This window comes from Hippopotamus amphibius, chromosome 12, assembly GCF_030028045.1.
Source record: "Hippopotamus amphibius kiboko isolate mHipAmp2 chromosome 12, mHipAmp2.hap2, whole genome shotgun sequence".
NCBI classification, from domain to species: Eukaryota; Metazoa; Chordata; class Mammalia; order Artiodactyla; family Hippopotamidae; genus Hippopotamus; species Hippopotamus amphibius.
In genome coordinates, this window is record NC_080197.1 from 64132640 (window position 1) to 64383501 (window position 250862).

A 250862-nucleotide genomic window follows, 5' to 3' on the forward strand; every position below is an offset into this window, starting at 1 on the left:
GCCTATATTGTACCATAAGCCCCCACCACCCATCCCCAAACTACATTCTGTACTGCTTCCCTCCACCACAGGCATCTGAAGATGCTGTCTGCCACCATGAGGACTCTTGCCAAGAGTCTTTACCTAGTTAACCCTATCCATCCTTTAGTCTTGGCTTTAATTCCACTTCCACAGAAGGCTTCCATCAATGCCCAGGGTGTCATCCCAGCATCTTGTGCCTTTCTTGCAGAGCACTTACCGAAGTTGTAATTTCACATGTCCACGTGCTCTGTTGTTTTAATGCCTGTCTCTCCTACCAGACACAATGCTTCATGAGTTCAGAAAACAATGTTTCTTTTTGTTTTCTCAATACCTAGCATCATGCCTGGCACATAGTAGGCATTCAATCTGTTTGACTGGCTTTGGTGATGTGAATTTTGATACAATATTTTCACTCCTAGAAAATATGCCTATATGAATTATTTACTAAGATTTTACTTTCAATTTGAAATAAATTAATATGGTCTAAACAGACAAGAAAATATGTGGCAAATACTATGACGTATATTTCATCAGCCATTTTAATTCCATCAGAATGATTCCATCATTTCCCAGGAAATTTGCAAAGTATTACTGAATAGTCACATCACTTCCTAAAATCACATGCAGCTGGAAATCCTGCTAGCTCCAAAAACAGGAAAATAAGAAATTTCTTCTCTCCTTTTATTGGATTTACACACTGCTTTTCAAAAACATTACAATCCTTATTGTCTTCAGCATTGTCTCAAGAATCATTAAAGAATCACATTCTCATTTAGTTTAGCTAGCTGTGGAACACCTCTTACTTCCTGCCTCTAAGTATCCCTTCTCTATAAGAGGTTATAAATTAAGACCACAAAGCTACTCTGGCAGCTTATCTATAGCGGTAACATCCATAAAACGCCATCTGTGCCGTTTCTTCCCTTAATTCTTCCTTAAGTGAAAGATGAGCACTATGGAGTAGAAGCTACTGTCATGGTAATACATGATTGGGAGCATCCTCTTAGATGGTGAATAATACACAGCACTGGACTTCTAATGCATTGCTGACCCAACTTAACCTAAGAACTATAATGGGGTCCCATTAATGAAAGCACTACATAAATCATACAGTCTTTCAGCAGCGAAATCCAAAGAGAAATACAAGTTTCATTTTGGGTGCTGTTGTCTTAGTAGTTACAAATGACAACTCCTGGATATGAATTGTGCTTTAGGCAAAGCTGTGACACACACACACACACGCTACACATATATCCCCCAAAGCTCCTTAGCACTTGTTCTATACTTTAATATCCTTCTTCATCTTCACTGCCCCAGGCCTTGTGATTCACCCTAGTTACTTAGATCATACCCAGCTTCCCTTGAATAAAAACAAACAAACAAAAGCCTCAGTCAAAACAACCTACCTGCTATGTATAAAATAGATAACTAATGAGAACCTACCGTATAGCACAGCGAACTCTACTCAATGCTCTTGTGGTGACCTAAGTGGGAAGGAAATCTTAAAAAGAGGGGATATATATACACATATAACTGAATCACTTAGCTGTACAGCAGAAACTAATACAAATTGTAAAGCAACTATACTCCAATAAAAATTAATAATAAAAAAAAAACCTACCTGGACTTCTACATTTTTGGCATATGCTTCAGACCTGGGACCCTCTAGCTACGACAGGCTGTTTACCTAATAAATTTGCACTAAGATATTAATAAGTTACTAGATTATGTGTTTCCCATACCATACATATTTGAAACTTATTAGGGGAAGCCAAAAATGATAGTGCCTTCAGTTAAGTGACCACTGGTGGGAATTTGGAATTTTCAAAATGAAAGTCACTGAAGGATATTAGCTTGGGAGTTAGCTATCCTTTTTTTTAATTAATTAATTTATTTATTTATTTTATTGGCTGTGTTGGGTCTTTTTTGCTGTGCACGGGCTTTCTTTTCAGTTGCTGTAAGTGGGGGCTACTCTTCGTTGTGGTGCACAGGCTCATCATTGCCGTGGCTTCTCTTGTTGCGGAACGTGGGCTCTAGGCTCCTGGGCTTCAGTAGTTGCAGCACATGGGCTCAATAGTTGTGGCTCACAGGTTCCAAAGCACAGGCTCAATAGTTGTGGCGCACGGGCTTAGTTGTTCTGCAGCATGTGGGATCTTCCTGGAGCAGGGATCGAACCCGGGTCCCCTGCATTGGCAGGCAGATTCTCAACCACTGCACCACCTAGGAAGCCCCAGGAGTTAGCTATCCACTTATTCTACCCACACATATGTATTCGCCTTGTCAAAATAAGGAGAAAACAAGTGATGGCAGATAAAAATAAATCCAAGTTGCCAGAATTCCATTCAGTTAAGTAACTGAATTGATATAGTCCCTGGATATGGTCCCTGTTTTCAAGAATTTTACAGTCTGGGGTGCTCGGCTATAACTCTTGAAGTCAAAGGCTCTATAACTTACATTCACTAAAATATATGCTCCATGAGGACAAAGATCTCTTTTTGGCAACTATCAACTCAGTCTTGCACTGAGTTCATTAAATATTTGCTGAATGTTTCTTAGCCCATTTTACCTTCTACAAAATAGGAAGGACAATATTCACTTCACAAGACTTTTTATGTAGATTAGGTGACACAGAGATGGGTTCCTTTGGCACAGAGAGCTTGCAAAGTACAGATAAGCCAGACCTTTACACAAGGCCATAGATTAGATTAGGAAAACTGATACTAGAATAGAAGATTTGCAACAATCCACATTGACAGAGCTACAGGTTAATTATACTCTCACTATATAGCTAACTAGAGAGGGGGTAAGAAAGTAAAGGACTGGGACTTCCCTGGTGGCTCAGTGGTTAAGAATCTGCCTGCCGGTGGGGAACGAATTGGGAGACTGGGATAGCAAATTGTGCACTTTAAATATATGCAGTTTATTGTATGTTAAAAAATAAATACATAAAAGCCAAATAAAGACAAAAAAAAAAGTTAAAAAAAAAAAAGAATCCGCCTGCCAATGCAGGGGACACAGGTTCGATCCCTGGGCAGGGAAGATCCCACGTGCTGCGGAGCAACTAAACCCATGTGCCACAACTATTGAGCCTGTGGTTTAGAGACCATGAGGCACAACTATTGAGCCCATCTGCTACAACTACTGAAGCCCAGGTGCCTAGAGCCCATGCTACGCAACAAGAGAAGCCATGGCAATAAGGAGCTGTACACCACAGTAAAGAGTAGCCACCACTTGCTGCAACAAGGGAAAGCCCATGTGCAGCAATGAAGACCCAACACAGCCAATCAATTAATTAAAAAAAGATATTACAAAAAAAAAGACTAGTAAGTGTGAAACATGGGAGACGGAAATAAAAAATTTTCCCCAGGGCTTTAACTTTGAAATATGTCTCCATTTTTACCATATACCGTAACTATCCCTCTCCAATAAAGATCCAAACAAGAATTAATTTTCAAGGCAATTTAATAGTTATTGAATATATTTGTAGTAGGTACTGTGTCAGACACTAAATCATGCTGTTTTGTTTGAGTTGCTATCTTATATAATCTAGTCCATTACACAAAGTCCTACCATCCAACATACAAATACTTTACATTGTTCCTCCAGTAGGAATAAAAAAAAAATTGTACTAAGCCATTACTTTCTTTCAACTGGTCCACTTTGGGAATGTATGAAATACTGAGCCAGAGCTTGGTGGCGCAGTTAGTACCCTCCAAAGAGTTTTCTCCCAAATGACAAAGGCTCATGAGAAAAACAAACCTCATTAGCACCAGAGATTACACTTGTGATAGTGGCTGAGCCCTTAAGATTTGTGACCGTGAAACATGTTGCTAGTTGTCATCCTGGAACCTGAGAACAGAAGGAATATTTAAGCACAGTACCTACTGTTTGACCCGTCTGTCTTCCATTCCAGTTCCTTAATTATAGCTCATGGAGAGAACATAGTACACAAATCATTAAGCTACATGGTTCATCATAAAATCCATCCATTTGATCATTCAACACACATTAATTAAGCACCTATTACTCCCAGGAACTTGACTAGTACAAAGATGACGATAAGATCTTGTGAGGGATAGAGACATGGAAACAATTGCTCTACAGCACTCTAAGTGTGACCATTGCAGAACAAAGTTGAATGGAAGCATAGAAACCGTGAGGGTCAAGGGAGTCATCAAAAAAGTGGTAACAAATGAGCTAAATATTAAAGAATTGATAGAATGTTTTCAGACACACAGATGATACAGGAGATCATTCCAGTCAGCAAGAGAAGTACTTCAAAGGCATGAACTGAAATAAACAGACTAATCTGGGCAACACTGAGTCACCTGTCCCCAATAGGTGGAGCAAGAGTAGACATGAGAGGTAGCTTAAAAGGTGGACTAAAGCCAAATCATGAATATTCTTTATTAATCCATAGACAAATATTGGTTGGGCACTTAACTATGTGCTGAAATTATCCTAGATCATGTAAGCACACAGAAAACAAAATCCCTGCCCTAGATTCTAGCACATGCTACACTAAAGAACGTAGACCTTAGTCTGAAAGCAACAGAGTTAAGCAGGCAAAGTAGCACAAGCCGATTTAGAGAGCGAACTCTTTCGACAATGTGAAGAATGAACTGGAACAGAGGAAACTAGACAGCAAGATGAGTCAGAAGTTTACCTCAGTAGAGCAGATGAGTCCTGCTTCTGCTATGTCTTCCATGAAACACCGTGGTCTTCTCACACACGTATCTTCATCAGGAATTTGTAGAGAATATTCATTCCAAAATCTCATTATTGCTTGACTGAGTTCTCACAAGAGATGTGAGTTTTTTCTCAAACCTTAAATTTCTACACAAAGAATATATTTTTGTTGGAGCCACATCATCTTACACCATTAGCTACTCTCAGTCATTCTGACTCATTTCCTGAACTTTTAGTTGCTCCAAGAGAGCTTCATTTTGTCCAAGAGAGTTGAGATAAGGCCAAACAGACTAAAGCCACCTCTAAGAGCCCAGTGGATTCTCAGTTTTCAGAGAACCTCCAAAAGAACAGATGAGTCAAGACTCCTGGAAGCTAGAGAAAAGGAACTAGAAACCAGTTTCCTTCCTCTAAACCATGCTTCCTGAGATAATTAGGACCTCCCAGATCTATGATCTTCCAAACTCTATCCATTTCATATCTATCCCAGAGGCTCAAGAATTGCCTAAACCCTTAAGATTCATGTGCGAGAGCCCTAGAAATGTATTCTTTTGTCTACGGAACTTCACATATTTATAGCTATTATTTCATTTGCTCCTTGTAGCAAGCAAAGGAATAAGGCAAATCATATATAATCGAACCTATTTTAAAGATGGAGAAATCTAACACCAAAACAGAGCAATACTTTGACCCCAAGGTATGTGCTTTTAAGTAGCAGAGTCAGAACTAGCATCCAGAAGCTGTGCCTCCTGGACCATGCTCTTTGCTCCACCTCGATGGTGTCCCCTAAGCCATCAATCACTGCCTCTCTCCTATGGTGCCTACATGTCTGCAAAACAATTCCTTGCTCTCCTAACATTGAGAAATAATCTCCTTTTTGTTAACCTAGGCTTCATGAAGCAATCACTCATATTTTCTAAAGCTCAGACAAAGCCATCTATATTAACCACTAAATAAAATGTCTTTCCTTTAATAATCCCCTTTATCTTCTTCTCCAAACTCCTCAGAGTTACTGAGAAGTTGAGTCCTAGTCATCCCACATCAACCCCCGTAGGCTGCAGGCTATTTTCAGATCAAGACCGACATATTCAGGCAGCAAAAAGAGCCAGTGAGATGCCAAACTCCATATCCACCTTGGAAATGAACACAAATGGGAAACAAGCTGGCTGGTTCAATGTCCTTTCAGATTTATTATAAATTGTCTGAGAGAACTTGGTGAATTCGCAGTGAGTCCACGCCAGGAATGCTTTGCCTCGGCCAATCCTGGAGCTGACTCTGCTAAACCTCGGCCACCTGAGGTCTTTCAAAATATTACTTTCCCATGAAGTCCATACAGCTTAACCACTGTTGCCAGGAACAAGGCCCAGAGCACGCTGTTGGCCAGTGTGGTGCTCATCCCACTCTGCAGTTACAGGAGGTGAGAGGCAGCATCTGAAAGATGGACAATCTCCTACGCAGAAGTCAGAAAATCCAGATTTCTGACCACTTATGAGCCACGTGACATTGAGAAAGTCACTAGGAAGTTCTCAGGGCCCCAGCTATGGCATGTGTGGCCCTGCCTGGAAGCCCCTTCAGGACTGCCTCTGCCTCAGCCTCGCGGAGCCCCTTTACCCAAAATCATACCCTTCCAGGGGCAGCCTGCATACAGTGATTGAAGGACTGGAAATTCTTGCCCAATGTGAGGCATCTGTGACAGGCCTTTTGAGCTCCAGAGTTCCCCCTGGGGTCAGCAGAGGTTGCCAGGCAGGGCCTATATCCCAGCTGGGCTCCTCCCCTGCCCAATCCTGCTTCTTCCATTCAATAGGGAAAGATAAGTCTCTTCAATAAAGGATGTTGGGACAACTGAGTGTCCACATGAATAAAGTTGAACCTCTAACTCAAAATACACAAAAATTAACACAAAGTGGATCAAACACTTAAATTTAAGAACTGGAACTATAAATAAGTTCATTTGTATCATTTTTAAGATTCCACAAATAAGCGATATTGTATGATATTTGTATTTTTCTGCCTTAAATGCTTACTTTACTTAGTATGATAATCTCCAGGTCCAACCATGTTGCTATAAATGACATTATTTCATTCCTTCTTATGGTTGAGTAATAATTCAGCCATAGAAAAGAAACTTATGGTTACCAAAGGGGAAGGGGTAAATTAGGAGTCTGGGATCAACATATACACACTACTATTATATAAAAAATAGGTAACCAATAAGGACCTACAGTATAGCATAGAGAACTATACTCAATATCTTGTAATAATCTATAAAGAAATGAATCTGAAAAAGAATAGATAATTGTATGTATAACAACCATTTTGCTGTACAACTGAAACAAAACATTGTACATCAACTCTACTTCAATAAATAAAGAACTAAAACTATAAAGCTCTTAGAAGAAATTATAGAGGCAAACCCTCACAACCTTAGATTTGGCAATGGTTTCTTAAACATGAAACCAAAAGCACAGGCAACAAAAGAAAAATAAGTTGCACTTCATTAAAGACTTTTCTGTATCAAAAGTACACCATCAAGAGAGAAAAGAGACAAATCATGGAATGGGGGAAAGTATTTCCAAATCATATATCTGATAAGGGTTTAATATCCAAAGAACCTCAGTGACAAAAAGACAATCCAAGTAAAAAATGAGCAAAGGACTTGGACATTTTTCCAAAGAAGATATACAAATGGACAATAAGCATATGCTCACTATCTTGAGTCATTAAGGAAATGCAACTCAAAACCCAATGAGATACCACTTTACACTCACTAGATGACTACTCAAAGATATAAACAATACCAAGCGTCGACCATGATACAGAAAAATTGAAACCCCCCTACACTGCTGATGGGAACGTAAAATCATTCAACTGCTTTGAACAACAGTCTGACAGTTCCTCAAAAAGTTAAACACAGAGTTACCATATGATCCAGCAGTTCCACTCCTATGTGTATACTCGAGAGAATTTAAAAATATATGTCACAGAAACTTGTACATGAATGTTCACAGCAGCATTATTTATAACATCCAAAAGGTGGAAGCAACCCAAATGTCCATCAACTGATGAGTGAATAAACAAAATATGGTATATCCAAACAGTGGAATATTATTTAATCGTAAAAAGGAATTGAAGTACGGATACATGCTATAACATGGATGAACCTTGAAAACATCTTGAGTAAAAGAAACCAGAAACAAAAATCACATATTTTATTTAAAATTATATGAAAAGTGCAGAATAGACAAATCCATAGAAACAAATTGGATTAGTGCTTTCCAGAAGCTAGCAGAAGGGAATGAAGACTCCTATGGGCTCAGGGTTTCTTTCTGGGGTAATGGAAATGTTTTGAAATTAGAAGTGGTTGTACAACTTTATGAACAGACTAAAATCACAGAATTTTACACTTTAAAAGGGTGAATTTTATGATATGTGAATTATATCTCAATTTTTTAAAATTTAAAGTTTGGGAAAAAAATAAACAGCTAAGTGTGAAAGTCAGGAGGTCTCTTTGGCAGCACATAAAAATAATCTTATCTCCTACAGCTGGCGGACAGAGAAAGCTGAGGAATAGGCCCAGTACTTAGCAGTGTTCCAAAGAAAATTAATTTCTCCATCCACTATGCCAAGGTCAAGGCTGTTGCTGGCAAAGAGTGGGACTCTGAGATATGGGATAGGAGTCATCTAGGTTGATGCATTATAAATCCATAATCCACAGATTCCTCTAACTCCTCCATGGCCCCTTCCTCTCTGCTAAGGACAAATGCTTCCTCCTTGCTAAAACTAAATCTCAAGGCTTCCCTCTGACTCCCAAAGGAGACTCAGCAATTTTTAATCTATCGTTGCTACGCAAGCACTTTGGCATCCTTTTGCCAAAGAAGCAGTATGCACCCCACCATTCTGTCAAGAATAATTGACCGTGATCATCATGAGGAGATAAGGCAGGGTGGAATATATCTGGCACCCAGGTGATCCACTTGGGCATCTCTGGGTATTCTTTTGCCCAAATTTGAAGGTAAATTGATGAGTGCAACAGCTGTAGTCTAAAAAGGGCATGGTGAACAGGGACTCAACTAGCTCAGAAGATAAGCCACCTAGACCAGAAAAGATGCAAGCCGAGAATGAGGGCAACATATAACAGATAAAGAGGAGGGAGTTGATGACTGTCAATTGCCACTCAAGCCCAGCTCAGTTGTATAAACCTTGGTTTATCCCACTAATTATCCTCTTACAAGCTTCCCCCATAGAAACGGGTCCAACAGGACCTCCTCCCAGAAGTGATACTTAAAAAGTAGGTTTAAGTAGCATAAGGGGTAGACTGAAGTGGATGCTATAATGTAAAGCCCAGTCCCTTCAGGACTACAGACTTAACTTCTGCTATGGAAGTGTTGTCAGCTAACAGCCCTTCGCCAACAGGCCTTTCTAGAAACGTCCTCAGTTAAAGATAGGCTTCTTGCCCAAGGTCACATCCTCTTATCAGCAGTTGCCTGCATTAATGACAGATCAACATGGGGCTATAGCAGCCTGGCCCCCTCACCTTAATGCAGCACAGCTCTGCAGGGCACCCATCCTCTGGGGTTAGTAGTAGCTTTTGTGGAGACTGCATCACAGCTCTCTCTGCCCAATCCTGCTTCCTTCTCTTCTACCAACAGGCATTGACCTCAAGAGCGTTCACTCAATAAATATCCTGTTTGCAAATTTCTGTCTCAGAGTTTGCTCCCTGGGCAACCTGGCTCACAACATTTATAATTACACCATAAAGGAAAACACTACATTTTAAGCTTCTTATCTATAATGTTATTTCTTAATTCTGCTAATTTATCTTTTAATCATCTTTGATTAACTTATGAAACACCGCCAATTGAGAACTTTTCCTACATTTTCCAAGTCTCCAAAAGCCTACTCATACTATCTTTAGTCTCAATAAATGACCTCACTTCACAGAAATCAAGGCTAAATATTAATTCTCTTAATCTCATTCCTCCCTCTCCTAAATTTCTTTGTGTGCTCAACACATATTTTTATCCTTTCTTTCTTTCTCAGATAATAAAGTGTCTCTTTCTATACCAAGGTTAATTCTTACTGCTTAGTTCTTTACCCTATGGTTTCCTGATGTCTCCAAAACAATATTTCATCAGTCTTTAATCTCTCCATCTGAAAGTTTACTTCCTTTGACTGTATTAATATCCAAAACATATTTCATCAAAGTCTTTAACTAATAAAGACTCTCATACAAGTTTCTTTCCTTTTAGTCTATAAATACCACTGCTTATTTAAAAAAAAAAAAAAATCTTGAGGCCTATCTTGTTTCTCTCTTATTCTTTACCAACAAACAAGGTAGAGAAATGTATAAACAAAATGTATCTACTCCGTTTTGAGTCCACAGTTCAAAAAACTACAATCTGTATTCTATTCACAACTCTCTACTGAAATATCACTCTGAAAAGTAACCATGACTTCCTAATAGTCAAATCCAATGATTTTTCCATTAGTCCTTTTTTTTTTTCTCAATCATTCTATGGTATTTTACACCATTTGGTCTTATTCTTAAAATTCTTTCCTTAGTACATTTTCCAAGAAGTTGTACTGCCCAGGTTCTCAAACCCTTTAACCACATTTTTTTTTTCCAGTTTCTACCCACCCATTATGGGCACTTTCAAAGTTCTAGTCTAGTTCTTTTCTCCTTCAATTCTAACCTTTCTCTCTTTTACTGATTCCTTTTCTCCCCAACTCGAACTATAAAAAATATGATTCTCAAAATAAAACCACCTCTTTTACACTTTTCTTTGGGCTCTAAATTCAAGTTTTTACCATGAAACAATATATTAATTATTGAATTAAAATAACTATACTTCAACACATGTTGTGAAGGTTTCTATTCCAAGTTTACTAACCACTTATGTTAAATGTATGCTGAATATAATCTGTGTCTTTTCAGGATTTACTGAGATGATAATATGTATTTTATCCTTTGACATATTATACTATAATATTAAATTCCCTCCCTGATAGTCAACTATCTTTGTGTTCCTGAAATAAATCCTGATTTAAAATGTTGTGTTTTTGTTTCAGATTCCTAAATTGATATGCACAAATGAGACTGACCCACAAACTTTACTGAAACTATCTTCATTAGGTTTTGTACTAAGGCTAGTTTTTCCTATGATCTAAAAATTTTTATGGAATATGAGAAGTGTCAGTATCATAACAGTTCCAAGTACTCACCCATAACATCTTTTGAGTCTAGAAAACTCATTTTTAGGGTAGTTCTTAAAACATCACAGTTCTTCCACCGTTTCTCATTTACTCAGGTTTTTTATTTCTTACATGTCAATTTAGCTAGATAAAATGCAAAACCATTTTTAAAATACATGACTGAGCTAGCAGGACCCAAAAAAAGAAATCCCAAGAGGCCTAAAATTACATAAAAGTTGGAATCCAGCTGGTTAGTTCTCTGGTGATTGGGTTTTCATGGGACTCACACATAAGGGAAAGAACACAAAGTCTGGATTCTTTACAAAGTAGATAAGCAAATCAAATAATCCTGCATAAAAGCATAAGTTAGTGAAGTAGAGGGAAAGCATTATAGAAAGATACCATATGTATACTGCTATAGCCTTGGCTCTGGGAGAAAGGGGATAGAAATTCTCCATAGAGAACACATAATCATAGGCTGTCCCCTGGTGGAATCTGAAGTGAAATTTATATTACCTCTGTTATCGGAAAAATTCCAACCTGAAATGAAGTTTAAAGTAGACCTAGGGCAGCAGCGCCCCCTGACAACAACAAACATTATTTCTGGAGAAACACATTCCAACCCTCTTCTCAAATAATTTCCAAATCTTAATTCCCAAGGTCAGGACCTCAACAACAAAAACGAAAGAAGAAACATGCAACTATGAGTAAAAACTAGCAGAATCAAGAAAACAAAAAAATCACACATGCAACAATTACATATGTTAGAATGACCAGATACTGAATAAAAGATAATTATATAATAAGAATATAATTAATAAAAATAAATATATTTATGTAGTAATATCAATAAGAAATAAGATAGTGTACTAAAAGTATAAATGAAGGAACAAAACTGACCATGCAGATTTGAAGATATACATAAAACTTCTAAAAATGAAAATATAATTTAAATTAGAAACAATGTTGGTTTAAATATATGAATAAACAAAGTAGAAGAGAGAAATAGAGAATTAGAAATACTTTTGAAGAAATTATTCAGAATAATTTATCAGATGGAAAATTAGGGGGAAAAAGAGAATTAAGAAACCAAGAAAACAGTGAGAGAAAATACACAGAATGTATCACAGAGAAACCATTAGATGGAAAATAGAGTTTAAGAGCTAGGGTGTATAAGATGAAACAGAGTTTCAAGAAAGACTAAAGAGAATGGGAAGAAATTTTTAAATAGGAGTTGATAATTTTCCAGAATTATATATTATATATATATATATAATTTATATATATATAAATCCTCACAATCATGAGACAACAAACCCCAGGAGGGTAAACTCAAAAAAAATCCACACTCAGACATATTGCTGTGAAATTATAGAAGACTAAAAACAAAAAGGAAATCTTACAAGCCACAAGAGAGAGAAAATAGATTCCCTACAACAGAATGACAGATTTATGACTAAGGTCTCAAAAGTAGCAATGGAAGCTAAAAAGAATTGTGGAATATCTTCACTACACTGAGAGAACAATTTTCAGATAGAACTGTATTCTCATCAACACTATCTTTCAAGAATAAAGTTAAAATAAGGGAATCTACAAACAAATAAAACCTCAAAGAGTTTATTAACAACAGCCATCACTAGAGGAATGTGTAAATTAAGTACTTCATGAAGAAGGAAAATAGCTTATTAGGGAAGGGCTAAGATGCAAGATATGCCAGCAATCAATGAAAATGGCAAACATAAGGTGAATCTGAAAAAGCACTGTATAGATCAATAGCAATAGCATCTAGTGTGGCAGTTAAAATATTAAGATAGAATTAAAATACTGATCAAAATTTGAGCATTCTAAGTCTAGGAGGAGGGTAACTACAAAAAGATTAGAATAAAGTGTATATATCTTTATTAGCAGAAGAGGAAAATAAGAAAAACAACTCAATCTAAAAGTAGACAATAACAGAAAAGAAAAAAAGAAAGCAGGTTGAACAAAAGGCCCAAAATAAGATGGTGGCAATGAATTCAAGTATATTACCTACAATAAATGTAAATGGAATAAACTATTCTGTTAAAAGATAAAATAGTTTTAATATAAGCTGTAAATGGTTGATTTTAACAACATAAAATGCAAATAATATCTATAGTGACTAGCTTATGGGACTAAAAATTAGTAGAAAAAAATAAAATTCAGAGCAAATTAGAATATAACTTGGAAGAGGACTGATAGAAAATATGAATGATCCTATAAGCGTTGAAGGCATTCAATCAAAAGTTAAGTCTTTTCATAAAAAGCACTTATGTCTCCTTTGTTATATGATTATACCTCAGAATAACCAAATAATTGATAAAGGATCATTTCTTTTTATAAAAGTATTCCAGCCAATAAACAAAGAAGAATTTATAGAATTAAACATCACCATTTGAAATCATTAATGAAGTAACAAATCTAGGCAATAATGATCACTGGCTATAAAGTTGCAAAGTATAGTCAGCATGGGCTTCATTTAGAAAATGGAATTAAGACTTAGAAAAGGTGAGGGAGTTCACTATGCCAATTGCTGGGGGAAGAATATTACAGGCAGAGGGAACAATCACCGCCAAGGCCCTTGACTCAATGGGAGTCTGCCACTTTGTTAAGAAGCACAAAAAGGAGTCCCAAGAGGCTAGGAATGACAGGAGATGGAACCAGATTGTACCAGGAGCCAAACAATGAGCAATTGGTAGGATGGAACTGATATGAGCTGAATGGTGGAAGGCTGGGTAGAGGAGGTTTGGTAGATGAAATCAGGAGTTTAGTTTTGAATATGTTAAGTTTAAGATGTTTACAGGCCATCCAAGTGAAGTTGTCATGTAGGCAATTGAATATACAAACCTGGAATTCGGGGCCAAAAATTAAAATGTGGGAACCATCAGCATATAGGTGGTACTTACAGCCATGGAACTGCATTAAGATCACTAAGGGAAAGAGACTGACAGAAAAACAGAACTAGTTTTGGAGAATGATTCAGGAGAAAATAGCAATTTCCACCTTCTTATACAATGCATACAGTTGTCCCTCATGGATATAGATTAGTTTCTGGATGCCATGGATACCAACACCTGTGGATGCTTAAGTCCCTTATATAAAATGACATACTATGTACAGCTGGCCCTCCATATATGTGGATCCCATGGAAAGCAAGAGCTGACTGTAATTGATTACACTTTGTATTTATTTTTTATAAACTATAGGAATGTAAAATTCCATAACAAAAGGGATTTCTGTCTTTTCTGTTCTGACCACTGATACATCACAAGGACACAGAGCAGTGTCTGGCTCAGTAGGTATTCAATAACCATTTGTTGACAAAAATCTGTGGATTTTGCTTTTTATGTTTGCTTTAGAAATTCTTCCATATGTTGCGGTCATAAAGATAGTCTTCTTTCTTTTTTTTTCTAAGTGTATTATATATTTGCCTTTCTTATCTACTCAATCCATGTGGAACTGAATGATGCGAAATAAGGATCTAATTTCATTTTTCACACATTTCTTGTCTATAGGATAAAGTTCAAAATTGTTCGCATAATATTCAAGGGCACTTCATGATTTAAATCTACTTTCTCTCTCCTATGTCATCTCTCACTGCCATCCTGTGGCATCTTAGTTCAAATATATTAAACTACAAGCAATTCTTGAGCTCTAGACAATGCAATACGCAATATGCAACAGGAAAATATGAAATTATTAAAAGATGTAATCATTATTTGTGGATCATATAACTGTACACCTAGGAAAAAATTATTTTTTTTTAAAGTTTGCTGATAAGAACAAGAGTTAAAATATTTGCATCCATTAAAATGATGTTTCTAGGGAATTCCCTGGAGGTTGGAACTTCACTCTTTCACTGCTGAAGGCCCAGGTTCAATCCCTGGTTGGGGAACTAGTATCCCACAAGCCATGCAGTAAGGTCAAAAACTAAATGGTGGCAATAAATAGAAGTGATGGCAAGCAGGCAACTAGCAACCACATAAAAATTATTTTTAAAAAATGATGTTTGTGAACCTGGTGTACTCCCCAAAAAATAAAAATAAAAATTAAAAAAAAAAAAAAATGATGTTTGTAAAGATACCAAATTACATGAGACATACTTATCATATAATATTAAATGATAAAAACAGACTTCCAAATTCTACCTACCTACCATATTGTTTAAATTTTTAAAAATTAAATATGGAATAAATGATTTAAGAGGCACACAACAATGATAATGGTCAATGTGTTTTGAGGGTTGGATTTTCCCCATATGTTAAGTTTTGTAAGTTGGTTTTATAATAAAAAAATTTTAATAAAAATTTTATATTTGTACATAAATGCTAATACATCTTATCCCTCATCAGAGAACTCTTACCAAATTTCAAATAAGGGTTTGAAAATGGGGACATTAGGTATAATTTTTCATCAGTCATAACTACCCAAAAAATTGAAACATCCATTTAGAAATCTTAATTAATCCCTAGAAAACAAATAGGCTCATTGTCTCTAAGATGAACAAGTCTACGTAATAAAGATATTTTGGGGAGGGGGGAATTTCTTAAGGTAGTATGATCTGTAAGAATTAAAAATAGCATTTATTGTATGTTTACTGTGCTATAGCTAGGTGCTATACTCATTACTTTAAATATATTATCTCATTTTAATCCTCAGAGTAACTCTACAACACAAACATCATTATCCACGGTAGTGGTTAAGATCACAGATCCACAGCTTTTCATCTTTATGTAGAAGAACCAAAAAAATAGGTTTACCTATAGGTCCTAAACTAAATACTCAGATAATATGAGCTTCTATTTTACAACAGAAAGTGTCCCTGAAGATCACCTACCCAACATTTTGGAGATGAGGAAATTCTAGTATTCAGGGAGAAAAGAGATTTGTTGATGATCACACATCTAGATAATGGGAATGACATAAATACCAGAATTATTGTTTCATCATTCTTTCCATTTATACCACACTTCAATTTAATCTCTGAACTCAAAACTCAAATCAAAATGATGCCTTCAAAAATTACCCTAACAAATGGTACAAATCAACCAATTTGCAAGGCAGAAATAGAGACACAGATGTAGAGAACAAACACATGGACACCAAGTGGGGAAAGCGGGGAGGTTTGGGGGGGAATGAATTGGGAGATTGGGATTGCCATATATATACATTACTAACAAGAAAAAAATACCAAATTGTACACTTTAAACATGTGCAGTTTATTGTCTGTTAACTGTATCTCAATAAAAGTTTTTTTACTTTTTTTAAAAAAAAGTAATCAATAAAACTTCTCAAATAACAAAAAAAAAATTTTTTAAATTACCCTAACAATACAGTCCTCCCCAAATGGTTTTTCTTAAGAGATTACACATTATATATATTATATATATTGATATATATACACACACGCGTACATATATATATACATATTTATAGTTTTTTTTCCTGGAAAGATTAGGTATATGTGTGTATATGTGTGTGTGTGTGTGTGTATATGTATATACAGAGAGAGAGAGAGATTGATTCACGTGTTCGTTCACATAATTCTGAATATTGGAGCTCTTAAAGACAATACCTGAGGCCACACACTGATAGCCCACCTGCAGCTTGGGAGCGTCTACATAACAATCACTTGAATAGGCAGCACAGTTTTCAATATATAAATTCTCTATTAAAATGTTCATGAAGCAATTCTCCCTTTTGCTGCTAGTAAATGAAAACACTCTATCTTCTACAAAAAATTTCATTAAGGAATGCCATTCATAAAAAGATTCAATTAACTATATGAAACTTATGCCACTGTTAACTATAGTGACTTGCTCTCTAAGGCAAGATAATCTTTTTGTTATTCTGAGCTCATCTCTGGAGCAAAAAGATCGAATTTCATTAAGAAAAATAGCTCTGCTCTCCCAATTAGAGTCCCAGAGGAATCTGTGTGAACTTTCCAGGGCATGTGATGGGAGAAAAACCACTCAAGCTGTGTGTGTGTGTGTGTGTGTGTGTGTGTGTCTCTCTCTCTCTCTCTCTCTCACACACACACAAACACAAAGTATTGTTTCCATTTGAGACTGATCAGAGTTAACTTTTCTTTAATAGAAAGGAAAATATCAGAGCATTCATTCATTTTTGACGAAAGATCCAGAAAAGGTCATGCCTTAATCCAGAGCTGATCCACTGAAAATCACAACTAAATGCTCTCAGGGCTGACTTACACTATCCCACCAAAACTGCCCTTTCTCTGGAGACAAACATTCCTCATCTGCCTCTTGCATCACAGACTCTTCCAGACTATCTGGCTAAAGTCACATTTCTGTGCAGAAATCCCCACTTAAGGAGCAAAAGGCCATACCCTGCTTGAACAGCCTCAAATGATGTCAAACTCACTAGTACTTCGTGCAGCAATCTGTGTTATATGGGGTCACTCTAGTAGGAATTTTCCCGTGTTAGTCAGAGAGTCTGGTAATGTTTGCTTAAACATCCCATGGGTTATGAGACATGTCCACCTCCACTGAATAGTCATCATTAACTCCTATGTAAATGGCAGGTTTATTTTCTCATTCATTCCACTTATTCAGCACCTTCTACACACCTTCATATCTGTAGAACCTCCATCTTCAGCCATTACAAATACATACAACAGGAGGAATTCCCTGGCGGTCCAGTGGTTAAGACACCGCACTTTCACTGCTGAGGGCCCAGGTTCAATCCCTGGTCAGGGAACTAAGATTCCACAAGCCACACAGTGCAGCCAAAAAAAGAAAGAAAGAAAGAAAAAGAAAAAAAAAATACATACAACAAAAATTAGGGCATAGGCATTTGAGATTATAATCTTTTGTAATCTATGAATAAATAAAGTACTTTTTCTTTGTCAGTCATAGGCTGGTTTCATCAGAATTACTAGGGAATTATTTTGGTTAGTTCTGGAACCCACCTCTAAAGATTATGATTCTGAAAATCAAGAACATCAAATAAAAAAAAAAAAAACTTCAAGAGATTCTGAAATACATCTCAATTTTAGGAACCACTGGTCTAAATAACTTCTGAAGTCGCTAAGAGTCTCTTTAGTAGTCTATAATTTAGATTTACATTACACTTATTAGCATTTACACGTACCATGAACATTAATTGTACCAACCTACAACTGTGAGAATAAGCCTTCTCAGTCCCCCACTGTTGCACGCTGGGTTCCACGGGAAACAGGTTTTAAATTGGAGATTAGGATGCAGGAAGTTTACGGCGGGATGTGAGCTGTCGGGTAAGGAAATGAAGCAGGATTGAGCAGAGGGAGAAACTGGGCTGAGATACCATCTCGAGAAAGACTGCAGCTGACTCACAGGGAGCTCTGCAGAGACTGGAACAGCTCTTCGGAGATGTTTTGAGCTGGGACAAGGGGGCTGGGCCTTTATACCTGGTGCTAACCTGTCACTGAATGTTTCCCTGCCCTCTGCAAGGGGTCATGAGCTTGGCGAAGTGGCTTTCTTCAGCCTAGGGCTTCCGATGGAAGAGTAGGTTCCTCAGTTGTGAAGGGGGACCTGGGCACACATCACAGCATCCAGTTCACCTATCTTCACAAGAAACAAGATGGGAAGAGCTAAGCCAGAGCATTTCTCAGCAGAGAACCAGCAGCTTGTGGGTTTTTTGTTTTGTTTTGTTTTTTGGTTGTTATTTTTTCTTTTAATTTTTTTTCATTGACGTATAGCTGATTTACAATCCTGTGTTAGTTTCTGCTATGCAGCAAACTGATTCTGTTATACATATATATACATTCTTTTTTCATATTCTTTTCCATTATGGTTTATCACAGGATACTGAATATCGTTCTCTGTGCTATACAGTAGGACCTTGTTGTTTATCCATCCTGTATGTAATAGTTTGCATCTGCTAGCCCCAAACTCCCAAACCATCCTTCCCACACCCTCCTGGGCAACCACAAGTCTGTTCTCTAGGAGAACCAGCAGTTTTTAAGTTGCCAAAAAGAGCACAACATTACTATCTTCACTTCCTCCCATTTCAAGCACTGGATATTTATGGAATGACTCACCACTAAAATGAAGCAGGAATGTCTATGTGAAATTATTTCTAATCCCTCGAATGGCACTTCTTAAGACTTCCTCACATTTATAGTTTGATCAGAATAAACCGCTTTCAAACTGGCCATTTCGTTTGTTTAAAAGATTTTTAATTAATACATGTAATGTTTCTTCGGAAAGAGAATTTCTGATTCTTTAGACAGTCACATACTATAGCCCTTTCACAAAGGGTTGCGATGAGCAATCATTACAATTTTGGGGGAGCCAAGAAAGGACCCTTTTCCGTAACTTGCCTGAGTCAATAGATAATTAGACAAATAGAACAGATGAGATATCTTGGCACCTCCAAATCAGTCGGGGCCCTTCAGACATCCGAGGAGATCACAACCAGCTATGAGAAGTGGATGAGGCTGTAGATAGGATGCTCAGTACTACACTTAAGAGTCAAATATGCTTGGTCTGAGTTCTGCCTCTGCTGCTTTTAGCTTCTGATACTGAATATTTCACTAAGTCTCTGAGTGGAAGTTTCCTTGACTAGTAAAACAGGGGTGACACCACATTCATCAAAGGTGTTGTAATGATGACACAGGAAGAGGCAACAAAGGACTTTGTACACATATGAAGGCATCAGCCCTGTCCTGGAGTCTTCCATCGTTGTATTTCTCTGCACTATCTTCATAACCAGTATACAGGCAACTTGAGACAGGCATTTTCTTAAATCTCTGATACACACACATCACAAATCTTGCATATGATAATAAAAACTACTCCTTACTATGTGCCATATACAATGGCAAGTGCTTTACATGCATTTATCTAATTTAATTCTTCCAGAAAATCTATAAAGTGGATTCTTGTATCACACATTCCCATTTTACAACAAGGAAAGTGAAGCTCAGAGGGCTCTGAGACATTACAAGCATCATACAATGAGTAAAAGCAAAGCCTTTACAGTCTCTCACTCTGCTTCCTTTCCTCTTCTTGAAGTGGTCCAAAGAGTAGAGACAAGAGAGAATATTTCTGAAATTCTCTGACATCATTTGATCTTGAAAGCCATTAATAAAAATATAATTTTTTATTAGATGCCAAGTGTTACTTTTAATACTTTTTAGTTTAGTCTATAAATATTTTGTTTTGTTCTGGGTTTTTTGTGTCAGTTTTTGTTTTTGGTGCAAATAACATGGAGATTTTTTTCACCAAGAGTAGGGCAAGAAAGAAATTGCTGCTCCACTGTCAAGAGACTAAGCACCCAAAGTTAGGATGAAGGACACAAAAGGGACCGGAGCCAGTACCACCTATTCCCATCCTCAGCCAAACAAAAGGGACACATCCTACTAATAAGAGGTTAAAAACATCACATTCACAGATGAAAAATAAACCATTATAACCTCCTCCGGGCTGGACTTTCAACTAAGCTACATTTTCTGGAACACTTCATTATCTCTCTCAAAAAAGTTACATTTTGAAATTCAAGTTAGAAAAATATATAACACATTTGGAATACACTAGAAGCTTACACAAGCGGCAATGTTAAAATTTAGTGTGCACATGAATTAAGTGGCATGATGTTTCTAAAACACAATCCCTGAACCCCATCTCCAAAATTGCTGACGCACAGATCCAAGAGCAAAGCTATGAAATCTGCATTTTTAACAAGTATCATGACTGGTTCTGATGCAGGTAGTTAGCAACCATATTTTGAGAAAAAAATGGATTAAAAAAAAATCTTAAACTATCCAGTGGTTTATATTCATATATACTAAAGTGAAATAAATATTGTATATACAAGTTTGCACTTCCAAGACAGACCTCAGTAAGGAAGAAAGAGGACGTGAGTAGGAAAGAAATCTCCTAATTAGAACAAAAGAGGGTCATGGATATGGAAAGGGAGCTCCTAAATCCTTCCCAGTGAGGGACAAAACTGTAGACTTTGTAGTACAGAAAAATAATTTCAGCCTCAGGCAAAAAAGAAAAAGATACAAAATGGGTCTAATTAGTTACCAGGAGCTGGTCACTGGTCATCAGTGTGTCACCAAAAGTCCGTCAATATGTAACAAGTTATAGCAATTTTGAAGAAATCTGGGAAACGTGCACAGGCCTAGGACTCTTCCACAGTTAAAGGCCTTTCAAAAGACGAACTGTTTACTTGTTCCTGCTCAAAGCAGAATAAGAACTAACGATCTATAAGGGAAAAGAATGTGTATATATGTACACATATATATACATATCTGAATCGCTGTGCTGTATGCCTGAAACTAACACAATGTTGTAAATCAACTATACTTCAATTAAAAAATAATAATAAATGAAAAAAATTTTTAAGCAGAATAAGAACCATAATCAGACTAGGCAAAGGCTGGAAACCGCTTAAGACTTTAGGGGTTGCTCTAATTGTTACTTTTTAAAAATTTATGTCATTAATAATTAGTCAATATTGATGTTACACACAAATAACTAATGTTTGGTCTTTATTAAAGTTCTATCATTCTAGAAATTGCATGACTGGATATTATCTCCCTTCTTTCTCAAACATTCACATTAGTATAAAAGCCTAGTCGAATGATATAGCCAGGTACCACCTTTAACATGATGGCAGCTTCCAAAATTTCAGACTTCAGGAAGAATATAAACAGCTCTGAAGACAACTTTGCACATATTGTCTGGGATCTTAGAAACAATCTTTTTTCTTTATGTGGGGAAAGAAATGGCAAATGCTCCCTGGTTACCAAAGAGACAATATAAAAATTTCAGATCACTTAAAAATAAAAAACTTACATAATAAACTTAACATGTTTATATAAAACCTTTCTAGACTTACAGAAAACATACTTAAAATAAAATACTGAAAGTTTTCTCCATAAGACAGAGGAGATGAGAGACCTGTTGTCACCACTTCTCATCAACGTGGTACTGGGGGTCTTGGACTTGGTCAGTGTGGGGGGGGAACAAACAAACAAAACAGTAACAGGTATAAAATAGAAGATCTGAGTATTTACAAGGAAGAAATAAAACTGTAAATCTTTCATTATTGGCAGATAACATGATTCTGTATATTAAAAATCCAAAAGATTACAGACAATCTACTGGAATTCAACAATTTCTAGACACAAAGCCAACATACAAAAATCAGTTGAAATTGTACATACTGGCATCAAACAAGATGAGATTTTTTAAATAGCGGTTAAAAAAACATCAATGACTTAGGAATAAATTCACTGAGTGATATGTAACACAATGCACTCAAAAAATTAAAAAATATTGGGAGAGATGTATCATATTCATAGATTTGAAGATTCAGCGTGTAAAAATATCAAATCCTCCAAAACTGATCTGTAGATTCTATGAATCCCAATCAAAATCCCAGCTGGATATTTTTAAGGGACTTGAAAGGCTGGTTCAAACATTCAAAGAAACCACTTGATTTATGAGAAAGGTAATACACAATTAATTAGGAAGAGGATGGTTTTTAGTCAATGTTGCTGGTTCAATTTGTATATTCATATATATAAAATTTAAAAAATTTCAATCTTGAACCTCTACCTTATATCATATGCAAACATCAGCTCTAGGGGTAATGTAGATCTAAATGTGAAAACCAAACAGTTTCTGGAATATATCATAAGAAAATATTTTTATGATCTTTGGATAGAAAAAGAATTCTTAAACAGAATACAAAAAGCACTAATCATAAGTGTAACAAAACTGATAGATTTTACTATATGAAAACTAAGAATGTCTCTTTGTCAAAGGCATCATTAAGAAAAATAATGCAATGAATTGGGAGACTGGGATACCAAATTGTACACTCTAAATATATGCAGTTTATTGTAAAAAATTAAAAAATAAAAGTTAAAACAAAACAAAAACAAAGAACAAACAAAAAAATAATGGCCCACAGTGGAAGACAACGTTTGCAATACACCTTATTGACAAGAGGCTCATACCCAGAACCAAGAGAACTTCCAGAATCAATAAGAAAAAAACAGACAATTCAACAGAAAAACTGGTCAAGAAACCTGAACAGGCACTGTGCAAAAGGATATCTGAGGAGTCAACCAATACATCGAAAGATGCTCAACTTCTTTAGTTGAAACACAAATTAAAACCACTATGAGATACCACTACCATCTGCCATTATGGCCAAAAATAAAAATGGTAACACCAAGAGTTGGCAAGGGCAAGAAACAAGTTGAACAGAACTCTCATAAAACCACTTTGGAAAAACTACTCAGCATCTCCACTAAAGATGATTACCATATGCCCCAGCAGTTCCACTCCTAGGTGTGTGCAAAAAGAAATGTGCACCTCTGTTCCCTACGAGAAAGACACTTTGAAGAATATTCACAGCAGCATTGTTAGTATTAGCTAAAAAATGTGGACTTCTCATACAACAGAAAACTATAGAGCACTCAGAATTAACATTGTTACAAGCAACAACAGGAATAAATTTCACAAACATAATACTCACTAACAAAGACAGAGAAAGCACATCCTCTATGATTAAATTAATATAAAATTCAGAAGCAGGCAAAACTACTCGAGGGCTTAGAAGTCAGGGTGGTAGTTACATGTGGGACTATAGTGACTGGAGGTTATATCAGTAGGGAAGGAGGTAGCTACAGTTTCTGGTAACAGCCTGTTTCTTGTTCTCAGTATAGTTGCCTTCACTTTGTGGAAATTGATTGAGCTACGCCTTATGGTCTGTGCCCTTTCCAGTATATATGTTATACTTCAAAAAAACATTTAAATCCCCAAAGCATTCACAAAATAGAAACATTCATTTTTCTTTGCCCACAACAAATGAGGGATCTCAAGAACTCCTGGCTCAGGTATGAAGCCAAATAAAAGCCTTGCCAATTTACAAATGATACATAGCTCAGAATGCAATTTTCCTAAGGCTGATTTATTCACAAGATTCAGCTGTGCCACTTGAGTATTTTTCCCATTCAGGTTCATCTTTCTTTTTTGCCATTTTCTTAAATCTGTGTTTTGCTTTTGCTTTCCTTACATGGTTCTGATACTGATGAGAACAGACTTTGTTGGATCTCAGAAATTCATTTTCCATTTCTTAATTGCAATGGTAGCCATAACACAATTGCAGAAAGGCAATTTGCCATCCAAACCTACCAAGAAAACACAAAAACTAATTATTTAGATTTTAACCCATCCCTGTATTCTTCTAAAAATTTGGCATGGTATTACTTTAATTCCTACATTCTCATTTTAAATTCTCATTGATTTTCACTGTGTAATTTTAGCATTTTGCAAAAAAAAAAGAAATTTTTATGAATTCCAACTGCAGACTGGAATAATTGTTAGATGTTTATCCCTTTATTCTTCACATTCCATTTTCAAGGTCAAAAGCAGCATTAATTCAACTTCACATCTTGTTAAATGTCATGTTGATGCGCCAAACCTCCTGTGGCCCCAATTCTAATTCTTGTCCTACTTTTGATCAGTCTATTCCATCAGAACCATAGCAACTAAAATTGCTTCAGAAAAAAGAATAAGAATTTAGTTATTGACTTTTCCAAAGGTCATGGTAATGAATATATAAAACAATCAGGTGATAAATAATCACTGGTACAAAATGAGCAATGCAAATGACTATCTATTGGGGTTTAACTTTCTCCATGATTAAACTATAGTAACGAGCAGTGCCTAACGATTATAATTTCTAATAAACAATCTGGCCTAAGCAATTTTATCACTTTTATTGAGCTACCCAGACTTAAGTCTCTATTTTTGACAGTTAATACATTTAACCCATAAATGTACATTTAACTTTTCTTTTAAAGACAATGTAATTTTGAGACTAAATTTTCTGTTTTACCAAGATGAAAAGTTGCTTACAGATAACAAAAACTAATAAGTAACAACTTAAAAATCTCATCAGAAAAAAATGGAAAATAATTTAAAATATTTGGGGTTTCCCTGGTGATCCAGTGGTTAAGAATCTACCTTCCAATGCAGGGGATGTGGGTTCAATCCCTGGTTGGGGAACCAAGATCCCATATATCACGGGGCATCTAAGCCCGCGCGCGGCAACTACTGAACCCATGTGCTCTGGAGCCCTCATGCCACAATGAAAAAGATCCCACATGCCATAGCGACGGTCCCATATGCCACAACTAAGACACAGTGCAGCCAAAGAAAATTTTTTTTTAAATAAGTAAATAAAAAATACTGGTGAATAATTGGTCTAATTCTCTCTCACTACCAAAAATAGCTCTACCAACGAAAATACACATACCTATAATGTATTGAGTACAACAGAAGCGTTACAAAATCATAGGTAAACAAAAAAGTATGACATGCAAACAACAGTTTTTATGACTGACAACTGGGTGGGAAAAACCCTTCAAGTCTCATCATTCCTTTAGACATGACTATGACCCTAAAGTAATATTTTTCTTCTATGTGTTAGTGACTTCCATGGGAACTCTCCATCTGCTTCCTCCTATTTGTATAGGCTTTTTAAGTTAAACTTACATATGTCAATGTTCCAAGATTATCTTTGTGTTTGCATAAACCATATGGCTCTTTGACAAAGCCAGTTATGCCAATAACATTAGAGAAATATTTAAATGTCACATCAGTTTTGTAAAGGGAAAAAAGGGGGTAAAATGGGAATGAAATTGGGGTGGGAAGCACTACATCTACAAATTTATTTGTAATCAGTCTTTAAGCCAGTGACTACAGGCTTCTCTTTAGTTTCTGAGTGAGAAAGTGATTTAAACTCTAAGAAAATAGTAGTCTATGCAGGATACACTTGAGTTTATCCCAGTACTTTATTTTTTTAAACTTTTGTACTGGAGTACAGTTGATTAACAATGTTGTGTTAGTTTCAGGTATACAGCAAAGTGATTCAGTTATACATATACATGTATCTATTCTTTTTCAAATTCTTTTCCCAATTAGGTTGTTACAGAATACTGAGCAGAGTTGTGTGTTAAACCCTAGGTCCTTGTTCGTTATCCTTTTAAAATATAGCAGTATGTACATGTAAATCCCAAACTCCCTAAATATCCCTCTCCCAACCCCATTCCAATACTTCAAATCTACAGGAAACACACAAGCTTTCCAGTGTAACTTAGTCTTTGTTACATGAATTATACAAATTTTACTAAAGACCACACAAAAGGTTAAGGTATCCCTTAAAATAAGAAAACTTATTAAAAGGTAGGTGGGAGCTATAAGTAAAAAAATGTGGAACTTCTTTCACTTTCAAATCCTTATGTTACTAGGAAACTGCTTTGGAAAAAATTAAGTCCATTAGAAGTGTCCTGAGCATTAAAAAACAAAAAAGTTAAACTTTCACCTGAGATTTATTCTTCAGTCCTATGTGAAAGAAACCTCCCACCACAAGCTCTTACACAGAAGAAAAACTAACAGAACCCTTAACCCCTGAAACTGTGAACCTAAGACAGGCAACTATAATAATGGATACGTTTCCTACAAAGAAAAATTCTTTTTTTTTTTTTTTTAACTTATTTTTTTGGCTGCTGCATGGCTTGCAGGATCTTAGGTCCTCAACCAGGATCAGACCTGTGCCTCCTACAGTGGAAGTACAGAGTCCTAACCACTGGACCACCAGGGAATTCCCCAAAGTCACATTCATTTTTAAGGAGAACTTCTTGAAAATCCAGAAATTAATTTTAGATGGCATTGTTAAAAAAAAAAAAAAAAAAAAAACACACAGATCTATTTAAGTAGGCTGATCTGTCTTGCACATGGAGAATGTGTATGGCTGTGACCTGAAAAAGCTCACGTAATCTCTTCTGCCATTCTAATTTGCCCTTGTGCCCCAAATCTACTATTTGCTTTCTTCAGCTTTGGTCCTTGGAATTCCATAGAAATACTCACATTTGAGAAAGGCAAGTCACTACATCTGGGCTCCATACATTTTCATTTCCCTGGCAAAGAGTAGTGCTGGGATGAGGATGCTTTTAAAGGATAGGATGGTAGTGTCCCTACTGGGGCTCCCTCCAGAAAGTACAGACTGAAGTAAGCAACTGCAGAGGAGGGCTCTTTCAAAGCTGGGGCAGGGAGAGGGGTGTTGTGAGTACATCATTACTTGGAACAGGCCCAAACACGGAAGGACAAGGGCAGCTTTAACATATCCCAAGCTTATTCAACGTTAGGCCTGCCCTGATGCAGTGATACTTAACTTTGTTTGGATCCAGATACTTTTGAAAATATGACAGGAAGCTACAAATTTCTCCCCCCAGATTTTCCCTTGTAACATAGCTGTAATCCATGTTGTAGCATCCACTCATCCCTGGACAGACATTTAGGTTGTTTCCACCCTTGGTTACTATAAATAATGCTGAAATGAACATAGGAGGGCACATATCTCTCTGAGATCCTGATTTCAATTCTTTTGGATAAATACTCAGAGGGATGGCTAGATCATATGGTAGTTCTATTTTTAATTTTTCAAGGAACCTCTATACTGTTTTCCATAGCAGCAGACATTAACGCCAAGTGAAATAAGTCAATCACAGAGGGATAAATACTGAAGGATAAATACTGCACGATTCCATTTACACAAGGTATCGAAAGCAATCAAACTCATAGAAACAATGTAGAATGGTGGCTGCCAAGGGCAGGGGTTAGGGGTAGAATAGGGAGTTGCTGTTTAAGGGGTACAGAATTTCAATCATGCAAAATGAAAAAGTTCTAGAGATTTTCTTTGTAAGCACTGCTTATAGGTGACAATACTGTACTGTACACTTAAAATTTTAAGTAGATCTAATGTTATTTGATATTTACAATACAAAATATTTTAAAAAAACACATAGTTGTAAGTACATGGATATCAAGTCCCTTCTGATGCACACCAGGTTGTGTCTCTGATCTAGCAGATCCTCAGAAGCCAAGGAAGTCCTCTGTCCTGCGGTGATTCAGGAAGACAGCACTTGCCCAGTAAGATACAGCCTACCTGGTAAGACGGGACCTCTCCAGAAGTCAGGACAGTGGCACCAACCCTCCAATGTAACCAAATTCAGAATAGCTACTGTTATTGCATGTTTTAATAAGGAAAAAAAATGAGTGTATTTGTAGTATTGTCAGTTATCAATTCCCTTCCATGTCCTACATATGGGTGAGAAGGTATCTGTAATCAGCTCTTTAAAGTTACCTAAAACAACGGAACTCCAGAAATAACACGCCTTTATTACTTTTTTTTCCAGATCTTTATTGGAGTATAATTGCTTTACACTGTTTTGCCTGTTTCCACTGTATAACAAAGTGAATCAGCTGTATGTATACACATATCCCCATATGCCCTCCCTCTTGAGCCTCTCTTCCCTATCTCACCCCTTTAGGTCATCACCAATCATCGAGTTGACAATCATCAAGTTGATCTCCCTGTGTTATGCAGTTGTTTCCCACTAGCTATTTTACATTTGGTAGTGTGTATATGTAAATGCTACTCTCTCACTTTGTCCCAGCTTCTCCTTTCCCCTCTCCCCGTGTCCTCAAGTCTGTTCTCTACATCCGTGTCTTTATTCTTCCCCTGCCACTGAGTTCATCAGTACCATTTTTTTTTTTAACTGATATGAAAGAGAAAACAAAGCAGGAGAGAGTGGAAAAAGGAAAAGAGAGTTAACATCTTAGTAGTGAAGCTGTTCTATCTGTGATTGATAGATGGGTACATATATAGAATTTATATACATACTATGTATAATACATGTATAATATAATAGTAGGGCTATTATATTGAATTGACTTATAACCATAAGTCAGTACTCTGAGTATTTTACACACTATTTCACTTTAATCTCACAATACTAGGGGTTAAATATAATTATTCTGATTTTACAAATAAAACAACTGAAGCTCAAAGACATTAAGTAGTCAGTTACCCTTATCTCAAAGCAATCTGAAATCCTGTATCTAAATTCACATTGCACTTTCAGCCTGCATCATCCAAAGTTTGACATTTATTTATTGCTCTTATCACCTTGTCTCTGATTTGGACAAATTTGGTTTTTTTTGTTTGTTTGTTTGTACAGCATCTTGCATAGAGCTGGGAAAAGCATAATTTTTTTTATTTTAAAAAACTTATTTTAAAAAAAAGAAAGCTTTAGGGAAGAGAAAATACACTTCCAGTACTGTACTGTATTTACTGATACCATAAGTTTACATCATATGTTTACAAGATGGATCATCTGTCAATACCCACATTGATATTAGTCTTATATGATACAAAATACTATAGATGCTATACATACAACTAACATTAGACATCAAACATGAATAGATAATGTGAAAAAGAAATACATACTTATATAAAGGTACCATATTTATTGAGAAAAATCTGAGTATACGTGGACCCTTGAAATTTAAACCTGTATTGTTCAAGGGTCAGCTGTACCAGTAGTAGAGTGTGTAAGAGGCTGTGTTTGGACGGATGAAAAAGCATAAATGTTTTAAAATTCTAGCTTAAAGTCAGTTAAAGTAATTCATAAAAGGCCCTTTTAAAAATGATTATAGCTTTGCACTGAAATACATGTCAGGATTATTATTTTTATAGTGGTTCTCATAACCTAAAACCTAATAGGTTTTTGTCCACCATGGTCTGGCTGATGGTGGACAACTGAGGTCAATCAAAGCCTACAAAGTAGGACCAGCTGCAGCCTCACCTCAATATATAGGGATGGACTGAGTACACTGCCGGGACCCAAAACATGTCAAACACCACCTTTAGAGCAGCATTATTATATCTCTCTTGAAGCTCTTCATTCGGTTAAGTGGGAGCACAGTAATTACTCTGGAAAGTGTTTTAATCCATCTTTCCTATTTTATAATTGTCTAGAATCCATTAGTATCAACTATGATGACTTCAGAAGGTCCTAGATCAAAATATTACAGAGGAATCCTTGCTCCATTATTTACTAGTTGTGTGACTGTATTAACTATATTTTCTCATTTCCTGTATTCTTGATGCTCCAGCATGTAGGGCCTTCCTGATGGGGAAAGACTGCCCCTCCCAAGGCTAGTCAACTCAAATGCACCCTTCATATGCAAACCAACTAACCCAGAGCCCATACTCAGAACCAACCCCTGTATCCGGTTCTTACCCACCAGCGAGCAACATTCTTCTGCCCTAATCATCCCAGGGTCAGGTACCAGAAAACTAGGGGAGTCCCCAGGCCCCAGAGCCCACTGAAATGATTCAAACTATCCAGTCCTCTGCTTCTTTACCCTGCCTCTCCCATTCTTTTCTTCCCTTGGACACCACAATGAAGACTCTTGCCCATGTTTTCCTCCTGCTCCACCCTGGTGCTTCCCCATGTGGCCCTGTATGATGGACTGTGCCTTCTATTTCCAGAGAACTGTGAGTAAAAACCTCTTCCTTCATGACTGTCATTTCTATATGTTCACATCTTGCTACATCTGATTAAGACAAATCCCAGGTACACTTTAAAACTGTGACCTTGGGGTAGCTCCTAAATTCCCTATGACTCAAGCTCCTGTGCTTACAATGAAAGTAATAATATTACCTGCTTCAAAATATTGTTATAAAATTAAGGTAATTAATACACAGAAAATGCTAAGACCAGTACTCAATACACAGGGCACACTCAGTAGCTGTTAGCTAGTATTACTATGCTTAATGCCAAGTCATAAAAATAATTGATTTTAAAATTAGCATTCTTCACCAGCATAGTTTGTAAACTCTGGATTACTTTTAGTTTTGACATTCAAGGATTTAGCAGCCATGGGTTTACCTAAATGTGAAAAACACTGAAGCTTCATGACATCTTGATAATGTCTAACTTTGCAAAGAAAGGAATTAAATTGAGTGTAAAGTGTGTATGATTTTAGTGACTGGCCCTGAACAATGGCCCAAAATCTACAGTTCAACACAGCTCCATATAGTCTGATCTCCAGAGTAATTTCTGTTAAGTAATAAAACTTTCTTTGATTCTGTGAAAATACCCTCCCATATGCTTCTCCTCACAAAATTAAAAAAAAAAAAAAAACTGGCTGATGATGTAAGAGAAGATAAAGTAAATAAATCTAAGAAAGAGAAAAAATGGTTAGAAGCCAAAAAAATTTAAGTTTTGGATAAATTAAAGCATGATATGTTGAATTCAGGAAAAGGCAAGATATATGATATAAATTTCATCACATGCTCTACACAAAAATGAGAACAAGCAACGCTTCACACTGTCTCAAGGAGCTTTCTAGCCAAACACAAAAATAGCTTACACATGAGAAATCAAACCATAGTAAAAATATTAAAAGGGTCAATTTATAAAATGAAGAGATGCATAAAAAACAGATGACATTTGGGATAAATGTGTTTAGAGGAAAAATAGAGATCAGTATTAAAAAAAAGAAATAAAGAAAAAGGAAAAAAAAACAGCTTCGGTGAAGCAGCAGAGAGCAAAGGAACGAGACTGACCTTTGCTGTAAATAAAGGTAGATTCAAAGTGTTAACAAAGCAATTTCATTCCAGAATAGGAAGTGAACATGAGATACAGCATTAACTGAACACGTTACAATTTTTGAAGCATTTTCTCCAGTGCCAAAGAACACATTGGGTTATACACTGCAACAAGTAAAGCCAACAACAACAACAAAAAATAACCATCATGAAAAGAAGATGATAGTAGGTGTCCAGTTCCACACGTAAGGAGCTTGGAATTCGTCCCTAACTATTCTAATGAGTATAAAGCTGAACAGACTGAAAAATCAACAACTCTTCTTGGACACATAAGAGAGGGGAGACACAGGGCAAACCTGTGTCACAAGATTGGAGAGACAGGCAAATACAAGGGAGTCACAGCTTACTGTTAAAGACTTACTAGCAGAAACCACTGTGAGAACCAATGTAAGGGCAGGAACACCTAAACTGTAATTGATGAATTGCTGGAAGTTCAGCGTGAACAACTCTGAGAATTAAAAGCTTCAGGGGGACTGAGTCATGGGGGACTTTCACATACACAATATTGTGAGACTTGCCTTCAGGAGCTCAACCAGATCCCCACAATAAATAAATTCCAGCTAAGGTAGGAAAGGAAACATTTTTAAATACATGAGAGCACTCTGTTCTTAACAAGGTCTGACCTCAGGGGAAACTAGCTAACCAGAGCCTAAGCTGCTGTGGTATGATCAGAACCTGATTGACCTAGGGAATGGAAATACCCACCTCCGGCTGGGTCTTTCATGTGGTAGAAGAAAAATACCCAACTCTAGCCCATTCTAGCCATCCTGTAGCACATACAGGGAAGGAAAAAACTGATAAACATCTAAGTTCACAGTTTGGAGTCACAGGCTCACTAAAAGTCTAAGACCTCCTTCACCACCACATCACTAGAGGCTTATTTACACTAGTTACTTTTACCCAGGACATTGTGTCTGGCTATCAAGAAAAAAATTACAAGATATACCAAGAGACAAAAAACACAATTTGAAGAGACAGAGCAAGCATTAGAACCAGGCACGGCAGGGATTTTAGATTTATCAAGCTGGGAATTTAAAACAACTATGATCTAAATGCTAAGGGCTCTAGTGGAGAGAGTAGGCATGAAAGAACAGGTGGGTAGGGCTTCCTAGGTGGCGCAGTGGTTAAGACTCCGCCTGCCAATGCAGGGGACATGAGTTCGATCCCTGCTCCAGGAAGATCCCACATGCCCCGGAGCAACTAAGCCTGTGTGCCACAACTACTGAGCCTGTGCTTTAGAGCCCGTGAGCCACAACTATTGAGCCCATGTGCTGCAACTACTGAAGCCCAAGCACCTAGAGCCCATGCTCTGCAACAAGAGAAGCCACGGCAATGAGTAGCCTGTGCACCACAACAAAGAGCAGTCCCCGCTCTCTGCAACTAGAGAAGGCCTACTCACAGCAAAAAAGACCCAACACAGCCAATAAAATAAATAAATTTATTTTTAAAAAAAAGTGAAGGAGGAAAAAGACTTTCTCAAACAAACCAAAATTGAGGGAATTTTTTGCCAATAAACATGCTTTGCAACAAATATTACAAGGGGTTCTTCAGAGAGAAGGAAAATAATATAGGTCAGATTTACATAAAGGAAGTGCATTGAAGAAGAAATAAATGAAAGTAAAATTAAAACTTTTATATTTGTTATTCTTAACTGATCTAACAGATAACAGTTCATTCAAAATAACAGCAATGATGTATTCAATTGTATATGCTTATGTATATATCTTAAATATGCTTATATATAAATGAAATGAATGACAGCAATGATACAAAGGATGAGACAGAAGAATTAGAATTCTTTTGCTATCATAAGGTACTCATGATTACATGTGAAATGTTATAGTGTTCTTTGAAAGTGGACTTTGATTTGTCGTAAATGTATACTGCAAACTCTAGGGAAACCATTTTAAAAAGTAAAAGAAGTAAAACTAATATGCCAAGAAAAGAGAGAATGGACTTCCCTGGTGGTACAGTGGTTAAGAATCTGCATGCCAATTCAGGGGACAAGGGTTCAATCCCAGGTCTGGGAAGATCCCATATGCCACGGTGCAATGAAGCCCGTGTGCCACAACTACTGAGCCTGCACTCTAGAGCCCATTAGCCACAACTACTGAAGTCTAAGTGCTCTAACGCCTGCATGCTACAACTACTGAACCTGCATGTTGCAACTACTGAGGCCCACACACCTAGAGCCCATGCTCTGCAACAAGAGAAGCCACCACAGTGAGAAAGCCTGTGCACTGCAACAAAGAGTAGCCCCTGCTCACTGCAATCAGAGAAAGCCTGTGTACAGCAGAGAAAGACCAGTGCAGACAAAAAAAAAAAAAAAAAGATGAAAAAAAAAAAAGAAAGGAGAGAAAATGAAATCATATAAAATGCTCAAAATCACAAAAGGCAGTAACAGAGTGGAAGACAAAAAGGACAGCAAGTAGAAAGCAATAATAAATATGGTAGATATTAATCCAACTATATTAATAATCATGTTGAATGACAATGGCTTAAATACACCAATTAAAATACAGAGATTATCAGGGTGCATCAAAAACCACAACCCACAACTACATGTTGTCCACAGAAACCCACTTTAAATATAAGGACACAGGGACTTCCTAGGTGGTGCAGTGGTTAAGAATCTACCTGACAACGCAGGGGACACGGGTTCAATCTTTGCTTCAGCAAGATCCCACATGCCGCAGAGCAACTAAGCTCGTGTGCCACAACTATTGAGCCTGCACTCTAGAGCCCATGAGCCACAACTATTGAGCCCATGTGCCCCAACTACTGAAACCTGCACACCTAGAGCCCATGCTCCACAATAAGAGAAGCCACCACAATGAGAAGCTCGCGCAGCAAAACGAACAGTAGCCCCTGTTCGCCACAACTAGAGAAAGCCCATGTGCAGCAATAAAGACCCAATGTAGCCAATGAATTAATTAATTATAAATAAATAAATACAGCTTGGTTTTAGAAACTGGGAATAACAGTTTCTGAGACCACATTAGGTTTAAAAAAATAATAAATAAATAAATAAATAAATAAATAGACACAAGTAAGTAGATGGAGAAAAATATACCATGCTAACGCTAATCAAAAGAAAGCAGAAGCAGCTATATTTATTTCAAACAAAGCAGGCTTCAAAGTAAGGAAGTTACCAGAGATAAATAAGGCCATTACCTAATGACACAGGGGTCAATTCTCCAAAAAGACACAATTCTTAAAGTGTATGTGCCGAACAACAGAGCATCAAACTATGTAAGGCAAAAAGTGATAGAACTGCAAGGAGAAATAGATGAATCCACTATTATAGTTGGAGACTTCAACATCCCTCTCTCAGAAATGGATAGAACAAGCAGACAGAAAATCAGTGGACATAGTTGAACTCAACCACACAATCAATCAAATGGATACAACAACAGCAGAACAGACATTTTTCTTAAGCTCACTTGGAACACTCACCAAGACAGACCACATTCTGGGCCATAAAACACACCTTAACAAATTTAAAAGAGTAGAAATCATCCAATGTTTGTTCTGAGACCACAGTGCCTTAGAGGACTGGGACAGGGAGGGTGGGGGGGAGTCGAGGGAGGGAATACAAGGATATGTGTATAAATACAGATGATTGAACTTGGTGTACCTCAAAAAAAATAATAAATGAATAAAATGGAAAAAAAAATCAGTAATAGATACAGCTGTAAAATCCCAAGATATGTGGAGATGATACAACACACTTCTTAATAACACATTCATTAAAGAAAAAAATCTCAAGAGAAACTTTAAAATGTGGGCTTTGGGGTGACTGTGATATGCCAATGTACATTCGTCCTTGGCAAAAAACGCACCACTCTCGTGAGTGATGCTAAGAGTGGGGGAGGCTATGCGTGTGTGGGGGAGGGCGGGGATAAATGGGAAACCTCTGTATCTTACTCTGTTTTGTTGTAAACCTAAAAAAATGCTTTTTTCTTTTTTTTTTTAAAGTATTATTTTTTGATATAAACCCAATATATTTTTCACATCAACAACACGGTATTAATTTTAAAGTAACCTGAAGTATAATTAATAATTAAGTAATTTTAAGTAAAAATCAATGGTACTTTGACATATACACACTACTATATATAAAACAGATAACTAATAAGAACCTACTGTATAGGGAACTCTACTCAATACTCTGTAATGACCTATATGAGAAGACAATCTAAAAAAGAGTGGATATATGTACGTGTATAACTAATTCACTTTACTGTACAGCAGAAACTAACATAACATTGTAAATCAACTATATGTCAATAAAAATTAACAAAAAAATAAAAGTTAAATCAGTAAAATCAATGATACTAATTACTTATAAGAGTCAACTTTAAGTTTCATATTATATTTGAATACAACTAAGAAAATTGGCTTGACTTTCAGGGAAACAAATTTTTTTAATCCTAAAATCTTTCTTTTTCCTATTAACACAGAGCTTGAAGTTCTGAGTATAGAATTTCACTATAACACATAAAGTAGAGAGGATGCAGGTTATGACAAAGCACCTTTCCTGTGCACAGAAAAGGAAGTAAAAGTTCAAGTAGCCAGCAAAAGATAGAAAAAATTGGAAGGTTAAAGATTAGGACAACATGTTGTCTGGGACCCCAAGAAATAAATCAGGATCCACATACCATCTTCCTGAACCACAACTTCCCAAACAGTGGAAGAGAATCCAAGAACATCCAGACCATAGCTCTCTTGCCCCTCATGCCTGGCTAGTTAAATGAGCCAAAGACAGCACTTCCAGTTGCTCACGATTAGTTGTGCACAGCATGTGTTGCAGAAATCAGTCCATCGAGAAATCAAGCACCACACTCGGAGGGTTGGAGAACTCAGGTTTATTAAGCAGGCGGCACCAGATGAGCTAACGCTCCAAAGTTCTGGGCCCCGAACTCAGGGTGAGCTTTACTTTTATAGTGCACGTTTACAGAGCATGGAAGTTTCCAAACAGAAACTTACAAGAGCAGATGCAGAACACTCCATTTTTAGCAAAATATCTTAAAGTTTCATTGGATTGTTAGGTCATCCTGTTTTACTGTTTTTCTCGGTGCAGCAAGCATATTTCACAATAGCAAAACAAGCATGGAGTTGTTTTCAGCTGAGTGTAAGTTCCTTACTTTCCTTTTCACGTGCAGGGTGTCCTAAAACTTGTATATGCCCCATGAGAAGCATGGAAATTCTGAGAACATGGAGTTATTAGAGGATAATTTTATTCTTTAAAAACGGATATTTTTATAATATTGACTCTGACACAAATACAAAGTGAACACTCAAAGATTATATTTAAACCATGAATTAAGGAGGGAACCAGTAAAGGACTTCCCTGGTGGCGCAGTAGTTAAGAATCTGCCTGCCAATGCAGGGGACACAGATTTGAGCCCTGGTCCAGGAAGATCCCACATGCTGAGGAGCAACTAATCCCATGTTGCCACAACTACTGAGCCTGTGTTCTAGAGCCCGCGAGCCACAGCTACTGAGCCCATGTGCCACAACTACTGAAGCCCACGTGCCTAGAGCCCATGCTCTGCAACGAGAGAAGCCACCATACTGAGAAGCCCACACACCCCAATGAAGAGTAGCCCCAGCTCGTCACAACTAGAGAAACCCCGCACGCAACAATGAAGACCCAAAGCAGCCAATAAATAAATAAATAATTTTTTAAAAAAAGAGGGAACCAGTAAGATGATACCACTGGTTCAAAGTAGAATTCAAAGAGTGTGTGTGTGTGTATAAAACAACTATTATTGCTACAAGGAAGAGATAAATCGGACTCCATGTTAGATCTGTTTGTTTTACATTAACCTTTGTATTCTATTGCTTTTGCTACAAGTTTAGAATGTTGCTTTATAGCCTGAAATATACAGGATAGCCCATTCTGGAACCTCTGACCTTTAAAGGTATAACACTTTTCCATTCATTAGAGTTGCAGAATAAAGAATAACATTTGACTTGTTGGAGCTTTACAGGAACATCGTGACCTGACCTACACGGACAGCTGCAAGAACAAAGGATTCTGGCACCAGGAAATCTGCACTAACCAACAACAACCCTTCCCTTTTTAGTATAAAAGAAGCCTGAATTCTAACTCAGGCAAAATGGTTTTTTTGACAGACACTAGTCTGCCATCTTCTCGGTCTGCTGTCTTTCAAAATAAAGTCATATTCCTTCCCTCAGCACCTCGTCTCCAAGTCATTGGCCTGTCAGGTGGCAAGCACATCGAACTTGGACTCGGAAACATTATGATATCACATATATATGACAAATATTATATCACTTATATATGGACTAGAAAAGTAATACAAATGGATCTATATACAAAACAGAAGGACTCACAGACATAGAAAACAAACTTACCATTACCAAAGGGGAAAGGAGGGAGGGATAAATTAGAAGTATGGGATTAACAGATACAAACTACTATGCACAAAATAGATAAGCAACAAAGATTTACTATATAGCACAGGGAACTATACTTTTTAAATGAATATATATATGCATATATATACATATACATATGAATGCTGCAATAAACTTACAAATAGATGCAAAATGGATGTGTCCACAGGGCAATAAACTAGTGCATTCCACTGGATACAATAAATTTGCATTTCTGTAGACAAGAACCATTTGCATCATTTTAGTTTTCCACAATTCACAGAATTGTAAGACAGCTCATAGACAGTGAAAGGGACAGAGCCCCCACAGAATCAGGCAACCAAAAGAGTGTGCTAGATTATGCCTTGTTCTCCATTAAGACACCCAGTAATCTTTTTTCCAGGATAGCTTTTCACAGTGACCAGAAGAAGCCTGGCATCTAGAGAAGGAGGCAGAAGCCTGCAGACCTCACCTCCAGAGGCAACAGCAGATCTCAAGGTCATTAGCAGTGGAAGTCACGAAAATGCCATGAACAGGATCCAGCCAGTCCACCGCAAGGGACACCACACTAATCAAAATATTAAACTTCTGCTTGAACTCAGACACTATCTTAGGAAGGAGGAATGAAGGGAGACCCCTTTTAATTATTAATAGAGACTGTTCTAAAACAGAAAAGCTGCTTTACTTTTAATTGACCAGTTTAAGGAGTTTTTCCCTCCTACACCAGTAAGAACAAAAGCATTATGAGGTCAAGTTACATAAAATGCAGAAAGTTACATTTTTGTTTTTGGACATTTACATAAATTTTCATCCTGTCATATTGCATAAGCTTTTCCTAAATTTTGGACATATTCTCATGCCTAAACTTGCTAATAATCTCTACTAGTTACAATTCTTCTAATGGATCAAAACCTATGACCACCAAAGAAATAAGTCTCAAGGAACTCCACACCAGAATTACATAAAAATTTGCAAAAGAGAAAAAATATCACTTATGATTTCAAGAAAGAACTTGATTCAAGAATATCTTCTCTCCAGTCTCACACCTTCTGCTTTGTAACTGTCTCCCAAATCATCTCCCACTGCTGTTAGAGCTGCTTGTGCTGAAGTGTGACACCAAGAAACCGCCAGGAGGCCTGGAAGGCTTTGCTTTAACTCCTCTAACCTGTCTCGACCTCACTGTACAATATACCACAAACAACTATATGACAATAACATGGACAACCTAGAAGAAATGGACAGATTCTTAAAAAGGCACAACCTTCTAAGACTGAACCAGGAAGAAAAATAAATTATGAACAGACCAGTCACAAATACTGATATTGAAACAGTGATTAGAAACTTCCAACAAACAAAAGTCCAGGACCAGATGGCCTCAAGGTGAATTCTATCAAACATATATAGAAGAGCTAACACCTATCCTGAAACTCTTCCCAAAAAATGTGCAGAGGAAGGAACATTCCCAAGCTCACTGTACAATATACCAAGGAAGTAAGTAAGCATCATACCTTTAGGACTAAAAACTCAGTTAATAACACAGCAACAAGGTCATATAACATGTCCAGGTCAAGGATTTTATTTACTGTGGCTGAGTTTATTGTGATAATTAATAAATGACTTTAGTCTGCTGTTTATATCAGTACTGGTGATTTACAAAGGCTACTTACATTTTGTTTTAATTTACTGAATTCTATGAGGGAAAGTATCATCTAGTGCTATTTCTGAACTTGAGGTTTACACAAGGGTTTGGGATATATTCCTTCAAATGTTGGAAAATAATCTCCATATTCCTTACAAATTTTTTAAGTGACATTTTTCCCCTCCAGGGGACCAGCACAGGCATCAGGCCAGCCTCCCAGTCACAGTAAGTTGGAGCAATAAAACAATTACTCAAACTGCAAGTAAAATCTTCACTTTATAATTACCCTCATCCTTCTGTTTAAGGTTCTTTTTTTTTTTTATTTATCCAAGTTTATTTATCTAATAAGGGCTGAGATAGGATTTTAAATCAGATCTGCTTGATTCTAAAACTCATGCTATCTCCCCCCCTCAAACCCCTCATGCGTTGTACAGGGGCCATGTTATAAAAGGACTGAATTCTAGGGACAGAAAGGAGACAATGGAGGGACCTGGATTCCTAAGGCCTTGACTCCAGTGACTCTGGTTCCCTTGTGGAAAGTTAAGGTAGGGATGCCCAGTAACCAAAACCTGGGTCTAAAATTTATCTTAAGTTTGTCTTTCAAAGTTCCAAGGAAACTTCTTTTTTTTTTTCCAAGAAACTTTTCTGATAAGCAATTCCTGAAAAACAGAAGAAAACCCCACCACATCTAGAAGCTGGTACTGTGTGGACTAAAGGAAACGCCCAGGTAAAAGATGGACAGGAGCCTGGAAGCCGAGTGAAAACAGGTATTGCCCCAATTCTGCCTCTTGCTGGAGAAAGCTCCTATTAGCTTCATGCCATCCAGACTGTGACTTGCCATTTCAAAACAAGTCTTTGTGTGGTTAGTTCCAGGAGAGGAAAAGAGCTAGAACTCCCTGATACACAGCAGGCAACGAGATCAAAGCATTCCCAAATCATTTTCTGCCCCATTTAATTACTTACTCATTCATTTAACAAATACTTATTGATGATGTACCTGATAGAAGAAGGCTATGGAATGCACTGCTGTCAGCTGGAAACTTCGAGAGGTCTCCTCGCTGAAATTTGACACTGGTCACCTGTACGCGGAGGGTGAAGAGAGATCAGTGGAAAGGCAGACCGTCCAGATGGGTAGGTGGCAGGTTTAACAAGCAAGGGAATTTACATATGAGGCTTGTCTTGGGTGGTCAAAAAATGATTAGCTCTCCAACCCTGCCCTCTGGAATCCTAAGAGTTTACAGAGAGGCTTTAAACAGGGTTAAGACACATAGTCAGTCCAGATGGTCTCAACACCACCTCGGTCTCTCAAGGCCAGAACCTAGAAAATGGCTCCTAGTGTGGGAACGGTGGGCAGAACGTACATTCCAAGGGCAGGGGAGGGGGCATGGAGCATCTGATTGCCCCGGTCCAGCTCAAGGGTCAACCAGAGGTCACATCCTCTCAATGATCTCCTTCAACAACTAAGAACATAAGAGTGAAAAAGACAGAGTCTACATTCCCAAGGATACTGAAGGTTCAATGCAACTGAAAGATAAGTGAACAACTTCAATATAGTTTCATCAACGCTAAGATGGGGTAAACACAAGGCTTTTCCTAAGCGATTTTGGTGGTGATGGGTGGGGCGGGGGGACAGGGGTCACTGAGGTTTCCTGGAGGAGTAACTCTAAACTGATATCTCAAGAATAGACTTTTTACCCAGCGATCAATAGATAAAAACCCATGAACTCTGACTGGAAGAAAGGTATTCCCAGGCAAAAGTGTCTGGTGTAGAAACAGGGCTATGCTAATTTCAGCAAGAAAGAAAAACACAAATACTGCATTTCCAAATTTAGTCAACTAGGGACATTGAGTCAGGTCACTTAAAACAGGCACAAAGTTTAATCATTCCAAGGAGTTGAGTATTGTGTCTCTTATCTACTAATCTAAAATTAAATTTCCCGTTTAGCTTTGACATAAAGACTATTTATAGGCATTTTTTAAAAAAGAAAACTAAAAGGCTTAAACCCAGGATATAGTTCCTAAACCAAAAGTGATGAGAAGAAAGTGACATCTAATGGTTGGTTAACTCCAAAACAACTCCATCTGCTCCCCAAAACTCAAGGGACAAGAAAAGAGATTCTTTAACATAAACGATCAGACAAAGATAGCCTTGAAAGTCCTCCTGAAAAAGTCAAACACGTCATCCAGCCATCTGGGAAACGAGCTCACTGCATTCAATCTAATGTCATGCTGAACTGCAGAAAGCTTGGCCAAAAGGCACTCTAAAGATTGCCCATAAACAGCTTAAATGCTTTTAGATTTTTAAGATTTTTGAGATTTTAAGATTTTTTTTCCTCTTGTGAAAAAATAACATTTACATAGTAAACATGTACCAGACCTCATCCAAGTGCCTCATATATATCAATTCATTTAAAGATACTCTTACACAATTTACAACATTTATGCAAACAAATGAACCATAAATTCTGTTAGAACCCTTAAGGTCAAAGTAGGAATAAGTTAATGTTGTAAAAAGGCAGGAATACAAAATAGATTTAATTACTTCTTAGAACAGAACCACAAAGGATCTTAAGACGTCATCATTTATATTTTGGTCCTTGGGACTTGTTGAAAAATCTATCCCATGAGAGGAAATAGAGCATGTTTACTTATTTTTACATTTTTTTTAATGATTGCTTTTTTTTTTTTCTGATGTGGACCATTTTTAAAGTCCTTTATTGAACTTGTTACAGTATTGCTTCTGTTTTTTTTATGTTTTGGTTTTTTGGCCTTGAGGCATGTGGGATCTTAGCTCCCTGACCAGGGATCTAACCCACACCCCCTGCATTGGAAGGCGAAGTTTTAACCACTGGACCACCAGGAAAGTCTCGTGTTTTTACATATTCCTTAATTCTATCTCACTCTTTGCTTTCTTATTTTGCTAATCTGTGAAAAGCATTTTTTCAAAACTTCTTTATTCCATCACTGAATTTTACCAGTACTTTACAGACTTATAAGGTATACTCCCAAGTAGTTTCTTTCTTTCCAAACATCATTTCTCCAATTCTAGAAAAAGTTACCAGGTATAGAGTGGTGCCTGGCTTAAGTTTAGTAGGCCAAATGGCCAATACCAAGAATGGGAATATGAATCACCATATATGTTTCTACTATAGAATGTCTTCACGTAAAAATTAATTATAAGCATTGTTCTATATTTCCCACTGAAGGAAGATTTGTGAAATATTATGTATTAATCACCTTAACTAATTATCAACCAATAAATTCAAACTGTTCCTGAATCCAATTGTAGTTTTATAAAAATAGTAGAAATCATATTTGTCCTCACCTACAGTTGTATCAGTTAATGAATTACATGGGGTCTCTTGCCTATACATAAATTCAGTTTAAGAGAGATCTTCAGGATATAAGCTCAATATAAGATATTTCTGGTAATAACCATTCCTTTGCAACTAATAAAAAAGACATTCATCTATCTCTTAAGGACTCATGAATTGTTCCAAAGCATCTTCTGTTGCTATGTAGACCATCCTCATACTCAAAGCCTGAACAGGTATGGAGTAGGGTTCACTGTTCTCCTGCTTTTGCAATGAATTTTTGCCATACATGCAAGCTTCTTCTCTCTTTTGCAGTGGTCAAAATAGAAAAGCTTACATTACATAACTTTGCCAAAATGCACAAAACCCATTTTTAAGTTTTTCCAATCAAGAAACGATTCTTTTATGAATCAAAATTCTATACCACCCAGAGGTAGGTTTAAGATGGCAGAGTAGGAGGACGTGCGCTCACTCCCTCTTGCAAGAGCACCGGAATTACAACTAACTGCTGAACAATCATCGACAGAAAGACACTGGAGCTCACCAAAAAAGACACCCCACATCCAGAGACAAAGGAGAAGCCACAATGAGAAGGTAGGAGGGATGCAATCATGTTAAAATCAAATCCCATAAATGCTGGATGGGTGACTTACAAACTGGAGAATAGTTATACTGCAGAAGTCCACCCACGAAAGTGAGGATTGTGAGCCCCACGTCAGGCTTCCCAACCTGGGAGTCCAGCAACAGGCAGGAGGAATCCCCAGAGAATCAGACTTTGAAAGCCAGCAGGATTTGATTGCAGGACCTCCACAGGACTGGGGGTAACAGACACTCCACTCTTGGAGGGCACACAAAACAGTGTGCTCACCAGAACCCAGGGGGAAGGAGCAGTGACCCCACAGGAGACTGAACCAGATCTACCTGCTGGTGTTGGGGGGTTGCCTGCAGAGGTGGGGGGCAGCTGTGGCTCACCGAGGAGATGGGGACACTGGCAGCAGGGGTTCTGGGAAGTGCTCATTGGCATGAACCCTCCCAGAGTCCACCATTAGCCCCACCAAAGAGCCAGTAAGCTCCAGTGCTAAGTAGCCTCAGGCCAAACAACAAACAAGGTGTGAACACAGCCCCACCCATTAGCAGACAAGCAGATTAAAGTTTTACTGAGCTCCACCTACCAAATCGGATTAAAGTCTTACTGAGCTCTGCCCACCCAGCCCTACCCACCATCAGTCCCTCCCATCAGGAAGCACCCACGAGCCTCCTAGACAGCTTCCTCCACAAGAGGGCAGACAGCAGAATCAAGCAGTATCAGCAGTATTTCATCTTGTGGAACTGAAAACCACAGCCACAGAAAGACAGAGAAATGAAAAAGCAGAGGACTTTGTACCAAATGAAGGGACAGGATAAAACCCCAGAAAAACAACTAAAGGAAATGGAGATAGGCACCCTTCCAGAAAACAAATTCAGAATAATGATGGTGAAGATGATCCAGGACTTTGAAAAAAGACTGGATGCAAAGATCAAAAAGTTTACTAAAGACCTAGAAGAATTAAAGAGCAAACAAACAGAGATATGCAACACAATAACAGAAATGAAAAATACACTAGAAGGAACCAATAGCAGATGAACTGAGGCAGAAGGGCAAATAAGTGACCTGGAAGACTGAATGGTGATACTCACTGATGTGGAAAAGAATAAAGAAAAAAGTATGAAAAGGACTGAAGACAACCTAAGAGACCTCTGGGATAATGTTAAACGCACCAACATTCGCATTATAGGGGTCCCAGAAGGAGAAGAGAGAGAGAAAGGACCCGAGAAAATATTGGAAGAGATTATAGTTGAAAACTTCCCTAACATGGGAAAGGAAATAGCCACCCAAGTCCAGGAAGCACAGAGTCCCAGGCAGGATAAACCCAAGGAGAAACACATCAAGACATATAGTAGTCAAATGGACAAAAATTAAAGACAGAGAAATGTTATTAAAAGCAACAAGGGAAAAATGACAACACACAAGGGAACTCCCATCAGGTGAACAGCTGATTGCTCAGCTAAAACTCTGCAAGCCAGAAGGGAGTGGCATGATATATTTAAAGTGATGAAAGGGAATAACCTACAACCAAGAATACTCTACCCAGCAAGGATCTCATTCAGATTTGATGGAGAAATCAAAAGCTTTACAGACAAGCAACAGCTAAGAGAATTCAGCACCACCAAACCAGCCCTACAACAAATGCTAAAGGGACTTCTCTAAGTGGGAAACATAAGAGAGGAAAAGGACCTACAGAAACAAAAACAAAACAATTAAGAAAATGGTAATAGGAACTTACATATCAATAATGACCTTGAATGTAAATGGACTAAATGCCCCAACCAAAAGACACAGACTGGCTGAATGGATACAAAAACAAGACCTATATATATGCTGTCTACAAGAGACCCACTTCAGACTAAGGGACACATACAGACTGAAAGTGAGGAGATGGAAAAAGATATTCCATGCAAATGAAAATCAAAAGAAAGCTGGAGTAGCAATAGTCAGATAAAATAGACTTTAAAACAAAAAATGTTACAAGAGACAAGAAAGGACATTACATAAAGATCAAGGGATCTATCCAAGAAGAGGAGATAACAATTATAAATATATATGCACCCAATATAGGAGCACCTCAATACGTAACACAAATGCTAACAACTATGAAAGAGGAAATGCAAGGCAGAAATAAAGACACAGATGTAGAGAACAAACACACGGACACCAAGTGGGGAAAGCAGAGAGGGTTGAAGGGGGATGAATTGGGAGATTGGGATACCAAATTGTACACTCTAAATATATGCTGTTTATTGTCTGTTAACTGTATCTCAATAAAAGTCCTTAAAAAATAAAATAAAATAAAAAATTCTATACCACCCAACTGTCTCTCCTTAAAAACTGGATATTTTATGCTTAATGTATTTTGCACAGACTATATTAAGATTATCCATTACCCAACCTGGTAATCCCCAGCTCCTTCCAAATCTCTTGAAGGTGTTCGTCATCTTGCAGTCCTCAGAACAAATGGAGCATGCATTTTAGATGTCTAACCCAGAAGCAGCGTGGAGAATTCAGTGTGTCTGTAACCCAGCAGGACCCTATGAGGCATTCCTGGAACAGACCCCCTCCCCCATGTTTTCTCCTGTAGCTCCTCTCTGAAGTACCCAGATAATTGTATACTGCATATTGCAATATTATATTGCATAATGCATATTTCCTAAGTTATTCAGATTCTAAAAATTACCATCCAATGGAATAAGTTAACTACTTGCTGCTCATGAGACACAGCCCCCAGACCTACAGGCGCCTAAGGACTGATGATGTTAACCGCCTTATTACCTCACCATCAACAAATCAGAACTGTGCATGAGCTGACCACATACCCTGGGACACCCCTCCCTCACCTGGCCTTTAAAAATGCTTTGTGGAAACCCTTTGGGGAGTTCAGGGTTTTGTGAGCGTGAGCCACCTGTTCTCCTTGTATGGCCCTGCAATAAACCTTTCTCTGCTTCAGATTCCAACGTTTCAGTGTGTTTGGCCTCACTGTCCATCAGGCACATGAATTTGCATTCGGTAACAGGTCCACTGCTTAACAGACAAAGTTCTGACCCTTATTATCTATTAGTGACATCCAAGAGCACAAGCAGTAATATTTTTTAATTATTTCTCTAAAAGATAATTAATTGGAAATTTTTTAAAAAAAATATTTAGCTTTTCTTTCTATACCTGCTAAGAGAAAGAATGTTTCAGTCAAACTCCTGACTCTGGGGGAAAAAAAAAAAAAAGGCATGCTCCTGGAAAAAAATCCAAGGATGAAACCCCACAAAATTCTCCTTCCCTAGAATCCCCAAACTCCTTCACAATTCCAGACCCTGAATACATCTGTCAATTTCTTCCCAAATAAGTCTTTTTCAACCTTGCTCAGGAAGCTCAGTCTCCCAGCCTTTACTCCAAGCATTGTTCCAGTTTCTAAAAGAGTGCCTTATCTATATCAGACCCTCAATAAATGTTCCAGTTAATTATAAGCATAGTGTGAAGTTTCTTTCCAATCTCTTTCATAGGTCAATTGCTCTAGCCATAGTCAGCCTGTAGATACAGTAATTTCAATTTCATAGTCATATTTCTGGAGGAGTGGAGGGAAGCAATACTGTTTAACCAAACTAACCGCTGAGTCAGGCCTTGTGTCAGGGAAAAGGAGAGTGAGAGTAGCTTAGACAGTTTCTCCCAAGACACGATGTATTGATAGTTAGGTCTGAAAAGAATTAAACAAGGCAATAGCTTGTCTGGTCATTAGAGGCTTTGGTTTTCACATCTGTGCAACAAAATCCTTGGTCTGAATGACTTCTGAACCACTGACATGACTTTTGCCACAGAGTTTATGATAAAAACAAGAAAGTGGCTATAGAAGCCAGGGAGCTTTATGGTATAACCAAGAAGGAAATCAAATTCATCAAAAATTCATAGTGGGAAGGCTTCTCTCATGGGAGAAGAGCTCTGAGAGACTAATTCCCAAGGAGTTTCTCTTCATTCATTCAGCACAGCATGGAGAAAGAAAAGTTAAACAGAGGAGAAGCAAGGCAGTAAGGAAATTCTGTAGGATGAAAACAAAAGACACCTTCCAGCAGCTATCACAGCAGTCAATTTTCGGAACAGAGAATTGCTTCTCAAGCTACCAGTGGTAAACAATGAGGTTTTGTTTTTTTGTTTGTTTTTCTAATTTCCGATCTATTGCTAACTGATCTCTGATCTTTGTAAAGGGACATTGGGACACTTCATCCCTAAAAAAAGAAAGTACACAGTATCGTGAATGCAATAATTATCTAGTTGCTTAGTCCTGGTTTAGAGGATTTTCAAAGAAACTTTGCAGAAGTGCATTAACAATGAACAAAGTGTGAAGGGCCTATTTGCAAACTAACAATCTAGCCTGGGGGAGTTTTATAGATGCTGGCAGGAGACATGACACTCCTGAGTCAGAGACAAAGGACAGGGCATTACTCCCTGCAACAGCAGTAGCCGGAGTGCCAGCATTTGAGCCAGTTGCTCCGAGCCTCAACAGCCACAGGGCAATGCAAAGGAAGTCAAATCCTACCTGCATCCACAGTGGGTTGTGTTACAGCAGAGAAAAACTTCAATTCAGGGAACCTGAGTATTTTATAATGGAAAATAGTATAACTGCCTTTGCCCTAGAAAAAAACATTTTCTTCATCATATTGTGTAGTGAGCATGCTTACTTGCCCTTGGCTCCAGAGAGAAACACTATCCATATCCACCAAGGAATATTAGTTCCCTGTTGCTGCTGTAACCAATTACCACAAACTTAGTAGCTTAACCAATACACATTTATCATCTTGCAGTTCTGGAGGTCAGAAGTTCGAACTGGATGTCACTGGGCTGAAATCAAGCTATTGGCAGAGGAAGAACCCACTTCCTCGACTTTTCCAGTTTCTAGGGGCCACCAGCATTCACTGGCTCATGGCCCCTTTCTTCCATTTTCAAACCTATCTGAAGTTGAGTCCTTCTTACATCAAATCACTCTAACCTCCTTTTCTCTCTCTCTCTCTTCCACTTTAAAGGATTCTGGGAATTATATTGCACCCACCTTGATAATCCATGATAACCTCCTTATTTCAAGATCACCTGGCTGATGAGCATTCTTAATTCCATCTGCAACATTAATTCCCATTTTCCCCATAAAGTAACAAATCCAAAGGTTCCTGGAATGAAGACAAGGACATCTTTGATGCCTACCACTCAAGACTGTCCTTTGTTCCAGAAGGAAACATAATCTCTACCTTCCAAGGCTATTAGCTATATAAACATCCTTGAAAAGATAATCTACAACAAAGGGCGGTCAGTCCTTTTCTTCACAAGACATACAGAAATGTAAGACACTCATGGAAAACTGTCTCCCAATACTCATCACCACTTGCTAACCTTATATATTTACATAAGAAACTGAGTAGAGGCACTTCCCTGGTGGCACAGTGGTTAAGAATCTACCTGCCAATGCAGGGGACACGGGTTCGAGCCCCGGTCTGAGAAGATCCCACATGCTGCAGAGCCGCTAAGCCCGTGTGCCACAACTACTGAGCCCATGTACCACAACTACTGAAGCTCATGTGCCTAGAACCTGTGCTCCACAACAAGAGAAGCCACCACAAGAAGCTCTCACACCACCATGAAGAGTAGCCCCTGCTCGCCACAACTAGAGAAAGCCCACACATAGCAACAAAGACCCAACACAGCTAATAAATAACTAAATTTATTTAAAAGAAACTGAGCAGAGAGTTTAATTGCTTTACATTATATGTTTTCTCTTGTACTATTGTTTTTCTTTTAATATGACACTTGACAGAATCCACATCACAAGGCTATACTCATTTACGTGGATTAAAATGGCTAGATAAGTCTATGTACCTGTGGAAAAAGAAATTGTAACTGATCTTTTTAGCATAAGTTTCCTAATTTAATCAGAGACTAAGTTTGTAATCAACAATCATCAATTTGCAGAGATGAGTGAACCCTTATAAAAAAACAAAGCAGTTTAAATAGCCCACACAAAGTTGGCTTGGCAGCCAGTGCTGGAGGGAGGCTCCTTTTGATATTTCATTCCAGTGCTGCAAAAATTTTCTACGTCAGAAAATTCTTCATACTTAACCTTAAATCTTGCTATGTGCAGCTTTAACCCATCTCTTCTTAAACTGTCTCCAGGGATATCTCTCACATGATCCTTCTTTCTGTCCAGAAGGGACAAAAATATAAGACTCTCAAGATATTCCTCCTTAATAAGTTGTTCTAAAATAAATTTGCCTGTCATTCCTACACCAAACCCACAAAAAAGATTCTTTGCTAAATTTTAGTCTTCCAATGAAGACAAGTTCTATCCATGTTAAGTTATTCTCACTAAAATAAACTGAAAGATGTTTATCATCTTTGGAGAAATATCTGCATTTTATATTTTTTAATTGGAGTATAATTGCTTTAGAGTATTGTGTTAGTTTCTGCTGTACAACAAAGTAAATCAGCTATACGTATACATATATTCCCATATCCCTTCCCTGTTAGGCCTCCTACCCACCCTCCTCCCTATCTCACTCCTTTACGTCTTCATAAGCATCGCGCTGATCTCCCTGTGCTCTGTAGCAGCTTCCCACTAGCTATCTATTTTACATTTGGTAGTGTGTATATGTCAATGCTACTCTCTCACTATGCCCCAGCTTCCCCCCGCCAATCCCCATGTCCCCAAGTCCATTCTTTACATGTGCATCTCTATTCCTGCCCTGCCACAAGGTTCATCAGTATCATTTTTCTAGATTCCATATATATGTGTTAGCACATGATATTTGTTTTTCTCTGATTTACTTCACTCTGTATGACAGACTCTAGGTCCATCCACCTCACGGCAAATAGCTCAATTTCGTTCCTTTTTATGGCTGAGTAATATTCCATCGTATATATGTGCCACATCTTCTTTATCCATTCATCATTGATGGGCATTTAGGTTGCTTCCATGTCCTGGCTATTGTAAATAGTGCTGCAATGAACACTGTGGTACATGTATCTTTTTGAATTATGGTTTTCTCTGCGTATATGCCCATTTAAAATAGAATGTTAAAACAGAAGTTCCAAATAAAGCAGCAAGATAAAAACGGGTGAAAAAAAGTGGTATGAGACCCACATGCAATATTTACAAAGGAGTAAACTGAAAACCTGGTACATGACTCTTGAAATTCTTTACGAGCATTAAGACTATAAAAGATCAGATTGTTAGGCAGAATTGAAAATCTGTGAAGAGGATTTCTTTGGAGGCAGCTGTTACACCTCTGAATCCCAGTGCTTCGATATCCCATGAGATTTGGGGGAAAGGCTTACCCTTACCCTTATGGCAAAAAGAGAGCTTCAAGGAGACTAAGAGAAAGTCTCCTAACTGATTTGGAAGTAAGGTGATAGAGAGTCTGCTGCTGTGGTGGGATAAGCCTTCATTTCCAGAGTTGATTTAAGCAAAGAATGTTTCCTGTAGAGCATATGTGGGCCTAGAGCCCCCATGTATGGTCTGCAGGTTGTGTGCTGTCAAGAGTACAACATCTTGGGAATTCCCTGGTGGTCCAGTAGTTAGGACTCAGCCCTTTCACCGCCCTGGCCCGAGTTCATTCCCTGATGAGGGAGCTAAGATCCCACGAGCCGCATGGTGCAGCCAAAAAAAGTACAACATCTAGAATGGATAAAGATGTGGAGATATATATATACACATGCACAACAGAATATCACTCAGCCATAAAAGAATGAAATAATGCTATTTGCAACAACATGGATGGACCTAGAGATTGTCATACTAAGTGAAGTCAGACAGAAAGACAAACATCATATGATATCCCTTATATGTGGAATCTGAAAAAAGGATACAAATGAACTTATTTACAAAACAGAAATAGACTCACAGACATAGAAAACTTATGGTTACTATAGGGGAGAGAGAGAAATTAGGAGTGTCACATTAAGATATACACACTATTATGCATAAAACAGATAACCAGCAAGGACCTACTGTATGGCACAGGGAACTCTACTCAATATCTTGTAATAACCTATAATGGAAAAGAATCTGCAAAAGTGTATATATATATATACACACGTAAGTATAACTGAATCACTTTATTGTACACCTGAAAATAACAAGTCAACTATATTTCAATAAAAAAATATTTTAAAGAGTACAACATCTAATGGGGGGGGGGCGTCATTCACATGGTAGGATATTTACCTTCTGCACATGGCAGTTGAAGTTCTCATTGTAACAAAACCAGCATACATTTCTACAATTTCCCAAGGTAAAAACAAAGTGTCTTGAGGAATGTGCACTGCTTTCTCATAAACACAAAAGTACCACATGGACAAGCAATGGCACTATAGGGGCTGTGTGTGTGTGTGTGTGTGACAGAGAGAGAGAGAGCACACGTGTGCACACAAGCGAGCCCACCAGCATAGGGATTATCTTGAATCCCATTCAGTCGAGCTACCTGGACAGGTTCATGAGACCAGCAAAGGCAAACAGAAGCCAGACGTGGACCATCAGACCGTAAGTCTGCAGATGGCATAAGCGAGAGTGTTCAGCTGGAACGAGAGAACTACAGATGACAAACCCCCACAAGAGGAAATAGGTGTCCACAGAACATAAGAATGCATCCCATTCCCAGTACTGGCAAATCACCTTCTGCAAGAGTAGATGTCCGGCAAGAACTTTCTTACCCCTTTCCTCATCTCTCTTCCCTCCTCCCTGTCTCAGCTGCCCAGGTCAGTAACATTGGTTGGCAAGACAGAAAGAGTGAAGGACGCACATATGTCGTGCTACCACAGAGGGACTAACAGGAATGCTGGTCCTCAAATTTCTCATAGCTTCAGACCCCCCAGGCTTAAATGACTTCCACACAACCCCAAAAATCTACTTCACACACAGAAACTATGATTTATGATGTTCCTTCAATGTCTAAACTTTGGTCAGTGTTGACGTTTTTACGGTTTGATCTTCACTAGCATTCAGAAAATCGTGAAAGAGGGCAAACTGAAACCTCAGAAGGAAATGTAAAAAAAAACAATGATGCCTGAAAGAGCAGAGACAACCAAGAATAGGAATAAAGCAGGATAAATAAAAACAGGCTGAAGCAGACAAAGGGGCCAGATTTCCAGGTAGGACAAGGTAGTTTAACTTAATTTGTACCTCACGATAAAGTCAATGAAAGCAAGGTGGCCCACAGGTAGGCTGATGCCTCTGCCTCCAGCATCTATCCAGCATCCCTGAGGTGACCATAAGCAGTTGTGCATCCTGAAATGTGTGTAACGGAAGATCAGGCCACCCAGTTACAAAGCCAGGAAGCCAAGCAAACTGCTGGGACAAGAGACTTCAACAACAGACTTCCCATCTATCTGGGAAGATAGACCCAGAATGGGCAGTGAATCCAAAGATCACAGCGAAGCAATGGGCCTCAGTTAACAGAAGCCAGAAAACAAGCAGAAACCAGAGGTTTGCCAAATTCACTAAGTCCAAACCAGGTCAGCAACCCAGATACTTGAGAGAAACGAGGCAACTTTGAAACCTTGACACAAACAAGCAGCAGTCTGCCATGGAAGACACGCTCACCCTGGAGGTGTGCAAAGACTATAGACTAGGGACAAGGTCACAGCTAATATTGAAGCAACGAGTTTTCAGATCTTATACTTTTACAGGCACTCTTCCCTATAGCTGGTCTGACTAAAAATGCACCCAGGTCTTTTATACTCACTCTGTTCCCAACTTACAAAAGAAAGGCCTACCTCTCACCCACCTCAAACCTTAAAAATGGTTCCAGGACCAGAGAGACAATTTGGTAATTCCTTCAATGAAAACACCATAAACAGTTTCACATATATACTTCACAATGGATCTAATTGAGAGATACATTTCCTTCCTGTATTTTTTACACTTACACGTAATTTTATTTAAAATTTTAAACTTTAAAAACTTGCACTTAGGAATGTGTTCCCAGAGAGTAAAGGTATAAAATAAAGGCAGAAAGTGTTTGTGCTGGGGTGTGAACAAGGGACTCACAAGTTCACGTAAGGTGCTGGCTGACAACACACTATCTCTTGATTTGAGTTCTACAGGTATTCACTTTAAAGCATTCTTTGGACAATTTTGTTTTAATGAACAAATGCTTTACTTTCCCATAGTGGTTAATAAATTATCACATACTTAGCAGCTTAAAATAAATCTACTTATTATCTCAGTTTTTTTAATTACATTTTTCCAGGTTTACTGACATAACATTATACAAATTTAAGATTTGTTGATTTGATACATTTACATATTGCAAAATGATTATCACCACAGCATTAGCTAACACTTTCATCAAGTTACATAATTTTTTGTACCTTTTTATAAAGATACAGTTGATGTACAATACTGTGTTACAAGTGTACAACATAGTGATTCACAATTTTTGAAGGTTATACTCCATTTATAGTTATAAAATATCGGCTGTATTTCCTGGGCTGTACAATATATCCTCATAGCTTATATATTTTATACTAAATACTCTGTACTGTTAATACCCTACCCCCACATTGCCCCCCTCCCCTCTCCCCACTAGTAGCCACTAGTTTCTTTTATTTTTTTTATTTCTTATTGAAGTATAGTTATATTGTATAGTAACACAATGTTGTGTTAATTACTGTCGTACAGCAAAGTGACTCAGTTATACACACAGGTATATATATTCTTTTTCATATTCTTTTCCATTATGGTTTATCACCGGATATTGAATATAATTCCCTGTGCTATACAGTAGATTCTTCTTGTTTATCCATTCTATATATACCAGTTTGCATCTGCAAATGACACTAGTTTATTTTTCTATAACTGCCACTCTGGGGGCTTTTTGGTTATATTCACTAGTTTATTTTTCAGATTCCACATATACGTGATTATCATATAGTATTTGTCTTTCTGACTTATTTCACTTAGCATAAAGCCCTCCAAGTCCATCCATGTTACTGCAAATGGCAAAATTTCATTCTTTTTTAAGGATGAGTACTATTCCACTGTATACATCTACCATGTCTTCTTCATCCATTCATCTGTTGATGTAGACTTAGGTTGCCTCCATATCTTGGCTATTGTAAACAATGCTGCTAAGAACACTGGGGTGCATGTATCTGGTATTCCTTCCTTTGAGGAAGTTATTTTTCTGACTGATAATGTACTCTCATCTTTTACAGTCACTTTGCTCCCAATTTACAGAAGAAAAGCCTACCCCTCACCCATCTCAAACCTTAAAGTGATTCCAGGACCAAAAAGACAATTTAACAATGTCTTCAATGAAAGCCCCATAAACAGTTTCACACATACATACACACACAAACACACACTTCAATGGATCTAATCAAGAAATGTATTTCCTGTATATTTTTACTTTTTAAAAAAGTTACCAAATGTTTCAATATACTTAAACCACTTTGAGCAGCTGCAGATTAGGAGAATTCAATGCTAAGGAAATATTTTAAAATAATTACCTAAGTGTCACAGAAATATATATATAATTTTTAACTTCAATTTATGTATTTTTTTTGTCATTGCAATTAAACTTACTAGAGTGAGTCAGTGTCCAAGATAAACAGGACCAGTGAGAGAGAGAAATTTATTTTAAGAAGTTGAGTCTTGTGATTGTCAGGGCTGGCAAGTTTGAAATCTGCAGGGCAGTCTGACAGGCTGGAAACTCAGGCAGGAATTAATATGTCAGTTTCGAGGCAGAATTTCTTCTTCAGGAAACCTCTATTACTACTCTTAAGGCCTTCAAAGGATTGGATACATTGCAACTCACATTAGCAAGGGTAATCTCCTTGACTTAAAGTCAACCAATTATAGGTCTTAACCACATCCACAGAATACCTCCACAGCAACACCTAGTGTTTGATTAACTGAGTACTAGAGCCCAGCCAAGTTGACATAGCAAAGTATCACAGTGAACAACAGAAGTGCAAAAATACGTTACATTAGCATCAAATTCTGGAAGAGAAGTAGAATGAGTACAAGGAGTACAAGGAGAATAATGTAATACTTAATATCATAACCAAAGCTTTTAAAAGAGTGTTTTAAAACAGGTATGAATTATATCTTCACAAAAATCTTTAATTTAGGATTAAAAATTTAGATGTCAACATAAAAGGATGCACAAGTATATAAGTACTGATTATCAATATTCCTGTAGGGGTCATGCAAGCCAAGTGTTTGGAGACAAGTTCTAGGGCAACCGAGTGCAGCTGTTAACGAACTCAGACTGTATGGTACACATGCATCAGCTGTGTGAATTTAGGAAAATTACTTAAATGGGATCCCTCCATTTGAGGTTATTGTTGCTTTAATGTCATATTAATAGCACTTACTTCATCTGGTCTGGGAGAAGATTAACTGGGATACTATTTGGAAAACACGGTATAGTTCCTGATACAGTTGCTCTCTCAGTAAAAAGATTGTTCTTCAGCAGGTATCGTTTGCAGAACATGATCCACCAAGACCTTATAGGAACACAATGACTGGCTTGTCCCACCAGACTCATATTTCTCTGGTCCTCCCTCCAGGTTAATCCCCAGTGTTCTGTGGGTGGACACTAAAGATTGGTCCTTAATCCCAACTTCAGCTCAGCATGGACTGATGCCCTAGCACTGGAATCCTCGCATTTTCCTAAGCGTACATTGGACACTAGTTCTCTCTCATATTAGACACATATCCCAGCCAGGCTTCTTCCTAATAGTGGCACTTGTTCCTTAAAAGATCTCTAATGACCATGAGCTCAAAGTGCCTTTGCTGAGCTACTCAATTATGAGATGGGTTTCACATTTAGAAACAATTTCTTTCCAGCTCAAATCATTTTGTCTGTCTAGAAGCACTGGTTGATGCAGTAAAACAACTACTCCCTTTCAGCTGTAATCCCTGCAGACAGAGCATGTTTACTCTGGGGAGTTCTTTCTAGATTTTTCCTGACCTTTAATACCTGTGTTGTTCTTTTCCAGCCTCTCCTGTTTGTCAGCCCAAGTGCAGTTCTGTGACCTTCCCAGGCTGCCTTTCTCTCACAGGTCAAATTATCCCTCTTAAGCCTTCTTCCTATAAAAATTAGGAATTATTGACCTAGCCAATATTTTCTGGAATTTTGCCTATTTATCCTAATTTATACTAAATCATACTAAATTATTTCTCCAAATTTAATTCTTTGCATTTTTGTCAAGTTGAGCCTAGGAAATACACCTCTTGAAAGAGAAAACACAAAATACCATATTACTCTTTCGACATAATACATTTCAATTTGATGAAAGATTTCTTTCAATTTGATCTTTACAAGGCATAAATTTTCTGAATCAACCCTGCTCATTCCAATTTTAAAATTAAATTATTTTTTTAAATCAGTTAATATTATACACTGAAGAAACATCAGAGAAATGGAACAAAGGGAAAAAATACCATATTTCCGTCACCCAAAGACAACCATTGCTAACACTGCTTTTTACCTTTTCTCTGAGCAAAAAAAGAGTCCACTTCTACTTCACACACACACACACACACACATGCACACACTAAAAATAAAGGACGGGAGAAAAGAGCAGATGCAAATGTGACTTTCTGACTTTAAATATTTTGCAGACATTTGCACTAATTACCCAACAGCCTTCATTTTGTAGGTCGCCAGAGAGAACAAGGTTTTCTGGGCAGGCTGATTTGGTCTTACCTGCCTCCCTGCTAATGAAATTTCCAGTCTCTTGCTTTTGCTAACAGGACAGGCCTCCTACCGTTTCTGTCCTTTAGATGGCAGCATGATCCCTAACACTTCACTGCCCTTTTCCCCCAAGTTACACGATTCTCACCATCAAAACAGTTTTAAGGTTGCATTATCTGAGGAGGGCTGAGGAGCTAGACAGGTTGAGGCGGCGGGAAGAGTCACTGAGGGTGAAGATGTGCAGAACAGGGAAACCAGAAGCTGTCTGCAGAATCAGACGTCTCAGCTACCACATCTGTGCCAAAGAGAGCACACACCTGGGCCATCATCGCCATATCCCACTGTTCCTCACAAGATTCACAACAAGAAAATGTGTTCATTTGTTCACTCATTCATTCATACATATTTGTGAATTTCCTACTGTGTGCCAGACACAGTAGGGTAACAGACAGTCCTAAACAGGTGTACTGTCTAATAGTAGAAGATAAACACAGATACAGAGATGAATAAAATAGATCACTCTCACTTCTGCCCCCACTGATATTATATTCTTAGCATAGCAGACAGACAATTAAAAAGTAAACAATTTGGAGGGACTTCCCTGGAGGTCCAGGGTTTACGAACTCCGTGCTTCCACTGCAGGGGGCATTGGTTCAATTCCTAGATGAGGAACTAAGATCCCGCATGCCATGTGGTGCAGTTAAAAAAAGAAAGAAAAAAGTAAACAATTTGGTACACAATATAAATATAGGCAGTGACAGGACTATGAGGAAAGATAAGACAGAGTAAAAGGGCTAGAAGGGGTATAGGGTTCCAGACATTGGTATTTCACTAAGGAGGAAGCCATCAATTCTGTCAAAAGCTTCTGAGGGACTTCCCTGGTGGCTCAGTGGTTGAGAATCTGCCTGCAACACAGGGGACACGGGTTCAGTCCCTGGTCCAGGAAGATCCCACATGCTGCGGAGCAACTAAGCCCATGTGCCGCAACTACTGAACCTGGGCTCTGGAGCCCGTGAGCCACAACTATTGAGCCCATGTGCCACAACTACTGAAGCCCACGCACCTAGAGCCCATGCTCCTCAACAAGAGAAGCTACCACAATGAGAAGCCCGCGCACCACAACAAAGAGTAGCCCCTGCTCGTCGCAACTAGAGAAAGCCCATGAGCAGCAAAGAAAACCCAATGCAGCAAATAAATACCTAAATACAAGCTTCTGAGAGTTGGAGTAAATGAGTCCCAAGAACTGACCACTGGACTTAGCAAAGTGAAAGTCACAAGGATATTCTCAGCAGAGTGTGGGGAAAGAATTGATTATGGTGAAATAGAGAACACCAAGGGAAGGACACCAAGTCTGTGGAGGAGTTTTGCTCTAAAGAGGAACAGAGAAAGGAGGCAGAAAGTAGAGAGAGACAGGACTTCAAGGAAGGGCTGTTTAAGGTGGGAGAAACTTCAGCACACTTATGTGCTGGTAGAGAGGGTCCAGGAAAGAAAACAATGATCCAGGATAAAGTGAGAGAATAATTGAGAAGCAGAACCAAGCGAGGAGGACAGCCATCACACAAGTGGAGGGAAGGGCCTACGCGAGAAGTGGGGACAGCTGCTCCAGGAAGGGACGCACGGTCACAGTAGCCAGACCAGAGCCTGGACCATGCAGAGATGCGGTGGGGGGACGATGAGGTGGTTCTCTTCGGATGGCTTCCACCTTCCCCAAGAAATAAGAAACTCGATTTTTGGCCAAGGGTGAGGAGAGGTAGGGAGTGTTGAAGGTTTAATGAGAAAGGAGAAGGTATGAAATATTCCTCTTTGGAATGAGTACAGCGGCTTCATTATGGAGAATACAGTAAGATGTCTGGAAGTTCCATAGGCTTCCTTGAGGTTTGGGGTCACAAACTGAAAATGAGACTTGTCAGCCCATGTCTGGTTTTTCCCTCTAGCCACAGGAAGACGGACCAGGAGGGCCCCCTGGTTTCTCCCCAGCCCTCTCTCGTCACTCCTCTGGCTTCTTTTCCTCAATTTTCTGTCCCCTTTCCACTAACACAAGGGCCAAAATATAGCCTTTAAAGGCTCTATCTCTGCCACCTTCTCATATCTCTCTGCATCTCCCTTCTCAATGATTCCTTCTCTTGGTCCCTGGGTTCAGCTATCTTCTCCCAAATGCAGATCCCGAGGTCCACCTCATCTCCAGACGGAAATGCTTATCTCCTGAACACTGTCACCTGGACCTTCCACTGGTTCAGAAAATTCATCAAGCATAGCACAGCCCCACAAAGCCTGATCACTTTGCCTCTATCATCCACCCAATCTCCAAGAGGCCTTAGAATTTACTTCAATGCCTCTATCAGTTTTTCCTTTGCTCTCCCTGTATCTGAGCAGTTGCCGAGAATGTCTATCAATTCTACTCCCATACTGTCTTTCAAATTTAACTTTAGAATGACCACTCTCATTCATGCTGTTCCTCTTTAAATCTATGTCCTTTTTAAAACTGACTGCCTGTGTTGGGTCTTCGCTGCTGTGCCTGGACTTTCTCTAGTTGTGGCAAGCGGGGTCTACTCTTCATCGCGGTGTGCGGGCTTCTCGTGGTGGCTTTTCTTGTTGAGGAGCATGGGCTCTAGGCACGTGGGCTTCAGTAGTTGTGGCACGCAGGCTCAACAGCTGTGGCTCATGGGCTCCAGAGCGGGGGCTCAGTAGTTGTGCGCACAGCTTAGTGCTCCGTGGCACCTTCCCAGACCAGGAATTGAACCCACGTCCCCTGCACTGACAGGCAGATTCTTAACCACTGTACCACCAGAGAAGTCCCTAAATCTATTTCTTTAAGAAGAGTCTGATAAGCAAATGAGAATACATCAAATGAAAGAGCTTCTGCACTGCAAAGGAAACCATCAACAAAACGAAAAGACAATATACAGAACAGGAGAAGATATTTGCAAATCACATATTCAATAAGGGATTAATATTCAGAATATATAAAGAACTCATACAACACAACAACAACAAAAAACAACCAATTAGGGGCTCCCCTGGTGGTGCAATGGTTAAAAATCTGCCTGCCAATGCAAGAGACCCAGGTTCAATTCCTGGGCCAGGAAGATCCCACATGCTGCAGAGCAACTAAGCCCATGCACCACAACTACTGAGCCTGCACTCTAGAGACCGCGAGTCACAGCTAACAAGCCCATGCTCCGCAACTACTGAAGCCCACGTGCTAGAGCCCGTGCTCTGCAACAAGAGAAGCCACCGCAATGAGGAGTAGCCCCCGCTCTCCACAACTACCAAAAGCCCATGTGCAGCAACAAAGACCCAATGCAGCCAATAATATTTCCAAAAATAAATTTATGGAAAAGAAAACAACCAATTAAAAAATGGAACAGAATAGAGAGCCCAGAAGTAAACCCACACACATACAGGCACCTTATCTTTAACAAAGGAGGCAAGAATATATAATGGAAAAAGACAGCCTCTTCAATAAGTGGTGCTGGGGAAATTGGACAGCTACATGTAAAAAGAATGAAATTAGAACACTTCCTAACACCATACACAAAAATTCCATACACAAAAATAAACTCAAAATGGATTAAAGCCCTAATGTAAGGCCAGGCACTATAAAACTCTTAGAAGAAACCATACGCAGAACACTCTATGACATACATCAAAGCAAGATCCTTTTTGACCCACCTCCTAGAATCATGGAAATAAAATCAAGAATAAACAAATGGGACCTAATGAAACAAAAGCTTTTGCACAGCAAAAGAAACAATAAACAAGACAAGACAACAACCCTCAGAATGGGAGAAAATATTTGCCAATGAAGCAACGGACAAAGGATTAATCTCCAAAATATACAAGCAGCTCATGCAGCTTAATACCAAAAAAGCAAATAACCCAATCCACAAATGGGCGGAAGACCTAAACAGACATTTCTCCAAAGAAGACATCCAGATGGCTAACAATCAATCACATGAAAAGATGCTCAACATCACTAATCATTAGAGACGTGCAAGTCAAAGCCACAATGAGGTATCACCTCACACCAGTCAGAATGGCCATCATCAAAAAATCTAGAAACAATAAATGCTGGAGAGGGTGTGCAGAAAAGGGAACCCTCCTGCACTGTTGATGGGCATGTAAATTGGTACAGCGACTATGGAAAACAGTATGGAGGTTCCTCAAAAAACTAAAAATAGTTACCATATGACCCAGCAATCCCACTGCTGGGCGTATACCCCGAGAACACCATAATTCAAAAAGATACATGCACTCCAATGTTCATTGCAGCATTATTTACAATAGCCAGGACATGGAAGCAACCTAAATGTCCATCAACAGATGAATGGATAAAGAAGATGTGGCACATATATACAATGGAATATTACTCAGCCATAAAAAGGCATGCAACCGAGTTATTTGCCGTGAGGTGGATGGACCTAGAGTCTGTTATACAGAGCAAAGTAAGCCAGAAAGAGAAAAACAAATACCGTATGCTAACGCATATATATGGAATCTAAAAAAAATGGTACTGATGAACCCAGTGACAGGGCAAGAATAAAGATGCAGATGTAGAGAACGGACTTGAGGATACGACAGCGGGGGGCAGGGTGGGTGCGAAGGGGAAGCTGGGACAAAGTGAGAGAGTAGCAGTGACATATATACACCACCAAATGTAAAATAGACAGCTAGTGGGAAGCTGCTGCATGACCCAGGGAGATCAACTCAATGATGGGTGATGACTTAGAGAGCTGGGATAGGAAGGATGGGAGGGAGTCGCGGGAGGGACGGGATATGGGGATATATGTACAAATACAGCTGATTCACTCTGTTGTACAGCAAAAACTGGTACATCAGTGTAAAGCAATTATATTCCAATAAAGAGCTTGAATAAATAATGTTTTAAAAATGGGCACAGCAGCTGACTGGACATTCTTCTAAAGAAGACAACCTGATGGCTAACAGGTTCAAGAAGACATGTTCAACACCATCAGTTACTAGGGAAATGCAAATCAAAACCACAATGAGACATCACCTTACACCCACCAGAAGGGATATTATCAAAAAGGAAAGAAATAACCAGTGCTGGAGAGGATGCAGAGAAAGGGGAACCCTCATGCACTGTTGGTGGGAATATAAAGTGGTATAGCCACTATGGAAAACAGTACGGATATTCCTCCAAAAATTAACAACTACCATATGATCCATCTATTCCACTTCTGGGTATTTATCCTAAGAATACAAAAACACTAATTTGAAAAAAGATATATGCACCCCTATGTCCATAAAAGCAAAAATAGCCAAGATATGAAAAAAAACCTTAGTGCCCATCAACAGAATGAGTAAGAAGATATGATACATAAAGTACATACAAACACACACACACACAGAATACCACTCAGCCATAAGAAGAGATGAAATCTTGCCACTTATGACAACATGGATGGACCCTGAGAGTATTATGCTAAGTGAAATAAGTCAGAGGGAGAAAGAAAAATACTATGTAGTTTCACTCATATGTGGAATCTAAAAAACAAACAAAAACGAATAAATGAACAAACCAAATAAAATCAAAACAAAAATGTGGATGCAGAGGACAGAGTAGTGGTTATCAGAAGAAAAGAGGAGTTGGGGAGGCTGAAATGGGTAAAGAGGATCAACGGTGTGGTAATGGATGGAAATTAAACTTTTTGGTAGTGGGCACACTGTAGTATATACAGAAATCAAAATATAATGTACACATGATCATATAATATTATGAACCAATGTTACCGCAATTTTTTTAAAAAAGGAGAAAAAGAAGGTATTAGTCCTCGCTCCAAAACTTTAATGTACCCCTAATTAAGCTTAAACTCCCTAGCCCAGAATCCATATTCTTCAATTTGCCACAGTTGATTTTTTCCCAGCTCTTACTCCCCCTACTCTCAATCCATGGTCGCAGAAAATCCCAAATTCTCAGCAGGGCCTCCTCCTCCATTTCCACCATGGTGACACTGGCACTTAACAATATCCATCGGAGCATTTACACTTCCCAGCCCCCTCTGCAGTAAGAACAGGGCCAAGTGACTGGTTCCACTCATGAAGTACATCACTTTTAGACTGAGGCAGTTGAGAGCCAAGTGTTCCTCTGCCTCCCTCCTGCCCTGCCAGAACCCTTGGAGGGCACATGTTCCAAATGGCATAGCTACGAGATGAAGAAAGATGGCCTGGCCCATATCAGACTTTATGCAAGTGAGAAATGAACACATTTTGTTATACCCTTAGGATTTGGGATTTGCCTAATGAAGCAGCTAACATTATCCCAGTGCTCTACCCCTGTGCCTTTGGTTATACAGATGTCTTTGCTGAAGTCCCTTTTTCTCCTCCCACCCATGGTTACCAGCTATTGAAACCCTCTTATCCTTAAAGGTAGTATTTCCCAAACCTGGTGTGTCAATTGGCTGGTCCATGATAAAACTGTACCCAAGTCAAGAAGGAAATAGAAAAATGATAATGAAGAATCCATCCATATATACAAAGCAGATATACTGAGTGTAAAGCACTGTTCTTGGACTGAGAGAACGCCTTTCATCTTCCAATACCTTCCTTTATAAAATAATGGTGATATACTTAGATGGCAGAAAAGGCTCCTGCACTGCCCATTATTTGGCAAAATAAAGTCTGCCATCCATAGTTTGTTTCTAATGTTTTCTAGATGTTATCGCTTTATAATGTTCCCAAGTCTGGCAACCACCACTTTAAAGCATAAATCAACTGATACCTTTGCCAGCAAGCCTTCCATTATTCTCCAGATTCAAAGTGACTTCTGATGTCATTTATTTTGCTTTGAGCCTTTGGCCTTCAAGCTTATTTTCTCTCTTCCTCTTGAAGAGAAAAATCCTTCAGAATAGGTGAGACTCTTTCTTATTATCCATACCAAGAAGCCCAGAACAAATGTATTCTTTTTTATTTTTCTTTTTTAATTTATTTACTTTTTGGCTGCGTTGGTTCTTCGTTGTTGCAAGCGGACTAACTCTAGTTGCAGCGAGCAGGGGCTACTCTTCGTTGTGGTGCATGGGCCGGTTCATCGCAGTGGCCTCTCTTGTTGTGGAGCACTGGCTCTAGGCACGCGGGCTTCAGTGGTTGCAGCACTCGGGCTCAGTAGTTGTGGCTCCTGGGCTCTAGAGTGCAGGCTCAGTAGTTGTGGCACACAGGCTTAGTTGCTCCACAGCATGTGGTATCCTCCCGGACCAGGGATCAAACCCACGTCCCCTGCATTGGCAGGCAGATTCTTAACCACTGGGACACCAGGGAAGTCCCAGAACAAATATATCCTTAAACAAATAAGAAAACTGAGATCTAGAGAAATTACATTACTTATAAATTATAACTTCTCACATTTACTCAGCACATTCAGGATGTGCCAGACATTCTTCTAAGCATTTCCCATATATTCACTCATTTCATCCTCCCAACAAACCCATCTGGTAGGTTACCATCATATCCCCGTTTTGCAGACAGATTCTGCAACCAGCCGAAATTCACACAGCTAGGAAGGGGTCTCTTCAAGGTGGGACTCCCAGTAGCTTGGCTTCACAGCCCATGCAGTTCATTATCTACAGGTGAAATGGGGATGTAACTTTTGAAAATGCAAACCAGGTCTGCTAGTTTTTGGCTGGCATTCTTTTCTAGAAGACCATGGCTATGAAATCACTGTTTCTTCAACCCTATTTTTTTTTTAAGTATTAAGCATTGCAAGTAAGTTTATCAGAGAATTCAACCTCTTCTGCAACGTCCAATCAGTATTTCAGTATAATTATTTCAGATTTCCCATTCCACATTCTAATTTTCTACATCCATCTGCTTAGCTGTTAAGGTCCTCCTATTTCTATGTGAATTACTTTTACACCTGTCCCCAAGAAAGAAAGTAAATTAAGTCATCAAACAGTGTTCAGGCAACTGTGACAGAAACTCAATAAGGTGAGAAATAAGCCAATAACATCAAGCTTCCTTTTGTTAAGATTTTCAATATCTATTTGGTCAGGCTTAAAATAACCCAGATTCACCCGAGAGCCCGAGATTTTAAATGCAGTGGATACTCCCACAGGTTGAATCCTTTTGATGACATGTACACCATTTCAGACTAAAAATTTGGAGAGAGAACTTCCCTGGTGGCTCAGTGGTTAAGAATCCACCTGCTAATTTAGGGGACACGGGTTAGAGCCCTGGTCCAGGAAGATCCCACATGCCGTGGAGCAACTAAGCCCATGCACCACAACTACTGAGCCTGCGTTCAAGACCCTGTGAGCCACAACTACTGAGCCCACATGCTGCAACTACTGAAGCCCGCATGCCTAGAGCCACCGCACTGAGAAGCTCATGCGCCACAATGAAGAGTAGCCCTGACTCACCACAACTGGAGAAAGCCTGCTCGCAGCAATGAAGACCCAACACAGCCAAAAATAAAGTGGAAAAAACAGGAAAAAAAAGTATGGAGAGAAGTTTGGAGTCCAAAGATGAGAAAAATATCAGTTCTACAAAAAAAAAAAGAAAAATCAAGAATAGGGTGGTCGTCCTATCAAAGAGAGGCCCAAGGCCCAAGTGATTTTAAGGGTATTTTGTATTTTACTTGCCTGAGGAATCCCTCTTAGAAATCACAAATTTAACCATAGTACAGCCCTGGAAGACATCATTTCCCTAAATATTGGTCACAGCAAAAGGGATCAAAAATGTATTTTATTAGAAGCAAAAAGAGGGACTTCCCTGGTGGCGCAGTGGATAAGACTCCACGCTCCCAATGCAGGGGGCCCGGGTTTGATGCCTGGTCAGAGAACTAGATCCTACATGCATGCCACAACTAAGAGTTTGCATGCTGCAACTAAGGAGCCCACCTGCTGCAACTAAGATCCAGTGCAACCAAATAAATATATTTTTTTTAAAAAGAAGCAAAAAGATTAGTAAATGTTTACAGAAGTCCAAAATCCTAAATTTGTATATCTTCTCAATGTCAATTCTCCCTGTCTTCCATATCAGTGACAGTCCCAAGATGAAGGGTCTTTTTACACCGTAGAGTATCCCCTACCCTCTGCCAGCAGAATTCTACCAGAAAGCCTGCTTGCCTCCTCCTCCATGGTCTTTGTCCAAGGATCCATTTTGCACCACCAATGACTGACCCTAGGATGGCAGGAGATGCCTCTGAACACTATTCTCCACCCAGGAGTACAACCCTGATAGCTGAGCTTATAATCTCAACAATGAAGTAGGTCTCTCTTGGTGAGACCTTTCAGCCCTGTTCACGTATCAGCTGCCTTTCGATAAGACTCATGTGAAATTTGGACCCGGTGCATCCTCCCCCAGTACATGTCACTCCTCCTTTGAAAGACTCCCCCTGCCCGCAGCTACAGAAGATCCAAAAGCACTGATAATTTGCAGAGAAGACTACAGATCTCACCACAACTCAAGTAGCCGTCCTAGCTCGGTGAGATTTTGTACATCCCTTCCCTAAGAAAGATGTTCTTATACTGACTAGGGAGTTGGGGCAGTCTGTCACATATTTTTACAGAAAGAGAAAAATGTTATATTGCCATAATAAGGTAATATTCTATCAATATATATGTGTTGCTGATTTTTAAGAGGTCTTGTTATTTTGACCAAAGCCACAATCTACATTGATGTTAATATAGCATGTAAGTAAATAAAGCAATAACTTCTGGAAATATACAGGGAAACTCCTAGAGATATACACATATAATATTCCACACAAACACACAGTAAATAAAACTATAGTTCCTAAAAATATACCATTTTTAAGTAACCAGGAAGCATTTACAAAATTCAACTACATAGTTAAGTGAAAAAGAAAACTTCATAAAGTGCAAAATTCAAAAAATTATTCAGGCCACATTTGTCGACCTTAATACAAAAAAAGTAGAAATTTACAACAAAAGAGTAAATTAAAAAGACTTGCCAATTTAAAATCATTTATTCAAATAACTTGCAGGTGATGATAATGTTGTTCATTATAACTTCAGAAAAAGTTTTTTGGTATTTGTTTTTGAGGTTAAGCTTACATTTCTGATGCAAACTCTTCAATGCCAACATTACTTACTATTTACAAAGAATTACCACCATAGCTAGCCACAGACATTCCCAGGGTTTAATTATTTCTACTGAAATTATTTTGGGTTTCATAGACATCTCAAATGGCTGACCCTTTAGAACAGCCTGCAGGGGACACATTATTGTAGGCTTTAGGACACATCCAGGATGAGCCTAAAATATAAAATCAGACCCTGCAGGAAGTTCTATTACAAATTTATGACCTCTTTAAAGTGTGTGTTTCAAAGATGATGAATCCCCAAGTTGGGTAACTCTATACTAACTCAAACCATTTCTCCAAAACGGAATTTAAGATCAAGAAAATTGCAGACTTGCCTCAAACTGACTCTGGATAATTTGCCTAAAGCATGCTCTTCTAAGAGAAAAGAAATTCATTTAGGCTGTTAATTAAATCTGTCCCCTAAAGATGAAGAAAAGAACATGAAGTTACAATTCTAAATAGACCCTCTGTCTACCTCCCAACACCTAAAATATTTTAACATTTGTAAAATGCATGTCCACATAGAATCAACTAAAAATACAAAAGTATTCCTTATTCTTATTCTGAACAGGCCTCTAGAATTAAAACTAAGACCCTTAGAAAAATGACATACCAAAAATGAATAAGGAAAGAAAACTATATGATTTAAGGGTCAAATAAAATTATTCCATTGGGAACTTAAAAACTCAGGCATTTTCAATAGGCTAAATGATTATTTTCTATAAAGGGAAACATATGTTATCCATACAAGTCTTTTCATTAAACCCCAAAGTCCCATCTATCTGCTGGTTATAAAAACTGTACATATGGAAAGAAGGTTTAAAACCACTGAACTTGAAATTCAATGTATGCGCACACAGACATATGCACATAATTTCCTGGGTGTGTAACTTTAAGCAGCATGTAAAATGCCTTTGTGGGTCTTGTTCTGTTTTACTTCTTTCACTGCTAAATGATACTGAGTTTCAGAGCAAAAGTTTAATGCCTGGGTTTATATTTTGACAAGATTTCCTATTTTCTCTGGCCACACACAGTTGGAGGAAATTTAATTTGACCCCAAGAGTCTACTCACAAGGCTCTCCTGCTTTTATTTACCTCTCAAACTGCACCACCGAAAGCCATCATCAGTTGATCCTTCTCTGTCAAGGGATTGGGCCCCTTAACAGATTCTGTGGGGGAGGGGAAAGACCCAGAGGACTTGAAATCAAGGGGCTCTGAAACAGAAACTCCTGATGGTAGGAAATGGTACCTCCTCTGTATTAGATGAGAATAAAGATTCCTCCCCTGTCTACCCTACAGAATGCTTCTAGGAGAAGATATGAGAACATGAATGGTCAACATTTAAGGAATACAGGATCTCTGCCAGGTGCTGGGGAAGCCACGATGAATGAGGCATGAGGCATGGGCCACCCCAACCCCGCCCAACACAGATTTGCAAAGTGCTTCCTCAACTGCAACCACCATACCACCATACACAGGAAGGGCATCAACAAGGATCATCTGTTCCCAGATAAGAGTAAGGCTCCTCCCCCAACAACAGTCACGGTATCTGATTCGCTATTTGGATCCCTTGCTTTCCTCCTTCTGAAAGGGTTTTCTCCAGAACTCTCCAGGGTTCCATGCTCATCCCTCCCCAACCCCCACAGCCACCTATTTCCTGCCTCAGGTCTCCACATGGACCACACCTTCTCAGTGAAGCTGTCTCTGAAACTTGATCCTCCTAATTTTTAATTTAATAATTTTATATACATTGTTTGTATCAGTTTAGTAATTTAGTTATTTTTTCAATTGTTTTTGTAACTGTATATTTAGGCAGTTTTGTCTGTGTTTTTGCAATGGAATCCTATTGTTTTAATTTGGGTACATATTTAAGTTATAATTTTTATTTTTTTAACTTTCTGTTGTGAAGATTTTCAAACACACAGAAAAGTTAGAGCAAAGAGGTTAACGAATTCCCACATACTCATCACTCTAGTTCAACACTGAACACATACCTTCTTGCTTCAGCTATAATGCCTTCCTGATGCCCCTAGCTCAGTTCTGGACTTTTTTAAAGCAAATCTCAGACACTTTTTTGCCATCAGTGTACTTCACCATTATACATCTGTATATATAGCTGTACCTAGGTAGCTGCGAAGGGATTGGCTCCAAGATGCAGAACCCGCAGATACAGAGGCCAACTGTGTCTCCACATGGTAAAGGCTCTTAAAAAAAAAAAGTTACATCACACTCAAACCTGACACTCTATATTTAAAATTACAAACTTCCAGCGTGTCCTCTCTTTCACTACTTTATTTCTCTCCACTGCCTTATTGCTGTGTGACTTACTACATATTTTACTTATTTATTCATTGTATCACCAACTGGAACATAGGCTCCCTGATGGCAGGTGTTTTTGTCTGTTTTGTTCGCTGCTGTATCCTCAATATCCAGGAATGTGGCAGACACACTGAAGACACTCAATAATTTCTTTCTAAATAAACAAATCCACCCAAGTCAAAGGAATAGCCTAGATTCATATGATGAACTTTAGGGTAAGATCCTATCTCAGCTGTAAATGTCAACTAAGCTTTTGATCAGAGCAAGATAGCAGACTGTTCAAATTTGCTCCTTCCAAGAAAACCTTAAGTCCTGTGTTCATATGTAATCGCTCAAAGGTGTATTCAGATGACAAGATAGGAATGTTAAAGCAAACAAACAAAAAAGGAACAAAAGAGTTATTACCACCTTGACAGAAAGCCATTTTACTTCATACAGAAGTTCTTAGTCCCTGGGAACACTGATGATCAGAACATTATTTCCACAACCTGAATGTATACTTCTGGTTTATTAATTGCATAGGAACAGGCGCAAGCTAACAGTAAAAGTTCCTGATTCTATTTTGAATCACTGTACTATGTATATGTATATAATAATAACTAACATTTGTAGATGACTTGTTATACATTAGGCATCTTCTAAGTGCTTTATCCACGTTAACTCCTTACCTTCACAAGGACTCTACAAAGTAGGTACAATTATTATGCCCAGTTTACAGATGAACCTGGATGAGGCATACAGTAAGAACTCTACATAACAGAGCAGTTAAGAGTTCATCCAATGTCCCCCCAGCTGGGACGGGAGGGCTCAAGACCTAAAATCAGGAGGTCTGGGTCCAGAGTCTACACTTTGAACTCCTGTGCTTTCCCCAAAATACTGCAAACCTGTGAGCTGCCAGGCTGCTTTCTCTACGAGGAAACCAGGAGTGCAGCAGCTAAGAGCAAAACCTTGGCAATCAATCCAACCTGAATTAGTATCCCAACTCCACTGGTTATATGACCTTCAGCAAATTAATTAACCTCTGAGATTCCCTGTCTTCATTTCTAAAACAGGGATTATAATATACCTCATACAATTATTAAAAGGGTTAAATGTGAGTCTTTACAGAAAGCATTTAGCCCAATTTTTGGCAGTCTGTAGCAGTTAACAGAGCACAGAGATTAAGAGTAAATCAAGAGCTATTCGTAGTGAGGTGGATGGACCTAGAGTCTGTCATACAGAGTGAAGTAAGCCAGAAAGAGAAAAACAAATACCGTATGCTAACACATATTTACAGAACCTAGAAAAATGGTACTGATGAACCTAGTGGCAGGGTAGGAATAGAGATGCAGACATAGAGAATGGACTTGAGGACACCAGGAGGAGGGGAAGCTGGGACGTAGTGAGAGAGTAGCATCGACATATACACACTACCAAATGTAAAATAGATGGCTAGTGGGAAGCTACTACAGAGCACAGGGAGACCAGCTTGATGCTTTGTGAGGACTTGGAGGGGTGGGATGGGGAGGTTGGGGGGGAGACTCAGGAGGGAGGGGATATGGGGATATGTGTATACATGTGGCTCCTTCACTTTGTTGTACAGCGGAAACTGACAATACTGTGCAGCAATTATACTCCAATAAACTTTTTTTTTTTTTTAAAGTAGATCAAGAATGCCCAGAGGCTGGAATCCCAGCAAAGCCACTGACTCTAATCTGGGCAAATTATTTCAATAATCTGTACCTCTATGTCCTCAACTATAAAATGGGGGAAGTATTAGTATCCACCTCAAAGTTAGGACAATTCAGAGCATTACTCCCTGTCACATGCTTAGAACAGCACCTAACACATTATAAATTCTCAATAAATGTTAATCACTTTTCAACTTTTACTACCCATGTCATTCCTCCCTTTTCTCAACTTATTTCCAAGCCAGCTTTCCACACTCCACAGATCCAGATGTTATACGCTTGACAGGATATTACAATTAGCATTTCCACAGAGATCTCAAGAAATAACGATTGTAAAACTTCAAAGAAAGGTGCCAGGTGAGCATATCCAAAATTTACAAATGCAACGTTTGAGAACTGGTTTCCCATGAGGGAGAAAGCCAGCTTTAAACATCTGTCAGGCCTGGAGAGAGTGAAGCCATCCATTCACAGAAAGCTCTTATCCTCTGAAGGGGTCAAAACTACATCCAGAGACCAGGAAGGATGGACATTAACAGACCTGACCTTGCTTCCTCTTTGAGACCACTGGTCCCTCCCACCTGTTCCAGATGAATCAGCGGTGGAGAAAGCAGCTCACTCGAGACCCTGGCTACCAGGTGGATGAGGAAGAGTCATATCTGAGTAATACTGATATGTTAATACAATGAGCTGGACACCTGTAAATACACAACCAGGACGGTGTGCATGCAGCCCAGATAAGACAGTCTGTTTCCTAAGAGCAAACAGCAAAGTCATGGGCCTGCTAGGGTTTGCATCTTGAGACAAGGGTATTTCACCCCACTGAATAAATTACACAGGGTCAGTACAAGATGAGAACTAATTTGTATTTAGTTGACATCTTACATATTTTGCTTGTTCAACACACAGGCTATCTTTAGTTCTCATTTACCTTCTGTGCCCAGCTCCTGTTTCCGCTGTAGGATACTCCAGTAACCCTCACCCAACCTCCACGCTCCCAACCTCCCCTTCTCCAGCTAACCCCAGCCGATCTTAGATTCACCTTTCGCCACATCCACCATAAAGCTCTAGCCACCAAACCTCCCCACTGTCCCAGCACAGGCCGTACGCACACACCCATCCCTCTGCTTGCAGTGGCCCTTCCCCTTGTACGATCAGGCCACCCAAAATGGGTTCTGTGCATATCCTGCTCAACCAGTCCCTGCTTCGCCTACAACCCCACTCACCTGAATGACCCTCACTCTTTATCACAGAACCTAAGCAGCAAATGCCTACATACATGCCCCAGCTAGCGACTGCTCTAATTCTTAGATCTGAACATTTTCACCATGGTAGCTTATCAAAGGGAACAGTGAGGGGCACGCTTCTCTGCTGGTTTCCCTGGTAACCAATGAGCCAACCTGACGTCAACTGCCCCTATAAATGGTAACCTCCCTATCCCCCTGGGAGCAAAGACTACTGCCATGTCCTGCCCTCATCTGCCACACACGGTGGGGGTATGGCTCCAGGACCTTGCTTCAGACACATAAGATTCTCCCACACATGAAACCACTGATGTCTCTGTCGTTGGCTCTGTGCTCTTTCTTCAGTCCTGAGGCTAGGCAAGCACAGAGCTTGCAGGCCTGTGGGATGCGGCCCAACATGCCTCTGCTGCACCTGGTAAACACCTGCACGACATCATCATCAATGGCATCGCCCTAATGGACCCCTTCCCAATCTGCTCCAGACACATTTACCCTGCCTTGCAATGGCATGTTGTGCGTGCCCCATTACATCCTCTTCACGCTGCACTGGGTGGTGTGACCCACCATTCACTGGGCTAAAGGCTCCAAAAGGGCAGAGTCTTCATCACTTCAGTAGGGTCATTAAGTAGCACTAAAAAGACTCAATCTACATTTACTGAATTCAAACAAGACATCTTGTTTTATTCATAATGTTTAAGTTCTTTTCATAATCCTTTAGCAATTTTCCACCTTAAAAATTTCATAATTGAAGTATTGCATTCTAAATCAAATATTTTGAAGTACAAAGTCCCATTAGTCAATTCCTGGATGAAACACAAAAATCTCCTAAAAATAAAGGAATTTGAGAAGCTACAAGTTAGCAGTGAAGAGTTCCAGCTCAGAACACTGTGTCGTCCATTTTCTTTCTCATGGCTGACAAGATGCTCCACCAACAAGGAGCTCATGTCAGCAAGAGCTGGACGTGATGGTCCTTACCATTTGGAAGGCAGCCCATGCTTCCCCTTCCTCCCAAAGCTTTGTCCAGAAGCAACAAGGCAGGCTGCCTTTAGATACAGAAAATGCTCTTGGGCTTGTGCTAGGGCTCCCTGCATAGACTTTCCTTTCATCTGCCTTCAGAGCATTTTCTTGTCTGGCCTTAAAAACCCCAGGAGATACTTCATAAACTCAACAGAGAGGCAAGGGCGGCACATTCCAACCTGGCTGAAGGAAGAAAATGGATGATGTGCACATTTCTTCAAGGCTACATGTGCTCTGCTTTAAGGCATTACCAACGAGGGAAAGTTGGGCTTTTACTGAAAGTGGAGGGTTTCCATAAAGTCCTGCTCAGTCAAGTGATTCACTCCTACTTTCAAAGGAACTCAGGACACAGCTACCTACATGCTACTGACACTCATTTTGTCACTGGGGGGGGTGGCAGGGGGGATAATCATTAGGAACAGTTGTATTAGATGAACAAATATCATTTCAAGAAACTATTCAATAAAACCAAGCAATTTCTATATTCTGAGCATGCCATATAACATTTTACATTTTCAATGTAGTTCTATCAATTCCACATGAGGAAAATTCTCTCTGATGCTCGTAGTTTAGTAACTGAGTTCACATCTTTCCCATGTCTACCACCTTCTTAGGCAACTGGTACCTGACTGTGTACCAACTGCAACTGCAGACAAAAACTTGGGATTGGGGAGGGGATGGGAGGCCAGAAAGTGGAGGAAGGGGATTGGGCAGTGACACTGCTGGCTCTTTGCCTCATGTTAAGAACTCTATAAATGTTTTCCAAACCTATGTTCCACCTACAGACTCAACAATATGGTAGTGAGTGATCTTAATTATCACAGAACACCAAAACCTAGGACTTCCATTATTGTTAGATACATCAAATTCTACATAAGTGACTATGAACATAAAATGGAAGATATCTCAATTCCTAGGGCATCGTCTATTGGCCTACACATCGACCCAAGGCCCTGTGCCAAGGCTTTCGACATTGATGGTCATTTATGAGTCTCTGCTTATGTAGACAAAATTACTACAAGTTGCAACATAACTGAACAGCATGGCCCCTTATGCTAGTTATCAAAAAAAGAAAGGAAAGGGAAGGGAGGGGAGGGGAGGGGAGGGGAGGGAAAGGAAAAAGAAAGCACTACAGCCTCCTGGTTTCAACCAGTATTCAGAGATATTTATTTCTTCCCTGTACTTCCCAAAACTCAACAGGGTTATAGGAAAAAGGAAGAAAGTAGGCTTCTGTACTGACCCCATTACCTGGTTTTCTACTTCAACAAGTAGAGCAGAGAGAGAGTTTCCACACAGCACACTTTTGCTGGTAAAGAGGGACATGCATGACAGTGTTATCTAGATGTTCTTTACTCAAACTAGCAGTGCTACATCACTACTTAAGATGTGCTTATGACTCTCAAAGTCCTCAGTTCTCTCTCTAGAGAAGTTCACCTAAAATACCCTAACTACACCTCCAGCACCCTGAAAAGCTCCCTAAAAGCTCCAGCACCCTGAAATTAAAGTGAACTTAGGACTTGAACTTCCTTTCTTTCTCCAAAGGAACAAAGTATATCATTGGAGTTATAGATTCAGTACAATGGGGTTAGACATCAGCTTTGTTTCACCTCTAAAATAATTGTTGGAAAGGCGATTTCTATTACAAATTCTGTGGGGAGGCTAAGTTTTTAAGGACTTTGACAAGTAAGGCATTCAAAGATGTTTCTGGTGCTACATCAGTGTCAAGTCATAGATGTATATTAAAAGATCATATAGACATCAATCTGCATGATGGGGAGTTGTATTTACTATAAGGTTTTGGGGGAGACCTAGCACATTTCATGCAGTGATTGTGAATAGAAACGTACCCATGAACTGTACACTAATGCCAGTTGGGAAGCCAGGTGAGGAAAAACGGAGGCAGAGGCTTTTGAAATAGCTTTTCAACAAGTAGCTCTATTTCCTCTTTCCTCCCCTGCCAGCGACTGAATATGGAGGACAGAAGGACAGAGAGAGGGAGGGATGAGGAAGAAAAAGAGAAAGGAAGGAAGGGAGGAAGGGAGGGAGGAGAGATGGTGGGGGGAAAAAAAAGGAAAAATGGGAGAAAGGAAGAAAGGAGGGAGGGAGGAAAGAGAAAGAAAGAAAAGAGGAAGGGTGAGAGGGAGGAGTGAGGAAAGAAAGCAAGGAGAGGGGAGGGAGGGAGAGAAGATGAGCATGAACAGCAGAGGGACAGAGAGAAAGAACGTCTATACCGCTAAAGGTGGGGAGAGAATTCTGTGGCTGCACACCTCCGATGTTAAAGGCTTGGTTAGCAGAGGAGTAAATAGTAAGTAGACTCCTTATGGAACTTGGTGGTAGAAATGGTCTCTGGAGCTCCCTCATCTTGGCATGGCTTGCTCAGCTGTGTGAATCTGTGACCTGGGACGTGAATGCTAATGAGATGCTTAACTTCCTTAACCAGCTGCCAGTGTCTCCGTGCAGGGTCATCTAGGCACTATCTTAGCACCCTCATTATTCTCCCACCTCTGCACCTTTCTAACAAAAGCCCTTCCCACATTCATCTTACAGGTGGGCAAAGGTCAACTTTCTCATATACATTCTATTTCTAAGGATATCTTCCTGCTTTATAATCTTAATACACATGTTAAATGTTCTAAGTTCTCTTCAAAATAAAGAAGGGTTGGGCTTCCCAGATGGCGCAGTGGTTAAGAATCCACCTGCCAATGCAGGGGACATGGGTTCGAGCCCTAGGCCGGGAAGACCCCACATGCCGTGGAGCAACTAAGCCCTTGCACCACAACTACTGAGTCTGTGCTCTAGAGCACGTGAGCCACAACTATTGATCCCACCTACCTCAACTACTGAAGCCCGCACACCACAACGAGAAGCCACTGCAATGAGAAGCCCTCGCACCACAATGAAGAGTAGCTCCCACTCACCGCAACTACAGAAAGCCTGTGCATAGCAACAAAGACCCAATGCAACCAATAAATTAAATAATAAAAAATTTTTTTAAAGTTTTAAAAAAATAACGGTCATTACATGGTTTGGTGGGTAGGAGAGAAAAGCCTACATTAAGTGCACTTTTTCATTATTATTACCCAAAAAGTCCCCTTTATTGAGGACCTTGGGATAAACGCCTTTGTGTTCTTAAAACTATAAATGCTCCTGCTTTTAGGAGTTGGATTGCCTTAATCTAATATATACTGTGAATTATCACATTAAGTTTCCCTCTTTGCATCTTGATTTGATGAAAAGCATAAATTTCAAGAGAATGAGAAGTCAAAGACTGGTAGAAAATATTCAGAAAAGACATATCTGATAAAGGACTGTTATTCAAAATATCCAAAGAACTCTTAAAACTCAACAGTAACTAAATGAACAATCCGATTTCAAAATGGGCAAAATACCTGAACAGACAACTCAAAGAAGACACACAAATGGCAAATAAGTGTACAAAAAAGATGTTCAACGTCAAATGTCATTGGGGAATTGAAAATGTAAACAATGAAATACCACTACATAGTAATTAGAATGGCCAAAGTCCAAAACCCCAGCAACACCAAATGCTGACAAGGATGTGGAATAACAGAAACTCTCTTTGACTGCTGATGGGAATGCAAAATGGTACAGCCACTTTGGAAGATAGTTTGGCAGTTTCTTACAACATTAAACAAACACTTACTGTATGATCCAGCAATCATGCTCCTTGGTATTTACCTAGAGAAGTTGAAAACTTATATTCAAACCAGCACACAGATGTTTACAGCAGCTTTATTCATAACTGCCAAAACTGAGAAGCAATCAAGATACCCCTTAGTAGGTGACTGAATAAACTGTGGTACACCCAGACAAAAGAATATTATTCAGCATTAAAAAGAAATGAGCAGACTTCCCTGGTGGTGCAGTGGTTAAGAATCCGCCTGCCAATGCAGGGGACACAGGTTCAATCCCTGGTCCAGGAAGATCCCACGTGCCACAGAGCAACTAAGTGCATGCACCACAACTACTGAGCCTGTCCTCTAGAGTCCACAAGCCACAATTATTGAGACCTCGAACCACAACTACAGAAGCCCACACACCTAGAGCCCATGCTCTGCAACGAGAAGCCCCTGAAAAGAGAAGCCCATGCTCACCGCAATGAGGGAAAGCCTGTGTGTAGCAAGACCCAATGTAGCCAATAAACTAATTAATTAATTTTTAAAAAAAGAAATGAGTGATCAAGTCTTGAAAAGACATGGAGAAACCTTGAATGCATTTTGCTAAGGGGAAAAAACCAATCTGAAAAGGCCACAAACTTTATGATTCCAACCATATAGTATTCAAGACTACTGAGACAATGAAAAGATCAGTGGTTGCCAGGGGTTAAGGGGAAATGAGGGTCAATAAAATTCAATTTATTAAATTAATTAAAGTTTATTTTAGTTTGATCGACATTCTATTTATCATAAGAAAACCAAATAACAAGTAGAACACATTAGAAATTCTAAATTATATAGCAAAGAAAGCCCTTCCCTGGCTAAGCTTTTTAATAGCAATTAACCTAGCACATCTTACTACACAACTGAGCAATGTGATGGTCAGATCATCCTACCTCCTACCTCGGCTTTTTCTGAAACAAGTAAGGGTTTTACTTCCTCCTTGGCTGACTGTACTGTCTGTCTTATGCCCCAGATTGTTGAGGGAGTGGTCCTCCACACCTGTGCACTCTGACTACCACCCTGGGACAGCAAACGCCACAGGGTTCTTGTTACAAGCCTATCGACTGACCATTTACTCAGACCTGTGCCACACTGTTCTCGTAAGATAATTTTTATAAAACTTCAACTTCAAAATACTGCGAGAAATTCTATAGAACTTTTGATCAGATTCCACAATTACTATCATTTACTTCCTTATCTCTCTCTATATATGTGTTTGTGTGTATTTCACAAATCATTTGAGAATAAGTTGAGACATCATGCCCATTTACTCCTGAATACTTTATGGTACATTTCCTAATAACAAAGACTTTGTCTTTCATAACCTCAGTACAATTATCAAAATCAGGATTTTAACACTGACTCAGTACTAGTATATATGCTATGTGAACGACAGGGAGATAGAAGGATGGAAGGAATGTGTGAGCACCTTGTCCCGAGGCCAGGATCACAAATGGCTGTTAACTGATTCTTTAGTATTCTTTAATCTGGAACAGATCTATAATCTTTGTCTTTCATGAATTTCACACTTTTGAAGAATACAGGCTAGTTACTATGTAGAATGTCCCTGAATTTCGGTTTGTCTAGTGTTGCATTAATCATGACATTTCTTCATGATTAGATATAGGTTATGGTTCTTAAAGGGATACCACAGAAGTAATGTTGGTCCTCCTAAGGGCATCATCTCAGGAGGCACACGTTATTTGTCCCAGTACTGGGGATGTTAACTTTGATCAAGGGGATGCTTCCCTGGTTTCTCCACTGTAAGATTACCACTTTGCCCTTTATAATTAATGAGCAGTTTTTAAGAACATACTTTGAGACTCTATAAATAGGCAATGCCTCACCAAACTTTCATCACTGGTTTTAGCATGCATTGATAGTTTTTGCCTGAATCCATTATTACAATGATGGCTGTCATCCTTCTTCATTTATTAGTTGGCAAACTATTATAAGGAAAACCTTTTCCTTCTTTCCCATTTATTTATATCAGTAAGACTTAGAGTTTTATCTTATTAATGGATTATATCTGACATTATCATTACTTTAATTTTAATGCTCAAGATGTCCCAGCTTTGACTAATGGGATTAATCACTTAACCTGGATTCTATGTCTTTCTAACATGTTTCCACCATTCTTTGAGCACTTCGTCACTTTCTGGCACAAGATATTCCAAGTTCAGACTGTGGGAAGACATTCAGGAGTCTTTCTGAAACCTTGAAAATGTTAAAGTATGTGGGCCGAGCGATGGGATTCAGAACGAGCAGGGTGCAGATTTGAGCTGGGCGTGGAGAGCAAAACAGCCCTGGGGGCAGGAGACCTCTCTCAGATATTAGGGGTCTGTGCCCCACCCCTGTTGGCCTCTCTGCGACTGTGCCTGTCTTAGGTTGTTCCTCCCCTGAGGAATCTTACCTGTCTTTGGCTAACCAGTCATCCTCCAGGGCCAAACAGGGTGATATGAGGAAGGGTCTGTGCCCTACCCATGTTGGCCCCTCTACGGCTGTGCCTGTCTTAGGTTGTTCCTCCCCTGAGGAATCTTACCCGTCTCTGGCTAACCAGCCATCCTTCAGGGCCAAACAGGGTGATATGAGGTACAAGTGAGAAAGGGCCTGCGCCCCCAGAGAGGGCCAATCCTCTGCCTATGCCCCCATAGTCTCCACGCCCCGCACCCTCAGCTCCTCCACTGCTCAAACAGGACATTCTGAATCCCATCGCTCGGCCCACATACTTTAACATTTTCAAGGTTTCAGAAAGACTCCTGAATGTCTTCCCACATCAGACAACCTAGAAGAAATGGATAAATTCTTAGAAACATACAGGCTATCAGGACTGTCATGAACAAATAGAAAATCTGAACAGACCCCTTACTAGTAAGGAGATTGAATCAGTAATCGAAAACCTCCCTACACACAAAAGTCCAGGACCAGATGATTTCACTGGTGAATTCTATCAAACATTTAAAGAAGAATTAATACCAATCCTTCTCAAACTCTCTTTCATAAAAAATGGAAGAGGTTGGGAACATGTCCAACTTTATTTCACAAGGCCAGCATTACCCTTATAACAAACCCAGAGAAGGACATGACAAGAAAAGAAAATTACAGGCCAATATCCCCGATGAAAATAGATATAAAAATCAACAAAATTATTAGCAAACCAAATTCAACAATAGATTAAAATAATCATTCACCATGATCAAGTGGGATTAATTTCAGGGACACAAGGATGGCTAAACATCTGCAAATCTACCAATGTGATGCACAAAATTAACAAAGTAAAGGATAAAAATATGATGGTCTCAATAGATGCAGAAAAAACATGACAAAATTCAACATCCATTTATAATAAAACTCTCAAAGTGAATATAGTGTGAATATACTGCAACATAATAAAGGCCATCCATGACAAGCCTACAGCTAACATCATACTCAATGGTGAACCATTGAAAGCTTTTCCTCTAAGATCAGGAAAAAGACAAGAATGTCCACTCTCACCACTTTTATTCAACAAAGTATTGGAAGTCCTAGCCACAGCAATTAGGAAAGAAAAATAAAAGGCATCCACATTGGAAAGGAAAAAGAAAAACTGTCATTCATTTCAGATGACATGATATATATAGAAAACCCTAAAAGACTCTACCAAAAAACTGTTAGAACTAGTAGATGTAAAGCTCCAGGATACAAAATCAATATGCAAAAATCTGTTGCATTTCTATATACAAAGGAAATACAAGAGAAATAAAATGATTTCCTTTAATTTCATTAAAAAGAATGAAATATCTAGTAACAAATTTAACCAAGGAGATGAAAGACCTGTACACTGAAGACTATATAACACTGATGAAAGAAATAGAAGATGACACAAATAAATGGAAAGATAGTCCATGTTCATGGATTGGAAGAATATTATTAAAATGTCTATACTATCCAAAGCAATCTACAGATTCAATGCAATCTCTATCAAAATTCCAATGGCATTTTTCACAGAAACGAACAATCCTGAAGTTTTTTATAGAACTACAAAAGATCCTGAACAGCCAAAATAATCTTCAGAATAACAAACCTGGAGGCATCATGCTTCCTTATTTCAAACTATACTACAAAGCTATTACAATCAAAACAGTATAGTATTGGCATAAAAACAGACACATAGATCAGTCTTGGCGATTTTCTGGATTTGACACAAAAAGTTAAGGTAATGAAAGCAAAAATAAACAAGTGGGACACATCAAACTAAAAATCTTCTGCATAGCAAAGGAAACAACCAACAAAATGAAGGCAACCTAATGAAGAGGAAAAAAATATTTGTAAATCATATAAGTGATAAGGGGTGAATACCTAACATACATAAAGAACTTATAGAACTCAATACCAAAATTACAAAAAGATGACTGGAAAATGGGCAGAGGATCTGAATAGATACTTTTTCCAAGAAAGATATCCAGATGGCTAACAGGTACATGAAAAGGGAAATGCAAATCAAAACCACAATGAGATATCACCTCACACCTGTCAAAATGGCTATTATAAAAAGACAAGAAACAACAAGTGTTAGCTAAAATGTGGAGAAAAAGGAACCCTTGTACGTTGTTGGTAGGAAAACTGGTGCAGCCACTATGGAAAACAATATGGAGTTTCCTGAAAAAGTTAAAAGCAGACCTACCTATGATCTAGCAATCCCATTTCTGGGTATTTGAATAGTAACTTCTCTGGGCACTAATTTGAAAAGATAACACACCCCCATGTTCACTGCAGCATTATTTTCAAAAGCCAAGATATGGAAGCAATTTAAATGTCCATCCAATAGATGAATGGATAAAGAGGATATAGTATATATGCATAATGGGATATTACCCCACCATAAAAAAGGAAATCTTGCTATTTGCAACAACATAAATGGAACTTCAGGGCATTATGCTAAGTGAAATGTCACACAGGGAAAGAGAAATACTGTGTGATTCACACATGTGGAATCAAAGAATAAATAAAAAAGAACTCATAAATACAGAGAACTGATTGATGATGGCCAGAGGTGTTGATGGGGGGGGGGGGGGAGAGGGGGGAGGAAGTAAGAAAAGGGGTAAAGGAGGTCAAAAGTTACATATTTCCAATGATAAAATAAGTAAGTCCTGGGGATGTAATGTACAATATGGTGACTGTAGTTAATAATATTGTATATTTGAAAATTAGGAGAGTAGATCCTCAAAGTTCTCATCACAAGAAAAAAACTTATAACTTTGTGTGGTTACGGATGTTAACTGAACTTATTGCAGTGATCTTCCTCAATATATACAAATGTTGACTCATGTTCTACACCTGAAACTAATATAATGTTACATGTCAATTATAAGCTCAATTTAAAATTAAATTAAAAATAATTTTTAAAGTAAAAATATTGACTGTTTTGTTAAACGAGATAGGTTACTTCTTCAAGGGAAGGAATACCAGATACATGCACCCCAAAGTTCACAGCAGCATTATTCACAATTGCCAAGGTACGGAAGGAACACAGGTATCCATCACAGATGAATAGATAAAGATGTGGCATACATATACAATGGTATACTACTCAGCCATAAAAAAAGGATGAAATTTTACCATTTGCAACAACATGGGTGGACTTAGAGGGGATTATGCTTTGCAAAATAAGTCAGAGAGAGAAAGACAAATACTGCATGATATCACTTACATGTTGAATCTAAAATATACAACAAACTAGTGAATATAGAAAAAAAGAAACAGACTTACAGATATAGAGAACTATTGGTTCCCAGGGGGAGAAGGCATGGAGGAGGGAAAAATAGGGATAGGGGAGTAAGAGGTACAAATTATTATATTATTTATAAAATAAATAAGCTATCAGGATACATGTACAGCACAGGGAATATATCCAATGTTGTATAATAACTAAAAGTAGAGTATAACCTTCAAAAATTATGAATCACTCTGCTGTACACCTGAGAGTTATATAATATTGTAAATCAACTATACCTTAATAAAACTTTTTAAATAAAATTTTATTATGGTTTTTTTTGTTGTTGTTGTTTTTGGTCACACTGAATGGCATGCAGAACTTCCCAAGCCAGGGACTGAACCCACACCCCCTGCAGTGGAAGCACAGAATCTTAACCACTGGACCACCAGAGAAGCCCCTAATAAAACTTTGAAAAGGAAGGAATACCAGACTCAGTGTGGCCTTATTTATTAGGCCAGTTTTGAGTCTAACAAATTTATTTGTGCTTCTTTTCACTTCACTGTCATCCCAAACTTAAACTAGGCATATGATTTCTCTATTCTTTGCCAGATTCTTGGAGATGTTAAAATAAAAAAAAATCACTTTTAGAAACCACATAGAGCTAATTTTAAATAAAGTGCTATTGCTTTTATCTTTACCCCATTTTTACCGTTACTTCTAAGAGAGTTTAATGCTTTGGTGCTTAGGACCACACTTCATGTTCCAGAACTAAAAGGACCCAGATATTTCTCAACTATCTGGGGTGTGGCATTCAATCCAGATTTGCAGCAAATCCTTGCCCATATTGTAAACCAGATGGAGAATTTAACTATTTTATAGCATCTAGCAGCTGTCTTCTTTTGGTGTTTATATGTCTAGAGTCAAAACTCATTGCCTGCTGTATGGCCCCAGTGAAATAAGATGCTTAGCAATTAGATTTTTCTGAGTTTTCCCTTGTCTCCCTTCTAAATATTTTTAAAACAGGGACTTCCCGGGTGGCACAGTGGTTAAGAATCTGCCTGCCAATGCAGGGGACGTGGGTTCGAGCCCTGGGCTGGGAAGATCCTACATTCTGTGGAGTAACTAAGCCTATGTGCCACAACTACTGAGCCTGGACTCTAGAGCCTGAGAGCCACAGCTATTGAGCCCATGTGCCACAACTACTGAAGCCCATGTGCCTAAAGGCTGTGCTCCACAAGAGAAGCCACCACAATGAGAAGCCCAAGCACCACCACTAAGAGTAGCCCCCGCTCTCAGCAACTAGAGAAAGCCCGCATGCAGCAATGTAGACCCAACACAGCCAATAAATAAATAAATAATTTAAAAAATTTTTTAAACATTAACCATCTTGATAGTACACCAATAAGCAGAGAGGAAGCCCATCCAAATGTATCTATTGCATAGGTAACTTCATTTTAGCACATGAGGTATTCACAAACGTTTTACTATGTAGTCTGCACACGAACTGGGAATAAAGATCAATGAATTGCCCTCCAGTTACCAAGTCTGACCGCACCCTGCTCACCGCATGACAGGCCAATCAATCAAACGAGGTGCTGAGGCAAGGAATACGACTTTATTCAGAATGCCACCAGACCGAGAAGATGGCAGAGGAGTGTCTCCAAAAAACCATTTTATCGGGGTCTGGATGCCAGTTTCTTTTACAGAATCAGAGAGGGAGAGGCTGTGAGGAAGTAAAGTAAAAAGGTAGAATGCAGAGGGAGAGGTGGCAAGGAAGTAACGTAAAAGGGCCACCAGTCTTGCAAAACATTTCCTGGAATGATCAGCCTCCATGAGGGGATGTGTTAATTTCTTCTGTCTAGCAGCCTTCACAGGTGGGCAGGGTCAACTGTCTGCCTGTGAGCTGAACAGAGGCTCTTTACTTTAACATTCAGGCACAGGGGCAGAGTTCCCTGAGGCAGGCCATTATGTATGATTATAATAATAAAAGCAACAAAAAGCAAAGATCAAAGTCAAAGAAACAGATCCAACATGGAGTCCGATGTAGCTCTTCCCTGTTACACTCCTATATAACTTATGGCTCAACAGAAGACTATCATAAAATATCTGGCAACTCAGCCTTACTGGCCGGAAAAACCTAGATACAGTTTATCTTTCTGGTATGCACTAAATCAGAGCTTTAAATTGAGTTTTACTACCTATTTCACTTTAACGTTCTCACTGTGGAAGACAAATAGTAAAGCAGATGGTAAAATATAAAACAATACCAGCTTTTTATCATTTGGGTTCTTCCAGAATTAAACACTTAGACCACAATGATTTAAAAATATATCCATGAAAAAGCAGGAAAATAGAAAATGCATGCAAATTTTCCTGGAATGCAAGCCACAGTCATGGAGATGGAATTCATCTGGGTCTCAATAAAATCAGGATGTGTGAAGATTGCTCTTTTAATATAAAATTAACACATGACACAAAGCATGCTGATGCTTTCCGGTACCCAAATGGAACCTGTTTTAGAAAGTATGGTATTTTCTTTTAAGGCTGACTGACCTCTCAGCTGGATGGCAATCTTAAATTGGTCATATACTTGACTAATTTTTTTAATGCTCACTTTGATATTAAGAGCCAAGGGCAGCTGTAGATTAAAACAGACTACAAAACCCTCTGATTCGATTTCACTATGAAATTTCACTGTGGAATGTAGTCAGAGATTCTTTTGCAGAAAGTCATTAACCAGTATGACTCCAGTCTCAGCCTAAAGACCCAACAAGGATAATGGAGATTGAATGGGAGAAGGCAGAAGAGCCAAGAATAACTCGGATCTTGGGTCTCCTAATCATTGCTGGCTATCCTGAAGAACCTGATGACACACTCATGGAAAGAACAGCAGTATTCTGTGAACACAAACTGCCCCAGCCTGGCATTCCTACGTAGTCACTGCTGCAACATAATTTACGTAGTATGAAATAATTTCTTTCCTTAAGCAAGAGCAACATCAAGTGATTACAAAAGTGAAGCGATTTCAAGTATCTTAAAATGGAAATTTCTGCCACGGTTCCATCTCCAGGAAAATCAAACATAAAGGCAAATTTAAGCCCTATGTCCCAACACTGTCATTTGCCAGGGGTTTCCCTGCGGTGGCTTCAATCAATAAAGAGTAGCATTCCCTCAAGATACAAAGCTGGACCGGAATGTTCAACCTGGCTGACATTCTCCTACCCAATCCTACTGGTTTTAGGAGAGAAACTTTGAAAAACTTAGGCAAGGACTTCCTAGGTGGCGCAGTGGTAAAGAATTCGCCTGCCAATGCAGGGGACATGGGTTCAAGCCCTGCCCTGGGAAGATTCCACATGCCACGGAGCAACTAAGCCCGTGCGCCACAACTATTGAGCCTGTGCTCTAGAGCCCGTGAGCCACAGCTGCTGAGCCCATGTGCCACAACTATTGAAGCTCATGCGCCTAGGGCCCGCACTCCACAACAAGAGAAGTCACTACAATGAGAAGCCCACGCACCACAATGAAGAGTAGCCCCCACTCGCAGCAACTAGAGAAAGCCCGTGTGCAGCAACGAAGACCCAATGCAGCCAATAAATAAGTTAAATAAATAAATAAATAAATTTATTAAAAAAAAAAAAAAACTTAGGCAATTCGAATGCTCTCTCTCCAGAGTTCCAGGAAAAATCAGAGATTAGGCTATACCAAAGGAAATAAAGGTTTAGTTTTTATTACACACTTAGGGACAAGTTAAGATGAGTTATGGAATAGAAAAGCTTATCTCCTGGGCCCTGCTACTTTTGTTTCCTTCCTTTTAACAAAAGAGTCTCTTGGGTAAGGAACAAAGTGCTGGATTCAGAGACAGAAACACTTAACTCTGCCACTTCCTAACCTAGCATCATTCACCAAGTTATTTCATCTTGCTACATTATTGCCATAATTCTAGGAAGGACATAAAACTCACATAGTCTGAACTCTGACCTTTAACCAGTGCCATACTAGACACTGAGGTCAAAGAGATTATCTCTATTCTTGCATTAGCTGTGGGGTTTGGGATGAGCACACGTGTGCATGTCTGAAACAAAAACATGTTTCTCAACAGAGCTAGCAAGCAATTATATGGCAATATGAAAACAGATGTGGAAAGCAAACAGTATGCTTCAAAGCAAAATTTAAAGAAATTTGGAGCTTGTGGAAGACACACTGAGGAAGTGTAGAGCTAAGGGTTCCATGCTGGAAAGTGGGTCATCTTCCATCCCAGAGAACCTTGCCTCTCCCTGTTGCCTAGTCAATCTCAGTCCTCAGGGTACTGCTCTCAGCTAGCTGCCAATTCTGCCCCCTAGTCCTTAGGTATTAGCAAAGTTTTTCAGGTGTTCCTCCCTTGGTGTTCATACATATGAGTGAAGTCTAAAAAGCTATGACATCTCAAAGGAATGAATCTCTAATGGTAAAATTTCAAACTATTACAAAGCATTGAAAGTTTAGGGGTTTGGGGTGTTTGCGTGTTCAAAATACTTCTCATACCATACCCTGTAATTACATTCTTTTTTTTTTTAAATTACATTCTTTTACTAATCATAAGGTCAGCCCTTAAGAGGCTGCTTTAGCCTAAAAATCTTCAAAGAAAGGATGAATCTTCACCTATGTATTTTTCACTTGGTCATGTCAAGTTTGCCTAAATTATAAATTTTCGGTTTCCAAAAGGCTTACACTTAGCTATGTGATTAATAAAAAATTCATGAACTTGAGTTTTTAGGCCTAAGATTTTCAAACTAATTCAAGAAAACAATTTCTACTTCTAACTAATGTACTGAAGGGTGAGGCATTACAGGTGCAGCCCTGAGCTTCTACAGAGTTCTCCCAAGATTTGTGAAAGAGCCATTTTTCCAAATGACCCATCAATAACTCAATCCCTACCATTACTATTCTCAGAGTGCAGCCCCACAGAACTGGAAGCAGTCTCAAAGCAGAAGGGTAGCACTTGTACCACAGTAGTTTACAACAAGTCTTTGAACTTGCAGCTGCATTCAAATCTCAACTCTCTCACTTAGTGGTCATATGACCTTGGTCAAATTATCTAACTTTGCTAAATGTCAGTTCCTCTAGCTATACAACAGAACTAATACCGACTCATTTTTATCTGCACTCTAAGCTTTTCCTTGTTTATCACACACAAACATTCAGGTATTAGAATCTCTGATGGCCGTTATGGACTGTGCCATTGAAGCACATACCCAGGAGCTTACAAAATGAAGTCACGCCACATGAACCTAGAAAATGAACCTAAGGAATCACTGACTCACTTTTTTTTTTTTAATAAATTTATTTATTTTTATTTATTGGCTGCTTTGGGTCTTTGATGTGGTATGTGGGCTTCTCTTGTTGCGGAGCTCGGGCTCTAGGCGTGCAGGTTTCCGTAGCTGCAGCACACAGGCTCATTAGTTGAGCTTCTAGGGCTCTAGAGAGCAGGCTTCAGTAGTTTTGGCGCATGGTCTCTAGAGAGCAGGCTCAGTAGCTGTGGCGCACAGGCTCTAGAGAGCAGGCTCAGTAGCTGTGGCGCACAGGCTCTAGAGAGCAGGCTCAGTAGCTGTGGCGTGCAGGGTCTAGAGAGCAGGCTCAGTAGCTGTGGCGAACGGGCTTAATTGCTCTGCGGCACGTGGGATCTTCCCAGCCCAGGCATCGAACCCGTGTCCTCTGCATTGGCAGGCAGATTCCTAACCACTGTACTACCAGGGCAGCCCTGACTCACTTTTTATGCACAACGTTCTAGCAACAGTTCCTACCATGGGATTTAGATAAATGGAAATGGAAGTCAGAAATTCATGATTAACGTTTTTTCAAGGCTCAAGTCTCAACTGTTGGGCTCAAATGACAATGGACTGCAAATAGCTTTAAACTTTCCATTAACTAGAAAAGGTGGTTCTGTGCCATTGCCAAGACTTTATGGTGCATATGGTACATACGGTCAGACAGAACACTTCATCTCTAAATAGAAGGAGGTGGCCACCTGGCCCTCCCAGGTAAACCCAAATGGGCCTCGACATGTTTTCTTGGCCTAGGTGTGGTGATATGGCATCATGACTTTGAAGCATTCCAAGTATGAGGCTCTGAATTTTTGTGTCCATCTCAGCTGCCAAGTGTAGACCCTGCAGTCTAAAGTGCTGCTGCACAGCCACTGTCAAGTCCGATGATCCAACAAAAGGGACAGCATCAGACCCAAGTTCAACTCCAAACTGGTGTCTGAGTTGAAGCTGTCATCTAGAGATCACAGCAGTGGTGGAGATCAAGGATGGCTATTTTGTGGCCAGCCCTGCCCAGAAGACAGCTCAAGGGAGTGTGGGAGGGCTGCAATCCAGAGCAACCACCCCCATCAATCATGCAATTACAACTACAGAACGTCTCATGATTTGAGTAACGCTGCCTTCTTCTCTCCCAAACTTCACCTTCCTTGTATCTACCTTCGTGTTAAGTAGTAAAGCAATCCAACAACTTGCCCATGCTTCTGACATCTCACCCTAATAATCTGAGCCCAAACAATAAGTAATAAAAACCACGCACTAATGAGAAGTCATCTCAGAATTAACCGTGTTTGTCTTTTTAGGGTAAAGTTTGAGCAAATTTGCTTGCAATCCACTATGAAATAGCGAGGCTTTCTGAGCTCTAAGTCTCCTAAGCTTAGAGTTCCTCAGCTGGAACACAAAACCAGAGCACACATAATATCCACACGGGCCACTCCACGTGACCCCTGTGGGACTGGAGAGGGTAAGAAGAATTGTGTGAACATGAAGTTCACATTGCCTGTTGTGCCGTGATTAATAGTCTTTTGTCTCTGACCCAGGAATAGCATGTCTTCTGCCAGCATCTATGAAACTGTGGCAGGCTACCTCATTAGCTAGCAAGTAGGACAAAATCTCAGACCCTTTGCATTTCTCATGATATATGTCACTTTCTCTCTAGTCATTTCTTCTGAGAAAATGAAAATAGTTGAACAAAAGCTGGAATACTGCCAGTTTCAGAAAACACAAACCCAAGATTGTTGTTGTTTTGGATAGAACTGCAAAAGCGAACACAGTGGAGAAGAGAGAGTGGTATGCAGTGTCTACTGGGGGGCACTGCCCAGATTCCCCGCTTCAGCTCCAAGACAGTCATTCTCCCCATTGCCAGGCTCTTGGCTGTATCACTTTCTGGATTGCCCTCAGCAGAAGAAGGCCAAGTTTGCCCCCAAAGTTTCTCCCTCCCCAAGAGAAGCCTACATTCAATGATGAGGTACAAAGGCTTAAGCCTTTGCCTCAAACCAAGACCTCACCAAATGGCCATCCCAGATCCACTGTTCCCCGTGGGATCGCTAAGTCCACTGTTATTAGAAAATTCTACCACGGTTGTAATGCTCCCCCTGCCCAGTCCTGCTTCCTTCAGCTCTATACAGGCATTATTTATGAGAAAATTGTCCAACCAACCTCCTGCAAAGAAATCTCAGAGTCTCAGAGTTTGTTCTCAGAAGCTCCAGCAGAGATAGGGAAAAAGTCTTCGCTTGTGTCCATCCTCAGGATTCTCACCAGTACTCTGTGACAAAGCCTAGACCCAGTGGAGTCCTCTGCTATTTACAACTTTCTTCCTCACTTCACTCCCGCTTACACTCACATTTCAGACTAATCCATTCATAATCAAACAGTCACCAATAAGGATTTTTAATTGAGGTCACCAAAGGGCATATAAATAGTTACTCGAGATCAGTCTCTTGAAAGGTCTCCTGGATGGAGATAGAACATCTCAGGATATTAAACTCAAGGCGGATTAAGATTCTGCCTGAGTTTACATTTCCTGAACTATGTACATTTTCTAAAATGATGGTGTGCTCCTAAGAGAACAAACTAAACGCTATTTTTTTTTTTAACCAATACCTCTATTTTATAGGTAGGAAAACCAGAACATTTCATGAAAAATGAAACTCAACGTACAAGGCATAATATAGTCAAAGATCTGAAATAGAACTGGTGTCTTACCCATTTCTCACCTTTAATCAATAAATATTATTCCTCTTAAGAGGAGGTGAAAAAATTACCCATATTAAAAACACCATTAATAAGTACCCTTAGATGATGAATAGCTCTACATCTCTCTAATCTCCTTGTATTCTGTTAACTAGCACTCCAAGGTAAAAATAATTATGACCTTTGTTATGGCTTCACATTTCTTTACAACAGTCACTAAAATAATTTCCAATTTGGTAAACATAATAACTTATGCCATTTAGTTTTAAACAGAATTATATCTTAATCATCAAGCTAAAGCCATAAGAAAATAATGACACTGTCACTTGAAGGTCATCTCAGTCTACTGTTCACCATGCATCTAACCACACACCCTTAAATTAATTCCAGCAGAAAGTCTAAGGAATTCATGGATCAATCTGCTAGTATGTCAGGCAGAGTGCTAATACAGTTAAAAGACAATACAGTAGAACATCTTATTTAAACTTTTGATAACAATACAAAAGTAGAAACCCTTGTGAAAAATTTTTTCTCGTTTTGGTAACAAGATCATTAATAGTTTATACTTGTGTGGTACTGTAAGGTTTAAAGAATAAAATAAGAGCTCCACAATGTACCTGAAATATGAAAGACTGTACTAGAACTTACAGGCACAAAGTTCCTTAAGTTCCAGGCATGTCTAGTCAACCCTCATTTTTCATCAGAATAGCTTCAAGTAGGCCAGCTTACAAAGAAGCTATTCTTTACAGACAGCTCTTACTCACTACATAGTTCTTAGGATAAACGTGTTTATACTTTGACTGAACTGTCACGTGGATGTTATAATCATGGCGACTGTACAATACCACTCGGTGAAATTTCTTGCTTTCCTTCATGATTTCTTCAATCTTTTTTTCAGTGGACATATGATTTTCTCAAAAGTTTGAATCTTCTAAGTACATCTCATCTCCTGGTAAAAGATGGATCATCCCATCAGCAGTTAATAATACAATTGGCAGCAATCTTTCCACCCCTTCTAATTCACGATCCAAACAAAATTTGTGCAAGTCAGAGAGAGAGGCAAAGTCTTCTAGTCTTCTTATTTCGTAGAACTGTGGGACTGCAAACCAAATTTCCTTTGATATGAAGCTTTCAGTTGCCTCTGATGGAGATGATCACTGGCAGCCCACCACCTCCACCGAGTCGGAGAAGACCGGCGGCGGCTCGCGCAGGCAGCACAGAAAGAAGGTGGTCTCGAAGCGGCAGCCGCCGCCCCAGCCCGTGAACGGCGTGAGCCAGGCGCTCCACTCGTGCAGCGCCCAGATGTCGGGCGTGCAGTCGAGGTGCGCGCACAGGCGCAGGAAGTGCTGCGGGTCGCGGCGCACGCGGGCGCGCCAGTCGTCCAGGGCCGGCGGCGGCGCCAGGGCGCGGCCCAGCTCGGGCGCCGGGGGCCCGGGACCCCTGGGCCGCAGCAGGATCACGCCCGCCTCCTCCTGAACGCTATTGAGGCCCTAGCATCAGCAAATAAGGAGGGAAGGAGAGACTGGAGCAAATCCGACCAACAGAGCTAGAACAAACAGCCAATATGGTTAGGAAATAAAAATGAAAGGAAGACCTGTTATTTTAAAGGATGGTTTTTCTAATAGAAGCCGAGTTCCTTTGTCTGAAAGATCTGAATGATGGGGCTGTGGTCACTTAACCTGAAATCATCAAGTACCTGGGTATTTTTAAAAATTCTGAAACCCGATGCATGGGACCCAAAGGGCATTTTGCAAGGAGTATAGACAACAGTTTTTTGTCAATGTTCATTTACTGAAGAATTTTGTGTTAAACAGAAGTGGGTCTCTACCTTTCCACTAACAGCTAACAGAGGTGGAAACCAAAAGGCACAAAGGTAATTATTTTCCTTAAAAAGTAAAAGCACCAACTCTTGAACTTCAGAGCAAAAAATCTGCTTGCTATCAAAAACAAAAGTTCACCCAAAGGTAAGTCAGAGTAGATTGCCAGTCTTTTCAGGCAAAAGAAAGAACAAATGCGTAAGTCACTGGCTTTGTTACAGGATAGTGTTTATAAAACATTTAATGCAGTGTTCCTTGCCAATTAAGTGTAGGATTTACCTTTCAGTTTTAATATCTTTGCCTGACTCTATTACTAGTAACAAGAGCCAAAAGGATTAAAGAAACCCTTAAATACATATTTCTACACAACTGTCCTCACTGGAAATTATCTTCAGGGTATAAGGAAATGATATTAGGGCCCTGTAGCAGGGATAGGCTGAATTTCCTTTAGATATAATTGGTACAATGTGAAATTTATTTGTATTTCCAACGTCAAAGCCTAGTTATCTGACCATTCTAGAGATTCTGTGAGCGACCTAATACCCTTTAATACCCTTTTTTATATACCCTTTAATAAAGCCTCTTTCTGTTAAAACTAGCAAGAGAGGATTCAAACTAAATGTAAGCCACAAAGTCACTGGTGTCAAAGAGTTTGCAGTCAGCAGACCCTCAAAGAAACAGGAATCTTTGATATTTTCTTCCTGAACTGGGTTTGAAGGCAGTGAAGATCTCATAACTTTTAAAGGGCTGGTAGCTCATTTTACATGAGGCAAAAAAGTGCAACCTACATGATTACCCTTGTAGTAAGCTGCAGTGCAGCACCTACTGTTAGCAAGACTGCATAATCCCAGTTTCCTCACAGGAAAGCTTCAAGAGAAAATGGCAAGCTCAGTATTTTAAATTCTTAGCTCAAGGTACCATCATCATCGAATAAAGGGTTTCTATGACTACCTACCCTAAGTCAGAGTCTCCTATATCTTGCAGTTGTTTGGCCGAGATCACAGAAGGTCAGACACAGAACATGACCTTAATTTGCACAATTGCAATGCATGTTGATTTCACAGTCCTTCTCTTGAGTACAAGTTAGGGAACTGATTGAGAAAGAGTAAGGCCCTAAGAGCTCAAGTGGAGTCCACTGGTACCCCAAAGCTTAATTTAAAACCACTCCTCTGGGACTTCCCTGGTGACACAGTGGTTGAGAATCTGCCTGCCAATGCAGGGGACACGGGTTCGATCCTTGGTCCAAAAAGATCCCATATGCCATAGAGCAACTAAGCCCATGTGCCACAACTGCTGAGTCCATGCACCTCAACTACTGAAGCCTGCACACCTAGAGCCCATGTTCCACAACAAGAGAAGCCACCACAATGAGAAGCCTGTGCACCACAGTGAAGAGTAGCCCCCGCTTGCCACAGCTAGAGAAAGCCCACATGCAGCAACGAAGACCCAACATAGCTAAAAAAATAATAAAAAAAAATAAAACCACTCATCATCCCCTGCCAGATAAAGTAGTTCCCTCTTCCATTAAGTTAAGTCTGTTCCTGACTTTACTATAGGAGGCTTGGTTGTAAATACCTCACCTAAGCAAGTTACTTCTCACAGGGTGCCAATTCTCCCCGTGTCCCACTCTTCATTGCTTCTATACCTAAAACTGGATGTATACTCTAGCATGCTCTTTGAGGTAAGTTACAAAATCAAACCATGAGTATACAAGAAAAAAAAAATCACAAGAATTGGTTAATTTCTACTCCCCAAAATCTGGAGAATAAATGTGAAAACAGATTCCAGGGATGCTAGATTAGAGGGAAATCATTTTAGATTTACTCAAGTCATGAATATGGAACCAAATGCCAAAAATGCTGGATCAAATATACTAATTCTGGGTGACCCAGGTTGCTTATCAGTGCTTTTCTTGGTTGTTTAACTCAAATCAAGACTCAATCATGGCCTACCTAAATGAGGCTGAGATACAAGATTATATGATGTAGTAGGAAAAAACAGAGATCTAGAGAGACAGGAATAATAAACTAAAATCATATACAATATATTTATCTGTTCCCAATTACGTCTCCCAAGAAGGCCCCAGGTCTTTGCCACAGCACTGAGGAATAGTTAAATGTTGATGTCTTCGCAAAGCACTATAATGGCTGGACTCTGTGGATCAATGGGTCCCACTGTTTCAATAAAGATTATGGGATCCAGAGCAGAAGAGGCCAAGAGTCACTTAATCACAAGAGACAGGATTGGCTTACTAACCATAATAAGCAGTAAGGCTAGAGTGGACAAGAATTTAATTTGCTTAATAGAGTTTACTCCCAAAACTATTTTATTAAGGAAATTAATGAAAGGTCATAAATATCTGTATATTTGTTATTAAAATGCACATATTTGTGTATACAAGGTCAAACCATGTACAGGGTGAAAATCACTGTGGGATTAGAACACTGAGATCAATGTGAAGGAGTCAATCTGTCCTGAACGTGGAAGACAATGCAAGGGATCATTTCCCCAAAGACGGTCAGTGCCAAGGTCAGTGACTTGCTACGTCTATTGACCCAGAACAGGATTAGGGTCAAGTACTTTTCATAAATTATCATTATTATAAATTATCTTTAGAAGATCCTGAGGGAAAAGTTTGATTCACGAGTCTCAGAAAGACCTATAAATACACCCAAATCTTCCTAAAGAAACTGTGGTGCCACTCCTTGCATCAGAAATTGTTATTCTACTGGGACCTTGTTAACGTCAAAATTTTAACTGTAACTTGTCACAAAAGTAACAAAAAGGAGACTACTGATGCCAAAAACCGAAGGGCCATAGGTAACACTATACCTAAAGCCAAAATTATACCATTAAATGCTTTCATATTGCTAATTTTAAAAACAAGTTTGTTCTTAATAAGTTTGGTAAGAAATTAAATTTATAACATCAAAAAATATCAAACTAAAACAAAGGGAACTATTAGAGAAAATATATACTTATCAGAAAGCAATAAGGAATTTATAAAATTAAAAGCTGTTTCTCTGAAAATATTATTTAAATGCATGAACACCTGGCAAACCTGACTGCTTAATGGACAAAGAAAAAACAAAAACATACAACCTCAAGATAAAGGGGATAACCACAGGCATTTTTATTTTTAATTGTGATAAAACCAGATCTTTTAAAATGCTTTTAAAATCATAGGCTTCTATGTACAAATCTATGGAAATGGTTGCAGACACATTTTATGGGTTCCCTCAGATTCTCAAGACTGCACCTTCTCTGGGAACCCTCAACCCCCCAGCAGCCACGGCTGCTGCCACCACCAACTCCAACCGCAGGCGTCTGAGAGCACTCATCCTGTCCTGAGGACGGCGCCAGGCTCTGGAGATATGACCTCCCTCACATCTTCCCATCATGCCAGAAGCCACAGGAGCTCTGGTCCCCTCAGCACAACTCGATCAGATCCATGTAGGCTCCGATTCCTCCTACCACTGGCTCCAATGAAGACTTCAAAAAACTGCATACTATGGGGGTGGAATCTGGCTTTTGCAGCAACAAATAGGCCCGGCCATGCAATCCGGAAGGTCAGGTGAATCAAACTTTCCCCATGGGGCAAACACTGACCAACGAGAGCAATGAGATGGGAGGGAACTGGCAGATAAATCCACCTCCCTTCCTCCCTACAACAGACTATTCCAGCACTTATTTTCTGGACAGACTGTCTGGAGATGCCCTGAGTGACACACTCTTCACCCTTCAGAAGGCAGTGGTAATGCGCCAACCTGCACTTGCTTCCCATCCTTCCCCATCGCTTTCACTGTCCCAGGACTGTACCTCCCGATAAAACATTAGCACTTAAGCCTTGCTTCAGCCTCTGTTTTCCAGGGACCTCAAGTTAAAACAGTGATAAATCTGAAAATTTAAAGGAAATGGTTGACTTTACCAAAATAAAAACTACTATATTTGACTAAATAGAAGGTAGAAAGCTTGAACAGATTAATAATCACAAAAGACATCAGAAAGCAAAGGTCTACCATTTCTCAAAAAACACCAGTCCCAGGTGATATAACATCTGAATTATACCTAAGTTTTAAAATACAAATAATTCCTAATTTATATTATTTATTCTCAACCAGGGAATTTATTTATTTCATGCATTATCATGTTCTTATTAACATAATTTAAGAAAAAAACTATAGGCAAATTCCATTGAGAAATAAGATGCAAACATTTAAAATGCTATCATAAATGCTGGCAGTGCATTAGAAGAACAAGTCACCATAACCCATTTTTAAATCATTAGCAGGTCACATCCATGTCAACATACATGATGAGAGAATTCAGTAATTCTCTCATTATAACAAAAAACCCTTCAAGATCGATTGATCAGTCTCTCTCTTACACACACACACAAAGCACTGTGAACAAACAAATAAAACATATTAAAGATACATCTGGTGTCTTCCCAAAATTTTTTCAAGCCGTCCTTGTGCCTTTTCCTCATTTCTCAACCACTGACCACTAGGGTGTGTCTTTGGGGTCAGTAGGCCTAGCCCATGATGATGTCAGCAAGGGTAGAACTGGCATTTGGGGAAAGACTGTTCTACTCTGTGTGAGCCTGACTCGAGCATTGTAGGATGTTTATCATTTCTGACCTTGGGTATTAGGTCTCACAGCACGCCCAAGTCACTGACAACTGAAAAGCCCCCACATTTCCAAGTGTCTGGTGAGGATGATCCAGCCTGAGTTAAGAACCACTGGGGGAAATTCCAAGGAGAGCTACCATGCCGCTGTGTCCCAGTAACTACTGGGGTCTCCTCCTCCTCAGATGACCTATTACCAGCTTCTTTCCCATCCTTCTGTTCTAATCTAATCCCATCATTTTAGTTCTCTTGGCCTTTCCTATCTGTGTATGCTGGCCCAGGAAATACAAATCACCAAGATAGTGAGGTTAACAGGCACCTCCCTACGAAGTAAACAAGGAAGCAGCAACATCTATGTGGCAGGCTGTCATGCGGTTTTGTTGATTTGTATGGGCACTGAAACAACAGAATTTCCACAGGATCAAAAACGTTAACCTGCCATGACCTATTAGGTCAAAATATTCACCACTTACTGGAGTTCTTTTTCTCCTCTGCTTCTCAGTACAATAAATGTTCATGGCACAAGCTCTGGAGAGAGATGGATTTAAATCTCAATTCCGCTCTGCCCTGTCCTCTACCTACCCTTGGGCAATTTATGAACCTCTTCGACCTTAGGTTTCCTCATCTATAAAATGGAAACAGCACCTCGTAGAGTGCTGTTGTGATAATTAATGAGACAATGCTTGTAAGATGCTCAGCACAGTGGCTAGCATAGATGAAGCCTTCAGTAAATGTTAGCTGTTTCGTTATCTCCCCTAAACACCATGCTAGCAGATACTTCCACAGACAGGTTTCCAAATTCATTTTTAATTCTCACCAGTTAACCCATTCTGAAATGTTCCTTTTGCATATTTTAAAGAACTACAGCTACAGCACATTTCAGTGTGATAAGAAAACACATAATAATTTACTGTTGAAAAAGAGTTATGGTTAAATGACTAAATCCCTGAAAGGCTGTGGGTACTGATGGCAGAAGAGGGGTCACTACAACGAACCCAATGCCCATCACATTGTAGACACTGAGTAGCTATTTATTAAACATAGAATGAAAGAAAAACAAAAGCTCATGATCATTTAGTGCCTTAAAAGGGCACTCTACTTAGTATTTCTAATGGATTATTTCTAATAATCACAACTACCCTGAAAAGTAAGCATGGTCAGCAACTGATGAGGTATACCATGGCAACAGAGATGCACCCCAAAAACAGTGCTCAGTGAAAAAAAGTAAAACAGAAAACATTTTAGAACACACTTTCATGTAAATTAACAGTACATATATAAGTTGTCAAAGCTCATTGAATGGTATGCTTAAAAGTGGATCATTTCTCTGTATGTAAATTTTAACCAAATAAACAAATACTGAGATCTAATTTATGACATGCATAAGTAAGTGTTAAGAAGTAAAGGGTACTGATGTCTACAACTTACTCTGGAATGCATCTAGAAATTAAGATGGATGATGAATGGACAGAGGGCTGTAAAATGAATGGATGTGTGATGAAGTAAATACTGCAAAATGTTATTTGTAAAAATCTAGACTGTTCACTCTACAATTCCTCCAATGTTTCTGTATTTTGAAATTTTTTCACAAGAAAGTGCTTCGGGGGAAAAAATGCATGCAAAACCATGGCTGTTTTCTGAGCATACAGACAGAAACAGGATATATATTGAATACATTAAAACAGTGCCTGGCACATAGTAGGCGATTTGTACTCACTATTATCAGAGTGGGTGCTCGTGGATGAGAAGCAGAAAACGGGAGTGGAATATGGAGATAAAAGAAGATGAATGAATGAAAAACAGGAAAGACAAGCCAAAGGGTATATGCTTAATTGCCATTTTTATAACAACAGTTGAGTTTCAACAAATTTCAGAATTTCTACTGAAATACATATGAATTTCTTAAAAATCAGCCCCATCTCAAAGAGCAAAATTATCTAAAAAAAACTGTCACCATCTCTTCTCTCCCCTTTGCCCATCTCATATCTGTGCAGATAATCTTAACATATGCACTTGGAAATCAGTGTTTGATTTGGACCAGTGAAAATAAGTCACAAAACACGTCACAAGATTCCATATGTTCTTGATCAATATGGTCTACTATTGTTTTAACCACTTTTTTAATTGAAGCATGGTTAATCTACAATGTTGTGTTAGTTTCAGGTGTACAGCAAAGTGATTCAGTTATACATATTTTTTCAGATTCTTTTCCATTATAGGTTATTACAAGATATTGAACATAGTTCCCTGTGCTATACAATAGGTCCTTGTTTATTTTATATATACTACCGTGTATCTGTTGAGTCTAAACTTCTAACTTTTCTCCCCTGATCCCCACTATCCCTTTTGGTGACCATAAATTTATTTTCTATGTCTGTGAGTCTATTTGTTTTGTAAGCAAGCTCATTTGCATCATTTTTTAAGATTCCACATATAAGTGATACTATAAGATATTTGTCTTTCTCTGATTTACTTCACTTAGTATGATAATCTCTAGGTCCATCCATGTTGCTGCAAATGACACTATTTCATTCTTTTTTATGGCTGAGTAATATTCCATTGTGTATATGTACCACAACTTTATCCATTCATCTGTTGATGGACATTTAGGCTGTCTCCATGTCTTGGCTATTGTAAATAATGCTGCTATGGACACTGGAGTATATGTACCTTTTCAAATTATTTTCCATATGCCCAGGAGCCCAATACAATCCTGGATATTTCCTGTTTATACAGTGGAAGGTACAGAAACTCAACTCCTCCATTTTAGAGACCATTTAATGTGGAGAACAATAGAACCTGCAGCTTCACTAGCCATAAGTTGCAAACAGTGAATTCCTATTCAAATTCAGTTTAAGATTAATCCAAGGAAAGAACTTAAGAAAGATGCTAAGGAAAAGGGGAGAGTCTTTACCCATCTGTGGTTATAGAAGGCAAACGATTGTATGCCCCAAAATCAGAAGCAAAGTAAGGATGAAAAATGTTCAGTTTTGGCATTCATAGAGAAGAAACTGTGTACACAATTGCAAAGGAAAATAAATGTTCCTGTTCAAAAATCATTATCTTCTGGAAAGAAAAATCACACCCATGTTGCTTCTTTCTAGTCAAGTTCAGAAACTGTCATTAAGTCTTCTTTGTGGGAAGTTAATGCAACAAAAGAACTCCTGGAGGAATATTAAGAGCTAATATTTTCCTTAATTCTTTAATATGCAGATAGAATTTTTATTTTAATAGCCATGTGGAGACCATTTAACATTTTAACATTTTTTTTTTCCCTAGCCATTTTTGCAGCTCATGGTTTGCTACTCAGAGGAGTGAAAAAAAAAAAGACTGGTAATGCTGACAGGCAAAAAAGGGAAACTTTCTCCATCACTCATCTCTTACTACCTTTTTATTTCTCCTATGTATTGCCTGCAGGGTTTCATGGCCAAGGAATTAATTAGAAATGTCTGTTCTGGTAGAAACATTGCTGCTTTTGCTGTGGTTAGTGATTTCTTTAACATAATTTTAAAAAGCTAAATTATCACCAGGTAGTGAAACGTTCTCTCTTGGTAGATTCCTCTTCGTTATTCTTATGAGTTAACTGCAATTTCAGAGAGAGTTTGGTGCCATTTTTTCCATTATGTTGAGTAGGTAAATGATCCAAAGGAGTTCTTAATGTTTCTAAAAATCCCACCAAGCCATCGTTTCCAAACCTGAGACCACCCACTGAGATGGATATAGAGATTTCTTGGTTTGAAGACTAAGACAAATGCTAAATAAGCCAAGCAAAATAAGATGAGGTGACCATTTTCAGGCTACTTCCGTCTCTAAAAGGTTTTCAGAATACAATCACCTAGAGTTGTCTAACACTCCCCAGACAGTAACCTGGCATTTCTTAGGAGAAGAAAACTACTTCAGATTGACAACTTTAGGGACAAGCATAGGTAGTCCAAGGAATCAATAACCATAAAGAGAAAATCAATTACAATGAACATAGTGACACAGGACACCAACCAAATTAGAACCTTAATGAAGTGTTCCAAAAAGAGTCTTATCATTAGATTCTGCATCTTCAGAATCAATACAAATGGCACAAATTAGGGACAAGATAATAATCAAATAAATTGGATGGAAAGTTTAGCCAGTCTGCAATTTTATCCAAGGATTATTTTTCTACAGAAGTTTAATTTTTAATCCTTGTCTTAAGGACTAGAGACGGCTGTTTATACTTCTAAATGGCAAAGTGCAGGCTTCTGACACAGACCATAATTGGGAAGGCCTCCTGAGCAGGACACCAACTTAAACTGCCCTGAAAAGCCTATTTGGATATGCATCTGAGAATCTAAATACGTTTCAGTGACATTAAAATACCTCAAATATAAGAAGCGCTGTATAGAAGTACCTCAAACATATGATTTTCATCTCCAGTTACTGAAATAAGAAAGCTGGGAAAAAATAAAAATAAAATATATGCTTTCTGGACCTCATTATCAGCAAACAGAGAACTCTATGGCTGAATGCCCATCAAGTTTTTGTTATGAATCAGAATTAAATCTCACGGGCATTTGTGTTTTCATTTTCAAAACAAGCTTGCACCCCTTCTTTAAGTATGTTATTTGGTCCCATGTATGCTACTAACTTTTATTGCCCTTCCTAGACGGCAAATGAGTATCTCCTCACTCTTTGATGTCTCTCACTGCAAGAATACAAAAATGGATACATGGAAAAAGAGAGGATGGCATGAGTTTGGCGTTCTAAGCAGAAAGTAAATGGGAGCAATGGAGCAAGGATAAAACTTCTCACTTCAATAGTAGTGGGGAGAGTTTTTATTCATAATGAAGGGTATCCAGCATCACCTGGAAAGTTTTAAGACCTGTTTTAAGATCAGCCACTGAAATCTGGATGCTAATGACACCTAAGTTTTTATCTCTAGTTTATCCATCTATTTGTATATACCAGATTAGCTTCTTGCCCTGTCCCAGCCCCACCACAGCTCACTCCATTCACGTCCCCCTGAGTAACAAATTATGTGATAATTTCTGACATGTTCCTAAGGTAGTAATTAATTTAGCCCTGAAAACTTGAATAAACTTAAAGAGGCTAAAATTAGTAATAGGAAACCCTTATATGGCATGTATCTGAGACCATTACATACACTCATCCATCTAATCCTGACAATCCCATAAAGTAGATACAATCATTCATATTTTTACAGACAACAGAAGTAAGGCACAGAGGGGTTAAACAGTGGGCTCAAGAACACACAGCTAGAAATCGGTGGAGCTGGAATTTGAAACCAGGCAGTTTGCTTCCAGAACCCTTATCCTTACCACCTGTCCTAGGCTGCCTCACAAAAATAAGCAAATAAGCACACAATTCAAAAAAATGCAAGATGCTAAATTAGTCTCTTAACCCCTTTTAACCCCATACCTACTTTACACTGATTATTTTTGGAACTTTTCAGTCCCTTCCAGTTTGGTCTCCAGTTGTTAAAGATGCACAAAATAGAAGATGAGCAGAACAAAGGCTTCAGATGGAAGCAGTCAATAAAAATGTGTTGAATGAATGAATGAAACACCAGGACCCTCTACTTTCACAGCCCCGTCTGTTAGCATTAGCTTATCCTAAGCCAGGAGGCCTAACGTTTCCCTGCTGTTCCCCTTGCTCTGAGCACAGGTTTTCTACAGACTTCTTTCTGCCTCTAGCACTGGCTGTAATGAACCTGGAGGTAATCTGGCATTTGTCTTTCCTCGGGTCTGCTCTTCTCCACTCCATCTGCTCTTCTGAGGCTGCATTCCCTGCATATTCTCTGATGAAGCCACATTGGCTTCTGCTTTTTATAATTTTGGTGAAATATTTTAGGCATATAAAACTATAACAGAACTCAACTAAAGAAATGAAAAATGAGAACAACTGCTTCAATTGAAGCCCCTGTGAACCCTGCACGATCATTTTTTCTTCTCTCCCTCCTTAATTAACCACTACCTTGCATTGGGGTACATTTTATACTTCTAATATGAGTCCAGAAACAATATCTAGTTCTACAGGATTTTAAACTGTATAGAAATCATATCTCATTGTGTATAACCTATTCCCTCAACATTGTAGGTTACTTTAATAAGAAAAAAGTACTAGGGATGCAATATACAACATGATAAATGTAAGTGAAACTGCTGCATGTTATGTATAAACCTTAAGATAATAAAACCTAAGAGCTCTCATCACACACACACAAATTTTCTTCTGTTTCTAATTTTACAGCTGTATGAGATGATGTACGTTCACTAAACTTACTGTGCTCAATCTTTCATGAAATATGTAAGTCAAATAGTCATGCTGTACACCTTAAACTTATATAATGCTATAGGTCAATTATACCCCAGAAAAACTGGGAGGAAAAAAAATCATCATAATAATTTTTAAAGCAAACAACTTTGTCCCCACCCCACAGGTTAAGAAAAAGAACCTTACTGTTACCATGCAAGCCCCCTTGACCCCACCCTCCTCCTTGATTCCAAGAAATAACTACTACCCTGACTTTAGCATTACCCTTTTTTTTTTTTTAACAGTTGCTACCACTTTTGTCTGTATCCCTAGAGCAAGTACTACTTTTGTCTGTTTATCATCTTACATAATGTTTGCATATATTCTTCTAATGACTTGCTATCTCAATACTTCGGAAATTCTTCCATGCCAGTTCACAGAGCAGTAATTCCTTTATTTTCATCATGGCATAGTACTACATTGTATGGCACTTCCACTAATGACCTAGTCTCCTACTGATTGGTTTTTATTTTGTTGTGTTAATTTTTGAAGGGTCTATAAATATGCTCAACCATGCCCATGGTAAACATATGAAAGCATCACTCCATTATTGCTCTGTAACTTGGGTTGCAAGGGCAGAGAGTAACTTTTGCAACTTCTGTATATTCTCAATTTAGATTTAAGCTCAGTCAATTCAGGATTTTCCTCTCTCATTCCTTCATCAAAGTGGAGAAATGTAGTCCAGAAGTCAGTTTTGTATGGCAAGAAAGCTTCTGGTCCATTGCTGTACTCTGTCTTCCACTGACATCCTCTGGGATCTATCTCATCCTGGTTTTGTCACTTTTGTTGTGGTTTGGTCTTGGCCCTCTTCTCTGGCGGCTAAGATGTCATAGATCTCCCTCTTAGCCCTTCTTCTTAGCCTTTCTCAGGAGGAAAAAGGAACCTTCCAGGTGCCTTCCCATAGCACTCTGTGGCCACAGACCACTGGAGCATTGCCGAGGCCCTCTCTTCCAAGGCTCACATGGCCCAAGAAACTTTTCCATAAGTCTTTGTCTCCTCTGACTTCATCAGTAAGAGAGGTTTGGAATCTTCCTGGTTGCATGGGGCCTTGGGAACCTAAACAATAGAATTCTTCGAAATCTGAGGCTACAGTCAAATTTTAGTCTATCTTGAAGGTCTGAGTTAATTATAGCTTATATCCTGGGATGACTTGGAAAAAAAAGCAAAGACTTTTCCCTCTTGCGGAATAAACCAATGAGATTATTCAAACGCTCAGCCTCAGTACCATAAAGATACACTGTCCAACCTGGCAGCCACTTGGCACATATGGAGATTTAAGTTTAAATGGTAAATTATTAAAATCAAACTTAAAATTCAGTTCCTCAGCCACATTAGCCATCATCACAGAAAATTCTATTGGACAGCATTGCCTGAGAGGATGCTTGCACAAGAGAGAGCCAAGTGGGTACTCCAAAGAAAAGCATTAGAGTCCCTAATAGCAGAACTGATTTTGGCACCAGGCACTCAGAGTCACAACTAGAGTAATCTGGTTTCACCTCAGCATCCGGGAGAATGGCCAGGAGGGCTCTCTCACCAGGGGTAATGGGCAGTTTTTGAAAGACCTCAAAAATCACTCCTTCCCTCGAGCTAGAGAGAGATGCAGACAGGGGCTGTTGTTGTAGCTCATCAGCAGGCTGATCTGAGCTAGGGGGGAATGAGACTATCATTGTCTTTCACCCTGGCTGTTCCCCCACATAGCTGGTACCTGTGACAAAAGAAAGGAAGGAAATTTCTCCACTGCAAGATGTGCACTGTTTAATAACATAATACAGGCCCACTTCACCAAGTCTTAAGTTATGTCAATTGAAATCTCATGTTTAAGTTTTCAATGTTGTCATTCTCTGCACTTTGATATGTAGACTTTCTTGGTCACTGTGTACTGATAGATTTTAACTGCCAACCTAAACCCCTCTTCCGTTATGTGCGTTCTTTCTAAACAACTTTATTAAAAGAACTTTGTAGAGTTCTTGGTTATGCAGTTTAGTCTCAGATTTTCTTCTCTCCCACTGTTTCAAGCTTGAGTCTGTGAGCCCCCAGATGGCATTCCTCTCCCTTCCTGGCCTGCTTTGGACAGCAGAGGGGCTGGCCCTGCACGCTGCATGTCCAGGACTCCCCTGTAGTCGAAGGATCTGAAATCAGCCAGGGGAGGAAAGGGAGGGAGACTGGAGACATAGAGGAAAGGAGAACTCAAGCTATTTCTCCTCCTCCTTCTCGGCTTCCTTTGGGGAGCAGCTCATACCACCTGGACTGTGGTGGCCTCATCTCTACAGAGGGACCCTGGTCTCTGGGCTCTAGGAGCACCAACTCCCCCCTCTGTCCCTCCAGCCTAGGAGTGACACTAGCATCCCGCCATTGCCAGTATCAGGGTTGGGTCCCTACCTCCTGTTTGACTTCTTGGCAATTCCATCACCTGCTTGACCGATTCCTACATTAAGTTCCTCCAACTCTTTACTGTGGTTTCTCTGTGAACTCTGAAACAACTTTACAAAATCTGTTCCAGCTCCCACGGGAAGGCTGCCAAGTATCTTCCCCAGTTATTACAAAGCCTACCAATCCCTCCCAGGAGGACATCAGTCCGTCTCTGCAAGCCCAGTTCACAAAATTAAATCCTTCCCCGAAACTGCATGCACATATGGGTACATGTACTATATCCGGCTCCAATTTTTTTCTAAACTGTAATCTTCAAAAGCAGGAAATACAAAAACCCACCCCACCAGGTGACCACATTTATTGATTCAGGTTGTGCTGATACAGTGGCCCCTGCCAGGGGGCTGAGACGGCTCCAGTCTGGCCCTCTGATCACCAGGCCTTGTGCCCTGGCCCAGGGCTGAACCGATCCAACCAGAGGGATGCTTTTTTCTGAGTGGTCTTTGTTACAGGGGAAGGAGGGACACATTTTGCTATGCTATCTGTCCAGAAGGGGCTTCTCTTTCTAATTTGCACAAAGGTAACTTCATGCTAGAGGTTAACCAGTACCTGTGTCTTCCAATTTTCTCCCCAGATATACCCAGTGCTATAGATCTGAAATCATCTATTCGATTGTGTAAACTTCTGATGAGGAGCACCAGGGATCCTACATTAAGAGGTCCCTCAACCATCTACAAATCCACAGCGTTTTTATGTCCTAGATCACACTGCATCATGGCTATGGGTGCATCTGCCATCACAGACGGTGAGCTCCCCGAGGGCAAGGACTGTGTCTCCCAGCTCTGAATCTGCAGAGCTTAACAGCGCCTGGCACATAGTAGCTGCTCAGTATACTCTACTGAATGAAGACTGCACAGTACTTTACAGTTTACAAAGCACTTTTACATATGCTATCACACTCCATGCCCAGGAATACTGTGAGGTAATCTAGGTGATTTTACAGATGAGGAAACCAAGACTTAGAGGTCAAGGCTATACTCATGGTTAATAATTCAAGAAGGTCTTAAACCTGGGCCTATGTATTTCCACACCAATATTCTATCCCACTTATCCAAGGACTCCTCCTGGTCTTCATTTGTGCTAACTCTGCACAAAACTTTTGATGAATTAGGAAAAAGTACTCCCTCTGAGGGATGAATTATAAAAATTTTTCTTCTAAGAAGACAAATTAGAAAAAGACACCCCCACCCCACCTCCCTTCCTCCAGGCTTAGGCCCTACCTGGGCACTGGCCACCTTGGCCAGGTGATTCTGTACAAAGCGCATACTGCCCAGTCATACGTGGGTGCATATACAGTGCAATTGTTATAGCCTATCTGTAAAGTGAAGTTGCAGAATTCCTTTTGATTTTGTTTTTAAACTACAAAGGGATCCTTTTACTAATTCCAATACATATTTATACTGTAAAAACTGTTTTTCCTGGTTTTGTTTGGTTTTGATCTCTTATAATGTATTTATACTCAAAGCATTTTTTTCAATTAACCCAAACATTTGAATAATGCAATTATTTTAGTATGTAATCCACACAAGCCTTTTGGTGTCTTCTCTATTCATGAAGTACCTACCATGACTTGTCACCACTGCAAGTTAAACTCAAAGCATTATTGAGGAAGCTGTTGAGGGCAGCAATATTTTTATCCATATCACAATGAAACAGCTATTTTATATTAGCTACTTTCTTATCCATCACCTTCAAATGCTTAAAGCAACAAAATTTTGCCTAAATTTAGTCTCTTTGCCATAAATCTCCCATCTTGCTTGAAAAGATACATTTCCCTATTCTGCCTCTTGTTTTGTTTTGCTTTTTAACAAGTTGAGCCACAGTTATTTCTAACAGATGTGATCACGTTGTGTTTTACCAGCTATCAGCTTTCCATAAATTTGTTTTGTTTTTCATTCTCTAATTTTCAAATAATGGCTGTACCAGACTTAACCATTTAGAAGACAAACCTAATCCATAAACCACACTGTATGCCACTGGCCAGGCCTGCGCTGTTCTTGTTTCAGGATTATTTAACAGATGTCAGAAACTGCAGTGCTAAGAACTACCAAGTGACCCAGCAATCCCACTACTGGGCATATACCCAGAGAAAACCATAATTCAAAAAGACACATGCACCCCAATATTCATCGCAGCCCTATTTACAATAGCCAGGACATGGAAACAACCTAAATGACCATCAACGGACGAATGGATAAAGAAGATGTGGTATATATATACAATGGAATATTAGGCATAAAAAAAGAACAAAATTGGGTCATTTGTAGAGACATGGATGGACCTAGAGACTGCATACAGAATGAAGTCCGAAAGAAAAAGCAAATCATATATTAATGCATATATGTGGAATCTGAAAAAATTGGTATAGACGATCTTATTTACAAAGCAGAAATAGAGACAAAGATGTAGAGAACAAACGTATGGATACCAAAGGGAAAGGTGGGGGGTGGGATGAATTGGGAGATTGGTATTGACATATATACGCTACTGATACTACGTATAAAATAGATAACTAATAACCTACTGTATAGTATAGGGAACTCTACTCAATCCTCTGTAGCGACCTAAATAGGAAGGAAATCCAGAAAAGAGGGGATATATGTATATGTATAGCTGATTCACTTTGCTGTACAGTAGAAACTAACATTATAAAGCAACTATACTCCAATAAAAATTAAGAAAAGAAATTGCCATTCCAGGCACATGAAAATGGCAGTGCCTCTCTAGTGCCTCTCTTGATATTAAATACACAAACACACACAAAAAGCAACTCTGCAAAAAATTTTTTAGCTTTCTTTGCTCTTCTCCTGAACTTCAAAAGGCAACCACAACTTCATTCCCTGTTTTACATTTTTTCCCCTCTCCTTTACAATATCAATTGAGGTCTCTTTTTCTACCTCTTTTTAGGGAATTGTTACAGATGATTCTGGGATAAAATCATTTCCTGCACATTAATGCAAAAATTCTGTGACTTCCCAACTCAATAGAAACAAAAGTTATGATTCCAATTTGAATCTTCTCTCTTCTTTCTGATCTTTACTTCATATTCCTTTTATCTCACCTTTTCCATTTCTAAGCCTCAAGATCAATCTTTTCCTCTGTTGCTCCAATCTACCCTCTAACCCTTGCATGAAACAGGAATTCAATCAAACACATTCATGCTTAGACCTCTTTTCCCTCTACCTTCCGTCATTCACTGACTCTCGCTAAGCACTGCTCTCCCCTCCCCAGTTTAGACCGGTCTTGAAGCATTATGCACCACCAACACCTTTATCCATTAAACGATATAACCTTGACACTCATCTGGTAAGATTTGCATATTTTTTAAAAAACAATCTGGTCATCAACAGAATGAGAAGGATAAGATGGCAGCTGGGAGACCAATTTGGAGATAATTATAGTGTCCACAGAAAATGTCATCAGGGCCAGATGGAGGCAACAGCAGAAGCAGCACAGAAGAGAAGGTGGAGTTAAGAGATACCAAGAAACGAAACTGACCAGACTCAGTGTCTGGGATACAGAGGTTTAGGGAGAACACGTCATAGAGAGTAACTCCTAAGTCAGTCTTCGGTGGCTGGGCAATGATGTCTTTTATGAGATGAGAAGATAAGAAGATGAGCAAGTTTTGGTCAAAACATGATTCTTTCAGTTTTGGTAAATATCTTTCCTCTGGGAAACAGCCCTCTGCTTCTGTTTCTATTGAATTCAAAGTTGACATGTAGCATCTTTCAGGCAGAGTGAGAGATGGGGAAATTGATTTGTGCCTAGCAACTAATTTTCTGTGTTGTCCTTTGATATCCCCATGGAATAACCAAAAGGCAATAACTGATGAACAGTCAGAAATACAATTCTGCAGGAGAGGAATCAAGATAGCGGAGTAGGAGAACATGCACTCACTCCCTCTTGCAAGAGCACTGGAATTACAACTAACCGCTGAACAATCATCGACAGAAAGACACTGGAACTCACCAGAAAAAAACAGCCCACATTCATAGACAAAGGAGAAGCCGCAATGAGACGGTAGGAGGAATGCAATCGCGTTAAAATCAAATCCCATAAATGCTGGGTGGGTGACTCACAAACTGGAGAACAGTTATACTGCAGAAGTCCACCCACTAAAGTAAGGGTTCTGAGCCCCATGTCAGGCTTCCCAACCTGGGAGTCCAGCAACAAGAGGAGAAATCCCCAAAGAATCAGACTTTGAAAGCCAGCGGGATTTGATTGCAGGATCTCCACAGGACTGGGGGAAATGGAGACTCCACTCTTGAAGGGCACAAAAAAAGTGTGCTCACCGGGATCCAGGGAGAAGGAGCAGTGACCCCATAGGAGACTGAACCAGATCTACCTGCTGGTGTTGGAGGGTTGCCTGCAGAGGTGGGGGGCAGCTGTGGCTTACCGAGGAGACAGGGGCACTGGCGGCAGGCGTTCTAGAAAGTGCTCATTTGAGTGAGCCCTCCCAGAGTCCACCATTAGCCCCACCAAAGAGCCTGTAAGCTCCAGTGCTGGGTAGCCTCAAGCCAAACATACAACAAGGCAGGAACACAGCCCCAACCATTAGCAGACAAGCAGAGTAAAGTGTCAATGAGCTCCGCCCACCAAATCCGATTAAAGTTTTACTGAGCTTCGTCCACCCAGCCCTACCCAGCATCAGTCCCTCCCATCAGGAAGCACACAGGAGCCTCCTAGATAGCTTCCTCCACAAGAGGGCAGACAGCAGAATCAAGCAGTATCAGCAGTATTTCATCTCATGGAACTGAAAACCATAGCCACAGAAAGGCAGAGAAAATGAAAAGGCAAAAGACTTTGTACCAGATGAAGGGACAGGATAAAACCCCAGAAAAACTACATGAAGAGGAGATAGGCACCCTCCCTTCCAGAAAAAGAATTCAGAATAGTGATGGTGAAGATGATCCAAGACTTTGAAAAAAGACTGGATGCAAAGATCGAAAACTTGCAAGAAAATTTACCAAAGAGCAGGAAGAATTAAAGAGCAAACAGAGATATGCAACACAGTAACGGAAATGAAAAATACACTAGAAGGAACCAATAGCAGGTTAACTGAGGCAGAAGGGCCAATAAGTGACCTGGAAGACAGAATGGTGATAATCCCTGATGTGGAAAAGAATAAAGAATGAAAAGAACAGAAGACAGCCTAAGAGACCTCTGGGACAATGTTAAATGCACCAACATTTGCATTACAGGAGTCCCAGAAGGAGAAGAGAGAAAGGATCTGAGAAAATATTGGAAGAGATTATAGTTGAAAACTTCGCTAACATGGGAAAGGAAATAGCTACCCAAGTCCAGGAAGCACAGAGTTCCAGGCAGGATAAACCCAAGGAGAAACATGCCAAGACATATAGTAGTCAAATGGACAGAAATTAAAGACAGAAAAGTTATTAAAAGCAACAAGGGAAAAATGACAACACACAAGGGAACTCCCATCAGGTGAACAGCTGATTGCTCAGCTGAAACTCTGCAAGCCAGAAGGGAGTGGCATGATATATTTCAAGTGATGAAAGGGAAGAACCTACAACCAAGAATACTCTACCCAGCAAGGATGTCATTCAGATTTGATGGAGAAATCAAAAGCTTTACAGACAAGCAACAGCTAAGAGAATTCAGCAACACCAAACCAGCCCTGCAACAAATGCTAAAGGAACTTCTCTAAGCGGGAAACATAAGAGAAGAGAAGGACCTACAAAAACAAAAACAAAACAATTAAGAAAATGGTAATAGGAACATACATATGGATAATTACCTTGAATGTAAATGGACTAAATGCACCAACCAGAAGACACAGACTGGCTGAATGGATACAAAAACAAGACCCATATATATGCTGTCTACAAGACACCCACTTCAGACCTAGGGACACATACGGATGGAAAGTGAGGGGATGGATAAAGATATTCCATGCAAATGGAAATCAAAAGAAAGGTGGAGTAGCAATACTCATATCAGATAAAATAGACTTTAAAATAAAAAATGTTACAAGAGACAAGAAAGGTCACTACATCAAGATCGAGGGATCCATCCAAGAAGAAGAGATAACAATTATAAATATCTATGCACCCAATATAGGAGCACCTCAATACACAAGGCAAATGCTAACAACTATGAAAGAGGAAATCGACAGTAACACAATAATAGTGGGGGACTTTAACACCCCACTTACACCAACGGACAGATCATCCACATAGAAAATGAATAACGAAACACAAGCTTTAAATGACACAGTAAATCAGCTTGATTTAATAGATATCTATAGGACATTACATCCAAAAACAGCAGATTACACATGCTTTTCAAGTGCACATGCAACATTCTCAAGGATAGAGCACATTTTGGGTCATAAATCAAGCCTTGGTAAATTCAAGAAAATTGAAATCGTATTAAGCATCTTTTCTGACCACAATGCTATGAGATTAGAAATCAATTACAGGAAAAAAAACTGTAAAAAACACAAACACATGGAGGCTAAACAATACACTACTAAGTGACCAAGAGATCACTGAAGAAATCAAAGAGGAAATCAAAAAATACCTAGAGACAAGTGACAATGAAAACAACGATCCAAAACCTATGGGATGCAACAAAGGCAGCTCTAAGAGGGAAGTTTATAGCAATACAATCCTACCTCAACAAACAAGAAAAATCCCATAAACAGTCTAACCTCACACCTAAAGAAACTAGAGAAAGAAGAGCAAACAAAACCCAAAGGTAGTAGATGGAGAGAAATCATAAAGATCAGAGCAGAAATAAATGAAATAGAAACAAAGAAAACAAGAGCAAAAATCAAAAAGACTAAAAGCTGGTTCTTTAAGAAGTAAAATCGATAAACCTCTAGCAGGACTCATCAAGAAAAAGAGGGAGAGGACTCATATTAATAAAACTAGAAATGAAACAGGAGAAGTTACCACAGACCCCACAGAAATAAAAAGCACCATAAGAGACTACTACAAGCAACTATATGCCAATAAAATGGACAACCTGGATGAAATGGACAGATTCTTAGAAAGGTATAACCTTCCAAGACTGAATCAGGAAGACATAGAAAATAGGAACAGACCAATCAAAGTAATGAAACTGAAACTGATTAAAAATCTCCCAACAAACAAAAGTCCAGGACCAGATGGCTTCACAGGTGAATTTTACCAAACATTTAGAGAAGAGCTAACACCCATCCTTCTCAAACTCTTCCAAAAAATCACAGAGGAAGGAACACTCCCAAACTCATTTTATGAAGCCACCATCACCCTGATACCAAAACCAGACAAAGATACTACAAAAAAAGAAAACTACAGACCAATATCACTGATGAATTTAGATGCAAAAATCCTCAACAAAATACTAGCCAACAGAATCCAACAACACACTAAAAGGATCATACACCATGATCAAGTGGGGTTTATCCCTGGAATGCAAGGATTCTTCAATACATGCAAATCAATCAATGTGATACACCATATTAACAAACTGAAGGATAAAAACCACATGATCAGCTCAATAGATGCAGAAAAGGCTTTTGACAAAATTCAACACCCACTTATGATAAAAACTCTCCAGAAGGTGGGCATAGAGGGAACCTACCTCAACATAATAAAGGCCATATATAACAAACCCACAGCAAACGTCATTCTCAATGGTGAAAAACTGGAAGCATTCCCTCTAAGATCAGGAACAAGACAAGGATGTCCACTCTCACCACTACTATTCAACATAGTTTTGGAAGTCCTTGCCACAGCAATCAGAGAAGAAAAAAAAAAAATAAAAGGAATCCAAATTGGAAAAGAAGAAGTAAAACTGTCACTGTTTGGAGATGACATGATACTATACAGAGAAAATCCTAAAGATGCCTCCAGAAAACTACTTGAGCTAATCAATGAATTCGGTAAAGTTGCAGGATACAAAATTAATGCACAGAAATCTCTTGCATTTCTATACACTAACAAGGAAAGATCAGAAAGAGAAATGAAGGAAACAATCCCATTCACCATTGCAACAAAAAGAATAAAATACCTAGGAATAAACCTAACCAAGGAGGTAAAAGACCTGTACTCAGAAAACTATAAGACACTCATGGAAGAAATCAAAGACGACACAAACAGATGGAGGGACATATCATGTTCTTGGATTGGAAGAATCAACATTGTGAAAATGACTATACTACCCAAAGCAATTTACAGATTCAATGCAATTCCAATCAAATTACCAATGGCATTTTTCACAGAACTAGAACAAGAAATTTTACGATTTGTATGGAAACACAAAAGACCCCAAATAGCCAAAGTAATCTTGAGAAGGAAAGACAGAGTTGGTGGAATCAGGCTTCCTGACTTCAGGCTATACTACAAGGCTACAGTGATCAAGACAGACAGTATGGTACTGGCACAAAAACAGAAATATAGATCAATGGAACAGGATAGAAAGCCCAGAGATAAACTACGGTCAACTAATCTGACAAAGGAGCCAAGGATATACAATGGAGAAAAGGCAGCCTCTTCAATAAGTGGTGCTGGGAAAATTGGTCAGCTACATGTAAAAGAATGAAATTAGAACACTTCCTAACACCATACACAAAAATAAACTCCAAATGGATTAAAGACCTACATGTAAGGCCAGACACTATAAAACTCCTAGAGGAAAACATAGGCAGAACACTCTTTGACATACATCAAAGCAACATCCTTTTTGACCCACCTCCTAGAATCATGGAAATAAAATCAAGAATAAACGAATGGGACCTCATGAAACTTAAAAGCTTTTGCACAGCAAAAGAAACCATAAACAAGACTAAAAGGCAACCCTCAGAATGGGAAAAAATAATTGCCTATGAAACAACGGACAAAGGATTAACCTCCAAAATATACAAGCTCATGCAGCTTCATACCAAAAAAGCAAATAACCCAATCCACAAATGGGCAGAAGACCTAAATAGACATTTCTCCAAAGAAGACATCCAGATGGCCAACAAACACATGAAAAGATGCTCAACATCACTCATCATCAGAGAAATGCAAGTCAAAGCCACAATGAGGTATCACCTCACACCAATCAGAATGGCCATCATCACAAAGTCTGGAAACAACAAATGTTGGAGAGGGTGTGGACAAAAGGGAACTCTCCTGCACTGTTGGTGGGAATGTAAGTTGGTACAGCCACTATGGAAAACAATTTGGAGGTTCCTTAAAAAACTACAAATAGAACTACCATATGATCCAGTAATCCCACTCTTGGGCATATACCCAAAGAAAACCATAATCCCAAAAGAAACATGTACCATAATGTTTATTGCAGCACTCTTTACAATAGCCAGGACATGGAAGCAACCTAAATGCCCATCAACAAATGAATGGATACAGAAGATGTGGCATATATATACAATGGAATATTACTCAGCTATAAAAAGGGATGAGATGGAGCTATATGTAATGAGGTGGATAGAACTACAATCTGTCATACATAGTGAAGTAAGTCAGAAAGAGAAGGACAAATATTGTATGCTAACTCACATATATGGAATCTAAAAATGGTACCGATGAACTCAGTGACAAGAACAAGGAAGCAGATACAGAGAATGGACTGGAGAACTCGAGGTATGGGAGGGGGCGGGGGGTGAAGGGGAAGCTGAGATGAAGCGAGAGAGTAGCACAGACATATATATACTACCAACTGTAAAATAGTCAGTGGGAAGTTGTTGTATAACAAAGGGAGTCCAACTCGAGGATGGAAGATGCCTTAGAGGACTGGGGCAGGGAGGGTGGGGGGGACTCGAGGGGGGGGGCGTCAAGGAAGGGAGGGAATATGGGGATATGTGTATAAAAACAGTTGATTGAACCTGGTGTACCCCCCAAAAAATAAAATAAAATAAAATAAAATAAAAAAAAAAGAATGAAGTTAGAACACTCTTTAACACCATACACAAAAATAAACTCAAAATGGATTAAAGACCTAAATGTAAGGCCAGACACTATAAAACTCCTAGAGGAAAACATAGGAAGAACACTCTTTGATGTAAATAACCGCAAGATCTTTTTTGATCCACCCCCTAGAGTAATGGAAATAAAAGCAAAAATAAGTAAGTAGGACCTAATGAAACTTCAAAGCTTCTGCACAGCAAAGGAAAGACAACCCTCAGAATGGGAGAAAATATTTGCAAAAGAATCAACAAAGGACTAATCTCCAAAATAAACAGTTCATCCAGCTCAATATCAAAAAAACAAACAATCCAATCCAAAAATGGGCAGAAGACCTAAATAGGCATTTCTCCAAAGATGACATACGGATGGCCAAGAGGCACATGAAAAGCTGCTCAACATCACTAATTATTAGAGAAATGCAAGTCAAAACTACAATGAGGTATCACCTCACACCGGTTAGAATGGGAATCATCAGAAAATCAACAAACAGTAAATGCTGGAGAGGGTGTGGAGAAAAGGGAACCCTCTTGCACTGTTGGTGGGAATGTCAATTGATACAGCCACTATGGAGAACAGTATGGAGGTTCCTTGCAAAACTAAAAACAGAGTTACCATATGATCCAGCAATCCCACTGCTGGACATATATCCAGAGAACACCATAATCCAAAAAGACACATGCACTCCAATGTTCACTGCAGCACTATTTACAATAGCCAGGACATGGAAGCAACCTAAATGTCCATCAACAGATGAATGGATAAAAAAGATGTAGTACATATATACAATGGAATATTACTCAGCTGTAAAATGCAATGAAACTGGGACATTTGTAGAGACATGGATGGACCTAGACACTGTCATACAGAGTGAAGTGAGTCAGAAAAACAAATATCGTATATTAACACATATATGTGGACTATAGCAAAATGGTACAAATCAACCAGTTGGCAAGGCAGAAATAGAGACACAGATGTAGAGTACAAACATATGGATACCAAGTGGGGAAAGCGGGGAGGGTTGGGGAGGAATGAATTGGGAGATTGGGATACCAAATAGTACATTCTAAATATATGCAGTTTATTGTATGTTAACTGTATCTCAATAAAAGTTCTTAAAAAAAAAAAAAAGAAAGAAAGAAAGAAAGAAAAGTCTGGAACCCTCAAGAAAGATCTGGACTACAAGTATTTTTTTGTATGTATATATACATATACACAATATACGGTGTATGTGTACAAAGATATAAATCTTCTTTGTGCCATTTTTAGCTATTGTTTCTCAACTCCAAAACCAGTCTTCTGTACCGTGCTGTGTGATGCTGGAAGAGATTCTGAAAACTACATTTCCCAGACCCCTTTTCCAGCTGGCTTCCTGTTAAGTTTTGCCCTAGAGAGAGATGGGAAGGCAAGCATGTCAACGAGACAAGCGGCTTCCTCCTTCCCTTCTGCTTAGTGTTCCTGTCAGAGGCACTCAGCCACAGCTGCAACAGCTGGTTTTTTCCTTCGAGCCCTTTGGACACCCATAGCCAACCTCCTCTCAGGCCCTCAGATTTACCAGCTGCAACCCTGTCATAACCACTCCTCAGAGCAATGAGCCCCAGTAATGCAGGTTCCCTACACTAAGGCTCTGGCTCTTACAATCCCAACCTCTTCCCTGTTGTTTCCCCAGGACTAGGATTGGTAGCAGCCTCCTTGTAATTCTCTCCACATTAGTTCAGTGCCCCCTTTTGTTTTTTCTACCCTCCAACATGTGTTAAATTCCCCCTGTTGAAAGCTCTAGTATTCTTGGAAAGTCATTTAACTCTCTGGAGGCTCAATTCCCTCTTATCTTTATACTCCACCATGCTCCCTGAAGGATTTGATATCGGTGTGTGTCAGGTGATCTATTTTCAAAAATGGGGGTCAAAATGAGGGTAGATGTTCACACAAAAATCTGGACACAAATGTTCACAGCAGCATTATTCATAATAGTCAAGAACTGGAAACACTCAAACGTCCATCAGCTGATGAATGGATGAACAAAATGTGATGCATCCACACAATGGAATATTATTCAGTCATAAAAATGAAATGCTAATGAGAATTTTGCATTAAATGCTACAGTATAAAAAGAAAAAAAAGAAATCTCTAGTATGGTTTCTATTTTTCTGACTAGACAGTGACTAATATACCTTGAGGAATAATAAAATTCCCTGCTCTCAAGCATCTCACAGACTAGTCAGAGATGGAGAGCCCAGAAATTCTCTTCAAGATGGCAGACTGACCATCTTTTTTCCCTCTCGGTCCCAAGACCATAATAAAATGATAGCAAAAGAATTAAAATGTATAAACCTCAATTAGAGAGAACAGGAGAGAAGGAAGACACATCCAAAGAACATTCCAACAAATTTCTTCAAGTTAAAAGGTAAAAGACTAGTGATGAAAGTAGGGCAGCCTAGAATACAAAGAGAGGGCTGTGGATAAGGATGCAGACAGTCTGTCCAGCGGAGTTCCGGAAGGGCTGCAAACTCAGAAACACTGCTCACCATGGAGTGAGAGAGTGAGGGACCAGGCTGAGCCCTGGACTAATTGCATGTGAATAGACTGGCTTCCGCTGCATCCACCTCCTTGAGCAGAGTGCTCAGCTTCCAGATAACCCTCACCCTTCCCCACCACTAGGAAAATAAAAAGTGACTTATCTCCACTGAAATAGGATGGACATCTGGGATGAACCAGAATAGCCAGTGGTAATATTGCTTCAGAACTTAAGGATCCCAAGTTTAACAGCAGGCTCTCTGGCCCCACACCTTCAAATGAAGCCTGCCATTCAAGAAGCCTCACTCACATCCCTCAAGATGTAATTTTCTATTGCACAACTGTTTCATTAAAAAATATATATATAGTCACATGTTCAGAATCAAAAATCAAATAACATAAAAAGAATACAATCAAAACACTCTCACCTTTCCCCACACCCCCCCACCAAGGTCCCATCTACTCCCACCCCAAAAGTAAACACCCTTTAGTTCAGTTTAGTTCAGTATTCTTCTAGAGTTTGTATAAATATATTTGTATACCCCATTTTTCACTAAAATTAGTATACAACACACACTGATCAGTTTATTAATTTTTTCAATATTAGCCATTCTAACAGGTATGTAGTGATACTGCACTGTGGTTTTAATTTGTACTTCCCTTATGATTAATGATGTTAGGCATCTTTTCATGTACTTTGCCATTTGTATCAGTCTCCTATGGCTGCTGTAACACATTACCATAAACTTGGTGGCTTAAAATAAGAATTTTACCCTTTCATTGTTCTGGAGACAAGTCGAAAAATCAGTATCACTGAGACAAAATTAATGTTCCTCAGGGCTTTGCTCCCTTGGAAGTCTCTAGGGAAGAATCCTTTCCTTGCCTTCTGAAGCTTCTAGAGCTATACTCCTTGGCTCCAGGCCCCTTCCTCCAACTACAACGCTGTGGGTAGTGTCTTCTGTGTTTCCTTCTGCTTCTATACGCTTCCATCACATATAAGGCAGAAGTCCACGACATTTTTATGGCCTGGCCTTGAAAGTCACAGAACACCATTTCCACAATACTCTATTGATTATGGCAGTCAAAAAGACCCTCCCCAAAGAAGACTGCAAATGGCCAACAGCTACATGAAAAAGTGTTCAACATCACTAATCATCAGGGAAATGCAAATCAAAGCCACAGTGAGGTATCACCTCACACTGCTAGAATGGCTATTATTAAAAGGACAAGAGATAACACGTATTGGTGAGGATGTGGAGAAAAGAGATCCCTTGTGAACTGCTGGTGGGAATGCACATTGGTACAGCCACTATGGCAAAGAGTTCTATGAAAGTTCCTAAAAAAATTACAAATACAACTACCATATAATCTAGCAATTCCAGTTTCAGGCGAATACCCAAAGGAAATAAAATCAAGTTCTCAAAGAGATATCTGAATTCCCATATTCATTGCAGCATTATTCACAATAGCTAAGATATGGAAACAACCTAAGTGTTCATCAATGGATAATGCTGCAATGCAAATAGAAGTGATTGTTCTTTTTCCTCTTGAGAGCAAGGAAAACAAAGAACTTCCAACAGGCTAGAGGAGAAAGATAACCTGGCCTGAAAGAGTTAAATAATCTTGGTTATTCTTTAGCTCTTACTACTAACAAACACTTGTAGCTAGACTTGTCCTTCACAAAGCTGATTACTCTGACTCCATATGAGTTACACCTAGCACCTGGCATTTCTTCCCCCCCTACATTCCTTTGTAGCCCTCTTCATTTCAGAAAGAAGGGCATAGGTGGATAACTTCAGGGACACCAGACTGGTTGCTGCGCTGCCTGATGCCAGCTTCGGCCATGAATTTGCAGAAGAAAAGAATGCAAGCTCCTCAGCACCTGGACTCTTATCATTTACCTGGACTGCGAGTCCCACATATAAAATCTTCCCCGACTCCCGAGGAGGGGGGCACAGTTCTTGAGGCGCTAGCCTGTTGTCTTCCCTTCTGCCTGGCAGAAAAATAAAGCCAGCTCTCTCTTCCTCCAAAATCTCTGTCTCTGTATTTCTATTTGGCCTCGGTGCACAGAGTAGCCACTATTACGGCAACAATAATGAAGATGTGGTGAAAAAATACAATGATAATTATTCAGCCATGATTAAGAAGGAAATCCTTCTATTTTTGACATCATGGATGGACGTTGAGGACATGCTAAATAAGTCAGACAGAAAGACAAAATACTATTATGTTCTCACATCTATATGACATCGTAAAGCTGAACTCATAGAAGCAGAGAGTAGTACCCCCAGAGGCTGAAGAGTAGGGGAAATGGGGAGATGTACAAGAGTACAAACTTCCGGTTATAATATGAATAAATTCTGGGGATATAATGTACAGCATGGTGACTACGGTAACTAGCATTATATACTTGAAAGTTGCTAAGAGTAGATCTTAAACGTCTCACCACAAACTAAAAGGATAATTATGTGAGGTGATGGAGATGTTAACTAACTCAACTGTGGTAATCATTTTGCAATACTTACACAAAGTTATATGTTAATTATACCTCAATAAAGCTGGAAAAAATGAAAACTTTGCATATACCCTAGGATCTAGCAATCCACTCTATATATACCCCCAGAGAAATGCATACATACAGACCCAAAATTACACCCCAGAGAATGTTCATTGCTGCACCAATTTCTACCAAAAGCTAGAAACAACCCCAAACTTTTTCAACAGTAGGAAAGGTACTTGTATGTATCATGATACATGTACGTAACTGAATACAGGGGTGAAAAATGAGCCAACTACAGCTACATGCCTCAACATGGATGAAACTCACAAACATATGTACACTTGCATTTATATAAAGTCCAAAAACAGGCAAATCTAATGATGGTATCAAAATAAACATTTATTGTTTCCCATGTGTGAGCCTCCTTGGCTGTAAAACCGAATAAACTATGGTGTTAGAAATTAGGACAGTGTTTACTTTGGGAGAAAAGGGGGTAGTGACTTCAGGGAGCTCTGGGAAGGCTCCTGGGTCGCTGACAAGTTCTATTTCTTGATCTGAACTGTGGCTACTAGGAGGTCTTTACTTGGTAATTTGTGGAGTCATTGTCTACTTTTCTTCATGTAGAACAACAAGCAAACATTTGTGTGTGTGAGACTGGGTCAGGCACCATGTCCTCCTCCTCTTCACCCCCTCGTTAGCAATCACCCCTACGGGGGGAGCCCATAATCACTAACGGGCTCAGGGGACAGCACAGTACGAGGTCAGCCAGGCTCAGTAAGTCCCTTCTGAGAGTGGAAGGTCAGGCCCACTCAGGCTGAGGACAGAGGTCTGGTCACTTTGGCAGAGTTCCCTTTAGTGCATTCCAGTTCAGGACAGCTTTTCTGTGCCACATTTAAATTTCCAAAGATAACTGCACCGCTGATGGCCAGGAGGCCCCTGCCCCAAAGCTTCAGTGGCTCTCCTTGATCCGGGTGTCTGTCTCTGCCATCTGGAAGCGATGGTAGTGAGCTAGACGACCCCAGGATGCCTGGGTGAGTGGGAGTTCAGTTCAAGTCTGGACATTGTGCTCTGGTTACACACTAACTACATGACTAGTTATTTTCTCAGCTATAAAGGCTGTAAGAAGGGCAGCTGTGAGTATCTGAGGAGGACTTGTTTGCATAATTAAATGGTTGACGGCATCAGTGTGTAGAACAGTCTAGCCTGTACCCTGACAGAAGTTTCAGTTACGAAGTTAAAGAAATAAAGATGTTTTGATTTGGGGGGGAGGGCGGTGGGGAGAGATCTTCAAGATTTAAGTGGTAAGGGAACAAAAACTCTGCCTCTTAATAGGAGAATGGGAAGTTTCTAGAAAGTTATGGAGCTTGAGGAAATGCTAAGTGAAATATGAAAGTCACAGAAAGATAAATACTACATGATTCCACTTAAGTGAAGTATCTAAAATAGTTAAATTCACAGAATTAAAGAGTGGAACAGTGGGGACTTCCCTGGTGGCACAGTGGTTAAGAATCCACCTGCCAATGAAGGGGACACAGGTTCACTCCCTGGTCCAGGAAGATCCCACATGCACAAAGCAACTAAGTCAGTGCACAACAACTACTGAGCTTGAGCTCTAGAGCCCAGGAGCCACAACTACTGAGACCAAGTGCCACAACCACTGAAGCCTGCACGCCTAGAGCCCGTGTTCCGCAACAAGAGAAGCCACCGCAATGAGAAGCTCAAGCACTGCAAGGAAGAGTAGCCCCTGCTCGCTGCAACTAGAGAAAGCCTGCTCACAGCAACGAAGACCCAACGCAACCAATAAAAATTAATTAATTAAAAAGAGTGGAATGGCGTTGCCCAGGGCCCCGGGGGTTGGGGGGCGGAGGGGTGGTGGTATGCAGAGAAAAGCAGGTATCACTAATCAACAGGCAGAAAAAAAACTTTGTGTGTGTCTCCTGTATTTTTATTTGAAGGAATTTAAAATGATGGTGCTTCAATCCAAATCACACCAGGACCTCACAATATCTGTTACCAAAAGGATGTAATTGCACAATATTACACTTTGCTTTAATTAAGAGCAAAGAATTGTATTTTGTTCATTATTGTAGTCTAAAGTCAGTATAAACAAGGAAAACACTTGCTTTTTGTTCTTTTCACAGAAAAATCGTAAAGCAGTTCAAATCTGTGTCTCTTACTTTCGATCTTCTGAAAATGACTGAAGGCTGCAGCAGGCTTATTTTAACTTGTTTAGAGACTGTGTGCATTCCAAAGTCCAATACTGATTTTACAGAATCACTGAGGACAAGCACATTCAGAGAGTAAAGCTTTAAACAGATTTAATGTTCATCAGATTGAAGTATCTTTGGTAAATAATTTTCTCTATTTCTTTCCTTAAAAAGTAATACCTCCTGCTTTTACAAGGACTGGAGAAACTTCTCCCACTACTCTGTTGCAGTAGTGAGGTGAGTTGGACCCATTGACAGGAAACTGCTGTGAGGTCACACAGACAGAGTGAATTAATGAAAGGTACCATTTTTCTCCCTCTGAACTCATCTCCATAAAGTCACCGACTCTTCTTGAGGATCACTTCTTCACAATGGAACAGGCAGAAAATTTTAGTCAAGCAAGATGAGTAAGCTCTAGAGATCTGCCATCAACCCCACACCTGCAGTCAGCAACACTACACTGTACACTCTACAATTCTAGTTTTCTTTCCAAAATAAAACACATTTTAAAAAAGAAAGTTATGTGAAATAGGAGGAGATATTGTCTTGATCATCTTCAGGAAATTTAATTGCTGCAGTGACCTTAGCATATTATTTCGGATAGGAAGAGAACCACCAGAAGAGCTAAATACAGAATCGGTTTAATGAATTAAAAATGGTTGACCCTGGGGCCAACAGGGTAGGACTGGAGCTGATTAACAGGGTGGGGTCTGTGGCTTTTTATCTCAAGCCTTCTGCAATATTTTGTTTAATCAATTGCATGTATCAGTTTGATCAATTCTTTTAAGATTACACTCAGAAAAACATAAATGTAGTAAGCTCCCAGCTGTTCTCTGACCTTCACAAGCTGACACTTCTGGTCTCACATCAGCCAGTACTTAGAAGCCAGCTTCTTCACTGGTTTTCCTAAAGAAAAAGAATCACTCCAAATTTGGTGATTTTTAAAAAATTCTCTATGGTGATTTCTGGGACCATGGAAGAGGATCACAGCACAATCAACTGTTCCTGTATGTTGTTCTAATTATAATTTGAGTAATTTATCAAAGTAATTTGATTTTGAAAAATCGAAAACGACAGAAGGCTTATGGTGAGAAGCAACTCTCACCCCTACCCCCACTCCATCCTCCAGAGCCAACCTCTTCTCATTCCTTTCAATTAACTCTGCATTTAGTTCTTCTGAAAATGTTCATTTGAAAAAATCCTCCACTTGAAATTTCTCCCCTCCTTTCAAGCTTCCTCTATCTACTCAACTTTACCCTCCAGCAGCACAGACCCCACCTCTCTTCCCTCAGAGGAACTTGAACAGAGACTCGGCTGGGTCCTCTGAGCCCTGGGGGCTCAGACGCAGATCCTGAGCAAACTTGTCAAAGCTCCTCCTCTGCAAAGCCTTGCATATCCCCACAAGGAATTTTATACCTGCCGCTCATAACAGAAAGTTTCTCCTGACTTGACATAAGTAAAATATAGAGTAATATAATCACAATAATGGAAGAATGTTCAAATGCTCAGGGAAAAAAAAACAAAAACAAACAAAAAATATCACACAAAAAAACATCACACCAGGAAGGAACGGTTCCCTCTAAGGAAATCAGAATAGCAGAAGGAAAAAACCAATTTGGTAAGCGGGGCAGGCTTTTCAGATAGAAGGAAAAGCCTGGAAATGGTAACATCACACAGTGTCTTAGGGGAAACCTGTATTTTTGGAGTATAAAGCTCAAGAAGAGAAAAATAAATGTGAGAAATGAGCCTTAAAAAGTTAATAAGAGTCAGATGGTCTTTACATGTGAGGCTAAGGAGCTGGATTGGAGCCTACGGTCCAGGAGTTGACAATTTAAATGCCTGTAAATGGCAAATGGATCATGCAAATGAGCAAAATGAGATCATGTAAATGAGGAAAAAAGGACAAGAAGTGTGTGTCCTGTGGGAAACTGGGGAGACTGTGCCCTTCCAAATGGTACAGTTCAATTATTTTTATACACAATCTAATTAAGGCTAGTGTTGCCAGGCCTTCCACTTCAGTAACAGCAGAATACTCAGATTTTTCTGTCAAATTCTCCAATTTTTAAATGTTGGCAACAATTATATGTTTTTTCTGGCTCACAGTACATGGTCAAAAAAAAATTATTATATATGCTTGAAAGCTGGTTTCAGCCAACAGACCATATATTTTTACCTCTTCTAGAAGCAATGAAGAACAACCATTATGAAATTTAAGACAGGGAGGAGCCACAGTCAGATCTGCAGTTTTAAAGATCACTCTGGTGGAAGAATATAGGATGGATTGATTAGGGGAAGGAGGAACTGAAATCAAACGTGGAGAGATACATCTGAAGGCTCTTGCAATCAATCATTGCAAGAGCCCTCAGATATGCTGAGAGTCGAAACTGAGGCATAACACTTATCGATTATTAATTTTTCAGCATAAGTAGGTGAAATGGTCCTGAGTGTTTCCACCAGCATTTGACCCCAAACGATCCCTGAGAACTTTCTCCTCTCTGTAAATCTTGGGTGCGACATACACTTTTTAAGACAGAGTGGATTGATCTCTTTGTTATTTTCTGTAACTTTTTCTTATAAATGTACTTGCCAGTAGTAATAAAGAGTGTACATCTGGCTTTAGAAAGGCAGCTTGCCAAACCTCTATCCTCTGCTTCTGTATTATATCAATTGTAGAAGCAAACAAAGATATTTTCTGCAAGTGGTTCCCACGTGCCCACATTTCTGAATGTAAAATAAACAGTGCAGGCCATGAAAACTGAGTGTTTTAAATAGCATTCCACCTGGGAAAATTGTCTAAACATGAACCTTATTTTTACAGTCATTTAAAGATGTCCTTTATCTATTAAATTAACTTTTAAATAAGAGAAAAAGGGGAGAGAGAAAGGCCAGGGGTGGGAGGTGGTGGCAGGGGGACAGAGAGAGAGGTTATCCATCTGTTTTTCTGTAACACCTAGTACTTCCATTTCTATGTACTTAGATATCGATGTATTTTTCCATCACAAAATTATTGCATCTAGGCAACAGATAGAGAAAATATTAGCTACTTTCGGTAAATGTTTAAGATTTTTCTGAACCAAATCTGTGCAAGACCAATCAAATCCCATCTTTGTCTCATGTTCTATCCAATAAAGTCAGGGAGAAACAATGTTCCCTAGCTCCACTGACAGAACCTAGCAGATGCTGTCCAAGCTTAGTCCCATCCCAGTCCCCGAGTTCACAGGGTACGCCCAGGCATCTGGTCCATCCCACTGGTCCCCAGAACAAAAACCAAAGGAGAAACGACATCTGTATGGCATTTTATGCCAGGTGGGCTTTGAACAGCGTTCCGGCTTCAGTGAGAGTCTCAGCCATTTGCAAACCAACCAGCACATGAAGAAGTCAAGAGCTCACATGCACAAAGGGGGAACTCTGGCCTACTTTCCCACTAAGCCCTGGACTCTGGGCTCTGTTCCCACTTTTTCCTTTTCATAAATTTATGTATGCCCAGGACCCTGGCTCCAGAGAGCTGACTCTCATTACTGTAAAATTCTTTTTCTCCATGGAGATCGAAGTCAACATTCCAATCCGCCATTTGCCTTTTGGGCAGGCTGGTTCCTGCTTCTATAGTTCCCATCTCTGAGATCAGAGTCAAGAGAAAGTGAAATTCCTGTGAATCCTGCTGGAGTTGTGATAAAGGGAGATGTGTTCCAGACATCCCAAGTTGAAAACTGGAATACATTTTCTCATAGAAACAATCATCAGCTCCCCCGGCAAGTTCACAAAACCGTTTTAACCCCTAACATTCTCAGTATATTCCAGAAATTTCTATATAACCCATCTGCTCTGTTCCCATTTTTTCCCAGCCTGTTATTCTTTTTTTTAACTGAAGTAGTGTGGATATAGCCCTGCTTTGCCAAATTCTCTAACTTTCTCCACTCAAATGTATAAAGGTCCATTTGCACAGTCCCCCAGATGTTAAAAACCTATACAGGCGCCACTGATGAGTTCTGCAGTTCCAGTGCTGCCTGCACGCCGCCTCCGGCCACTGACAGAGTGTGGGTGTGTTCCACAGCTCTCTCCTTCTATCCTGCGGTTTTTATGGAAAATGCAGGAAGTTTGAGGCTTCTTATTTTAAATGGTGGCCTGCCAGAGACATGCCCATTTATGTATGTAAGTGTTCCATACGATATCAATTGAATAATGGGAAAAGAACAGATAGCTTATTAGATGGGATTGAGAAAACTGCTCACTATGTGTGGAAAAACAAAGCATTCTTCTGGATCTTTTAAGATTCCTCCCTGCCACGTTGTTGGAGAAAAGAGGTAAAAACAGAGAGAAGTGAACTGGACCCATGAAATATACAGACTGGACTTCAACAGAGCTTATCAAAGTCAATCCACACACAGCACGTAATGCACTTTTAAGAGTGATGAGCTACAAGCATCAGCTGGGCTCCCATTGGCCACCAGTGAAACTCATCAGGCTCCTAATCCTGGCCCAACTCCTCTTCACCTGGACCACATGAGGACCTCTGGCTGCAACTCTGATCTCCTACAAGCAATGCCCCATCTCCCCTAGCCCTGGTGCCCTCCACTGATCTCAAGAGTACAGATGAAGCCAATCTCATACTTCAAGTTTCTCGCTAAATATATAAGCTATAGTCTACATTATGAGTCAAGATTCCTTCAGGTCCTCTCTTGTGAGTCTCAAAAGCTTCTTTGTTGGAAGAAAAAAAAACAAACCTGTGATTCAGTTTTCTTGCTATCTTCTTTAAGGCAAGAAGGATGCCTTGGAGTAACAAGGACGTGAGGAACCAAGAGTGTAAAGGTTATTGCTTCTAGAGGTTATGTGGGTAACCCAGTACCATCCTTAGAGGACCACAGAGAAAAGAGAGCATGACCCTCTCATTCAAAGAAGCTGGGGAAAATCTCTGACTGGTCCAACTAATTTCTCCCATCCCTGATCAAGCATTTTGGTGCTTGGGAAAAGAGGCACTGTGAGAGGCCCATGCTGCAGTAGAGAAAGTCAGCCTCACCAAAACCCCATATTTGAGCCAAGGAAGCATCAACAATTCTCTAAAAGATGGTGGAAGCACTTCTCAAACAGGTATAAGATTAAGAGTTTACTACACAAGAAACTATTCTGTAAGTCATCCCAGAAATAGTTCCTGAAAGTGTTTAACAAATGATTAGATGCTTAAAGAATATACCTTTTACAACTAGAGAGAAAAGAAACCTATCCAGATATAGATATATATATATTTGGATATATATCTTGTGCTCTGAGGTAAGTCCTGAGAAAGTTTCTCAAAAGTGATTTTATCAATAGCTCCCAGGGCACTCGGCGGTCCCGCGTACCTGGCATCTGCACAGAACGGACCCCGAGGCGCCCCTTCTTCCAGCCTCCAACCACCCTCCTTTTACAACCTGCTGGACCATCTTCCCTGTCACCCTCTGCCTCCAGGAGCAGCCAACATCGCTTTTTGGTGCTTAGCTCCTTACTGCCGACCAACCAAGTCCACCCAGGTGGAGGCCGCCGTCAACCTCCCGGTCAACCTGCATCGGCAGGCCTCCTACACCTACCTCTCTCTGGGCTTCTATTTTCACCTCGAAGATGTGGCTCTAGAGGGCCTGGAACACTTCCGCAAGTTGGCCAAGGAGAAGCACCAGGGTGCCCGGCGAGTCTTGAAGATGCAAAACCAGTGCGTCAGACATGCCCTCTTCCAGGACAGTGTGAAACCCGGAGTGCGATAAAACCCTGGACGACATGGAAGCCGCCAAGGCCCGGGAGAAGAACCAGAACCAAGCCGTTTGCGATTTGCGTGCCCTGGGCTCTGCTTGCGCAGACTCCGTCTGACTTCCCGGAAGCCACTTCCTTAAATAGATGGGCAGGTGAAACTCATCCAGAAAACGGCGCCCACCTGACGGCCCTCCACAGGCTGGCGGCCCCGAGGCTGGGCTTGGCAAGTACCATTCACCCTCAAACATGACCAGGAGCCTCAGGAGCCCAGTAGCCTTTTGGCGGGGGCCTCTCTGGAATCCCCGCGTGCCAGGGCTTCTGCCTGAGTCTCTCCCTGCAGCCACTAGGCAGCTTTTTAACCATCTTGGAGTCCTTGCCCAAGCCATGGGCCAGCTGAAAACAATAAAGCTTTCAGCAGGGGAAAACAAAAAATTCTAGGCTTGCAAACTATTTGTATCAAGAAGTTTCTTTCTACACATTGTATAAACCAAAATCCAGTCATTCCAGCAAGTTCTGTAACTCAGTGACCACATTTAGACCATTTGTTGCCCTCAATCAGAGAATGCACCAGATGCAAAGGAGAGGATCCAGCACTCCCCCGCCCCCAGGGCTTAAAATCCCTCAAAATGTAGGGCAGCTTCATAGATAACCCGGAAGGCCTTGGTTATCCTAGAACTTGAAGGAGGACAATTCTTGAACTTATTTGGCAGAAATCTCATCCATGCCTCCATCCTTAGCATACAGAGGAAGACGGCATTCTAGAACTCTGTGGTGTTATACTGAAACTGAAGTTAAAAAAAAAAACAAAAAACAAACGAAACCAGCCAATTTCTGCTTAATGAAGAAAAATAAAAGACCTTTCCGTATTGTCCACACAACTGAACAATATATTAGTTCTAGGAGTTTCTGAATGTTCATGATTCTTTACTGGTGAAACTAGCATCTAATTCCCACGATTAAACAACAATCAATGATTCTTTGGAAGCAGATTCTAGGTCCTTCCTACCAGTCCCAGAACAAACAAGAACATAAGATCAAGCAAGTATTTGCAGCATTAGTGACATGTAAAAAGAGAGTTTGAGGATAGGCTTTCAATAAGTTTCATAACTACATGCAGCTCTAGTAACACTTGACAGAACTGACATAGCTCTGTGACTATTCAACACAGGTCGTTCAGCTTGGTTAGGAGGTCTTATTCCATAGGCATAAGGTGTGGAAAATTGCAAAATGGCCTCAAATTCTTTCCCCCTCAAACAAAAGTATAGTCTATTTCTTCACTCGTGAATCTGGGTAGGTCATGTGAGCTGCTTTGGGCTATGTGATGCAGGCAGGAGCTTAAGTGCTTTCACATTGGAGTTTGTCCCGTACTACTCTTGGAACTCTGCCACCATGTAAACAAACCTGGACTATTTTGCTGGAGCATAAAAGACATGTGACCCAGTCACCTTGGGTTGACAGCCAGCTCACCAGTTCATCTTATGATGAATTTCTAAAGCTGTAACTAAACGCTTGTGTTTCAACTATCATTGTTTAGGCTGATGGAAAAGTCTTCATTGTCCTGCTAAAAGGAAAGTTCTGTGATATTGATTCTGTTGGCATACAAAAGAAGAGAATTTTTAATTTTTTTATTATAAGATCTTATTGTTGAGTGCAATTTCATTAAACAGTATGTTAGTCTGCTAGGGCTTACATAACAAATACCACAGACTGGGTGGCTTAAACAACGGAAATTTATTTTCTTATGGTTCTGGAGGCTAAGCGTCTAAGATCAAGGTGCTGTTAGGGTTGGTTTTGGAGGAGGCCTCTTTTTGGTGGGTAGATGGCCACTTTCTCACAGTGCCCTCATATGGCCTGTCCTCTGTCTACAGACACAGAGAGAGAGAGAGAGTTCTTTCATATCTCTTCCTCTCCTTATAAGGACACCCATTGTATCGAATTGGGGACCCAAACTTTCTGACCTCATTTAACCTTAAGTATCACTTAAACGCTGTTTTACACTTCCCTGGTGGCGCAGTGGTTGAGAATCTGCCTGCCAATGCAGGGGACATAGGTTTGATCCCTGGTCCCGAAGGATCCCACATGCCATGGAGCAACTAAGCCCGTGCGCCACAACTGCTGAGCCTGCGCTCTAGAGCCCACGAGCCACAACTACTGAGCCTGTGTGCCACAACTACTGGGGCTCGCGTGCCTAGAGCCTGTGCTCTGAAACGAGAAGCCACTGCAATGAGAGGCCCACACACTGGGACAAAGACCCAATGCAGCCGATAAATTTAATTAATTAATTATTTTTTAAAAAGCTCTTTCTCCATATACAGTCATATTGGGGGCTAGGGCTTGAACACATGTACTTGGGAGGACACAATTCTGTCTGTAACAGTAATTTTTAAATTTCAATAATAATTATTTATAACAATATTTACTGATAATTTACCATGGGCTCTAATCTATACTAAGTGGTTTTACATATTTTCTCATTTGATATTCACAACCACCATCTGAGATAGGTATTCCCACGAAAAGTGAGGTAACTGAGGCTTAGAAAACTTAGGACCACTTGCCCCAAAAGACACAAATAGTAGGTGGTACAGTTGGTCTTAATCCAGGTCTGCCTGACTCTAGAATCCAAGATCTCAGCTCCTATGCCACACTGCTTCCATTTTAAACTGCTTTCATATACACTATTCAGATTGAAATACTATAAGAATAATCACCCGGAGAATTAAAATACAAAGACGTGTAAATGATTACGCAGACAAGTAGAATGAGCAAATCAATGAACAAATTTACCCAGCCCCTCGTTTCCAGTGACCTCTCTCATGACACTTCACCATCACCATCACCACCACCATCCACCCCAGAAGGGCCCCCGACAGCCCAATAATAGACAATTTCTCATCATGTCTGATCCTCTTCCTCTGCTTTTCTCTGCCTGAAACACCTCTCTCTCCTTCCTCGTTTTTGCCCAAATCCAGTGCCATCTTTTCTAAGACTGTCTGTTCTGCTTTCTCAGACTCGTCAGCATTTTGAACCTGTAGTAAAGTCAGAAGCTTCCTTATTTTTAAATTGTATTATATGTTTCTGGTTCCCCTATTAGATTTTGAATTTCAGGAAAGGAGGAAATTCACAGTATGTATATTTGGAAGTCATTTAAACTTCTAAGTCTCAATTTCCTCATATGTAAAAGGGAGATAATAATATGCCAGTTAAATGCAGCCTCAGGGTAAAGTTCAGATTAAGAATGTGGTTGTAAGACCCTTGGTTAAACCTCAGAAATATTTAAGTTGGTGCCTCATAGATCCTCTCAGACCACAGGACTACTAAGAATCTTAAGAGCAATACTCCCACAGCACCCTGTGTCTCAGCATAAGATAGGAGGGGATTTATAAGTGCGGTTTTCATCTAGAGGTGCAGATCATAACTTGATCCACAAATTATGTAGAAGCACAAGTTACGCAGGAAGCCTACAAAGTTTTTAAAATCTTGGGGACTTCCCTGGTGGTGTAGTGGTTAAGATTCCATGCTCCCAGTGCAAGGGGCCCAGGTTCAATCCCTGGTCAGAGAACTAGATCCCACATGCATGCTACACTGAGTTTGCATGCCACAACTAAGGAGCCCATCTGCCACATCTAAGACCCAGTGCAACCAAATAAATTTTTTTAAAAGAATTTTAAAATCTTGGACTAAATGGATCAAGGCAGTTCAAAATTAAAAGAGGCCTCTAGGCAGAAATCAAGCTAAAAATGCTACTCAGATGTAGGCACACATCATTTCTTACAGAAAGGGGAAAGTGACTTGGAGGGTTAAAGGAGAACCCAGAAGGCAAAACCAAGAGAACAGCTACAGAGAACAGCTCTCAAGGAGGAGGCTGGGCCTAAATTAAACAACATTCCCTGTTCTATAGCAGAAATGCTGACATGTGCTCAGCTTGGTTTCACAATGCTATGGGTTAGCAAGAGCCATGTGCCCCCTTCTTCCCCCTTTGGTTATCCTAGCGCTCTTCCATCATAATATGCTGGATATGTGAGTGTCAGAAAACTTGTCTTCTTTGTTTACAGGGGTCTGCTCCTAAGAAACCAGACTAAAGAATCCCAGCCACACTTTGTCCTAGTTCAGGCTGCTATAACAAAATACTGTAAATTAGGTGGCTTATCAGCAACAGAAATTTATTTCTTACAGTTCCAGAGGCTAAAAGTCCAAAGTCACTGTGCCAGCATGGTCGCGTTCTGGTGATCCCTCTTCTGGGCTGCAGATAGCTGACTTTTCATTGTATCTTCACATGGTAGAAAGAGAGCAAGCTAACCCTCTGGTCTCTTCTTACAGTCACTTAATTACCTACCAAATGCCCCACTTCCAAATACTATCACATTGGAGATTAGATTTCAACATAGGAGTCTTGGAGGGGGGGTAGGGGGCACACAAACATTCCATCCATAACACACCTGAATCTAATCAGATAAAGAAATACTAAACTTTGAGCCTATGCTGTAATAAGATAAGACTTTGAAGGAAGGCTGGCTGTATTCTGTATGTGGGACGGATGTGAATTTTTTCCCCAATGGTTGACCATGGTAGATAGTTTTCAAATATGACCACCATCAATTCTCTCCCTCCCTATATGCATATGCCACAAGTCACCAAGAGGTGGAGTTAAGCTCCCCTCCCCTTGAATCTGAGCTAATCCTGTGCTTATTTTCACCTGCAGAATATGGCAAAGGTGATGTTTGGGGACTTCCAAACCCAAAACTTAAAAGAACTGGCTACTCATACTTTCTTCACTTGAAACACAAGAACCATCCTGTGAGGTATCCTAAGCACATGGAGAGGCCAAATTGAGGAGAATCAAGATTAAAGAACACAACTGAGCTCCAGGCCAACAGCTAGCACCAACAGAATATCCAAGATGTCTTCTCTAAGACATCTTAGATATTCTGGCCCAATTCAGGCTTTAGATGCCCTCAGGCCAACCAATCTAAGTTGAGTGATATAATGCTTTTCTTAAGCCACTAAGTTTTGAGGTGGTTTGTTATAAAGGAATAAACAGCTGAAGTAATTCTCAGGCAACAAGAAACATGAATATAGTACTTGATGTAGAAAATGAAGTCAAGTCATATGACTGGAAACACTGTAAAGATATAATCTATTTTAGACCAACATGTTCTTCACTCCAGGAGAAAAAATACAGGCTGTACAGCATTCATAAGGAGACAATTCTAGAATCCATCTCTCCTACTTTACCAATCCCTTGAGTTTGTAAAGCAAAATCATTGAACACAGATCTGTGTTCTGTAAATCACAGTTACGTTTCAGAATTACTCTTGAATATGATATAAAATCCTGCTTTATTCTTTTGAAAAAAGCAGGGGCAGCAATTTCTGAGGGGTCAATGTAGAGTTTCTGAGAAGATATTTCTATGACTATGTGGTATGTATGAAGCAACATTTGATCACTTTATTCAGACATATGATTTAGAGAATGTCTCTCTTCATATAAAACTTCAGAAGAGAAAAGGCTGACAAAGAAGAAAATATGTTCATCTAAAAAATTCTATAAGGAACAGAAAAGATCTGGCTCTTGTTCAGTCATTTTTCAGGTGGCAAGGAGATCTGCAGACCATATGTTGCTATTCAAGGTTAGGAAAACGCTCATGGAAAGTGAAGTCTTAGCTATTCTGTGGATGGTAATCCAAACTAAAGCTACCTAAGTCTCTAGGAAATCATTCTTACCCTTTGAAGGACCATGAAAACTCTTTTTCTCAAACTTTTTGATGATTAATTCTCAAGCTGGTTTATAAACATAACCTCATTGGCTCACCTTTGATTTCTCTGACAACTATCCTATTCTTTGGAAGCATCAACCAGTGGATTTGCAGTCTTTTCAAGTGAAGTGTTGTCTTTTTAAATGAATACACATTAAAAGCTTTGGAAGAAAATCGTCTGGCAACAAAAGTTTGGTATTATTTTACATGTTGAACAATTGAGACCTAAGAGCAGAAAACGTGGCCTTTTCACTGTCACACCGTTGCAAGTTCTTAAACAACCTTGACAAAATTCAATATTTCCAGTTTAAATGACACCATGTGACATACAAGTATCCAACTGACTTGCTCAATGTTGCCAGCCAAAGTATCAAAATTGAGGGGAAAAATAGAAATATTTACAGAGGATGATATATCATTCTTTTGGTAATTATATTACCATTATTTGCACCAGAGTAAAAGGATTATAGACTTTGAACAAATTGCATGTTTTGCCTTGAACCCTTGCCTTGAGAAAGAAGTAAATAATTGTTGTTAATTGACAACTAAGCCAAAATTAAGTCTCAATTCACCAATTTAAATGGTCTTAAAAGACCTCCTCCTTCATTCTTCACAGGCCTCCATGAATTGTTTTAGAATTTTAATTTTTATTGGATTCTGGATTTTAGACTCTCTTTTCATGTGAAATCTTATATAACCCCCTCTGTCCCTTTTCTCCTCATAAAAATTCAATAAACTTGTAACCAGGACATTGTGTCTTTACAATGTGTCACAACATCTTATCACCATGAAAGCAGGCATGGTTTCCCAACTATAGCCATAGGAAGTTTAATTATGATTTCTCTCAGCAAAACACATGAACAGTGAATATCTAATAAACAAGATACTTGGGAACAGAACACTAAATCCTCCAAATAAGCATTATTATGAATTAAAAGATCAATCTGATGTTTGGATGAACTTTTCTCTGAAATGTGTATGGATTAAACAAAAGGAAAAAGAATTAAATAAAAGCATTTTAAGCTTTGTTAACTATTTAGACAGCTCTTTAAGACACTATCATAGCTATTATATTATGATATCTATTGGTTCTTCTCAAGAATCTCCTCCAGTTTATCTCTTTAAAAACATGCATTAATATCAAAATAACAAATCTTTTCAATGATATTTTTATTATTAAAAATTTTAAAGAAAGTATACTGATAACCAACTTACATAAGTCACTGTTTACATTTTTATGTTTTTAAATTTTAAATATTGCTTTTACATAAATAACCTTTATTGATAAATTATCTTTTAATTTTTATTTGAAATTTATATATATGTGTGTGTGTATACATATACATAATCATTAATCTGTCCTCACTTCCATCTTTATATACTCTGTTTGGATCTCCTTTATTCGACCCTTCACAATTATAGAAATATGAGTTTTCTAGTCCAAACTAGCTCTTCTTTGGTGCCTGCTTAAAAAAAGGGTTAGATACATGCTACCTAAAATTTTCCTAGGCTCCACTAGTCATTGCCTTTTCCCTCTTTGTTATATTGGAAACTGCACCTTAACAGGTCAAGTTCATCTCACCTAACATAGGAGTGGCATAACAAGAAATATACATTTTGTCCCTGACACACACCTCCTAAATACCTTGGAATTTCCCCATTCATAGGAGTGTCTTTGTTCTAATGAGGTGGCTCTTGGTGGGCTCCTGGATAGCTTCAGGATGGCAGTTGGTCACCAGAAAGACCAAGCCATGATAGATTAGCTTGGGAATTTTTTTTTCCCCCAGCCCCATCCCCATTCTCCAGGGAGGGGAGAGGAGCTGGAGACTGAGTTAATAATTGATCATGACTACGAAATGAAGCCTTCATAAAAACCCCCAAACTATGGGGTTTGGAGAGCTTCTGGGTTGATGAACACATCCACATCCTGGGAAGATGGCAAACCCCACCTCCAAGGGAAAAGACCCTTCCAGACTTTGCCCTCTGTACCCCTTCATCTGGCTGTTCATCTGCATCCTTTATTATATCCTTCATAATAAACCAGTGAATGTAAGTAATATTTCCCTGAGTTACGTGAGCCATATAGCAAATTACTGAACTGGAGAAGGGGGTTGTGGGAACTGCTGATTTATAGCCAGTTGATCAGAAGTAGAGGTGAAATGCTGGGACTTACTGAAGTGGGGGCAGTCTTGAGGAATTTAGCCCTCAATCTGTGGGGCCTCTGCTAATTCTTAGTAGTTACTGTCAGAGTTGGGTTGTAGTACCCAAGTGGTGTTGAGAGAGCTGGAGAACTGTTTGGTTTGGGGGTGGGGGGGGAACCTCCACACACTTGGTGTCAGAAGCTGTCCATGGGTAAGGGGAAAAGTTTTTTCCTTTTAACAGGGTTTCTGCTGCCCCTATTCTAAGGATTCTGTAATTCTCTTCTTCTTTCTTCCTTCAGACCATCAACTGGCATTTTCTCTACAATGAAAATCTCCTTGATATGGCCAGGGGAGGACCAGTGATTCTGTCCTGCTGTTAATCCTTGAGAAATCAAGGTAAAATTGTTATCATTACTCAGCAAATGGAAAACTGTAGAGTTTCTCTGAAGGAACTTTAGACATCTTCTAGCCAAACCACTTTCAAGTGAATTTCAAGGAAGAAGAAATGGTTGGTGTTAAGGTGCTAATTTTTTGTTTCATTGTGTTTGCTTAATTTACGTGGCATGATGATATTTCAAAGTATTAATGATGTGCTCTTTCCCACATGCCCAGTAAAATGACTGGTCCTCCTACAACTTGTCAACATATCTTTCACTGTAAAACAGGGAGAAAAGAAGATGCTACATTCTTAATCTAAACACCACTAGGGGGCTGAGAGCTCAGGCAGGTCAGAAACCAGCTATTAGATTTTACCTATTTTAAAACATCATTAAAAACACCAATTTTGAACACACCGGAGACCACCATTCTGTTAACGCTCATTCAGTTTTCTTCATTTTTATGCAGACTTTAAAATATAGCTTTTTCAACCATCTCTAGCATATATATAATACACCGAATAGGTAGTAACTCTACACAAGTCCTTTTTTTTCTTTTTTAAGCTCAGACTTGCATGTAGCCTCTGCTGTAAAATTATACAGGCGAGTAGACTTACCCTAACACACATTGATCAGATTCATCAAATGCCAGAAGAGGCTCAGATGCTTCTGCTCAGTGCTTGCTCTCATCAGAAAGCCACAGAGAGCTCTGTGGCAAACAAGTAACACATCATAATAATTATTTAGGCTTAAGGGTTACAGTAAGTTTTGGATACTTTTTATTTAAATTAAATTTTTTTTTCTCGTGAGCTGAAGTAATTACCTTTAAAAGTAGAAATGAGAGGAGATAGGATCCAGATGGAGGAGTAGGAGGACCTGCGCTCACTCCCTCTTGCAAGAGCACTGGAATTATAACTAACTGCTGAACAATCATTGACAGAAAGACACTGGAACTCACCAAAAAAGACACCCCACATCCAGAGACAAAGGAGAAGCCACAATGAGACGGTAAGAGGGATGCAATCGCATTAAAATCAAATCCCATAAATGCTGGGTGGGTGACTCACAAGCTGGAGAACAGTTATACTGCAGAAGTCCACCCACTAAAGTGAGGGTTCTGAGCCCCATGTCAGGCTTCCTAACCTGGGAGTCCAGCAACAGGAGGAGGAATCCCCAGAGAATCAGACTTTGAAAGCCAGGGGGATTTGATTGCAGGACCTCCACAGGACTGGGGGAAACAGAGACGCCACTCTTGGAGGGCACACAAAAAAGTGTGTTCACCAGAGCCCAGGGGAAAGGAGCAGTGACCCCATAGGAGACTGAACCAGATCTACCTGCTGGTGTTGGAGGGTTGCCTGTAGAGGTGGGGGGCAGCTGTGGCTCACTGAGGAGACAGAGGCACTGGCGGCAGGGGTTCTGGGAAGTGCTTATTGGCATGAGCCCTCCCAGAGTCCGCCATTAGTCCCACCAAAAAGCCTGTAAGCTCCAGTGCTAGGTAGCCTCAGGCCAAACAACAAACAAGGTGGGAACACAGCCCCAACCATTGGCAGACAAGCAGACTAAAGTTTTACTGAGCTCCGCCCACCCACCCTACTACCATCAGTCCCTCCCATCAGGAAGCACACACAGGCCTCCTAGACAGCTTCCTCCACAAGAGGGCAGACAGCAGTATCAAGCAGTATCAGCAGTATTTCGTCTTGCAGAACTGAAAACCACAGCCACAGAAAGAGAAAATGAAAAAGCAGAGCACTTTGTACCAGATGAAGGGACAAGATAAAACCCCAGAAAAGCAACTAAATGAAGAGGAGATAGGCACCCTTACAGAAAAAGAATTCAGGATAATGATGGTGAAGATGATCCAGGACTTTGAAAAAAGACTGGATGCAAAGATCAAAAAGTTTACCAAAGACCTAGAGGAATTAAAGAGCAAACAAACAGAGATATGCAACACAATAACGGAAATGAAAAATACACTAGAAGGAACCAACAGCAGATGAACTGAGGCAGAAGGGCAAATAAGTGACCTGGAAGACAGAATGGTGATAATCCCTGATGCAAAAAGTAATAAAGAAAAAAGAATGAAAAGAACTGAAGACCGCCTAAGATACCTCTGGGACAATGTTACACACACCAACATTCGCATTATAGGGGTCCCAGAAGGAGAAGAGAGAGAAAGGACCCGAGAAAATATTGGAAGAGATTATAGTTGAAAACTTCCCTAACACGGGAAAGGAAGTAGCTACCCAAATCCAGGAAGCGCAGAGAGTCCCAGGCAGCATAAACCCAAGGAGAAACATGCCAAGACACATAGTAGTCAAAATGACACAAATTAAAGACAGAGAAATGTTATTAAAAGCAACAAGGGAAAAATGACAACACACAAGGGAACTCCCATCAGGTGAACAGCTGATTGCTCAGCAGAAACTCTGCAAGCCAGAAGGGACTGGCATGATACATTTCAAGTGATGAAAGGGAAGAACCTACAACCAAGAATACTCTACCCAGCAAGGATGTCATTCAGATTTGATGGAGAAATCAAAAGCTTTACAGACAAGCAACAGCTAAGAGAATTCAGCACCACCAAACCAGCCCTGCAACAAATGCTAAAAGAACTTCTCTAAGCAGGAAACATGAGAAGAAAAGGACCTACAAAAACAAAAACAAAACAAGTAAGAAAATGGTAATAGGAACATACATATCGATAATTACCTTGAATGTAAATGGACTAAATGCCCCAACCAAAAGACACAGACTGGCTGAATGGATACAAAAACAAGACCCATATATATGCTGTCTACAAGAGACCCACTTCAGACCTAGGGACACATACAGACTGAAAGTGAGGGGATGGAAAAAGATATTCCATGCAAAATGGAAATCAAAAGAAAGCTGGAGTAGCAATACTCATATCAGATAAAATAGGCTTTAAAATAAAACATGTTACAAGAGACAAGAAAGGACACTATGTAAAGATCAAGGGATCCATCCAAGAAGAGGAGATAACAATTATAAATATATATGCACCCAATATAGAAACACCTCAATACATAAGGCAAATGCTAACAACTATGAAAGAGGAAATGCAAGGCAAAAATAGAGACACAGATGTAGAGAACAAACATATGGACACCAAGTGGGGAAAGCGGGGAGGGTTGGGGGGAAATAAATTGGGAGATTGGGATACCAAAGTGTACACTCTAAGTATATGCTGTTTATTGTCTGTTAACTGTATCTCAATAAAAGTTCTTAAAAAAAAAAGTAGAAATGAATCATTGGTTAAGGAATTAAATTTAAAGACAAAATAAGATGATGAGTAAAATAAGACTGTCTCAAGATGAAAAGTGCCAGTTTAGCAAAAAGTCGTAATCAATGGTCATCCACACCACTGCAACAGCAATATAAGAAATGAAAGCAAATGCCTACAAGTTTCACAGCAAATCTTCTGTAGTCAAGAAAGTACAATGATGTGGGAAGACATTCAGAAGTCTTTCTGAAACCTTGTAAATGTTACTAAAAGTAATTAAAGTATGTGGGCAGAGTGACTGGATGCAGAATGTCCTGCTTGAGCAGTGGAGGAGCTAAGGGTGCTGGGCGTGGAGACTATGGGGGCATAGGCTACCGTGGAAACAGAACATTGACCCTCTCTGGGGGCACAGCCCCTTTCTCACTTGCACACCTCATATCACCCTGTTTGGCCCTGGAGGATGGCTGGTTAGCCAGAGACGAGTAAGATTCCTTAGGGGAGGAACAACCTAAGACAGGCACAGTCGCAGAGGGGCCAACAGGGGTGGGGCACAGACCCCCAATCCTTCTGAGAGAGGTCTCCTGCCCCCAGGGCTGCTTTGCTCTCCACACCCAGCTCAAATCTGCGCCCAGCTCAAATCTGCACCCTGCTCAGATCCACACCTGCTCAAACCCAGGAGGCAAACATAGATCATTGCCCCAGTCATGTGAGGCCTTTGTGTGTTTATTTCAAAGATAGCCTTGTTTATGGGACTAAACTGGAAGCGTTAGACCCTTAGGCTATGCCAAGAACTCAATAAAAGCAACGTGGGATCAATCAGCAAGGCTCTTGATCCTAGAGGTCTTGAGTCCCCCGGTCCCATCTTTCTCTTAAATCTGTGTCTGTGTTTTCTTTAAGCTTGCGGCACCCGTCACTCACCTCGAGTCGCCGAGCTGGTCTCGGCACAATGAGAAATATCTGTCACCCAGAGTCATTTCAGTGTATCTAAAACTGCTCAACTTCTTGTATTTCAAGCAGTGAAATCTTACCATCTTTAAGCCTGCTAAATTACAGGATTTCGAAACAAAACAACAAAGTTCCAAAAGTAAGGAACTCAGAAGCTCTTGCTTAGTGTCATCAGCACAAATTTTATGTGAACCAAATTTAAATCTGACAATGAAAACTCCTCAACAGGAGCATCCAAAGCTACAAGTGAGGAAAAGACAATTTCTTGTTAAAGGCTGGGCTATGTTAAATAAACAGACATTTACAGAAACATAACCCTTATTCTCTGCTGCCGTTTCAGGTGAGACAAGTACAAGTCACCTAGTAAACTTGGCTCCAGGAATCTTAGTGCCAGGTGTGCCCGTGGATATTGAGACTAGAAAAAGCCCAACAGATCTGCAAATATCCTTGAGGACCCATACCACGCCGGGTAGCACCATCATTCTGACCCCAAAATACACATCAAAACACAGTTGGTGAATTCCCTTTAAAGCTTAGCTGAATGAAAATATGAATTTGCCAATCTCTGTGTTTTGCTTGTTTTTTATACAGTCATCCAAATGAACTCAAGGAAGATGTATTAGATAAAACACAATCAGAGGAAAAAAATTGTTTTTAGATTAGATTATACCATTGAACAATCTGTCAAAAATGTAGCGCGTCTATTCTGAGGCTGTAGAAAGAGTTGCTCAGATAAAAACAGTTGCTGAAACACGCTGGTGGTCACTGCACTTGTGCTAAATGGTTGCCTATGCAGCATTTTGCAAGAAGTTGGATAAAGCCATGAAAACTATCAAATTTATTAAGGCACAGTAACTGGAGACATTTCAGAGTCATTTTCATCATAAAGATGGTAAGTTCCAGAATGTATGTTTTTACATTGAAGATTTTAGTAGTTTCAAAACAAGGTTCTGGTACAAATATTTCAAATAAAAATATAAATAACAGTTGTGTTAGAAAAACACTCTATTTAAACATCTCTCGAATGTAACTTAGCCCAGCTGGAGTATCTAGATGCTATTTTCAACTAGCTGAATGGGCTCCTTTGGGCAGTTCATGTTCCCCACATCATGGCTCACAATAGCAAAGAAAGTGTCAGCAACAAAAGTGAAACCAAGTTGAGATTCAAAGTACAAAATAACACAGGTTTTTACTGTTTTGAAATTTTGAGGGAATGTCAGACAGGACATGCGACTAGCGAGATGTTTTCAAATTGTGCCATTAGACCCAGGGTATGATGACATCTGAAAACAAAGTGTCAACCAAATATAATGATGATCTAAGCTTCCTCTGGAGTCTATTTATCAACTCCTTTTAAAAAACGAACCCTCTCAGGACTTCCCTGGTTGTCCAGTGGTAAAGAATCTGCCTCCCAATGCAGAGGCTGTGGGTTCGATCCCTAGTCAGGGAACTAAAATCCCACATATTGTGGGAAACTAAGCCCGTGCACCACAAGCCACAGCTACTGAGTCCGCATGGCTCAACTGGAGAGCCTGTGTGCCACAAAATACAGACCCCACTAGCTCTGGAACCCATGTGCCACACCTAGAGAAGAGAAAACCCACATGCCGCAATGAAGAGCCCACGTGACTCAACGAGGATCCTGTGTGCCACAAATAAGACCCAATGCAAAGTATTTTTTTTTTAAGTTAAAAAAAAAAAAAGTGAACCCTCTCCAGTAAGGAAGCAGAGTGTTGTTCAGGAAATTGTCAGTAATTTAATGTTGATACATAAATTTCCCAAAGTGGATCTTTCAGACCTCGGGACCAGTTTAACTGAAGGGACTGAGATTGAGATTGCAAAATGACATGTTTACATTTAAAAAAAAAAAAGACCACCATTTATATTTACCTATTAGTGTGGACCAAGATTTTTCTCCATATGGTGCTACCGAACAAAATACATAAGTGAATTGGTTACTGGTGTTAACATAATCCTGCAATTTTCATCTGTCACTCTTATTATTGTTGAGTTGCATCCCTGCCACACAATAGGTTGAAATCCTAACCCCCAGTCCCTGTGAATGTGACCTTATTTGAAAATGTGTCTTTAAAAAAAGAGAAAGAAGGAAAAAGGGTCTTTATGTTAATAAAATAAGGGTCTCTGCAGATGTAATCAAATTAAGCTGAGATTACATTTGATTAGGGTGCCCTTAACCCAATGACTGACGTTCTTATAAGAAGAGAAAGCAGAGAAGAGATCACCACATGAAGACACAAAGACAAAAACACAGAGGGAAAACAACCATGAGAAGATGAGCAGAGATTGAAATTATGTTGCTGGGAGCCAAGCAATGCCTGGGGCAGCCAGAAGGTGCAAGAGTCAGGGGAGCATCCTCCCCTAGAGACTTTGCTGGGAGCACAGCCCTGCCCACACCTCGATTTTGGACTTTTCGCTTCCAGAACTGTGAGAGAATAAACCTGTTGTTTAAAACCAGTTTGTTACAGCAGCCTTAGGAAATTAATACAACTCCCATTTCAATTACTTATGAACACCCAAATGGCCTCTGTTCTCATGGCTTTTTTTTTTTTTTTTTTAATTTTTTTTTTTTTTGGGGGGGGTACACCAAGTTCAATCATCTGTTTTTATACACATATCCCCGTATTCATGGCTTTTTAATAAAGATTTAGAACTCATAAATTATCTTTTACCTAAATAATGTACTTGAATTTATGTAAGATTACATTTGATAAGAGGACACTGCAGTGAAAAAAAACAAAATCAAGTTTAAACTCACTGCCTCAGTTTAACCACATCATCATACTGATCAGTTCAGCAAGGTGTAGAGGGAAAGGAAATGATTTGCCCAAGATGACAAAACATATTTGAAGTAGGTATTAAGTGTAGGTATTGAGCTCGGGCTTTTACATCTCTTGATTTCTTTTTTTTTTAATTTATTTTAATTAAAAAAAAATTTTTATTGAGGTATACCTGTTTTACAATGTTGTGTTAGTTTCTATTGCACAGTGAAGTGGAGTTCCCTCTGCTATACAGCAGGTTCTCATTAGTTATCTATTTTATACATGTATGTATGTCAATCCCAATCTCCCAATTCATCCCACCCCACTTCCCCCTTTGGTGTCCATACATCTCTTGATTTCTAATCCAGAATTCCTCTCCTGTCCCTCTGGGATGAGGCTTCACTCTCCAGGGCAGGAAGCCAAGAATGATTTCGAAAAGCATTGAAATATTTAAATAGCATGGTTCCCACACAATCCTCTCAAGGGATTGCCTTTCATACTTTAACAAGTGTACATTCTTTACCCTAGATCCATCTGAGATTTGTCATAAATTTAAAAATAATTCTCATGTATCTGGGTAGAGAGCTATATTCCGACTTTTATGAGGACAAAAGCAAACTTTTAAAAAAAACTGCATCTATTGAGTCAAGGGGAAAAAAGAAAAAAGGGGGATTTATGATGCCTACCATTTCCAATATCAACAAAATAATTACCTTTTTTCACCCTAGGATATTAGTGATTAAAAAGAAAGGGGAGGGCTTCCTAGGTGGCGCAGTGGTTAAGAATCTGTCTGTCAATGCAGGGGACACAGGTTCGAGCCCTGCTCCAGGAAGATCCCACATGCCGCAGAGCAACTAAGCCCATGTGCCACAACTGTTGAGCCTGTGCTTTAGAGCCCGTGAGCCACAACTATTGAGCCCATGTGCCACAACTACTGAAGTCCACGTGCCTAGAATCCATGCTCCGCAACAAAGAGTAGCCCCCACTCACCACAACTAGAGAAAACCTGCATGCAGCAACAAAGACCCAACACAGCCAATAAAAATTAATTAAAAAAAAGGGGGGGGGGGGAGGTAGTAACATCCCTATGTTTGGGTTTTTTTTTCCAAAAATTAAAGTATTTTACTGTACTTGGCATTCCTATACATAACAATGTGAATTCAAAGACTGAAAGCATTAAGGGTATATAATTAAAATTCATGGGCTTAGACATAAAAAATTTAATATTTAGAATTCTCTAACAAATACTGCAGAAAGATAAATCAGAATGTAAACACAATATAATCTCCTTTGGATTTCTCCTCTGCTTAAGTGGCATTAAATAACATACAAAGTTGTTCCAAAATACTTGTATATACTTGCTATAGCCTCAGAAACATATAATAAAAAAAAAAATATGAAAACATGAGAACAAGGGAACGGTGGGCCCTATGTATAAGAAACAAAAACTCATGAATTCCTCCATTCCTCAGGATGTCTAAAAACTACCTTCCTAATTTCAAGAGAAAATTTACTCAAAAGAGAAAAACAAAAAAAAGATCAGCTACACAACATTTACAGCTTTATTGATAGCCATTATGCTAAAATTTAGCCATCGATATACAACCTCATTTCCCATCTAAAGTTAATGAGAATATATTTTACTTTAAATGGGACACAGTGGCAAAGTGCCAAGAATTAAAGAATAACCTTAAAGTCTTAATTTCATACTTCAAATATCACAAAAAGAAGTAATTCCTAAAATCATGAAAGCATAATGAAATACCTTCACAGAAAAAAAGGACATTTAAGTCATCTCATTCTTTCCTAATATTACATAGTGAAAACAGATGTATTTAAAATTTCAGCATACTTCATAAAATCATTATTCATCGAAAATAGCCAAATGTTTACAAAGAACATTTAACTTAAATTTCATAGTTGCTTATAAAATGGCACTTAAAAGATTGACCTAAGGAAATAAGAGTCTTGTCAAGAGACTGTAAACTATAAATATAAAATATACCACAATGTTAAAAAGCTTACAGTGTTCTATAGGAAAATCAATAAGTATAACTTAAACTTTCTGGGGGAAAAAGTATTTAGCATCACAAATTTAAAATGCAAACTTTACATACGAATTCAATAAGGAATACATTTAAACCTTATAATGCCACATAATCATCATTTATTTTGTGGAAAACAATAAAAATTATGTACTCTTTGAATATGTGCACATCAAAACCAAAAAGTTAATTTTTACTTTTTCCTTTATTGGCAACTTTGGATGCATTTTTAGGTTTTGGTTCCCACAGAGCATTTTTTATAAATCTTGAAGCCGCACCCCTGTCCAGCTTGACAGCCTTTTCCTTGTCTGTTATTTCCTCGACTCTGTTCATGTATACTCTGAACCTCTCCAATTCCTGCTTTACTGGATGTTCCTTAGGATTGACTCCCTGAGTTGCCAAATAAACCCAAAACATTGAATTTAATGTGTAAGCAGAAACTAAATCCACTCTTGCTTGTTCAAGTGGGTCCAGCTTCTGCAACAACTCATTTCTAGAAACAGACATCATGGTCTTCGGCATCTCATCCACAGCACCAATGGAATTCTCAAATGTTGATAAATATTCATGAGTTTCTACTAGATAGTCTTCATTAATTTCTTCACCTGCCATTATGACCAACTCGCGGGCCTTCCACTCCTGCTCCCCAGAATGCAGTCGGCGGCCCCTATGTTTTTTATTCTGCTTGTGTCGCTGAAGGAAGTAACTCTCAGGGGTTATTCAGGTCCTTATTTGGGATGATAGACGCCCCAATACTGCGTTTTGGACGCTGTTCAGAAGTTTGATCCAGTTTAATTTCTTGGCTGAGTTCTTGCCTTTATTGAATTCTCTCCAAAGGTTGAGGTCGAAGGGGCCTCACTAACAGCAGGCAGCCATCTCTCCAAACAGAGGAAAGACTCAAATTGGGAAAAGAATGCAGAGGCAGCAATGCCTATTTGATCCTACAAATCTTAAGTGATATGGAGGGTCAAGCAAACAGGGCTGAGATGGAAACAGTGTGTTTCCATTTTAAAGAGGAATGTTAACAGCATGGGAAAAACTCGCAAATATGAAGGCAAGTGGAGTTTTACTGAGACTCGGGGATTGAAGGCTAAAAATCCCTGAACTCCCAGCAGTGTCAAGATACCCTAAGCAAAACATTATTTGTAAGCATGGCTGCTGCTTAAGAAAAAGGATATGTGATAAAGGAAAAAGTGTGATAAAGGAAAATGTGATAAAGGAAAAAAAGTTCAGTTCTTGGCTATAGGGAAAAGAAAAAAAAAAACCCAAAACCTGCAAAGGAGCTTGTTTCCCTCATGGCTGAACTGCCGACACTCGCAGTTCTGAACTTGAGCATGACCCTGAGAGGCCCTGGTTTGTTACCCCCACCCCAGAAGTACTGACACCGTATTTTTTCTAACACGCAGGGTCTTCAGACAGATCTAGATCTTGCCAGAGATCGAAATGCTGTCACCGCCACCTGGAAGCTGTTCCAATTAGCCAGAGAAGCAGGCTTTGCACACCGTTTGGCTGTACAAGTGGGGCTGCCAGGGCTGAGTCTGAGTCTTCAGGCAGGCTTTGCAAACTCCATATGAAAGGCTGAGGGGGAGTGCCATGAACACAGTTTAAGATTATTTCATCCTTCCTTCAAGCTTTCAGAAAAAGCTTGCCACCAGATTTGTTTAAAGGGATTCCATCTCATGTGAGGGATTTCTTGGCATGAAGAACCTTTTCTTTCATGTTATATTAGAAGCGTGTGTGCTACATTTCTTCAAAAGGCAATTTTTCCTCTCAAACAGAAAACAAACTCACACAACCTACAATGATCCTAAGCAAAGCTACATGTGGTTATCCCAAATCCCTCACTTTCTCAAACATCATGGCTTGGGACTTCCCTGGTGGCACAGTGACTAAGAATCCACCTACCAATGCATGGGACACAGGTTCGATCCCTGGTCCAATAAAATCCCACATGCCACTGAGAACTAAGCCTGTGTGCCACAACTACTGAGCTCACATGCTGCAACTACTGAACCCCATGCACCTAGAGCCCGCGCTCCGCAACAAGAGAAGCCACCACAATGAGAAGCCTGCACACCACAATGAAGAATAGCCCCCGCTCCCTGCAGCTAAAGAAAGCCCTCACGTAGCAACAAAGACTCAACACAGCCAAAATTTTTTTAATTCAGAAAAAGAAAAAAAAAAACCATCATGGCTTCACCTGAATTAATTGGTCCATATTTTGTAATGGTACTGTTTTGGGTTTTTTTCTTTTTTTTTTCTTTTTGGCTAATAAAGAAACTATCTTTGCTTCTTGGTGCTAAAATCTAAAGTCATCAATGGTCTTTCTCACAGCATTGGAAAATAGGATCATGATACTGAAAATTGTTCACTGCCCAGAGAACACTTGGGCCCCAATGCTCTGGAGTGGAAAGCAAAGGCATTTCATTGCATCAATTGCCTGCAGCTGGAATCTCTCTTCCCAGGCTTATTACACCTGGTGTAGACAGAGAAGCTTAACATTTTTATTTAGCGATTTCTGCTTTCTCCTCTCTACATCCTTCTTCCACGTGAAGCTTAGCACTGAACAGAAGTCACTAGATCATGTTTCACTTTTTGCATACAGTACACCAAAAATGAGCTGTAAGGTTATCAAGGATTTCAAAGTACAAGATCTTACGCCCTCTGTTTTTAGGACAAAAGTGGTAGAAAGATGGGGGACTTGTCAGGTGGGAAGAGGCTCAAATCTCGGCTCCTTCATCCACTTGTCGAGTTAGCCCGGGCCTGCTACCCAAACTCCAGCGACCTCTCCATAAAATGGACCTAATACCACCTTTCTTTCAAGGTTGTTGTGAGATTTAGAAATAAGGTATTAATCAAAGTGCCAGGCTCATGATACTGTTCTTGTCATTACTGCCAAAACTACTAATGCCTAATGAAAATTACATGCTTAAATGATCATTGTTCTGTGGATGGATGGATGGATGGATGGATGGATGGATGGATGGATGGATGGATGAATGAACATGTACTGATGGTTCTCCTTCGATCCCTTCAATTGTCTGTGATGTAATTACTATGCTAAAGCAGTGCCTCTCCAATCTCAAGGGACCCACCTGTCACCTAGGAATCCTGTTAAAATGCACATTCTGGGTCAGTTAGCCTGAGGTGGAGTCTGCAGATTCTGCATTTCTAACAAGCTCCCAGGCCATGCTGACTAATTGCTAGATAATTCCCTTATTGAGGACTAGGCCAGTTCTTTAGATACTCACACGACACCAAAATATATTCTATCCAAATAAAAATGAAACACACAGCTGGTTTTTCCCACCACAGCAACTAATATTGGATTCCCAACAGTAGTCATTTTTGCTCAATTGATCAAGGAGTTCAGCACCAATTACCTCATCAATGAACTCATCACGTGCCATGAGTTCAGAATCAAGTTACAGCCCATGCTTCCTATCAAGAGCTGCATCACACCTCTCTGTAGCTTTGTCTTATAAATGAGGAAATATTCCATTATTCATGGTAACGAGAAACTGAGTTTTGAATGTCTCCATAACAAAAGCCAAGAATACATGTGACAATAACATTTATTTGCAACTCCACTTCAGTCTGGTTTGTGTCCATTAGGTGCCAGACAACATAAGCACCAGAAGGGGGATTGGGGAGGACAAGAGAAATAAAGCTCTTGGCTCCATGGAATTTACACTCCAGTAAAGAAGACACATTGACACAAAGATGGACACAAATATGATCGGTACTTTGGTGCCACAGGACCCTAACTTAACACAAGGGAGCCTCAGCCAGAGAAGGGCACCAAGGAAGGCTGCTCTGAGAAAGTGATGCTCAAGCCAAGATCAGAAGCATGGATGGATGATCAAGGCCAAGTATCCGGGAAGAAAGGTATGTAGGATGCTCCAGGCAGAAGGAACAACATGTTTACAGACATGGAAGCAGATGAGGGCAGGAAGTGCTGGAAGGACAAAAATAAGTCTAATAGGGCTTCTCTCCACCAGCCAGATACTGACATAAGGACAAAAGGGCAGAGAGGCAAGAATCCCCACATAACCCAACTGCCAAGATATGTCAAGATTTTTACTGAGTTTTTACTTATAAGTGCTTACTAGCTTTATATTGCACATAGTAAGCACTATGAACATAAGTGCTATAAAAACGTAAATAAGTAAATACCTAAATCCCTAAATACATGGCTGGCCAGCTTCATTCTGCCAGGTCTCATTAAATCACCCAGCAAATGAACATAACAGAGAGCCTCTCTATCCAAAGACAGAGGAAAAATGGGAAGAGAACATGATAGTCTGGTTTCACTAGAAGGCTGGAAATTAATAAATGTGATATATTTGGGAGACTGTGACTTAATTACAAAGGGAGTGAGAGAGAGTAATTATTGAAAAATAATACTTCAAAAGCAAAGTGCTTTGCAAAGGATTGTTTGCAAAGCAGTTTTTCATTTGATTCCCATAGGTTTTAATTGTAAAAAGGTGAGTAGGTATGAATTTGCTTCATAATAATAAGCTTTAATGTTTATTTTTTTATTTCTATAAATCAAATTAATTTGGTTTTGGTCCCTACCTACCTTCACCTAGTGGGATTAATAGAAAATTCAATGTAACATATGGTTTAGAAGGAAGAGGGTTCTCCTCCTGTTATTTGGGTGATCTTCCCATCTGTTTCCTCCAGATCATACAAAAATTCTGGGAGATGATACAGTGCTTAGAAAACAAGGGGCACAGCTTTAGTCTGTCGTGGTTGCCATGGTTATCACTGTTCCCTCTTCACCTGAAGATACTGACAAGCACTGGTCACCATCACTTCAGGGTGGCTCTGAGATGCAATCCCAGCTGTCCTTTCCTCTTACCTCAGGCTCAACTAGAGAGATATTCAGTAATGTTCCCAAAACCAAGGCCTTTAACATCCAGTCTGCACAGGCTTCCTGCCGTCACCCTCATACATGCACTTATGGGGGTTACAGGCCAATGGCCTTCACCACTCTTCCCAATGTCAAGGGAGTTTCTTCCTGGAATCAGCTTTCAACCAACCCTGCCTCCATTCTCTTATTCCCTGAGTCATCCAGCTTGATCCCCATTAGACTGGGACCTGAAATACAAAACCCAACACTTTCCCCATTGGGGCTGGGAGGTAAAACAGGTTGTAGAAGTACTCAGGCCTTTAAAAAACAACACTGGTCTTTTGCCTCCTTAGGCAGGTTTATTCCTAGGTATTTTATTCTTTTGGTTGCAATGGTGAATGGGAGAGTTTCCTTAATTTCTCTTTCTGCTCTTCCGTTGTTAGTGTATAGGAATGCAAGAGATTTCCGTGCATTCATTTTGTATCCAAAGATACAAAAGATCTGTATGCAGAAAACTTTAAGACATTGATGAAAGAAATCAAAGATGACATAAACAGATGGAGGGATATACCATGTTCCTGGATTGGAAGAATCAACATCGTGAAAATGACTGTACTACCCAAAGCAATTTACAGATTTAATGCAATCCCGATCAGATTACCAATGGCATTTTTCACAGAACTAGAGCAAGAAATCTTACGATTTGTATGGAAACGCAAAAGACCCCGAATAGCCAAAGCAATCTTGAGAAGGAAAAATGGAGTTGGTGGAATCAGGCTTCCTGACTTCAAACTATACTACAAGGCCATCGTGATCAAGACAGTATGGTACTGGCACAAAAATAGAAAGGAAGATCAATGGAACAGAATAGAGAACTCAGAAGTAAGCCCAAACACATATGGGCACCTTATCTTTGACAAAGGAGGCACGAGTATACAATGGAAAAAAGACAGCCTCTTCAATAAGTGGTGCTGGGAAAATTGGTCAGCTACATGTAAAAGAATGAAATTAGAACACTTCCTAACACCATACACAAAAATAAACTCCAAATGGATTAAAGACCTACATATAAGGCCAGACACTATCAAACTCCTAGAGGAAAACATAGGCAGAACACTCTTTGACATACATCAAAGCAACATCCTTTTTGACCCACCTCCTAGAATCATGGAAATAAAATCAAGAATAAACGAATGGGACCTCATGAAACTTAAAAGCTTTTGCACAGCAAAAGAAACCATAAACAAGACTAAAAGGCAACCCTCAGAATGGGAAAAAATAATTGCCTATGAAACAACGGACAAAGGATTAACCTCCAAAATATACAAGCAGCTCATGCAGCTTCATACCAAAAAAGCAAATAACCCAATCCACAAATGGGCAGAAGACCTAAATAGACATTTCTCCAAAGAAGACATACAGATGGCCAACAAACACATGAAAAGATGCTCAACATCACGAATCATCAGAGAAATGCAAGTCAAAGCCACAATGAGGTATCACCTCACACCAATCAGAATGGCCATCATCACAAAGTCTGGAAACAACAAATGTTGGAGAGGGTGTGGACAAAAGGGAACTCTCCTGCACTGTTGGTGGGACTGTAAGTTGGTACAGCCACTATGGAAAACAATTTGGAGGTTCCTTAAAAAACTACAAATAGAACTACCATATGATCCAGTCATCCCACTCCTGGGCATATACCCAAAGAAAACCAGAATCCCAAAAGAAACTTGTACCATAATGTTTATTGCAGCACTCTTTACAATAGCCAGGACATGGAAGCAACCTAAATGCCCATCAACAAATGAATGGATACAGAAGATGTGGCATATATATACAATGGACTATTACTCAGCTCTAAAAAGGGATGAGATGGAGCTATATGTAATGAGGTGGATAGAACTACAATCTGTCATACAGAGTGAAGTAAGTCAGAAAGAGAAAGACAAATATTGTATGCTAACTCACATATACGGAATCTAAAAATGGTACTGATGAACTCAGTGACAAGAACAGGGAAGCAGATACAGGGAATGGACTGGAGAACTCGAGGTATGGGAGGGGGCGGGGGGTGAAGGGGAAACTGAGAAGAAGCGGGAGAGTAGTACAGACATATATATACTACCAACTGTAAAATAGTCAGTGGGAAGTTGTTGTATAACAAAGGGAGTCCAACTCGAGGATGGAAGATGCCTTAGAGGACTGGGGCAGGGAGGGTGGGGGGGAATCGAGGGGGGGGCGTCAAGGAAGGGAGGGAATATGGGGATATGTGTATAAAAACAGTTGATTGAACCTGGTGTACCCCCCAAAAAAATAAAATAAAATAAAAAAAAAAAAAAAAAAACAACACTGGGCTCATCTTCTGGGGTAGGAGTGGTAATGGGGATAATTTAGGCTTCCTGGGGAAATACACAGCAGCAACAGTATTTTGTTTGTTTGTTTTGGGCTGAGCTGCGAGGTTTGCAGGATTTTAGTTCCCTGACCACGGACTGAACCCAGGTCACAGCAGTGAAAGCACTGAGTTCTAACTACTGGACCACCAGGGAATTCCCCACAGCAGCAAAATTAAAACCTGAAATATCAATTCCTTTTTTTCTTATTAATTCACATCTCTGGCAGAAGTATTTACAAAAATCTCTCTACCAAAAAAACAAGTCTCCACAAACCAAAATCTATTTCCACAAACATAAATTAGTTCACAATAGTTCACTGTGAACATTAACTCATTTTTCATTCCCTCTCCCTCTCAGCTCTCCGTGGCTATTCGTATTCATTCTTCCCATTCGCATCACATTTGAGCAGATTTAATTAATCCTTTGAGACTTCTCTCCAACTCCCTTCTCAAATCCTGTTTTGGTCCAGGGATCTCATTTCTAACTCGCTAACTCTCCTAGGCTAAGTCTTCACCTCCTGTATCGTCCATGGATGCTAGAAACTAAGTCTCTCGTCTAGATCATCAAGAGGGAATCACCATCCCATCCCACCCCATCCCAATCCATAGTCCCCCATCGCCACACACACACACACAACAGAAACCACCACAGCTTATGCTGAGAAGGATAATTCAGGTCAGACTCCATTGTCATATTGCTAAAATGAAAATTTACTTTTTCTGTTTACCTCCTTGACTGATACATAAGACCCCCTCAGTTGGGGGGAAGTAGGACCTCCCAAATCTCCAAAGAAATAACCACTGAGGGAGGAGATCAAAACCCAAAATTCTCTAAGATAAAATACTTTCAGTTGTGAAAGGAGAAGAAATAAAAGAAGAAAACATAGGCACTTAAAGCCCATAAACTTTGATGCCAAGAGACGGTAGCTTTGATTAACCAGGAATAAAAGGAGAGAGAGAGTGGCTGATAAAGAGGGCGGCTTTTCTTACAACAATGGGCAATTTTGCAGTAACTTCAGGGATGGACAGCTTTAAAGAAAGGGACTGGGTGCTCCCACCTGTGTGAAAGGAACACTGGTCTTTCCTGGTTAGCTCTCAATCTCCAAATTTCCACACTTTCTACACCAGTAGCAGCTCAAGAAGTTGTCATAAGATGGGGAAGAGCAGCAATGTGACTGGTAGATAGGCTAAAAGATAATTCTGAGTTTGCATAGCAAGCACACAATTTGTATTTAGATTGTCTGTTACACATCAACTAAAGTAAAACCATTGAAAGGTATTTTCACTTATATTTTATGTAAGTTTAAAAAAAAATATCCATTGCCCTTGTCAAATACGTATTTTTTTTTTTATCTGAAGTTGTTTGGGGGGTGAGGATGTGTGGACATTGAATAAGCTATTCCCACTTCACCTTCATCTTCAATCCCATCAGAGGACCTCACTTCCAACGTCTAAGACAAAAGTGAATTCACAAATCAAGAATCTCTTTGATTTCCTCATCTGTAAAATGGGAATAACAGTATCTATGACATAGGGGAGTTGTAAGGATTAAATGAGCTATAATTCATAAAGGACTCAGATCATCAATGGGATAGGAAGCCTGAAACGTTAGCTATTGTAATTATTATCTCTCAACTCTCCCCCTGCAAATCTATAAACCTACCTACATCTGCACCTGCCAATTTTCCTCTCCTCCTCCTGCTCCAAGAAGAGTAAGGTCCCACCTTCTGTCTAAGCCACTTATGCGCTGGAGATCCCATCTGTTTCAGCCTCTCTACAGGGCATGGTTATTATCAATTATGTCCCCTCATTTCTATATCTTCAACCTCATCCTCTCCACGGGCTCCTCCCCATCATGAGACACTAATCTTTAGCCTCATTACATGTCCACAACAAGAAGTCCACATTATAATATCTTCGTCACTTTTTACATAGACTGTTGCTACTTACTCGTAAAGGCTGAAAACTGAACACGTGATCTCCACACCCCTCTGTTCTCGGAGACCCTTGGTTCAATTTCTCTCTAGGTCTGAAGTCCCAAACCTCCACTATTTACCATGAAATTAATAAATCCCTCCTATATTAGAGGGGAAAAATCAGGTTATGCTGCAGCAAGAAATAATTGCTATTGTCAGTAGCTTAAAACAAGAAAGATTTATTTTTTATTCAAATTCTATATCCATTGCATGCCAGTGGGGCCTCTGCTCTATGTTCCCTCAATTAGGGACCCAGGCTGACAAGAGAGGCTTCACCATCTGAAACATGCTAGTGATAGCAGCAGTGGGAAGTAGAGAGAGAGAGAAAGGAAATTTTGTCCTGGTTCTTAAATGTTTTCACCTGTAAGTGTATGCCATTTCCACTCTTATTTCACTGGCCAAAGCAAATTAAATGGCTATACCTAAACTCAAGGAGGTGAAGTATAATCTATCACACACTCACGAAGAGGAGAGCCGGAAACAATGAGCCCATCTGTCTACTACGTGTCCTGGTGGCTAACAAACAGGACTAGGAAACTGCCACTGCTGTCCTTTGATGTTACCCAATTTTTACCAATATTTTCCTAAGGGACAAATTATATTTACATTATATATGCATTTTACAACAAGGATGAGAACAAAATGCTTGCCCAAGTTCTGTAAGACATCTCTCTGTCCCCAAATTACGTTCACCTGCTATTATATATTTTAGAAAAAGTCTATTCTTTGAACCTGTCACGTGGGTCATCACCTCTACCCGCAGGGAGACACAAAATGTGTCAGAATCCCTCCGCATTTTTTAAAATGCTCTATGTTAAGTCCAAACTGACTGCCCTCCAAAACCAAGTAAGACATGCCAGATCAGAGTTTGTAGAGTGTTTATACTTCCAAAGTAATTCTACCCTCAAAGATTAAAACAGAAACTAATAAAATTGTTCTATATAGGCTGTGGATAGGAAAGAGGCAGAAAGTACAGGAGATGAAACGGGACTAAGCACACTTTTTTAAATATATAGTTTTGATTTTTGAATGATGATATTCAAAACAGTAAAATTAAACAAAAGTAGGAAAAAACCCAAACAACTGTAAGTGGTCATTTAAAAAAAAAATACCACTTACAATAGCATCAAAAAACCACAAACTAGGGAAAATTTAAACATGTATATAACCTGGCCAAAAAACTAAAACTAGAACTGAGAGAAATTTTAAAACACCTAAAAAATGGATGGATATATGCATGGATTGGAAGCCAATATTGTTAACTCATCATTTTCCCCAAACTGACTTAAAGATGCAAGACAATTCCAATCAAAAACTTAGCAAGTCGGACTTCCTAGGTGGTGCAGTGGTAAAGAATCCACCTGCCAATGCAGGGGACACGGGTTTGAACCTTGCCCTGGGAAGATTCCACATGCCACGGAGCAACTAAGCCCGTGAGCCACAACTATTGAGCCTGTGCTCTAGAGCCCGTGAGCCACAACTACTGAGCCCATGTGCTGCAACTATTGAAGCCCACGCACCTAGGGCCCATGCTCCACAACAAGAGAAGCCACTACAGTGAGAAGCCTGCACACCACAATGAAGAGTAGCCCCGCTTGCAACAACTAGAGAAAGCCTGTGTGCAGTAATGAAGACCCAACACAGCCAATAAATAAATTAAGTAAATAAAAATAAATTAAAAAAAAAACAACTTAGCAAGTCTATTTGTAGAAACTAACAAGCTGATTCTAAAATGTATATGGAAATACAAAAAACAAAGCCAAAAACAATCTTTAAAAAGGAGACCAAAGTTGGAGGACCTGTACCACCTGATTTTTAAAGCCATTGCTTCAACAAAAAATGAGGGAAAGGCAGAGGGAAAAAGGAAAAAAAAAAAAAAAGGAAAGGGAAGAGTATAGAGCAGATGCCTACAGATTGAAAGAAACTTCAATGTGTACTACTCATAGGCAATGTATGAATCTTTTTTGATTCCTAATTTCAAACTTTTGCAAACAATTATAAGGCAATCAGGAAAATCACACTGAGTGACTGATATTAGGGATTACTGTTAAATTCTTTATGTGTGATAACAGTACTGCGGTTATGTTTTAAAAAGTGAAATCCTTATCTTTTAAAGATACAACCCTAAATATCAACAGATTAAATGATACGCAAATGTCTGAGATTTGCTTCTAAATACCCCCAAGAGTATTTGAGGGCAGATATAGATGGAACAAGACTGGCCATGTACTGATATTTGTTAAAGATGGGTGATGACCACAGATTCATTATGCTCCTCTGTGTACTCTTACATATGCTTGAAATTTTACGTAATTGTTTTCTAAAAAATGAAATCAAAAAATAACTTGAAGAATGAATTGGGAGAGTGGGATTGTCATATATACATTACTAATAAGAAAAAAAATACCAAATTGTACACTCTAAATATATGCAGCTTATTGTATGTTAAGTGTATCTCAATAAAAGTTCTTAAAAATATATATAGGTGAAGTAAAGATATTAAAAAAAAGAAATAACTTGAAGAAAATAACTTACTCTGATATTTCATGAGAAAGAACTTTCTACACATTAAAAAAGATCCATAATGAAAAAGATTGAGATTTGATTAAAAATCTACATAAAAATAACAAAGCCAATCATTTTTTGCAACATGCAAAAGGATGAATATTCTTACATATGAATATTAAAATAAGAAATATGATTGGCCAATAAGCACAAAAATATGCCCAGGCTTTATTGTAATATAATAAATGTAAATTAAAACGAGCTATCCTTTACACTTACTTTTTTTTTTAATTTTAATGATAATATTCAGGGTTGGAAGGGCACTTAAAACCAATGCCACATACCTTTTCTAGAATGCAAACAACAAAAGATACCAGGAACCAAAAAATGTTTCTACTAGTCGAGAAAATAATTCCCATTGTAGGAATTCCATCTAGGGAAGTAACCAAATACACAAAGTTTTAAGTTCAAGGATGTTTGTGAAAGCATTATTCATACTGGTGAGACAATGGAAACAAAAATACCCAATAGGTGTCTAGCTGACTGAAGTATGACATACATACAACAGAATATGACATCAGCGCTAGAAGTCCCGTGATGGGAAGATGCTCAGCATATACATGATACTTTATTAACCCAACACGGAAAAAGATCTGTCTGTGTTGACAGAAGAAAATATCCTTGGGGAGTGCCCTGACGGCCTAGGGGTTAGGATTCCGGGCTTCTACTGCTGTTGCCTGGGAACTGGAAATCTGCAAGTTGTGCGGCCAAAAAAAAAAAACACCAAAAAACAACACATCACACATTGATATCTAATATATTAAAACATTATTAGATTATAAATTTTTATTTTCATTATTTTTGTCACTATTTCCTAAATTCTCTATATTGAATATACGTTACTGTCTCACTGTATTTGGAAATTTTCCAAGGAAATTATTTGATTTCTCTTGGAATACTTTTGGAAAACGTACTTTATTGACTAAGAATTACTCTAATTTTTTGTTCTTTTACAAAGGGGCTATTTTTCCTTGTATGCTATCCAGTTGCTACTTTAAGTAAAAATTTCACTATTTGCAGGTGCGGGGAGGTGAAGGGGAAGCGGGGACGAAGTGAGACAGTAGCACTGACATATATACACTACCAAATGTAAAACAGATAGCTAGTGGGAAGCTGCTGCATAACACAGGGAGATCAACTCGATGATGGGTGATGACAGAGGGCTGGGATTGGGAGGGTGGGAAGGAGTCGCGGGAGGGAGGGGATATGGAGATATATGTATAAATACAGCTGATTCACTTTGTTGTACAGCAAAACTTGGTACAACAGTGTAAAGCAATTATATTCCAATAAAGAGCTTAAAAAAAGAATTCAACTATTGGGAGTACTATAGTGTCTTTCAAAATTTGGACCTGTTTTCTACCCCCAAAGAAATGCCTACACAACTTAAATTCATATTCTATACTTACATCCTCTTTATGGATGAGATAATCTTGTAAACCAAAAAGGAACGCTTCCTTCAGCCGTGCTATACAATTTCCTTTTGGATCAGTCAGTCTGCCTGGGTCTTGTCACTGAAACAATCATTGATTTAGGACTGAAGTCATCCTGTTCAATACTCTGCACATACAAGACTGGAAACAACTTAAGTTTTCTTTACCAACTTTCCAAATACTATCCGAAGTTTTCTCCTTACTTCTATCTGGCTATACCTGAATGAAAACAAAAGCTATCCCAAATTCCTTCTCCTAGTTATGGCCAAAGCAACTTTTCTCAGCCAGTTGCATGGCACCTAGCAAAAAATAATTCTATTTCTCATTACACAAAGAGTGAAAAGCTACAACTATAAAACCAAAGCAGTTTGCACAAACTACAGCTGGATATGAAAGTTACTGTTCTTTAAGCAAAGTAGGCAAATAAATTTTGTCAAAAACATTAGCCTTTCCAAAGCCAGAGAGCACTCCAGTACTGTTTTCACAGGTAAATTATCTCCATTCTTGATCACTAACGCATATAACAGTTCTTAGGAGACTTGTGAATTTTAAAAGAATGTCAGAGACAAAGTCTAACATTATCCTGACATCACCATTAACTTACTAAAAAACTTCTGAAGCATTTGCTATGTGCCACATAGCATTAGCCAGGAGGAAGATTATTTGTAGATAAAAGATTTTTTTCCTGCTGCCTTCTGAATAGTCTATTAAACTCACTATACCTCTACATACGTTCTACGTCTTGCCCTGGTCTTGGCCTGATTTTTTTTCTATGGGAATGGACAGCTCTACATCCATACTGAAAAGTGACCACCTCAATTTAGAGACTACTCCTTTACAGATGACTTTTTAGGAACTGCTTAAAGGAAAAAAGAAATACCTGTATCTGAGACTATGAAATCCTTGAGAAAGTGCAAATCCAACTGCAAACCTTATCGGAAATGGATTCATTTTCCTGCTTTCTTATGACCTAATTAAGTTTTAAATAACTCTGATCTTATGATAAATATACTTTAACTACAATACACACTGGTTGTTCAATATTACACATTACAAAATCCTATTAACAGAAAGACTTTATACCCTTTAAAATTATTTACATACAAAAAAACTAGTAAACGCCTCATACTTTAAGCAAACTATGCAGAAGTATAGCCACTTCTTAATTTTTCATCATGCTGTATGTGCATAAAGGGTGAAAACTGCTTCTTAAAAACAATTTATTTTAGAAAGTCTTTTATCTTCGTTCAATAACAACTTATTCAAGATCTTTTAACGTGTAAAACATTATGACAGAGACTGAAAAATATAGACAAAGGTAACGTGAGATACAAAAGTCAGTTATAATCACTAAAAAGTATTTTGACTTTTGACTTTGGTGACAACTTTGTGATTGTGTCACCGATGAACACTCTGGATCAATGGATTCATTAAACTGATGCCCGAAGTAAATAACGTTCAAAGGTATCATGGCACTACAAGGAAACTTCCATTCTTTCCCTTCCCAGCCCCCCCACCCCTGCCTTTTTTTTTAAAATGCATCTTTACTGGAATATAATTGCTTTACAATGTTGTGTTAATTTCTGCTGTAAAACAAAGTGAATCAGCTATATGTATACATATATCCCCACATCCCCTCCCTCTTAAGCCTCCCTCCCACCCTCCCTATTCCACCCCTCTAGGTCTTCACAAAGCACTAAGCTGATCTCCCTGTGCTATACAGCAGCTTCCCACTAGCCATCTATTTTACATTTGGCAGTATATATATATCAATGCTACTCTCTCACTACATCCCAGTCTCCCCTTCCTCCTCAGTGTCCTCAAATCCGTTCTCTACATCTGCATTTTTATTCCTGCCTTGCCACTAGGTTCATCAGTACCTTTTCTAGATTCCATATATATGCATTAGCATACAGTATTTGTTTTTCTCTTTCTGATTTACTTCACTCTGTATGGCAGACTCTAGGTCCATCCACCTCACTACAAATAGCTCAATTTCATTCCTTTTAATGGCTAATATTCCATTGTATATATGTGCCACATCTTTATCCATTCATCACTGATGGACACTTAGGTTGCTTCCATGTCCTGGCTATTGTAAATAGTGCTGCTATGAACACTGTGGTACATGTATCTTTTTGAATTATGGTTTTCTCCCAGCCCTTGCTTGCTTCTTCCAATATCTATCATAGTCCAGGTTTTCATGTTTATAAAAATGCTGCTACAACAACAGAGGTTAGTAGTGGTGACAGAGACCATAAAGCCTCCAACATTAAAAAATATATATTTACTATTTTTTTTAGAAAAAGCTTGCCAATCCTTGTCCTTCATGATGTGCCTCTGGTTTCCCCTCACTGGCTGTGTTTCACTATTACAAACAGAAGGGAACAGACACCTTAGTGGTTAACTGATAGACCTGAAGCCACAGAGCTGATTAAAATCAGCTGTTACTGATCATTCACATTCACTGAGGAGTTTCACATGCGTCCAAGCTTACTGCCCTGGTCTCCACTACTACTCTGATGATCATTCTGACTCCAAAATGTATATGAGGGATAATGGCCCACTCTAGCCTCTGTTGCTGACTTCCTTACATCCAACCATCTTCACATCCATCACCCACCCTCAGGGCTGCGGGTTGGATTTCTGTGGTAGCAATTAATGTATCATGAGCAAAATCTGACCAAACTCCTGCCTTTCCACTTCACTTCCTCCAGTAACAAGTCCAACAATTCTTCAACCCCACCAGGACCTATGATCTATTCATTTTTCACTCCCCACCTGAATCGGATTCCACAGACCACATACTTTCCCAGGACTCTCTTCCTCCATTCTACCTGCTTAATAAAACCTAAGTTCTAGTTCAATCCAACCCTCCACCAACTCCACACCTACACCCACACAGCTCATCATGGTTGGGTGAGGATGTACACAGTAATGACATCTACTCTCACTTTAAATGTATGAGGACCGACCTTGTGCTATTTCAGGGCTGTCTAATATTTCTCTTACATTTCCTTACACCATTCACTCTCCCAGATGATTTTCACACCTTCCCCTCTCCCCGGAAGAAAAAACACTAGAATACCTCCAACTACCTACTCACTTCTGGCACCTAGATGTCTAACAGGCATCTCAAATTTAACCACGCTTGATTTCTCCACCAAATCTCATCCTTGTGAAGTCTTCCCCAAACTGCCTTACTCATTTGCTCAAATAGCCTTAGGGTCAATCATCCTTGGCAGCCCACACACACACACACACACACACTCTCTCTCTCTCTCTCTCTCTCTCTCCCTCTCCCCATCTAACACCCCTTCTTGCCAACACTACTGCTGCTACCTCAGTTCAAGGCACCCTCTCTCCTCTCCTCATACAAAACCCCCAGTAGCTTTCCCTGTTTCCATTCTTGTGTGAAGAAAATGTGTTCCCCGTGAAGCAACCAGTAATCCTTTTAAAATTAATCCTATCACTTCACTGACCTGCTCATAACCCTCCAGTGACTATGATCATATTTAGACTAAAACCCAAAGCGCCTTCCATCGGCCTATGAGACCCCATGGTAGAAATTAGCAAACTATGGCCAACGTGCAAAAACCAGGCCCACTGCCTGATCCTGTAAATAAAAGTCTGGAACGCAGCTGCCCATTTGTCTATGTACCATCTATGACGGCTTTCCCGCTACAACGGCAGGGACCTTAAAGCCCCCAAAATAAAAAAAATTTTTTAAATGTACGGTTTTTACATTTTAAAAAAGTTTGCTGATCCATGTCCTTCATGATGTGCCTGGCGTCTCCTCTCACCTTCTGGGTTCCAGCCACACCGACCGACTTTCTACTTATCTGTAGGCCGCAGCCTCCTCCCTCCTAAGCCCTCTGCACTGAACTTTCTGCCCAGAACATCTACACGCACGCGCACGCACGTACTCACGCACGTACGTACTCACGCACGCTTTGCCCCTTAGGTTAGTCAGGTCTCTCTCTGCACAAACCTTACCACCCGGAAAGGAACTTCCGTAGCTGTGCTGACTTGCTCCAGCGCCTCACTCCGCCTTGTTTTCCTTCACGGCCTCATCACTGACTTCGTGTGTCTGTTTATTATCTCAGCCCTTCCCTCCTCATGCGGATGTGGGTTCCATGAGGACATGGCCTTTCGTTTTCTTCATTTCTTTATCCCCAGAACACGGCACACAGTAGGAATTTGGTAAGTACTGAATTAATGAATTTTCTCAATCCTCATTCGATCCCTCCTTTTCCTTCAGGTTCCTCCATTTTGGAGTACAGTTGAGGAAAAACAAAACCTACAAATCATAAAAAGAAAACTACCGTAATTCTGAGAGTGCTTAATGTAAGATGGTATTAGTCACGTAACATACAGTCTGAAAACAGTCCTGATCCTTGTATATGCTTACCTTTCACAGTAAGGAAGCCAAAGCAATGGATAGTCGATAGCAGATTACTATTTACTTCTAATGGATTAAACTTCCGATTTCTGGCCTGGCATATAAGGAGCTTGAAAAGTCATCATTCTGTCCAGCAAGTAAAAAGCTGAATTGTCAATCAAAAACTCTTCATAGATTCATCAGAGAATTGACGTCACAGGGCAAACCACTGTCCCCAAAACTGGAGACAGGCAGATAGAGAATCACAACCTACTGGAGCATAATTCTCCATGGACCAGTACTGGGGTAGGAAAACCTCAACTGTAATTGGCAATTGGCTGGAGGCCCAGTGTGCGCAAGTTTGAGAGCTGAAAACGCCAATGAAGCTCAGTTTAATGGGGCCCCATCACACTTTTGTGAGTTTTACCTCCAGGAGTCCTACCAGATTCTCATAGTGAAGACATAGAAAAGTCCTCTCCTGCTTTTTGCAGGAAGAGGGAAAAATAGTCTTTTTGAAATAGTCATCCCTCAGTATTCGCAGGGGATTGGTTCCAGCATCCCTGCAGGTACCAAAATCCACAGATGCTCAACACACATAAATTTGCATGCAACTATACATATCCTGCTGTATACGTTACATTATCTTTAGTTATAATACCTAATGTAGGGGCTATGTAAATAGTTGCAAATACAAGGCAAATGCTGTGTATATAGTTGTCCAAATATGTCAAGTTCAAGTTTTGCTTTTTGGAACGTTCTGGAATTTTTTTCTTCCAAAATATTTTTGATCTGTAGCGGGTTGAATCCAAGGATCCAGAACAGCATATACAGAGGGTCAACTGTACACCCAAAACATTCTACAATTCTTAACAAGGCCTGCCTTCAAAAGAAGAAACTGCTTCACTAGAGCCTAACCTTCCTGGAGTTTTATCAGAGGCTAACTGACCTGGAAGACTCTTCCAGGTGGGAGAGGTAAATTCCCAACTCCAGCCTTCTCCAGCCACCCTGCCCCACCTAAGGAAGGGAAAAAACTGAGCAGCACTCCTGAAGGTCACAGCCTAGGGGCACAAGCTCACCTGATCATAGGACTGGTTCTGGGTATTTTGTCATAAGAAGTTTGACCCAAGCAGTTTTGTAGGACAACTGATTGCCCGTAAGGCAATTTTGCAGTAAGAGACAAAATAATTGGTTGACGGTTTGGTTTGACAGTTTGGTTTCAATGCTGTAAAAGATAAAATAACCAGTTGATGGTTTGGTTTCGCAGTTTGGTTTCAGCTGGTTAACAGTTTGGTTTCGTTTCTCCATTGTTGCAGTACTCCCATTTTTATTATTATAGAAATCTTGGGCCTCAGTGATCCATACGGTGATGAGTAGATGTGGAGGTCTTAAGATGCAGAGGATAACAAATGTGTATCAACTTGATAGAAAATACAGTGATAGAAAACTTACTAGAAGTGTGAGATAAGAGAGTGTAAAACCAGATTGCAAACTATACTAGAAAATAACAAATTGGTTTGCAGATCCTTCAGTGAGCACCACCATCCTTGCGCTTGACAAAACCAAAAGCTTACCAAGCTATGGGTAATAATTCACAGCACTCTTTGAAAGCAATCATTCTCAATTTTTCAGCTAATTTAGATCCTACAGCTTGTTCTCTAACAGCATCATTACCAAATTTTTCATGCAATATTAGAAGTTGGAGGCAAAAGAGGAATCAAGCTCCTCCGATCCCCCAAAAAGAAATGGTTATGTGATTCCCGACAAATATGTTTCTTGAATGGTGAAAGTTTTTTGCTATTTGATAGTGAGGAACATGATGTAGATGGAATTTTGGTATTGGCATAGAATCTGGCTTAGAGGATTCAATGAAATATAAGGACTGAGCATGTGACAGAACTTTTAAAAATCGCAGTCCATTAATGTACTACCACTTACAATACATTCCATGCACGGAAGAGAAACAGCAGCATCCCTGTCTGTTCATTTTACTCCTGGGGAAATCTGAAGAGACTTAGAACAGATCTGTTTATATCATAAAGGATTTATGTCTGATGTTAGATACTGCATCTTTAATGACTGTCTTTGAGGAAGATAGTATCATTTCTTCCTCTAAGATATACTCAAATACAACTGTAAGCATGAATTTACACACATTTTAAATGTATTCAAATGTTTTCTGTATTTTTCACAATAAAATCTTTTAAAAGTTATTTTTCATGTTTCATTTTGTATTTTTTAATGTTCCTCTTTTATTTTCGTTATTTTATCTTTTACAGCATAATTGCCTTATGGGCAATTAGCAGTGTGATGAAACTGCTTGTGGTGAAGCTGCTTGCAATAAAGATGTTTATAGTGAAAATACCAAACACACAAAGAGAACTGAAGAACGCTTCACACCACTAAAGGCCACAGTTCTTTTTACTAGCTACATCCCTTCCAGCTTTCAACAATTACATAGATACTAAAAGGCAAAAAACACATTTTAAAGAGACAGAACAAGCATCAGAACCAGACTCAGATACAGCAGGCATTTTAAAATTATCAGGCTGGGAATTTAAAAGTTAAAATTAGTATGCTAAGAGAATAAGTATTAATATGCTAATGAAAAAAAGCAGACAACAATCAAGAACAGATGAGTAATGTAAGCAGAGCTAGAAACTAAAAGAATCAAAAAGAAATGCAAGAACTAAAAAACATTAACAGAAATGAAAAAAGACTGATGGGTTCAGGAAAGAACCTGTGAGTTTGGGGATATATCAATAGAAACTTCCAAAGCTGAAAAGCAAAGAGAAAAAAAAGACTTAAGAAAAAAAGAAATAAACAGAATATCCAAGAACGGTGGGACAACTGCAAAGGTATAACATGTAATGGGAATACCTCTAGAAGACAAGATAAAGGGCCAGAAGAAATATTTTAAGTGATAAAAATTGAGAATTTCCCAAAGTTAGTGTCAGACAGCAAACCACAAAAACAGGAAATGCAGACAACAAGCAGGATATATGCCCAAAAAAACCCTACACGTAAGCGTATCACATTCAAACTGCAGAAAATCAAAGGAAAAAAATCTTGGAAGAAGCCAGAGGGGGTGAAAAATACTTTACCTCTAAGGATCAAAGATAAGAATAACATTGGGGGGGCTTCCTAGGTGGCGCAGTGGTTAAGAATCCGCCTGCCAATGCAGGGGACATGAGTTCAATCCCTGCTCCAGGAAGATCCCACATGCCGTGGAGCAACTAAGCCCGTGCACCACAACTATTGAGCCTATGCTTTAGAGCCCGTGAGCCACAACTACTGAGCCCATGTGCCGCAACTACTGAAGCCCACGTGCCTAGAGCCTGTGCTCTGCAACGAGAAGCCACAGCAATGAGGAGCCTGCACACCACAACAAAGAGTAGTCCCCACTCACCACAACTGAAGAAAGCCCGTGCACAGCAAAAAAAGACCCAACACAACCAATAAAAATAGATAAAAAAAAAAAAAATAACATTGGACATCTCCTCAGAAACCGTGCAGTCAAGGAAAGTGGAATGCAATATTTAAGTGCTGAGAGAAGAGAGCTACCATATGACCCAGCAACCCCACTCCTGGGCACATACCCAGAGAAAACCATAATTTAAAAGGATACATGCACTGCAATGTTTATAGCAGCACTATTTACAACAGTCAGGACATGGAAGCAACCTAAATATCCATCGATGGAGGAATGGATAAAGACGTGATAAATATATACCATGGGATATTACTCAGCCATAAAAAAGAATGAAATGATGCCATTTGCAGCAACATGGATGGACCTAGAGACTGTCATACTGAGTGAAATAAGTCAGACACAGACAAATATGACATCACTTATATGTGGAATCTAAAAAAATGGTACAAATGAACCTATTTACAAAACAGAAATTAAATCACAGGTGTACAAAACAAACTTATGGTTACCAAGGGGGAAATGGGGGGTAGATAGATTGAGAGCTTGGGACTGACATACACACACTACTACATATAAAAGATAATAAGAACCTACTGTATAGCAGAGGGAACTCTGTTCAGTGCTCTTTAATGACCTGTATGGGAATGAAGCCTAGAAGAGAGTGGATGTTTGTATATGTATGGCTGATTCAGTTTGCTGTACAGCAGAAAAGTAAATCAACTACACTTCAATAGAAAATTAATTAAAAAAACAGAAGTGTTGAGAGAATAAAAACCAACAAAGAATTCTGTATGGTGAAATTATCCTTCAAAAGTGAAGGAGAAATACTTTCTCAGACAAACAGAAATTGGGGGAATCTGTTGCCAGTAGACCTGCCTTGCAAAAAGTATTAAGTTCTTCAGAGAGAAGGAAATGATATAGGTCAGAAATTCAGATCTTCGTAAATAAAGAGCATTAAGGAAGGAATAAATGAAGATAAAATACTTCCAATGGTTTTGTACAACACTTACCTTGCTGTTTGTCATAAGTTAAAAAGTAATTTCAATCCTTAGGCAGTCAGAGTTGCATTAATAAATGGAAATCTCATGGAAGGAGACAAGGAGAAAGATGAGCAAGACTTGGTTAAGATTTCCTTGACAGTAACTAAGATGTTTTCTTTCAGAGATGCTTATTCTTTTAACACAGCCTTGCAAAATATATTCAAATAAGAGACCACTTAGTAGTAAGACCTCTAGGTTTAGAATCAGGCAGAAGTAGTTCAAACTACAGGTACAGGCTCAGCAACTTGCTGGCTGTATAGTCTTGGGTAAGTTGCCTGAGTAACTCATCTGTAAAACAAAAATAATGAAACCCACATTTCATATATTAAGTGTAAGAATTAAATGTGAAGGATATGCAAATTCACCTACCCCACTGTCCAGCTAATTCTAAATGCTTAATGACTGAATTGTAAACAGTAGGAACCTTGCAACTTCCTCCTTACATTAGCTTCACAATAAGCTTAGAGCTAAGAAGCTGATGATCAATCTCTAGCAAATGTATAAAATTTCAGAGCATGCATTTTGTGGACATCACCCCAGCTATACTTTACATTGAAATTTTTCCATATCTGTTAAATCTATTAGTTTTTTAAAACATTATCTTGCTTCCAACTTCATAATAGTATGAAGCCTTTTGAAACAAGAAGAGAAGTAAAAAGGTAGAGACCAAACCAACAGTTTTATATTTTCTCCAAGGAAGGAATGGAACGATGCCCAGAAGTATCTTCCAGAAGTACCTCAACTGCCAATCTTCATAATGTGGCATCCAAGGCAGACCCGTGGTCCATGCTCTCAACCACAGGAAATACCTGCCCCACACATATTTATTGGTCACTATGATTCATTTCTGTATTTTGCTTTTCCTGGCAAGGATTTTCAATTATTTGATGTTTACCAAATCTGCTTCGGAATACCTGCCTCATGTTCAAATTTCCTTATAAACTACAAACATCAACAAATCTCTCTATACTAAATATGTTTATTTCAGGAAATATTCCCCATGTTGCTAAATTCCTAAGTGATCTGCACAATGTTACAAACTAAATCAAAATGCTAGAAGCAAGAAACAAAGAATTCTTGGCCCAGTCCCATGTTAATAAGACTGTGTTTTCCCCTATTTAGAAATACACAGAGGCAGGGCTTGTGTGCCAGTTTGAATATGATACACCATAAAGGTAAGACCATCTGTAAGTGCTTTAAGGACATGTTTGATGTTTTACCTCTCACAAAGATAAAATGGGCAATGTACTGTACCCTGTACACCCCACGTTAAAAGAAAACGTAAGGGTATAATTAGAGCAACATACAACATAGAGCTAAAAAGGACACTTAGTCTAGCCCCCAACCTTACCTGAAGCAGGTCTGAATTTAATAGATAATATATTTGATTAAGAACTGTAAGAAAACATATTAATTTCCTCACTAATGAATTCTATTATTTTCAAATCTTGGAAAATTACTTTTCAGTAAAACTTAAAACATCTTTGAAAATAATGATTCCTTTTCTTATTTTCCCCTTTCTGGAGAGAAAGACAGAACAGCAGCCTTTGGACTCATCTTCCCATCACGGCTCCACCAGACCCAGCTTCTCATGTATTACTGGGTACAGTGACCAAAGCAGAACTGACCATTAGTTCCCTTCCTGAATCCTTAGTTTCCCATCAATCTTTCACATGAAACTCAAACTGTGATGCAGGGAAATAAGGCCGTCAACAGAGGTTCCTCCCTACCTCTGCAGAACCACCTGCACCACTCCCGGCCCCCAGCACCACCTCACACAGGCTGTTCCAGGGCTGGCACATGGAGCTTCCTCTGTCCTAAACTACTCCATCTTGTCCTCCATTCTCCAGCACTAAGTCCCAGGTAATCTTTAAAAGGTAAAGAGTTCTCTTCCAAGGGGAGCCTGCCCAATGCTCCAGGAGGGCCAAATGCTCTCGGCGCTTCCACGATCGTCCAGGCAAACCTCCAATACAGCCCTTCGCACTGCACAGAAATTATGTTAATACCACTGTAATCTTCTTCCTTCTCCCAAGTCTGCAAAGTATGAACAGAACACCTGATTCATTTTTATTCAAAGTACTAAGTACATGCTGGGCACTGAACATTTACACAGTTGTACTAAACTTTTTATCTTTTTGCACATGCTATTTCCTCTGGCAGATTTCACTGCGTACTTCTGCGTCACTAAGATTGAAAGTCAGTTCCTCTGGGATATTACAAATTCACTGAGATATTTTTCCAGATACTTACTGTATGATCTTGGAAACATCACTCGACCTCTCTTGCACCTGTTTTCTCCACCATAAAATGGAATGATCCCAGCTTCACACAGTTATTTTGAGGAGTAAACGAATTAGTGTACCTAAGGCATTCAGAACAAAGTCCGGCATTTGTTGTCTGAGAAATGCTCACTACTCCTATTATTCCAAGTGATAATGTCAATGCCTGCTTACCCCATATTATTGCAGAAAGGATATAAGATGATCCATATAAACGGGTATTTGGTACACAGGACGTAAGGAATAAGCAATTGTCTTCCTGTTGCTAAATTTTTTTTTATCACTAGCAACTCCTGAACCATTGACCATTCTTTACCACCATTTGGCAGCTGATAAACTGATCAAAACAGATCTGTTTCTTCCAGGTCTCAGGTTGAATTCCTCCTGCTCGTAGCTTGTTCAATAACGACCCAGGGTCCTGCTTTTGCTCAAGCCCAGACTCAAAAGGAAGTTTATGAACTCTTCACTGGAGGTGAAATGATCAGCTCATCTTTATGAATACTTAACAACTTAACCTAGATTTCAAAGAAAGTCTGTAAATTGCATTCACGGTCTTCAACTTTAAATCCTTTCCACTATACATTCCTTTCTGATTCATGACATCCCTACTTGGATGTCTAATAAGCATCCCAAATATAAACCACAGAGCTTAATTCACCCCTCCCCAAACCTCCTCCACACTGCAGTCTTTCCCTATCTGCATCACTTTCCCTAACTGCCATCACTATCAGGATGGCAGTTTCACTCTGTGAGTTCACACCCCAAAACGTGGAGTCGTTCTTGACTCTCATACCCCATCCAAACTCTCAGCAAATCAAACTGCAAATGAATACCCAAGCTCTTACTTTATACCCACCATCCATTCTGGTCCCAGCAGCTCATTATTTTAATAGCCTTCCTGCTCTTCCTGCCTCTACCTTTGCTCCTTCACTGTCATTTCTTCAGAGAGTCACTGGAACTTCCCATCTCCTCAAAGATAAAGTCCTTTTGCATCAATCCCAGACAACACACAAAGCTTGATAAAACGTAAGCTCCAAGAAGCTGGAATTACTTTTTCAATGTTTTGTTCAGTGCAGCATCACCAATGCCTGGGATCATGCTGGGATGGTGTTAAGAACCAGACATATATTTGAATAATCGCTCTTGCCTCAAGGGTTTTGTTTTTTCTTTTTCTTTTTTTGCCTCAAGGGTTTTTATACTTGCTATTCTCGGCCAGAAACACTCTTCCCTCATATATCAACATGACTCAACTCGGCTCCTTCAGGGCTTTGCTCAAGTGTCACCGTATCAATAAGGCCTTCCCAACTATCCTACTTACACTGCATCACAAATTCTCTCCCCATCCTCACTTTTTCTTCATAGCATTTCCACCACACATCCCACTATGTATTTTACTCATTTGCAGACTGCCTCTCATCTCCCATCCACACACTTTTCAGTCCCATGAGATCAAGAATGTTGGCAACGCCTTGCACTTTGCGGATACTCTTTAAGATTTTGCTATTGATATTTTATTAATTTTGTAGGCTAACAGCTAACTTCACGACATTCTAAGTATTACAGCCAAATTTGATAGAAATATTTGTTCTCACATCTCCAATATAAAGAAATACCTAAAGACTTCCATCTTAAGCCACACCTTAAAAAATAAATTATGAAATTATGATTAAACCATGTTTTAAAAAAAAATTGCCTTAATGTCTTTAATGCTACCCAATCATATCCCAGAACCAGAAGTCTACTATATTTAGTAAATCTTAAACAATAATCTGAAGTCAGAAGAATCTACATAATTTTTAGTGTTCCCAGTGCCTACTTAGAATAAAAAGACAAAAAACACAGGGAAAGTGTTTAATATCACTAAACAGAAAATGTAAATATTTACAATATTTATTGACCCATTTCAAAATCATTACACTGAAAAAAACCAGACACAAAGGATGTGTGTGTGTGTATGTATGATTCCATTTATGTAAAATTTTAGAAAATGAAAACCAATCTACATTAAGAGAAAATATAGATCAGCAGTTGCCTTGCTGGGGGCTGGGGCAGGAGGAAACTTATGGGAGGTGATGGGAGTGTTCTATATGTTGATTGCGTTGGTGATTTCATGGTTTTGAGCATCTGTCAAAACTCATCTAATAGTACAATTAAAATTAAGAGGTAAATACTTAATGAAATTAATAAAATATCAAAATGAGATTACTTTTATGACTACATGAGATTGGGGAGCTTTTTATTACCTAAGCATAGTCAGAAAATCTAATGAACCTACATGAGATTTCTTCCAATGACAAGAAAAGAGCACATCCAGAGTGGGTTTAAAGGGATCATAAGAAGATACAAAGATTAAGATTGTACTCTTCAAACTATGCACATGCAAAACAATGACTACAATGTCTCATCTTATTTTCCCCTCAAAACAAATCCTATTAGGAAAGTGATAACATGCCATTTTACAAATGAAAAAGCAGATACAGAGAGTTTAACTTCCACAAAACCACAAAGTCAATTTTCAGCTGAACTGAGAATTAAATCCAGGCAATTCATACTCTTAACCCACTCTTCCACTTTAGATTGACTACAATTTAAAGATTGATAGTATTTAACTATTAGTGCAGTACAGGGAAAAGAGAATTCACATCCAGTCGATGGGAGTTTATGCTGGCACCACATTTTTAGGAAAATATTTTGGCAATACCAAAACTTTTAATAGACACAATTCACAAACTCTTTAAGTCAGCTAGTAGTCCCTTCCAGGAAACTACAGAATAGAAATATCTCGAAGTATATTTTCAAGGATGCTACTGTATTAATTATATAGCAGAAAACCTGTAAACAATCTCAATGTCAACAAACAGGGATCGTTAAATGATTTCTGGTACATCACACCTGGCCATAAAAAGGAATAAGAAAAATCTATGTGGATGTCTCGAGTAAAAGCCATATAATAATTCAAATAGCACAAAAGAAACATTTTGTAAGAACTCAACTAAATATTAATCTGGAGACTAGGAGAGTGTGGTCAGTTGAAAATAACCCTATTATCCCCATTTTCTGTATGGCTAATTTCTTCATTTCATTTCTTAATTGTAATAACAAAGAAACTAAATTTTAAAAAATACTATTGATGTTTAAGACAAATTCTGAATGAACTATTTGAATGACTGCTGAGTTACATTTAAAAAGGAAAGTAGATATCTTGGGTGATTTGGGGGAGAACATGTAGAGAAAAAGAGGAGATATAAAGAAACATAAATAAGCCCTCTTCTACAAACACATTTATGACATTTACTGCAGTCTTTTAAAGATATTATACCAGTATTAAAAACATAAGCAAAAAAATAAAAAAAAATAAAAACATAAGCAAGTATTAAGAAGACAACCAATTAGGCTCTCTCAACTTACTAAGTTCAAGAAGACATAAACTGGGAGTGATGTCAACATCATGGCGGCATGAGACACTCCCTTTCAATCTACAACCAATAAAACATTCACAACAACAGAGGTTCCCCTGCTCATTAAACCAGAACACCGGAAAATTCCATACATCTGTACACCTAAATGCTGGTGTTCTACAACACAGAGGAGGCAGAACTAGGGAAACAGCAGAGACGGTGCCTATGATCTCAGCACCCCCAGCTGCAGCAGCGGAGCCCAGGAGAACACAAGCAGCAGTAGGGAAGGCAGTGCACAAGACTCCAGTGTCCCAGCTACAGCAGTGCATGCAGTCACAGTGAACCTGACAGCAGTAGCATAGAGGCCTGCGACTACAAACCTCCAGCTACAGAGGCACTCGTGAGTCTGGCCACCCCGCCTCCCTATCACCCACAGCAGTGTCACCCAATAACCCCAGATGCAGCAGAGGCATCCAGGACCCTGGCTTTCCCCCACCTCCCCCTGTGATGGCAGAGCCCATGACCAGGCAACAGTGGACGTGGCAGAGGTGCCTGCCATCCCAGTGCCTCAAAAAGCAACACCAGCAACAGCAGTGACAGCGGCAGCAGCAATGCCCCATTAACTCCAGAGGCAAAAGAAGCAACAGTGAGGGCACCAGGTGACACCCCCAGTAGAGGCAGTGGAGGGTGGAAAGTGTCCATTCTCAAATATAACCAGACGCAGCTCAGGTAAAAGAAACCAAAAACTTGTGCTATAGCACCACCTATTGGAAAACAAAAGAAAGGCCTCTAATTACTAACCTGTTGAATTGTTAGAATCAAGTAAAAAAAGCTTTTGAAAAGTATTCACTACTTAAAATGCACTGGCAGAGGAAAAATTCATCAAGCACCATGAAAAACCACAGTAACATGGTATTACAAAGAGAAAATGACAATTCTCCAAATACCAAGCTTAAAAGTCACAGAATATTGCAATCTAACTGATAGAGAATTCAGAACGGCTGTCATAAACATAACGAGCTACAAGAAAATTGAGAAAGCATTTCAAAGAGCTCAGGAATAAAATCAATGAACAGATCTGTTTATCAAACAGATCGAAACTGTACAAAAGAATCAAACAAATTCTGGAAATGAAGCACTCAATAACTGAGATGAAGAACACATTAGAAAGCACTGGAAATAAAGTAGGTGGTATAGAAGAGAGAATTCTCTTCAAGTGAGCTTGAAGACAGAAATGTAGAAATGATACAGGTAGAAAGGAAAGAATAAGATCTAAAAGAAGAAGAAGAAATTCTATGAGAACTATCAGGCTCTATTAGGAAAACAACATAAGAATAATGGGTATCCCAGAAGAGAGGGAGAAGGAAAAAGAGAATTTATTTAAAGAAATAATAGCTGAGAACTTCCCAAACTTGGAGAAGGAACTGGATGTACAAGTCCATGAAGCTAAGAGAACACCTAATTACATTAATGCAAAAAGACCTTCTCCCAGATACATCACATTAATACTGTCAACAGTCAGTGACAAAGAAAGAATTTTAAAAGACAGCCAAAGGAAAAAGAATAACCTACAAAGGAACCCCCATTAGACTACCAGCAGATATCTCAATAGAAACACTACAGGGCAGGATTGAGTGTAATGACATACTCAAAATATTGAAAGGATTAAAAACTGTGAGCCAATGGGACTTCCCTGGTGGCACAGTGGTTAAGAATCCTCCTGACAATGCAGGAGACACAGGTTTGATGCCTGGTCCCAGAAGATCCCACATGCTGCACTGCAACTAAGCCTGTGCGCCACAACTACTGAGCCCATGCGCCACAACTACTGAAGCCTGAGCACCTAAAGCCCACGCTCCGCAACAAGAGAAGCCACCACACTGAGAAGCCAGTGCACCACAACAAAGAATAGACCCCGCTCGCCACACCTACAGGACAGTGCGCAACAAAGACCCAACACAGCCAAAAACAAATAACAAAAAAAAAACACCTGTGAGCCAAAAATACCCTATCCAGCAAAGTTATCCTTCAGATATGAAGGATAAATAAAGGCTTTCCCAGACAAACAAAAGCTGAGGGAGTTCATGACCACTAGGCCTGCCTTACAGAAATGTTAAAAGAAGACCTTCCTTCTGAAATGAAAAGGCAAAAGTACACAAAATTTTGAGTAAGGTGATAGAATTAGAAAACTGTGACTCTGTATTAGAATGGGTTGTTAAACAATTACAACATAAGGTTAGAGGGGAAAAGGCAGGACTTCCCTAGTGGCACAGTGGTGAAGAATCTGTGTGCCAATGCAGGAGACATGGGTTCGAGCCCTAGTCCGGAAAGATCCCACATGCTGCAGAGCAACTAAAGCTGTGAGCCCAAACTACTGAGCCCAAGTGCCACAACTATTGAAGCCCATGCACCTAGAGCCCACCCTCCACAAAAAGAGAAGCCACCACGAGAACCCTGCACACCACAATGAAGAGTAGCCCCTGCCTGCCGCAACTAGAGAAAGCCCACATGCAGCAACAAAGACCCAATGCAGCCAATAAATAAATAAATTTATATTAAAAAAAAAAAAAAGGCTGTCAGGTCAGGCCCTTTGCTCAAATATACCAACCTCACGGTCATCAACACTATGACTTCATTAAAAAGGGGGGGGGGGGGCAGTAAAAATAACTACAGCAACTTAAATTTGGTAACCAACTTACAACATAAAAAGGGATAACTTGGGAACTCAAAAACATTGAAGAGAAAAAGGATAGAAGTCATACAGGCAAATGAAGGTAAGATGCTATAAGCAGGAAAAGAACTACTTTATGAGAAATTTACACAAACCTCATGGTAACCACACAATATAATTCTAGATTAGAGACACAAAACATAACAAAAGCGGAAACTAAGAAAAACATAATAGAAAACCACCAAACTAAAATGGCAGACAGACACACAAAAAAGAAACAGTGGAAATACAGAGCAACCAGAAAATAAAAGATAAATTGGCACTGTCTTTATCAATTATCACCCTAAATGTAAATGGACTGAATTCATCAATCAAAAAGACACAGGGTGTGGGAATTTCCTGGTGGTCCAGCGGTTAGGACTCAGCACTTTCACTGCCGTGGCCTACGTACAATCCCTGGTCAGGGAACTGAGATCTAGTAAGCTGCATAACATGGCCAAAAAAAAAAAAAAAAAAAGACACAGGGGTGGTTGGAGAGATTAAAAAGAAACAAGACCCAACTAATGTTGCCTCCAGGAGACTCAGCTCTAAAGACAAACCTGGGTTCAAAGTGAAAGCATGGAAGATGACACTCCAAATAAATGGCAGACAAAAGAAAGCAAGTGTAGCCATACTCACATCAGACAAAACAGACTTTATGCCAAAAAAGATAATGAGACACGATGGACATTATACAATGATAAATGGGACAATTCATCAAGAAGCTATAACAGTTAATAATATATATGCACATAACACAGGAGCACCAAAATATATAAGGCAATTACTAACAAGGAGAAACTGAGAGCAACACAATAATAGTAGGGGACTTTAACACCCCACTTACATCCAGACACGATGTCAGCAAGGAAGTGAAACATTACATCAGATGGACTTAACGTGTGTATGTATGTATGTGTGTGTGTGTGTGTGTGTGTGTGTATACATAGAACACTGTATCCAAATGCAGCAGAATACACATTCTTCTCAATTACACACAGAATGTTCTCAAGAATAGACCATGTTCTGAAACAAAAAACAAGTCTCAATAAATTAAATAAGACTCAAATCAGATCAAGCATCTTTTCCAACCACAATGGTATGAAACTAGAAATGAACTACAAGAAAAAGCTGGAAAATTCACAAATATGTGAAGACTTAACATGCTACTGAACAACTACTGAGTCAATAAATAAATCTTTTTACACCTGAAGACGAATGAAAATGTAAATACAAAATACCAAATCTATGGGATGCAGCAGAAGTGGTATTAAGAGGGAAGTTCACAGCAATACAGGCCTACCTCAAGAAACAAGAAAAATCTCAAACATTCAAACCTTATACCTAAAGGAACTAGGAAAAGAACAAACTCCAAAGTCAGTAGGAGAGAAATAATAAAGACGAGAGCAGAAATAAATAAAATAGAGACTAAAAAATAGTGAAAAGGATCAATAAAACTAAGAGTTCTTTTTTAAAAGAAATAAAATTGATCAACCTTTAGGGAGACCTGCTAAGAAAAAAAAAAAGTCTGATAAATAAAATTTGAAACAAAAAGGAGAAATTACAACAGATACCACAGAAAAATAAGAGATTATAAAAGAATACTATGGTTAAGAATCCGCCTGCCAATGCACGGGACACTGGTTCAAGCTCTGGTCCTGGAAGATCCCACAGGTGGCGCAGCAACTAAGCCCATGCACCACAACTACTGAGCCTGAGAGCCACAACTACTGAGACCACATGCCACAACTACTAAAGCCTGCACAGTGTAGGGCCCGTGCTCCACAAGAGAAGCCGGAGCACCACAACACAGTAGCCCAGACTCGCCACAACTAGAGAAAGCCCACGTGCAGCAATGAAGACCCAACACAGCTATAAATAAATAAATAAGTAAATAAATAAAAAGAATTCTTTGAAAATTATATGCCAACAAATTGGACAACCTAGAAGAAATGGGTAAATACTTAGAATCATATAACCTTCTAAGACTGAATCATGGAGAAACAGAAAACCTGAATAGACCAATCACTAGCAGAGATTGAAATAGTAATCAAAAACCTCCCCCCAAACAAAAATCTAGGACCAGACAGCTTCACAGGTGAATTCTACCGAACATTCAAAGAAAAGCTAACAACTATCCTCAAACTCTTCCAAAAAACTGAAGATGAGGGAATGCTTCTAAACTCATTTTACAAGGCCAACACATGGACAATACAAAAAAAAAAAAAATTACAGGCAACATCACTGATGAACATAGATGCAAAACTACTCAACAAATATTAGCAAAGCAAATACAAAAATAATTAAAAGGATCATACACAGTGATCAAGTAGAATTTATTCCAGGGATGCAGGATAGTTCCAAATCTGCAAATCAATATGATACCTCATAGTAATCAAATGAAAGATAAAAATCATATGATCATTCAATAGATGCAGAAAAGTGTTTCACACGATTCCATACCAATTTATAATAAAAACTCAATAAAATGGGTACAGAAGGAACATACTCATCATAACAATGGCCATACATGACAAACCCACGGCTAACATCGTACTCAAGAGTGAAACACTGAAAGCTATTTCCCTAAGATCAGGAACAAGACAAGGATGCCTACTCTAGCCAGTCTTATTCGGCATAGTATTGGAACTCCTAGCTAGAGCAATCAGGCAAGAAAAAAAGGCATCCATATTGAAAAGGAAAAAGTAAATCTGCCACTTCACAGATGACATGATGTATACATAGAAAACCCTAAAGACCCCACAAAAAACTATTAAAAAATAATAAATACAGTAAAGGTGCAGGACACAAAATCAATATACAGAAACCTGTTATGTTTCTATACACTAATGACAAATTAGCAGAAAGAAATTAAGATAACATTCCCATTTACAATTACAACACAAAAAATAAAATACCTAGGCACATAGTGAAACCAGAAGGTGAAAGATCTGTGTACTAAAAACTCTAACATTGTTGAATGAAAATGAAGATGACAGAAAGAAATGGAAAGACACTCTGTGCTTGTGAACTGGAATTAACATTGTTAAAATGTCCATATTACCTAAAGCAATCTACAGAGTCAATGGAATCCCTATCAAAATCATAAGGACATTTTTCACAGAAACAGAACTCCAAAAACTTATACGGAACCACAAAACCCCAAAGCAATCCTGAAATAAAATACAAATAAAGGGATTTCCCTGGTGGCGCTGTGGTTAAGAATCTGCCTGCCAATGCAGGGGACACAGGTTCACTCTCTGGCCCAGGGAGATCCCACATGCCACAGAGCAACTAAGCCCATGCGTTACAACTACTGAGCCTGCACTCTAGAGTGCATGAACCACAACTACTGAGCCCACATGCCACAACTACTGAAGTATGCACACCTAGAGCCCATGCTCCGCAACAAGAGAAGTCACGGCAATGAGAAGCCTGTGCATCACAACGAAGAGTAGCCCCTGCTAGCTGCAACTAGAGAAACCCTGCGCATAGCAACGAAGATCCAACACAGTCAATAAAATTTATTTATTTAAAAAAAAGAAACAAATAAAAAGCTAGAGGTATCATACTCCCTAATTTCAAATTATACTGCAAAGCTATGGAAATCAAAAGACACACAGACCAATGAAACAGAATTCAGAGCCCAGAAATAAATCCACACATATATGAACAACTAATAAATGACTAAAAGGAGCAAAGTGCATACAATGGAGAAAGGACAATCTCTTCAACAAATAGCCCTGGGAAAACTGGACAGCCACATACAAAAGGATGAAACTAGATCACTACCTTACACTATGCACAAAATGAATTAGACCTGAAATCATAAAACTCCTAGAATAAAACACAGACAGTACAGTCTTTGACAAAGCAATGCTTTTTTTGAATCTGGCTCCACAGGCAGGGGAAACAAAAGCAAAAAAAGCAAAAATAAACAAACAGGACTACATGAAACTAAAGGGCTTCTGCACAGCAAAGGAAACAATCAATGAAATGAAAAGACAACCTACCAATAGGAGAAAAAAATTTGCAAATTATATATCCAATAAGTGGTTAATATCCAAAACATATAAAGAACTCACACACCTCAACAACAAAAAACAACCAACCTGATTTTAAAACAGGCAGAACAGCTGAATATACATTTCCCCAAAAACATATAGATAGCCAACAGGTACATAAAACGATATTCAATATCACTAATTATTAAGGAAAGGCAAAACCACAGTGAGATATCACCTCACACTGGTTAGAATGGCTATTGTCAGAAAGACAAGAAATAAGTATTATAGAGCATATGGAGAAAAGGGAACTGTTGGACACTGCTGGTGGGAATGCAAAATGGTGCAGCCACTACAGAAAACAGTATGGCAATTCCTCAAAAAATAAAAAATAGAACTACCATTTGATCCAGCTATTTCACATGTGAGTATTTATCCAAAGAATATGAAAACATCGTTCATAAAGATATATGTACACCTATGTCCACAGCAGCATCATTTACAATATCCAAGATACTGAATCACCCTAAGTGCCCACTGACACTTATCCCACTGATGAATAGAGAAAGAAGATGTGGTATACATATATACAATGGAATATTACTCAGCCATTAAAAAACAAAACATGAAATCTTGCCATTTCCAACAACCTGGAAGGACACTGAGGGTATTACATGAAGATAAGTCAGATGGACAAAAACAAACACTGTATGATTTCACTCATATGTGGAATATACAAATAAATGAAGAAACCAAACTAAACAAAACAAACACATAGATACAGAGAGACAGTAAGTAGTTACCAGAGGTGAAAGGGGAGGTGTGGGAGAACAAAATGGGTAAAGAGAGTCAACTGGTATGGTGATGAATAGATGGAAACTAAACTTTTGATGGTGAGTACACTGTAATGTATACAGAAGTCAAAATATAACATTATAGACCAATGTTACCTCAATTTTTAAAAAAGAAGACATAAGCTGGGAATCTTCTGACCTACTCTTATGCAGCATTCAGTGATGTTCATGCTTGGTACTTCCCTGGTGGCACAGTGTGGTTAAGAATCCGCCTGAATGCAGGGGACACAGGTTCGATCCCTGGTCCAGGAAGATCCCACATGCCGCAGAGCAACTAACCCCACGAGCCACAAGTATTGAGCCCGTATGCCACAACTACTGAAGTCTGCGTGCCTAGAATCCGAGCTCTTCAACAAGAGAAGCCACCGCAATGAGAAGCCCACTCACTGCAATGAAGAGTAGACCCCGTTCGCCGCAACTAGAGAAACCCCGTGTGCAGCAACTAAGACCCAATGCAAAAGAAAAAAAAGGCCCAATGCAGCCAATAAATAAATTAATTAAATAAATAAATATTTTAAAAATTGATGTTTATGCTAAACTACTTGCACTGGGCCCAGCTATCAACAGTTAATGTTCACAATGCTCACATTTTACAATCTCTTGTTCTTTCCCAGCTATGCACTCACCCCCCAAAACTTTGCTTTTCTAAAAGGAAAAATCCCTCAAACATGTAATAATCTTATATAATATCTTTTAGGCATCTAAATATAAATGAATTTCTGAACTGGTTTTAACAGCAATGTATAAATCCTTGGCAACTTCATAATATATCTGTAAGATTTATAAAATGTAGCTTTTCCATTAGCAGAATCTTATAAATACTGAAGAGCAAAAAAGGTCCTTTGGACGACAATGCTGTGAGATGAAAACGTTAAGTAATCAAATACTGGGTAACTCCTTTAAAATAGTGTTATTACTTCAAAACACATTACTCATATCATAAATATAATTGAGGTCTTATTATTTTAAAAATGGGCTCTACAATCACTTTGCTGTACACCAGAAACTAACACAACACTGTAAATCAACTATACTTCAATTCAAGGTGGGGGGGTGCCTACAAAAACACGATTGAGGATATTTTTAACAAAGTTAAACTAAAAATGCTTACATTACCACTGAGTATGTAAAAATATAACACCAATAATTCTTTCCATTGAGAATGTTTAGACAAACTGAAGTAGAGTTTCCTTTATAGGTTCACATATAAAGTTAAATAACATTATCACAGAGTGTGGTTTAAGCCAGGTTGCTTCAACTGTACCCTCCAAAATACCTTTCTATAGCAAGTATTCACCTAGAATACTCATTCAACAAATATTTTAGAGACTAATTTTGTACCATGTTATCATGCTAGGGACCGGCTATAGCAGAAACACTGAAACCAACTTTGTAGTGGTATTACAATGCACATTTATTTCCTCTCTCACATTGTGAAAAACCGTTTGGTATAGCAGAAAGATTACTGACCCAGAAAAAACTATGGGTTGCAATTCCTGCTCTGTTTACAAGTCCTTTTTAATTTTCAGAGTAATAGAACCATGTGTTACATACCATGCAAATCTGATTCAGAGAATGAACTGGACTATGTATATATTTTTTAAAATTCTTTAATTTAAAATAATACAGCATTTTGTTACATTCTTAAGGCTACTGAAGCTCATAACCATTAGAAATGACAAAATACTCTAACCCTTTAAAAAAAAAAAAAAGACTCCTCAGACCTTATTTATATTAAAGCTATAGTGTTAGAATTGCAAAACATCCCCCACTAGGTAAAATTTCAGAATTAAAAAAGAAAAATATCTAAGACATTTTCTTTAAAAAAAAATCTTACCTTTTAAGAAATATTTTCTACATTTTTAGAATAGAAAAATATTTTTCATTGAAACCCCCAAAAATGTACCATTTCTCTCAAAAAACAAACGAAAAAACCCAAGACATTCAAATGACATATATGATTCAACTCCTTTTTAAATAAAGACTACATATATAAACATCTCCTTGTGGTCTGCAACCTGAGGGCCTTGTTATACAGATAAATATATCAGTTTTTCAAATTAAGACTCTATTTAAACTAAGAATTTCTCTTTGTCTTTTAGAGAAGTTATGCAGAGGTATTAAAGACTTCAAAAGAAAAAAAAAGTTGTAACCATACAGAAAGTCCCCCCATCAATTATTTTAAAGACTTCAATCACATTTTCCCATTTTTATATTTTATTCAAATATAGTTAACACTTTTGTTAACCATATAGTATTAAAAAAAGAATTCAAACAGCAAACAATAAAAGATGTCTTAAATAACTGTGGCAAATTCTATCCTTTTAAGAGTGCTTGCATATTTAAAACATTTTATTAAGGTGTGAAAGGGAAAAAAGTTTCACAAAGGTTTACTGACATGATTATCAATGCTTTCAATGAGAGTAAAACAAATCTTAAAATAGGCACTGAGAGTCAATCAGTGTCCATCTTAATTTCCTTTCATCTGAAATTCAGAGGTAATGTGTGTCCACTTTAGGGAAGATTTATATATGAAAAAGTTTATTAGAAAAATAAACAACTTTAAATTTTACAATATTTTCCACTTCCAAGATTCTTTCAGATAGAGCAGGTGTGCCTTATGATTTAAACATGATCTAATTTACAAAATCTCATTTAGTCCTATTTAGTAAAACAAAATACAAAAACAAATGGCAAAATGTTAGCAACTATTAAAAAATCCAATGCAAAAGTTAAAAAAAAAACCAACCAAACACCATTTGTTGCATGTACCTCATATGGCAATACTTACTCTAATGTATGTTAAACAGCTTCACTGAAATTTAATGTGCTGACTTATTACCAAGATAATACTATAATATTAAAATATAAGTCGTGCAGTCTAGGTTTATTTTTCAAAAAAATTGATCAACTATAACCAGGGATTGGCAATTGTTTCCTTAAAAGGTCAGACAATATATAGTTTAGGTTTGCAAGCAATAAAGTGTCACTATTCAACTCTGCCACAACAGTGAGAAAGCAGTCACAAGTAAACAAATGGGTATGTCTGTGGGCTGCAGTTTCTGCCTGCTGCTGAAAAGACAATGGATTTTGAATAAGAGACTGATTATTTCAGGTGCCATGTTACAAAGATGTCATATATTTGGGGAGGTGAGGCTGCGGAGGGGGAGGGGGGTGAGATAGATAGATATCACTAAATGAACATTATAAATTAAAATCTTCCACACTTATTCTCCAAACATAACTGTGTGTGCGTGTGTGTGTGTGTGTATACACACACATACAAGTTACAAAGACTATTTCCTTTTAATTCCATATTCTTTTTGGTGTGTAAATAGTATCAGAACAAAGTCAGATAAGCAGCAGAGTATCATGAGTGACTGAGTACTCAGAGGCTAATTAATAACCATGAAATTTGGTTTTGACATCTTAGTATTTCTACACAATGAGAAAACGAATTTATTCGCTGAGCCCCTGAAGAATATTAGATGTATATTTCAGATGTCGTTTTAAAATTTAATTGAACTGTTACAATTTTGAAGCTAAATGTGATTTGCTTTGTTTTATTAGAAAAAATACTCAGGCAAGGTCTACAATCATCGGTCAATTAAGAATGACTTACAAGAACATGAGGCAATAAAATAAAAATACAGGTACAAACTATATATCTGAAACACCTCTATTTGGCAATTTTATAACAAATCAAAATTTAAAAACAAAGGAGATTGCAGATTACCTTGTAGATATAGAATAAAGCAACTGATGAAGTGCTTAAGCAAAAGAAAACAAAAAAGAAAACACTGCTTTTCTTCTTTTTAAAAATAAAATCACATTTGCTACAGATCATATGAATAATACCCTTATTAAACAACCATTCCAGAATGTCTTATAGAAGCAGTGCTTTTACTTGCACTTCATTTAGTTTTATGACTCATTTCATGTATATAGCTCTCTACCCCACTGTGAACGAATACAGTCTCCCATAATTTTTTTTTTAATTTTTTAAAGTAAATGAGAAATGATTTATGTATCATGGAACCTTTCCCATTTTGGAACCAAAAGGCTTATGAATTCTATATTTTTGTCTATTCTTTAAAAAATTTTAGTGTAAAAACTGCTGGTTTTTATATCATTGTAGTAAAGTGAAAACTCCTCAATCAGGAGTATTTTCTGCAGTTTGACTGCATATAACCACATACTTTACAATATGTCCTTTCCAACAGTAAGGAAATAACTGATTTCACGGTCACTGTCAGAAATGAGTGCCATAATTCTATTATGGGTATAGGTCCTCCCTCAAAGACTTTCTGGAAGGATGTTCAATGTGTTTTGTTCTCATAGATATTAACAGTAGTACATAGTCCCTTAAGTCTGCAAAAGACATTTATTGTTAAAGAAGGTGCTTTTATTAACAATTCCTCTGGCAGCACTAGTGAATTACAATATCCTTCAATATTATTTCTACCCATAATATATACATTTAACTTTTCATGCCTCTAGAAAAACATCTACAGTACATTTCATAATATAAAAATATATTACAAATCTGCTGAATTATTTACAAGCAATGTTCTATTATCTCTATGCAACATTTGTTTGATACAATACTAACAAGTTACACATATTTCCATTTCTGTAAGTTAAAAGAAAAATCCATATGGCTTCTTGCTTACCAAGCAAGAAAGTGATTTTATTTTCCTTTTCAAAACCAACTTTGGTGCATAAAGGATTCATTTTGAAGATACTTTTAAAAAAAATACAATTTTTCTTATGGTAAGAAAAAACAACTCGTAAACCAAATGCTTTCCTCAGAAAAAAAAAATAGAGGCTTATATAGGTTAAAATGAAAATACGAGGATTATTCAAATAATTTGAAATAGAGGTTTTTCAAAAACCGTTAACAGATTAGTTATATAGGTAAATATTAACATACTGTACTCCATGAGAAAACCCTAGTCCTGAAAGGGGAGCCACCAGACATACTGCAACACTCTTTAACAGAAATTTTCAGCCCTAATTCGATAGACGAATTTTTAGTTGATTGCAAATGTCGTTCACTGTTTGCTTAAATACAAATTGAACACTTTTCTTATCAGAGTTCTGCAAAAGAACACAAATGGCAACCAATCACATCTATTTATCATAATTGAAAGGTAAATTATCTCTTGATAATTTTCATTGTCTAAATATTTCCTAATATGACTTCAAATCAATAGACACTGTCAAGAAAAATATCCTTACACAGTGCTTTTGGTATTTGTAAGGGCATATGTTGTAATTGGTTTTCTTTCCAATATAAACTACTGTAATCACTAAAGGGTTTTAATTTAAAAAAAAAAAAAAAAAAAGCAGCTTAAAGCAGCAAGCATGCAAAGCCTTTAAGAAGCTGTTCCACTAAGTTGCCAGAAGAGTGTTTGCTCAGTCTCCCACAGTACCATTCCATGAAAATGTGGATATACAGTAATATATTAATATATTCCACAGAAGAGCCTACTTCATTCACAGAATGTTTACACTAAGCATAAATATTATTCTAAATACTGGATTTAAGGGAAAAAAAGGAAAGGGGTTGACTCTAATGTGCAACTTTTACTAAACCCATTGTCAGTGACTAAGACTGCAGGTGTCCCCGCTTGTTTGCTTTTTATGTATTTATTTATTTTTTACCTCTTCAACCTCTTCTGCGGCATTGTTCTAGAAAAAGAGAAAAAGGAATATTCTTTTATTCAACTGAATGAAAAACAAATTAAGTGCTTCAAAAATACAAATATATATATATAAGAAATACAGGCAATGTGATGATCACTGATCACCACAAAAATTTATTTCCAAAGCATTCACATCATGGATACAAATTTAGTTACATAATATATAGCTTTTTAACAAATCCTTTTTATGTAGCCTGATAATGTATTTCTAAAAAAGAATCTCATGTTTAACACATACATTTTAACCACATTTTAAAACTAACGTTTAAATCTCAAATAAATATGCCCTTTTCACTCTCATTTTGAAGTTAATATATTTTTGGAAGGTTTGTCATGCTTTCATTTTGAGATGTACATAAGCTGCAAGTTGTTTCTCCTAAAATTAGAATAACTGCTTTTCCCCCTCTTAATTTCACAAGTTTTCCTAGTCAAAATCCTGGCACTGCAAAGATGTTACACCATGGCAAATGTAGGAGGTTCTATGACTGTAACACTTCAGGGTGGACCTGATTCTAATTTCCAGAATAGCAGAAGCATATAAGTTTAGACTCAAGATTAAATGTTAAGATGGGGTGGAGGGTGGTTTACAGTGAAAGAAAATTAACTCCACAGAAGGACCAAATATTTCTTAGGAATATCCTCACTACTCTAGAAATCAGTAAGAATTACAGAATTATACCCTGAGAACAGGTGGTGCAAATCCTATGCACTTCTAGACATCAGTTCCAAGCCTGAATTTTTTTTTGGTCACTTTCACCAAAATATCTAAATTGCTTCCTATATAGCATAAGAAGAGCAAAAATAAGCTGATTCTGTGAAAAAGTAAGACCCTTAGAGAGTGGGAAGTAGAATGCAGGGCAGAAACACAGAAGTTAGTCTCAATCTTATAACTAAGATTCACACCCCTTTGTCAATTCACTGCTTAAGGCATGTTTACTAACAGTCTTGGCACTCCCAGAATACCACTCTTTTAGAATGCAAATTTTAATCACTCCCTTCAAAGAATAAGCAGAAATAAACCCTAAATTAAGTGCCAGTAAATAAAGAATATTCAGTAATTATTCTTTTTAAAGAGAAAGGTAAATCATAACTTTCTCATATTTTTGGTAGTGAAAGTCCCTCAATCTCCTCCTCTAAGGTCATTTCACTGTTTTCTCTGCTAGTTAATTTCTTGCTAACCTATAACCTAGCTCATTCCACAAAAACCAAGTTTTCATTATATTTAGGACCTTCACCAAAAGATGCTTTAAAAGTTTGGAAGAGTATCAATGTTTCCACATGGCAAGGCCTATTATGTAAGAATTTCATTCTCAGAAGATGTCTCACATTCCAAAAAGTTGAGTCATGGAATGAACAGAACCTTCAAAGTTTTAATTGCTTCAAAATTTGGCGTAAGACATAGTACCTTTATGATAGCTTAAATTCACATTTGGGATTATCAATTACATCATCTTATTCTTATCCAACGTATTTCTATCTAAAATATATATTAAACTAGAATTCCTTTTTAAAATATAGAAAGTTTACTCATTAAGAGTGCCTTTTAAGCATTTTCACCACTTTTTTAATCACCTAGTATATCTCATTTGGATAGAGGCAGTATGGAGTTCAGTCACATCCTAGTTGTGTAACCTTGGGCAAGCTATTTAACCTCTTGCCTCAGATTTCCAATCTGTAAAACAGACATAGGAACACCTACTTCACAGGACTGCTGTGAGGATGAAGTATATGTAAAGCACCTAGCACAGTGACTCAGGACATAGCCAGAAATGTTGGTCTCTTCTCCTTTCCCCCCCTATACCTTCATATGCACAGCACACTAAAACAAAGGTCAGATCAGAAAATTGTTAGAAACGTGAACACTCCAAGCTACCTCTTAAAAAAACAAACACAATAATATTTACACTGCTCTTTTGAAGTTTGGAGAGAGTATAAGTTTAAGAACTTCAATCATTAATGGTATTTAGGGCACATGCATATGATATATTCCCAGGTCTACATGTCTGATATTATAAAAAAGAACTACATACTTAAACAAAAGGCACTTATTTTCAAAATACTATGTATATCACAATCTAAGCTACTTAAGGTAAATCCGGAATTAACCTGGCATATAAACTTTACCACAGTATTACCCATCTAGAGTCTACAATTTATAAATCGTTGTGATATAATTTTCATATATAAAGCCCCAGAAAGCAAGATATGCTTGACACTGAAATTCAGTACTTAAAAATTAAGTCCTAACCCTTATATTCAAAATTTAAGGAGATTTTAAGATTACAATTCAAAAAGTAAAACATCAAAGCAAGAATTAAATTACCTGTATATGTTTGGGTCCAAAAGCAAGGCAGTATCTTTGGGTAGCTTTGATAAATGAACTACTTTAGTTTTTAATTGATGTCGTTCACTTTCATTCACCCACACGTCAGGCAGACTATGAATTTAAAAGTCATATATAAAATAACATTAATTTTAAATTTACCCTCCACATTACCCAGCTTTTTCTGCTAGTCTGACTGGGCGACCTAGGTTAACAAGCTGCTCAGATGTCAAGGAAACTCAGTGATCTAAGTAGTGTGATGTAGGGTCCCAGCCAAAAATAGCAAGGTGAAATTTTAGGCATAAATCTGGAAGTGAATTATGAATTATTGATAGCAAAGTCACATCAAACTTAGAAACAACTATTAGAACACACTGCCTGTCTTTTAGCTTACTAAGTGAAATTATACCTGAGCTTGACTTGATGGAAATCTGACACCTAGTTTCTTTCTTAAGAAATAAGAAGTAAAAAACCCCCACCAGATTAATTTCCACTTTAAAAAAAAAGGCACAGATAACCAACATCCTGAATTTTAAAAAATTTAATCCTATAGGAAAATCCAAATAAGATGATTTCGATATTTGGATTGATCGATTTCCAAAATACTAAGAAAACAGAAAATTCGAATATGGTATTTTTTAAAGTAACTGTTTACAACCTTAATATAAAAAGAGTTCTTACAAATCAATATGAAACACGTGAACACTTGTTAGAGAAAAAGGAACAGGGGAGAGAAAGAATGCAAACCATTAATTCACCAAAGATATGGTTTTAAAATTCTCTTGCTCATAATCAAAGAAATGCAAAATGTAATAATGCCAATAGCCAGTTGATAATAAGCTAGGGAAATAAGCTCTCTAATGTAGTAGATGAAATCAGAAATTGGTACAAACTTTCAGGAAGGCACAGCCTATCAAAACCCATAACATTTTGCACAGTTTGTAAATAAAGACATTTTAATGTCCTTTTTTTTTAAACAGTAGAGAAAAATGGGTAACTTTAATGTTCGGTAAATAGTTCATTCATTCAATAAATTTTACATGGCTATTTCAAAATATTTTAGAGTAGCATTTCCCCAAAACCTGGAAGGGGAGGGAGTAAAAGTGCAAAATATGTTCTACACTAACAGAAGTTTGACAATCACAGGATTTTTAAAAAGCTAAATAAATTTCTTTACTTCTATATGCTAATATGCATTGTGAGCTCCCAAATCTATTTTTAAAGCTCTTAATTCACACCAGATTAACATCTCTTTAGACTGGAATTTGGTAAACAATATTGTAGAAAAATATTTAATAACAAGGATAAGTGTTAACCACATTATTAATTTTTAATGAGATTCCATTCATTTAAATTTATTCTATTCTTGGTGCTGATAAGACTTCTATGACACACCTTCATTACCTTTCACAGCAACAAAAACAATTTTTTTAAGAATAGAAGAAAAATTGAACATGAAATTAAATTAAGGAGCATCTGGGCCAGAACTGCTCTAATAAAAGAGGGGACTAAAACTCAAAGAAAAATGCAACACTCTTGGAAAAGTGACCAACTGTTTTTTTCTATAAAATATCATTAACGGTCTGTTGAAAAATGTTTAGAAATAGTTAAAATAGATGATTCAAACAAAGGCACAACAAAGGTTTGCTTGCACCCTATCCTACTTGAGGGTCATTAAAAATTCTAAAGATAATCACAACCTAAAAATGATTAAAAATTGCTATAACAACATATATGAAAAACAATTTTAAAAGCTAATTTTAAAGCTTATACCTTGAGCCAGGTACTCTTAAGAGCTTTTACAGATTATCATTTTAATGCTGATGGCCTCAAGATGTTTTGTGGTTTCACTTCTGTAAGTCTTTTATATTTGAACCCAATAGCTGAAGTAATTTTTGAGTATAAGATTTTAATAAAAATAAGACATCAGTCAATTAGTTACATATATATAGTATTCCAAATACTTACATGTCTTCAGGCATCCAATGAAGCAAAAGTTTTATCTTTCCAGAATCCTCTTTTCTCTTAGCTATTACCTAGTAATGATATAAAAGAATTCATAAAAACTATTTATAAAACGCTTAAAAAAGGCTTTTGGTCCTAATCAAGAACTGAAGTGTTCATGTTCTGGACCACGTAGTACCCACCACATCATCTTGTTCTGCCCTGGTTTGCAGCAATTTCACCTCTGATCATATATTTTCACAAAAGAAAAAGAAGAGAAAAAAGGAACTGAAGTAGCTCTGTACAAACAAATGCTAAAACCATATTATCTTCGAAGATGCTATTTATTTCACTATCTACTAAGTCTTCAGCTGAGCCAGACTGCCAACCAAGAGTCCATACTGGCTGAAATATTTTTAAAGAACAAATGAACAGTAAAGAAAAAATAATGCTGGAAAGGGAGAGGTCTCCTTTTTACGATTAAGGTATCTGTCATTTACTTGCGGTTTTTTTGTTGTTGTTGGTTGACCTGTGTTATTTTAAATGAAACATTACCCAATCAGTGTTCAGTTCATATGGGAATCTACCTAAGTTAAAGTGTGAATCAACCAGTACATAAAGACCTACATAAGTAAAGGAAAAATAATATGCTTGTCATTCATTACCAGATTCTGAAAACTAAGGTAATGATTTTTAAAAATCGATCAAAATGGTATTTTATAACTCTTAAAACTGCCATATTAACAAAATTAACTTTACTATTTTAATAATCTAAATATTTTTACCAAGTTCCAAATAGCCTCACAAAGCAATGTTATGTGTCATCCTCAAAACATACTAGAAGTAAAAATAGCACTTCACACAAATATAAAACACTTCCTAGCCCCATTATTTAAAAACCTATAGTTAAGTACGCTAATTACAGACTCAGTGATGGGATTAATTAAAAATTTCAAAGACAGATATGAAGATGCTAAAATAAAATATCTCCACAAAGAAATAAGATATAAAAATAACACAATGCAACCAAGTATAGCAAGCGAACTGACTGGTAACTAGGATTCTGCTGACCTCTTCTGGAGAAGGCTCAAAAGAAAATGTTCAATTAAGAGAAATTAGGCAAACGGCACAGCATAGTACCTCACATATATTTTTATACAAACTTTTTCACTATCAATATGACTATTTCCTATAAAATTAATTTGATAACTAGGAAACACATATTTGCAGTTAGTACTGAACATCTCACTACTAACAGAAGTGATTCTGCTTAACATAAACTGCCTCCATCAACCTGTGTAGTCACGGTCCTCGAACCTTCGAGAACTTCCTCACCTAGCTCCTTTTTCTACTGTGTCCAAGGAAAACTGTTTCCCATTATGGAGGTTTCTTCCTTCCACTTCCCCCAGGAAAAAGCATTCTTCAGATTATACTACACCTCTGTGACTTTTCCTCAGTCAAGATACCTCTGTCACCCCAGTGTCGCTTAGGGGTGCAAATCACTCCTATTCCTAGGTTTTTTATAATTTATGACAAACACAGGTAATCAATCGTGTTATTAAATCCTCTCAGATGTTTTCTACAGCTAGAAAACTTATTTTCATCTTCATAAACCATTTTAACTCTGAGTAAATTTTAAGTTTTCTTCCAGTTTCCTAATATCATCACACTTTTAGTTCCTTCATTTTTTTGATCATCTTTACTCCTGCCATGGTGAGCCTTAAGGATTTCATCACAAGGAGCTGCTCTGATGAAAGCATGTGAAAGTTGATGCTTCTTTTTTTAAAACACAACCTTATTTATCATCATTACCTCTATTCCCTAATATGTAGAGACACTCGTTCATTACTAGACCATTATTTCATCAGATTTACTGCTCTTTAAATCATTAAATGTTGATAGGCCCCAAACCTCATTCCTTGTTTCTCTTTTCTACTTAATACTTTCGAGGTGATCTTATCCAGTCTGATACCTTTAAATACCACTAATATTCTAGAAAGTTCTATTCTTATCTGTAGCCACACCTCTCCTCTAAGCTCAAACTCTTATATTCATCTGCCTACATGACAGAAGCTCTAGATGTTCTACAGAATGTGCAGAAATTACGGCTCTTAATACTCCCTTCATCCCCAACCTGCTCATCTCATGGCTTCTATTAAATGGCAACTCCATCCTTTCAGCTAGTTACCCAGGCCAAAAACACTGGAGTCCTCCTTTCCTCTTGTTATCATACCCGACATCTGATCCATCCATAATTCTTTTCATTATTCCTTTCAAAAGACATCCAGAGTCTAACCCTTCTTAGTATATCCACTGCAACTATTCCAGTCTTTTCTCACCTGAGATACTAAAAAGCCTGATCCCTTCTCTCCCCGACCCTGACCTTTCCGTTCTCAATAAAGAAACCAAAGCAACCACATTAAAACCTACATGAGAGGAAAGAGATCAGTGAGTTATCTAGGGCAGAGGCAGAGATGAACTACAAAGCTACACCAGGGAAGCTCTGAGTGATAGGAATGTTCTATATCTTAACTGTGGTTGTGGTGGTTTTAAAGGTAAGTACAACTGTCAAAACTCACAGAACTGTACATATGTTTTTCTGTCCATGCCACATGGTTTGTAGGATCTTAGTTCTCTGACCAGGGATGAATCCAGGCCCCAGCAGTGAAAGTGCTGAGTCCTAACCACCAGACAGCCAGGGAATTCCCTTGCGTACTTTAAATGGGTGAGTTTATATTTATTACACATCAATAAAAATTTTATTTAAAAAAAAAATCACATCAGAGCACAGCTACTCAAACTCCTCCAATGGCTTCCCAACACACAGAGAATAAAAGCCAAGGTCTCAGTCCAACAAGATTCTCCTTATTACCTCTCTGACAACTCCTACTCTCTCTGCCTCCCCCATTTCCTCCAGCCACAATGGCCTCCTCACTGTTTTTCAAACATACCTGACATAACCCCACTTTGGGATTTTATGCTTGATTTTCCCTCTGGCTATGATGCTCATCCCCTAGTAACGGAATGGCTCACACCCTCACTTCCTTTTAAGTTTTTTATTTTACTACTTTATCTTGTTTACCGTGTCTCTTCCTCTAGAGTGTAGGCATGGTTTTTTGTTTTAGCCCATTTTGTTCACTGCTGTTTCATTAATACCTGGCACATGAAGGTGCTCAATATTTAAGCAAATGAACAAATTAGCCCTAATGCCACACTCTGGGTCTGGTGACATCTTACTGACCTTTGAAACAACAATTATAATAGAAAACAAACTTATGGTTACCAAAGAGGAGAGGGAGGAAAAGGGAAAGAAATTAGAAATATGGGATTAACAGATATAAACTACTATACATAAAACAGATAAGAAACTAGGATTTACTGTAAAGCACAGGGAATTATAGTCAATATCTTGTCATACCCTACAACAGAATATAATCTGAATCACTTTGCTGTACACCTGAAACTAACACAACATTGTAAATCAACTATACTTCAATTAAAGAAAAAAACTTACGGATAAAAAAATTAAGTAACATTTTGTATTTGACATGCTTTTATTCAGCAAGATAGTTAAAAGTCTACTTTATCAAATCATCATGACGTATTTTTTAATTAGTCAATCCTCAGCTTATTTCAACTTATAAAATGATTAATATTTTCTATCTCCTAAAAACAATATATAAATGTAAACATGGATAATCAATGTTAATTTCAACTTGAAAAAAAAAAAAAAGAACAATTATAGACCTACCAAATCATAAACCTATGTTATCAAATTCCCAAGGAGGACTTTAATAACCATCACTGCTGAGCAAGCTCCTGATCTTGCTGAATCCCAACAAAATTCCCAGCACAGCCGTTTTAACTTGGTCTTCAAAGCTTCTAATTTTCCTTCTGACCCTTTCATTCTTATTTAGATAACTATATTTCCAACACTCTGTAAAAGAGCATAAGTATGGTACACCTCTCTTTAAACTCAAACTCACAACTATTATGTACTCCAATCTCAGAAAAGATTCGCTTTCCTCTGTGTCTAAACTTCTACCTTCTTGCCTTTAATTTTGGGAGTCAAAATCAATATTGGGCATTTTGAATTGGAAGTATACATAGAAGAAAAAGTGAAAATATAAGAAAATCTCATTATTAGAGGAGATGGGAAAATCAGAGATTCAAACCAGTAGAGACATCAATATTGATCTTTTATATTTAAATTCTCATGCACTTTGATTAGAATATAGAAAATAAAACCTAAATTTAGTATATTTTCATTTCAACAGCCAAATTAAATAATCTCTCTTCCCAGAGATTCAAATTACCAAAAGTCTGGTCTAAAGTTTATTTCTACTAACTGACCTACACCCAACTACAGCAATACAAAAATGACTGGATAATGAAAATGGCAGGAGAAGAAAAAACAGCTCTCTAATCAACTTCCACTTAACCAAAAATAAACTCATTATTGCATTTTCAAATTCAATACTTTTCTGTTTCCATGCAGAACAACATAATCATTCAACAAATATACTGAGTGCCTACTGTGTGTCAGGCACAAATCTAGACCCTTGGGATACATCCACAGGACAAAAGAGATTACCATTCCCTCCTTCGTGAAGCTTTCACTTGATGGCCATTATCTTATTTTCTGTTTAACACAAACTTTAGATGTGCATTTCACGGGTGACAGAGGAGCATGCAGCACATAGGGACGTGAGTTAAAAGAAGTCTAATGTTCTAACTTTACAGGTAAGAAAACCAGAGGTCAGAAAAGACACCTAGTATTTAAAGTCAGAGGCTGATCTTCAAATGCCACCCTAAAGTTACTAAATAGTTCAAATTAAAGGCTAGAAAATTCAACATAATCATTAAAATATCTAATTGTGGGAAATATTTGAAAAAAAAAATTAAATACTTACAGTACTATGAAAAACAACACTGTGTCCCTTCCCTAAACTTTCTATATGAGCTGAGAGGTTAAAGCATATGGCTCGATGTCTTATCGCATCCAGTGTTTGTGCATCGAAGAAATCATGTGGTCGTGCTAGAGTCAATACAAGAGAGGTAAAGAATATTTAGAAAAATATAAGTCTCCAAACAGCCATATTAGTAGTCCATTTTCCTCAAAAATATATACTAAGTAAAAAAGACTGAAACAATTAACAAGTATCTATCTACTGTTTAAAGGCAAGATTTTCTTTGCTTTCAAAACACAGAACCTAGCTAACAAGGTAAGGATGTACAAAAGCAGAACTCTAACAAATAAGTGAGTGTGGGTTAACTCTGTCCCTTGGTGTGTGAGGTTCTAAACTCTGACCTCATAATTGTACATTTCAGCTATCTTTTTCATATAATTCTGTATTTTACTCCAGCATCTCTCCTGAGTACCAGTCCTGCATTTTCAACAATCTGACAAATGTCTCCATCTGTGCACTACACTGAGATCTCATTCACCTCGGCCAAACATATGAAATACATTTCATGAACATTTTATATTAATATGTATTCAAAATTTTTTCCAAATTTGACAAAGTGGTAATATAATTTTGGAATTTTTGACAAGCATTTTCTTGATTATGAATAACTCTTCTAACAGTAATCTAAGGAAATTATAAATACTGTTTTTTTTTTGTTTTTTTTTTTTTTAATTTTTTGGCTGTGCTGCCCAGCATGCGGGATCTTAGTACCCCAACCAGGGACTGAACCCATGCCTCCTGCAATGGAAGCGCAAAGTCTTAACCACTGGACCGCCAGGGAAGTGCCACAAATACGTTTTCAATGCCAATGAGTCCACCAAAATTCATTCTAACTCTTAAGTCCACCAGTTATCAGCAATGTGACTTTGCACAAACTGCTTGATCTATCTTAGCCTATTTCTTTATTTGAGAAATGGAAATATAACAGCTATAGATTATGAGTAAGTGAAATAAATGCATATGAAAAACGCCTTGTCACAACGCAGCTTGTATTAATACACTTATACCATTTTTTAAAAAATAAATTCACAAACCTAGAGTAAGCAATCTTTCAGTATGATCACAACAAAGTTACACATTGAAGATTTGCTAAAAACATTTTTTAAATTTCTATTTTTATCCCACTAATATTATCATAAATTGTGTTGTTTTTATTCCAAATAAAAACACTGTTCAAAGTAAGGAAAATAAATTTATTATTTTACAATTATGGAACTTTCTAATACATGTAAAATATCTCAAGATTACCTGTAATTAAAAGGTAAATTTTACTGACAATAAAAGAAATGGCCTGATTTCCTGCTACAGCATATTCTGAACTACACGTATGCTGATTTACCAAACTATTCTGACTTACCACTATGTGGGGTAAGTTTCTCTCTATTATTCATGGAGTTCACAGTACATCTACATAAATCTAACAGCTGGCATACTCAATAAAACAACCTGAATAGCTCTTTTCTCATTAGATTTTTGCTCAAAAGGAAATAAACAAAATACCAGCTAGTAATAAGCTAACAGAACCCACAAGACTAAGAATGCAATGACAATCGGAAATCTGTTAAAAACAAAAAAAAGAAGACATTTATGGGAGAGAGAGAAGTCATAATTTTACCTAAGCTTGCGAAACAAATCCCCTTCCTATTTGATCTGTTGCTACTGGGGGTAAAAATATATACTTTCTCCATGCTCTCCAAATATGCTTTTTCCTCAGAAGGATAAGCACTTAGAGAATAATCACTTACCCTCTAAATCATTCAAATCTATCACTCCTCACTCAAGATTCAAACACAGAAGTCATCACAAATTCAGAATAAAATTTCAGATTCTATTCATTCAGACATTAATCCTGTTATGTCTTGACACTATTAAAGTGTCAAGAATACTAAACTGGAATAACAGTCTCCAAAGCAGGGGTGTGTCTCATGATCCATTGGAGTGGGGAAGAAAGTAATATCACTCCTGGGTTTTTTTCACCTCTATGTTTTTCAGTATTCCTTCTTGGTAATTATAATGTACACTAGCAGTATTACCTGTATATACTGTATAAATACAAGTTAAGATTGGGTGCCCAACCATTTTTTTAATGAACTAAATAATCAAATACCTTTGAAGAACACAAAAATAGAGACTCTCTTCCTATGGTTCAAAAGTATACAATCATCTAATTATGTTCTATCCTAAATATCAAGGATACATCTCATAATTTGGTAATTAAGCACATAACCATTGTACATATGTGTTACAGCAAGACTGTTAAGTAGTGAGACACAGACTGCACCTAGTTTTGCTATTCACACACACCACTTTGAAGCAGATAGGGTACTTCACTTTTACTTGATTTTTTATCTTTAACATGTTCAAATTTTCTAAAATATTGTTAGAAATACCAACACTGTCATAACTTAAATTGTCTTAATTTAGAAGAGAATCAAAGTACCCCTCAAAAATCTAATTACAGAGCTTATATTCTAAGGCCACATATATTTACATTCCCTTAGCTACTAGAGGTAAAACATACATCACTGAATTCTCATTCTGAAAGACCAAGATCCTATCTATCCATTACTGTTAACAAAAACAGACAAGCAGAGCTGAAGAATGGTAAACACTGAATTTGCATGAAAGCCCAAGATAAAAACAAAACCATCTGATACACACTGTTTTTCAGTGAAACACTTACGTAATGAGCGTCGTCTTTTGTTCTTTAATTTCCTCCTTTTGTTCATACCAGCTTTAGAAGGAGATTCTTCTTTGGCCTTTGGCTGGCTAGAAACTTTTGAGGAGTTCTGCTGACTGAAGTGTGTGGGAACATGGCGAGCTAGCCCTCCCTGAGAAGCAAAGCTGGCGTTGCAGCCACCAACAACACACTAAATAAAAATTAAAAAATATGTCAGGGATGCAGTATAAGATAGAAGCAAAATATGAATGAGTGAATATTTCATATTTTCAGAAGTAAATCAGTAATGCTACAGAACTAATTCCAGAAAGGATCTATGAGGGACTAGTACAACCCTTTCACTTCATAAGCTGCACAAAATAATACACATTAAGCACTGACAGAGCCAGAAAAATTCATGATCCTTAGTTTACTGCTCTTCCCACTATATGCAAGACAAAAATAGTGGAATCTTCTTCCCAGAAAAATCTGGAATTTAATCACTTTTCTAAGAGGAGCACTAAGTTGTTTTCACATCAATGAATAAGATAATCTAATAATTACTGGGATTCCTGGATTTTCAAGGTTATTTTCATCTTAAGATATATGCTACTTCTGGGAGTTCTCCAGTGGCCTAGTGGTTAGGACTCTGGGCTTTCACTGTCAAGACCCGGATTCAATCCCTGGTCTGGGAACTGAGATCCCACAAAACGCAGCCCCCCCCCCCCCCCAAAAAAAAGATATATGCTACTTCAAAACTTTCACCAGGCTCCCGACTGTTCTACACTGTTGTAACAGACAAGAAAGAAATACAGTAATACTGACTTAAACTACTGGACTCAGAGAAGCCTTATGCTCAGGGTTGGTCTTATGCAACCCTCTCTAAGTTCCATTAAATACTGCCTCAGCATTCTGTAGTTTCAAGACTGAGGAAACAAGAGGCAAACTTAACTACCCAACTCATCTGGCAGATCTGCTATTCCAACAATGGATGCAGAATATCTGGATATCACTGAAATTACAATGCTCAAATTAGTTACAGTACAAGTGTGTGATTTCTAGTTAAATCTTAGAAAGTAATATTTGCAGGTCTTCTAACAAATGAATGTTACTAATTAAAACAAACATTTTCCAAAATGATCCCCAAACGGCAAAAATCCACAGCTGGATTGCTGGTGGGTTTCTATGAATAATTTATTCAAGTTGCTTAGTTTCTGACTTGACAACCAAACTCTAAGCATGCAAATTTGTCATGTATACCACTAAATGTATCCATTACATCATTTCCAGGTGGTTCAACTGAATTATATTTTTCTAGGTAATACCACAAAAAAATCCAAATGCTTCCAGGCTCTTTCTTTCAATCTAGGTGCCTCTACCATTTTAAATTTCTAAAAACACAATAAAACCCTCTATTAGTAGAGACCATAACTTTATTCACAAAGTCTCTTAAATCTGCCCACGTGAGAGGGAGTTCATGCTCCTTTGAGGACATCCTCACACTTTCAAAGCATAATTAGATAATCTGTCCCAACTCATCTTTTCCATGCATTGTGAAGGCAGGAACATACTTTCATGAATACATACACACACACACACACACACCCCCCCCCCAGAAGTGTCTTGCAAATCATAGATATTTCTAAATATACTGGCTTATAGATTCTGATAAAAACCAATGCTGGCTGAAATATTTCACAGCAAAATCCTTATATAGTGCCACCAATAATTATTCCATTTATTTTGATATACAAGAGACATGTTATGGGCTCTAACAGTAGTCAGCATTGCTAATAAAAATCTTTGCCCATTCTAAGGTGCAAACTAGGTTAAGAGGCAGAGAAATGACTTAAGATTTTAGTTCAAATATTTATCTATTCTATGTTCAGTACTAGGTAAGATACTAGAAGTATAAGGATGAATAAGATACAGTTCTCGCTCTGAAAGAGCTTACATGTGATCAGCAAAACATACATACAAAGTAACAACGTCAAGTACTATAGTCAGGGGTAAGGCACAGAGTGCTGTGGGAACCTTGAAAAGCAGAAATTAGCCATACTCAGTCCTTACCAATTCATTTAATTCTTTCCACCCTATCAACAGTGTGGTCCTCAGAAAGCTTACATCAAGAATGTTCAGCTATAGATTCTGACCATGAGAAGTTTAGCATCTAACGGTTGCTGAATTCTTAAAATTCAAAACTTATTACACCAAAAAAGAATATTGCTTTTAAAAGTATCTGTCCTCTGCATATTACCACACTGCCATAGAACACTACTATCCACTACAGGAGCCACTAGCCAGATGCTGCTACTTCACATTTCAAATAAGGCTACCATAAGAAACTGAATTTTTATTTTTACTTAATTTTACTGTTTTTCTTGCGGTGAAATTCACATACCATTTTAAAGTGTACAATTCAGTGGTATTTAGTGTATTCACAATGTTCTATAAACAAATACAAGGTTATACAAGGATAGCTCCACATCCTTGCTCAAACTTGTTATTTTCCATTAATTTTATTAAAACCATCCTAGTGAGTATGAAGTGTATCTCTCTGCACTTTTTATTTGTATTTCCTTAACAACCATTTTAATTTTTAATTTAAAACCTGATATTCAATTTAACTACTGAAAAACTTTTAAATATGTCTGGAAAACTTGAGTGTGTGAATCTACTTCTCCAAATGCAAATTTTGTGAAATCTAAATATAGATGAAGATGGTGGGGGTGGTAAGAGTTTGGGATTAACATACACACACTACTATGTATAAAACAGACAAACAACAAGGATCTACTGTACAGCACAAGGAACTATATTCAGTGTCTTGTAATAACCTATAATAGAAATGAATCTGAAAAAGGATATATATATATTTTATATATATGTATGTATAACTGAATCACTTTGCTATATACCTGAAACTAACACAACAATGTAAATTAATGACACTTCAATTAAAAAAACTGGTTAAAAAATAAAATAAATATAGATGAAGTGTTCAGTGCCTGAATTAAGAGTACTGAAGTATAATTATCCTAACAGGTTAGTTTTGCACTGTCCAATACATTTTAGTCATTAGACACATAACGGCTACTGAGTACTTAAAGTGTGGCTAGTTCAAGTTAAAAAGTGTTGTAAGTATAAAATACACACCAAATTTGGAAGATTTAGTACCCAAAAAAAGCAAAACAGCTTATTAATTCTGTATATTGATAAGATGCTAACATGATATAATGGGTTAAGTCAAAGATATTACTTAAATTATTTTTACCTATTTCAATTGTTTTAACGTTGCTCTGGAAAATTTTAAATGACACATTTGATTCACACACATATTTCTATTATACAGTACTACCACAGACTAAGCCATGCAATACTTACTTCTCTTACTCTTCAATTTTAGAAGATACTATCCCTGTATATCCTAACACCTACTCTAAAAACACACTTTAAATAAGCATATTTTGTGTCCCATGTGTCAGATACTTTAAGGGATACAAAATAAATAAAAACAGTCTTTGTCCTTGGATTCCTGGTTTAGTACTGGTTATTCAAACAAATTTGTTGAGAAACTCCACATTTCAAATTTTAGAACCACTACCTGACTACAGTTAAGGCAACAATGACAACAGATGCAAGTCTCCAGGTTTAAATTCATAGGGATTTTGTGATATGAATCCACCCACGACTATCCTTAATTACAAGGGTCCAAATGGCGAACAGGTTCATTTTGTCCTGAGTTCCTTCAAAACTGCAAAGAATAAGTCCTGCTAGTATCAACTACTGAGAGAGTAAATATCACATATTTTAATCATCAATGACTCAGTGCTCAAGAAATAAAATAATGAAATTTCTAATAGAAAATTGTTTTATCTTTGATTTTGATTATTCTTCAGTTAAGAATCAAAAACAAATCTAAAAAAGAAAACAGAAAGTACAATGAGAATATAGAATGAGAGGAGAGTACTTTTAATGAAAATATAATAGAATCACACACCTTACACTACAATAGAAATTCTCTTACCCAAATAGTGAAAATAATTTTAAGCATCATCTAACCAACATTCCACTCATTTAGTGTTTATCACAGAGAACAACGTGAGAGACAAATCTGTTGCCTCAAATGGTCTTTAGTAACTTCGCTGCTCTCAATATGCGCATTTCATGGTGCTGAGTGATTTTACTGTTCAAATATTCAATGTTTCACCCACACATGTAACAATGACCACTGAATTCAAGCTACCACACATGATGGTCTGATTTAAAAAACAAAAACAAACAAACAAGAAGAAAAAGAACAGAACAACCTGTTTCAACAACTGGGGAAAAAACTGGTTGTTGGACCTTGGGCGCTTTGAATGTTCTATCTCCCAAATCCACTGAAACATTCAATATGTCAGCTACTGTTGTGGTCAGGTAGCTGTTCTAAAATTTGAAACATGGAATTACAGTTTTTCCAAAGAGATTTGTTCGAGTGGAGCAACACGAAGGCTGTCTTTGCCAGTACAAAGACTATCTTGCTCCCATTCACATTCCCATAAGTGGTATGAAAATCTACAACGCGCTACTGAAACAAAGAGCAGAAAATACCAGTTTCAAAGAAGACATGTATTAGCAGGTGAGCTAAAGGAAAACAAAAATTCCAGGTAGAAATGTTGGTTTCTTAGTTTTGACAACTGTACCACAGTATGTAAGATGATAATATTAGGGGAAACAAACAGTATGAAGGTACATGGGTACTCTCTGTACTGTCTTCGCAACTTTTCTGTAACTCTAAAATCTTTCCAAAACAAAAAGCTTTTAAGTTTCTCTAGTAGAAGGCACAGCCTATACAAAACCACAGTGAGGGCAAAATGTGACCCATTTGAGATCTATAAGTAGTACAGTACGGCTGGTACACAATTTCCTATAAAGGTATATAGTAAGGGAATGAATGAGATTAGAAAAGCAGGTAAATATCAGATATGAAGACCTTATTAAGCACCATGCTAAGAAATACAGATTTTAATTTGAAGAGAGTGAGGAGTCACCATGAATATCAAATAGTAATAGCTAATTGAACCATAGAAGGTAAACTGGGAATAAAAGAGTAGAATGAGAAGTAATTACAATATTCAAAATATACTAAGAGGCAAGCAAATTGATAGGATTTGCTAATGCACTGGGTGGGGGGGGGAGCAATATAGGAGAAGTTAAGAGAAGAATCAAGAATAACGCAGGGCTCTTAAAGTCAGGGTAACTGGATGAAAAATCTTACTATTTACTGAGTCTAAAATAGAACCATGTTTGAAATGGAAAACCAAGATTTTGTACATGGTAAGTTCAAAATGCTCTATTAGACATCCAAGTTGAATAGTCTATTCTGGAATCCAAGAGGGAAAGTTAGTGCTAGAGGTAAACATCTGGGAGTAATCAGATAAGAACACCTAGGGTGAGAATTTTTGACAGCACTCTCCAACATACAGAAGTCAGGCAGAACAGAGGTCAGCAAAGCAGACCGGGAAGAAGCAGCTGTGAGTTTGGGGGGATGAAGAACAGGCAAGTGTGGTATGAGGAGGCCCGGAGAAGAAAGAGTAAGTTGATAAAAACAAGATCCCATATGCAACATGCACATAGTAAACACATTATACATCTTTCTTTCCCTGTGCCTTTTCCCCCTTTCAACCAGCACTGAATTGGTAACCTTGTTTACCAGAGAAATGTTTAGTCATCAGCTTTTGTAACTAACAAAGTTCACCTAGTATTATAATAAGCTGTGTTTCTCTTACACGGTCCCTCCATAAGAGAAATACCTTGTAAATAGAAGCTTTTAAGCCTGGGTGCACATCCAAATCACCAGAAAGACTTCTTTAAATACAGTAATGACTGGCAGCACATCCCAGAGATTCTAATTTAATTCGTCATGGGTGCAACTCAGGCACCAGAATTTGAATACCTAGTGGCACAGCTCACACAGTAAAGAAAGGACTACCTCTTGATTCTTCCAGATTTCCAAATGAGATTCCTGCCATTCTCCAACAATGACCAATCAGTTTTTCATTTGGGGGGGGGGAGAAAGGAATCACCTTTTGTTTTTCAATATCATCATGTTCATTACAGCTATTTTTTTCTATTATACTCAAGTTGTACCATATTTCATCAGTGGGAGCCTCCAAAAACCTGGCTGCCAAGGCTAGGGTACATGAGAGCTTCAGATACACAGACACACAGAAACATACAGAAAGGCAAAGGAAAATCAGAGCTTGATAGAACAGGGTGCTTAAAGCTTTGTATTATTACAGAGAATGTCTGTTGAAAAGCAAAAGATTCTCACCAAAAAAAATATATATATATTTTAAATATATGTAATAAAAATACATGTAATTTAAAAATACGTATTATATATGTATATCTGGGAGGTGATGGACGTATTAACTAGATGGAAGGAATCCTTTCACAACTGACTAATGCATATCAAATCATCACAATGTACACTTTAAATATCTTAAAATTTTATCAATTATATCTCAATAAAGCCGGGGAGGGGGAAGCAGGAAGCAAAAGATTTTTTAAATTATCAGTATCAACTACCACCATAAAACAGGTTACAAAGGAACTGAAGAAGGAAATTATTTCATCACCCATCATAGTGAATGATGTAATATTAGCATCACTGTGTCCTGTAAAAATTACCAGAATTTGCCTGTATGCACAACTGTAAGCCACCCACAGTAATGAAGATATAATTGTTTGGGGACTTCCCCGGTGGTTCAGTGGTTAAGAATCTGCCTCCCAATGCAAGGGATGCAGGTTTGATCCCTGGTGGGGAAACTAAAATCCCACATGCCACAGGGCAACTAAGGCTGCATGCCACAACTACTGAGCCTTAGCACTGCAACAAAAGATTTTGTATGCCGCAACGAAGACCCAACGCAGTCAAATAAATAAATATTTTTAAAAAACAGTTTAAGTCTGGTTTGATAAAAATTCTTTTTTCTTTATCAGCAATTTAGGCTAGGTTCTTGACTCCAAAACACCTAAAAAGATTGGCTATTTCATGTATCAGGCCCCAAAGTCTGAGTTTTTCAAGCAATACTCTACCACCGTGAGAAGTCATTCAAATATGTCACTATTATGAATGAAGCCAATCACGCTGAGCTGCTGGAGACTAGTTGCTGAGGAAAAGTTAGAGTAAATAAATTAACCCACGACAACTAAGTGACCACAAGTACTGTGTTCAAAGTAAACAGAAATAGTAGAGTTGGGGAGAAACGTGTACCAACAAACAAAAAAACAACTATCGAGCCTATCTGAGAAGTGCAACTATGTAACTATACAAATTCTAACATACTATACAAATTTGTCCAGGCAAGCCACTGCCACAGTGGCAAAAAAGGAAATCAAAACAATCACCAAACATGCTGTGTGTGACTACTTTTTATTTTCTTCAGTTAAGTAAAATATTTCTGAGCATGTGAGTTGAAGCCAGTTAGCCATGATAAAGCTTAATACCAATGACTAAGAAGAATCAAAATCACAATTAAAAAAAAAAAAAGACCAGAGAATAGTTGAAAGAATTCCAAAATCCTAGTCCTATAAACATATGTAATGTTTGCCAAACATTTTAATAATGAAAGGTTTCAATACATTTAACAAAACGACAGCAGCAACTCCCTTCACACAAACTCTAAATGCAGACATAGAAGGGGTATACGAACAAGACAAAGTGAATACGGGGAGAAGCTGGGGTGGGGAGCTTATCCAGGAATAATCTTTGCACTTTAATTATTAAAGATAAACATTATTTAAAGAAAAAACTATACTTGTGTTTTAGGAGTATGTTTGATTTCACAAAACTAAAATTTCATTATGAGCTAACGATCAATTATTTTCACATGACATTAACGTCTTATCAAGCACAAAACAAGTAAGTTTAGGAAACATAAAATTTAGCTTAAACCTAAATGACACATTCATGACTTTCATTTGTTTCCCATATCAACTCAAGTAGGTCTTTTGGACTTCCAGTTTCTAGCCTTTGCCATTACCAACACTCCAATGGACTCTTGCCATCTGAATCTTTAGACAGTCTTTAGCCCCAGAAGCCACATGATCAAAAACTGGTAAGTTCAATATTGCAAAATGTGTATTAGATAAGCATCAAAATGATAGCCAAAGAATACATGAGTCCATTCTGTAGATAGATGACTGACTGACTGACAGATAAAACAAAGAGCAGTAAGCTCTGAAAGCAGAATATCAACCAATAAATTAAGATGAGAAGAGAGTTAGAAAAATACTCATTTTGTAACCCTCATAGTAATAAATGATTCAGGCAAGAAACATCAATGGATACTAGAACTAGTTCTAATGGGGAACAATATGTTTATACAGGTTCAAAGTATCTATCCAAAAATTAACTATTAATTGTAAAGGGAGGGACTTCCCTGGTGGCATAGTGGTTAAGAATCCACCTGCCAATGCAGGCGACACGGGTTCGATTCCTGGGCCAGGAAGATCACACATGCCTCGGAAGTTAAGCCCGTGAGCCACAACTACTGAGCCCTCATGGCACAACTACTGCAGCCCGCGCGCCTAGAGTCTGTGCTCTGCAACAAGCGAAGCTGCCACAATTAGAAGCCCACGTACCGCAATGAAGAGTAGCCCCTGCTCACTGCAACGAGAGTAAGCCTGTGTGCAGCCAATAAATAAAAAAATAAATAAATTTTTAAAAACTGTAAAGGGACAAATAGTAATTTTACAGTAGAGAACCTGGCAAATTCCACCTTAACCAACAGATGCTAGGTAACTTCATCTCTGATGGAACAAACTCTCATCAAGTGTCCCCTGAAGTGACACAGTGAGAATTTTGTTCTATTTTCTCCAAAAATGCATAAACAGAATCTGATCACATCAAACAACCCTTAAATGGGAAACAAAATAAAATGTTTATACTCTTCAAAAATATTACTGCCATCCACAACAGTGTAAAGCAATTATACTCCAACAAAGAGCTAAATAAATAAATAAATAAATAAATAAATAAATAAAAAATATCAGTGCCATAAATGATAAAGAAAGGCTGAGAAAATTTTAAGTTTCAAGGAGTCATGAAAACTAAATGTAATGCATGATCCTCAACTGGATTCTAAACTAAGGTGGGGTGGGCGGGAAGCTATGAAGGACATTATTGGGACAGCTAGAGAAATCTAAATAGCTAATAGCTCAATGTTAAATTTCTTTATCTTGATAACTGCACTAAACTTATATAAATGAGTGTCCTTGCTCTTAGGAAATACACACACTGAAGTATTTAGGGATACTGCTCCTCTTAAATGGTTCCCCCAAAAAAGTGTATGTGTAGGAAAGAAGGGAGGATAGAAGAGAGAGAGATGGATAGACATAGAGAAAGCAAATGTGGCAAAATATTAACTGGGGAATCTGGCTGATGGGTATATGGGAGTTCTTTACAACATACATGTGTGAGAGAGAAATAATGGGAGTTCTTGCATCTTTTCTGCAAGTTAAAAATTTTTCAAAAGAGAAAGTTTTAAAAAATCTGCATTTTAGAAAAAGCACCATAAAGTCAAGAAAAAGGTCAAAATAGGGAAAATATTTAATTCCTATCACAGGAGGGAAATGTTTTTCCTACTTTATAAAAAAGAATTATAAGTTCAAAATGATTTCCATCTTAAAAATACAAAAATAATTAATATAGGGGAAAATAATGTCAATATATAGAAAAGTACTTATACTGTATTTACACTGTATGTATCTGCATTGTATAAAAGCAGAAATTTGTTACCATACACTGGCAGACTGGCAAAGACAAAACAGAACAACAAGCCTCAAGAAGGTTGTTGAGAAACAGGTATTATATTATACACTGCTACTTAGAATACAAATTGGTATGTTTCTCTGTAGGGGGGATTTAATAATACCTTTCAAAAGTGAGCCTAGACATATACCCTTTGACTCAGCAAAACAGCTTCTAGGAATTTATATTAGCTCACAAAAGTAGTCTATAAAAATACGTTCATTGATTAATTGTGGAAAATTGGACCCCCCAAAAAAATCTCCCCCAAAAATCCATCAAGGAATGATTAAATAAAATATGGTAAACTATTACACAGAAATATTACACAACCACTAAAAAGTTAATTTGTTGACATAAAATGATGTCCAAGACAAAACTAAAAAGGTAGGCTAGGGAACTCCTGGTCCAGAAACTAAGATTGCACAAGCCAAGCAACGCAGCCAAAAGAAAAGAAAAAAGAAAAAAAAGGTACACTACATGTAGGTGCAAAATGATCCCATTTATTTCTTCACTTTGTACATATGTTAAGAAGCCAAATATACTAGATGTTAGATTACACTTACACTATTTTCTTATTTAAGCTTTTCAGTGTCAAATTTTTTAATATGAAGCAAGCATGACTTTTATGACACACTCATTTCCACGTGACAGAATGGAGGAAGAAGAGCGAGAGACTATCAGGAATCAAGGAAAAGCTCTGCTGGCTGTGAACTCCCATGCTCTGTGGTAGCCAGGCAACACCAGACACTACAGTAGCCCTTCCTTTCCCTATCCTCCACCGCTTTTCTTAAATTCAGGCTTCACTCTAAAGAATTAACAACTGTAAATGTTTTCAGTAAAGACAGTGTGCATTTTTAAAAATTTCTCATCAAGAAGATTCTATCAATTATCCCACACACAAACCATCCAACCACAGAACAGCCACACTGATGCTGTTTAAGATATGAATACAACTGAACTCTCTGGCAAATGTTTGAAACACATGGTAAATATAAAAGACAAAAAATACAACGCAAACTCCTTATAATAATCGTATTCCAGACTACTAGATAATAAGAGATAATAACAGCAATACAGAGACAACATTTTGCAACCAACCGCTTTTACACTTAATTTCTAGATAGTCCAAGTTAACTAGTCAGAAATTTTTTTTTACATATTTTTAAATTTCCACCATAAAGTATCACTAGATATGAAACTACAATGTTATTCCCTAAATAGTCCATTCATTCTTTTGTTTCCTTTTCTTTCTTTCAAAAACACGTTTCTGTAATTAGCGGTGATAGTTGCACAAACCTGTGACTACACTAAAAACTACTTAATTATACACTTGGTAAGTCCTATGATACATAAATTATATTACTTTACACACACACTGAATGATCTATTACCATAAAACAAAACTCTTAACTCTGTAAGATCCTCCTCATCTTCATATACTGAGGGTTGGCAAAGATTTTTTAAATAGAATACAAGAAGCACCAACCATAGAAAAAAACTGATAAATTAGATTCGCTAAAATTAAAAACTATTCTTCAAAAGATTCTATTAGGAAAGGTAAAAAGGATAACCAAAGACAGACTGGAAGAAGGTATTTACAATACATATTTAACAAAGAACTTGTATCCAAAATACATACAAAATTTTATAAAGTAATAATAAAAGACAAATCATTCAATAAAATAATAGAAAGGGGCTTGAATAGGCACTTCACCCAAAAGAGGAAATTCAAATAGCCAAAAGCCCATGAAAACATGTTCAACACATCATTACTCACCATGGAAATAAAAATTAAAGCCACACTAGGATACTACATAAACACCAGAATGGCTAAAATCAACAAGATGGCAAATACCAAGATATAGAGCAACTAAAATTCTCATTCACTGCTGGAGGGAATGTAAAATGATATGACCAATTTGGAAAAAGAGTCTGTAGTTTCTAAAGCTAAATATGCCCTACTTCATGACTCAGTAATTCCATTCCTAACTATACAACCAAGAGAAATGAGTACATCCGTGCCATCAGAAGGCATGTAGAAGAATGTGTTTAGGACACCTCGATTAATAACAGCCAAAGACGAGAAACATCCCAATTGCCTATGAGCAGGAGAGTAGGAGAGTGGATAAACTATGGTTTATTGGTCACTGGAATACTATGGAGCATTTTTTTTTTAATGTCTGGTGCCTACAACAAGCACAAATCTCACTGTTATTTTGTTGAGTGAAAACAGCCAAACTCAAAAGTTCATACAACTAAGCCAGGATAATAGAAATCATGCTATGGCCTTAGGGAAGGAGTAGATGATGGAAGGGGGACACAATGGGAAGGGATATTAAGAAATTTTGTTTTACTGAAAATATTCTTCATCAGAATGGTAGCTACACAGGTGCATACAAACATAAGAAAGAAATCTTTAAACTGTTGAACATGTAAGTATACTTCAAATACTCTACTGTACATTGTCATGTTACAACTAAAAAAATTTTTTTCAAAGGGACTCAGCCTCAAGCATCATCACCTCATCACCTCTTCTCTATAGTTAACTCTCACTCACATTCTACTACTCTTTCCCAGCCCCATTCATTGGTCACTAATTTATGTTTCCACAGAACCTTTTCAAGGTCACTAATGGCAATTAAGACATTTCATTACTTAAATCTACTTAGATCTGTATAAACCTAAAGATGTAAGATCCCTGAAGGGCAGAGGCCTACCTTTCTTACCTTGCTTCCCAAATGCCGAGCACACTGCCATGTACTGCAGATATCAGTAAATGTTTTTTTCACTCAAATGATTCCTATGACTTATATAACAATGCCTCACTAAATCACACCCCTTAACTTTGGTCTCTTAAAGACATTTTCTCTCCCCCTCTCCAATGGGAATCTTCTACAGTTTCTAAAATGAGCTCTGGGGGGAAAAATCCATTTGTACAGACTGTGAAATCAACCTGAACATCATAATCAACTGGCAACAGAATTGCTGCCTGAACAAAAAATATATGGAAATACACACAATGAGAAAGGAAATGATTCTCTTACTTTAACAAACATTAATCTCTTACATTTACTAGCTATACACTGTACAACTCTATGAGGTAACTATTATTACCAGCTACATGTTAGACAGGAAGTTCAAAAAACTGTCCCAGGTCACATATTTCAGGGCCAGGATCTGGAGGGAAGACTAGGAGGTTAACCTTATAAGACCCACACACCAACAGAAAGCTCAATGAGACTATTTATTTTAAAAAGAACAAAGAAAGAAAAAGAAATCAAGGTGGGAACTCCTTGGTGGTCCAGTGGTTAGGACTCCATGCTGCCACTGCAAGGGGCCCAGGTTTGATCCCTGATGGGGCAACTAAGATCCTACAAGCTGTGCAGCTCGGGCGGCGGTGGGGGGTGGGGGTGGGGTGGGGATCACTCATGGGTAAGAAGAAGAAATCCAGAATACACATACGAAAAGATGCCCAACTTCACCAATAATAAAGGAAAAGCAAATTAAAACTACATCAGAGAGGGAATTCCCTGGTGGCCCAGTGGGTAGGACTCAGAAAGCGCTGGGGCCTGGGTTCAATCCCCGGTCGGGAAACTAAGATCCCACAAGCCGAGAGGCACAGCCAAAAATAAACAAAAAAACACCTATATGTTAACTCAATAAAAGTTCTATAAAAGAAAAAAAACACCTATATCAGGATGCAATTTCTCATCTATTTGACTGGCAAAAATACAAAAGTTTGACAACACCCTCTTAGCAAAGCTGTGAAGAAAACAGACACTGTAACATTGCTAATGAGGACACAGCCCCTAGAGAGGGCAGTTTGGCAATATTTATCAAAATTACCAATGCTTATATAGCCTTTTATCCAACCACTAACATCATTTTGGGAATTTTTCCTACATACATAATTACACACGTACAAAATGACATGCTCAAAGATTCCTCACTGCAGCACTATTTGCAATAGCAAAAGATTAAAAACAACCCAAGTATCTCTACAAGTTAGTTAAATAAACTGCTACAGCCACACAATGGAATGCTATGAAGCTATTAAAAGAGACAATATTCTCTATGAACAGATATGAAAAGATCTCTACTACAAATTATGTTACAAAAGCAAAGTACACATACACAATAAAAATGTTAATAACAGGAGAAACCTGGTATAGGACATACAGGAACTCTACAATCTTTGTAATATTTCTGTAAATCTAAAACTGCTCTGAAATAAAAAGCTTATAAAAAAAAGAAGATATAGACAGTGTATAGTTTATTAGATTCTGTATAAGAGGAAGGAGAATGATCCTATATATGTATCTCCTTGTAGTTTCATAAAGAATTCACTAGTAACTAAGAACAACGGTTACATATTTGGGGGAAAGAAAGAACAAAAAAGGGAGCAAGATCTCTCAATATAAACTTTTCCTTTATAATTTTTTAGAATTGTTAATGACTGACTTCTCCAAAAAAATTAAGTAATTTCTAAAAAACAACTCCACAAGAATTTTCTTCTTCTCTAATGAAACCCAAGTATTTACACTGAAACCCAGTATTTATATACCAACAGATACCAGCAGGTATTGTGTTAACAACTATTAAATTTCCTTAAATACAAACTTTTAATCTCTGTGGTATATTCCTTCCATAGTTACAAACCAAAATACTTCAACTTTTAATGAGGATAAAGGAAAAATCGGTTTTTACAGAAAATTGCTCTGTATACAGATTTCCCCAAACACATCTATTTGACACAGTAATTTACAAAGAAGCTCAGTAGCATGACCTCAAAACCGAGTGAAAGGAATCAAATTCCTTAATGTTCTACAATTTCATTTTTCATATAGTAATCAGTATTGTTTGCTAATAAAAAGGCTGAAACCTATGAGAAACCTACGAAAATATAATTACAGCACAAGGTATTAACCACAACCAAGCAATTCTAAAGACATACATTCAAGTTGTTGGTCTCCCCACTAGCTATTTTTAAGACCCCGCCTTCACAGTGACTTTCTTCTGGTCTTCAAATTTTTAAAATTGGATTAAATTATCTTTACCCTCACCTATTTTATAAATTCCGTGCATCTATGGGAATGTTACAACAAATAGTTCTTTAAAAATAATTTTGGAAGGGCAAAAATATGCCTATTAAGAAACATGTCAACTTGAAGAAAAAACTCACATACACTTACTTACCTTAAAAGGTTTGTCTCCACTGTGTGTCAGCATATGCCTCTGTAACCAACTCTGACTGGTTGATGGAGTGTTATATACTTTACAACCTTTCCATAAGCAAACAAATACCTGTTAAAAGAAGAGCCATAATTATTTTCATCACTTATTTCAACAAGGATTTTTATTCCTTGTAAATTCAAATAAACATGTTACAAGTCTTCAATGGACAAAAAGAGCCATTTAATGTACAAGTCAATCAAAATGCCCACTGTAGATAAACTTTCTGAACTTCCAGCATGAGAGGCATAGTTTTAACCCTTCCCGCTTAAGGCTGCTGTCCATTCCTCAATAAGGAACTGATCCACCAACCCAAAAGTGCCACTCAGAAGGAAATATATAAAATATTAACAATATACTCCTAGGAACTAGAACCATGGACCATTATTTACATTTTTTGTATTTACTGCATGAGGGAACAAGCAGGTATTAACTGTAAATATCAGGAATATATAAAGGTATAAAGAAACAATGAAAATAAATCACAACAGTCAGTTGGTGGATACTAATAGTATCATCTTCAAAGAATGAGTAAACAAATTATCCAATTACAATCTTTCTGCTCTTGATTTCCTATTCTCAAATGCATACTAACACTACTTATGTTTATATTGTCCTACTTATTAAAAATGATTTCCAATTACCTTGCTTATGAAACAAAATCTAATACAGAATGTTAAAATGAATATAGTTGCAAAGCAATGGCATGAGCTTCCCTATCATCATAACAGATTCACATTCTTGGGTTCAGGCAACTGAATATGACTGGGTTAACAACTAACAACATAATCTTTACCATCTTCCTACCACTGAGATACCAATGTTTTGACCAATTCTATTTTTATCAAACTGAACAATGAAAATTGTTCCCCATTATCAGTAAAAGAAGTATGAATCTCCTGTAACCATTACCTTCAAAGAATCATTTATAGGCTCTGTTATTTTCTAAGGTTAGAACAATTATAAACAGAGCCACATTTTGAAGATTACAATGTACTGCATATAGAACAGAATGAAGATACACACAAGGCTGAGGAAACAATCATTAAACAGTAAGTTTAAAGCAAAAATTTTTAGAAGTCTAGAAAAACAGTCTAAAATAACTAAGATCAATTTTTACTCAAAACCATTTTACAAGAAGACAACACTGCTACTGCTGTTTGATTAAGCTTAAAGAATGCTATTGTATATCCTGATTCTAAAACAGATTTGCTAGTTTCCTTTAGTTAAGCAGATATAACATTTCCTCCTTTGTACTTAAAATGCCTGACCCTATTACATGCTTATAAAATGATTCCTAAAGTTCCCAGAATTAAAAGCTACTTTTCTAATGAATGTAGATAAAAAGTCTTTAAAGCTACACGTATATACTGTGAAGATTAATTCAATGTTTGATAATCACATGCAGATAATCAGTACTATCAATTTCCTGACTCAAGACTACAAAGACTGAGCCTTAAATTTTCAATCCAAGTCATAAACAGATTAGTTTAAAATGCTCTCACAAGTCATACACAAACAGGTATGCCTTAAAGCAAGGATTTGGGAACAAAATTAATGTCATTTATGGAAGAAAAACCTTAACAGTGAAGAATTCTGTTATAACTCTTAACACCTGTGCTGAGTTACTCTCAAAGAATCAGATACTCAAATACTGTCCCTACCCAACTGCTACATTTGAGAGAATCAACAATCTCTGATTTCTCATTCTTTTTTCTATGAATAAACATGAAAAGGAAGCAACAGCAGACCTTGTAATTCCATCAGATAACAGTCTCAAGTGTGAATAGGTATGGTCCATCTTAGCTGGAATAACACTAGTAGTAACACTAGTAACACTATTAGGGCAGCAACACCTTCAGGTTCAAAGAAAAACCATAACCTTCAAACTAGTGAATTTTATAGGAAATGAAGTAAGTGTAAAGAGATCAAAGCTAACTATGTTTAGCTATATTCGGGCAAGATATTTGAAAACTACTCCGGGGGGCAGTGAGGAGAGCAATAAACTTGCACAAGGATAGTTTTCATATATAAAATGGGCACTAAAAATCCACATTAACTACTCACAAAAACCACAAAATTGTTTTAAAGCTAAATTTCCTTAAGTCCACTCCAAAATCTGACAAAAGAGTCTTTTCTTTGATCTGAGCCTTTCTGGATGCACAACATGTGAAAAACATTTTTATATCCTATTTTTAGAATAGGATTCTCATTGGTAATGAGAAACTTAACCCTGAAATTAACTATGAAAACCAAACATCATAGGAACTCAACCCAAATACGAAAGAATAAAATGTGTCCTCTATACTACCTTAAAATGAATTAAGATCTGACTATGTTAATTAGAACACTGGGGCACAGAGGTTCACAGTCCAGTTTTTCATGATAAACTTAGGCTTAGTTATATCAGGTTGTATAAGATGCAACAAACAGAACGAAAGTAAATGACCTGAATTATATCCAGCCCTTTCATACTTTGCAGCTACATAATCTTGAATCACCTACCTAAATTTCTATTTTTGTTTTCATCAAATAGATACTATGAGCACAGACTTAATATAACTCCAAAACACAGTCAAAAATGTAAGACAGTATTTTCTCTCAGAAGGACTGGTTAACAGAAAAATTGGGTTTATATTAGACACTGGAGGTCCCTTCTCAAAATAACTACCAAAAAATTTTTCTGCCAGATTGTCCAAGAAAAAAACAAACAAAAAACAAAAACAGCACACAGCCATTAGAGAATACCATAACTTATAGGATGTGGAGGTCTAAAATTTCAATGTCAGAGGGAGGTTCAGGCTTTCTGTTGAGAACTCCTCTAGAAAACCCTGCTCATTACTGTCAGCACAGATCAGCTTTACCTTCAGGGATCTCCTCCACAAGGCCCCAAATGAAGAAGGCTAGTACAAACCCGGGAACCAAGGGTAGTCTTAGTCTCCTTCACTTTGGTCAATTTTCCTGATCCAGTGCATTTCACTGAATGTATGCATGGCCTACACCTATGATGGCTTGTGTGACAGTACAGATAAAGATAAATGCACTTACACCTATCTAACTACCAACATCTTGCACCTGAAGTGCACAAATGAATCCACCAAAAATTTCTTTAAGTAGATTGCAAAACCCACTGCAAAATAATACAATGCAACCTGACAAAGTCTAATAAGCATGCATAAGGAAAACTCTGTTATTATTAGTAAAGTAAAATCAGCCAAATATACCCTAAATACAGAGCCAGTAAGCAGTATAATTTACATGCTCAAAGGGAGTGGAAAAAAGCCTACTTTTACTAAACAATTAGACTCCTTCTGCAGTAAAATAAAACAAAAAGATTTTACATTAAATAAGAGAGACACAATCTAAAGTCAGGAAGGAGTTAAATGGATGCTCTCATGGTTCCTTAAGCTCTTAGGAAAAACTAGCTCAGTTTTTCACAAAATATGAACATACAAAAGAGAAGCAAATGTTTTTTATATTTAATTAGTTTGTCTCAAATATGTCTGCTCTTTCAAGATTTGTCTAAAATGAAGGCTATAATTTTGTATCCTATAATTTTTAGCCACATTAAATGTGCTAACATTTTCAATTTCTTCTGTTAAAAGATATTTAATAGAGGACAAAATCTCAATAAGCTCTCCAATACAAGAATAAAATATTTCTCATTTATAGCAAAAGACATGACCAATTTCATGTTGTGTTCAGGAGATACCAGATTGGCACTCAAAACTCAAAATGACCTCCTAAGGTTGATTCCACCTCCCAGCAGCATTTAACCATGAGAGTCTACAAGTATCACTTTATATAACACAGAGGTAACTCATTCAAGTCTTTGAATAATAATATCCTATTACCTCTCCCCCACCCCAAATGTCACTCTGGCCCTCTTCCCTCAAACATACCAAAGGACATATACAAAAGTAAAATTAATAAAATGACTCATGCAAAGGCACCCCTGCATCAAAAAACATAAACAGATTTCTTTCTGGCAATTGTTTTTAAAGTGAGAAAAAGTTAAGACAGAAACAGCACACTAATGGATCTTACTGAACCACTGAGATCCTACAAGATGAAGTTCCCTGCCTACCAAGACTTACATGTATGTTAAGAGGCCACAGGGTTTTGAAATTTGATTAATAGGACAGTTCAGTCTAGTTTCTGAAATCCAGTCATGCAAAGAAGTATGAGCCCAAGAAGACAATTCTATTTTACTTAACAAAAAAGGTTAAATTTTTCTTTCTTGTTTTTATCTTTTAAAGAGAAGAAACTACTCTCGTGATTTTCTTTAAAAGGTATATTCAAACCATAACCCAAAAAGACACATGTACCCCCCCCAAAAAATAATAAATAAATAAATAAAATAAAATAAAATAAAATAAAATAAAATAAAATAAAAAAAGAAACATGTACCACAATGTTCACTGCAGCATTATTTACAACAGCCAGGACATGGAAGCAACCTAAATGCCCATCAACAGATGAATGGATAAAGAAGATGTGGCACATATATACAATGGAATATTACTCAGCCATAAGAAGGAATGAAATCAAGTTATTTGTAGGAAGGTGGATGGACCTACAGTCTGTCATACAGAGAAAAGCCAGAAAGAGAAAAACAAATACCGTATGCTAACTTCACATATATGGAATCTTAAAAAAAGGTACTGATGAACCCAGTGACAGGGCAAGAATAAAGATGTAGATGTAGAGAATGGACTTGAGGACATGGGGGGTGGGGGGGGAATATGAGGGGTGCTAGGATGAAGTGAGAGAGTACCCTTGACATATATACACTACCAAATGTAAAACAGATAGCTAGTTAAGCTGCTGCATAACACAGGGAGATCAAGTCGATGATGGGTGATGACTCAGAGGGCTGGGACAGGGAAGGTAGGAAGGAGCCGCGGGAGGGAGGGCATATGGGGATATATGTATAAATGCAACTGATTCATTTTGTTGTACAGCAAAAACCAGCACAAGTGTAAAGCAATTATACTCCAATAAAGAGCTTTAAAAAAAAAAGAATAAAGGTTAATTTTATTCAAAAAAAATTAAAAAAAATAAAAAGGTATATTCATAAAAGGTGTTTAAATGCTAAGTTTAACTTTTAATACAGAATTAAGATTCCACCCACTTTGATATATGAAAAGGTAAGGAAAACCTAACCTCCACCTGATTTCAGCCTCCAAATATAATTAAAGTCCACATGACATGGCAACATAAATAGCTTAAAGGAAGGTAAAAATGTTTCTAAGCGGGCTTCCTAGGTGGCGCAGTGGTTAAGAATCCGCCTGCCAATGCAGAGGTCATGGGTTCGATCCCAGCTCCAGGAAGATCCCACATGCCGCGGAGCAACTAAGCCCGTGTGCCAAAAAAGAAAAAACAAACAAACAAACAAAAAAAAATGTTTCTAAGCTATTATACGATAGTTTTGTTTTCCCCAGGGCAAAAATTAGAGTGAGATGATAAAAACAACAGGAATTAATATAGTATTTATATCTTGCTAACTTACTGCTCCAGAAGAATTGTCATCTTTTAGTAATTAGAAACATAAAATACTCTAGAGTTACCAATATTTTCCTCGTTTATTTCTGTTCCATTATGACAGTTTAACACTTGGGGTAGAAAGAAGAGAAATAAAAATTCTTTAAAAATGTCATCAAAATCAGCTGTTTTCCACTATACATGAGGTCTAGAGTATTCAAATTACATATAGAGACATAAAGTAGAACAGTGGTTACCAGGAGTTAGTGGAAAGGAGGATTAGGGAGTTATTGTCTAATAGGTACAGATTTCAGTTTGGGATAATGAAAAAGTTCCAGAGATGGACAGTAGTGATAATAGCACAACAATGTGATGTACTTATTAGTGCCAGTGAACTGTACACTTAAAAACAATTAAAATGATTTCTTTTTAATTCCCCTTCAGAGAGGTTGTCTAAAAAAACACCAAAATCGTTCCAACCAACAACTACTCTATTGTAAACTGAGATCGGGCATGTTCAGGGTGGTATGGCTGTAGACACAACTATTCTATTTTAAAGCACTAACCAGATCAAGATTTCCTGTCTTATCTAGTAGTATCCAGTTTTCAAATTCTCATTCACACTTTCATTCTGAAAGCTTAAGTCTATATATCAAAGACTGATAAGTAAAAATAACTGGAATGTATTTTCTTCATTTAGCTGATCCTCTGCATCTGCAGGTTAGCAACTAATGTCCTTCAAAGATCAAGACTCCTTTCTAAAGTCAAAATAGCATTACTCTTAAAATTAGCCAGAAAATCTTATTATTTGTAATAAGGTAATTTTATGAATAAGCAGTCAAGAAATGACATGGGGGAGGGAGTTTCCATTTCAACAAGTTTATAGTTGCTGTAGAAATACCAAAACTTCATGCCTAGCTCTGTGATATCAATAAGATACATGCAGGTGCAGTGATTACACAATACATTCAGACTGTAACTTCATTTTTTGCTACAAATCTGTAAAAGGCTGAAAACATTCTCATAAAGGCTGTGCCAACTCAACTTGCAGGATCAAGACCTAGAAATGTGAAATTCTTCTTTACCTACACTAAGAGATGGCCTATATAGCTTGGGATCCTATACGTAGTTGCTAAGTCAAGTGACTAAAAAGCATAATGCCATGGTTCAAAAGACTACCTTAGTGATATATACCAAGTGATATATAGCATACATATATGCGAGGGGGAAATAGACTTACTAAAGGAGCTTAACCACTGAGGGGGGTGATGCAGTGAAAATACCGTATGATAGGCACAGTTCATTAATACACCATTTGGCATCTACCCAGACCCCATGTATGTTAAATCTAATAATAAGACAAATGTTTACTTATCAAGTTGAAGTTACTGAAAGATTGCTCAAACATTATAAAATATTATAGCAACAGCAAATATTTCTTAAAGGTAATTTCAAATGCAACACCACTGGTAAAAATGTTAGGAGTGCCTGTTATGGCTGCATATTTTTTTAAAAAAAGATCAATAATACAATCTAAATACCAATACCACCATGGAAACAGTTACCTACTTACTTAAACCAAGATTTTAACCATTTTAGTATCAGTATATCTCAATAGTGATGGCACACTGATAAGCAATGTGTGGCCTAATAAATTATCTGTACTTAAAATGTGACCTTAATTTCTGGAAAACATACTAAGTATGGTTAACTGTTCAAGAGAAAAACCTAGATAAAGCTGGAAAAAAATTATACCATCACTTTTATAAATATTTTGGTCCATTACACTCTGACTCAATTTGCTTTAGCTCTTTATTTACTATTCAATAAAAATTATATGAACTGACACAACTAAATGGATTCCTGAAAGAATATAGGTCTATAAATACTAAGCCAGCTCTGACAAGACCTGGGAAAGATGATCAATTATCACAAATAATGAGTACAGAATGCCATTTAACAGGACTGTATACACTAATCCTGGTACCAATAGTTTCTCCAGTGAATTTCAGCATCAGGGATAATTTAAGACCTCTCTAACAACAGAAATCCCAAACAGTGCCAGTTCCTAAATGTCCTCAACTCATTACATCAGAACCTTGAAATACATAGTATTCATTTACAATACTCCCACTGTGTTGTAGAAAGTCCAATTTCTTCAAAGTAATATACCTAAGAGCAAATTAAAATCCAACACATAATATGTTCTATTTAATTCGATTCCATCAAATATGTGGGAAGTAAATAAAAAGGAAAAAAAATTGAAAAAAATAAAGCCTGTGTAAAAGCAATCCCAAATTACTTTGGGGAAAAAAAAAAAGCCTAACTAGCAATTATAAATTAACAAAAGTAATGAAAACAGGGAGCGAAAAAAAGAAATGACAAAACCAACCCCTCCTCGCTGACCATCTACATGTATGGAACGGATGTGATCTGCCAGATCTGGACTAGAGTTGAAGCAAGCCTGGCACTGGTCCCAACAACAATTATAGGCAATATTTTTGCTTGAAGAAGTAGTGCTTCCTTGTCCATTCATCATTGCTGGAGTTGAACGCCCACTGGAAATTGTGCTGTCTACATCCATTATAGTACTGCTTATGCTACAAAAGAAGAAAAAAGGCTGTGTTATTCCTAGAAATTCACTAACATGAATATGATCTTATAAATAATTAAGATTACCACTTGACATTCTGCCCCATAGAGCATACTAACCATACTTTCCATTAGAAAACAACACTGCTTTAAAATTATTTAGTTTCAAATAATTATTCTGACACTAAAATTCAAATAAATATTATTTGCAATAAAGTGCAAATCAAAGCAAAAAAAGCTAGTACCTCAAAATCAGATACGGGATAATTTAAGCAACTTTTGGCAGACATGAAGTCCCCAACACCATATCCTATAGAAAATAAACCAAACCACACACCCACACTTCACACCCACACACACAGCTCATCACATTTCATCCCTTCCAGAGTTCTAAGAAGCATGATAAAGTAATAAAGTAATAGTTTCCAGCTGCAAATAATTCAGAATCAAAAGATTATCTTTACAGTTCTGCAAATCACTTGTTCATCTGAAATCTTTTCTTCTATTCTCTAATCTGAGAATACAACTGCCATCACATCCTACCTCTTTCCATCTCAACGAAGTTGGGGAATTTTGCTGTATTTTCCCTTCTCAATAAAAAGGCAGAAGAGAAAACTGAGTGCAATAAAAGTTTCTCCTATTTTACCAAAGTCCAAATAAAATGTACTTTCCTGGCCCTCATTTTTTTTTTAAACTCTTATGCACCAAAAAGACTGAAAATGCCAATCAATCCCTTTTACTTTTTATTTACTGAACGTATTACATGTTAGTAATACTCTTACTAAAAAATTATTACATTAGTCATAAAAATAATAGAGTAATTTTGAATGTTTAAAATTTCACATAATAAAATGTAACACTTTTTCTCCATTTTAAAAGCAATTCACTTTTTCTTTTTTCAGTATCTTCTCAACAGAGAAATTACATGGAAGTGGCATCAATCACAGAAGGACCAATAGTAAGAATACTTTAGACTAAATCCATTAAAAGCTATATAACTGCTTGCAATTTAAGTACCAGTAAATTATAAAATTCATATTCACTTTTAAGGGGTATGCTTCCCTCCCCTCCAAGTTTTTATTATAGACAATTTCAAAAACACAGAAAAATATATCTAGATTTGAACTCAGATATATACAACCAGTAGGGAGCAGGAGGCAGAGAGGAGCAAGATAGGGGTAGGGGATTAAGCGGTACAAACTACTACGTATAAAATAAATAAGCTAGGATAAACAAGAACATATTGTACAACAGGGAATATAACCTTTAAAAGTTGTGAATCACTATACTGTACACTGGAAACTTACGTAATATTGTACCATCAACTATATCTCAACAAATAATTAAATCTGAACTCAACAATTAATACTTTGTCCTATTTTGTTGTTGTGTTTTTGGCCACACCGCTCAGCATGTGGGATCTTAGTTCCCTGATCAGGGATCAAACCTGCACCCCCTACATTAGAAGCACGAAGTCTTAACCACTGGACCACCAGGGAAGTCCCTGCCCTGTTTGCTATATATCGATATATTTTGTTTTTCTCAATCATCTGCAGGTTGCAAACATGATACTTCAACCACAATTATTTCAGCACGTGCCTTCTAAAAATAAGAACATTCACCTGTAACCACTACAACCTTATTTGTTCACACCTAAGAATTAAACTGAATTTTAACTTTTTAAATAAGCTTAATAATGACATGTCTAACATCAGATACACTCATTTTACAAAGATTTTTGTAGGATGCTTCAGATATGAAAAATGTCTCAGATCTCCCTCTGAAAGACATTCATGTATTTAAATCCATCTGGCAAACCATCAGTTAATATACAGATTCTAAAGTTCAACTTTAAAACTTCATTCTAAAACTTTGTAACCTCTAGAAAACTGTCAAATGTAAATCAATTCTTGAATATTTGAAAATCTATTTATATACTGTTTGCTTCTGCAGGAATAAACTTGAAGTACAGTTTATACTGAAATACAAATTTTTACTTGAGCCCTAGAAACCTGAAGGTTCATGAGGCCCTTAACTACAAAATGGTTACCTGTTTTGCTTATCATTTGCTTCATATACTCTAAAACATTTTAACTGTAAAGTTCATATTTTCATAAACCATACTAATTAACTCCAAAGGCAAAAAACAAAAAAAAAAGTGCAGGGTAGTACTGTTCCAATCTGCATACCTATGTGGAGAGAGACAGATACACAGCTATGCTCCAAAGGCAAAGCTCTTTTCAAGGATACACAAAGCTCTGTCCATATTGAGGTGGGTGGGGGAAGTAAGAGAGATTTTAACTGTAAACACATTTGTGTATCATTTTAACCACATACCTGCATTGCTTTTATTTGAAATTTCAAAATTAGCTGAAAATGAAACCAAATCAATTTTCTTTCAATTGAACAAAGTAAAGCAAAGTCAAGAGACTAATATCGTTGCGATAAATCCAACTAGCAATATAGCAAAATCCATCTACTTAGTGCTTAACGTATTTTGTGAACTTTACCACAGAAGGTGAGCATTTCAAGTTCAAATAGCCATGAACACTAAGCAACAGCGCAATATTGTCTATGTGCAACAAGCTGCAACTACAATGGCAGAGGAGGTTAAGGGGCAGGAACCCTGCCCTGGAAGACTCAAGAGACACTCCACAACCGGGCAGCATCCCCACAGGAGCCTCCCAGAGCCCAGCAGGGCAAACTGGAGTCCTGCCTCATGATCCCTTCCTGGCTCCTCCAACTTCTAGAAACTGTCCAATCCTAAACCTCCAGGCTGTTTTGGCCCCAGATCCATACCACAATCAGTGGTTCTCTCCAGTCTTCAGACTAATAAAGGCAACAGTCCTGATGCAGGAGAGCACAGGAGACAAGTTACAAGTAATTCCTGATTTTGACAGGACCCTGAGACAGATATAAATTTCATAGAAAGCGGTGTCCTTCTTCCTATAATAGTAGGATAACAAGACGATCCGAACTAAAAGGTGACATTCCACCTGATCTTATTGTCTAGGTTCAAGTATATATTTCATTCAGTTAGTTCTCCTTCCCAATGAACACTTACTGGTTCTTTAAAATGTGAACAAAGGCAGCTTAGCATTTGGAAGAAAACCTAAGCCAGAGAAAACACTCACTCTATTCAGGTAGTTTCAGTAATTTAATACAGTGCTTTTCAAACTAATATGTATATGAATATCTGTGACCTTATTAATTGCAGATTCTGATTCCGTGGGTTTGGGGTAAGCCCTGGCATACTGTATTATTAGCAAAAGCCTACTTGTTGATGATGCTGCTACAACATTTTAAGTAGCAAGGCTCTAAAAGATCTTTCATTATTATTACCCAACTGAAACTGCCCAGACTATCTAAGGAATTGTCTCATATTGTAGATCAATAAGCTAAAGCAACCGAGTGTGTGTATGCGCGCGCACACACCATGACAACAGAAAATCTGTAAGTTTTAAAAAAAAAAACTATACACACATTGTTAGGGATTCCATATTTAGGAAAGGACATAAGACATTTTTAACAAAACAACATTCCCTTTTTCCTCTTTTCCATGGGCCCTGTTAAGAAAATGTCTGGCAGACCATACCGTAACATCTAGAGTAACTAACTACATGGATTTTATGAAAATGGTTTCCTTTAGGAATTCAAGGGTCAATTCATGTATACGTACAAGAACAGCCCCTTCTTTTATAACTGAAGTTACTTCCAAGTAAAACATGTTTGGTGGACACGAGCACTGCCAATAGGGCTGTCAACATTGAGGAGATCAGCTTGCTAAAGGACAAGATACAGGAGCAGAGGAAGCATGGATGTTATATTATGATGGAGAAGGATATGACTGGTCTTCACATAATACAGTAAGAAAAGTTCGTTGATGTGGTTTCAGATTCCACATTGCAAATAATCTTTAAAAAACTATCACCTGTCGGAGTTTTGGTACATTATCAAACAGCCACACAATTATCTTCAAAAGTCTATTAAAATACTCCTTCCTTTTCCAACTAAATATCTGCATGTGGCCAGATTTTCTTCATATGGCTCAAGTGAATCAATTCATTACATCAGACTGAATGCAGAAGCAGAAACAAGAAATCAGGTGTTAAGCCAGACATTCAATACAAAACAATGGCACACTTCTATTTTTTTAACTGGAAAAGTTATTCTGCATTTAAAAAAACTTTGTTACATATAATTGCTTTATTTTTAAATTAATTAACAAACATTCTTAATGTTCTCAGTTCTGATTTTTGATCCTATAATAGTGATAAATGTAACCTACATAAATAAGCTCTTTGGTTTCTTCAATAACTTTAACAGCTTTACTGAGATATAACAAGTGTCCTTACGAGCAAAATGTCTGAGAACCACTGATTTAGACTAGATGTAAAGCAAAGCTTAATGGTCTCTCTGAAATAGATTGGAAAGAGTATGTTTCTGACCAGGAATATTTTTTTTTAGTCTAAGGTTAACTGCTGAATTTGAAATTCAGTTTGAGGTCAAATGGGTAGGGGCAGTCTTATCTGAAGTTTTTTCAGTTATCTGTGAGGAAACTCATTTGAGACATGAATTTTCCTTGGTAACTCTGGGTGCTTCTCCTCTTTATAGGCTACTGAAATGTGTAACTGTAAAGAAGGGTTGAGGACAGGGACCGGAAGGAGACAGAAGTATATAATGTGAAATCAAATATAATTTACTCTTGTCATCAAAAAACTAAAATATAGGAATTTCAGAACTTCCTATAAATATGTCATCAATTAGCAAAGCTGCAGCTCTGCACTGGTGTTTCTCCAACCCTAACTTAGGCCTTCACTTGTCCATTCATATAAAAATTAGGTCTGCAAATCACACACCTTATGCTCTACCCAATTGAATGTCTTCCAAAAAGACTTACAGTTACTTGCTGAAAGCTCTCTTCTGCTAGGGAACTAGCCAAGCGGCTGGTAACAAACCAAAGAGCTGACATGAAACAATATTAAGAATTACATTGCTTCAATTTAAGATTCTGGTCGTTGTTGCACTTGTGATATGAAGCAAAGACAATTAAGACCAACCATTAAGTAATGGCGTCTTCCAAACAAGATTCCCATGCTGGTAATCCCCTTTCGTAGTTCTCGAACAGGAAAATTAAAGTGTACATGGAGACTAAAGACAGCTGCCCATGTCCACAAGTCACATTTTCAAGACTAAAAAGCCAAAACAGAGTAAGAAAAAAACTGGATGCCGAAACTGACATAAACGTGTACCATCCACGAACCTCACATCAAATTTAAGTTCATCTGAAAAAACTTTCCTGTTCTGACTTGATAAATTGTTAAATTTTTGAACTTACCAAAAAATACTAATAAAATACCATTTTAATATATCTTATGCACTGGGGTTTCACATAAAAATTCATAACAGATTTCAAAATTGTCAAACTACTAACTTTTTATATTAAAAGGTTAGAAGAAAAAAAGGTTACAAACCACTGGGCTCTATTACACACAGATTAAGTGCCATAAACTTTAAAAGTGTAGTAGGAAAACGATGATCAAGGCATCTAGCCCCTTTCTTCAGGATCTAGAATTACTGATCGAAGTTCCACAAAAGAACCCCCTTAATCTCTAAAGGATCAAGGCTGTTTTTGTTTTGTTTTGTTTTGGCCGAGCCACGTGGCATGCAGGATCTTAGCTCCCCAACCAGGGATTGAACCCATGTCCCCCTTCAGTGGAAGCACAGAACTCTAACCAGGGGACCACCAGGGAATTCCCCAAGGCTGTTTTATTTTTGTTCTATCAGTGAAACACACATAACCTTTAGGAAGCCTTCAGTTCATAGACTGTATCTGAATTATTATAGAATAAACATTCTATAATTCTAACTTTTTAAGAATGGAACATGGTTCCCCATATGGACTGAAGAAAGTGAAATAAGCTACAGGAAGACAAAAATTCTACTGGTCTAAGTAAGGAACACTTAACAAGGTCACGCATTATAAACTTAGCTTAATTTTGGAACTGGTAACAAACTTTGGATAGAAATAAGTATAATATATAGTTTTCAAAGTACTTATCGAATTGTAGGTAAACATAACCACACACAGGGGATTCCCTATTTAAACATATAAGAAGGTAAGCTATTTGGTGAAAAGGTGATGTTCCTTTCATCTATAATAAAATTGCCACTCACTACTAGAAAGATTACTCAATGTCTCTCCCATACCTGTAGTCAAAATTATTAAAATTCAGAACAATACAAAACATGTAAGAGAAGCCTATATTTTTAATTCAAAAAGTTGAATTTAATTCAACTAATTAAAACAAAGACCATATTCTATCATAGGCAGACTGAGGCATTTTGTGGAGATGTTAAGTCCTTACGGATGTCAAATCGTGCCAATTGCTGGTCAACCAATGAATTCTGTACTTTTGAAAAGTCTGAAACTGTTTGCTTGATATTACACAACTTTAAGAGTGACTCTTTACTGCAATTACCCATATCATTCCTCACCTCCTTCTGTTGGAAGAGACTATGATTTTGTGCCCTGCTCCTTATTCCAGGCATTGACAAAGTAATTAAAAGCTTTTAGCTTTGAATTTTAACTTTTAGTTTTTAATTTAGTTTTAACTTTTAGCTTTTTTCAGTTTTACTGAACCAGTTAAAAGAAACAGGTATTTCAAGAAAACTATGAACCTCCTGCCTGTTAGATTTTTATGACTTTATCCTAAGGAAAAAAGGGATTATGTAACTTACTGTATCAAAATTTGTACCACAAAAGTAAGGCGATGATTTTAAATTTGACTTTCCATTCTTTATCACAACAGTTACCAAGTACTGTTTGCTAATATGCCCTGCATTGTTCTTTGCGCTGTGTCAGACTGTATTTTCCAAAGACAGCCACCCCATACACACACCTTCCCACATCCTCTTCTTACAAAGTGGCATCAAGAAGTGAGGGGTCTATACTACCTCCCCTTGAATCTGAGCAGGCCTAAAACTCTTGCAGAAGTGACACTGCCAGAACTTCCATGGCTGGGTCATCAAAGGCAATACAGCTCAGCCTGGCTCTCTCTTGGGACACATAGCTTGGGAGCCCTGAATTACTTACTTACCCTGTAAAGAAATCTGGCTCCCCTGAAGCCACTTAGCTAAAGAGACCCTGTGAAGAAAGTACACAGAGCTGGAGAGAGATGCCAGCAGCCCCAGCTGTTCTAGCTCCCAGCTGTTTGAGTCTTCCCAACCCAGGCACCACAACAAGTGACAGCTTCATGAGCAAGCAGGCTTTCTGGTGATTGCAGTCCCCAGACGTTATACTGCTCCAAGCTGACACCAAGTGGAGCAGGAATGATCTAACCGTGTCAAGCCCTGCTCAGATTGTAGATTTGTAAGCAAAATAATGTTTTAAACTACTAAATGCTGGAGTTGGTTGTCATGAAGTCATAGTAAATGGAACAATGCCTGATGTGTATCAACTCATGTAATGCTTACAACAACCAAATGAGGTAATTACTCGTTATTTACTATTACTCGAGTATTCGGTTAGCCAAAAGGTTTGTTCTTTTTTTTCCGTAAGATGGCTCTAGTAGCACTTAGTTGTCTTTAACTTCATTCAAAACAATTTTGTTAGATTGTATGTGACAGCTGTCATATCAGCATGCATTTTAAAAAACATCAAAACTGGTGAGTTTTCGTGTAGTCATTTTAATATTGAAGTAGGAAGGAAAAAAGCAACATTTTTGGCCTATTACGCTTTATTATTTCAAGAGAGGTAAAAATGCAACTGAAAGGCAAAAAAAGATTTGTGCAGTGTATGGAAAAGGTGCTGTGACTGACCAAACATTTTAAAAGTGGTTTGTGAAGTTTCGTGCTGGAGATATTCTCACTGGACGATGCTCCACGGTCGGGTAGATCAGCTGAAGTTGATAGCAATCAAATTGAGACATTAACTGAGAACAATCAATGTTATATACCATATGGGAGATAGTCGACATACTCAAAATATCTAAATTAAGCACTTAAAATCATTTGCACCAGCTTGGTTATGTGAATCACTCTGATATTTGGGTTCAACATAAGTTAAGAGAAAAAAACCTTCTGGACCATATTTCCACATGCTATCCTCTACTTAAACATACTTAAAACGTTCCGTTTTTAAAACAAATCGTGACAGGCAATGACAAGTGGATACTGTACGATAATGTGGAAGAGACGAGATCGTGGGGCAGGCAAAATGAACCACCACCAACCACACAAAGGCCAGTCTTCATCCAAAGAAGGTGATGTTGTGTATATGGTGGGGATTGAAAGGAAGTCCTCTATCATGAGCTCCTTCCAGAAAACCAAACGATTAATTCCAACAAGGACTGCTCCCAATTAGACCAACTGAAAGCAGCACTCGACGAAAAGCATCCAGAATTAGTCAACAGAAAACACATAATCTTCCATCAGGATAATGCAAGACTACATGTTTCTTTGACAACCAGGCAAAAACTGTTACAGCTTGGCTAGGAAGTTCTGATTCATTCCCCTGTATTCACCAGACACTGCACCTTCGAATTTCCATTTACTAGGGTCTTTACAGAATTCTCTTAGTGGAAAAAATTTCAATTCTCGAAGACTGTAAAAGTCACCTGGAACAGTTCTTTGCTCAAGATAAAAAGTTTTGGGAAAATGGAATTATAAAGTTGCCTGAAAAATGGCAGAAGGTAGTGGAACAAAAGGGTGAATATGTTGTTCAATAAAGTTCTTGGTAAAAATGAAAAATATGTCTTTTATTTTTACTTAAAAACCAATGGCACTTTTTGGCCAATCCAATATTAGTAGCCTCATCTTATAGATAAGAGACTGAGCAGATAAGAGCCTGAAACACAAAAATTATGTGACTTGCCCAAAGTTACACAAGTACAACACTAATGCCAACAATTTATCTGCCACATTTACACAAAGGAAAAATGAGTAAATTACTAATTTAAGAAATACTGAAATGCTGCCTATATTACATATCAAGATAATGTGACGCTCAGTTTCATCTGGTGTGCACACACAAGCTGTTTCTTTGCTTTTGTACATCTATAGCACACACACAAGATATTTAGCATCTACATGTAATTTGACTCATTTGAACAGACGGTTTTACTAACAAGACGAACGATAAAATCTGAATTCTAACAAGGCAATTAGCTTCATAGAAAAATTAACTCAAGGTCAGTCACATAAAGCAACACTATTCTCAGGTAGAACTTGTTCCAAATTTAGAATTTAGGCCACTGAACCAGATTATGAACCTAACAATGTCAGCATAAAATTCAACTTCAAAATACTCCAGGGACAATGAGGGGACACTTTAGTTTTTATTTATCAAAAAGAAAGAGTAAGTTCATGGCTTCCTTAGTGGCACAGTGGTTAAGAATCCACCTGCCAATGCAGGGGACACGGGTTCGATCTCTGGGCAGGGAAGATCCCACGAGCCTCGAAGCAACTAAGCCCGTGTGCCACAACTACTAAGCCTGTGCTCTAGAGCCTGCAAGCCACAACTACTGAGCCCTCATGCCACAACTACTGAAGCCCACGCGCCTAGAGCCCGTGCTCCACAACAAGAGAAGCCACGGGAATGAGAAGCCTGCATACAGCACCGAAGAGTAGGCTCCACTTGTCGCAACTAAAGAAAGCCTGTGCATAGCAACAGACCCAACACAGCCCTCCCCCACGCCCAAAAAAGACACACTGTGCTAAACTGCTGCTTTTTTGACCCACTCCTTGAACGTTCATCCACCACAGAATCATCTATTCCCCTTGGGAGACTGAGGAGGACTGACAGTGTAGCTCCCCCTAATGACTTCATGATTTCCTTGCTTTGTATGATCATGTAAAGTGATCAATTGCAGATATTAATTAAAAAAAATTGACTAAAAAAAAAAGTAAGTTATGAGAGTGATCTTAACTGGGATTAAGGAATTTAGATCACATCTAATTTCTGTAAGGCCACCTGGTTTTGCCTTTCAAACTGCTGTAGTGCTGTAGGATTTCAGAGCTTTAAACTCAGAAATGATTAGGGAAAAGAAGTAAAGATAAGTGCCTAGTTTATTGTATGTGCTATATATGCTCAGGTCAAACTTCCCTAAGGTCTCTCCTACTCGCCTAAGGTGGAAGGAACTCTGCTTCCTTATGATCTGGTTGATATGTACTATGAGTCACCTATAAACCTCTTATTCAGAATAAACTCCTAAATCTAGCTAGTGCCTTGCACACAGAAAATGCTCATATAGTTTTTAGTGACAAATTTAAGTACGCTTTTGAAAGCAAGTAAAATATATGGCTTTGTCACACTGAGATAATCATAAAAATTAATTGGAGACACACTAAAAATCATTAGCCAATACCAAGATATTATTATTACTATTATTACTGTAATTATAAGCTATTATCACTGTAATTTAAAAAGCTAAATGGATTTTTCTAATCAAGAAAAAGACTACTCTCTATCCCCACAATTATTTCTCTGAATAAAGACAAAAGATTTTTCCCCAAGACCCAGCAGTATTCACCAAATTGGCCAAAAGGGACTTTATGCAACAATGATGAAATACAACTCATGGAAAACAAGTACACTACACTCTTCTATCACCACCATGCACTGTGCACATTATTTTCCATTTGTCTCTCATCTCTAGTCTACTGCCCTTTAAGATTACTCCACCCACATTTTTCATCCAGCTTAAAAGATCAGCAAGGAATTATCTCCAAAAAGACTGTAATACTAGAAACATTCCTACTTCAACAAAATTACCCTATAAGGAGTTATCTTTTACCTTCTTAAAAGGTTTCCAGAAAAATGTCTATACACAATGATGGTACATAAAAATTCTGCTATGAAAAACAATACCCATTTTATACAGAAGCAATCATATTCATTTCGTGTTTTTCCTAAGTTAGTGTAAAATCATAAAAATGATTTTATCAATGATTTCAGTGTACACATATCTGACAAGAATGACTACAGTAGAATTCAATACCTCAAAAGACATGTTCGAATGACTGCCAACAGGAATTTAAATCACTAAAAAGTCTACTGCTGATTCGTCCCACCCTCAGTACTTTAACAAGTAATTATAAAAAGTAATGACAAAAATTTTTATAATTTAGAAATGAACTAATAAGTGTATTTACTAAGAAATATTAATACCCTTCTAGAGACTTCCCTGGTGGTGCAGTGGTTAAGAGTCCACCTGTCAAAGCAGGGGACATGGGTTCTAGCCCTGAGCAGGGAAGATCCCACATGATCCCACAGAGCAGCTAAGCCCGTGCGCCACAACTACTAGCCTACACTCTAGAACCCGAGAGCCACAACTATTGAGCCCATGTGCTGCAACTACTGAAGCCTGAGTGCCAGAGCCCATGCTCTGCAACAAGAGAAGCCACCACAACGAGAAGCCCGGACACTGCAACGAAGAGTAGCCCCCACTCTCCGCAACTAGAGAAAGCCCATGCGCGGCAACGAAGACCCAACTCAGCCAATTAATAAATAAATAAATAAATAAATAAATAAATAAATAAATAAATACCCTTCTAAAATCTGTGTTTTCTCTAATTGGTAACACTTTATCTTTCTAGAAACTCAAACTATAGATGAAAACCAGAAAACAAGTCAAGGATTTTGAAAAGTATTAAAACTAAAGAAATAAAATGTCAATAAAGACACTCTATTCCTTCTAAGACTGAATAACTACAATACTTTAAAAAATTAACTTCTGTATTTCAATCTTAAGAGGAATCTAAGTTACAAAGTCTAACTACATAATTACAGATGAGAATAAAACCCAGAAATGCAAACGAACTCAAGCACAGAAGTTATTCTTTGCAAAAGAGACAGGATGAAAATTAAAACAGGCACTAACACATACCACTGATATTTTAAACTTCCCCAGTCAAGGTGGTTACAACAGTCCTATAAGCAGTATAAGCATAGCAGCTAAGACCACATCTAGAGCCAGGAATGCCAGTGTTCTCCAGGAGTTGTGTGACTTTGGGCAAGATACAGTCTGTGTGCATCCTCGTCTCACTGGTTCTGTGGATGCAATGAACTTCATCAAATCTTTCCAATAAGCTCAAGTCTCAGGTTCTTAAGCAAACTAGAAAATCAACAGTGGGTTTTCTTCTAAAACAGTGTGAAATATATTTTTTTCTTGGGAAACAAAATATAAGTTGGGGAATCCTGTTTAAATTATTCAAATAATCATAACTTTTTTCAAATACTGTTTTCACACATGCTGGGGGAAGATTCTCCTCCTTGCTTCATGCAGCCACAGTAATAACAGTGAGAAAGAAGAAATACGTACCAGGTTCATCCACATTCAGCTGAACTCAACCAATTCACCAAGTTACTGAATATACAGAGTGTAACAGGTGAGTGCAATATAGGTAATTACATGCTGGAAGTATAAAGATAAACAGGACCTGATTTTAATCTTAAAAATGTTATAGCCTAGAGAAGACAAACACAAATGGATATTTCAATACAATGCCATAAATATGAATTAGAATTATGGTGATTTTTGAACGCAGAAGAAACTAAAGTACCTTTGAGATCCTGGATACACACACACACACACACATACACACACACAGAGATATATATTCCTATTCTCAGGCAGCACACATTCTAGCAAGAGAGATGAACAGCAAATAATTACTCGAATTGTGGCAGGGCCAATGCGGAACCTGAAGTGCTGGCAATGAGCCTGACAAGAATTGAGGATAGTTTGAATGAGAAAATGTTCACAGTAAGATCTGATCGTGACTAGGCATTACAAAAACAGAAGCTGGGGAGAGGAAAAGAATGTGATTCACAATCTGATATATATATTTATCTCCTGACTTCCATTTAGAGTACTTGCCAAATCTACAGCAGAATTATCACATCTGAGCTCCAAATTTCTTTATATTGTTTAGTCCAAAACCCTGACTTTAAAGAAAAAGAGTCAATTTTAAGTTCAAAGAAATGAAATGATTTGCCAAATTTCCTGCAGGCAGTCTCTAGTAACGCCAGTACTACAATACTGATTATTCTCACTAAAGTATTCTTTCCACATTTTACACGTGAGAAGTGGGAGGATAAATGACACTATGAATTAATTACAGCCCTAGGCCCTTTGCATATTCCATGTCACCTAATCATTAACACTAAGATATTTCTCCTATTTTAAAGGTAAGGAAACAACTTCTGAGAAGTTAAATTATAACACCAAGCCTTTCTGACTTACAGGTTCATGCTCTTCCACTACTCAATGTTCCTTTAGCTGTTTTAGTGACAGCTGTGTCTAGAAAAATATGGTAAGGTACTGTTACAAATAAATCCTTAAGAAAAAAGTTTTTTACTCAGAAAGAGTAACAGTATTTCTCTTATTGATCACTTAGGAAATTACCTTTTCTTTCCTTTAATTCAGTTTCCCAAGCATGACTTTTTCCCCAACTTCTACCCCAGCTCAAGTCTCTCTATTTCATACCTGTACTACTACTACTACTACTACCTCCTAATTGGTCCCCTAGCTCCCAAGCTTTCCTTCTCTACCCTTGCCACATGTGATTAATTTTCCTGTAACATATTTCATTATTCATTCAAAATATATTTTAAAATACCTAAAATAGGTGTCAAGCACTGTACCAAGTACTGCAGGTGGTGCAATGTTCAAAACAGACATGGTTCCTATTTCAAGGAGCTCACATTCTAGCAAGAGAGATGAACAGTAAATAATTACTCAAATTGTGATCAGGGCAACACAGAACTTGAAGCGCCACCAATGTATCTAACATAAGGTAAGACTTGATCACCACTAGGAGTTACAAAGACCGAAGTTGGGGAGAGGCAAAGAATCCAACTCACAAACCTACAGAGAGAAAGATGGACACATATGTGTTGGCATTTTGAAAGGCCACACTTTAGCCATTAATTATATTTCCCAGTTCCAATGTGGCTCCTCTCATCTAGGCAGGAAGTTCTCTGAATATGCTAGGCTCTTTCCTTCCTATGTTTCATTTAGGTTTTCTAGAAATTTCTTTTCATCACTCAACTCACCCTAAAATCCAGCCCCTCTCTCCCATCAAAACTTTAGTCATAGACTATAATACTCTACAGTTTTAATTTTAATGTACTGTGTCACAAACAATTTACAGAAAAACTAGAAAACAATGCAATCATCTTTTTAGTCTTCCCTTTAAAAACTAACTATCTGGGGATACACCACGTTTCTTTCTTATCACTAAACATGGTTCAATGCTAACCATCAGTAAATGCTCAAAAATGATTTTTTAAATATCCAAACATCCACCTGATCTCCTATCCATGCCCAAAACTGTCCATCTAGTTCTAAGGTCAATATCACTATTATTTTCACAAATGTATACTATCGGTCATAAAAATGAACTCAACACGTGGTTACATAACTGCACACCCATTACCATTACAAGCAAGCATATCCCAAAACCTTTTAGGAATAGATCAGCAGCATTACTTACATATTAAAAACTATTAAAAATAAAAGGTATTAAGAGGCCTTTTAGGTCCACCATATATGTTAAAGAAAATGACTAAAATGTAGCTTTTGTAATGAAATATTTTGGTATGGCATATCCTCTTGCAAGTTTCTGCAGCCCTCATTTACAGATACTTGCCACACATTTAACAGCTGGTACAGTACTTTTTAGCATTTCAGATCTTAAACTGCTTCAACAAAAGACCAATGCTAGCTTAGCTATTATCAGCTCTTGTGCGCTGTCTCCCCTACCCATGAGATCAGGCACTTTGTCTTACTCACTGCTGTGTACCCAACACCTAGAATAGTACCTGGCACAAAATGGGGGTTCTATGTAGGGATAAATACCTATCACCAAATAAATGTTTAGTAAATTGTGTGCCAAATACTGTACATGTAATCCCCATAACTATCCTACAGAATAGTAACTACTATTGTCCCCCTTCTGCAGGTAAGAAACCTGAAGTGGCAGTAAGATGTTAAATAACTTAAATGACTGTCCCATGGTCACTCAGCTTTGGTGAGAGCCAGAATTCAAATCTAAACATTCTGACCCATCTGGTACTCTTAACCACTTCTCTCCCTACACTTCTCCCTTAACTTTAAATTTTCTACTTACCTTTGATAAAATGTTGGGTAATTTTCTACAATAAATGCTTCTAAACAATGGTTTAAAAAAAAAAAAAACCTCAGATGACTATCCATTTCAGATTTTCCATCATTATATTAAAAGATGCTTTTTTACAGAAATTTACAATTTCAAAGTTGTCCTATCCTTCGAAAAGTATTTATTTTGCACCTCTGTATCACCACTAAATTGGTAGTTCTTAACTTGGACCAAACCCGTTTGAGACTGATAAAAACTGCTGACATCTTCTCAGAGAAACACCCATGTAAATTTTTGCATATGATCTCACAGGCCTTACTAGAGTACACCCCCAGAGAAAAGCTGGCCTTAAACTCACTATACCAAACACAATGATCCAGCCAAAGGCACCAATTCCTGGCCCTTACTTCATAGTCTTGTTTATACAAATTCTACTGCTGGTGTTTCAATTTAATTCTAATAATTGAGTACTCACCATAAGCAGTTACCGTGTTAGACACTACAAAGATGTAAATGAGCTAAACTGTCCCTGCTCTCAAAACTACCATTCTACAACAAAAAGGATGAAGCAAGCATTCAAATAACATGGATACTTCAGAACAATCCACAGGGCTCCTTAACAGAAATTCATGTAGACCTTAGAACACCTTCATGGTAAAATCTAACCCTGTCTTGCAGTTGAGAAACTAAGGGTCAAAGATATTACTTAAAATCATAATATAGGTAGCAATACTAAGACTTGAATTGTGTTCTTTGACTCCTGATTACAGACTCTTTATTCTGCAATATTCTACATCCCTCCACCTACAGAATAGAGCCACAAATGGGGAGGGAAAACTAGAAAAAACATACAAATATGGTCATTAAAAGGAAAAAGAAATTAAAAGCAAGTTTAATAAGACCAGGAAAGATTTGTTATGGCATTTTGATGGGTTTTGAAAGACTGTCTCAGTCAACAAAAATTTGAAGCAATTATTGTGTATAGTAGTATGAATAAAAAGAAAAATAGGAAAAATGTATCTGCTAAGTGAAGATGTACGAAGAAAATGTGAGCAGGTATATTTAGGCCATATAATCATTGGCTCTCTTTCTCTCAGATGACTTGCTCTGGGGGAAGCTAGCTGCTAGGTCCTAAGAACAAAAACAGCTTTAAGGAGATACAGACCTGGTGAGTAACTGAGGCCTCCTGCCAAAAGCTATGTTTAAGTGAGCCGATTTCCAGCCCCAGTCAAGCCTTCAGATGACTGCAGTGCTGGCCAACACTTTCGCTGCAACAGGAGACTCTGAGCCAGAACCACCCAGCTAAGCCTCTCCATTTTTGACTGTCAGAAACCACATGTGATAACAAACGTTTGTTTTTTTAAGTTGCTACATTTGGAGGATATCTGTTAGCAATAAACAGCTAACAGGACAGGCAAGGTATGACATCTCTAACTCTGTTTAGAGTCAACAAAGTTTGTGCTAGGAGTTATGGTAAAATTACACTTTGGAATTAGACGTTTCAGAGCAATAGGCAAGACAGATGAAGTGAAAAGCACTGTCTTCCTATCTCCCACAATATCCAGTAGAGTTCTTGCTGCACATAGTAAATACCTATGCTTGGTAACAAACTAAGCTTCCATGCAAGATTTCCTAACTAATCCAATGAAACAGTCTCAATGTTTCTTAAAAGTAAAATGACCCCTTAAAATCTCTCCATTTAAGTTCAATCCTGAAAGCTGCAGTTTTACTGTTGTTTACTTTTTAAGCACACAGCCATACCTCCCTTAACTGAGAATTACAATACGTAATCAATGAAAACAGACCTGTTAAAAGCTCTTCCCTAAATTTAGTCAAAATTAAAAGGTAGCTTAAAAGAGGGATTCTGGAGACACTGTGAACAGCTGCTTCAGAGTTGGAAAGTAAATGGTGAAAAGCAGTTCCATCATGAAGTATGAACAAAATCTTACCTTTTATAAAAGTATTTTATTGCCTCAATCATACAGAGCCTTACTAGACCTTGATGATAACCTCAACATGCAGCCTTCTAGTATTAATCTGATTTAAAAGCTTAGCCTCCATACTAGAAAAAGATCTTCCCAATCGCACTACTGGGAAAGTAGGAAAATAACCTTGTTTTCCCAGTGTCAAAACAATCTTAACTATACTTCAACATCTGCAATCCATAAAGCTGGTTATCCAAATTTTAATCCACAAAACAGTAAGGGCCTGTGGTCTTTGCTGATCATTACGTTTCATACTAAATGCCCTTCCCTATCACCCTATCCTTATGCATGCACTCTTCACCAGATACCTAGATTTATCAAGAAAGGCTGATAAAAGTGGCTTTTTCAAAATAAGTCATACCTTATTCTAGGGGGGGATAGGGAACATAATACCAAAAAAAAAAAAGTACAAATAACCACAGAATAGAGGCTGTTATTATCAATTCATTTATACAGATAAGCAACTGAGAGTATTTTCATGTATAATCAGATTCAACAGCTAGAACTAATTTTTACACTAAAAAAATTTCAGAAGCATTTTAAATTCTAAAATTCTACTTAAAAGTCAACTTAACTTAGCCTCTGAAATTAATTTAAAAGGTGGTAACTTTTTAAACGGTACTTAAGCTTAGATTCAAAGTACAATAAAATAAAAGCTAGTTTTTAGTGGCCTCACACAGCTAAATAATGTCCCCAAAGAAAATTCCATTATCTTTATAACCAAAGCAAAAGTAAACTACATATCAACTTTAAGGTTTTCTAACTTTACCAAAATAAACACACCAATACACTTCGGCTGGTTTTCAATAACTTTCTCCTGAGGAAAACCATGTTTTCACTACCAAGTGTGATTTAACCATTTTATAAATTAATCACTTTCACAATATTTCGAATACATGTTGTAAACTGACTCCTTGGATCACAAGCTTTAATATCTAAATCTTTAAAGTTAATTTTCTTAAAAACAAGCGCTTACAGTTAAAAATATTTAAGATAATTTCAACAAGTTCTAAAGTATGTTAGATAAATTCAAAAGTATAATCTAATTTCAAAGTGAAAAAAACTCAATAGGCATTCTAATAGAAAGAGCAAATTCTAATGATAATAAAATCCTTGCGATAGGAACGCCTCATGTTTCTAAAAAGCACTTTAAAACCACGATATCCTTCCATCAGTTACAAATATAAAGACTTCCTATCGTGAAATCAATCTATAAAATCCACAGATCGATGTAATCTGCAGGACAGTTTACAAGAATTATGAATCCTTTGGAAATTTAAAATAACTCTTAAAAAAAAACTCAAAGGGAAAAAAGGGGGCGTTTCAAAATTAAGATTATCAAGGCCACAACCAGTTTCACTAGTAATATAAGGTTTGTTCGTACAAGTGATAAATTTATTACCCCGTAATGGCAAAATGATTACAGTATTTTGTAGTTTCTAATGTTTAAGCATCAAGAAAAGCAAGTACGTTTTGGCTCAGATTTTAACCTTATTTGGACTTGTGGCACCAATATCTTACTTCTTACTCTGAAATATGATGTAAAAATTACATATTCAAGTTAATATCTAATAAAAATGAAGTCAAAACTCCACTTCCTGAAATATTAGTTGACTCATTATCTACTAAAAGGACGTAGTAGACATATATTAACTTAAAAAAAAAGAAAAAACCAAAAACCTGGCACATACTGCTTATAGCTTATTTAAAGTGAATTACTGTAACTCATGTGAAATGGAAATAGCGGGGTGCTTGAGAACCTTTGTTCAGATCCAGCTCCACCACTTCCATTCTATACTTACTGTTTTGAGTAAGACACTCAACTTGCTTCTTCATCTGTTAAACAGAATTCAAAATAATACCTATCTTGCACCAGAATTGTGAAAATGAAATGACTGACACATTTAAATAGTGCAGTGCTAGGCAAGTGTGTGTTTTATGTGCGTGTGTGTGTGTGTGTGTGTGTAAATGGAACAACTGTGGTAGATGCTGACTGTATAAACTAATGCCAACTTTCAAACATCTACTGGTATCAATGAAGGAGTACATAGTAAAACGATAAATATCACATGCTTCATTGTGCACTTGACATCAATTTTTAATTTTCTTCAAGACATTCTCCTTCCTGCCATGCCTATGTAGTTCATGACAATTTTTTCAGCGTCTGCACAGTCTATTTTTACCCCATTCAAGATGTTTCCTTAACTAGACATTAAAGTAAATGTCAAACAGAATTTGATGCTGTATTTTCAAAATATTTAGGGCTGTGAATTCCTTACAACACTAAATATAAGCCAATGTGTTCATTTTAATCAGTTAACAATCGAATTCCTAGAACTTTAGAATACTTTAACTTTTAAAGCCAAGTCAATATCGATTGTTAAAAATTCTACTGTTCATCAAAACATTAGCAGATGCTCAAAGTCACTAATATACGTTAGATGCAGTATAACATGCATAACATGGTTCTCCCTGTTTAAAAAAGTACATTAAAAGCAATTAGTTAAAATACGAGGTTTTCCAGAGATCAAAAGTAACGATAGTAACAACTCAAACATACCATAACAATAAATTTCTTAATGTCCCGGAAAAATGAAGTGCATTTTTGTCAGTCTCCACATTCTTTCTAAGAAGCTTTAGAAAAATGCCACTAATCCCTTCAGAGATCTCGCCAAAACATGACTTTAAATATTATCATCTAAAATCATGACTCTCACGTTGAGGCATTACCGTATAAATATTTTAAAACGCATCCTACCATGCTGTACCTTAAGACTGCGTTCTGTTACAATTCCAACTCTTCGATTCCGCAAAGTTCTTTTAAAGGACACCAATTCATTATTCCTTTACGCAATGATGTATACGTTTTTAAAACTTTCTCCCCAATTTGATCACCAACGAAATAGGAGAAGTTATTAAAACCACTTTGGAGACCATGTTAATGACCCAACACGAAGAATTCTGGAAGCGCTGATTAAATATAAAAGGAAAGTCTTTTCTTTCTTAAGTAAAGAAAAGTGATGGTTGGGGTCTCCTCCCTGAACAAGGAAGTTCTGTTACATCCAGGAGAGACCAGCCATGTTGGAAAACACTTGTCAATTACAGTCCTGACAAGTATTCGCGAACACGGCTGGATGAAGCTAACCTTGTGTACCGAAGTGTGTACATCAAGGCCCTCTTCGACTCCGCCAGAGGACCTGGGCCTACTTGGGGGACTGATTCCAAGTTGCTGCCGTCCTTCGGTCCGTACGAAGTGCAGAGCCGAGGGGAAAGAGGGCGGGGAAAGGAGAGCTGGGGGGGAAAGGGTTTGAGAGTTGGAAGCCGCTATCCGCAGCGAGAGGGGCGCGGCGGCCGGGAAAGGTTTCAGAGTTGAGAGCCGGGGGGAGGGGCCGAGGATTCGCGGAGCAGGGGGAAATCTCAGCAAAAAGTCCCCTCGGCCCCCTCGCAGGGGCCCAGGAGCGCAAGAGGAGGGGAAGGGGGAACGCTTCAGTGCACTGACCTGTCCTCCGAGTCCATGCGGCTCAGGGGTTCCCCATCCGACGACATCTCCAAGCTGCCTCGCCGGCCCCCGGAGGTCGCGCTGCTTCCGCCTCCCCCGGTCCCGTAGCCCTCGTCGCCGCCGCTGGAAACGACACTGCTGCTGCTACTGCCGCCCCCGCCGCCGCCCTGGCTGCCCCGCGGTCCCTTGGGCTCCTCCAGGCCCTCCTTGCCGTCCCCATCCCCGCTGCTGCTGCTGGCGGCGCCGGGGCTCAACGAGCGCGTCTCGTCGCTGCTGCTCCCGCCGCTGCTGCCCACCAGGCTCTCGGCGCTGCTCTCCTCCTCGCCCCCGCCGCTGCTGCTGCTCTCGTCCTCCTCCTCCTCCTCGTCCTCCTCCTCGTCCTCGTCCTCCCCGGCCTGGCTGGCGCTCTCGGGGCTCGGCTCCGACATCGTCTCCGCCTCGCCGCCCCCCACTCCGCCGCCGCCGCCTCCGCCGCCGCCGCCGTTCAACAGCAGCGCCGCCACCGCCTCGGCCTCCGCCTCCTCTTCCTCCTCCTCTTCCTCCTCCTCCTCCTCGGGGGGCTCAGCCCGGCCCCGCGCCGCCGGCCCGGGGCTGCCGGGGGGCAGAGGGCTCAGGCGGGAGAGCTCCTCCAAGTCGGCCATGTCGGTGATAGCGGCGGCCATGGCGGCGCCTGCTCCTCCTCCTCCTCCTCCTCCTCCCCGCCGCCGCCGCCGCCTCCCTCTCTCGACTCTCGCTCCCGTGCCCCCTCCCAAACGCCCAAAACTCCGCCGACGCCGCCGCAGAGCAGGAGGAGGGCTCGCGAGCTGCGTCAGCCTGCACACGCGCTACGGAGCCCGCGCGGGGACAGGCGCGCGACTGCGCGCACTCACGCGGAGACGGCTGCGCGCCTGCGCAGCGGCACGCGGTGGCGCCTCCCCCCGGCCGCGGGTTCCGCACCCGCGCCGGCGCCCCCGCCCGCGCCCCCTGCGGTCCCCGCTCGGCGCCCGCCCCGACCCGCCGAGGACTCAGACTTTCCGCGGGGCCTTCCCACGCCTTCCCTGGCCGTGCGGCGGGCGGGACACGCGGAACGAAAACCTGAGCGCTGGCCGGGGATTCTAACAGCCCTCCGAGGTCTCAGGATAAAGTCATCCATTCCGGGGGTGTTTGGGGAGCGTCCCCGGGGCACAGGTGCTGAGCCAAGAATCGAACAAGCCCCTGGGCTTCTGAGAGCTGACAGTCTTCGAGGAGAGGCGATTAAAATGCGTAAAAATAAATAATACGGTGCGAGGTACTGAATCCATCCATACGCGCGACCCAGAGCCACAGGTTTTCATGTAACCTGCGTTCGAATGCCCGGAGGAATGGTTAAATCAGTCTCAGAGCAAGCATCTGTGTTCCGAATCTTCAAACTTTTTCGCTTCTGAGCCCTTTAAAACGATTTTGTACATCCTTATACGGCTTAACGTGACATCCACATTTTTTCCAGTTTCTTATATTTTACAACTGTCACACTTTTTTAAACGTAGCCAATGAGCCCTAAATACCATAGGGATTTAATACCCACCAATAGCCCCTTTTTAGAATACGATCTCTTTTATGCTTGGGAAATTTCCATCCTTTATCTTATGGAACTCATTTACATTTTCCATCCCGTCCCGAATTTTATCCGAATAATATATTTTATATTTGAACTGTTTTATTGATCATCTTATATTTCCTTGTAACAAAAATGTGTATAGAAATTGAAATTTAAGGGTTGTTTTTAAATCTCTTGTGATCATAACACTCTAAGTCTTACTATTTCAACGGATCAAGACAAATATATTTCAAAATATTTATAAATAAATATTAAACACAAAAGTAAAATTTTGTTGGCAGTGCACCTCACAGAGATGGGACTGAATACTTTTTAAAACTAGATTATCAGTGGATGAGTATTTCTAGAATGAAAAGGAGCTGCTTCGGTTTATATTCCAAGCTTTCAATTCTATGGGTGTAAGCACTGAGAAAACTTGCTCACTGTAAATAAGTATATGAGAATGAATGGAGTTTTGCTACAGCAATGCAACTCAATTCTTCGAAATCTTTCCAAATTATATGCCGCCCCCCCCCCCCCAAAATCACACAAAGATCTAACAAGGAAAAAATACTTTTAATGATCTATCTGCTGACAACTCAGACTAGGTTCTCTTTCAATTTTGTTGAAAGCAAGTAACTGAAAACCACCTGACTTGTAAAAGGATCTGTTACTCATTCTCATTCACCAGTCAATTGTTCCTTTTTTGGTGTCCTGGAGATTTTTGCATCCCCCGGGGTACAACACCTTAGGAAGATGTGAGGTAGGGCAGAATTATGCCTTTCTTTTGTAAAGTTGGGGAGGGGCAATTGGGATAAGGGAAGCTGGAAAGGAGCCCACATTACACTCTGACCCCAGAGCACATTTTCAGGCAGATCAGTTTTAGGTGTAAGGGAAGTGAGAATCAGAGAGCTGACTGCCTTAAAACAGGCTCGGCGCTCATACACATCTTGGAAAGTCTTCATACACATCTTGGAAAGTCTTCATACACACTGAATACCCCAGTATTATGTCTACTGCCTTAGGACTTTGGACAGCTGTTATGTGTTCCATATGTTGCCTCAAGGGAAAGCAAAAATAAATATGATAAATAATAGTATGGGGCATGATGGCTTACAGATACCTTCATACATGCATACAATGTAAAACAGTAACCGCAAACTTTTTAACCTCAAAGCCACTCTTTGAGATAGACTAGGAAGGTATTATCATCCTTCTGCGTTGTCAATTAAGAACTATGAGAGGGACTTTCCTGGCAATCCAGGGGTTAGGCTCCACACTTCCACTGCAGAGGGCTTGATTCCTGGTCTGGGAACCAAGATCCAACATGCCATGAAGGGAAGCCAAAAAAAAGAAGGAAAAAAAAAGGACCTATGAGAGAGTTTAGCTGAAAAGTGTGTATTAAATGTATGTGTCAAGCACTGTATTAAGCCCTAGAGATTTGGGCTGAGTTATTTAAGGAAAACTTCATGAAGGATGTAGGATTTGAATTGTTGTGTACATAAGATATACTATATTAAGTCATTTGAGCTGGATCTTGAAGAGCGAATAGACTAGAATTCTGTGTGAGGGCGAATTCTAAGGACTGAAAAGCAATAACATGGTAAAAGCATGAAAATTTAATTTGTGACTGTTACTTAACCATGAGAAAATGAAGCTAAAAAGCTGAAAAAGAGTTCAAGATGAGACTATAAAGTTGAATAAAAAGGTTGACTGAAAGATGACAGGTACACTTATATACCTCAGTGTTTGTGTGTGTGTGTGTATTTAGCAAAAATTTTTCAAAGGTTTGATATGATTAAAGTTATGTTGTAAGGGTAACTAATGTCATAGGCAATATGGAGAAAAGTGTGAAAAGAGTGAAAGTTGAATGGAGAGGGACTTCCCTGGTGGTGCAGTGGTTAAGACTCCGTGCTCCCAATGCAGGGGGCCAGGATTTGATCCCTGGTCTGGGAACTAGATCCCACGTGCATGCCACAACTAAGGAGCCCTCGAGCTGCAACTAAGAAGCCTGCCTGCTGCAACTAAGACCCAGTGCAACCAAATAAATACTGCCTGGACACAGTGCAACCAAATAAATAAATAGATACCTGGAAATGGCAGGTATCAAAACCACAAATGAATGCTCCAACTGCGGTATTTAAACTTGAAGACAAAAACAAGCTACCTTAGAACTGGCTTTTTGGAGAAAAGTGGGTTTCCCATCACTGGAGAAGTTTTGTTTTCTTTTCTAATTGCACGTTTTCTGAAAATCTGAAAGAATTGGATAATAAACACCTGTACACCTGCCTAGATTCATCTGTTTTCATCAATTGCTAACATTTAGCCACATTTGCGCAGTCTGTGTCCCTCTGTCTCTGATCCTCTCCCTGTGTCCCCTCCCTTTCCCTCTTCCCTCTCCCTTTCTCTCCCTCCCTCTTGGTTTAGTTGCAGACATTACTCTGCACGCATCTCCTTAGAACAAGGCCACTCTCCTACAATAACTGCAATGTCACAATGTCATTATCACATTCAGTGAAGTGTCTGACTAAAGGCAGGACCTCTGGGCAATGGAATTTTTTCAGGTGGCATCAGGCGAGAGGTTGGATGAAATACAAGCAGTGTGGTCTGCAGATGAGTGCCCATCCACCCCCTGTTCACTACCAGCCTGCAGCTAGATACATGCTGAAATTAGCTTTCAGAAACTTTTATAAAAAACACGGCAGAGTAATTTTACATCTGCCGAACCTAATGATAAAAAATGGAGGCGTCTCTTTTTTTACGTCATCCATTTATTTTTCATCCTATTATTCTAATTCACGTTCATTGTGTTTTTCAAAAGCCTCAGTCCACTAGAAAGTAAAAAACTGATCCTTCAGAGACTGAGAATCACTGTTCTAGTTCCCTCCTTCCTGCTTGGAGAGTGTGTGAGTCAATGCATAATTATAAGTTACCCAATAATACACCACTGCATAAGAGCTATTTGATTAGGAATAGTATTCAAACTCATCAGCCACAGTACTAATGGGTCAAATTAGCAACAATAACTTGAATTTCACTGGTGCTTCCACCTACCAAGCCTACTAATGTAGGCAGGTCATCGCCAGTTTTCTGGGAGCCCCTGGGGTGGGGGGGAATCTCTCATCTGCTCACATCCTGCTCACGCAGGGGCCCCCTTCCCTGCTCTGCTCCTCCCAGGATCTATGATACAAACAAAACAGCCAAAGCCATGTGTAGCCTGAAGAAATGGAGATCACTGTGTTGACCTCTTTTAGGGGAACCCCGGAGCTGACGGCTCGGCCCAATATCATACATGTTTTTCAGGGAAACGGCTCTTTATGTTTTTACTCAGAGCTCTGTCTCTCCTAGAGACCCAGACATGCTTTCATGGGCCTAGATTGGCGACAGATTTGAGTAACAGCTACCCCAAGCTGTATTTATGACTCCCCATCCAATGACTAAGTTTTCCCTATAGGGCTTCTCTGTCTAATTCTCTCTTCCACGAACATGAGTCCTATTCAGGGAAGCAGTCTCAGCCCCCAGGTCAGCAGGTTTCTTCCAGCCCTGCCGCACCAGTTTGCCAGACATGCCCAGACATGCTTGAACCCCAGCAGCAGACCCAGCTTAGATTTAGGCTGAGATTCCTGCTACACCACATGTAAGATACTTCTGAAAAATCCTCTAAAATATGCAGTCATAGCAGGTTTTGCACCTTTATTTGAGGTTCCTCATCTGCTTGTTGACACTGCCATGGTGAGCAGAATCAACGGCAGTGTGATGACCTCATTCTCTGATTGACTTGACATCTAAAGAAAGTACGTGTGAAAAGAGAGAACATCTTACTGAAAGATGGAATGATAGGATCTTTTTCTAAAACTTTTTGTATAAATATTTTTTAAATAAAATTATTTATTTATTGGCTGTGTTGGGCCTTCATTACTGTGCACAGGCTTTCTCTACTTGTGAACAGGGGCTACTCTACGTTGCGGTGCATGGGCTTCTCATTATGGTGGCTTCTCTTGTTGAGACGCATGGGTTGTAGGCACATGAGCTTCAGTAGTTGCAGCACACGGACTCAGTAGTTGTGGCTCACGGGCTCTAGAGCACAGGCTCAGTAGTTGTGGGACACAGGCTTAGTTGCTCCGCGGCATGTGGGATCTTCCCGGCCCAGGGCTTGAACCCACGGCCGCTGCATTGGCAGGCGGATTCTTAACCACTGTGCCACCAGGGAAGTCCTGAGATGATAGGATCTTAAAGCTGGAAGAGAACTAGAAATCTGATGAAAGCTTCCCCAATCTGTAGATTGTCATCCAACAAAAATACAACCAAATAATGATTTCTTTTTTTTTAAGTAGAAGTATCTTACATTTACTGTAGCACTTTCTAGGTTCTAAAGCATTGCAGCATCCCTCATCTCATCAAACTGGAGAGGCTGTGCGGTATGGTGTTAAAAGCATGAGTTCTGGGGCCAAACTGCCTGGGTTCAAGTCCTGTTTCCTCCCTTTACTACTTGTGACCTTGGGCAACTTACTCCTGTTCTCTGACCTGTAAAAGGAGGTGGATAATCGTATCTCCCTCAGGGTTGTTGTGAAGATCAAAAGCTGAGCATCCATAAGGGGCTCAGAAGAGCACAGGTTAGTTACTACGATTACCACCATCATCTTCATCTTCTTCACGATTACAGTTTTTGAGTTAAAGTTCTTGTCGTCAGTAAGACCATTTTAGGATGTAACTGCTTTGGCTGGTAACTTTCCACAATAAGGAAATCATATGCATGTCTGGTATTTTGAACAGTTTTTCATTTTGAATTTAGTAAAATGCTTTCCTATAAACGAGCAATGAAAGGATAAGCAAAATGTGAAAAGTGAATAACAAACACCACGTTTTTTGACCTTTCATGTAATTTGTATCTAACTTGCTAACCATATAACTTTTAAAAAATTTATTTTATCAAAGCATAGTTGATTTACAGTGTTCCAAATAACTTTTTTTTAACATCCAAAAGTCTCTCAATTATTAAAATTGAATTTGATGGATTAGTTATTGTAATATACAAGTTATAATACCAGTTAATACTTTATCCATCAAATCTCTAAGAAGGCAGGGAAAAATCTAAACAATATTTAATGGATGAAAATATATACATATATATATGCATATATTTTAAAACATGGGGAATTCCCTGGTGGTCCAGTGATTAGGACTCAGCACTTTCACTGCAGGGGCGGGGTTCAATCCCTCCTCTGAGAACTAAGGTCCCACAAGCCACTCAGCATGGCCAAAAAAAAAAAAAAAAAGTGTATCAGCAGTTTGGATACATTGCTTTGGCTTGAAGCCAAAAGAAAAAAAAAAAAAAAAAAAGGACAACCCATCCCTTCCCTTCCTGAAGTAACTATTTTGACTACTAATCTTACTGGTTCCCTTTTTCTCCCTCCTCTTCCCTTTCTCCCTTATTTCATTACTTGTTTTAATCTACTTTGTAGTCCTTTATGTATCTTAGTAAATTAACTGAAATTATTTTTTCAAGTGACTTTTGCTGGGTTGTTTCATTTTTGTTTTTACAGAAGCTCCTCCCTCCTCACTCCTACCATGTGGGTGCTGGGCATGTAACCTCCCAGAATCACAGACACCTCCGTTTGGCTGTGTGACTAAGTTATGCCCAAGGAGCTGTGAGCAGAAGGGATCGCATCCTCCTAAGGAAGCTGCTTGCCTCCCGTGTCTCACTCTTCCTATGCCCTGTCCTTGGTCTGGGACACAGACACAATGGTTGGGGGGAGCGAGCCTCCACCACGCATACCAGGACCCCATCCTAGGAGGACAGGGCCTGGGTCTGCAGAAGACTTCATGTTGCTATGCCACTTACCCCCATAGACTAACAACCCAGACTTCCTGTATGTGAGAAAGAAATCTTCTATCTAGTTTGTCTCTTCTAAACTGGCCAAATCAATATCTTAATTAATGCAGGTAAAATAAACAAACAAACAAACATGGCTTCCTATTTCCCAGCAATCTGAGGCTCTAGAGAGTAAAGTCCTTCTATTTCTTGCCTCTTGATCTATAAACTCATCTATATCCCCACTCACTTTTCCTTCCTTAGCCAAGCCAAGTTTTTTACTATCGCAGAGTCTTGGGTGTCCTTTAAAAAAGGGGAGAAAGGGACTTCCCTGGTGGTGCAGTGGTTAAGAGTCCGCCTGCCAATGCAAGAGACATGGGTTCAATCCCTGGTCCGGGAAAATCCCACATGCCGTGGCGCAACTAAGCCTGGGAGCCACAACTACTGAGCCCACATGCTGCAACTACTGAAGCCTGTGCTGAGAGCCCATGCTCCACAACAAGAGAAGCCACCGCAATGAGAAGCCCACACACCACAATGAAGAGTAGCCACTGCTTTCTGCAACTAAAGAAAACTGCGTGCAGCAACAAAGATCCAATGCAGCCCAAAAAAAAATTTTTTTTAATTAAAAATTTTAAAAAAGGGAAAAAAGACCATATATGTATGTATGGATTTTTTTTCTTCCACTTTTACTTAGGCACATGGCAGCTCAGGTGGAGACCACATTTTTCCAGCATACTTCACACTCCCTACACCCAGTTCCTTAACCTAAACATATTTGATGGATCCAAGTAGTGGATTCCTTTGGGTGGGGAGCAGCAGCTACCAAAGAAATG

General features: G+C 38.4%; 2 protein-coding genes and 1 pseudogene across 3 annotated transcripts; all 3 read right to left on the reverse strand.

Moving 5' to 3' along the window:
* Positions 1-64157: 64157 nt before the first annotated feature.
* On the reverse strand, positions 64158-243391 carry AEBP2 (AE binding protein 2). Of its 2 annotated transcripts, none has more exons than XM_057701512.1 (9): positions 242660-243391; positions 221853-222060; positions 213941-214048; positions 198970-199156; positions 196230-196354; positions 191341-191408; positions 189373-189486; positions 187009-187035; positions 64158-64263 (listed from the first exon to the last, which is right to left on the reverse strand). In XM_057701512.1, the coding sequence occupies exons 1-9, from the start codon at positions 243319-243321 to the stop codon at positions 64173-64175; spliced, it is 1590 nt and encodes a 529-aa protein (XP_057557495.1). In that variant the 5' UTR covers positions 243322-243391; the 3' UTR covers positions 64158-64172. The 2 variants fall into 2 exon arrangements, with proteins under 2 accessions (XP_057557495.1, XP_057557496.1); XM_057701513.1 differs by lacking the exon at positions 64158-64263 and adding an exon at positions 184889-186441 and having other exon boundaries at positions 242660-243390.
* Positions 91046-107143, reverse strand: LOC130832994 (acyl-coenzyme A diphosphatase NUDT19-like; annotated as a pseudogene).
* LOC130832754 (nuclear nucleic acid-binding protein C1D-like) lies at positions 146195-146642 on the reverse strand. Its single transcript, XM_057701514.1, has one exon. It carries the CDS (start codon positions 146631-146633, stop codon positions 146208-146210), a length of 426 nt encoding a protein of 141 aa, XP_057557497.1. The 5' UTR covers positions 146634-146642; the 3' UTR covers positions 146195-146207.
* Positions 243392-250862: the final 7471 nt, after the last annotated feature.

Bases quoted from the DNA above. Each gene is read 5' to 3' on its own strand.
- LOC130832754 (XM_057701514.1), bottom strand. From the start codon at position 146,633: ATGGCAGGTGAAGAAATTAATGAAGACTATCTAGTAGAAACTCATGAA.
- AEBP2 (XM_057701512.1), bottom strand. From the start codon at position 243,321: ATGGCCGCCGCTATCACCGACATGGCCGACTTGGAGGAGCTCTCCCGC. The intron at 196,355-198,969 runs GTAAGTGTTTCA...TATTGACTCTAG, and splicing joins CAAAAGACGACGCTCATTAC to CACGACCACATGATTTCTTC. The intron at 189,487-191,340 runs GTAAGTATTTGG...TTAAATTCATAG, and splicing joins CATTGGATGCCTGAAGACAT to TCTGCCTGACGTGTGGGTGA.